This window comes from Cryptomeria japonica, chromosome 11, assembly GCF_030272615.1.
Source record: "Cryptomeria japonica chromosome 11, Sugi_1.0, whole genome shotgun sequence".
NCBI classification, from domain to species: domain Eukaryota; kingdom Viridiplantae; phylum Streptophyta; class Pinopsida; order Cupressales; family Cupressaceae; genus Cryptomeria; species Cryptomeria japonica.
In genome coordinates, this window is record NC_081415.1 from 461,386,517 (window position 1) to 461,674,874 (window position 288,358).

At 37.7% G+C, this 288,358-nt stretch overlaps 1 protein-coding gene across 1 annotated transcript; it reads right to left on the minus strand.

Moving 5' to 3' along the window:
- Window positions 1–30,852: 30,852 nt before the first annotated feature.
- Window positions 30,853–228,833, minus strand: LOC131068261 (uncharacterized). The gene is made up of 21 exons (XM_058003441.2): window positions 228,326–228,833; window positions 188,957–189,041; window positions 179,395–179,434; window positions 179,018–179,266; window positions 160,447–160,546; window positions 160,265–160,339; window positions 142,776–142,874; window positions 142,445–142,561; window positions 142,211–142,326; window positions 142,009–142,108; window positions 139,971–140,326; window positions 115,720–116,050; window positions 101,550–101,758; window positions 100,901–101,119; window positions 99,439–99,625; window positions 80,580–80,830; window positions 49,668–49,760; window positions 49,447–49,548; window positions 48,870–49,230; window positions 31,912–32,049; window positions 30,853–31,740 (listed from the first exon to the last, which is right to left on the minus strand). The coding sequence occupies exons 1-21, from the start codon at window positions 228,455–228,457 to the stop codon at window positions 31,120–31,122; spliced, it is 3,981 nt and encodes a 1,326-aa protein (XP_057859424.1). The 5' UTR covers window positions 228,458–228,833; the 3' UTR covers window positions 30,853–31,119.
- Window positions 228,834–288,358: the final 59,525 nt, after the last annotated feature.

A 288,358-nucleotide genomic window follows, 5' to 3' on the forward strand; every position in this document is an offset into this window, starting at 1 on the left:
AACATGACATTCAGAGGTAGGTTCAGAAGAAGATCCAATGCCTTTTAGGACAATCTTGGGTCTTTGTGTAGAATTCTCAAGCGTTTTGTCCTTGATGATAATGGTAGAGACATAATTGTCCATCGAAATGTGATTGACCGTTGAATCATAGTTATAATATGCTCTGGTATAGTTGGTCTAATCATCTATGGCTTTAGCTTTTCCTTTGTCATGTTTTGGGAATGGTTCCTTAAATATTTCATGTTCTTGATTGGATGAGTGTCCCTCGATCTCAATGTCGCCTCTATCAATGAGATCTTGTATAATGTTCTTCAGTCGATGACAATTTCCTATTTTATGTCCCTTGCTCTTATGAAATTCACAATATTCATCATCATTCCACCAATTTGGTTTGACCTTTGGCTCATATGGAGGCAAATCTGGAATTGTTATTATTTTGTTTGCCACTAGCTTTTTGAAAACCGACTCAAGTGGTTCTCCCAATGGGGTGTACTTCCATCGTGATTTGGAAGTTGTTTGAGTATTCACTTGATTTTTTGTAGAGCTTGATCTGAAAAAAATGATCTTCGGACGTACTATATTAGCATCCACAACACCACCATTGACTATGTTTTTGTTTTTATTCCAAAATCTTGACTTGTCTTTTCCTTTAAAGTCATCTTTGTTTTCCTTGAATATCTTAATGACTCCTTGTTCAATTAGGACCTTCTCTGTTGCTAAGCCTTTTTCAATGACGTCCTTGAAGGTGGACAAACAAGCTTTCCTTAGATCATAGCCAATGTCTTTGTTAACATTTTGGGTGAACATTTCTACCATTTGTTTTTGTGGAATTTCACAAGAGCATCTGCTGGCTAGATTCCTCCATCTTTGTAAAAATGATGAAAAAGATTCTCCGTCCTTTTGCTTGGTATTGCACAAAGTAGTGACTGATATGTATATCTTTATGTTGTATGAGAAATGTTGGATAAATGCCTCTGCTAGATCACCCCATGACTTAATTCCAGGTGGAAGTTGGGAGAACCATTCCATAGCTTGATCACCTAAGCTCTATGGGAATAATCTCATCAAATATGTCTCTTCTGCTACTACCTCAATGCAAGCTATGAAAAACTATCTTATGTGTGCCTTAGGATCTCCTTTTCCTCTGTACTTATCAAACTTAGGTGTCACAAAGTGTGTAGGAAATGGAGGCATTGGAATGCTTTTGTCAAATGGATAAGGACATATGTCTCTCATTGCGTAAGTTGGCTTCGGTGTATTTATGTCCTCCATTTTCTTTTGTAAGTCCCTGATTTGTTGCTCCAAATTGCTCTTAGGTGGAGACTAACTTCTTGGACCATACCCCATGCCTGAACCACCAGGTGTAGGAGGAGAATGTTGCATATATGGATGGTATTGATCATACACATGTTCATATGGAGGAGGTCTATAATGATGTTGCTTATGCATATAAGGACCACTTGGTATAGAGTCATGGTGAGGAATGGAATATTTGCTTTGTCCATGTATACCATACTCTATAGGCATGTCATGAGTTTGTTCTAGTGTGTTGCCCCCAAATTTGACATGGGGTTTCCTTGTGTCCAAGTTTTGAGCATGCCTTTGAATATCCAATTTCTTTGGTGGTTGATCCTTAGCATTAGTATGTGGTTGAGCATATTTTTCTACATAGGACTTCCATAATGGTCTGCGAAGGTGAGTATCATATGCTTGACCATGTGTGTAAGGGACCTCTAGTTTTTGAAACAAAGATGATGGTGATTCAGGTACCATATGTGGTCCTCTATTGCCTCCACTATTAGGCCTCCTTTGATCCATGTTGGAGTGAGTTTGTTGCAAAGGTCGATTTTCCATTATTTGAGACATGTCAAAATCATGAGGTATCTTGGCTCCACTTTGTGCCATCATTTGTAAGAAATATTGTCTATCCCTCCTCATTATTTCCTCAACCAATCGATTGAAACGGGGATCCATAATGGAGTCTTCCACTTCTGCTGAATGTATTGAAATGTTGTCCATATTGTCATTGTGTGTATCATTGTTGTTTATAGTGTCTGTGTGCTCAACATTTGGAATGTTTCTATAGGCATCCATGTCAGGTAATGTAGTATGATCAGAATTGAAAAAGACATCATTGTCATACTCATAGGCACTCATGTTTGTGGACTCTTGAGCCTCTTTAGTTTCTCTCTTAGATTTTTGGGAACGAGTTTCAACCATGAACTAGGTATTGACCAAGATGTGTGAGACTAGATGAAAATGGAAAAGAGTATGGAAGAACAAGAGTTGGATGGAATGTAAATGAATCTGAAGTTTACTTGCAATGTCCAAAGTGTAAGACCAAGTATGTATGTAGTAGAGTAGGTGTGGCTTCCAAAGAGATGATAGTTTCTCTTGATGAGGTAAGTTGACCTTGACTCTAAGTAAGACCAAATGAGACTCAAAGGTGATAGACCTTGATGAGGGACCACTTAGCAAAATGTTGTTGTATGTAATGTGTTGACAAAGTACAATGAGGACAAGTAAGTGACCTTTTGACTCAAGTTTAGACAAATGTGTATGTAATGTAAGGTGTAAAGCAATGATGGAATTTGTGAGACCCAAAGACCGGTTGAATGCTAGATGAAAACCCGAAGAGATAACCTAGGAAGCTCAATAAGTCTGAAATTGATTGCTCTTGTTTGTTGGACTGTAAATTTTTCCAATTTGTGAAGTTGCTTTGTTGTGACCAAATCTAAATGTTTTGACTATTTTTCGTGACAAGAGGACACAATGATGATGAAGACTCAATGTTTGCAAGTGTTTAGACTCAAAATGACTCAAAGAAAAGTGTGTTGTTTGATGTAAAAAATTGTTTTGCATACACTTGAAGACACAAAAGACACAATGTTTTGCTGTTTGGTATTGAACGTTTGATTGTTCAAAATAAGTCAAGCACAATTCTTATGGCTGGCCAGGACAATAGTTGTTGATCCCACATGGAGTTTCCCCTGAGGCTACGCTATTCAGAGCGGATACTTAGATGCTTGACCCCATTGGCTCCACCCTTGACACTCACTTCTTGGGGCAGCCAAGCATCAGTCCCCACGAAAATTCCTCGTGGCAAACTTTGTATCTCTACTAAGAACCGTATGTGTGTGGGCCGCTACCAGAGGTCCGACCTCCTGCCCAACAACTAGAAGGATTTTGGCTTCTAAAACAAAAAGGTGCTAGTAAGGGCATCCGCTCGTGTGGCCATACATGCGGCACTTTCAGCTCTGTAAATACAAAAGGCTCCCAGCCGGTAGGGGTTACGCCCTACAAATGATCAAATAAATTTGATCAAACGGGTTTACGGGGAGACATAGTGTCGGTATGAACTAATCAACACACGCTATTCATAGTTTTCACCATGAATACAATTATTTATAGTGGTTTGGAAGAAGATGGCTTTTCTTTTGCTACCACTTGGGTCATTCTCTCCTCACTAGTAGTCCTAATGACCACACGGGGAGACAGACCCTCTAAAGATTAAACAATAAGAGCCTATTGCTCAAGACACAAAAGACAATGGTTCAATTTTAGTGCACCAATTGAAGTGTTTGTTAATCTATGAAAATAAGGCACACAATAAAGATCAAAAGAAAATCCTTGTCAAGGTTTTGCAACAAATATTTGTTAGTAGTTTGGATTGTTTCAAATGATCACCCCTTCCTGCAAGCACACAAGTTAGGTAAATTTTAGATCCAAAAGACTTTGTGAAATAGGGGCCTTCAACAATGCATTTTGTTGACCAATTAAAAGATATGATTTATCATAAAACAAGACCACCTGTAAAATTTCAAGAGATTTCCAGAAATGTAAGAAAATCGAAAAAATTTGCTAATTTGCTCCAAAAATTAATTTTTTTATGAAAAATCATAAAAAATTCATATAAAATGCAAAATCGATCCAAAAAATCTGAAATTTTTAGTGGAGAGTTCTGAAGGTCTTCTAAAATTGTATAAAAAAATTTCTGCAACAAATCTAAGCAATTTGTAAGATATGAGCAAAATAATGTAAAACCCTAATTTTCAAAGATCCGATATTTGAGGAACGATTTTGCATCAAATTTAAAATCACAAAGAACAGATCCTATTTATAATTTTGAGAGATTTCTAAAAATGTAAGAAAATCTGAAAAATTCTATAATTTACTCTCAAAATTAATTTTTTATGAAAAATCATAAAAAATTCATATAAAATGAAAATTTGATCCAAAAAATCTAAAATTTTTATTGAACACTTCTGATAATTTGTCTGACCTGCAAAAAAAAATTTGATGCCAAAATTTGAATTCGTTTGTGAGATCTGATCAAAATAAGGAAAAACCCTACTTTTTAAAGATCTGATTTTTAGCGAAATATTTTGCATCAAAATTAAAATCACAAAGAACAGATCCTATGTACAATTTTGAGATATTTCCAAAAATGTAATAAAATCCAAAAAATTCGTTCATTTGCTCTCAAAATTAATTTTTTATGAAAATTCATAAAAAATTCATAGAAAATTAAAATATGCTCCAATAGATCTGAATTTTTCTTTGAGAGCTCTTGATACTATCTTCAACCTACAAAAAACCTTTTGTGCAAAGCTTCCAATCCGTTTGTGAGATATGATCAAATCTCTCCAAGATCTTGATTTTGTGTCGAAACCCCTAGCTGCACAAGGTTATTCTCCAAATTGTTTTACAAAACAGCAATATAGGGTTAGAAAAATCTGCAAAAAAACACAGATCTAACAAAAATCCATGTCCCATGGGGCGTGCCAAAATGTATATGGTGAAAATGGATTAACAATATTGAAAGACTAAATGAATTCAACCACAAAACCCTAGCCTAACAACAACAAAGATCCACCATAACATATGAAGATTACCTAAGACAATGCAAATCAAATGAAATCATAAAGATTATACCATCACATGTCCAATAGGGTTTGAATCTCCATTCTTCCTATCTCCATTGATCTTGCTTGATATATTTGCTCTCAGATTTTATGTGCGCAAGAGCTCAACAAAGAATGGAAATGTGGTTGCAAGTAGGCTTGATTGCATATGCAAGTTCGAAAGCGTAGTCGGGGCTGAATGCATAGTGAGGGTAATCAATTGATTAGGATGCATAGATTGATTAGGGTTTGATAATGAAGGAAGCATCTCCTTATATAGAAGACACTATAAGAAATGGAGGGATAAGATTGAGAGGTGTAAAAGAGGTCGGCTATGATTAGAGGGTAGGTAGAGAAAATAATAAAATAATGAAAGGGTAGGTAGTGTATGAATTAAGAGATGAATGACATGTGTCATAGGTAGAAAAGGCTAATGAATTAATTAATTAAATAAAGATTTATTTAATTAATAGAAGAAGTGGGATCAATTAAATAAATAAGATATTTATTTAATTTAGGAAAAGGATAATTTAAATAAATAAATGTATTTATTTAAATGAGAAATAAGGTTAGAAGAGGATAAATGAATTAATTAAATAAATAAGGATTTATTAAATTAATAGAAGAATTAGGCTAAAATAATTAAATCAATAAAGATATTTATTTAATTAGACTAGACAATTTTAGGTGTCTACACATAGTTCTTGAGATATCCTTCTATCCATTTGTTAACAATTTTTGTTTATCCATCTGTCTGGGGATGGTAACTTGTGCTGGGGGTTAATTTCGTTCATGCTAACCGAAAAAGCTCTTGCCAGAACAAGCTGATAAACTTACTATCCCTATCACTGATAATGTTTTTGGGTAATTCATGTAATCTAAAAATCTGTTTGAAGAATATCTCTGCTATCTGGGGTGCTTTATAGTGGGTGGAAATTGCAAGGAAGTGTGCATACTTGGTCAGCCTGTCCACTACCACAAAAATGCAATCTTTATCACGAACTTTGGGTAACCCTGTGATGAAATCCATTGATATGCTCTCCCATTTTTTATTTGGGATGGGTAATGGTTGTAATAGACCGGCTGGGTGATTATGTTCTGCCTTATTCCTTTGACATGTCATACACTCTTGAACACATTTCATAATATCCCTCTTAAGCCCTTTCCAAGAATATCGTTCTCGGATTTGTTTGTAAGTCTTATAGAATCTCGAATGCCCCGATAAAGGGTTGTCATGATACTCCCTTATAAACCTTTCCTTAATCTTGGAGTTTGCTGCCAGGAGTACCCTTCCCTTGTATAGAATGAGTTCTTCAACTATCTTGTATTCATCACTTGGTATTTTTCACTCCATAATCTCATTAGTTTGTGGGTCTTTAGTGTATTCTGCAATAATGTCTTTTTTCCAATCTCCCATGATACTTGTAAGTGAGTTTATGTGGCTACGACGAGATAATGCATCTGCTACCACATTATTGGTACCCTTGACGTACTCAATGTCAAAATTGTAAGCTTGGATTCAACTTACCCATTTTTGTTGACAATCATTAAGATCCTTCTAATTCATAAAGAATCTTAAGCTATTATGATCGGTTTTGATGTTGAATCTCCCACACACCAAGTATTGTCTGAACTTTGCTAAGGCATGCATGATTGCTAGCATCTGCTAATCATAAATAGAATAATGTCGCTCATTATCTATAAGTTTGCGGCTCTCAAAAGCAATGGGATGTTTGTTTTGCATGAGTACAACTTCAATTCCTTCTCCTGAGGCATCACACTGTAACTCAAAAGCTTGTGAAAAGTCCGAAATAGCTAGGACGGGGCATGAACTCATTGCTATCTTTAATTCCTCAAAGGCTTGTTGTGCTATCTCATTCCAGCTGAAAGCTCCTTTCTTTGTTAAATCTATTAAGGGGGCAGCTATTTTTGAGAATCCCTTGACGAAGCGTCTGTAATAACTGCATAGTCCCAAGAAGCCTCTAAGTTGTGTTAGAGTTTTTGGTTTTGGCCATTCCTTCATTGCCTTAATCTTTTCTTCATCCACACTAACTTCTTCTTCATTTATTTTATGGCCTAAATACATAATTTCTTTCAATCCGAACTCGCATTTTGAAGCTTTAGTGAATAGAGATTTGGATTCTAGGATACTTAGTACCTCTTCAATATGTTGGAGGTGTTCTTGCCATGTCTTACTATATATTAGGATGTCATCAAAAAATATTAACAAGAACTTCCTTAATTGTTTCCCGAATGTGTGATTCATACATGATTGAAAGGTAGTTGGGGCATTAGAAAGCCCAAAGGGTAGAACTAAGAATTCGAAATGCCCATAATGGCATCGAAAAGATGTTTTAGGCACATTATCTTCCCTCATCCTTATTTGGTGATATCCTGATCTTAAATCAATTTTAGAGAAGTACTTAGCCCCGTGTACTTCATCCATAAGTTCATCTACTCTCGGAATGGGGTAGTGATTATTTATAGTTTTTTTGTTTAGCGCTTTGTAGTCTATACATATCCACATTGTTCCATCTTTATTTTTGACAAGTACCACTGATGAAGCAAAAGGACTTGAGCTAGGTTGTATGTGTCCCATTTCTAGGAGTTCTTTTATTGTTCTCTCAATTTCATCTTTATATATTTGTGGGTGCCTATATGGAGTAGTAATCACTGGTTTTGCTCCTTTCTCTACTTCTATGATATGCTTGAATCCTCTTTTTGGCGGTAACCCTAGGGAAATGTCATCAAATACCTTTTTATACCTCTTAATAATGGGTTGAATGTCGACATGAATGGCTGGTCCCTTTGTGGCAGATTTATCCAAGACTAGGCATTGGGCAACCCACTCACGTCTCCCCCTCCTATGAATTCCTACAATCATTTTACATGAAACTAATTGGGGAGACCCGTCAGGAGTTACTTCTAATGTTATCTCTTGCCCCTCTTGCATGAACTGGATCCTTAAGTTAGGAAGATCAAATTTAAAACATCCCAAGGAATACATCCATGGTGACCCTAGGATAATGTCATTGTGTAATGGAACAACATGCAAATCCACTCTAATGGAGTGTTTTCCCAATATAGTCTCTTGTTGAGGAACTACTTTTGTACACCTGACTAAAGAACCTGTAGCTTGGGTGGCTGTAAATTCTTTGAAATCTCGGGTTTTTAATTTCATCTTTGCAACAAGTTTTTCATCTATGAAGTTGTGGGATGCCCCACTATCAATTAGTGATATGATTTTTCTCCCTTGGATAGTACTTTTGATCCTTGGGACTCGATTCTCGGGAGCTTAGGTAAAAGAAGTTATCACCCCATATTCCTCTCCCTCTTCTTCTTCATGCCTTGCTTTCTTATTTACATTATCCTCATCTTCTTGTTCGGAGGTTATTTCTATATTGTGTGCCCTTCCTCTTTTCTCACATTTGTGCCCTGGTTCCCACTTTTCCTTGTATTTAAAACATATTCTTTTCTTTTTTTTTCCCCTCACATTGGTGACCTGGCTCCCAAGGCCCTTTGCATATGTAGCATTGTCCCGCCCTTCTTAATCTTTTCCTTTCTTCTAGGTTTATGGAGTCTTTGGGGTATTCCTCTCTTTTATGGGGTTAATCTCTCTTATGGAATGGTTTGTTGTGGTAGGTTGAATGTGTGTTGTTATTTGTTGACCCCTCTAACCTTAGTGCTTTATCAATAGCATCATCCAAGGATGTGGGCTGGAAGACACTTACTAGTCCTTTTAGTGAGTCTTTTAGTCCTTCCACAAATAGGTAAGTGTGACGGTCATCATCTATCCCTATTACTTGCACTGAAAATTTCTGAAATTCAGCTATATAATCTTTTACTCCCCCATGTTGTCTAATCTGAGTCAGTTTTTTGAAATTTTCTTGAGGGTGACTTCTGTCGAATCTCTTGATAAGTCTCTGTGAGAAATATTCATATGTAGTTACGTTTTGGTGTCCCTGAGTGAAAATACCATGGTACCACCATTCATGTGCTAAAACTTCTAAGTGTAAGAAAGCAAACTGAAGTGCTTCTTCATCAACCATTGGACTAAGGGTGAGGTAGGTATTTAACTTTTGTAACTAGGCATGAGCGGAAATCTTTCTGGATCCATCAAAATTTGGGAGGGCTATCTTGTTGACATTTTGTCTCAAATCTTTATTTGTGTTAGGTCGTGCTCTCCTCGGTGCTTTTTGTCTTTGTCCTTCGCAGAATTATCTAAAGTTTATGAGATCTCTAATTTTTGGTTCAAGGCTAGCATAAGCTCTGGCATTGTCCACGGTGCTATTTGTATTTTGTATGTCTCTTTCTTCCTCCCCCGGTGATCCCTCTCTAGTTAGGAAGGTGGGTTTGGGTACTCTAGAGGATGAAGGGTTGTTGTTATTTTCTGAATGGTTTGAACTTACATCCCTCCCATTCAAAGAATTGCCTTTAAGACTATCAATAGATTTTACCATGTTTTGGAGGGCTTGGAGGAGGGCTTGATTTGATTTACCAATGTTTGGTTTGTTTGTTTCATATAGGATCTCATCTCACTGGCCAACTCAATCATTGTGGGTTGTTTCCTTCTTCTCTCATAGGTTTGCATAAGCTTAACAGGATGACAGGATAAAAGCTCTAATACCACTTGTAATGAAACTAAGTCACAGAATTCCAGTAATCTGGATTAGCATTGTATTCTACAAGAGAGGAGATTGATTATAGATTACTGACTATTGACTAGATTTTCTAATTTTGATTTGTTAATACAAGCTTTTGGTAATTTATACTAAACCCTTGCTGGGATTGTATTTCCAAATCCTATCCCATTCCTATAGTGGACGGTAGAATTACTACCCTTAGGATGGCAACAACCCACATTAGGCTCCCATGGTTGGTCTAGCCCCAAGATGGTTGCCCTGTCCACTAGGGAACTCCCAATCCATTGTAGGCAACGACATATTATGGAGATACCATCCTAAAAAGGTACCTAGCAACATATTACCCAATACTAAAGTAAATTAACATATACTGCTAAATATCATTAAGTAATGTCTCTGAATATGGCCACCATATTCAAAGACATTCACAATTTAATTAATATTTTGTTACTATTGTTTCGTACTGTGAATGCGTAGTAAATGGAATTTGTAATTATTTTTTCTGTGTAAATAAAATTGCATATTGAATTAATTATGATTCATATACTCTGCTCTATAAGAGATAATAGGAAATTTGCCCAGGATACAACTTCCCATAATCCTCGACCAACCCCGTGAGCCGTAATTATGCATAACCAGAGACATGAAATAACTTTGCAAGAAGTTTATTCAGGACCATTGTGGTGTGTACCTGTCTCTGGTGTTATTTGCAAAACTCTTTTTTTCCGTTCTCCCTGTTCCTTATACATCCTCCCCTTCCCATATTTGTATGTTAGCTTGGGTGCGAGCCATGACTGTTTGCTCATACTGTTGCCGCTTCGGAAATAAAACTAATGTTTGCAAGATTTAGTTAAAAATCGATTTATACTGCATCCCTAAGTTTATTTGTATTATGACTTATGCCTTCGACTTTTGTACTACGACGATTATTATGTTATCACATATATTACTTACTAACATATAATAATATTTATTAAATATTTGATAAATGTTTAAATAAATAATATTTTATTAATTTCATTAATTAATTAATGTTAATTGTATAGTTGATGGATTATAACGATCAATTTGGAATATGGTATTTTATTATTTTGATTAATTGATTATATTAATATTTAATTGATTATATTATATTAATATTAATTAATACTAGTTTATTTTATTAATTGAAATAGATTACTAATTAATTGATTAATTGATAATGATATTCGCAATAATTAACAAGTATATATGTATTGATATATTAGTTCATACATCAATTATGGGTTCATGACAGTCCACCCCTCCCAAATTTGCTTGTCCTCAAGCAATCTAGGATGAGAAGTGATCTCTTCCCCTACCCAAGAAGCATCTTCTTTTGGTAAACCTTTCCATTTTACTAAGTATTCTGGAATATTTTTGTTTCTTACTCTTTTTCACGTTTATCCAGGATCACTTCAGGTTCCAAAATAAGTTTCCCTTCATCATCTAGTGGCGGAAATTTGACACAAGGGTTGACTTGTTGCCCAATGACCCTTTTAAGCCTGGATACATGAAAGATGTTGTGAATCCTGCTATTCCCGGGTAGTTCTAACTCATAGGCTACTTCTCCTATCCTCCCTACGACCTTGTATAGTCCATAGAATCTCGGCTTTAGCTTCTCCACACTGCTTACCTTAAGAGAGGATTGCTTATATGGTTGTAATCTCAAAAATACTAGATCACCGATTTCGAAAGATCTTTCCACGCGCTTACGATCAGCATATATTTTGCTGATTCTGAGCATGGTGGAGATTGTCTTTGAGAGTGTTCATAATATCAATGCTTTGCTGGATGAAATCTTTGGCCCTTGGTACTTTGCTTCCCTGAGTGATCAAATCTTCGGATGTGGTGGCCTCATATCCATATAATGCCTAAAATGGACTCATCCTGATAGACATATGATGGGTGGTATTATAATAATATTCCCCTAAATGTAGCCATTTGATGCATGCATTATGTTGTCCTGTTATATAGTTCCTGAGATATCCTTATATCCATTTGTTAACAATTTCTGTTTGTCCATTTGTCCGGGGATGGTAACTTGTGCTGGGGGTTAATTCCATTCCTGCTAATCGAAAAAGCTCTTGCCAGAACAGGCTGATAAACTTACTATCCCTATGACTGATAATTTTTTTGGGTAATCCATGTAATCTAAAAATTTGTTTGAAGAATATCTCTGCTATCTGGGGTGCTTTATAGTGGGTGGAAATTGTAAGGAAGTGTGCATACTTGGTCAGCCTGTCCACTACCACAAAAATGCAATCTTTATCACAAACTTTGGGTAACCCTGTGATGAAATCCATTGAGATAATCTCCCATTTTTTATTTGGGATGGGTAATGGTTGTAATAGACCGGCTGGGTGATTATGTTCTGCCTTATTCCTTTGACATGTCATACACTCCTGAACATATTTCATAATATCCCTCTCAAGCCCTTTCCATGAATATCTTTCTCGGATTTGTTTGTAAGTCTTATAGAATCTTGGATGCCCTGATAAAGGGTTGTCATGATACTCCCTTATAAACCTTTCCTTAATCTAGGAATTTGCTGCCAGAATTACCCTTCCCTTGTATAGAATGAGTTCTTCAACTATTTTGTATTCATCACTTAGTATTTTTCCCTCCATAATCTCATTAGTTTGTGGGTCTTTAGTATATTCTACAATAATGTCTTTTTTCCAATCTCCCATGATACTTCTAAGTGATTCTATGTGGCTACGACGAGATAATGCATCTGCTACCACATTATTGGTACCCTTGACGTACTCAATGTCAAAATTGTAAGCCTAGACTCGGCTTACCCAATTTTGCTGATGATCATTAAGATCCTTCTGATTCATAAAGAATCTTAAGCTGTTATGATCGGTTTTGATGTTGAATCTCCCCGACACCAAGTATTTTCTGAACTTTGCTAAGGCATGCATGATTGCTAGCATCTCCTTATCATAAATAGAATAATGTCGCTCATTATCTGTAAGTTTGCAGCTCTCAAAAGCAATGGGATGTTTGTTTTGCATGAGTACAACTCCAATTCCTTCTCCTAAGGCATCACACTGTAACTCAAAAGCTTGTGAAAAGTCCGAAATAGCTAGGACGGGGCATGAACTCATTGCTATCTTTAATTCCTCAAAGGCTTGTTGTGCTATCTCATTCCAGCTGAAAGCTCCTTTCTTTGTTAAATATGTTAAGGGGGCAACTATTTTTGCAAAACCCTTGACGAAGCGTTTGTAATAACTGCATAGTCCCAAGAAGCCTCTAAGTTGTGTTAGAGTTTTTGGTTTTGGCCATTCCTTGATTGCCTTAATCTTTTCTTCATCCACACTAACTCCTTCTTCATTTATTTTATGGCCTAAATACAAAATTTCTTTCAATCCGAACTCGCATTTTGAAGCTTTAGCGAATAGGGATTTGGATTCTAGGATACTTAGTAACTCTTGAATATGCTGGAGGTGTTCTTGCCATGTCTTACTATAGATTAAGATGTCATCAAAAAATATTAACAAGAACTTCCTTAATTGTTTACGGAATGTGTGATTCATACATGATTAAAAGGTAGCTGGGGCATTAGAAAGCCCAAAGGGTAGAACCAAGAATTCGAAATGCCCATAATGGCATCGAAAAGCTGTTTTAGGCACATCTTCTTCCCTCATCCTTATTTGGTGATATCCTGATCTTAAATTAATTTTAGAGAAGTACTTAGCCCCGTGTACTTCATCCATAAGTTCATCTACTCTCGGAATGGGGTAGCGATTATTTATAGTTTTTTTGTTTAGCGCTCTGTAGTCTATACACATCCGCATTGTTCCATCTTTCTTTTTGACAAGTACCACTGATGAAGCAAAAGGACTTGAGCTAGGTTGTATGTGTCCCATTTCTAGGAGTTCTTTTATTGTTCTCTCAATTTCATCTTTATATATTTGTTGGTGCCTATATGGAGTAGTAATCATTGGTTTGCTCCTTTCTTTAGTTCTATGATATGCTCGAGTCCTCTTTTTGGCGGTAAGCCTGGGGAAATGTCATCAAATACCTTTTTATATCTCTTAATAATGGGTTGAATGTCGACATGAATGGATGGTCCCTTTGTGGCAGATTTATCCAAGACTAGGCATTGGGCAACCCACTCACCTCTCCCCCTCCTAAAAATTCTTTCAATCGTTTTACATGAAACTAACTGGGGAGACCCGTCAGAAGTTCCTTCTAATATTATCTCTTGCCCCTCTTGCATGAACTGGATCCTTAAGTTAGGAAGATCAAATTTAAAACATCCCAAGGAATACATCCATGGTGACCCTAGGATAATGTCATTGTGTAATGGAACAACATGCAAATCCACTCTAATGGAGTGTTTTCCCAATATAATCTCTTGTTGAGGAACTACTTTTGTACACTTGACTAAAGAACCCGTAGCTTGGGTGGTTGTAAATTCTTTGAAATCTCAGGTTTTTAATTTCATCTTTGCAACAAGTTTTTCATCTATGAAGTTGTGGGATGCCCCATTATCAATTAGTGATATGATTTTTCTCCCTTGGAGAGTACTTTTGATCCTTAGGAATCGATTCTCGAGAGCTTGAGTGAAAGAAGCTATCACCCCATATTCCTCTCCCTCTTCTTCTTCGTGTCTTGCTTTCTTATTTACATTATCCTCATCTTCTTCTTCAGAGGTTATTTCTATATTGTGTGCCCTTCCTCTTTTCTCACATTTGTGCCCCGGTTCCCATTTTTCCTTGCATTTGAAACATTATCTTTTCTTTTCATGGTCTTTTTTCCCCTCACATTGGTGACCTAGGTCCCAGGGCCCTTTGCATATGTAGCATTGTCACATCGTTCTTAATCTTTTCCTTTCTTTTAGGTTTAGGGAGTCTTTGGGGTATTCCTCTCTTTTATGGGGTTCATCTCTATTATGGAATGGTTTGTTGTGGTAGGTTGAAGGTGTGTTGTTATTTGTTGACCCCTCTAACCTTAGTGCTTTATTAATAGCATCATCCAAGGATGTGGGTTGGAAGGCACTTACTAGTCATTTTAGTGAGTCTTTTAGTCCTTCCACAAATAGGTAAGTCTGACAGTCATCATCTATTCCTATTACTTGCACTGAAATTCAGCTATATAATCTTTTACTCCCCCATGTGTTCTAATCTGTGTCTGTTTTTTGAAATTTTCTTGAGGGTGACTTCTATCAAATCTTTTGATAAGTCTCTGTGGGAAATCTTCATATGTAGTTACCTTTTGGTGTCTCGGAGTGAAAATACCATGGTGCCACCATTCATGTGCTAAACCTTCTAAGTGTAAGATAGGGAACTGAAGTGCTTCTTCCTCAACCATTGGACTAAGGGTGTGGTAGGTATTTAACTTTTGTAACCAGGCATGAGCGGAAATCTTTCCGGATCCATCAAAATTTGGGAGGGTTATCTTGTTGACTTTTTGTCTGAAATCTTTATTTATGTTAGGTCGTGCTCTCCTTGGTGCTTTTTGTCTTTGTCCTTCACAGAATTCTCTAAAGGTTATGAGATCTCTAATTTTTGGTTCAATGCTAGCATAAGCTCTGGCATTGTCTATGGTGCTATTTGTATTTTGTATATCTCTTTCTTCCTCCCCCGGTGATCCCTCTCTAGTTAGGAAGGTGGGTTTGGGTACCCTAGAGGATGAAGGGTTGTTGTTATTTTCTGAATGGTTTGAACTTACATCCCTCCCATTCAAGGAATTTCCTTTAAGACTATCAATAGATTTTCCCATGTTTTGTAGGGCTTGGAGGAGGGCTGGATTTGATTTTTCCATTTGATTTACCAATGTTTGGTTTGTTTGTTCCATATAGGATCTCATCTCATTAGCCAACTCATTCATTGTGGGTTGTTTCCTTCTTCTCTTGTAGGTTTGCATAAGCTTAACAGGATGCCAGGATAAAAGCTTTGATACCACTTGTAATGAACCTAAGTCACGAAATTCCAGTAATCTAGATTAGCATTGTATTCTACAAGAGAGGAGATTATAGATTACTGACTATAGACTAGATTTCCTAATTCTGATTTGTTAATACAAGCTTTTGGTAATATATACTAAACCCTTGCTAGGATTGTATTTCCAAATCCTATCCCATTCCTATAGTGGATGGTAGAATTACTGCCCTTAGAATGGCAACAACCCACCTTAGGCTCCCATGGTTGGTCTAGCCTCAAGATGGTTGCCTTGTCCACTAGCAAACTCCAAGTCCATTGTAGGCAACGATATATTATGGAGATACCATCCTAAAAAAGGTAACTAGCAACATATTACCCAATACTAAAGTAAATTAACATATATTGCTAAATATCATTAAGTATTGTCTCTGAATATGGCCACCATATTCAGAGGCATTAAGAGTTTAATTAATATTTTGTTACTATCGTTTCCTACTATGAATGCGTAGTAAATGGAATTTGTAATCATTTTTTCTGTGTAAATAAATTTGCATATAGAATTAATTATGATTCATATACTCTGCTCTATAAGAGATGATAGGAAATTTGCCCAGAATACGACTTCTCATAATCCTCGGCCACCCTGTGAGCCGTAATTATGCATAACCAAAGACATAAAATAACTTTGCAAGAAGTTTATTTAGGACCATTGTGGTGCATACTTGTCTCTGGTGTTATCTGTAAAACTCTTTTTCTCTGTTCTCCCTGTTTCTTATACCTCCTCCCCTTCCCGTATTTGTATGTTAGCTTGGGTGCGAGCCGTGACTGTTTGCTCATACTGTTGCCGCTTCGGAAATAAAACTAATGTTTGCAAGATTTAGTTAAAAATCGATTTATACTGCATCCCTAAGTTTATTTGTATTATGACTTATGCCTTCAACTTTTGTACTATGACGATTATTATGTTATCACATATATTACTTACTAACATATAATAATATTTATTATATATTTGATAAATGTTTAAATAAATAATATTTTATTAATTTCATTAATTAATTAATGTTATTTGTATAGTTGATGAATTATAACGATCAATTTGGAATATGGTATTTTATTATTTTGATTAATTGATTATATTATATTAATATTAATTAATACTAATTTATTTTATTAATTGAAATAGATTATTAATTAATTGATTAACTGATACTGATATCCGTAATAATTAACAAGTATATATGTATTAATATATTAGTTCATACATCAATTATGGGTTCGTGACAGATAGTATTTATAGAACATCAAATTGGTACTAATTATGTGGATGTGAGTGTGAATTAATGCATGTGCTTTGCTTACATGATTATATCATTTGTTAAGTGTGATATGAAGTTGAGATAAAAGAATTATGTGTGGTGGTTGTTTTGAAGTTGGTTGCTTGACACAAAGATTCAAGACCAACACTATTGTTGAAGGCCTATTCATTTTGATACATGTGTACATGTACCTTTTTAAGAGACAATGAGTTTTCTCTACAATTTTTGTATCTTGTCCTGAGGGATTGCATCTTAGCTTGCAAGTCCCTTGTATTTTGCCTTGGGGTAGTGAACCTCATCTTGCAAGTCCTTCAAGGACTAGTCTGCTTCCTTGGAAGTGAGCCTAAAATAATATTTTAATCTTATTCATATATTTTCAATTGATTCTCACTATGGTTTTTCTAGTTTGGGTTTTGTATGTAGATCTAGTGTTCTCTTGTGCATGGTGATTGATTGATTGTTTTATCTTTCTTAGCATTGGTAAGATTAAGACTAAGTTGATAATGAGTAAGTTTAAGTATTTGATCATGATGGATTCACCCCCCCCCCACCAGTCCTAGTGTGTGTTCAACAATTGGTATCAGATCCAAGTTCCTCTAGAAGAAACTTAACTACTTGAGGAAGGTTCATGATGACACAAGATGCATCGTACAATATTTCCAAGTTTGTTGGCATGAACTACTCCTACAAGATGAGAATGGAATCATAATTGAATTCTATGGGATTTAGAATTTGTAACTTTTTTTAGATGGTTATACTCCTCCCTCTACTCCTCCATTTGCTCTGAATGAGATCAGAATGCACAAGAACAATGGAAAGGCAAGGAATGAAATCATAAGTAGTTTTGTTGATACAAAACTCTTGGAGGTGATGAACTGCAAGTCTTCCAAAGATGTTACGAGAAACTAAGCAACATATTTGAAGGAGACAAGAAGATAAAACAAGTCAAGTTGCAGAAATTCAAAAGAAAATTTGAGAATCTAAGGATGCCAAAAGATGAAAATATTGATAGCTACATACATTGAGTAACTGAAGTGGTCAATGGAATCAAAGGTGTTGGTGGTAATTTGGGTGAAGATGAAGTAGTAAAGAAGGTACTCAGAACTCTTCCTAAAACCTATACTCCTAAGGTGTCTCGTATTGAGGAAAGTAGGGATCTGGATACTTATGCAATGACTCAACCCTATGGTCCATTCATTGCCTTTGACATGAGATAAATTGAACTATATAAACCCAAGAAGGCCATTTAAAGTTACTAAGAGAGTGGAAGACAATGTTGATCATGATGATGAATTATGTAAAAGAAAACTTCGTGAGAAGATTGCAGAAAAACACCGAAAAATATAAAGGTGAGTTACCTTCAAATGCTTTAATTGTGGAATATTTGTTCACTATGCATCTAAATGTACCTTCAAAGAAGATAGCAATAGAAGAGGAGAAAAAAAAATAAATGGGACTAACCTAAAACAATTTTTTATTCCAAAGAAAGTAGTTATTCATTTGAAGAAGAATATGATTATTCAAATGATGAAACATTGTTCATGGTTGTAAAAGTTGATAATGTTGGTAAAGGTGAAGATTCCAGTACTTTATCTAATAGTCAAAACAATGAGAGATCGGTAATTGTATGAACTTCCCTTCATGCAAAAGAAGAACCAAATGCATGGGTGGTTGAAAGTGGTTGCTCTAATCACATGACTGGAGATAGAAGAAAGTTCATTAATCTTGAAAAGTGGAATGGTGGATCAATAAACTTCGGTGGTGAAGAGGTTTCTCACGCGTACAAAAAATGAACCATAACCATTAATGGGAAGTACAAAAAAGAGGATTTTCTCTATGTTAAGGGACAAACATAATCTTCCCAATCTTTTAGTCAAATGTGCAAGAAAGGACACAAGCTTACATTTTATGAGAATGGATGTGAAATCACGAAAGGAAGCTCATGAAGACTAAATGCATAGGGTACAATGATTGATAGAAATATCTACCATCTAAAGGAAGCGAAAGAAGGAAATTGTCTGATAGCCAAAAGCAGTGAATGTTGGATTTGGCACAAACAAATGAGACACATCAATTTTGATAACATGGTAAAGATCAGCTCTACACATGCAGTAAGAGATATTCCCAAGATTATCAAGCCTACCAATACACTAGGCAAGGAGTGTTAGATGGGGAAGAAGACAAAGAAAAGATTCAAGAGCAAGGAATATTCTACTTCAAAACCTTTGGAGCTGATACATACTAATTTATGCAGACCTACCAAGACAAGAGGACTGAATGGTGAAAGGTGTTTTATGATACTTCTTGTTGATTTCTCTAGAATGACATTGGTTACCTTTTTAAGAGGAAAAATTGAAGCACTAAATAAGTTTAAAACATTTAAATATATGGTTGAGAATGAAATGGGTACTAAGATCAAATGCTTAAGGTTTGATAGAAGAGGTGAATTTACATCAAATAAGCTTAATAAGTTCTATGAAGATCATGGTATTAGGAGACATTTGTCTACTCCTAGGACTTCTCAACAGAATAGGGTAGCAGAAAGGAAAAATAGAATTGTTCAATAAATGGCGAGAACAATGTTAAAAGATGCTAAATTTTCCGATGTTTATTGGAAATAAGTTATGCATACTACTATGTATATTCTTGATAGAGTGCAGGTGAGAGTGAACAATTCAAAAATCCTTATGAGATATGGCATGGAAGGGCCGCCACTATTAGGTACTTTGGAATCTTTGGAAGTAAGTGCTACATTAGAAGAGATGAAGAAGATCTTGGAAAGTTATATTCATAAACTGATGAAAGGATATTCCTTGGTTATACAACAAGAAGCAAGGCCTTCAGATGCTACAACAAGATACTCAAGAATATAGTTGAGAGCACAAATATTAGAGTGGATGAAAATTGGAACTAGACCACAGAAGAACTTGAGGATTGTGGAATAGAAGATGTTCCTTGCTTTGTAGAAGAAAAGGAAGAAAATAAAATAGAAGAGAAGCAATCTAGAAAAGACCCCTAAGACTCCGACAAGATATGTTCAAAATAATCACCTTAAGGTCCAGATTCTTGCTGATAAGAATGAAGGTGTGCAAACCAAAAGAATACTTACCAAGGCAAGTAAACAAGTGATTGTTTGTCTTTTGGGTTGAAACCAAGACCTTTTCTAATGCAAGCAAGGATGAGGGGTGCATGAAATCCATGAAAGAACTTGATTAGATAGAAAAGAATCAAACATTGGAAATTGTTCCTAGACTTGCAGACAAGCATGTTATTGGAACCAAGTGGGTATTCCAAAATAAGTTGAATGACGAAGAACAAAGCTAGGTTGGTGTGTAAGGGATATTATCAAGTAGAAGACATTGATTTTGAGGAGGATTTTTCTCTAGTGGCAAAAATGGAGGCAATCAAAATGTTTCTTTCATTTGCAACTCACAAGAACTTTAAGCTATATCATATGGATGTCAAGTCAGCCTTCCTGAATGGAGATTTAGAAGAATTCTTTATAGAACAATCTAATGAATTTGAATTGGCAAAAGATATGGACATGATGTGCAAATTGAAATCAACTTTCTACATTCTTAAGCAAGCCCCTAGGGCTTGGTACGAAATGTTGGACAAGTATCTACTACAACAAGCCTTCAAAAAAGCTATAGAAAATAAAATTTATTTCCAGATATAGGATGAAAAATGTTAATAGTTGTTGTATATGTTGATGACATTATCTTTGGAGAAAATGATGGGGTATGCAAGAGATTTGTAGAGAAAATGTAGAAAGTATTGGGATGTCAATGATTGGTGAGTTGTCTTTCTTTCTTTGGCTTTTAAGTAGCTCAGTTAGATGATGGAATCTTCATTTCTCAAGAAAAGTATATTAAGGAAATGATGAAAAAGTTTGGTATGGAGAATGCTAAACCAGTAAGTACCTCTATGGCTATTGGTCGTCACTTGAGTAAGGATTATGAGTCTCTAGGAGTTGATTAGATTCTCTATAGGTCTATGATTGGAGGACTGATATATTTGACTACTTCTAGACCTGATATTATGCATGCAATGTGTTTGGTTACCAAATATCAAGATAATCCCAAGCAATCTCATGATAAGGTTGTCAAAAGAATATTCGAATATTTGAAAGGAACTCTGGATTATGGTTTATGGTATAAGAAGGAAATTTATTTCTCTCTAAAAGGCTTATACTGATGTTGATAGGGTTGGATGTGCTAATTATAGAAGAAGCACTAGTGGAAGTGCATTTTTATTGGGAAATAGGTTGGTCACCTAGTTCGGTAAGAAGCAAGATTCGGTTTTCTTATCTACTGTAGAGGCAGAATACATTGTTGTAGTATCTTCTTACGCTCAGGTGGTGTGGATGAAGTAGACATTGAAATATGTTAAGGTAATATAGGATGACCCCATTCCTATCATGTGTGACAATATAAGTGCCAAAAAAATTTCAAAGAATTCTGTGATGCATTCAAGAATTAAACGCATTTCTAATGGGTATCATTTTCTAAAGAAGTTAGAGAGAAGGAAGTCACATTGGAGTATATGCCAATTAAGGATCAGATTGCAGATATATTCACTAAGGCACTTTCAAAGGATACTTTTGAGTATCTCAAACAGAATCTAGGGGTTACTTCCCCTCCTAACTAGATGCATATATTGGTGCATCTATCCAGGGGGAGAATTTCAATGTATATCCTTTGTCTCTTGGATTGATGTCGATTACAGTTCTCAAGGGGATCAAGTAGCTGGTTAATTACTATTGAACAAGAAGAATGTAAGTCAGAGACAGTGCATGAAAATATGAATGCAAAATCAAGTCAAGAGATGTGTCATTTGTCCTTAATGTCAAAAGAGGGGAAATACTGACAAATTCCATGTGGGAGAGATATTGTTGCTTGCCAAAGTGGGAGAGATTGCAGATATGGAAGGAGAGAACATTGCATTAGTATGCATTAGTAAGTGTTGCTAGATCAATGACAAAGGGGGAGATTGTTGGCAAGATGTGCTATCAATGATGTCAACCTAATGTCTGCTAACATATGTTATCTTTGTTATGTTTGGTGATTGGTTGGATAGAGAATAATTGCAATTGTTGAGGTAGTGATGATGAAGCTATATGTTGGTAGTTGATTGTCAATTGTTGTCATTAATATAGGGATAAATGGATATTGGTTGTAGATGTCGACGTTCTTAGTGTCTAATGTCTACACTTAGTATGATAAGTTGATGCCGATGATGTTGATATTGATAATGAGCTTGATGGAAAACATGGCATGCTATTGAAGAATATTAAGATGAGAATTAGATGTATGGAAATACAATGAAGATGTTGATCTATGTATTTGATGATGAGTGAGAAGATTATGTTTCCAAGTTTAATGAAGTGAGTAGGTGTATAAATATATGCTAATGATAGTCTGGAAGAATGCTTTGCATTCCTTCACATTTGATGATATGGTCTTGTATAATTAATGTTAATTCTTTATGAACATTGCATTCCTATCTTATCAGGTCCTTGGTGTTGCAGTTGATATTGTTTGGTGGTTACAGTTTGCTAACAATCTAGTTGTTTGTCAGAATTGAACCAAAAAATGCTTTGCATTTCTTTGTGTTGATGTTTCATGTGATGTGGCTTGGAGGATGTGATCATAACATTTTTGTTGTGTCTCAATTCAATTTTCAAATGTTAGTGTTATCTGCAAGAGGTGATAATGGTGTTTTGTGCATGATTGGTTTCTCTAGCTATCTGAAATGAAGTGTTTTGTATACGTTGTGCCAATATGATCTTGATGTGGCAAGAAGTTAAAAGTTTTTTAAAATAATGTTGGATGTTCAAAGAACATCCTTGCAAGCTCCATGGGATGTTAGAAGATATGTTTGATGTTGCATTGTGTTTGGCATGTGTGTTTCAAGCTAACTGCTCTCGTTCGATCGATAGGAGTTGTTCTTCTTCTTACGGTGTATCCTTGGGTGTCTCTACTTGCATTCAAGATTGTGTTGCATTGTTTTTGGATCCTATCTTGGTGTGTGAGGATCTACATTGGGCTTATTCATCTAGAATATATGTTTTGGGTCGACTAGTGATGTGTTACATGCCCTATATACATATTACCTTGGTGTCTACCTTGGAGGATGTGTGATAGCATGTGAATTGTTTAAAACTACTTATAAATAAATGTTATGATATTTTTAAGTCCTCTCTAGCTCTAGGATTGAACCACTTTCACCACAACTGTGTTTTGGTGGCTAACTTGATAGGAGCTATTTGTCCTCTGCTCTTGCCGACCTAATTGATGTTTGCAATGAAGAAGATCGTATATATAGAAAACCAATTTGGTGTCGATTGTGTGGATATGTATGTGAATCATTATGCGTGTTGCACTTACATGATTATATTATTTGTTGAGTCATTGATGTGAAGTTGAGGCCGAAGTGTGTGTGAGGATGAAGTGTGTCTAGTGATTGTTTTAAAGTTGGTTGCTTGGAATAGATATTCAATGAAAGCTTCATACTTAAATATTGTTGGAAGAAGTGTTGTTGAAGGCTTATTCATTTTGTTTTATATGTTCATGTACCTTGCTCAAGACAGTGAGCCTTCTCTGCAAGTTTTGTATCTTGCCCTCAGGCAGTGCGTCTTAGCTTGCAAGTCCCTTGTATCTTGTCCTGGAGTAGTGCACGTTAGCCTACAAGTCCTTCAAGTAGTGTGATTCCTTAGCAATGAACCTAAAACATTATTGTGATCTCATTCCTATACATTGAGTTGACTCTCACTGTGGTTTTTCTCAGTTTGGGTTTTCTACGTAAATCTCGTGTTTTCTTGTGCATGGTGATTCAATGTTTTATCTTTCATCGTTGTTGATAAGATTAAGACTAAGCTGATAGTAAATAAAGTTTTAAGTATTTGATCGAAACTAATTCACCCCACCTCTCAATCTTGGGGTGTGTTTAACAATGCTAAATGACAGTATTCTTCTGTAAGTAGATCTTGAGGCAATGGAACTTGTAGGATGGGATATCAATCCTGCTAATTGTAAGATAGATTTATAAGAGAACCCTAGTCTACTCTTAATTATCTAGATAACGTTAGAGCTAAAAGTGAAGAGTACAAAAAAAAATATCAATAAGGCTGAAAGGATAATCATCAACCTAGAGGCTCAGATTTCAGAAAACGAGTGAAAAGACAAACTCAAGATGGCAGAAGAAGAAATCATAAAACTAAAGGATGAAGGTAGCAGATCCTGCGGTGATAATCTCAAAAAGGCAAAAAAATGATATAGTAAACTTTAAAGATTTAGGTTGAAGAAGGATAGAAAGTTGCAGATAGTTTGGGAACCAAGCTTCATGTTAAAATAACTATATGTACCAAACTTAAGGAAGAGATTGGAATTTTGAAAAAGGAATTGAAGGATGCAAAAAAACAAGTAGAGAATGGTTTGAAACTCAAAGGAGGTAGTGGCATGCTTGATGAGATGCTTTGTTATAAATAACCACAGAAGAACAAGGGTGGCGTTCGCTTTGAAAAGGGGGAATTTTCTAAGGATAATAACATAAATAAGAAAGGAAAAGAAAAGGTTCAAGATAAATCCAAGGAGACTGGGGGAGATTAGAATAAATTTACTCAAGTCTAATACAAGAAGAACTAGAAAAGGCCAACTCCTAATCAAACTGCTCAAACCAGGTATCCTCAACCTTTTAATGACAATTGTTTTTCTTGCAACAAGATTAAACATAAGGCTACAAAATATAGGAGTAGGATAAACATGAACTCATTTAAGCCCTCTAGGCCTCAACCCTTTAATGGTCAATGCTATGCATGCAACTAATATGATCATAAGGCAAATGCAGGTTGAAGTAGAGTAATGAAGAATGATGAATGAATGTAAGCAATGCTAGGAATACTCAATCTTTCAATGGCTATTGTTATACATGCAGCAAGTTTGTTCATAAGGCAATTAACTACAGATCTAATGCGAGAGGAAGTGCTCTGCAACAAAGCATTACATGTTATAGTTGTAACAAAGATTGACATATTTGAAGTATTAACTCAAAGGGTGAACCGTAAAAGGATCACCAAAAACATGTATAACTTTCTTTAGTCAAATATTTTCTCCATTGATATATATTATTGGTCTCTTAAGTTTATCAAGAACACGAGGGACGACAATCAAATTAACAGACTCATTATGACTTTTGGGAAAAAATATTTTTAAAAATTGAATATGTTCAACATCAATATGTGGGGGATTTAATGTGAGATAAGATTCCTCATTCACTAATCCACATCTCTAGAAGGGAGTGCATTGGAATGAAGAGAAGATAGAGTAACATTAAGAAAAGTGTCAATGATTTCATTCTCTTGCAACAAAATGTATTTTGAAATAAAAGAAATCTCATGAGGGATTAAAAGCATAAAGTGGCATAGGAATAACTAAATCACCATCACATGCATCGAACGGAACACCATTGGCACTTTGAATAAAACTAGAAACTGAACTAATAGAAAAAAAAAAAAAAAAAAAGGAAAAAGAAAAAAAAGAAGTAAATTCATTTTGAAAATATTAAGCTAAAATTAAGAAATTCTTAAACAAGTTAGGTGAGATTCGGTGACATATTTCTACTTTGATAGCATGGAATGGAGTTGAGGGAAGCACCTCAAAAAAATAAAATTGTGCAAAATAATTTTTTTATATCCCTTAATAACTATTAAGAATACTTCCAATATAACAAAGAGAAAGAATACAAGGTGGGTTCACTGGAGTATAGTGAACCATAGCAACACAAAAGTAGTGAATGATGAGTTAACCAAAATTTAATAGGGTGAACCACAATGGCAAATAAGTGTTGAATGGTGGATTCACCAAAACATAATGGGGTGAACCACAACAAAGTGAAGGTGGAAAACAACATGTTCACAAAAATGTAATGGTGAACTACAATAGAAAAGAAGTGTTGAATGTTGGGTTCACTAAAATATAATGGAGGAAATGTGACCCTATCAAAAGGTAAACTATGATTCTTTGATAGCCAATTTCACTACATATATTCAAATGTATTCAACTAGTTAAAATACTTAAATAAAGTTAAACTAGTGAATATACTATACACAGAAGAATAAATAAAATGTAATATCTAAAGAAATGGAAATTACAAATAATAGAGAATCTCTGGTACAAATTTTGAGCGTCTTGGTTAAGGACACCAATGTGATGCATGGATCCATGTGTAGCATAGCCTTCTTGTATAAACTACAAAGAAAGAACATGCTAAAACAAAGAAAACCGAACTCAATGCTCTAGCTAACCTACAAAACCTAGAAATAGACAACAAGCCAACAATGCTAGATAACAAAAATACAAGGAAATAAACTAACCAAGATATGAAAGATTAAATGACAGAAATGAACAATAAACAAGTGAAAAAGCACAAGAAAAGCTTCATGTCGTTGAATGCCCTTGAAATATCTACACACAAAAGATGAAAGTTGTTTGGGATTGTTTGGTGACTTACTTAGTCAAGTCTCTACTTTGATGTTTCCACCTCCACAATAGCTAGATATATAACAGATAAATAAATAGATAAAATAATAAATGATTTGATAAGGGATGTGATAAATCTCGAAGATTCTCAAAGGCACAAGATAAAAAAAATCTACCCACAAGGCTTCAGGAAGCCACAAAGAGAGAGAAATGTATGAGAGTTGTGGCAAGTTGTAGAAAGTTGTATGAGCAAGATAATCCAAAGATCCTAGAGTTCAAGAGAACTTCCAGAAATATTATGTGAAAATGAAAGATTTAAAAGGAGGAAAAGGGAAAAGAAAGGTAGACGAACCATTAGGAATCTTAAGGAGTCATTTCCACTAACCTGGGTAAGTGACAATTGGTGAAACACTAAAAAACAACCTATGAACGATAAAATGTCACAAGATGCTAGCACAACACGTTGATGTCTGTACTAAGTGCTAGTGTCCAAACAAATTACGCTAAAAAACAGTGAGTGACAAGATAAACATAAGGTTGATGTGAAATTGATGCAAAAGAAAGGTAGTTGTTGAAAGGAAATCTTGAGCATTTTGAGAGGGAAAAAGGTTGATGCAAGGACTAAAATGAGCCTACACAAATGCTAAGAGAATGGGTACAAAAATATAAATGAAATTGCAAGGGTATGCAATTTTAAACACTACACACACTTTTAAAATTAACGGTGATATATATTACTAGTCATTCTCATTTTATGTGTAGTTCTCAGGTGAGCTCTAGATCATTGCTCTAGCTATCTATTAATTGTGTTTCTTTTTCTTTTTACTTGGTATGCTTGTTCATGTAGATTCAAATCCACACCATAGTGGGGCAAAGTGTAAAGATGAAAAGTGTATACCTACGATTTTGACTGATTTGTGTAATATCCTCAACAATTTTTTTTTATTTTAATAATTTTACAAACACACCAATCACCCATTAGGGTTAGAATAATGCAATCCAAACCAACTGAAAGGAACCCTAACACCTTTTGATCACCGAGAGCCCAACATGGGAGGGTGAGAGCATACAATGCATAGGGTATCATTAGATGCAAACTGAAAACTGATTACAATATCTGGGCGGCAAGCTAGCCCCTTCCACTTTTCAGCGAGATATGGAGAATATTAAAAATCACCTGGCGGTAAACGAGCCAAGGATGATGCAAGAAATTGAAGAACAATCACTCTACCGCTTATGCAGCAGGAGGACTAGAACTGAAATTCACTATCAACTCCACCGCTTATTCAGCAGGATAACAACAAAGAAATTACAAATCAACTCTACTACTTATGCAGTGGGAGGACATGAATGGAAATTACAATCACTCTACCGCTTGTGCAGTGGGAGGACAATATTACAGAGCCAAATGTAGGCGACAAGCCGGCCTCTTCCACTTTTCAACGGGGGTTTTCTTTCCAATCCAGAAATGGCTATTAGTACTACTATCTAGCCTTACAATAAAGAGATACAATTCATAGAATAGAGAGATTATATTGTCCAAACAGAAGAATACTTCCAACATCAACACACTTAGAAAAACTCAAACACACCCATAGAGAAATAGCATACCACTGACCCCTAAACTGAAAAAGCAATCTGATGTATGCATAACACACAGAAAACAACCACTACCAATATTATGTGCATAACTCGCCTAAAAATTCACCGAATGACACAAGAACGAAAGCAAATGAAAGATAAGACTGAGACGATGCAACAAGAACCTCAAACCTGCACCACAAACACCACCAACAACCTGCACCACAACCCGAGGCAGCCAAGGAATGGTACGGCCCAATTGGGAAGTATTATTTGCATTATAAAATTCAAATCAGCAAATGAGGATCTGCACATTGGTAAACTCCATCGCCTAGGGGAGAGAATTAATCAGAGCCAATAACTAGAATGACTTGGCGAACACACAGGGACTCACGAATAGATTTTTACTTCAGCACACACCAATCAGTAGCATGAACACTCAGAAAACACTCCAAAATATCTAAAACTAACACACAAATCTGCAACATTGTTCCTCAAATCTACTCGTCCTGATGAAGAGCAGTCACAAGCTCAATTAGTTGTTGTATTGCAAGCAAGAAACCAAGCGGTAGCTAGGAGGTATGCATTCCCCGAAGCTTCTCTAGATTTTGGCAACACTTCGTTATAATCTTCTTCATAGATGCCAAATGAGAGGCCAAGCTCTCATATTTATAGATTCTCAAACTCAAATTCACATTCAAATGGCGCCCAAATTTCAAACATGTCCTTGACTTGGCGCCCCCTTCCTTAGGCACAAAATTCTAACTTTTTCCTTGGTCCAAACTTACAACATAAAAGAACATTATACATGAGCATATATTCCATCCTTGGCGCCAGAGTTAGGAGAATAAATAAATTTTTGAATAAGATGCACTTTTCATTTCCTAAGTCGTCCAACAATATAATTAAATATTAAACTTTAGAATAAAGTATTAATATATAATAAATCGCTTGCAAAACAAATACTGATCAATACCAAATTGAACTATGAATTGAAGTGCTGAAAACCATCAAACTGAACTGGGTCGGAGCTCTGCACTAAACTGCTAAAAATAGAACTGCCTAAAATGACACTAAAAATAGTAAGTCCTGAAAACAACTCCAAAAAACCTATTCTTGGAACCCTGTGGCTCAGCTCGAGAAACCCAGAAAAACTCAATAATCATGACAACTGACGTCAACTTACTAAAAATAGTAAGTTCTACAAACTCCTGTGAACTAATTGCATGTCATACCACCACGAAGCTTATAGAAAACCCAGAAGGAAACCTCGATTCATTCTGTCAAGCTCCAACCAGAACATCTCTGAAAACTGCGAGGAATCCTCCTAGAAAATAGGAAACCTTGATTTATGCTTCCAATTAGCCTACGAGTCTCTAGAATAGGCTAATGGCTCACTGAGCTTCTTCTCACTGAGAAGGGGACATTTCAATTTGGCATTCCATTGACCTAGATTTGCAATTCACTCTCTAAAGCATAACTTAGCCCCTACTTCAAGGATTTTCAATTTTTAGATTATCAATTATGTGGCTTGGATTTGACCCTCAAGTTCAAACTTAACTTTTACCCAATCTCAAACTAACTCAATTTCAACTAGTCATTATTTACTGACTCATGCTATAAATTTCCAATTGTGTGCCTAAGTCATATACAGATGGACATTAGCCCTTAAATCATTTGAAAAAAGGAAGTCATCTAGGATCACTAATCATCACTAATTGGCCTTAGAGAATCACTCCATACTAACACAGTGGCTCTCAAATCATTTGTCCCTATCATAGCACCACCCTCCGACAGCTATTCTTCTGGCATTGTCAGTTTGTCAAAAGAAAAATCAAAACCATAGTTTCACACTAGATCATTGCATAGCTCTATCCAATTTCATGGACAATGTTAGAAAATTTCAATTTCAATATTTTTTAACTTCTCTTTCGTTCAGTTGCAAAGTGAGAAATAATGTGACCTTAAGATGTCCATAGCATGTACTCCGGAGGAGTTCTTGGCGATTAATCAATTCGAAAGTTTTGCAAAGATCTTGTTAATGGGTGCATATATACTAGAATCTGCTATTGGTTGGGTGTGAAGCAAAAGCAATGTGATTCACCATTCTGCCTAATGTATAAAATGTTCTGTGAACTAATATGACTTTTTATTGATGCATATGTCTAATCTTGTAGGATCTTCATATGTCTAATCTTGTAGGATCTTCATATGAAACCTTAATTTTCCACTTCAAGTACTTATTATCTATAAATTATCGATAGAAGGATCAAAATAACCAAAAGCAAAAGGCACTCCAAAAATGCAAATGTCTCGAGATCAAATTCAATATAAACAGGATTGCAGAATAAGACACAATTTTCAATCAAAGATATAATTATCTATGTTACCCGGGGACGCGTCCCCGATATTTTTTTCAGACGTCCCCATAAATTTTGCATATAGATAGTGAATTTTGACCATGAATTCTATAAGCAATTTGACTTTGACTCTCAATTTAACAAATTTGCCATAAGAACTCTGTTGGTTCTTATATGTTAAGGTTCTATAATGTATGTGTATGTTTTATCCATGTTTTCATATGAATATTTTAATTTTCCCTATATATTTTTATTTTCCCCATTTTTATATAGTCATCCCCTTTGCCGTCTCCTAGCCGTCCCCAAAATTGACAAAAAAAATCAAATGCGTACCCCCGTCCCCTGCCGTTCCCATCCCGGAAACTCGGGGTAACATAGATAATTATGTGATTGATGATGACAATTTACATTCACAAACAATTAGAAGTATAACTTTGTAGGACATTCAACGCGGTTTGAAAATTATTAGACTGAAACATATAAATAATGTCACTATAAAATGTTACATTTTACATTATTTGCTGAAAGCTCATTTGTGGAGCCAATACCTATGCCATAAAGTCTCCATGTTTAATAAAAATACAGTAGATTATTTGTAGTGTCACAACACATTGTGCCTCCAAGTATTCCATTTTTTCCAGATTGTGCGAAAAATGAAGAGGAAATAGTGAAAATTTTGTTATTCAATAAATGGCAAATGTCAAGAATGTTTACATCATACAAATTCTGCACTAGGAAAAGGCGGGTAGTTTTAAGAGCAACAGATTCTCAACATTCTCAAACAGTTACATAATATACAATAGGCAAGAAAAATACAGCTCAACTTTAAATCTGGTAGAAAGTCCAACACAAGCTGACACCCTTAGAACTGCACATTAGGAAACTAATGTTCAAAAACCGGTGTCCCCAAAACGATAAGCATTAAGCAGATACCTCAGTTGATGAGTTTGCACCTACACTAGTCATTACACTTACGGCAGGCACTTCACTTGCAGTTGGGGCTTCAGCCACAGTTGGAGCCACAGACACCATTGGGTCTGGAGCCACAGCCACCATTGGGGCTGCAGCCACACTTGGTGACATAGCCACTGTTGGGTCAATAGCCACTGTAGGGGCAATAGCCACTGTTGGGGTTGAAGTCACAGATGGGATCGCAATTAGAGTTGGAGACGGAGTTATAGGTAGAGTCATATTTCCACTTGATGTCACATTAGCAAGAGGAATCCCATTTGCATTTGGAGCTGGAGGTGCTTCCAATAGCAATGGTTTACTTGCTTGTGGACCACTTTGAATGGTTGCAACAGGCTTCACGGTTGTTGGTATCTTTACTGATGAATCCATCATTCCAGGAGGGATTATTTCTATCGGTGGATGTTTCTTAACATGAATCAAGTTCTCCAATGTTGGTTCTTTTTCTAAACCAGCAAGAACTGCATTTGCTGAGTCTGCCAATCTATTTTTCCTTGAAACATGCTCAAGTTCTTTCTGTAAAGTCTTGTTCCACAATTGCAGCAAGTTCTTCAAGGATGGACGACCGTGGGCCTGCATGTTGATAAGGAAAATTATGTGTTAACATACTTTTAAATCTGAAAGATACAAGGCAAAGAAATTCCTTAGATCCTCAGTTTTGTATGAGAAAATTCAAGCTGCAACAGAAAACATAACAATGATACTCAGAACTATCACCCTAATGATGCTTGGAAGTACACATACATGAGCATGCAGCACTGCTTCTGCATACATTCCTGTCTCCTGCCAAGCCTTTTCCATAAGAGCATTATCACCTAACAATGCAGCTGAAAATGCTGCCTCCCGGCCATAACCCGATGTGATCATATTATTTATCAAGACCTGAGATAAATATTACGGTTTTAGATTAAAGAGCTATACTTGGTAGCTTACAACAAATGCTTTCAACAACTTATGCTTTAAGTTCTTAGTTAATGTATAAGAACAAATCATGGTGTTGCAATTTGATTAATTTGTACTGTGGTGCACAATAACATGAAGTCAGGTAAACTGCAGTGTCTGTCTGCCTTTGTTACATGCCCATAAGAGAAAAAACAATAAATAACTGCTATCTATGTCTTATGATTTACAAATTCAATATGCTTAATCCCTAAAAAATGAGTCTTTAAAATATGATGATTCTATTACCAAAGCTATTTCAAAATGAAATCAATATGTCAAATTTGATTCAGTAGAATAGTTGCCAGACTCCCAGGATTAATTAACTCAATTATTTGACACTAGCCGCTCTCCCCCAACAATGTTTGAATAAAAAGTTACATACACAGATCACTGGATAAGGCATATAACAACTAATACACAAACCATTGAAATGGCCCCGACTTTTCTGCACTTTAATCTCAGTTTATTTGGTTTGACATTTCGTTAAACAGTTGGCATGTATACTTTTTAAAGCCCAACTTTTTCTGCGTTTTTTAGTGTAATAGTCTGTTTTGCTTTGAAATTAGAGTATAATACGAACAGAAAAAGTGCAGTCATATATGAAAATATAAATGTAACCAAACTAATAGCTGATTTAGATGCCACAGCATTCTATCTACCTCTAACCATTCATTCATGAACACAGAAGTTAATTTTCTGAGAAAGGTTTACAACAGATTTTTATTGATTCAACTTATCATTACAAGTACCAACGTACCCAGATGCAGTTCCAGCTACAGGTTATCAGGCCAACATGGTAGTTATCAGCAATATCTCCCTTCTAGAAACCTCTACGCTCACTCCCAATGACCTCCAGATCAGCACAGCATCTTCTCTAACTGGTACAGCCTCCTAGCAACACCATCCAGGTTGTACGGCACCCCTTCCCAATGGAAAAACCAGACCTGAACGGCCTGTTCCAAGCTTTTCCAGACCTGCAGCAATCGCTGAAAGGGATTTCAGTCTAGTATGGCCCCTCCCATGGTTTCTTCAGCAAGTACGGCGTCCAAAAAACCTGTCTCAGATTAGTACGGCACACTATCCCAGCTTGTATGGCTCCCACAAGCTCTCAGCAGAGACTAAATATGGACGGCTGGCTTAGGGGGTGATAGTCACAACTTTACCAATTCCATTGCACTCCATAACTTCTCAAATCAAGCCCATGAAAGTCTGCAACTTCTTCAAATAGTAGCGAACAGCTAAGAGTCGGATTTTACCTTGAAGCCCACTCAAACTCCCAGACTGTGTCTTCCAACAGCGTAAGAATTGTTAGCCAAGAGGGATTTCATCCTCCAATCCCCTGAAAATGAATCCTCCAAATGATTTCAAGGAATAACACATCAACCAAGCATACTTAGCAAACACTCACTGCCTCTATTTATCCATAGGCCTTTATATCTTAATGGCAATGTGGGACTAAACAAGCTCCATACTTTATAAATTTTAATTACTTAGTCCCATGTCCCCTCATTAAGTCGTCTCAGCCTAGGGAGACCACTTTTCAAAATAATATAAAGTGACTTTATAACTTTATATTATACTTTTTTAATTTTAAAGTCACTTTATTATATAAACTTCAAGCATTAAAATATATTATCAATCAAACTCAGAATACCATGTGCAATAGCTCTTCAAAAAGGTCTCGCCGACACGCTCCAAGTCCAATACTGAGAATTTGGACTCACTAAACCAACTATTGACTTACTATAAATAGTAAGTCTCTCCAAAACTCCATCAAACGCGCTCGGTTTGGCTTGAAACTGAAATTGCCTAGGCCAAAATCCTCCTGGATCCCTTCTATGTCTTGGTTAGCCCTCATGACATAGCAAAACAGGCTAACGACATTTCCTCTGACGATTAGCTAGAAAGGGGACATTACTGTAAATGATGTTCAATTTACATTCAATATGCAAGTTATATTCTATTAAAATAATCTTTTTGTATATATTATTGCCTTAATGTATGAATCTGACTATCTTCTTGTTTGTGGCAGGTGAGAGGAGCATTTAATATTTTCTATGTTAATATTTTCTATGTCCTATCTCACGAATGCCACTCAATATAAGTATATAACAAATGGGGTACGATCAAACAATGCCTTGATCGGTCATGACCGATCAAGACATTACTTGATCGTGCCTCTTTGTTTATACTAAACAAATGCATGTTCATTGTTAATACCAATCGATGTGGAAGTATTATAACCACCGATGTCTATCGGTGTTCGCACAATACTAATAGCCGATAGTTATCGGCATGTTAGCCTTAACAACCAATAACTATCGCTGTAGGCTTAACACCTTTATTATTATGCCACCCGATATATCATATGCAACCCGATATTAATTGGTGTTTTGATTAATCATTTATTTATCATTATTTATGTTAATCGATATAAATTGAAATACAAGATTTAGTAATCGATGAACATAAACAAAATATATAGTATGATTATCAATGAATAGGTTATTTATATGCAAATGTAGAATGGCTATCAAAGAGGAATTAATTGCTTGAAGGTTTTATCATAGTTAACGATATGATAAATGATTGAATGAGAGACTTCATTTATCTTACCGAAGCTATCATGCATTAACAATTACAACCATAGTGCATCCTGGACTGATTGCTTTCAGAAAGATAGTAAAGGGCCCAGTTTTAGATGAACTACATAATGCTCATGGTCCACTTGTTTATAATACATTAGAATATTGGTATGCTAGAAGATATTACTCAACTTGACCACATATTCCTACAAACAAAAGGTTAATGTTATAACCCAAGTATTTGCTCATGCAATCTTTGTGATTATGTTATGTGACTATGGATTTGATAAGAATCTTACAGTGCAGATTGCAAGTTAATGTTGGAGTCACAAATAGGTCATATGAAAGCCATCTCGGACATGATTCTAAGAACCAAATATTCTCGGTGTACAACATTCCCACTTCCCTTTTACTCAAACACAAAAAAGGATGGCCAGAAACCAACTTTAAAATCAGCCCCAAAGCTATAGTCAAGGGTGGCATGTTGACCAACAAGACAAATGTAGTGGAGGAAAGTTTTGAAGCTATAAAAAATTGAACCTGGCAAGCACAAGCATGATCCTTATAGAATGGGCCCTAATGCCCAAGGTAAGTGTGGATGTGGTCCTACTCTAAAAGCTCACCTCCAAAGGTATGGAGGGTGCACTATCCTTTTGGATTGAACCCCACCGTCCAAAGCATGTTGCCCTTCCACGAGCAAGAGTTGATACTCTCATGTACTCTAGCTTGGAGGAAAGTAGTATAGGTGCAAGGACACCCTCTTATAGTCCAAGGCATTGAAGGACTACTTGCTGAGTCATTTGCATGGTGACTAAATACGCCAAAAACTCACCATTTTGACTTGCCAAGTTTTTGGCCAAAACTCAACAACTCCTTGCCAAAAACTCATCCACTAATACATTAAAGCCCATAGTCAGCAAAAGAGCATTCTATTTTCATTTTTTATCCTTCTTTTTGCTCTCCAAAGAAAGTAAACCCTCCCAACCATCAAGCATGCCATTTGCAACGATTTTTCATCGAGAAGAGAAGATTAAAAAAAAATTTGGTGAATTTCGAAGACAAATTGGAATCACAAGTAGGTTTCTTGATTTTCATTTTCTTTGTTTTTTTAAAAGATTTTACTTCATTTTTGCTGCATCTAGGTTTTTAAAAAAATCATCAATGCTAATACAAAGTAGTCTAAATAGATTTAAATTCCACAAAACAAGATTCATCACCCGTTTCTATCATTTTTTTCTGATTTTTTCACTATTTTTACTGTTTTTTCATATCCAACTTATTTTTTTTATTTGAATCCTTTTTTTTTTTTTGAAGAAAATGTTTAGAATCTCTATATTAAATTAAATTTTTACTGATTTAAACTAATTAAGTTGTTTTTTAAAAAAAATATTAAAAATTTAACAAGTTGTGCTTTCACTTTGTATGTGTAGGTTAATTTAAATGGCATATAGAGAAGCTTTTGTATCTGGTTCAGCCTCAAGCTCCGCCCCATCAGTGCTGCCACCATCGTTTGTAGGCACTCATCCTACAAGAGCTAGACTCTGCAGAACCTAGGTCAGTTTTTTGCATTAGATGTAAAAGTGTATATTGTGGAGGCATAAACTACCTCAAATACCATCTTGCAAGCATTACACATCATAATGCTAGGGGTTGTCTTGGGACCACATGAAGAAATAAAAAGAGAAATGAATGCCCTACTTGCAACTGCAGAAAAGAAAAAATTGCATAGGGAGAGGGCAAAAGCAACCGTGGCAGCATCCATAGTTGCTTCTCAAGGTGCTCCACCAACATTGAATCAGATGAAGATGCACTAGTGGGCTCTCTTTGTGGTCCACGTATCCGAAACAAATCCACCACCTCCACCACTTCATCTACTTCTGATGGAGTGCTAGAATCAATGCCTACATGCACGCCACATAGTTTTTTTTTGCCCAAAAACGCACCTAAAGCACAAACATCATTGGAAGCAACTAGGTGGAATAGGGATGTGCATGAGCATGCAAAAATTGCATGTGCTGATTTTTGGTACTTTAGCAACATCCCTTTCAATTTGGCAAATAATCCTTACTGGGAGATCTTGGTTACTACATTGACAGTTGCAGAGAAAGGTTACATGGCACCTTCTAGCAAAGACTTGAGTGGGAAGTTAGTTAATTTAAATTTTTTGATAATTTATATTTATAGTAATTTATGTTCAATTTTAGACTAAATTTGTGTTCTTTAATTTATAGTAATTTATGTTGATGTTATTTTTTGTTTAAAAAATAAAATTGTGTACTTAATTTCACTTTTGTACTTGTAGGTTGCTCATGAATGCAACTAATAGGGCAAGAGTAGTGGTGGAAGATCAAAAAAAAAGGAACACAAAAAATATGGCTGCACTTTTCTTGCTGATGGGTGGATGGATGGGAAAAACCACACCATCATTAATTTTTTGGTAGCTTACAAAAATGAGGTGGTTTTTTTGAAATCGGTGGATGCCTCCAACAACGTCAAAAACACAAAAAACTTTGTCTCTAATGTTGGAGGAAGTTGTTATGGAGGTGGGAATAGAAAATGAGGTGCAAATAATAACTAATAATGTAGTAGCATATGTGGCGGTTGGGAGAATCCTCCAAGAGAAACATAGAACACTTTTTTGGTCACCTCGTGCAGCACATGTCCTTGACCTTCTTTTGGAGGGCATAGGCAAACTCGATTGGGTGATACCAATAGTAGATGATGCAACGAGCATCACAAAATCTATCTACAATCACCCTTGGGTTCTTCATTTGATGAGAGATCACACCCAAGGGAAAGAGTTGGTAAGATTAGGTGTCACAAGGTTTGCAACAATTTTCTTAATGTTGCAAAGCATTCTTGGTTCATTGACGACTTTGAAACAAATATTTGCGAATTAAGCATGGCTAGACTCATCTTATTCGAGGAAGCTTGAAGGAGAGAGGATTGCAAGCATAGTCATCGACAACCTTTTTGCACAAAGAGCAATAGAGATTGTGAAGGTAACTTTCAAAACTTTGAATTTTAATTCAAAGTGAATATTTAAATTTTTTAATTTCAAGTATTTCATTATAAATTTGCAACTTTAATCTTTTTGTAGTTTTAGATTGTAGGTGTCATAGCCTTTGGTTAGAGTTCTATGCTTGGTAGATGGGGATCAAACCCCAATGGGGTATCTTTATGAGGCCATGGGTAAGGCCAATAAATTATTATAACGGGGATCGTCTCAAAATTCAAATTTAATCCCATATGGGAGATTATTAATTGGAGGTGGAACAATCATCTCCACCAACCCATCCATGCAACAAGGTACTTCCTCAACCCCAATTTTTTCTACTCAAATACCTTCTGAGATCCCAATGGAGAGGTTATGGAGGGCGTCACTAAATGCATTTAGACGATGAAACCCCAAGTTGAGGTGAGAGACCTCATTGTCAAGGAATTGCAAAGTTATAGGGAAGCAATGGGTATGCTCTTCTCTTTAGAGCTATCTTACAAAGGAAGAACCACTCAAACACCAAGTGTAAAATTTGGAGTCTTTCACATGCATCTTACAAGTAACAAATTTCAAATTTACAAGTTTACAATATATAAATTATTTGATAAAAGTTTTTTGACTTTGCTTTCTAACTTCAATATTTTATTTTGTAGAGTCTTGGTGGACAAATTGGGGTGCAAATACCCTAAATCTCCAAAGATTTGCCCTTCGCATCTTATGCCAACCTTGTAGTGCATCAATCTATGAGTACAATTGAAGCTTGTTTGAGGTCATCCACACGAAGAGAATAACAAATTAGCTCAGAAACGCCTCAATGACCTTGTCTTTGTGCAATGCAATCTTCGACTATGCACAAGAAAGGTAGAGGAAATATCAGGTGATCCAATTGATTTGGATGAGATAGATCCTTACAGTGATTGGATGGGGTGGGATGAGCAACCTCCATTGTTTATCGAGGATGAGATCTATGATTTGGAGAGGCAAGCATTGGATTGTGCAATAGGAGATTTGGGATTGGATGACATTGATGAGGCTGAGGAAGAGTTATTGCCACCAACATCTACATTCAAGGTGAAGGTCAAGCCATAGCTTTTCATGCCATGCAAGGTGGAGGAGCCACAACAAACAGCTAGTACTAGACCCTCTAGCTCTACCCCTCCCCTACTTGTCACTGGAGCTGGGGAGAGGAAGATGTAAAATGTTTTAATGTAGTATTTACTTTTAGGTTTACAAAAACAGTTTGCTATTTTCATTTTGTTTCAGACTATCAGTCATCAGCATTCCACATGAGGATACCATTTTGTACCCAATTTGCATTTAAATCAATCACATATAACTAGACTCAGCTTGTTTCTTTTATGTACTCATTTACGGACTCATTGGATGCATCTTCTCATTGAATTTTGCAAAACAATTTGTGTTTCTAGTGAGATTTAAGCAATTTTTTAAGTTGTTGAGATTTTTACCGAGTCAAACTTTTTGGGTTTGGCGAGTTTTTGCTGAGTCCAAGTGGTCCAACTTTGGTCCAGAGAAATCAGTTAAAAAGGAAGAATCAGATCATAATAACATATTAAAAAGAAATATTGGCAGGTAATTAAGCAGTCAAGCAATGGTCCAAACAACTAATGAGCCAATACTCAAAGTAAAGATAGATCATGGAAGAGAGAATGTCCTCAGAAGAGCTGAGTCATCAAGATGTTCATCTATGATTTCAAAATCATCTATAAAACAGGATGGGGGAATCTTGCAGCAGACAATTTTCAGACAACCCAAAAATAAGTCCCTCTCTTGAATGGACTGTCATACAACTAAATTGGAATCAAACAGAGCAGCTAAAAGGGCAATAGGACACAATACAGCCAAACAACTCAATGGGTAGCTATTAAATAGTCAGAATGCACACAACTATTTTTCATGGAGAGATTCCATAGGGTCCGAGGACAGGTTGTACTTATGTTGAAACTTTCAGTAGAGAAAATGGATCTTTTCAAAACTGGGAAAGGAATAAAAGACAACATACAAGTTGAAGTTACCTCCTCTTCTATGAAAGAAAACAATCTCATGGTTCTATGGCAGCCTATCATGGGATGATCCTTGCCAAGGAAGCCAAATGCACTAAAGTTTGGTGTGAAGGAGACTCCTTAAACATTATCAACTGTTTAAATATGAAATTCCCGCCGTCTTGGTCTATTAGTAATGCTATTAAAGCTACTAGGAAAATTAGCGAAGAGTTTGACATGTGTTTTTACACATGTTTACAGGGAGGCCAACTCTTGTGCTGACTGGGCTGCCAACCTGGCCTGCCAATCGGGAGACATCATTACTAATTATGGTGAAACGGAGATTGCAAGCGAAATGAAATCCTTGCTCAATCAAGACTGAAGCTATACAAGGCAACGTGGTACTTTTAATCATTATTTCTAATGACCTTTCCGCCTTTTTCGATGCAGGGCTCATTTGATGATAATGAACTTTTAAATAGGTGTCTTATCATAATTACTTGGCACGGATTCTGGGTGCTCTTATAGAATAACCACAGAAACCAAAGGGGAAGTGATCAAATCGAGATAAGGCATTGCAAGGAAAGAGCTGGAAAAATGGGAGGTAACAAGAAGAGATTTGAACCTGCGTCCTGCTCGGACTGGAGAAAGAATGAAGAAGTCTAGGATATCCTCCAGCAGGGAGGAATGAATGTTTTCATGGAACGATTAAGTGGGAAAGACCCCACAATTACTTCTTACTTCATCAAGAACTGGAAAAATGGAAAAATTCTGATTGGTTCACAGATGATGAATGTCGACGAAGAGGTTATTGCCGAGGCCACGGGGATGTCTACTGAGGGTATGAAATTTTACTGGGACAGAGGAATATCTGACAAAGCTGCAGACAAGTTTCCAGTTACAGATGGAGAGAGGCGAAAGATGATCAAAATTGACAATTCCTACCACTCCCCAAAGAGAATTTGCAGGCCTTGGAGGTTTGTTCTTTTCGCTTCTATTGAATACATTACCTTAGACGGTAGGTTTACCAGGGCCTACGGGCATCACTTCGTCATGGTGAAAGGGTTAGCCTTCCCTATTACCTTGCCTGTTCTATGGATCATACTATAAAGGAAATCCAGAAGGATCCTAAAGGTGATCATGCCCTCCACCAGGGGCTTATGGTCCTGGTTTATAAAATGCTAAAGGGGAAGTGCATTGAAAAGCCTATCAAAGGCAAAAATGCTAGAGATGAAACTACAGAAAGTAAGGATAGTGGTTTTAATTTTGACTCGGATACCGAGGGAGAGTCAGAGGAAACTAGCAAGAAAGGGAGGATTAGGGCCAAGAAGAGGAGGATTATTGTGGACTCTGATACGTCGGACTCTGCAACTGAATCCCTTGAGGAAAAATCTGCTAAAAAAAGGAAAGGGAAAACCACTGGAAAGAAGGTTCAGAAAAAGAACATTAAAAAGGGGAGCAATTCCGACTTCAATCATGTTCAGATTGAATCGGAAGAGGAGGCTGAAGAAAACAAGGTGGTTGATAGTCAGGATAAAGAAGGGGAGGGTAACCCAGTGATGGATAATTTGGAGACCGTGAATACCACAAATCTGCATAAGGAGGAAAAGGGGGATAAAAGTGACAATGGTGACAAAGACACTGTTAAGGCCTTTTGTGAGACCATCGCTACTATGGTGAAGGATGTTAACAGTTTGAAAACCGATACACAGGCCATTGCAAGAATTAATGTTGGTGACAAGCCCTTGGCAGAACATGTTAAAGAACTGGTGGCCGTTCTGCATAATGCACAAGCTATTGAATGTATGGTTGGAAAAATTATGGCAACGGAGAAGAAGGTCAACGAGATGGGAGATCCTAAGGAAATGGAAAACAAAATGAAAGATTTCAGCACCAGAATTGACAAGCTGGAGCTCAATGTAAAGAAGATTGCCGACCAAAATTTCCAAATCCTCAAATCCTCGGTGGACAACATGAACATCCTTATTAACAAGTTCGAGAATGATGCAGAAAAGGATGGTGATAAAGAGCAGTCGAACAAGAAAGGGCATGAAAGGAGGACCAGAGCTAACACAAAGAGAAAAGGCGACATCGAAGGTCGTGAGCTGGAGGATCTGAAGACCTCAGCGAACAACATGAAACAAATGGTTGTTCAGGCTGAGGAAATTATGAATAGTATTTAGTTTTTGTTGCTGTCCCTGGTTAGGTCTCTTTGCTGTCTTTATGCTTTCCTTTTGCTGTCTGTACCGAGATACTTTATTATGTAATGTTGTGTTAAGTTGATCCCTTTCGGTGGGTTCATTTTGTTTTTTGAAGTGACCAGGCACTTTTTTTAGCAGTTCTTTCTCCTGGTTTGTTCAAGGGTCGGGTACCTTTCAAATACCTGCTTTTACTTAATCAAAACAAAGCGAACAATGTAACAATACTACAGACATATAAATAAACTTTATAGGTTTCAAGGTACTTCTAAATACACTATAACTCGAAGAAGCAAAAATCGATAAAAAATCAGAATAATTGGCAAAAATTGCAACACTTTTAGAATGCCGATTTTTTTCCCCAAAAAACTTGTGATTTCATATAGAATTGTTGACCAACAATTTGACCATATTCCTGACAAATTTTGACAATCTGCAGATTTGAACATAGTGATTCTAGGTCACAAAATGTGATTCCAACAAGATTTCAGACTTCAGTCATCGATTTTTAAATGTTTTTGTTTGACCTTTTTGTGTCTTTGACCCATGAAAAACCCTAAATGACTCTTGACCCACTCTTCCACCCATAGTTTGGGATTTCATCAATTAGTCAAATAGAAGTCCTGGTTCGTTTCCGAGACCAAACCAAACCAAGTTGTTGAGCCAACTCTTCAACCCACCCCCAAGTGCCCTCTATAATGAAACGAGTGGGATTTGCAAATTTTGGTAAGGTTTTTCCACAATATATTTTTTACCTATTATTTCTGCTAGGGTTTTTTGTCAATTTTTCATTAACTTTTTATCTTTGATATTTAATATAATCATTATAATATTATATTATTATAGTTTAATAATTATAATATAATATTTAATAATAATATACCACTATTATAATATTATAATATAATATAATTATTATATCTAAGTCGCTGGTCCTGGTTCGGGCTTGGGTTCGAGTTCGAGATTCCAATTCGCGGATTTGGAAAAAACATTTTGGGGGTTTTGGGTTTGTTTTGGGTTCATTAGTACAAAAACATATAAAAATTAAAAATATATACATATATGCAGCTGTAGTCAAGTTCAAAATACACCACTATGCTAATAGTCAAATAACATAGTAAAATAAACCATCATATATTAAAGTTTTTGTTCAAATAATATAGCAAAACAGTAAGTACACCACCATATTAATGTTTTAGTTCAAAAATAATAATGTCAAAGCTACAACAATCAGCCATCACTGATCAAATATCATATGGGTCATCAAAAATATCATCATCATCCTCCATAAGCTGTGGTCGATTAGAAGAACCACAAACCATATCCAAAGATTACAAAAAGTTTTACAAGTTTTATTTAGTTCAATTTTACCCAACCAGATCCATTTTAAAACACTGGACTACTTACTTTCAGATCAATAAAGTAACTTTATCATTACTTCATGATAAACTATTATAAAGTACGTGTATTTATCCATCCAAGTCAAATAAATGACTAAGTATAAGCCCCCAAAGATGGAAAATATCGCCTCCTAACCAATTAATTTGCTTGTAGAGGTGGCTAACAAGCAAAACTATGCAACTGAGTGATCATAGGAAAAATGGGGACATTACAGGTAATGTCCTTTTTTCTTCGAGTGATAATTAATTAATTAAATGTTAAATGGTCCTAAGTCCTATGGGATTATTTAAATTTAATTAATCAGCAGTTGGACATACTTTATTTTATGAAGTGGCTTTATAATAATGTCAATGACAAATTATAAAGTAAAATCACTTTTGAGGGGAAAAGTAAATTAAGAGAGAAATAAAATAAAGTATTACTTCGAAAAAGTAAAAGTATTATAAAAGGAGGAAAAAGTGCAATGAGGATTCATTCTTGAATTGTTATTTTCAAATAAATTTTTCCTTGAGAGCTTGAGAGCTTTAGCTTGCAGGTTCAGTAAACCCTAGGACGGAAACCCTAGAGGTTTTGGCTATTTAGAAGGAAACCCAGATCAGCCCACTTGGTGAATTCATCTCAGGATTCACAGTTGCACATCATTGATCAGTTTTCATGGAGATTCGATGATCTATCTTGCAAATTTTCAGAGGGTTTGTAATTTTATGTATGGAGGCAATCCGAGTATGTGTTACTTGATGGCATTAGGCATCTTTTGATTTGTAACAGCAGCATGCGTTTGTAAACAGTAATACTTTTCTATATCAAAGAATACCATTCGTATTACATTGATTGATTTCCTTGAAAATCTGTATTGTTGATCTTGCATGTTCAATCTCCATATTTGCATGTCACAATATTATATTATGATGAACAAAATACGAGCAAAAATGAAAACCCATATCAGATTTGAAGCAATATCCGAGTCTGGGATATTACAGTTCCAATTCCTATTAAGACAGTCCCAAATTTCCTTCAAGTCAACAAGTATGTTGTAAATCTTTTTTGCAGTCATCTGAGCAAATACAGTGCCATCCAACCAGTGAAAGTTCATCAATATCTCAAAATTCATTGAGAGAGACACAAGTAATTTAACATTTTATATGGCTTTCTACAGAACAGCATAAGTTCTTTGGTTATCAAAGATTTTGAATTTATTTGTCTAACATTTTCCAATCCTCATCTTTCCATTCACAAAATATCTTTGAAACAAAAAGTGCCTTTAGAATCCCAAGCTTTGGTAAAACAGCCTTGGATAAGTTCCAGCTTTGGTAAAACATCCTTGGGTAAAACTGAACCAAAGAAAACGATTTTAAAAAGTCAAAAAAATTCACTTTAGCGTCAACAATCAGCCATCACTGATCAAATATCATATGGGTCATCAAAAATATCATCATCATCCTCCATATGATATGGTAGATTAGAAGAACCACAAACCAGATCCAAAGATTACAAAAAGTTTTACAAGTTTTATTTAGTTCAGTTTTACCCAACCAGATCCATTTTAAAACACTGGACTACTTTCTTTCAGATCAATCTAGGTTCCAATTCCTATTAAGACAGTCCCAAGTTTCCTTCAAGTCAACAACTATGTTGCAAATCTTTTATGCAGTCATCTGAGCAAATACAGTGCCATCCAACCAGTGAAAGTTCATGAATATCTCAAAATTCATTGAGAGAGACACAAGTAATTTAACATTTTATAAGGCTTTCTACAGAACAGCATAAGTTCTTTGGTTATCAAAGATTTTTAATTTATTTGTCAAACATTTTCCAACCCTTCATCTTTCCGTTCACAAAATATCTTTGAAACAAAAAATGCCTTTAGAATCCCAAGCTTTGGTAAACCGTAAAACAGCCTTGGGTAAGTGCCAGCTTTGGTAAAACTGAACCAAAGAAAACGATTTAAAAAAGTCAAAAATTTTCACTTTAGCGTCAAATTTTTCCAGGGTTCTGCAAAATCTTCCAAAATTCCTCCTGGATTCTTCTGGGTCCGACAGGGAAGAACCCACAGGGCATTTGCAGGAACCTGGCCAGACCCAGGAAGAACCGACCCAGGACCAAGACCCGGAGGGTCTAGGCAAAGAACCCGGTAACTTAGTATTATATTATTATTTTATTATTATAATATTTATATTGTAATATAATATAATATAATATAATATAATATCATGTCCCTTTTTGTTAAAAATTGGTTTTTGGTCAATGTTAACCCATTTTATTCTTCTATGGATTAATCAAGCAAGATTAAGGGGAATAATTAATTTAATATTTATGAATGTCCAGAAATTTTCAATGTCAAAAGCACATTCAGAAATTAAACTAAATATTTGGAAACAATTAGTGAGGAATTGGATTTGTGCCATAATGGGAAGTTTGAAATATTTCTAATTATGACTTTCCCACCAAGAGTGGAGGGGGGGAATTGAAATATTTCTAATTAATGATTTTCCCACCAAGAGCAAATTTGGAAAGCAACAGTGGAGTTGGAAATTAAAATATTTTTAATTAATGATTTTCCGACCAAGTGCAAAGTGTTTTTTTTTTCGATCCCACCAAGTGCAAAGTTGGAAAGTAAGAGTAGAGTAGAAATTTGTAATATTTCTAATTAATGATTTTCCCACCAGATTGGCCAAGGACAAGATAAATACAAAGCATATTTGGGAAAAGGGATCTTTACATCATTTCTACTTCTCAATTTCTATTTGTATGAACTTCATGTTCTACGAAATTCTTCAGTGGACAGAAACCCATTGGAGATTGGACGCTTGTGGATGGAAACCCATAAGTTTCAGGTGGATAGTGGACGAAACCCCATTGTTCACATAGAGTAATTTCATCTAGAGGTTGCACTGGAGCTTCAAGATTTCAGCAGTTTTCCATTGTTTGTGTTCAAGGCTTTATTGATGTTGTTGCAGTGATTGCAGATATCTTTTGAGGGGCTCTTTTTGTTATTAATCCTGTATCAGATCATATGTATGTCTTTGCTGCTGTTGTAAATCCGGTTTCAGGCCTGATAATATGCTTCTGGATATCATAAAATGTATTTCAGTAGTGTTCTATGATGTTTCATTCAATTTAATGTCTTTTTATGCAAGACTAGCTCACTAGATTTGGTGTTTTCAGTGAAATTTGGTATAATATTTGTGAATTTATTTTCCAGATCTGCAAGTAACATTAAATTTTGGGTTGAGGACATTACATAGAAATATTATCATAATAGATTAATAATTATTACTTTTCTTCACTATGTCTGCAGCACTACTATACCTCCCCAACAGATTTCTATGGCTCCTCTGCGCACACCTAGGGCTTGTGCGTCTTCTGCGAATGGCAAGAATGCTGTTTCTCTTCACTCTAATTTAGCTCGCCCCTCCAATGATATCGATGATGGTGCCCTAGGGTCTAGTTTTGGCTCCCATGGCTATAGAGAGGTGTCCTCCCTCAACACAGGCAATAGTTTGGCTTCAAATAATGGATCAAAGGCCCCTCCTGTGATGTGTTTGGGGGGATCTGAAAGGATCTTCCCCAAAACAGATTGGTGTGTGCAAAAGAACATGGCAGCAGGTTTGGACAAGTGGTCTGTTGCTCCTGCCAATGTGGGGGGATCTCAGGCTTCAAAGGGGGATTGTGCTTGGTAGAATAGGCCTTCACACAGGCCAAACTATTCGAAATCCAGATTGGATGGGAAGGGGTGTGAACTGCCACCTGCACAGGCATCGGCTTTCCTTGTGGCACCTCAGACTCGCGATATACCTCTGAAAGTTGATCTAGGGGAGGAAATTTTGATGGAGGTGGATGAGAATATTGACTATTTTTCAAAGCACAGTTTGGTCAGGAGATATTGTGGATTTTGGCCGAGTATGGTAGTTCTTCAACAGTGGATTTCAAACACTTGGAACCCCATTCTGGAGGGCGATCTCCAAATATATCCCTCTGCTCAGGGATTTTTTGTTGTGATCTTTGACAATATTCAGCACTGCTGCACACTTCTTTGTGATTATCAATGCGATTGCGATCAACACTTGCTAATGTTGAAACCCTGGCACCCTACTTTCAATCCAAGCATTGAATCCTTTTCTGTAATTCCTCTTTGGGAAAGACTTCCGAACCTACCTTTCCAAGTTTGGTTTGATTCTTGTTTTGAAGCTATTGGCAATTCGTTGGGGAAATTCCTAAGAGTTGATGAGGGATTTGAAAATTTCTCTCAAACCAAATATGCCCATATTCTGGTAGAGATCAATACGAATAAAGATTTTCCTGCAGAGATCTTTCTCAACACTAAAAACAGTTGTTGGATTCAGTCTTTAGATTATGAGGGTGTTCCCTTCTGGTGTCACAGATGTTTTTGCAATGGACATGTTGCCCAATGTGCTAAACGGATGAAAGACAATCAAGCTTCGTGGTGGGAAGATGTCTCCCCTCACCACTACTTGGTAGAAAAGGAATAGTCAAATCAAGTTGGAGCGACCATCAAAGAGCCTCAGATTCCCAAAGGGGATGGTCCACATAAGACTTCACCAAGCAATGCTCAACACACTCCACAGAAGATGGTTGGTTCCCCTGTTAAGAGAAGAGACAGTGATAAGGGAGTTGTTCCTTCCATGAAGTTGGCCCAGTCAATTGATGACTCAGGTCATAGGACTTCACTTGTTCCACTGAAGAAATCTCAACTCACACCGAGGTCTTCTGTGGCTCCTCCTCCTGTTGGGAGGATCAGCGTTATGGCTGCTTCCCTTCCTGTTGAGAGGACGATTGCAGTAGTGGAGTGCTCAAGAACTACACCCCCTACAGGTCAAGAAATGGCCCCAAGGAAACCAGATGAGATTGCTTGTGGTGAGGCCCAAGAAGATACTTGGACAGTAGTGCAAAGTAAAAGGAAGAAAAATGAAGCAATTAAAACATGCAACTTCGTTCCCATACTAAAAGTAAAACAAATATCTTGATAATCTATTTGGAGACAACTGTGGTTTGGTGCACAGCTCATAAAGTCAGTAAGAGTCAGTATAGGGGTGTCTTGTTCAGTAATACTGGAGTTGGTACTCTTATCATCTTATCTGTTGTTGTTATGTTGGTGCATGTTAATGGACTTAGATGGCTTTCAGCCATTATCTGTTATAAAAAATGTTTTCATTTTAATCTATTGGGTGCAGCCCCTCAGCTGCTATTTATCTACCAAAAGAAAAAAAAAGTTTATTATAATAAAAATAATAATATAATTATAATTATAATATAAAAATAATACTAATAACAGTAATTATTATTTTATTGTATTATAATATAAAAATAATAATTATAATAATATACGCTTTTTTTCAACTCCAATTTTTTACCAACTTTTTCAAAAAGTCTTATACTTTTGGTTTGCCATTTTTTCCCCAAAATATTTTTGCTATTATGCTATAACTAATCACAAGAGTTCATACTACAGAAATTGATTGATTGAAAAAAGGCTATTTTGATCTGACCTTTTGTGAAGAAAGCATTTCAATTATTTTTCAGTCAAGGAAGAAGCATATGGTCAGAGGATTCTACATACCGATAAGCGTGTCAATTCACCATGATTTGCAAGTCTCAGTGACAACCCTCGCAATTCTTGTGGCTGTAATGCACCCTTTAAACGACCTGCGGCCGCAAGTCTTTTCAGAGCTTCATTGGCAATATCAGCTTGAGCAGTTGCATCTGCAGCATCAATGAGGTCCAGAAATTCCTTTGCATATTTAACAATTCCTTGCACAGCATCAGCGGTAAATTCCTGTTTAGCTGCTAAGCTTAGAATTCCAGTACTATCTGTAATGGGAGTCAAATCTTGCTCGATGCTTCTACTATTGCTCATTGTAAGAAGGCACTGAAGTGCTCTTTTAAGATCATTGCTCTTCATGGCAAGGTCAAATTCTAACCTGCAAAATCATCAAATGCATTTATTCCATTATCACAACAATCCAAAGTGCAAGAAATATATAAGCTAAAATGAAGACTGAAAACTATTTCAAACAAAAGCATAGCTGGCAAAATATATCTTAGTTTCAAACTTTCAAGTAATGTGCACATCTTTTCCACTTTGATTAAAGAAATCAAGATTGTCAAAAGCACTCAATTTGAAATCAACTTGATACCTTTTAGATATCCCTGGCAGATGAAGGGCCTCGGTTGCATAACCCATTCCCAGCATAAACTGTGCTAAATCATCATGATGCTCTCTACCAAGTCTAGTTGCCCTGAAATTTTTCAACACATAGTACACAGAAATTGGATGAAATATCCTAAAAAGAAGGTACAAGAACATGAATCTGCAGCAGAGCATTTCAAAACAGATAAAATGGTCCATATAGCTTACCATTTCACAGCACTAACAGCATCTCCATAGGCTGCAAGGCAGCGACAACGTATGCCAGGATGGCTTAGACCAATAGCGTGGGCACTCATATATCTGGATTGCAAGGAATACACAATTGAAAGAAAATAAGCTTTTTAAGATAAGATCTACAAATGAACAACTGTGAACGATTCAAGGTAATGTAACAAAGAATGCCAAGCCAGAAATACATTAACTCCCTTTCTGAAGATTAGTTCTAGCATACAGGCAACAGGAAACAGGAAACAAGAAACAGTAGATTCACATCAACATTAGGAAGAATTGTGCTTCTTATAGATAAAAATATATATCCCCCACACATAACAGCTAGGAAAAAGAAAAAAGGAACAATCCTGCAATTCACTTTCACGTATGCAGAGGCTTTTAATTAAATTGACGGTTCTGTCATATAGACTTCAAGATTGGGCACTCGGTATGTCCCAACAGGCCATTTATTTATTATATCTCCAAGCATACTGAGCACTCAATCTTGAGATCCATATGATAAAATCAAAAAACCAACAGCCCCCCTTAAGATTGATTGGAGATTCAGGAAGATTCATCAATGCTAGTCATAAATAAATTCCGTTCTTCAAATTTGCAGTTCATATCAATTGCAGCCCAAGGGATTTGTAAAATACATGATCACTAAGAATTCAAGGCAAGCCACTTATTAGCTAAATCACTTCTAAGTAGTGATCTCAGTTGTTCCTACAAATCTCTTGTTGCTACTGAAAACATAAGTACTGGTAAAATTTCAAGAAAGAACACTGTTGTCCTCATTTTTGTTTTAAAAAATGAAGGACCATTACATAAATTTTTTGTGAAAAAATGAAAAAAATTACTCTATGGCACGCTTCCTGAGGCAGAATTTCGACTAATCCTTGGACTGACTTAATCCTCAGTCCATCCTCGAACTACGTTTCGAATTTCATCGCATTCTAGATTCGTTTGCTATGTCTTCCTTCAATTTCGGGTTTTTTCTCCCTGATTGCAGGTGGAGAATTTTCCTTGAACTACAAGTTTTAATGATTTCCATTGTTTTGATCTTTGTAGGGAAATTTTTAGCTTATTACATGTGCACTTTATTGAGAAATTAAAACTTGTAATTTGCTTTTTATTTCCCCTTTGTTGTTTTTGTTTTTTTTTGGCTTTTTCAGTTAAAATAGAAATTTTTTGGTTAAGTTACAAGTAAACTTGTAATTCTTTCCAAAAACCCCTACTTCAATGGTTTTTACATGTAATAGGGATTTTAAACCCCTATTACATATGTGCAAGTAAATTATAACTTGTTATAGGGATTTTATTTCCCCTTTACAAGTGATTTTAAACTTGCATCTCTCTCTAAAAATCCCGATTTTGCCTTGTGAATGAAAAAGTGACAATTTTAAACTTGCACTGTCTCCAAAAACCCGATTTTGCTTATAAAGTGCATTTTTGACATTTTAAACTTGCTATTTGGTCAAAAAATCTCGATTTTGCCTAACATGTTGAAAAAGTGAAATTTTAAACTTGTTATATCCTCCAAAAAACCCGACTTTCATTGTTTTATGCAATTCGAACTTGCACTTTGTCTCCAAAAACCCGATTTGCAAGGGAAAAACGTTTTTTTAGGATTTTTAGCAAATTTTTGTGGAGAATTTGTTGGAGGAGGAAGGCGTTTAGGAGTCCTTCCTATTTTCATGCATTGTTAGACACCTTTCACACCACATGGAGGTTAAGATTGCTAGTTTTTTGCTTTATAACAGCAACCACATTTTTACCAAAAACCATGTTTTTTGCCATTTGAAATGCCACAAATCAGCAATCTTATCAATCGTTTTTGCTTGGAATGATAAGGCGTTGAGGGTTGAAGGAGATTCAAACATCTTTCACGCCATTTTCTTTGCATTTGCTGCCACGTTTTTATACACAAGACGTTTTTGCAAAAACGTGGCTAGGGTTTGTCATTGTGGATTCTCCCTATTTATTGGATTGTCTTCTTCATTCCAAGATTGATTGCATTTTTTGGAGAGGCATTTTCAGTTTGGATCAAGGTATGTTTTCCTTTCTTTCTTTCTTTCATTTTCTTATTTTCTTGTTTTCTTAGTTTTCCTTTCTAGTTGTAATTTTGTAAATATGTTGTTCTTCCCCCAAAAATCGGTTTTGTGAGAGAGATTTTCCCCTTGGTATGCAATTTTTGAATAGCAATGTTCTTCCCCATTTTCCCTCTTTACTTGTATTCGGGATTTTAAATCCCGGTTACAAGTTGGCTGGAAATCTTTGTTCTTCCCTTACGGTTAAAGAATTTAACCATTTTAAGTTGAAAAGATGTGAAATACCCTCCCTTTCAAATTCGGGTTTTAAAAACCGGATTACATGTTGAAAAATTCTTCCCATTTTCATGAAAATGACATTCCCAGATTTTCCCCTTTCTATTCATTCATGTTTCCCATATCCGTACTTTACATTTTCGTCATTTTCCGCGAGTCTAATTCTCATTTTCCATCCATTTCTCCATTTGCAAATTTACAAGTGTACTTGCATTCGGGTTTTAAAAATCCGATTGCATGTATGTTCTTTCCAACTTGTATACTTGCAAAAATTTCCCCAAGATCCGAAATTGGTCAAAGTCAAGATTTTCCCATTTCCATTTATTTCCCCTCTTTCTCTCACAAAAATCGTGAAATTCAAGAGTCGAAGTTTTTCCCATTTGAAGAAGGAAGAATGTTACTTGCAACTGAATAAGATGTTGCCTTAACACTTTTAAGTCTGCATCACAGTATTCCAGGTTTTCAATCAATGTCAGACTTGTCATCATCTCCAATTCCAAAAAAGATGAAGTACAAATATGACAAGTATCAGAACGAAGTTGCACCTTCCCAAGTTTCTTCCCCTTTGGATCATATCAGAGATACAGAAATAGGGCATGTGGATATGTCAGAGTTTGTCAAGAGGGTGGAAGATCCACAAGATAACAATATGCAGCAGCTGTTGGACAGCCATATCCATCATGCATCTTCCTTCCCGGTGGCTGCCCTAGAACCTGAATTTGTTCTCCCTTGCGCCCATCATTTTGACAAGGAGACAAGAATCATCAAAAATGATGATGGTGAAGCAATAATCCGTCTTGATGCAGATACAATCGAGAAGGTCTTCAGAATACCTCCCACACCTATTTACATGGAAATCTCCAAAGAAAGTGTAGCTAAGTATTATGTGAAGAGAGAAAAAGATTGTAAGCGACATATCAACAGGTGGATCCAAGAGCCACGAGCCTCCTTCTCAAGGTGGGCTCAGTTGTACCGCTGTGATTTCAAATGGGAGATAGGAGAAAACATAACCCTTCTCAGCAGGATGATGGGCCTTGAACATTCTAATGTTTTTGAGCCCTGGATGTACCAATTCATCATGTTCATAAGGCAGTCTCATCATATATCATGGGGAGAAGTCATCAGCGATGCCTTCTGTGAACAACTTGTAGTAGTCCCTTCCACCATGACTTTCTACATGAGCTCATATTTGGTATACTTGGCAGCATCACTTAGACACTTTCCAGGTCTTTCTACCAAGGGTGATCGCTCACTTATACTAGTTTGGGAATATTATGATCAGTTGCCTTTGAGACCTAGCAGACTACATTTCAGAGAAGTCCAAGATGCATTCTTCAGTTACTTCATGTGTCAGTTTGACAGAACTCTGAGGAACAAAAGGATATCAAATGAGGCATGAGAAAGGGTGAGCGAGTATGGATGCTTGTTTCTACAGTTCCCCACCTTTACCTATATGAGAATCGGATGCTATAGTGGTCAGCCATATATGCTTCCTAGATACCCAACTGATAGGATCATTCTTATGGGGTTTGGAAGACAGATCATGGCTGTCCACACTTTTCAGTCTGCTAAACACAAGGTTGGAATGGGGATCTCTACAACAAACCCACTAAAAATTGGCCGGTATTCTCTTGTCACATCCGTAAAAGCTAAGGCCATGGAGACTGAAATGCAGGAAATTAAACTCAAAAGGTTTAAACCTAGAGCTGATTTTGATTACAGGGGTATGAAGGAGAAGATCAAAAAATTCTTTGTGCACGTGCACTGCATTGAGGATATTTGGATAGATCTCCGCACAGAGGTCAAAGTTCTGAAGATGGATTACTGCAAGCTCACTGTTGAGAAAATTGCTGATTTGAACTTGGTAGACATCCCACAAGGGATGATTGATGATGGGCACATACTTGATCCTAAATATATTTCACGAAGGGTTGAGGAAGCTCCACTTCCTTTGATCCAATGGTCACACAAAGAGTGTGTATCCATCCTTGAGATATTTGTATCCATCCTTGAGATATTTCAGCCTATCTTGGCTAACACCAACACATGGCTGAAAAGTAATGCTATTAGACTCATAAAAATCAAGGTTGGAAAAGAAGATGATTCTACGGAGCCTCTTGGACGTAAGTCTGAGATTCAGGTTGACAACAAGGAAGGTGCATCATCTTCGGGCACAAGGATCAAGTTGCGAGTTAGTAGGGCAGTAGTGCTTCCTCCTAAGGAGACGACATTTCGTGGGAAGGAAAAATCACGTTTTCATGTTCAGGTGGTTGATCTAGATAATCCAGAAAAAGGGCAGCAATCTGATGATGCTCCTAAGTCTCCAGTTTCAGACTCGCCTCATGAGATCATTCCCCCAGTTTCCATTGAGATGCCCCTTTCTCCTCCAGATTTGCTTGTGGATGAATCTCCTCAGAATATCATTCCCATTTCAGCATACGAGCCCCCGCCTGATCATCAACAAGAGAGTGTGTTGGAAGTTCCTAAGGATATTCCTACTTGCATCCAGCTGTCAGAAATTGATACTTCCACTTCTGATTTCGAAGAGTTTATGAGGCAATCTACATGCCCATTGGTAACGGAGCAAACCGTGGTCGCTGTCCAAACAAATATTCCTCCCAGGATGACCATGGTGATTCAAACAGAAATTGCTTCTCCTTTGCCTACAACTGCTACTTAAGAGGAGTTGATGACTTTACCGCCATGGCTTAGCTCTTTTACTCCAAAAAGGAAGAAGCAAGAAATCTCACCTGATGCCTTTGATTATCAGCAACTAAAACAGTCCAGATCCAAGGTTGCTAAGAAGGCCAAGACTATCTCCAGAGTAACCGTTGACAGTAACAAGATGAAGGTAGCTGAAATTGTAGAACCCATTGCAAATAAGCCACTTGAAGAAATGTCAGTTGCTGATTATAAGGTTACAAAGATAGAATTGGGCAAACAAACGCATGAGGTCATTAAACATGATGCTCAGTTTTCTGTAGCTTAGCTGGTACAAAGATGTGATGAACTTCTAGCAAAGAAAGACAAGCTAGAAGAGGAAAACCGACAACTTATGGCAGCCGTTCATAAAATCACAAAACCTGCTGCTGAAGGGAGTAACTCCATAGGTTCTTCTGGTTCCCAAGAATCAATTCGTGGAGTGGCAAGGGCTGCTCCAAAGGTAAAAGCACTAGATTCCTGGGTTGATCACCTTCATGATCTATGTGCACAGGTAATGAAAGACATTTTTCAGATGATGTCTAAGTTGGAAACCCTTGAGGAGAAACTGGATCAGACTTCTGATACTTTAAAAAAGAATCTGGAAAGTGTTGAAGAAAGTTTGACAATCTGGCGTACCATACCCCAACAACAACTGAGTGTTTTACAGGAGCATGCCATCATCTCTTTCAGAGTCATGTACTTGGAATTTGAAGAGCTTCTGGAAAACAAGGCCCTTGTTCTTAAATCCCTCATTGAGGAGATCCGTGATGCAAAGAGATTCCGGGGTGAAGTTTTCCGAGATATTGTCTCACATTGTGAAAGGGCCGCTTGCAACATATTAAGTCAAGATGGAGAGCTGATTCTAGAAGAAGTTCTTGCTGATTTACAGATGAAGATTCATAATGAATGGAGGAGTGAACAATTCTCAGCTGCTTCAATTCAAATGTTGATGAAACACCAAGTCTTTTTGCATGAAATCCAGTCCATCCTGGATAAAAACAGCTCTGTGCTCCTTCGGTGTCATGATACTATCGTGAAGACCATGGTTGTTGCCAAGAACACCTATGAACTGGATCCTGAGCAACTACAAATGATCATCCAGAAGTTTAAAGGATTCGTGTCTTCACGTGCTGCAACTTAAATGTTTTTCAACACTTAGTTGTATTTTCCCACTTTTGTAATCTTTAGTTGTAGTTTTCCTTTCGACAAGTTATATGTAAAAGTATTTTTGTAAAATGCAAGTTAACTCATTACTTGCACTTTTGTAATTACATGTAAGGCAACTACAAGTTGTGTTCAGTTAGGACTGTAGTTGGAATAAGTCTTTGTTAGTTATTAAAGTCTTAGTTAGTTATTGAATAAGTCTTGGTGGTTGAGAGAATTTCTCAAGTTAGTTAGGATCCTACCACCTTTTTCTCATGACTCCTCTCCTATATATACTTGAGGGGGTCTATTGTAATTTTTTTCTTTTGGAAAGCAAGCAAAAACTCTGCCAAATTTACAGCAAAGAAGTCTTTGAGCTTTCATATGTAAATTCAAGAATTGAAAGGAATAGAAGAAAATTGCTCAAGCTTTGAGTCTTTGTGCTACATACTTGAGTTTGTGTTCTATATTATCTTTCTTGTAAGTGTTCCTTAAAGAGCTTAATCACATCTGATTTACAGTCTTTGTGCTGCAAGTAGTTGAGGTTAATATAGATTAAAGTAAATATTTTGTTGAGAAAAGCTGCAAGTCTTTGTGCTTTCACTTGTTCTTAGGAAATTTATGAGTAGATTTTGTGAGAAATAGTTGTAAGTCTTTGAGCTTATACTACTTCCCATTCTTTTAAGTAGAAAAGAATAAGATATTTCAGCCTTTGAGCTGTTATAATTTATTCTTTATAGCATTAGTATAGAAAAGGGTAGATAGGACTTCACATAATCAAGTCTTTGAGCTTGATATTGCTGTCTCGTCCCGAAGAAAGTGATGGAAGCCTTTGCGCTTTCTGGAAACTTCATTTCCTTTCTCTCATTTCATTTTGAAAGTGGTTACTGTTGTTTATATCAAATTGCTATCCTTTTTTGTGAAGAGAAAAGGATATTGTCTTTCTTGAAGGAAGAAGAAAGATTGTTGTCCCATCCTATTTTATTTTCAAAGTTGTAGTTAGATAGGGGGAGCCTTCCCTTAATTAGGAGAGTTTTACTCACATGTTGTGGTTGAAACCATAATTTTGATGAGAGTAGCGTGGAGCAATCAACCATTCCTGATTGGTTGAGAGAAAGAATGAGAGCCAAAGTTCCTGAGGAGGTGCACCATATAGATAATACAACTGAACTTTTGGTTGAGTTAGATAAATCCAACAAGATGAAGCTGCCCAAGCCAGCCAAGAGATTCTTCTTGATCCAGAGAGATAGTGAAGGATGCAGGACAGTTCAGGTGGCAGTACCTAAGGCAGGAAAAACTCAGGATAACATCACTCCTGAGGATTATGTGATTACTACCGTGAACTTGGGTAAGCGTACTCAGGCCCAAGAGGTCCAAGACTTTTATGATTCCTGCAACACCCCCAAGGCAAGACTAAACAAGGAAAAGGAAAAAAGAAAGAAGGTTGATGCTGAGAATGAGTAGTGGAAGAGATATGTTCAACATTTGACAAAACCCATCGATCGGGAGGAGGTACCTCTTGCTCCGCCCATACCTCTTCCACGAGAATCATTAAAGGATTACGAGGACATGAAAATGACTTTCATGTCACAACCCTCCTTTATCACTTTTTTTGATCTAAATACAAAACTCTATTTATATTCTTTGGATGAATTATTGAATGAATATTGTAAGGGAATAAAAATAATAAACCACACACACATGGAAAATGCATATATATTTTAATTTGTTATTTAATTTCCCTCACCCAAATTAAGGCACATGTTGTAGGAGGAATAAGAAGCTTCTAGAGGCTTCCCCACCTCCTTGCATGTAACTCCTCCCACTAAGCCTAATTAATTTGCATGGAGGCCAAATTGGGAGAGAATCTCTTTTTTTCCAATTAATAATTAGGTAGTGGGAATTTGAAATTTCTTTTATAAAATAGGTACAAGTTTCAAAAATGGGAGTTAGCTATTCCATAAGAAATTTCTGCAAGTTGAATTCTCTTTTGTAGTCCACTTTCATTGGCAGCTAAGATTTTTGTTGGGAGGATTTCTCTTCAATTTGGAGGATCAAGGAAGACTCTACACCATCTTCAAGCATCCAGGTTCCTTCAACTTAGTTCATGCATCTCATTTTTATGGTAGATTAGATTTGATTAGATTAATTATGAGTATGAAATTCATTTGTATTTTGTTAAAGAATTAGTTTAGATTTTGTAGAAAATGAGAGTCATGGTTTAAATAAGATTCATTGTTAAATTTCTTGATATGAAATTAGTTTTAGATTTTGTAAAGAATGAGATTTATGGCTTAAATGAGATTCATTGTTTGAAATTTTGATAAGGAATTAGTTTTTAGATTTTGTAGAGAATGAGATTTATTGTTAAATAAGATTCATTGTTTAAATTTTTGATAAGAAATTAGTTTCAGATTTGTAGAGAATGGAATTCATTGTTTAAAATTTTGATAAGAAATTTGTTTCAGATTTTGTAGAATGAGATTCATTGTTTAAATCCTTAGTTTCTGATTTTGTAGAAAATAAGATTCATTGTTTTAATTCTGATAAGAAATTAGTTTCAGATTGAAAGAAGTAGAGTAAATGGAAAATAGATTCATTATCTTCAGTTTATTTTGATAAAAATAAGATCTCCCTATGTGTACAAACAATTTTCTCTGTAGACAAATCTCCCTGTGTGTATAAATAAATCTCCCCTCTCTGTGAATGAATTTTCCCTGTGTAAAGAAATGAATTCCTTTCTCTGTGAATGAATTTCCCTGTGTAGAGAACAAAAGAAAAGAAACAAAAGAAATAATCTATTTCTTCCTCTGTGAAAGAATTTCCCTGTGTGAAAAAGAAAAGAAATAAACCATTCCTTTTCCTGTGAAAGAATTTCTCTGTGTGAAATAATCTATTTCTTTCTCTGTGAATGAATTTCCCTGTGTAGAGAACAAAAGAAAAGAAACAAAAGAAATAATCTATTTCTTCCTCTGTGAAAGAATTTCCCTGTGTGAAAAAGAAAAGAAATAAACCATTCCTTTTCCTGTGAAAGAATTTCTCTGTGTGAAATAATCTATTTCTTTCTCTGTGAATGAATTTCCCTGTGTAGAAAACAAAGGAAATGGAAAAAAAAAAAAATCCCTCTGGTTACTGCTTCATTTATTTCCTGAAAATTAATCTACAAACATTGTTAATTACCTATTATTACCCTGCTCTGAGTAATCTTCAATAACTCATTAAAAATAATTATAATACTCCTGTATAAGAAAAAAAAAAATGATAACAATAATATTATAACATTTATGTACTTATATATATATATATATATATATATATATATATATATATATATATATATATATATATGCATTATAACATTTATGTACTTATAAATATATATATATATATATATATATATACATATATAAATAAAAAAACCCAAAAGCAAGAAAACCCCATCGAACGTAGAAAAATCTCCTTATGCCTCCATAACGCACGGCTTTCCACGTGCTTGGGTCGCTGTTTGCATGGACGGTTTCAATAAACCGTCGCAAGGGTACGGTGGGGGCCCACGGCATCCCCTCATCCCTGCGGACCTGTGCATGCAGGGCCGCAAGGGTGATGGGACCCGTGGTCCCCACCCCGCAGCCCTCCTTATTATCATAAACAAATGCAAGCCTTTGCCATTAAATTTTAAAATTTGTTTTTTTAAGTATTTCGAAAATTGAAGTTTAATTTGTTTTCTAAAAAAAAAAAAAAATGATAATCTAAGTTAATTACCATTTAGTTAATTTTTTTAAAAGTTGATAATAATGACATTTAGGATATGATGATTTTTTTTCTCCTTAGTGTAAATTTAAGGATATTGACTTTCAATTAAAAATGGGATTAATGTGTAGCAAGATTGTAATTAAACTATCCCTAATAGACTTTAAAATTGTAGACTATATTCTTCTAAAAATTAAGAAATCATTGGGACACTTGATTGGTCCTTGGAGATTAACTTACCTTATTATAAATATTTAGATTTAATCGTCATTTTGGACTCGCTAAGTCATCTTACATCATGGATTAATTGCTTTCGTTCATAGCATGCGAATTACTATATCTTTCATGCAATTACTATTATGCAAGTTTCATTTGTATGCAAATTACACTTCAAGTAGTTACTTCCATTATTTACGCTTTCATTTTGTTATTCGTAGTTAGAAAACTAAATAAAGGAAGTTGGAAAACCAAAACTAGCAGCGTTCGGTATATATGGTGCCTCTGGGTCACGCTTGCGGGTAATGCCGTCGTGTTGAACTACTGCACTTAACGCCTAATAAAGCTGCATTAACGACGTCTGTGGCATCGTCCCTATAAATCGTCGGGGAGTAATAAGGGACATTTGGAAGTTAAAATCCAAGGGGCGGGTAATCCCTCTTGGATCGATAATTTAATAAGATAACTTTTAAATGAATTCCACATCCGTTGAGATAAACCATAGTAAACCCCTCTTAGGGATGGTCAAGTTAAGAGCTCTCGTGAAATTTACTTTATTTATTTAATTGTTTATTCACCTCAAAGGGATATTGGTGATTTGCAATTGGGTGACGCTCATGATAAGTATTAGGTTCTAGTTATTTTGTTTAGGCCACAAGCAATAGGCCATCTTGAGCCTTCGCTTAAGCGCTACCTTCGTGGGTAGCAACCGCAGAGAAACTGTCTGGGACACTGACCCTAGAAAGGGTTGCGTACCCACAAATCAGTTTACATCAAACCGTAGATTAGAAAATAGAACTACATACTTTACGCCTTGATCCCGTGCCGAAGCGGGTATGTAGGCAGTCTTGGGACGGAGTTGTCCCTCGTACTCAGGCGTTCGTGGGTGGGGTCTAGGCTTGGTTGAGTAAGAATCCTAAATGAAAGATCAGATAATCAAACTTAATTCAATGCATACTCGGAAGGAAATCCCGTATGGATTCGCTTGACTTCCCGAGGCTTTAAGCCAAATTCCGAGGCGGAATTCAAGCTTGTATTATTTTCTTATTACTCCTAAGGACGGCGACCTCGGTGCATTCTTGTTAGAAGAATGTAGTACTTAGTGAGTGGCTCAGGACCCGAATGGTCCCGATGAGTCTAAGTCTCTGGCCAGAGCATCTCCTATCCCGTTTGGATGGATGCCTACCCCGTATGGGTAGATGCCTATCCCGTATTGGATAGATGGAATTTACGTCCCGTATGGTTAGAAGCTCATCCCGAATGGATGAATGCCCAATCCTATTTGGATGGATGCCCAGAGTATGCAATTGAATAAAACATAAATAGAAAAAAATATATATATACTCAATTTTTGTTGGATGAATTATGTTGGGTTATTACATTTCAGAAAAGCCAAAGGATGGACTTCTGATGCTTCAGATCGTGCTGACATACTCATTGAGAACCTGATATCATCACATGATTCCACCTCTACCCTATTGAGCAGACTTCAAAAAATAGCTGAAGCTTGGGAAGATATTGAGGATATTCAGAGTACAATAATTCTATATCTGAAAATAATCGGAGGACTTTCTCAGCAGGATCTTATAAACAGAAAAGTCAACCAACCTGGTGACCTATATGATTTCAGCACTTGGTACTTTGCTTTGGTTACAAGGGTTGAATCTTTAAAAAAATTTGAGGCTAAGTGTTCAGAAATTGAAAAGACCATCAGAGATATTCAAGACAAGGTCTTCTTTGTGGCAGCTGAAATATTGCAGTAGGATGAGGTGCGAGAAAAGCATGTGCTTGCAAAGAATTTGAGGGCCAAAGTTCAAGGAAACTTCTTCAAAGTTTCATGACCAATTCTCAAGGAGGATCTCTCCAGAATTTCAAGCTTCATATGGATAGATGAAAATTTCCTGACACAAGCAATTGACTGGGAAGACACTCTCGCCACCTGTGCTGATGATGTGGACATGGTCGACTTCCAAATTAGCAACTTGTCAAGTGTCACCATAGAGGAGGTGCGACTTCTTATGTCCAGGTACATCAAATCTACAAAGAAGGAAAATCGACACTCACCTCAGTGAGAATAGCAGTTGCACCACTTGTCTCCTTATTCATTTTAACTATTAGAGTTTGGGGGAACCCTAATTAGGGTTTTGATCTTTTAATATGAACCCTTGATCATTGTTCAATCTCGGTCATTCATAATTTCTGGACTACTATATAAGGTTGCCTCCTCTCATTTGGAGAGTGTGAGGTTTTTGAAATATTGTTGCTTGAAGGTCATTTTTCAGATAATATATTACATGTGTGCTTTCTCTTAAGGCTTTGTAATCTCTATTGTTTGAGTGATTAAGCAAGGTTTTCAATTTCTTCAACACATTAGTTAGAATTTATTTTGTGTTCTTAGATGAAGGAAAGATCTGATAAGTATTGGTTTATGGTGTATCTCTACTCATACTTTTGGTGAACGGATGATTTTCATTCTCTGTACAAAGTCTAAGCTTTCCATTTTATGTATGCATAAACTTCCGATCATAAGCACATCCCTTGAAAATTGCATCCACTTTGTGTAAGTTGTCTCAAGTGAGGCGGAACAAAGTGTGGTTTATTGAGTTCACTGAATCAATACTGTCTCTGGAATTCATAGGAGTAGAGTAGAATTCTCAACCCTTATCCCTTTTGTCCTTTTTTGAAAGTCTTAAATCCCGAAAATCCCCAAAAGAAAGAAAAGAGAGCTTTAATTGACAAATTCATCTAAGTCCCAAAGTTGTTGACAATTCATTCAAGTGTAAGTCCCTTTGTGGATTACCAGCAAATCACAACGCCCATTGAGCTTATCCACACGTCAAGACCTGACTAAAGAAACCTTGGAATCACCATATGATCTTCTAGCAATCTTAGCATAAGTGGTGATTTTTCAAGAAAGGATAAATTATCTTTGGGTACTTTATTCTAATGTTCGGTAGATGATAAAACAGACACCAACACTACCCCAGTTGTGCAAAACGCATACCCTCTCCTTTAGTCTACCATTGCCTGTTTCATATTGAATATGGCCTTAGTCCTCTCAAGTGGGCTATCAGCATCTGTGCTTTTCAACTGATATTTGCCCCTAAATATACCTTTCGCTAATGATCATATGTAGGATTTAATTCATGAAGATAATATTTCCTCATACTTCTTAACATCCTTTTTCACAATCTTGCACAATATATCCATAAAAATATTTTGGCTCTATTATTTCTCAGACATGCATTCACATTGGTGTTAAATTAGTTCTTTTGTTTCAGCTAAGTCTTCTTTCTCTTATTCAAGATTTCTTTAATGATGGCCTTAGGCCATCTATTTGCAATGTGCATCCATCTAGTCATTTTTTTTTAAATATCCTAAGAGATGAACATCAGCAATAGCTTCAATAACGAAGGTGCATGTTTCTATTAGAACTTCATAAGGAACCAAAGCTTTATTTTTTACTTTTCTTGTGATTTGGCCCTTATGAATCCTCTCTAGTTTCCTCCATTTTATTTATGATGTGCTGCTAACCCACAAATCACACCCATAAAGCACTTCAGGAATTAGTAATAGCCAAAAAGAACCCTAATAGTTTTCCTGTCCTATGTCTCAGCCTTTTTGCTTCTGTTTTGCAATGTAAAAAGTACTCTTCAACCTCCATGATACACCCTTCAAAATAAAACTTACGCTAATTTTTTTCTTTCAGTTGGAAAAGACCATAATCTTGGTCTTGCTAGTCTTAACTTGTATGTCCACCTCCTTGCAAAAGTGCACTAAGGCCTTTTATGTACTCTTTGCAATCCAAATGAGAAAATTAGCATATAATATAAGCCTCACACCATCCCATCTTTCCAAATTTATCCAATCTTCTAGTTTGTCAATATATAAGCCAAATAAGATAGGGGATAGAAGGCATCCTAGCTTAACTTCGATGTCACTCCCAAGGCTTTATGAAAGGCATGTTTGAGGAATGATTTTTACTCAGACCTCCATGTAGTGCCTATGGATTGCTGTTCTATACTACTTTGCTATACCTAGATCCTACATTTTGTTCAATAACTTACTTCTAGGAACTGTGTCAAAATCTTTCTTGAAGTCCACAAAACAATAATAAGCTTCCTCTATTTTATTCCATAAATTTTCAATGATAAGTCTCAAAGTAATGCCATGATCTATTGTTGAGTGTTTGGCTACGATACATGCTTCCCCTCTTGTCCTTTTCTTCTACCACCATATTGATTCCATACTCAAACAAGCTTCCAACGGATTTGCAAACAAGGGATTGATCATGATGGTCCACTAGTTAGAAGGATTGTTTACATTTCCACTCTTGAAGAGGTGTACTGCTAGACTGGTTTTCCAATCTTTTGGAAATCCATGTTAAATAACGTTGAATCTTTTCTTAATGTGAGAAACAGATGCATCATTCTGATAGGAAGCCAACCACGCTACATTATGACCTCAAGTTCTAGAAAGGGCATGTTTTCCCCCGAGGGGTGTATGTTTCAATAGTGCATAATAGTACAGAAATGTAGGAAATATGACAATATACAGCAATGCAAGTAAACAGAAGAACTCAGATGTATGTATTCATTAATGCCAAATGCCAGTACATTCAAAACATAACTTTCTTCGACAATATCTACACACTGAAATAGGAAACCAAGTACATATATATAGCAGTCGATGTAGGTTTTCCGGTGCCAACTGCCGAAAAACCGTCACGTAACCACCGACCCTTAACACACATAACGTTCTAATTACAATATGACATAATTACCCGACAACATCATCCCCCCCAAAAAAGAAGGTCGTCTCCTGACGACATACAACAAAATGGGAAATGACACTAAGACCAAACATGAAAATCAAAGCTGAGGGGGTACAGAGGGTGTCCCTGATGAAGAAGGGGCCGGTGGTGCTGCTGCTGCCAACTGCTCCCTCAGCGGGTGAACCTCTTGTGTCCTATGCTGGAGATCTCGCTCAGCTACCAACTGCCTCTCCCTGGATCGTTTCACCATTAAAACTGCTTCCATCAGCTCCTTTTGTTTCCTGTCCAACGCCTCTAAAGTAGATGTGAGATGGGTCTCAAGGGTTGCCCGTTCTGCTACCTTGTGTGCACACCCCGCCGTCTCCTCGGCCAAGTTTGCCCTGGCACGAGCCAACTCCTCCTCTAGGCTGGTCACTCGGGCTCTCTGTTCTGCCAGCTCCATCTCCATCGTATGCAGGCAAGTGGTTAGCTCCTCCTGAGCTGTGATAGGGGCCACCCACTCTGTCTCTGCTGTCAAGGCACCATGCTAGGTACGTCTGAGCTGGTACTACCCGTCCCAGAAGGCTTGCTCTACCCGTTGTAGCAACAAGTGTACTCCACCAACCTCAGTCGTCTCCTCACGCCTATCTGCCAACATCTCGGAAGTTTCTATAGCAGGCCAACCCCTGGCCTCAAAACATCACCCAAACTCCTCAGCACACCCGCTGGTGGCAAAGGCGAGGAGTCCCTCAACGACAGACTGCCCTACGGTCCGCTCCTGAATAGAGACTGCCAATCTCTGTGCACTGACCTCAACCTCTACTGCCATCCTCCGCGCACCAGCTCCCATCTCTGCCAAAAATACCTCTATGCCCTCCAGCTGGCTCTCCGTAGTGGCCTGCTCCTGCTGCTACATCTCCGCCATCTCTTCCTCAAATCCAATGGTGTCCTGCAGGATATCCATCGCCAACTCCTATCGTTTGGCCTCCTGATGAGAACTACCCTCATCGAGGTCCACAATCTTCGAAAAAGGACATGGTTGGGGTGAGGCAGGCAGGGATCCCAGTGGTGTCATGGGAGGCATCTCATAGCGACCCAGCCACGCATCCATGGTGGCATCATCATCTCTGGTCACCGTACCCTCTGCTACAGATACGTTTGTATGTACCTACTCCTTCCGTACGGTAGACCCAATGCAAGGAGGCTCGCTGGGAATCAATGACACTGCTGGAACATCCTCCGCTGGAACTGTCGTGGCGACCCTAGAGGGTGTAGGCAATGAAGGTCGGGGTCTCAAATGCCCAAATCCTGGGATGGGTACGGCTAGTATGGCTCCCACCGTCACCCTCGAAGTCTGGAGAGGTGTCAGTCCTCCATCCTAAGTCAATACTACTGGTGCATACACCAGTCGGCCTACTCCCGCAAGTCGCACTCCACCCGTCGGTAATCCACAGATTCCTCTCGTCACGTGCCCAAAGGACACTGCATGGCCACTACTATCCTTTGTACTCGGGGCTTTCTCTACTTCCTTCCTACTGGCAAGGCAGAATGTGTCATGACTTTGGCTGCTCCAAGAAGAAGTGCCCTCGGAGTCGTCCCCTTCCTCTGCACTACTATCCGCTTCTTCTGCAGCCTCTTCGTCTACATCGTCGTCAACTGTCTCTGTCTCCTGTTCTGTGTCTACCTGTGGTGGTCTTCGTCGCTTCCTGCTAGAATGGGCTTCCCCGCTACCTACCATGGTATCCAGGTGGGTCCAATAAAAAATGAATGGTTGTGAAGGGTCCCTCGTCTCCCGAGGTTTCCATACGTGCTTCTCCGGCGCCACCTGTGCGTACGGCGCCGAGGAACAATCCTCTGGCATGAAATGGCATGTAAAAAGCCTTGTGGCGGAGGATCAAGAATTCGTGGATTCTGTCGGACAAAACTGTTGCCCAGTTGTACACCGTCCCATTCCTCAGACCATTCATCAATGCAATCATGGGTACCGCCATGTCGGACGCCCTGCTGGCTCCTGTAAGTCTTCTTTTCATAACATCCAGCAGACACTACCAATCTCCTGGAACGATGTAGGACTTTTTTTAACCCTCTACCCTTGGGTACCTTGTTCGCAACCCATTCCTGGTCTGAGAGATCACTTCAGCAAATTAACCGCAACAGTTGTTCTTACCTTTCTGGCGACATCTTCGTAGCATTCTTGTCTATTTTCTTTCCCTCATCTGGGATGCCAAATACCCTAGCAAAATCGTCAGGTGCAAAGGAGACGGTCACAGTGCTCTGTTGGTAAGAGAAAGTTGATGCCCTGGTCGCGCAGTCATATGTAGCCACCATCATTCGCAGACATGATTCGAAATCCCTAATGGCAAAGAAGGGCATTTGAATTGCCCAAAGCACCTATGCTTTCCTAAAAGATTCTTTTATTACATAATCATCTGGGGTTTCCAGCCACTAGGTCCTGCATACATTTCCACTCAATCCTTCGAATGTAATAGTGTCAGGTGTGATTTTCTCCAGCATTGCCTTCTTCTTGGCTTTTCCTGTATCCACTGACCCTTAAATTTTCACTCCAAACTGCAACACTTGCTTTCCCTTGTCCTTGGTTGCCATGCTTCCTTTTGCCATTTTCCTTGATTGTGACAATTGGTCTAACTGTTGCAACCGTTTTCTCCAGTCCAGCTTTCCTAATCTTTATTTTCCTAATTCCATTTGAATGATTTAGCTGTTGGCACCAACACTTGATAAACTTTTTTTTTTTCAAATGCTGTTACTTTTTGTTTTGCCGGCCACAGCAATGTTGGCACAGCGTTGTACTTCCTTGCATGGACTGTATGGAACCCTTGTCTTTTCACTCAATTCGCTTCACAGACCACTAGTACGGATTCCACTTCAGCACCTTCTAATTTATACGGCTGACTGGGGGTGTACATACTCTCCTAGACTTCTAGCTTTGCTAGACTCGAATGCCTGTGTACGGATTTAACCATACGTACGGAAGTGGAATTGGTGGCTTTCCTTGTTTGGTTTCGGTTTTCTCTGCCAGTCGTACGAAAATCGTTGTGGTTTGCTCTGGAACTCCAGCCGTACGGAAATCACTGTACGGTTCCTTCTTCTCACTTGGTTGTACTTCTTCTTTGCTTACTTGGTCGTACTGATTCCAAGGTCTATATGTGCGAACAAGCGACTTTAGCGGAATAGCTTCTTGGGTAGTGTATGCTGAAATTTTCAAGGGGGACTTACGTTTGACAAGTATTCTTTTGAACTGCTGAACTTAGATGGATTTAGCAATTTAGGCTCTTCTTTTTTTGGGGGGGATTTTCTGGGATTTAGACTTTCAAAAGAAAGGGAAAAAGGAATAGAGTTCAGGAAGGCTAATCTAATCCTACGAATTCTGGAGACGGTATCAACTGGGTGCTCTCGAGAAACCAAACCTTGCTTCGCCACACTAGGGACAACTACACAAGGCCGGTGCAATCTTCAATGGGTTGTGCTTATGATCGAGATGTTGGGATGCACAGGGGATGGGCTCAGACTAACTTTGCACGGTGAGATGGAAATCATCCATACACCAAAAGTATGAGCGGAGATACACCATCTATTGACACTTATCAAATCCTTCCTTCGAATTAACAACAATGAAAGCAAATCTAAATTATTTCTAACTAAGTGTTGAGGCAATTCAAACCATGCAAATCATTCAAATAATAGAGATTACAAAGCAGCGCACATGCAATATATTATCTGGAAATGACCTTAAGCAACAATACATCAAAAACCTCACACTCTCCAAATGAGAGGAGGTAGCCTTATATAGTTTCTCAAAAAATAAAGGAATGGCCGAGATCAAACAGAGATCAAGGGCCATGATTGAAAGTCCTAAACCCTAATTAGGGTTTCCCGAAATACTATCAGTTCAAGCAAATGAAAGAGTGACAAGTGGCGCAACTGCTAATTTTACTGAGGTGAGTGGCCACTTTCCTCTTTCAGAGATTCAACGTATCTGGACACCACGAGCTTGACCTCCTCCATGGTGACACTTGGAAAACCGCCAATTTGGAAGTCGATGAGATCCACATCGTCGGCGCATGTAGCAAGGATGCCTTCCCACTCCACTGCTTGGGTGAGGAAGTTGTCATCGATGGAGAGGAAGTTTGCAATCTTAGAAAGATCGCCTTTGTCAATCATCCCTGAATCTCGGAAGAAGCTTGTCTGAATCCTGGCTCTCAGGTTCCCTGCTTGTAAATGCTTCTCCCTTAGGCTTTTCTTCTGCCAGATCTCTGACGCCACCCGGAATACCTTGCCCAGGATCTCTCTAACCCTTGCCTCTGTCTCAAAACACTTGGTCTCAGATTTCTTCAGGACCTCAATCCGAGTGACCAGAGCATAGTACCACGTGTCGAAGTCGTACCTGTCTCCTGTCTGTATGATGCCTGCATCCACTAAGCTCTTCTTTGACATGCCTCGGATAACCTTTAGGTGAGGGAGTATTTCATTCTGAATTTCATCCACTTCTTCCCAATTGGATGATAGATCCTGGATACGATCAATCAACAAAGAAGTTGCCTCATGCGCTGATACTAAGTTTTCTACCAGGGTGTCAGCACGTATCACAACATCTGAAATCCACTCCTTTTCTTGAGTGTACGATCCCTTCATCTCATCATAGTCCTTCATTGATCCCTGATGAAGAGGCTGTGGTGGAGTAGCTGGGACTTCATGGTTGAGCGGGCTGGTAAGATGGAGAACATACTTCCTCCACTACTAGTTCTCTTCTTCCACTTTCTTCCTCTTTTCTTTCTCATGAGCCAGCCTTGTCTTTAGAACATTACAGGAGTCGTCAAAATATTGGATCTCCTGGTCCTGGGTAGGCTTACCCATCTCTATGGTGGTGATCTTGTAGTCATCTGCGGTGACATTGTCCCTAGTCTTCCCTTCTTTGGGCACTGCTATCTGGACTGTCCTGAATCCGGCACTGTCTCTCTGAATCAAGGAGAACTTCCTGGCTGGTTTGGGCGGTTTAGCTGCGGCGGGTTCATTCACCTTCTACAGGAATGCTGCGGTAGCCTCCTCGGTTGAGTGGACATGTAATGTCCCCTTATGGGTTTAGGGATGCTTTAGCCATAATTAATCAATTTCAAGATACTTATGACTCAGACTGAATATATTAGGAGACAACTCCACCTTAACATGCATCAAATCAATGATATTTCGCAAATCAATCAATTAAATATTCATAAATAAATTATTCGTCCATCAAACATCCCTAGTTCTTAATGTAAGTATCAAACCAATTGTAATGTCCCCTATTAGGAACATCTCCTTCCCCACTTCTTAAATACTGATAGTAATAACATGTTTTAGACTATACGTATACTAATTTCTTATGTATTATGAATATATATATGAAATTAAGTATGACTGTCATACATATTGCAGTCCATATTAATATTACTATTTATTCCGCATAAGAACATTATCGGGCTTCATATATTAAGCATACTTATTAAACACATCCCCATGCATACCACCAAGAACAAGGATGTTACTGCCTATAACTTAATAACAGTTCTGATCTGATTTGATCCATGGTGATCCTACTAGATGTTTTTGATTCCTTTCCTTTATATCTCTCAATGTGAGTGAGAGGTCACACCTCTTCATCATGTATGCCCTTTGGCAAGAGACACACCCTTTCACCATTCTCTTTGATAGAGTGCAACTCTTCATTATTTCTGCCCTTTGAAAGGGACACAACCTCTCATAATCAGATCTGCACTTATTATTTAAATCAGATCTGCACTTCTCATTTCCAAATTATCCCCCCTCTCAAATGAGGTTCTCTTCTCCCTTTTATATCTCATTGTTGAGGGAGTCACAACCTTTCCTTTCATTTCTTTTGACTTTTCATTAACTTAATTAATTTTTAATTAATCATATTTAATTATATTTAATTATTTTACTTTATATTTTAATTTAATTTTAAATATTTTAATTTTATTATTATCATTTATTATTGAATTTTATTTCAAAGTGGGGACATTACAGGACATCCTTGGGAACCTTGGCCTTTATCCTTGCTCTGAGCCAATCAGGAATGGTTGATTGTTCTACAGTGTTCCGATCAAACTCGTCGTCTGCTTCTCCTGGGTTCGCTAGTATGCCATCCAAGAAAATTATAGGGGCTTCATCTTGCCCCCTGTCTGGAGTTCGGAAGACCTTCTCCACCACCTCCTCAACTGGTTGGGAAAGCACTCTTACTTCATCATCACTCACATAGATGTTCATCTCTTGTTCCCCAATTGTACACTGATCAGGTGCAATGGAAGCAGCACTTAGGATGGAGTGACTTTCGTTGGATTCTCTTCTCTCAACTATAGCCCTTTTCCCTGTGCACTTTCTAGAGCTTCCACCCAACTCCTTTCTCTTTTGAGATCCAATGCTTTCCGGATTCCGAGCATCACCGGTGGAGGTACAAGGGTGGACGAACAGAGTACCATCCACTCCCATTAATTCATAAGTTAGAACCATACCTTTGGCCTTCAGCTGTTTTGTCTTTTCAGATGCCCACCACCTTGAGTACTCAACCACTGACCTCATGAGGTCTGCTAGATCTGATTTTTCTCCCTCTGTCCAATCTATCAAGACTAAAGGTTCATTCTTCATCTTCTCAAAACCCGGCTGCTGAAGTTCTAGGCTTTCTTCTACCTGATCGGCAACTTTGAATACTTCCATTGCTCTAACCACACTTAAAGGAATTCTTGACCAGAACCTCTTCCGAATCTCGAAACTATCGGTTGCATTAGCCCAGTAGTCTTCCAGATCCAGTCTATGCTCAAACGTTGTCCCTTCGATCTTCTTTATCCTATGGAATGGGTCGAAATCTTTTCTTGCCTTGTATTGGTAAAAGGGATACCAGGCCAGTTCTTTCTCAGCGGTAGCTGCAGCTTGTGATGATGGACATGTTTCCAGCCCATTACCAATTGTAAGTGAGGATGTCCCTGCCTTCTTCTGCTTATCCCTTTGAATCACTATATACTCCTCCAATTGTCTCACAACCTCGAGCAACACCACTCGGTTGGTAGGGTAAGCTGGAAGCTTGTATGGAGGACCAGAGAATCCTTGAATTCGGAGGTAAGTGAACTTTGGATATTGGATGTACCAACACCCGAACCGACCAATGAAGTCCATAGACTCTTGAGAGAGCCTCTGGTGCAAGCCACCTTGAAGGGTCCGGGTAATGTGCATCAGGAAGGCATCATTCACCCTTTTGAAATGGAACTTCTCCTCCATATGGAGCTGGGGATAGCAATCATATACCGGAAATTGGTTCTCCTTGTTCCCAACTTCTCCTCTACAAGTGAGACCTCTGTACCTGTAGGTCCTGGCTAAAGAATAGAACAAGTAAGAACTCATGAAGAAAATCCTATTTGCCTCCAAATTCCTTAGCTGGCTGTCTAAACTGTCGCTGATCATACGGGCCCAGTCTATCATTTTTACTCCATTGATTATTTCATTAATGAAATAATACATCAAGGGTTCGAATGGAGCTCCCTGAGGATTTCCTATTATTCTATTGAGCAAGACAATCATGTCCCCAATGTCCTCCTTGAAGTAGGATCGCACTAGGCTCTTTCTCTGGAGTTTAGAGGCACCCTTCCTCGGCTTGTCTAGCCAGGAATGATTAACTATGGCATCATATTCTTCCAGGTGATCATGGTACAGACTGTCAGCTTCATCCTTGGTCATATATACTGTGTTGTGGTACTCAGGGATCCTGAAGGCCTCTCTGATGGCCTCATCGCTGACATTCGCCAACACTCTTCCATCAGGTGCAACAATATCCTTACTGATGGGGTTGTAGTGTTTGGCACATTCAACGACCAGTTCATTGCACTGCATGGTGGGGAGGAAGCCGGCAGCGTGCACGATACCACTCTTCATCATTTTCCGCGCAATGGTGGTAGGCACAAGGTTGTCCAGACCAAACATTCGCTTCTTAAACTCCCTCAGATTGATGTGTCCGAGGTTGGTGTCGCTGATGTTCTTCCACTTGGAAGTCATCCTTGACTCTGGAGGAGCATCTTTATCTACCTGGAACTTCATGGTGCTTAAGACCTGCAGATGAATGATAAAAACTTTAAGTTAGAAAAAATCTGCAGAATTTCGAAAAATAAAATAAAAATAACAGGGCTGCGAAATGGCTAAAAATCTGCAGAATTTCGAAAAAATAAAATAAAAAATAACAGGGCTGCGAAATGGCTAAAAATCTGCAGAATTTCGAAAAAAAATAAAAAAATAATAGGGCTGCGAAATGGCTAAGTGTTGGAAAATTTTCCATTTTTTTCACTCTCATACTTAGCCACAAAAGTTGAATTTTCACCTCCAGACCCTCAGCCTTGAAGCTGGTTGAAGTCACCATCAAGTGTCAAAACTTTCGAAAATTTTCGTACTTAACCAAAAAAATTGAATTTTCACCTCCAGACCCTCAGCCTTGAGGTCGGTTGAAGTTACCATCAAGTGTTAAAATTTTCAAAAACTTTCATACTTAACCAAAAAAATATAATTTTCTTTCTCCAAAATTTTTGAAAAAAAATCATTTATTAAATTCTGGAAAATATTCAGAAAATTCACAATTTTAGTTGTACCTCTGACTTGGATAGGAATAAGGCTAGACTTTTCTCCAAAATATTGAGAAAATTCAAAAAAGATGCCTTTCTCCAGAAATCTGTAAGCCTTCTGCCAAAAAAAATATTATCCCACTTCCAGCAATATCTAGAATTTCCTCCAAATGATCTTCAAACTAACATACAGAAATCTGTAAGCCTTCTGCCAAAAAAAATATTATCCCACTTCCAGCAATATCTAGAATTTCCTCCAAATGATCTTCAAACTGACATACTTTACTAAGCTCTCCTTAGTAATTTTGAACTTCTTGATGTAATAATGAATTTGATAATGAAGTATTTGTAGACAAGTTTTAAGAAAAACCCCTAAAATCATCCAACTCATACTTCTAATTCTAAAAAAACTTTCCATTTTGATTTAAGTTTGAAGATATTCATTAATCCTCCAATATTCCCTTTCAAAAAAACTTTCCATTTTGAATTAATATCTCAATAAATTTTTAATATTCCCTCAATATTCTCAAAAAAAAACTTTCCATTTTGGATTATTTGAGGATTTTTTTTTATTTAGATATTTCTTCATTTTGGATTTAATTTGAAATCTTTGTGGATTTTGTTGACTTTGTTTGACCTTCCATGTGTAGGTTGATTTTTTGAATTTTATCTCCATCTTTTTCAAATTTTGGCGAATTTTGCCAACCTCTCCAAGGAATGGCGGACTTTGTCTAGAACTCCTTCGTGGCCTCTATTAACATGAAAAATTGACTAAGGCATTGGGGCGGACTTCGATGTTGACTCCTCCATGGCCTCCTTTACCTTGGCGGACTTTGGTGTTGACTCCTCCATGGACCCTCCTAGCCTATGGCGGACTTTGGAGGTTGCTCCCAACACTTGGCAAGCTTGGGCGGACTTTGGTGGTCTCTCGTCTTGGGCGGACTTCAACCTTAGCCCCTTCATGGCTTCTTGAACCTTGGGGGACTTTACCTTGGCCTCTTCATGGCCCCTTCAACCTTGGCCTCTTCATGGCCCCTCTTCTTGGCTCTTTATTAAAGTGAAAATTTAACTAAGGCATTGGGGCGGACTTTGACCCTTGCTCCCACATGACCTCCATCAAGGTGAGGCGAACTTTAGCCTTAGCGCCTTCATGGCTTCTTAAGCTTTGGCGGACTTTAGCTTGGCCTCTTCATGGCCCCTTCAACCTTGGGCGGACTTTATCTTGGCCTCTTCATGGCCCCTTCAACCTTGGGCAAACTTTGGTGACCTCTCCTCAGGTATCTCCTAGCCTATGGCAGACTTTGGTGACCTCTCCTCATTGGGCGGACTTTAGAGAGTGCTCCATCATGACCTCCTTAACCCTTGGCGGACTTGGGCATCCTTCCCCTTGCTTGGGTGGACTTTGGTGTTAGCTGGCCATCATGGTCTCTTCAGCACATGGCGGACTTCTGGTTGGGCACCCATGTGACCTCCATAGACTTGGGCGGACTTCAACCCTTGCTCCTCCATGGTCTCCTTAGGTGGGGCGGACTTTAGACAAGGCTCCTCTTGCTTGACTTAGCATCTTGGGCGGACTTCTAGCAAGGTTTCCACATGACTATGGCGGACTTTGGTGTCTTCTCCATCTTGGGCGAACTTCTAGTGCTTCTCCTCCTTGGGCGGACTTTGATCACTCCTCCTCCTTAGCCTCCCAACCTTGGGCGGACTTTGGAGAGTGCTCCTTCATGGCCCCTTCAACCTTGGGCGGACTTTACCTTGGCCTCTTCATGGTCTCTTTAGGTGGGGCGGACTTCAGAGTGGGCACCCATGTGACCTCCAAACTCATGGCGGACTTTGGAGAGCACCCACATAGCCTCCTAAGGCATGGCGGGCTTCATGCAAGGCTCCTTCATGGCCTCTTCAACCTTCGTGATGGGGTTTGAACCTGCAGAAACACTTCAAAACCCTTGTTAGCCAGACTTCGAAGAATTTTCAAAATTTCACAGTTTAATCTAATTTAACCGGATTAACTTGAAATTTGAAATCCGTGCTTAGGTGGATCATCTACGGCATCCCGCCTCCTAAAATTTAGGGATTTGGCTTTTTAAGTCCAAACCTGGAATTTTCGAGATCTGGTCGAAGCTGGTCGATGGTGCAAAAGTGTGAACCCTAAGTTTGCATCCCGAAAAAAGCAAAAAGCCTAAAATCTAGGGATTCAACTTTTTTAGGTCAAAACTTGGAATTTTCGAGTTCTGGTCAGAGCTGGTCGACGGTGCAAGTGTAAACCCTAGGTTTGCATCCCGGAAAAAGCAAAAGGCCTAAAATCTAGGGATTTAGCTTTTTTAGGTCAAAACTTGGAATTTTCGAGTTCTGGTCAGAGTTGGTCGATGGTGCAAGTGTGAACCCTAAGTTTGCATTCGAAAAAAGCAAAAAAGCAGACATCCCTAAAAAATAGGGAAAACTTTCTAAAAATAGCCATACCGGGGATTGGGCTAAAAAGGCCAAAAACGAAACTTCCTAAAAAATAGGAAAAAGCAAAAAAAGCAAACTTTCTAAAAATAGAAAGTTGTCCAAATTCATCCAAATCAATTGTGATCTTCGTCTTTTGGCCTCTCTAAGCACTCTGGTGGTGTTCATACTTCGGAATCACCTAACTTGCAAAAAAACTAACTTTCAATCATCAGGGCCTGAAATGCTCTGAACTAGACAAGGCTTGGTGAAACTGCAGCAAAAGGTCACAAGATACTAACAAAATCCTAGAAAGCAAGAAAAGAGAGGGTCCCCATTTGCAATGGGGCGATGTGTGAAAAAAGGTCACAACAGGTCCTTCACCCTTATCGGCACCTCCATCTGCAAGACTTGCCCAATTATGTTCTTTTCGGCTTCAGTACGGGATGATGTACTCGCCACCTCTGCATTTTTCCGTTGTTCTGCCGTCATCTCCCACTCAATGTTGGCCTTTGCCTCCCATAATCTCTCCTTCTCCATACGGGGGTCGGGATAAGTGGCCTTCTTGGTTTGAGCACGAGTGATTGCCAGTACTTCTTTATCACCAGTCTTCTCAATATTGAGAAGATTAACCCCTGGCTTGGGGCAATTTGTGTCGTCATGGTCTCCAGGACCACATCATCTGCACAAGTTCTGCGGTGCCTCCTCTTTCTGGCAATCCCGCGCAAAGTCTCCCCACTGGTTGCAGGCCCGACACTGAATCATCGATCATCCTTTGGCATCATACTGCATTCGGCTCCGGTTATTGCTATTATTATTGTTGCCTCTTCCTCCACTTCGGTTACCTCTGTAATCGACAAATGATGTCGTCGTGTTGGCTTGAGGCTACGATGTGCCTGTTGTCGCGAAGGGTGACAGCTGTTCCTGGGTGAAGAGCACCTGATTTCCCCGTGTCTTCATGTTGTAGGGACATTCTTTGGTGGAGTGTCCCAACACTTGGCAAATGTCGCCAAAGGCCTTTTTAGGATAGGAACCTTTTGTATGACATTCCTCCTTACATTGGGCACACCACACTTCCTCATTTTTGTTGGTGCTTCCCTTCATACTTTTGAATTCCTTCATCATGCGATGCATATCCTTCTGAAGTGCTTGCACCTTCTTGCTCGACCCCTCCTCACTGCTACTTCCATCGGAGGAGTCCTCTTGTCCAAAGGATCTGTCTTTCTTTTTCCTGGATGTCTTCCCTTCACTTTCCAAGTCCATTGCCCGGTTATAGGCATCTTCGTAGGATGTGGGGGGTACAATTTTCATTTTCCTTCTGAGTGACAACTTTAAACCCTCCACAAACCACCTTTTCTTCAATCCATCGTTGGGCTGGTTTTCCATTTTTCCCAACAATTGCTTCAGACGTTGGCTATATGCTCGGATGGTCTCACTTTTCCTTTGCTTGGTACTCAGGATTTCTGCCACGATTTCGTTGTCATCTCTGAGAATTAAAAACTCTGTTTTGAAAGCTTTGTGCAATTCATCCCAAGTTGTCAGCTTAGTTTTATCAGCATCCGAGTACCAATCAATGGCTAATCCTCGTAGGGTGGCGGGGAATTGCACCACCCATTCCGCCCTGTCGGTCACGCCATCGATCGACCAAATTGTTTCACATGTACGGCAATGTCGTACCAGGTCTTCTTTCCTGTCTCCGTTGAACTTGGGCATTTTTGTCGATTCGCCATCACGTTCGTTGGCGGTGGCCCAGTCTGCATTTCGGAACTCGAACTTGACCCTCCAAGAACTCCTCCTCCAAACACTGGTCCTCTTGAAGGTACTCCGCCGAGATTTGATCCGTTGGGTCCTGTAGACGTATAAAAATGACCGTATTTTTAAATGAATATTTAATGTTCATTTTATTCTCATTCCTCTATTTAGTTAAATCTAATTTAATTAAATCATCCACATTCTTCTATTTAATTAAATAAATTATTCAATTTATTTATTTAAATTCACTTAAGTCCTTTATATCATTTAATTGAATAAATCATTTTATTTAATTAAATCCCTTCTCTCTACTTTTTAATTAAATGTACATTTAATTAAATAGTTCACCCCAATTAAATAAATCAATTTATTTAAATCCTCATTTACAACCAAATTGAAATAAAGCATTTTATTTTAATTAAATACTATTATCCCTCATCCACTTGCATTTTCCTACATCTCCCACTTGCATCCTAACCCTCTTCCTAAATTTTTCTAGAACCTATCTAATCCTAATCAATTAGCCTAAACCCATCAATTATCCCCTCTCCCTAAATTTGAGGCGATCGCTTCTCAAATTTGGAGTAAAGTCTTCCAAAGGCATTAAAGCCTTTATGCCTTCAACAAGCTAACTTGTTGAAAACCCCCAAATTTGGAAGGACTCTTACAAATTTGTCCCCAAAGTCTTCAAACCATTAATGGTTAAGTAACCCTTAGTGGCATGGTTAGAGACTTTTTGCCTAACTCAACCCTCATCTAACCCAAGGGTCTCATCAAGCATTCATTGCTTTGACCATGGTTATCCCTTTAACCCTTGCACAAGAGTTTATCCTTTGGGTAAAAGCTTTATCCAATGGATAACCTTAACCTAACCTTAACCTTTACCCTCTAAGGTAACCATGAGGTCTTCTCAAGCATTTAATGCTTCTTACCTCTCCTCTCAAGCAGTCTTACGTTGACAATTGTCACCATTTCATTGGTGAGAATTGCAAACATGGATTGATAGCTTTCAATCCTGGCCCTTGATAAGATCCTTCAATCGTGACCATCCATTGCCCTGTTTCTTCTATAAATAGAGCTCTCATTTCTCCATTTCAGAATCCAAGTTTTTAGCATCACACTTATACTCAATTTTAGCATGCATCTAGCCTCTCTTTGTAATAGGAATTAATCTAATAAGCATTTTAGAGCATTTCTATTATCATTAGCTTAAATCATATAACTAGTATATCATGTTAGGATAGTATTATTACTAATCTTGTCATCTTATAATCTAGTTTAACTCATTTGATAGAATCATGCATAAATAGGATGCATTCATGTTAAAATTAATCTAAAGCATCCCTCGTTCTTGCATGCGTCATCCCTAAGTCACTTTGCTCAGTGATTTGAGAGCAAAGGCATTGGCTTGAGGGACCTTGTGAGATAGAGAACCATGGAACCCACCTTGGGAAGTTGAGTCATTCCTCATGACTCCATAACTTGCACCAAGAGTCCCATGGGTGTGTGCACTGAACAGATTGCTTCTACTATCATGACCTTGTGTCCTCCCGACACCTTCGGTCGCACCGGTATCCTCCGCCTCTCTGTTCTCAGTCTCTGTCTCCTCTTCCCTCCTGGTCTCGGCACCTCTGTATGGCGTGTACGGTTCTACCGTACTCCTATCACCAATCTCTTCCAATGTCAGGGAAAGGTCCCCCAACCGCTTCCTGGTGGTTTCTATTAGTACGGAAACTTCGCCCTCAGCACCCGAGCCACCATTGCCAGTTGTGCTTTCTTCCACAAGTTTCTTCAGTTGTCGCCGACGTTCTGCTTCTTGTTCTAACCTCAGCGTCCTCGCGGCTGCCTCGTGCGCGTCTTCTTCCTCCCTCGGCACACAGTTTCTATCCTTATTTAGCGTCATGGGCATCAATTCCTTCTTTCCATGGGGTTGAAGGTTCGTCGACAGCTTTCGTCACGTTCCTCCTCTCATCGACTCCTTTCTTCAAATTGCTGCAAAATTTGTTGTCGACGGGTCTCGCGGTAGGTTTCTTCACGGTGAGTTTGGAGAGCAAGGAACGCATGTGCCAACAAGCTAGGCAAGTTGTTCATCAACCGATTTACGGTCGGACTTACGCCAAGGGCACTCCACACTACGCTCTCAGGGACGTCCTCGGTCGTGGCCTCCCTCTGAACGTAAGTTTCGATGGATGCCTGTAGAATGCAGGTGAAATCCCTTGTTAGCGCTCCCTCTCCTTCGAACAACTCCGTCGGCTCTTCCTCGGGATTGTTGTTGGTCCCCTCGCTCACTGGTTGCCCCATTATCGTCGTGCCATGTAGTATGTTCTCGTCATTCCAAGTTCAATTTGGCAACGGCGCCAGATGTTTTCCCCCGAGGGGTGTGTGTGTTTCAATAGTGCATAACAGTACAGAAATGTAGGAAATATGACAGTATACAGCAATGCAAGTAAACAAAAGAACTCAGATGTATGTATTCATTAATGCCAAATGCCAGTACATTCAAAACATAACTTTCTTCGACAATATTTGCACACTGAAATAGGAAACCAAGTACATATATATAGGTGTCGGTGTAGGTTGTCCTGTGCCAACTGCCGACAACCGTCACATAACCACCGACCCTTAACGCACGTAACGTTCTAATTACAATATGACATAATTACCCAACAACAGGGCCTAAAACTAGTGATGCATACAACATATGGCCTTAATTACCATGCAGCAATTTGATCAAAGAGCCAGAACCTTCCACATCGGGACCAAAGGGATTCCTTGCCATTACAAGACTAACTAAAGATCAGAAAACCAAGGAGCAAACTAGGGAGACATCACATGCAAGAACAGTGAGCAAACTTAGGCCAATACTCTTTAGAGCCTTTTCCGACCACCACTTGACATTTCTCATATTATTCCAAAGCATTAAAGTAGTAGGCCATACACCACCACCAAATAGAAAATCTAAACTATTCAGCACAAAGTGCTGAGAACAATCTCAATCTTGTGAAAATGTCCTCAATTCCATTAGATCTATTTAAAACACAAATAACAAACTAATATATACTTGCATTCGGACTCCTTAAGAATCATGATAAAGGCAAACAAAATGGTGGAATGAAGGTTTCCCTATTATTTATGTATTAGCATGGGATTCAATCTGCAAGTTGCACTAAACACGTATTTTGACTTAATTCTGCTAAGTGTAATTGAGAGTTTACGGCATTTTAACCTGTCAACAAGCCAGAGGACCCCATCCTTAACACCAACAATTACAAGTGGTCCAACAGGACGTTTCTGCTCTGGAGGAAACCGACTGACAGCCACAGAAACACCTCCTCCAGCAACAGCCACTTCATTCACTCTCCTTTCTTCCATCTCTCTGGGCATTCCACTATCTTCTCCATCAGCTTTTGATTGTTTTGGCATACTCATGAATGGAGGCACAGATGGACCATTCTGATAAGACGCCAACCTCACTACCTGCAACAAAGAAAAGTATCAGGCTATCAACTTTCAATGACAATAAAGCATTAAGAGCATATATACTGGAGATTTTCCTCAAGACACCAGATTTTAAGTAAAGCTACAAACTTGAAATTGCTAGATTCTCCAGAGCTTTCAGCTTACTCAAGAACTTAGAGTGTCATATTCACATCATTTTCTAATAATACTTTTCCAGAAAAAGGCAAGAAGGGGAATGAATAACTAAGCAAAGCACCATTACAAAAGGCTACAAGCACAATTTCTATTCATAAAAAACTAATAAGTTTTATTACCATTATAATCTTAAGTTTCAACACAGTGCTTTAGATTTACTCTTCAATTGCCTTTATCATTTAATTTGTTTAAACTGATGCTACAAGACAAAGCCAACCCTATTGTAAGGATTTGTTTTTTCATTTCAACCAGTCACATCCTGTGCCCCACAGCATTCAAAATAAATTGGTGGCATTCCTGTAGTTACACTTAAAGAACCAAAATTACAGGTCAATTTGTTTGCATGAGAATGGCCACTCTGTCACAGAAATGTTCTGAACTATGTTGCACAAGAAAACTTCAGAAATATGAGTATCAGAAGTATGGATGGTAAGTTCAGGATTAGGTGAAAACTTTGGGGTTGTAAGGGAAACACACGAACCATGCAGGAAACTGTCTGATGATGGAAACCCCAAAAAAGGTATGGTAAACATTAGAATCTTCCTAAATTCCTTCAAAAATGGCAAAATCTACATTACAAGATGGAAATAGCAGAAAACCCTAGTGAGCTGGATGGAAATGGACTGAAAACTCTCAAAAACAATGCCAGCCAATTGCGCCTGACATGAGATTTTTTGGCTATTTCCAGTGACAGAAATACCCAGCAAACCTGGGACTACATTTCCAAAGGATTGCAAACAGTTTGAAGTCCTTAAAAAATACAAGGTTTAAGTCGAAGAACATGATATGCTGTAACAAATGAAAGTTCTATCAACACCCACTAGCAAACAATAAATGTTTAATGGGACTGTAAATGATTGCATGAAATAACAAAATATAGCGAGTACTCAACATACTCCAACACAAGTCAAATAGTTTTACAGTGTACAGAAAGGAGACACTTAAAGAGCTTTAAAAGCTTCACAATTCTATAGAACCATAAGTGATATATATGCAAGCCCTAGAAGGAGAAAATAGAATGGAAACTAAACAGTGCCATTGTTTTCGCTTCTAAAATGCAAAGCTGGAAAGAAACCAATCAGAAAAGTTCTGACAGAAAACTACTCTCCATGTGGTCTGACAGAAAACTACTTTACAAACACAAAAAGGTTAATTAGGCCCACTTGTGGCATGACCCTTACATAGTTTGAAGGAAAGAAGTAAGAATAGAATAGAATGGAAGACTTTTAACATCCACGAGGCCAAAGATAGCCTATGCAGCAGCAGACTTCGCTATTTTTGCATTGTGAAATGCCAACCTTTTGAAATTTAGTTCATAATGAGCTCTCACGTTCTCTCCACCCAATCTTTATTGAATAAATTTTAAAAAGAATAAATTACTTTCAGTTTCCACAGCTTCCGCTGTGCACAAGATACAAACCCTCTCTTCCCAATCTTCTTTTGGCCATTTCTACCCCCTTGTTTCACACCGAAGACAATATGAGTTAGTCCTCAGCTGGGCAATGAGAATCTTAGAACTCCAAGGGATATTGGCCTCTATATATGCCTTTTTCTGATGGTCCATCTTGGTGTTAAATTCTTCACGGTAATACTTCTTTCTCCCAAACGTTTTTGCCCACATAACCTTGCGAAATTTCTCAAAAACAAAAGCCTTAATTTCTTTACTATTATTAGGACAAACATTCACGTGAATATGACACTTGATCATCCAGCTACAATTTTGCCTCATCCAGGTCTTCTTTCTTTCACCCAAGGCATTTAAACACGACACTGGGACAGCAACTTGTTTCCATCTGCTCAACTTCTTTTAAATATCTTAAAAGACACACCATAATGATGGCTTCAATAGGATTTGCACCTACTTCAGCTAGAAGAATCTTGTACAGAACCAACGCTTTTAGTTTGTTTTGCTTGTGATCAAGTACTTATGAATTCTTGCTATCTATGACCATTTGGCATCGGATGTACTACGAGCCCAAATTTCGCACCCATAAAGCACAACCAGAATTACTAATAGCCCATGTAGAATTTGAGTAGTTTTCCAATCCCATAGTTCTGCCTCTCAGCATCTATTTTACAGTGCAAAAAGTGCTCTCCACTCACCCACCCACCCAAAGTTATTTTCCTTCTACAAGTTCCCCAACTGAGCTCGTTGTTGAAGTCAATCCCGAAGACCCTTTTCTTAGCGAACTCCTCCTTTTGTACATCAACTACAAAATCAATAATGGCATGATTTTTTAGCTTTGTAGTGTATTATGAGCAATAAGGAGCTTGGGTATTTCATGAACAAACAGTAATATTCACTCCAAATCTAGTCATTGGACATCTAAAGATGGAATGAATCTATATCAATGGCACAAAATTACAGGGTTTGTAGATTAGGTTGAATCTAGTAAAGTGGTGGTAAATCTCAATTTGGGACTAAAGGGTAAAAGAAACCTACAATACATTGTTCACTTGGGAATCCGTATATACCAGAGTATCAAAACTCGCTGCGTGTCAGGTGAGTTTGCCGAGTTGGCGAGTCGAGCCAAGCTCAGCGAGTTTTGACAACTTGTGACTCAGACTCGGCGAGTTTTTCTCATAACTCACCTGACTAGACCAAGTCAGGTGAGTAATGGTAAAACTCGCCAAGTTCGAGCTCTAGGACTCGCGTCACGACATGTCCAGACATGGCAGACAGAGAGGCTGAGGCTGTGGCTATGGCAGAGGAGGATAGAGCATGATCCGGCATAGGCACAACTAATGTTGATCATTGTGTCACCTCACAAGCGGAGACTATGGCTACTCAGTCATCTAGGACCTACCTTAGACACCTTTGTAGGAGGCAGACTGACTACTCTGACTCTGAGGCTGAGGATGAGCTAGAGCCTGAGCCATAAACTTGTTTTTGTTTACAGTTACATATATGCTTGGGAACATTTGATGTCATGGATTTTATATATATTTGACAACATTTATAACTCTATATATCTATGTTTTCTATTTCCTTCAGCTACAATTTACATTTCTACGCATGTGATGGATGTATGTTTATGTATGCGATCAAATTAGCTTCTATTTGATGATGTTATAGTATCTTTAAGCTTTATTCAATAATGGGTGCATGAAACAAGTTTTAAATCGTTAAAAATCTCTAAATTTCAAGGGTTTTTTTATTTTGCCGAGTCATTGTCGAGTTGTTGCCGAGTCATAGCCCAGTCACGAGTCGAATCGGCCTTGCCAAGTCCAAGTTGAGTCCGAGTCTGGGAACTTTGGTATATACATATATTGGATCTGTATAAGTTTCGGTACCATTCTAATCTATATATGGGCGCATACCAAATACATCCCTATTTGCAGATATGGCCTAGGTACATCTAAAACAAACCTAAGGCATACCCAAGTAAAATAATCCATGCCTTGGCATTAATCAAGGTAAACCCCTGTGCTCGTGACCCACCCGCTTTCACCCACCCTCCCTAAAATACAGAAATAACAACACTTATCTAGCATTAAAAGAAACTACCCTAGCTGCACAATTTTTATAAAGAAAATATGTAATTATATTCAAAAAAACAGTGAGGCTAGAAAATCCATTTTCCAAGCATTCAGCTTAGGGAGTGAGCATCCAAGCACTATTGAGGGTAGCATTGAAGAGGAGAAATGAGACAACAAAGAGATGAAGAGGTGGTTTAATAAGCAAGCTATGGTCCAAGAATTCAAAGTTGACAAACTACTTCTAAAGTGGGATGAAGGCAGAGCTAAGCCCAGCCACCACAAACAATTTGACTCACTATCAAGTATGTGTTGTCTAAGCCTATAAGCAAGAGAACTCCGTCCAATTATCTACTCCGAATAGACAAATCCTATCGATCCCTTGAATGCGATCTATTTAAAGCCCCATGTTTGATCTCTAATCCTGTAATGCATAATTCTTGCTTTTTGTGTGCTCTATTTTCTCTATAAATATGTACCATATTGTGCCAAACTAAAAGATCTAAGTTTCTCTCTTGATGCATATCATCCCCTTATGAGAATTGTGGAAATGATTCAAAGAGAATGATCAATTGAAGAAGGTTGGGCATGATCCTCTCTTCCAAATTCATGGTGAGTAAATTCAGATGCAAATGCAAGCATGACAATAAGTTTCTTAAGCAAAGGGCTCCCTGATGTCATCCACGCCAGATGGCAGCCCCACACTACTCCAGAGGAGATCAGGAAAAGTGTTTGTGGACCTGGACCAATATGCACTATTGGTCAATGACCAAGGAATGAACCCTTTCTATTGGTTTAAATAGGTAAAATACAATCTATAATCAGCATGAAGTTGAAGGTTATCAATATTTTTTTACAAAATGATGCTCTTGTTAGGAATAGCTAGGAATCTAAAAGCACAATACAAACTTCTACAAGTGGAAGCAAATTAGCACATATAACAATATCTATTATATACAATGAGAGTGTATGTAATGTACATAGAAACCTGCATATATAGACAAGGATGATGAGGTGAGAAAGTGTAGTGTCCCTTGTAGGAAAATTGAAATATATCCACTAAAACTGCAATATATTTAACAAATGAATAATAAAATATTAGATAACTAAGGATGATTACAACTCTCTCAAATTTCTGATATAAAGTCTGATTTGTAAGCATGATAAATATGATTTTGATCCTAATGCAAATCTCTTTGTGGTTCCTGATTTATTGTCCTTATAGCCATGCATCAAATTGTGTATAAGTCTGCCTATGTAAGATAGATTTATAGGCCTTGAATGCTTTTCCTGATTGATATCTTTATAATCATGCAGTTCTGTTATGAAGCCTTTCCTGATTTATGTACTTGAAACATATGCTTCATGTTATAAATTTCTGCTCCACTAGAGCGATCTTCAGTGGGAAATAATAATCAAATAAAGTGTTCTATATTTCCTCTCTTTGCTTTCAATCTCTCTCTCTATTATATATATCTTCATGTTTATTGAAGAGTCATACCCTTCACGAAACATGTCTTTAGAATCAAGACTAATCGCACCTCTTGATAATATTAATTACTTCGATCATAATCAGATTGCACCCTTCAAAGAATTAACGTCTTCTTAACCAATCACGTGCTTTGCTTTCCCTCATGATAATCACTACTTGTCTTACTAAGCCACATCTCCTCCTTTGCAAAATTTCGCTGCCTTTAAGGATCTTGATGAGTCGGCCAGTTAATATTAATTATATAAATCCTTTTTATGAATCGGACACAGCATTATTATTGTTGCTCTTTGCATATCCTTCTTTAAGAAAATCGCACCAACTAATATATTATCTTCGCTGTGCAACCTTGGGAAGTTGGCCACCTTAATATGGGCCCATCTATATTAGATAGTCTCAACAAGCAAGTCTTCGCTGCCTTCAGGATATTAATCTCTTAAGAGAATAATAGTAGTCGGGCTTATCATATTAATATTGATCACTGCTTTTTAGACTTTGAATTGCTGCCTTGGAAGATTAATTGCTGTCTTATTTTCATTTATTGTAATGTCCCCTAAATTTGCCCAAATCTAAAATAGGTAATTAAGTTTATGGGAGTACTTTTTGTTGATGTGATTTTAGGCACAATCAAACACAGAATAAAATACCAAGAGTATCTTATCCTCTCTTGAGCAAAATCTTCCCAAATGCTAAACTATGTGATCAATTGGAAGACTCCAAGGTTCCTAATGTCAGGTCACGACTTGTGGATAAGCTCAATGGTTGATGTGATTGATGTTACTCCAAGGGGACTTGCATTGAATACTTGAGTGCTTGGATAGGGTGTCCAAGAGACCCTCCACCCTAAGTCCAACACCAGATGCTACATCCCTCTTGGCTCCATGTGGCAGGTGTTAAGCATCCATCATGGAGTGTCGTACCCAGTGAGGTGTCCTATCGCCGTTCCCCCTCATCACAACCACCTCCTCTCTTAAGCCCAAGAGCAGATGCTTCATCCCTCTTGGCTCCATGTGGCAAGGGTCAGGCATCCACTATGGAGTGGCGTACCTAAGAGAGGGTCCCACATACATTAAGCAATGAGTTTGCAATTGATATGATTTTATAATAGTCTCGTAGGGGTCACAAGTTCCCTTAGTTTAACATTATTATACCATCATATTAATCAGTCCTTATAGTGTCCATTTTATTGTGTTATATCAGATTTTGTGACAGCATTAAATTACATTCATTATCAGCTTTATAAGTTAAGTTCATCACATTATATTTCAAGTTATCATCATTATAGAATTAATTCCCGTCACATTTATATTCTTATTATATCTGATTATGTTCATGTATCAGATTGTAGCATCCACTATATTTACTGTATAAATGTGACCATTTATCAGATGATCGGCTATGTTACTGAATTATATTCATTTGAATGATCATTCCCCAGATGATCAATTGTATTGTTATATTATATTTATTGTAACTGTGCCCATAAATTAATTATTTATTGCAAAGACCAATTCCATTTATCATATAGTTATCTTATGCACGTACCTGGGCTGAATGTCTACTTGAACAGTTCTTTCTTGCCATATTTTCTCCTTATCTCTTTCCGTGTCCTAGTGGAAGGGGGATCAGGAAGTATTTATCCTCCCCGTGCCATGGTGGAAAGCTATGGCTATTCCTTCAATGGCAGCGAGCCCTTGAAAGGTCACCGCCCCTTCTTCCTATGTGGCTCTTCATCATGGACCCGCTAATAATTTCAGCGGCTACGACTTCTTATAAGCCACCACTTAATAAGAGTTGTCGGCAAAGGAAAATAATTATGGGGTATGAACCATTAATAATATAATATATTAAAATGTGAATTCCATTAAGTTAAATATAATATAATATTATAAATATGAATTTAATAATTCATTACTTTCTGATTTTAAATTTAATAATATTTAATATGTTACAAGGCAGGCTTAAATCTATTAAAAATGGGGGGATATGACATTTATTAATCTATAATAGCTGCCTTTAATCGCTGTATTTGAGTCACCTGCCTTTTAGATTATCTAAATTGCTTTCTTATCCTCCTTGTAATCGCTGATGTCCATTTACTCTTAGTCGCTCGTCTTTTAATACCAATACTCTCACTAATAGTATGTGATCTGCATATGATTTATATGTTCATCTTTTTCTTTATTACTGCCTTACCAATGATTATCGCTGCCTTTAAATAAACATCCTTGCTGACTATTAACCTTAATCGCATTCTTTAGTTACTGTTGTTGCCTTTGAAATGTAATCACATCCTTATGCAAGTAATGCAATTGCATTTGTTAGAATGTATATCGATCAATAAGCACCATTTCACTATTCATTAATGCCTGATTAGATTGTTGCTTATGATCGATCTTTGATACCTTGCTTAAGTCATTGTCTTGGATTACTTTATATCTGCATAGACTCCATACTGCTGTATCTGTCTTTGAAACGATTAGTGGCCTATGGCCGTTATGCTTCTTTCTTAAACGATAGGATTATTACAGAGAGTAGTAAACATTGACTGACTAGCCCTCCAAACATGTGACTCGTGAGCTCCCTTGACAAGTGTGTGAACAAGTGGCAAGTGTGTATGCATTGTCTAACTAAGTGAGGACACATGTCTCAACCACATGAGGTGAGACAAAAGTCTAAAAAAACCTAAGTGGAGAATTGAGCAATGTGAATAGGACTCTCTCTAGGTATGCTACAAGCTAACTAGCTTGATAAAGTCACTATTTACACCAACACTCTCCTAAGTGCAACTTAGGGAGTAATGTATGCATGATGATGAGTCCTGACTACTAGCCATGTTAGGTACCCATGTACAAAGTTCTCATAAAGTAAAGTAAAGGAGAAAACCTAGTGGGAACAAAACTCCTCTCCAAAAGAGAAATGATACAATAATAATTGTACAAGTGAAGAAGACAGATCATAGAAGTAAGGACTCATGATAACCCCCCAAGGACTACTTCTATGCACTATGTACAATGAATATTCTCCCCTTCAGAGAGAAAGAAGAGACTATGCACCCTCGCCCCCCCAATAAGATTATGCTCAAATGCTCCATGTGATGCCCTGTTAGAAAGAGCCTCTGTGAAGTGCCTCTAAATACCCATGCAATAGGTGATGTACAACATGAACAAAAGATGTGATGTCTTGCTGAATCTTGGGATGCTCTTTGTGAAGCGTCTCTAAACTCAATGCAAGAACTATAAACTAGAAGACTGGTGTCCTCAATGATATCTTCCAAATCTGCAATACTAGAAAACAAGTATGAATATCTTGTTGTAAGGAATCACTAATGCACTTTGTGAAGCATTTCTTGATTCATGTGTAGAAACAAGTGGTGAGATCGCAATCCATGTTACAGGACTACATTAATCATCTTCGTATGTAGTAGTGATGATGAGATCACAATGCATGTCATAGGACTACATTGTTCATCTTCATATGCAATATTGATGATGAGATCACAATGCATGTCATAGGACTATATTGTTCATCTCCATATAGTGTAGTGCTCAAGAAGGTGTGGAAGTTTTCATGACATGACTCAAGGAAGTGCAGAGAGGCACGGCTCAAGACCCCTTGATTCAAAAATAAGTGACACCCAGTTTTTGGCACTTTATACCTTGGTGCATTTTACACCCTCTTGATTCAATATTAGGTGAACCCCAGTTTTTGGCACTTTATAATTTAGTGCATTTTACAATGTATCAAAGTCCAATGCATCAAAAAAGGGAAAATATGAACTTTTGCAAAAAAACGGTACTCAATTTCGAACTACCAATCAAAAGTTATTGCATAATCAAGTTTCCATAAAATAGGCCTATTTTAAATACATCTGCACTAAAATCAGAAATAAATGCCTAAGATGGGATCAAATCTATCCTTCCAGCCACTCATTGGAATTGGTATGGAAATTTCACCAACAGGGATGAAAATTATGACAAAAAGAAAAATATCCCCCGTTTTACAAGCATTTATTGTCTACAACAACTTGCATTTAGTAGTGGTTTTAGGTGTTAATTGTGATTTTTAACAGCATACCTTTTTACAATGCTATATTTGCCATAATAGCTTTGGAATTGTAATCAATGCAATAATAAAGCCAATAAATGTAGAACAGATGTTTCATAAAGGGAGAAAATAGTTAGCTCGAGCCATTGAAGGAAAACAAGTCATATTTGACTTCTCCAATGATTGTTCATGCCACCATTGTTAGAGGAGAGTGCACTGGCATGATAGTTGGTCGATGTGGAGGTCATGAGAGTCGTATAGGAGTACACATGCAAATAAAATTCTTGCTTGTGGTTAATCATGTTAAGTGACCCTACAAAGGTGGTGGACCACATGCGAACGCTTTGATCGTGGTTCAGCTAGTAAAAAGTCGTTGGTTTATTGGCTTTTATGTTGGAAAATGCCAAAGAGATGAATGCCGCCAATATTATGGAAGAGGTCCAATATTTGGTGACTAGCAAAATTATAGACCTCCCCCAATGGATGGAAGAGGGACGATGCTAGGGAATTGACAAAATTTGTTACGAAAAAGGAATTGATGAGAAACCTTTATTTAGATGTGCACAACATATGACATATAATGCCTACTCAAACCTTTTGAAGCCCTTTGCACAATGATCACAATAAGATTTCTGCAAACCACAATTCTATTGGCAGTGAGAAGTAATTGGCAGATGATGAAATGGTGGTCACTTGGAGACAAAGGAATTGCCTATTTTACCAAGTCGCACCAAATGTTGGAGGGCTGATGTCTGGCACAATAGCAATAAATGGAACTAATACACAGATGAAGACAGCAATAGAGGTATGGATCTATCACCAGCTCCATAGATCTGAAACCCACTAAGCTCGCTATCAAACCTCTTTCAAGCCTTTTGACTGTACTAAAAGAGGAAATGCACAGTAGAGGCTCATGCTTTGCCCATATATATGCCCAAAACTAAAACAACTTCCCTTTGGCGACGTCTAGAGGGAAGCCTTGTGGAATTGGCTCTCTATGCACTAGATTGTTGGACAATGGACCTGCAATGAAGGGTGTGTCTACTCAAACGTCCATGCCAATGTCTAGCACAAGAATGATACCATAAACTCTCAACCAGATATTTTCACCCAAATTGCCTGCAACAAAGGAATCTAATGATCGCAACAAGCTGTAATGGCTTTTTACCAAAAAATGTCACATGGATCCTCCAAAAGGAATGACAATTTGACTCCATGACACTCTCATGATAGAGCTATGTGTGGAATCACTTAGATGCGAGGAGGAGCATGCAATCACTTCTCTGATACCATGTTGGGATTAGCCAGGACTCTGAGAGCACAATACAACCTTCTACAAGTGAGAAACCAAATTAGCTCAAATAGCAATATCTATTAATACCATGAGAGTGTATGTAATGTACATAGAGACCTTGCATATATAGGCAAGGATGATTACGTGAGAAGGTAAGAGACAATGATTGACTACCCCTCCAAACATGGGACACTCTTTTGCCTCCTCCACCTTCCTATATCCTCCCAAGGAAGGCTTTGTGATGAAGTAATCCTCCCCATTTACCCATACAATAAAAAGGGAATTCATTGCAAATAAAACTAATTTATAATTTGACCCTAGAAATACCAAAATCACTATAGCTCTAACGGAAGTAGCCTTTGGGAGAAAAACAAAATGCAAAAGAATCCTTTGGAACTAGAATATGGACGACCTCCCTAGTTCCCAGGTCTCCTTCATGCCTCCACCTATCCCACCAACTACTTGCTTACCCATTCTTATCTCTCCAATCTCCTCAACTCTCCCCCAATTCAAGAATTGTGAAGGATTCAATCAGCTACTGCCAATGCATTCGACAAATTTGAGCTAAGCCCAATAGAAAGAACAAAAAATTGGAAAAGACTGTAGTTTGTCTACCATCCACAAGGATAAGGACACAATTTGACCCTCTACAACAAGAAATCCATTTCAACCACATGGCACCTATAGTCAACAAGAAAGAAAATCAGATGCAACAATCAAACTACACAAAAGCGATGAACATTACTTTGAAATATGCCCAACTAGAAGACAAGGATGGTCTCTACCAACAGAGTACCAAATCAGTGACTCCAATATATGTCTATGGAAAGAAAGCTCAAGAAGAGAGGCTCATTTGGAGCTCTTTAGGAAAAAGCTGAAAGCAATCAATCTCAAAGCCAAAGGTCTAGAGAATCTATTGTAAGTCAATTTGTGTCTAGCCAAGTGCCTAACACTCTAGTGAATGTTAAAAAGAAAAAAAGCAAGGAGCTTCAAGCAAAGCTAAAAGAGGCTAAGAAGAAGATAAGGGAACTCAAGCAATAAGTGGCAACTCTCATAGCTAAAGAAGAAACGACAAGACAAGAGGCACTCACATTGAAGTCAAACACAAATGAGCTCATGTAGCAAATATTACAAGAAAGAAGTGAAAGAGTGGAACATAAGAAATAAATAGTTGCAACAATGATAGAGAGGGAAACATTGAAGCATGAAGCCTTCAACCTAAAGTTCAAAGTTGGCATTCTCACCCAAGAGACTACTACCTTGCAAACAAACAACAAAGAATACAAAAGACAAGTCACCATGCTTCAAACATAGATTGAGCAACTTAAGTCCAAAGAGAGCTCGCTAAGTAGTGAATAACCAAGCTGAATCTAAAAGCCATTTTTAGGATTAGCAGATTGAATTTATACAAAAACAAGGTAGATGCTCAAAATTTAGTGATCAAGGACCTAAAACAAAAGGCAAACAACCAAGGAAAACTCAAGGCCCACAAGTACCTTAGAGGCACAAGTCAAAGAACTTGACCAGCCAACAAGATCCATTGACCTAACAAAGATTCTTTGCATATCATATTGGGATGTTATTGCTCAACAAACATGCAACATGGAGCATGCACTGCAATTCATCAAATCTATGCACATCTTGAGCTGCAAAGTCCAACCAAGGTAGATAGCGCACTCAATGCCCCATCTCCATTAGTATCCAATCCAAGGATGTTTGTACAAAAGCTTTCTGATATGTCAGACAATTAATTGATAGTCCTAGGGATATCAAATTGAGAAGAGGTAGCTTAGAGGGTCAACGACATCTTAAACAAAGAAGAGTCAACTCGAAAATGCAAAAACCACTTAGCAATCTTAAAGAAAACTTTCACAAACTTAAGGGTACATATAGACCAATTAGTTCAACGAGGCTTGCCCTCACCCATAGATGAAAATCAAAGGATGTTTCCTAGAGATAGGTTCCTACAACTAGTAGAGGAAAAAAAGAGCAACAAGGCAATATTCCTAAGTTGGCCCCACATACTACAGCTCAAGATGTTCAAAAGGTGATTAAAACCCTAGTCAAATAAAGGTAATAGGTGTACGATACAATTAATAAAGTACAAGGCCTAAAGTACAAGGCCTCTTGCATCCAGACAACATTGAACTAAACCAATGCTTCAACGTCTTCATGAAGGTAGAGACAATTACGAAAAATGGAAGAGGCTCCAAGCAGCCTTAGAGACTCTATAGTCCTTCTAGCTAGAAAGTGGCCTCTATCCCAAAATTTTGAAATTTTGATATTAGGGCGTTGTGTCTAATGGACATCAACTATTCAGTTTCATTCTTCCTATAAAGAAAAGTGCCCTCAAGAGTGGCTAGAATTATAGTGATTTTTCAATACACGTTCTTTTTTAGTGTTACCTCCACGCTATGGAAGCCAAATCAATTGAAGGCAATTTTCAAGCCCTTTAGGCTTGTGAGATGGAGTAACATTGATCTTTGCAATCCAAGAATGCACAAAAGTTTTGAGGCCAGCAAGACTGGAGGAATCATCAAAGCAACTAGCTTCCATCAATCTCACCACCCACATAGACCAAATGATCCACACAGGTTGACTGGTCTAATGATAGGAGTTTGTAGGTAGAAGCTCTAGCATTGGCCAAACGACCTTGGCACAACTAATAGATTTCACTTTCTCACTCGCGTAAGTGTTGACATCAACATAGCACAAAGTCTCCAAATCCTTTTAATCATAGTGTGCAGAGACATTAGCAGTGACCCTCAATCTATCTCATCAAATTGTGGATTGACGACACATAGAGCCCTAACCAAAAAGAAGCATAGCAAAGAGAAAAGAACTCTTAGTGGTCACCGGTCCTGCCACTCAACAAATCTACTGCAGATTGACAAGCAATAGAGAGAGGAAGAAGCAATTATCATTAATCTTTTGCCAACCAATGGCTCTTCTCCTCTATTAATATCGAGATAACCTTCATAAGGATCAAATCTTTGTAATCTCATGCTCGAGAAGCCTTGTGCATGAAACTCTTTCACAAGTCCTTCTTTAAGCCAAGATTGGCCTTTGTTCATGTGCCCAAATTTCTGGTTTATGAAATGTAACCATGTAAAAGCATGACATATTCAATACACAAGTGGTTGTGATTTCATCTATATTATTTCTATGTTTGTTTATGAATGAATAGTTTTACTTTACATATTCATGTTCATGCTACACTTAGGGTGTGCAAAAGCTCTCTGAAAAATTAGTAGGAAATCTATTATGGCACATCTCCTTTAAATTTATTACCAATAATTCCTATCCCTTTTCTTTGTTATGTTAGAATAGCTAGAATGGATAAGGTACCAAACTTCTAACATTGGAGATTACCTTACTCACATCTTAAAGTCCCACACCTATAAGACTTTCCATGCCATGCTCTCTTCATGGCACATATATTGTGCACATTTGATACACCAATTGATGTGGTTGCGACATCTAAGTATCAAAATACAATGCAATCCGCAGCATAGCACATACCTACAACATAGTCATTCATTTTTGGATCTACATGTTAAGGGTTGTTTAAAAGGTTACAAGGTTCTATTGAAAAGGTTATAGCAATAATGTCAAGCAACAGTTTAACTATCAAACCAATCAAAATACTAATAAAAATTCATTACAAATTCAACCTGCAATAACATATATTTATAGGAGGATATTTTAAAATGGAAGAGCATGGTTGTACAATTCATCATGTTACAAGATGTAATCTTGAAAAAACCCTGAGCCAAGAATGTGCCAAAAAAGAGGTAGAAGAAAATTCATGGTCTGAAACAAACTTAATATTTGATCTCATGAGCCCAAGGTAGAAGAAAATTCATGGTCTGAAACAAACTTAATCTATCATATGAACTACTTTGTTAGTGGCCCATCAACAGAAGATGTGTGCTTATGTAAATACCATATGCCATAAAGTCAAAGCCTAAAGGTTATAATTTTGTAACTATATTTTGTATGAGATTTTTTAAGGAATTTAGCTTTTTTCTAATTTGCCACGTTCAAGGGAAAATTTGATCTATTGAATTTTGCTAAGTTGTGATTTTTTGAGCTATGGTTTGGACTATCATCTCCATTTGCCTAGAAATTTTCTTAAAAATGATTGTTGCATTCTTTCTTAAGTATTGTATTGCAAATGTAATATCCCCTACTGGGAGGCTGCCAATTCCCAATGATTAACATACATCACTATGCATCATTATGTCTTAAATCAGAATATAAAAAATAAGGAACAATTAGGATTCATAATACATTTGACAATTACTATACTTAAGCCCCAATCCTTACATCTTTCTTAATCATCAACCCTAACAGAGGATAAGAAATTACTTATCATAGGGCACTTGGAAACCAGTCTACAAGTAGGCTCCCTCAAGGTTTCAGAATTCCATCCATATCCCATCTTGGGCTATCTTGTGAGGTACTACTCCGCCTCTCCCTAACAAATCCAACCTATCCTCTTGAGGGGCAATAGTGAATGATTAAGGAATGGGCTATGAGTACACTAACTTCTAATGTATTATGAATAAATATGTAAACAATTAAAATTAAGCAATTTGTTATATAAATCTCTAATTAGCGAATATAGATCTTATTATTACTGGTATATGTGTAAATAAGAATAAATGTAACAACTATACTATGGGCCATATATCTACCATTATTCCTATTAATATTCAGACATAGTATTTATGTAATCAGCATGTAGTTCTTGGGATAGATACAGCATACCAATCTGCTGTTACCACAATAATTGCAAGTAATATAATAATGATCTCCAGTATATTATTATATTCTGTTCCTTCCATCGTTTCCCTTAGACTACTGTTCAGTATTAAATACCCTCTCCTCCCTCCTTCACTTGGTTGTGGAGGGTCATGTCTTTTCCTGTGGCCACATCTCCTCCAATTAGTGGTGTCCCTTGCAGCTGACTATTGCCTCATTCTTAATTTATCATTCTTTTTAGTAAAATAAATAATGATCGCTGCCCTGTAATGCAGCCTCTCTCCTTTCACCATTTTTCCTCCTTAACATTGCAATTAGTATATTTTATGTACCTTTACCTAGGAAAATGATAGTGGGTTGGCTTAGCCTAGGATTTATAATTCATTTTATTGTTTACTTTGTAATACAACAAGGAGTTGACCAATAAATAATGATCATGGTTAACTAATATTGACCAGCATTGGACAAGGAGTAGAATGAAGTTTGAATTTTGCAAATATTTTTAGATGTGGTAGAGATATCATGGTGGGGACATGACAGCAAATCCCAGAGCAATTTTGTGGATGAGTTTTACAATTGCCATCTATGCATTATATCTTGTGTTAAACGAGGACGTGTCCCTTGTCCCCAACCCACCCATCCCTTTCCCAGGGACGGAGGAACACAAAGGAGATGTCCCCCTACCATTTCCTATTCGCAGAAATCTAACTGGGGCAGCCGGAAACATTTCTTGGTCATTGGGGACATCTCATCGTCCCCAAGACGAAGAGGTGATGTTTGAAACATCCCTTGCCGTCCCAGAAACAGTAGAGTCATCCCCTGTAGCTGGGACAATTTCCAGGCCCACCAAACAAAAAAATACCTTTTTTTTAAAAAAACTTTACATTGCTTGTGACAAAAGCATTACAATTCACAATAAGAAAAGGCCATCTATTGATTTGCATGCCTCTTTCAATGTATCGCTTGGAGAAAGTGCTCAGAGTGCTGATAGAGGGAAGAAACAAGCAAGTGAGAAAACTTCAATGATGGGGTTAATGGATGTGCAAAAACGTGAGCAAGCTGATGATGCAGTGACCAAATTCTTTTATGCACATGCTCTTACATTTCATTTGGCAAGGTCACGTTATTTCAAAACTATGGCGAGAGATATATTGACAGTTGGACCCTATTATGCCCCCCTAGAGAACATAGATTGTGTACCTCCCTCCTTGACAAACGATATTCAAAAGCTACCTTGATGATGGAGGAGATGAGGCAAACATGGATTAGGACTGGTTGTTCCATTGTCATGGATGGGTGGACTCATATTCAGGTTGTGACAGATTCACCTCGTGTTTGTAAGCTAGATGGTTTGATGATTGAGAGTGCTTACAAACATGTTTTCTGGACTCCATGTTGTGTACATGTTTTGAATAATGCTTTGAAAGACATTGGCAAAATAGATTGGGTGAAGACAACATTGGTAGAGGCTAGAGACATAAAAATGTTTGTATGTAACCATCACACTTCACTTGCACTATTTTGATCTTATTCAAAGAAAGAATTCCTCAAACCAATTGAGACTAGATATGCTAGCTAGAGAGGATGTTGGAGGTGCAGAATGCTCTGCAATCCATGGTTGTTTGCCAAGATTGGAAAAAGGTAATCTCAATCAAAGACAGATCAAGGGAAGGCAATGAGAGATAAGAGTACTTGATGAGTCTTGGTGTGCCAATATCAAGTAAGAAATCTGAAAAAATAATTTATAATTTTTTGTTTAAAGTTGTTACACTTTGTATTTTAAAAGTTTTATTTTGCTACAATATGATGTTCTGGCATCATTGTAGCGAGCCGTGTGGGAGTTGGAGTAATGATGACAAGTTAATCACTAGGGAAAGAAAAACTACGAATTTCAATTGCTATTGCATGTTGTGCTGCTGGCACACGCAAGGGATTAAGGGAAGATACAGATGCATTTATGATTCTGACAACCTACACAAAACATGCCTCCACATTTACTGCGACACTTCTGGAACGACATTCACAAATTTCTCTAGTGTTTCCTATTTTTTCCGCAAAACTTTCTTACTACTCACAGAATGAGGGGAGACTGTGTGCATAGTAAGCCCAATAACTGAAATTGTATGGAACATTTATAGGGAAGGAGGAGTTGACAGGTACCTTGAACCGATGCAAGGGTTTGATGAAGAACGGTCGATACAACTTGCTACCTCCTAGGTCAATAGGTGAGTCACTATGGGAGGAATTTCATTTGAGGTCAATGAGGAAGTGATTGCGCAAGCGACTGGCCTCTCCATGGAAGGCAGGAAGTAGAAGAGAACTAGTCATGTGGCGAATAGTGAAAGTCTTAACCGGTTCTTTCGTGGGAATGAAGCCCCTATGAAGCTACAAGGTGGATATGCAAGAGAGGAACTGCCCAACCACTAGAAAACGGTATGCTTGATGATAATGAAATACTTTACTCTGGAAGGTCATTATAAAGTTTACTGCTTTTACCATATGCTGCGTCTAAATCATTTTAAGAACCATGACACCATCTCTTTCCCCTTCTATCTGTTTCACTCCTTGGAACACTCTATCAAAGAGGCCAGAGACCCTAAAAACCAGGATAAAAAGCCTGTTCTGATCAAAAAAGAAGATAAAAACCCTGTACCCTTGCACAGGACTTGATTTATAGACTATATTCATTCCATTTGGCCCTATGTCCGCCTAGGAATATTGTGGTTATGGAAGCCCTTGCCTCGAGTGCTTCCCCCTTGTTAATTGGTGCACCTAGTGCTTGGACCAAACACTGCATTTGCCAACCTGAGGCTGCTTTCATTGATTCCCCTAGAACCACCTCCACCTCAGTGGTAATTACAGAAATTGATGTGCCCAAAACCCAAAAGCCCTCAATAAGCAAGAAGAAAGGAAAGAACATGAGCCGCAAGCAAATTACTACTTTAGAAGAGTCAAGTAAACTCAAACTAATTATTTCTTCACAAAATTCCCTCATTCCCTAGGCATATACCCCTGGCAAAGGAGAAGTTTAGAATTAAAACCATAGCTGCCTGCCCAAGACAAAGTCACTACAGCAACATGTTCAAAGATCATGCTAGGGAAAATTCAATAAACTTTAGATGTAGACAGGAAATCACAAGCAAATGTGACAATGACAAAAAGATAATGCAATTTTTGGAAGAAAAGTCATTATGGCCTGAGCGGAAAACCAAAACAAATAGTAAAAAATAAGTTTCTCTACAAGAGAACACAGCATCAGAGATTCGGAAAACAATTAATAGAGAATAAGTTCTGTACACAATGAATTAGACAGTAGTTGGACACCTAATCTCAATTAGAACTCCTTGTAACCTTTACCTGTAACATGGGCGGCCTCAAGGGTGTCCTTTCTTCAACCACTTGCTGAGGAGTATCAACAGTAATTAAGGCTAGCTCACCATGCTCAGCTACTGACTTGGCCTGATTTGCCTTTGCTTTCATTTCTTCCTTCTTCTTCTTTGTTGCCAAATCGATGGGGCTTACACCAGCATCCACAAAGACACATCTGGAAAGCATCACAGAATACACTAAAATAAGATACTTGAAAACCATATCACCCATAGTCATACAACAAATAGAAAACCAACTAACCATTACCAGTTATTGCCACTCAATGTCCATATAAATTTTTATCCTAATGTAGGATGGTAACTGTATATCATCCAAACTTCAATATGGTTCCATGATTCCTCCAGGTAGATTCTATTCTTCCTTACAAAAAGGTATATGCTAAGTATTGAAAGATTCTATGGGCATTTTATGTCAACTTTTTAACTTTTCTATAGTAACAACTTTTATACAGAAAATTCCATATGGTGGAACAATGTTACAGAAAAAGAATTGTTGAGCACAAAATATGTAAAAAATAGAATAGATAAGAAAAGAAAATAATAAATTACACATCTACAATTTATATTAGATTATAGATATATATTTACACTAAAATTAAAATCTTTCAAAGTTACAACATACACTTAACATTGACATTAAGCATAAAGAAAAGGAAAGAAAAAAACAAAATTTAGAGGTAACTCAACACCACTGGCATTAAAAAAAACCACAGAGTTCATTTAAGCCTGGCAAAATTCTAGCCTGGGTCATCTGCATAACAACACCCCATCTCATCCCCTAGACCACAAGAACAAAGTTTAAAAGCTATATTTGTATTTATTTAAAAAGCAAAACCTTCCCAAGATGGGGTTTTGATGTCTATGCAGTTCCTGATGGTAAGATGATCTAGTCATATAATACTCATAAGGGATACTTAATGACTAATTTGGAAATGAGCATACTACAATACAACAATCATTAACCATTTTAAGGGCTTGAAATTGCAATGATTCTGCTAAAGCAAACCTTTTCCTCATCCGCTATATCTATTCAAAATGCATAACATTTAACAGCTTATCCTACCCTATCATCTGTGTGTTTAGAATGTTGTTCATAACTTCATAATACATCTATTAAAGGTAAACCATCCTCTGAATATACTATAGTAAACCATGATCCTAGAAAAAAATTTATAAAAATTAAAAAGATTTACTTGCATTACTAACATAGACCAGGCAATCTTTTACCCTGATCACTGATAATGCCAGTGTATCTGTCATGCTGGAAGCATTTAACAAAATTTCCATAAATACAACTTTTTAATATTCAATTTACTTTAATATGAGACTGTGATCCTCTTAAATTTTTGTTATTAACTTGTTATCTTTTGCTGAGAAAAAATAAATCTAATTGTATGTGAATCAATCAGAATTAAAGAGTGCCACATTACTCAATCGTGGTAGGTGTTGCTACAAACAGTTGTCGACGATGCCAGACACCTCCTGTCGCAGAAGGAATAGCTACATCTCCGAGAAATCGAAATTGAGGTCGTAATGAAGCAATTACAATATAGTGCTGATATGCAAAAGCACAGTACTCTACTGTCTGGTCCCATGCTGTCCACTCAGGCTGAGGAAGGAGTCCACTTACTGGTTGAAATGTCTCCCAACTGCCAAAAACAAATCTATATTTAGTTATCTGGAAGTAATACGTGCTCAAAAACTAACTGAAATAGAATGATAAAACATACACAACCTAATACTATGCAGGATGCATTTAATTTACTTGGAAGGAAAAAGCACTGAATATAATCAGAATATTTCAGGATATGTCCCACGATTTTTATCAGCAAATATCTCAACATGTTTTTCAATAATTAGACATCTAGCATAGACAAACATTCAAACATCAATGACTTGTTCACAATATAACAAGAGCTTTAAACTGTCAAATATAGCTAAGGATCCAATGTCAGCGGAATGCAGTAAATGAAATTCCAGAACCAGCAAAGTTATGGAAAGATGTTAAAGCAAAACAAGAATTACTTGATCAAAGCAACACAGGTTAAAATTTCACAGTAAAAGATGTTTTTTGAGAACCTGTAAAGTTGAAAATTGGCTGGTGCTTCACCAATTGGAGATTTCCCTAATGCGAAAGCTCCATCATCAAAGGATGAAAGTCCTGTTGGAACAAGGCCTGATAAAGCAGCTGATTGCACAGTTGAAATTGCAGTCGCAGCCCCTGGGCTTATCCGTCTTGGTGTCCTATATGCAACCCCAAGCAATGCACCGCTATGCAAGCCAATCACCTGAGACAAAAAATAATTGGAGCCATTTTATAAGCAGAAAACACATTTATTTAAGTACAAATGAATTGGCGGTTTACATTTTTACCAAAGACGGATTACAGTCCAATCCTCCTATCACAGTGTATATTTTTCATCCATGATTTGAAAAAACAAAAAAGCAGCCACAAAATAATTTTCAATGCGACATAAAAACCAGTGTTCTATGAGGACATAACCCCAGGGATCTAGGTGATGTCGCAGGACTTGAAGGTGATGTCCCCTTTTGTCTGGACTTAACATCCTGCTCCATTTTGGGCTTAAAAATATACTTAAATTTAAAACACTTAAAAGCTAAAAGAAGGAGATTGTCATAAAAAATCCAGAACACAATATTTAATTTTAACAATTTTAGCTGCTTTCAGTTTGTTTAACTTATTTTAATAGTCATCCCCGTGATCACCAAAATTTGGGAAGCATTTTGCTGTCTCTGAAACCCCGTCTCCACATCCCTGCATCCTCCCATCCAGGAAACTCAGAGAAATCATGCATAAAAAAGGCCTACAATGCAATCCTTCCAAACCAAAGTAAGGATATCTTAAGCGAGAACAAACATCTCACTAGATATCTTAAGGTTGCTCTTCTGCAATCTACATATCGTATCTTCTGTGCGAATAATATATTTATTAAACATGAGTAAAAGAAATAATTGATGTTGCAAAGGAGATTTAATAAAGATGACAGAAGGAGAAGTGATCTTCTCCTAGTTGGAAAAATTTTATATACATGATATTCTGCATACAGTAACAATAGAAATCTTTTGGATATAAGTGGAGAACTAGTGAATTCTGCCATGACAAACATGTATCATGTAATGTTGCTATATATTCATTTACAATGAAGTTTCAAATGAACTTCTTGATAATAATACTTAAGTAGGTAGCATAAGTAAGCTTTCATGAGTTACTATGCGATACATATTCTTCTTATTAATATTTTTTAATTTTTTATTTTTTTCCTCATTAGAGAGTCAAGATGTACTTGTGAAGGTATTGATGATACTTCCACAAATACTTTTACACACTTAACTTGTCTGCCTGTGCATGTTTTCTTGGTTTTGACACTTGTAACCATGCATGCTTATAAAATCCTCTGCTTGTACTTGTTCAATCTGAGTGTCCAGTCATTTGCATGTTATTCACTCTGCATATTCATTTCTACATGAACAGATAATCCTAGCATGGTATTGAAGTCATTTATTTGGAATTCAGTTATCTTGATACTTTTCCTGCCCATAAGTGGTGCCATAAGGTCATTGTTAAGTTTTATGATCAGATTAGATAGAGACTAATTCAAACACAATTGCACAGTATATACCCTGGGAAAACCTTCCTCTTGAAGGTGAAAAACCCAGCAACAAATGTCTTATAATATATTAGACAAGATAGCAAGATGTCTTTACAAAATGCTTCACACTTTGAAGCTATATGACAGAATAGATTCACCCTACATCCCAGTAGATGTAGCCCAAACTTCCAAGGAATGATATATTAGTTCTATCAGCTTATATGTTAACACGATCTGCTTAAGGAAGAATTAATCTGCTGAAGGATACCAATTTGCTGATGAATGAACACGATCTGCTTGTGTGTAATCTGAACTGCTGAAGGATGATGATTTGATTCGATGCCTTGTGAAGTGAGAGGAAACGGATCTATATATTGTTGGCGTCTATTTTATCATAAACCGATCATTAGAATAAAGTACCCAAAGATAATTTATCCTCTCTTGAACAAAATCGCCACATATGCTAAGATTGCAAGAAGATCATATGGCGATTCCAAGGTTTCTTTTGTCAGGTCTTGACGTGTGGATAAGCTCAATGGGCGTTGTGATATGCCGGTAATACACAAAGGGACTTATGCTTGGCTCGTTCAATTCACAATGAAGGTTTAGACAACGAAGCTCTATCATTTGGGACTTGGATCATGAAAAACTGAAAAGGAGACCAGGGTTTAGAAATTCTAATATATTCCTAGGAATTCAAGAGACGGTACTGACCAGGTGATCTCAATAAACCACACTTTGTTCCGCCTCACTTAAGACAACTTACACAAAGTGGATGCAATCTTCAAGGGATGTGCTTATGATCGGAAGTTAAGCATACACAAAGAAAAGATCAAACTAACTTTGCACAGTGAGTGAAAATCATCCATTCACCAACAGTATGAACGAAGAAACACCACAAATCAATACTTATCAGATATTTCATTCATCTAACAACGTAAAATAAAATCTAAATAAGATGTTGAGGAAATTGAAAACCTTGCTAATCATTCAGATAAAAGAGATTACAAGGCCTTAAGAGAAAGTACACAAGCAACATATTATCCGAAAATGACCTTCTTGCAACAATATTTCAAAAGCCTCACTCTCCAAATGAGAGGAGGCAACCTTATAAAGGAGTCTAGAAATTATGAACGGCCGAGATCGAACAATGATCAAGGGCTCAAATTAAAAGTTTGAAACCCTAATTAGGGTTTGTTACAACTAACTACCCCTCGACCAATGAGAAAATTACATTTGGGGACACTTGTCCTTCTTGCTAAATATGAACCAACAATGAAAATAGAAGGTTGTTGCATTGTGAAGTGTGCCCTCTAGAAGCTTATGTGGATAAGTTAGGTTCATTGAACCTGGACATGCTGACTTGGAACAATCTAATTGGTTGGAAGATGACAAGGCACCACCTCAGCATGTTGGATGTCTTCCCCGAATTCTCCAATTTGTGTGAAGAAATTGTCTAAGTATGGAAATTTGATTCTTCTTGTCGCCATTTAATTCTGATTAGGAGCTTGTCAGAGATGAGATCCTTCAAGAAGTTGGATCTTTCTTGATGCTTTGAGATTCTTTCAAGTGCCTTGAATTTGGAGAAGAATTCCTCTATGCCTTTGCCATAATGGAGGAATTTGGAATAGTTTTCTTAAGTATTTCCCATAATTAGCCAAATTTTGGCCATCTTCATGCTCGGACGAACCTTGCTTGTGGACTTGTCTTCAATTCTGAATTTGGCCTAAAACTCCATTTGTGTTTTCTGCAATGATCCTGCCTCAACCGTCATCTATGATCTGCAAAACCAAAAGGAAATTGAGTTAGGATTCTATCTTTGAGTGTAAATTTTGAAGGTTAGCAGCCAAGTGTATCACAATTTTACTCTTTCTCCAACACTCAGCACTTTAAAGGGGATTTTTCAGAGCTTGGATATTTTGAAAATCTCAAGAAAAACCCTTGAATATAACTAAACTCAAGAAGTTCATGTCTGATTTCAATCCAAAATCAGAACTTGGGAATAAACTGAGTCCAAGAAAATTCGATTAAGTTCATTCTAACTGACTTATAGGGCAGAAAATGAGAAAGAAGAGAAGGAAAATCCGTTGTATTTGTTCTTTCTCCTTGAAAACTTTCGAAAAAATCAGGTTAGAAACCCAATATTCTGTTCACAAGACCCATTTTTACCTTCGAAAGAATGAGAAAGAAGGGGAAAGATGCTGCCAAGGAGGTAAAATCAGAAGTTTAACTCAGAAAATTAATGAATTTGCCCTCCAATCAATCAAGGTTCTTCCAAAATCTGTGTGCAAACTTGTGGAAAATGGTTGAAAACTCAGACTTATACTTGAAATCTCTCTCAAAAACCCTTTCAACCTGCACAAAACCTCTTAGAAACTCTCTCCTCTTGCTATCCAAAACTCGAACTTCATGTGAGAAAATGAAAGAATGGAGTGTGTTTGTATTGAAGTTCAAATTCTTCATTTAGAAGCTCGGAAATCTTCCAAAAATTTGTTTCTATTCAGTCTTTAGTCTTCTGAGTTTGCAAAGAAAGTTTCTAAATTGAATTTGAGTTGAGTTGTCATCTCCTTGCCAAGTTCAAATTGTGAATCTCAGTCTGAATGGAAGTTTCTATTTTGGTTTTCAGTTTATGATTCGAACTTAATCTTCTTTCTTCTTTGAAAAACCTTCTAATTTGGTCTCAGTTCAAACTTCATCATCAAATCTTGCCGACATCACTCAAGAATATTCCTTTCTCTCCAAACTTAGCATGTATCTCTCTCTTGGGCGGACTTATCTTAACTTGTTTCCAATTGCATTCAAAGCTAGGGCAGACTTTGCACAACTTGTGCGCCATCATTCATATGTTGTAGGGCGGACTTCATCACATTTAGGAACTGCTGGTTGCAAGGTAGGGCGGACTTGCTAGCTGTTAAGAACCTTGACACATGATTCAGGGCGGTCTTGGTTTGACTTATGCACCACCCTAATTGTGATGTCCTCCATTCTAGGGCGGGCTTTGCTCTAGTTGTTACACTTCAGTTTGTATGTTGAGGGCGGACTTTGACACATTCATGCACCTTATGGGCGGACTTCAAGACACATGTGCACCTCATGTTGATTTTAGTGATCAGATTAAGAATAACTTAGAAATAACACGAAGCAATCACACAAAAGAGACAAGACACCAAGAATACCCTGGGAAAACCTCCCTCTTGGAGGAAAAACCCAGCATCATCCAGATCAAAATCCTTTAATTATGAGCAAATTAGTACAATGAAGATCAGATCACTTATCTGATTAAGTCATCAACCTAGTGCAGAGCTTGCCCAATCTAAATCACTGATGGGCAGGCCCTGATTCGCTGATCCCACAAGTAGGGTTTCGGCACCACAGAAGAGGATGATCGCTGCTCTAAATTAGTGAGTTAGACAACTCAATATCACCCAGCATAGTCGCCCATAATTGGCACAAGTCTGCTCCACAATGGTGATCAGATTCAGGTCTGGAATGGAGCTCAGAATGATCAATAGTTCGCCCAGATATAAGGTAGATTCACAGCTCAGATTCCATACTAATTCGCCCAGCCACAAGAACAGAAATTCGGCAGAGTATATGAGGTTTGGATGCCCTAGGACAAATTTGCACTCCTAGATCAGATTCGCTTCAACAAGAAACCAATTCGCTGAAGTTCGCTCACACTTGATGAATATCCTTTTGCTGATGATGATGATTGCAGCTGGAAGCAGATCACATAAGGTAGAGAGAGATATATTCGCTTGTAATTGATGATTTGTGATCCTCAAATCATCTTACTTATATATGAATTCATGTCAACAATAAACCTTGGTTGGCCTTGCATATTCTGGTGCCAAGATATAATTTTGAATTTACAAGTTACATATGGGTCAGGACCCATATACAATTTACAAGTTAAATCAATTGCCCAAATAGGGCCTGCCCTTTTTATTACAAGTTACAAGTATTGTAATCACTTAAGTTATTACAATATATATATTTGCCATCAAATAATTTGAACTAGCTATTTAATTTCAACACCTCATACTTGGCGGGGTTTAAGAGACTTATGCACCTTCACTTAACCAAATTTCTCTATCCTCAAGGCAGACTTCATAGAAGTCAAGAACTTCATACATGGGCGGACTTGGTAGCACTTAGTAACTTCAAGTCGCAAGGTAGGGCGGACTTTGATGATGTGCTGCACCATTACTCTTCTCTTGGGCAGACTTTGCTCAAGTCGTGACCCATCACCTTCATGATGTGATTTCTTCTAGGGCGGATTTTGCTTAGTCCATGCACCATCACCTTAACCAAATTTCTCTATCCTCAAGGCGGACTTCATAGAAGTCAGGAACTTCATACATGGGCGGACTTGGCAGCACTTAGTAACTTCAAGTTGCAAGGTAGGGCGTACTTTGATGATGTGCTACACCATTACTCTTCTCTTGGGCGGACTTTGCTCAAGTCATGACCCATCACCTTCATGATGTGATGTCTTCTAGGGCGGATTTTGCTTAGTCCATGCACCATCACCTTGCAGATTGGGCGGACTTAGAGAGACTTGGGAACCAAAATTCATGTCTTTGGGTGGACTTTGTTGAGTTCATGCCCCTTGACTTGGCCGTATTTCTTCATCCTGAAGGTAAACTTCACTTGATTCTTTTCTCAACACCTCCAAGGCGGACTTTACTTGTTTCATGTACCTTGTAATCACTTCACTAGGGCGGACTTTATCACTTCCTTGCACCACGGTGAGGGCAGAGTTGGATCATCTTAGGCACCAAAATTCATGTCTTTGGGCGGACTTTGTTGAGTTCATGCCTCTTGACTTAGCCATATTTCTTCATCCTCAAGGTAAACTTCACTTGATTCTTTTCTCTACACCTCCAAGGCGGACTTTACTTGTTTCATGTACCTTGTAATCACTTCCCTAGGGCGGACTTTATCACTTCCTTGCACCATGGTGGGGGCGGAGTTGGATCATCTTAGGCACCTTTCATCTACAGCATAGGACGGACTTTGCTTTCTTCATGACTCATGGTGGACTTGGTGAAGAATGTGCACCACTTGTTATCTCTCTAGGGCAGACTTCATTGGAGTCGTGCACCTTGATTTGAAGGAGGGCGGACTTGGTAAGACTTGAGAACCATCTTCATATGCTACTTCCTTCACCTTTGGGTGGACTTTCTTAACTTCATGCACCTTATATTCAATCAAGGGCGGACTTTACCAACTTTGTGCACCAAAACTCATCACCTCCAAGGTGGACTTGGAGAAAGTTAGGAACCAAGACCATACTTCCCCACCATGAGGGTGGACTTTGCACAAGTCTCGACCCTTTGATCAAATTGCTATGCGGACTTGGAAAATCATAGGCACCATGTGATCAAAACTCAAAATCTTCATAACTTGTGTAATTCCTGTCGGATCATCTTGAAATTTGAAAACCATACTTCATTCGTCCCTTGAATTCCTCATGATCCCTAAAATTTAGGAATTTGTCTTTTTCGAACAAAACTTGAATTTTGGAGGAATTCTCAATCATTTTCAATGTAACTCAGAGTCGACAGTACAAACCTGTTGATGTGTTATTCATGCACATGCGAACACAGAATAAAATACCTAAAGGTACCTTATCCTCTCTTAAGCAAAGTTTCCCGACTGCTGAAGATCTCGCCGAAGGATCAGTTGAGGCAACTCCAAGGTTCTTGTATGTAGGTTCTCTACTCGTGGATAAGCTCTTTGTGGTATGATGTGATTTTGCTGGTATCACAAGGGGACTTACACTTGATGACTAAACGTCTGATTTGCTTTGAATATTGCTAGAACACAAGATTTCACTAGCAAAGATTTTTTGAAAAAAAGGAAAAAAGGATGAGGGTGAGGGAAGGATCTAATTCTGACACTAAGAATGTAGGAGCAATGATTGATCTTTGATGAAATTCTAACTAAGTCTTGTTTTGACATCCCAGGACCATCTCCACAAGATTAGTGCGATCTTCGGAGGAAAGCTTTATGATGTTCAGATCATCGCTACAGGCATAGACACCATCAGGCTGATGCATATCAGTGAAGAAGCGACAATTGAAGTTAAGCTTAAGCTGAATGATTCCAGTTGACTACACAAGGCAAGTCTGCAATCAACAAACTACTAGTAGTATGGATATACAAATTTCACGATCAATCAAACACATTTCTTCCACTCATCTAATAACATGAAATCAAATCTGAGAAGTATAGAGACCATGCAAATTGTTGAATCAACCCATAGATTTCACCATTTCTTCAATGAAGTTTTACAAGCCTTTTACAACAACATTTTGGCAACAATCTTTGCCTTCTCTTTTTATTCTACTCTAATTGCTATACTATTAACTGACTTATTCACTATTTCTAACTATTCACCTTCTAACTCCTGACTAACTATTGACTAACTATTTGCCTTTACAAATGAGGAGCCAAGGCTTATATAGTGCCCTCAATATGATTCAATGGCTCAGATCAACTTGAGATCAATGGCCGAGATTTTACAATGAAAACCCTAATTAGGGTTTGTTACAACAACTCAATTCTGGCCAATAAAATAATTGCATTATTTGGACACATGTCTTCTCTGGAATATTCGACCAATGGATAACCGGGGTAGGTACATCGAAGTTTGTGCCATCTCCAATGAGTCAGGTACATTGAATCTGGACACGCTAAGGTGGACCAATCCGACTAGAGGAGTGATGACTGGGATGCCACCTTGTCTGACACTTGTAACTTGGTAGATGCTCAATTTGATGATGCTAAGAAGCTAACTTCAATTAACCCTTCTGAAACTGTCTGCTTCTTCAATGAACCCTTGCTTTTACCTCCTTTGTCTTTGATGTGCAGGATGGATGGTGTACCTTTCCTTCAAATGCTGGACTGGAAGAGGTCGTCCCTGATGACGCTGGACCAGAGAAGGCCGTCCTTGTTGATGCTGGATTGGAGAAGGTCGTCCTTGTCTTGGCCTGGTCTTCTTTTAACTGCAAGACAAACCAAAAGATGATTAAGGACTCCTAATAGATTTATTTCAACCTAGTATTTTCTACCTTAAATCATCAACAAGAAGATGTTAAAATGAAGCTTGCTCAATATTCTCTCCAGGGACAGGCCCTATAAGGATTTCGCCCTGGACCCTCTGGAAGGGTCAGGAGCGAAATTTGCATTCCTGGCTCAAATTGACCTCCTTTCAACATTACCTCACAATTAGCTCCTCGCCTGGCCCCAACAAGGTTAAAAAATAGTAGTTTCAAAGGATTTCGCTCTAGACCCTCTGGAAGGGTCAGGAGCGAATTTTGCATTTTTGGACAAATTCCATCATGTCTCTACTCCAAAGTGTCTTCCAAGGCAAGCATACGCTATCCTTCTCCTCACCAAAGGCTAGGAATCTACAACCTGACCTTCCTCATGAGCAATTTGAGTGAAATTGGGAATTTCGCTCTGGACCCTCTAGAAGGGTCAAGAGCGAAATTCACCTTTTAGGTCACAACTCTTCTTTTTCTTCACTTCAATTCATCTTGCAGGGCAAAGTAACATCATTTCAACCTCAACTACGCCTTAGGACTCCTAGTCTTGACTTGACACAAGGAGGAAATAGGTAGATGAAGAATTTTGCTCTGGACCCTTTGGAAGGGTCAGGAGCGAAATTCACCTTTTAGCTCAAAATTCACACTTTTGAAGGTCAAACATCTTTCCAAGGCATTCCAAATAGCTTTTCTCACCCTAGTCTAGGCCTGACTTAGCACAAAATTTGGAGGATAAGATGGTTTTTAGGATTTTCGCTCTGGACCCTTTGGAAGGGTCAGGAGCGAAAATCTTATTTTAGGCTTATTTCCTCATCTTTTCAACTCCAATCCACCTCCAAGATCAAGGACACATCGCCTCACTCCTATCTAGGCCATAAAAACCAAAAACTTGACTTGATTTGGAAGTAAAAAAGGGTGATCCTTGGAATTTCGCTCTGGACCCTTTGGAAGGGTCAGGAGCGAAATTCTCATTTTGGCTTCAAAATTTGCATTCTTGGTGACTAAAATTCACTCTAAGGCAATCCAAATGACTTCTCTCACCCTTGTCCAGGTTTGACTTTGCTCAAATTTTGGAAGAAAAGATGGTTTTTAAGATTTTCGCTCTGGACCCTTTGGAAGGGTCAGGAGAGAAAATCACTTTTTACGCTCATTTCCTTCACATTTGATAATCATTGATAAGTCAAAGCTATTTCTAAGGACCTCTCCCATCAAAACTCACCTTAGTTAGCACTAGGCTTGGCACAAAATTGGGAAAAAAGGTTTTTTTGAGAAAATTCGCTCTGGACCCTTTGGAAGGGTCAGGAGCGAAATTCTCATTTTGAGCTCATTTCTTCAACTTCAATGATTTCTAGCAACTTGAAGTCACTCTTAGGGACATCTCCTTCTTGATTTTACCTTAGCCCACACTTGATCTAGCACAAAACTAATAGCAAAGAGAGGTTTTGAGAAAATTCGCTCTGGACCCTTTGGAAGGGTCAGGAGCGAATTTCTTATTTTGAGCTCATTCCTTCGTTCTTTCAACCTCAATCAACTTCAAAAGGCAAGGACACACCTTCTCACTCCCATCCACGCCATAAAAACCAAAAGTTTGATTTGATCCAAGGAGAAAATGATAGATTTGAAGAATTTCGCTCTGGACCCTTTGGAAGGGTCAGGAGCGAAATTCACTTTTTAGACCAAAATCATCATTCTTTCAAACCCAATCTTCATTGCAAGGTAAAATCTTATCTCTCTTCGCCCTAGGAACAAGGTTTTAACATTTAAGCTCAAGCAAGGTAAAAAATATAGGCTTGTAAGGAATTTCGCTCTGGACCCTTTGGAAGGGTCAAGAGCGAAATTTCCTTCCTTGGCTAAAACACCCATTCCTCAACTCTTTCAAACGTCCTTAAGGGTTTCAATATGCCCATTCTCTCTTTCAACATACCTTGGACATCAAAATTTGGCCAAATAAGGAAAGAAATGAGGTCTAGGAGGATTTTCGCTCTGGACCCTTTGGAAGGGTCAGGAGCGAAAATCTCATTCTTGACTTGATCCTTCATCTTTTCAACTCCAATCTTCTTTGGAAGGTAACAAAACATCATTCTTCACCCAAGAAACAAGGTTTGTGGTCTAAGCAGGGTCAAAAAATAGGCTTGCAAGGAATTTCGCTCTGGACCCTTTGGAAGGGTCAGGAGCGAAATTCACCTTCTTGGCTGGAATCCTTCATTTTTCAAAGCTTTCAAACATTTCCAACGTCCAAACATGTCCACTCCTCCCTTCAAGATGCCTTACAAATCAAAATTTGGTCAAATAAGGCAAGAAATGAGTCTTAGGTTGATTTTCGCTCTGGACCCTTTGGAAGGGTCAGGAGCGAAAATCACCACTTGGGCTTGATTGTTCATTTTTCAAACTTCAATTTTCTCCTAGAGGCAAATATAGATCATTTTCCATCTAAGGAGCAAGGTTTCAAGCTAAAACAAGGGAGCAAATGAAGTTTATAGGGAATTTCGCTCTGGACCCTTTGGAAGGGTTAGGAGCGAAATTCTCCTTTTGAGCTAAAATCTTGATTCTTCAAAGCTTCTAACTCCCTCTCAAGGCAAAAACATACCCATTCAACCTCCATCAAACCAACGCCTAGCCAAAATAAGATAAAAAACAAGGGTTATAAGGATTTTCGCTCTGGACCCTTTTCGAAGGGTCAGGAGCGAAAATAATGTTTTGACCTTGATTCTTGATTTTTCAAACTCTAATCTTCCTTGGGAGGCAAACATTGGATACTTCCTCATGCATCTCCATCTTGATCCTGACTTTGGCTAAGGGAGAAATTAGTGTTTTCAAGAATTTTGCTCCGGACCCTTTGGAAGGGTCAGGAGCGAAATTCACATTCTTGGCTAAAATCTTCACCTCATCCACCTTTACTCACCTCCTAAGGTTAGAACATGTCAAGACACCCCCAAACATGCCTAAGGAACTATGAAATTGGTCTTGACAAGTGATAAATTGAGGTGCACAAGGATTTTCGCTCTGGACCATTTGGAAAGGGTCAAGAGCGAAAATCATGTTTTTGGCCAGCTTCTCACTTAGATTCACTTCATTCTCCACCAAACTTGATCAAATCAACTTCCTTCTTTCATTATCAAGATATTCCATCACCCAACTGGGTCCAAGCAAGGTCAGACTAGGTTTTAAGGCCAAAGGAAGACAAAAGGGAAGATTTCGCTCTGGACCCTTTGAAAGGGTCAGGAGCGAAATCCCCATTTGAGGCTAGCTTTCATCATCTTGAGGTCCAAGAATTCCTCTTCAAGGCAAATATGTATCAAAATTTACCAAACCATGCCTTAGAAGCTCCTAACTTGGTCAAGCTAAGAAGCAAAATAGAGGAAATATGAATTTCGCTCTGGACCCTTTGGAAGGGTCAGGAGCGAAATTCACCTTTTGAGCCAATTCCTCACATACTTTCTCCTCCTCATACCTTGGACAAACTTCATTAGGCCTCCTTTCCTCATGATCATGCAAATTTCTCCTTCAGATTGACATATAGCTCTAGTTTTTGTGGAAAATAAGGTTTTACATGAATTTCGCTCTAGACGCTTTGGAAGGGTCAGGAGCGAAATTCCCACTCTAGGCTCAATTCACCCTCAAACTGGCTTGACTTTGTCCTAGGCTAAAACCTGGATTCATTCCTTCCATATCTTAGCCGAATTAGCTCAACCACTCACTGACTTTCAAAAGATAGAATTCCCTCATCACGATTCAATGACCTCCTGACACCATCAGCAACAAGAGCAGAAACTAAGCTCAAGGGAGACTTTGAAAGAAATCCAAATTCTGCAACATCGCAGACTCACCCTGACTTAAGCAAAGCCTGCTATCCAGTGATCCCCTTGGCGACACTCATCCTGGAAAGGCTAACAGACAAAACCCTAAAAGACCTAGAAAACAAACCCCAGAAGGCAAAAAGCAGGGGTCCCTATTTGCAATGGGGCGATGTGTGAATACGTCACAACAAAACCCTAGATCCCCTTTCCAAAAATAGAAAAAGCAAGCATCCCTAAAAGATAGGAAAAACTTTCTAAAAAATAGCCATTTTGGGGATCATGCTTAAAGTGCCCAAAACGAAACTTCATAAAAATAGGAAAAAGCAAAACTTTCCAAAAATAGAAAGTTGTTCAAATCCATTCAAATTAATTGCAATCTTCGTCCTTCGGCCTTTCTAGGCACTTTGATGGTGTCTAGACTCTACTCTGACTTGGTTTGCACAAATTGACTTATGACTTCAAAATTCGAACCATTCAAAACTAACAAAACTTGGCAACACTAATCCCAGAAGGTCACAAGGCTCTAACAAAAACCCTAGAAAGCAAGAAAAAAGGAGGGTCCCCACTTGCAATGGGGCGATGTGTGAAAAAAGGTCACAACATATACCCATACATGGGTGACGCCAAACAACACGACTTCTCCAAAAGTCGGCTTATCATTAATCAACACGCCTCTTCATCAAGAATCGGTTACATTACAACTAACCCGACTTTTCACCAAGGGTGGCGGGATTAACAATTAGTTATATATATGTAAATATAAAATTGACAAGGATATATTTATTAAATCGGTGCACATAAATGCTTATAAATTGATCCTATAAAAAGTCTAAGGCTGATAGGCCAATTAGACATTTAGATTGGCTATGTCGGCCCATAGAAGGAATCCGACCAAAGCTATAAACATTAACAGTCATTACTTCCATGCATGGATATTCTTTGCACATAATACTAGTGACAATATGATCTACACTCCATCCCAGATCTGACTAGCACAATATATAATTCTTTGCTGCAGTTATTAATATCATTTCATGTTCCTTCTGTTACTAATTTATTATAAGTTGTTAGTGAATGGGTACCCTATGAATTACAAAATGGTACTCGAGCCTTGAATGTCAAAAGTCTATGGGAAAGAAATGTCCAAGGTGCAACTGAAGATTGTCAAAATGCTTATGGAGGATGAAAATATGATTTGTAAAGGCCAATTATTTCCTTGCAGCAGAGCAATACTTGGTTTGCTCAAAAAAGATGACAGTTTTCACAGAGATTTGACCTGAAAATTGAACAAGAAACCATTTCTCCGTTTTTGCAAATGTGACCATGAATAAATGTGTGATTGAATGGTTTATAGAAGATAATTTAATTAGTTTTGTGTTTTACAATTTACATACAGTGCATGCTAAAATGTTCAAAAGAAGACCTCCTTGCGCAGCATCTAGGATTTTTAAATGTATTATGAATCACAGCTTTTTAGTTGGATGTATAAACCTCCTTATTTAGACAGTCTGTTTACATTTAGTGAAGATATTTCAGTTGAGTGATATGGATAATGATTTATTAAATTCTGTTGACATGATTAATCCTTGTGCTTATTATGCAATAGAGAATTCATGAAATTCAATAAACCATACCAGTCAGAAAACTAAAATTAACGGTAATCTAAAAATCTGCCATAAAATGTTTGATTTCCTATTGGCTAGGTGACCAACTAACTGTTACATCACGTGATTATTTTTCTAGTAATCACAGAACTAACAAAAAGAGCTGCTAGCCTTGCACATACCGGTTCACTTCGGCCTTCAATAGATTTAGTCAATAAGTTTGAGCTCCCATCATCAAGCAATATTCGTACTTGTACAGTAGCTGTGGAAGCTAAACTAGCTGCAGCAGCTGCAGCTTGGGCAGCAGCAGCGGCAGCTTCTCTAGCTTTTTTAGATGATCCTCCTCTGGGAATTATGGGCATTCTAGGTGCTGCTACTGTCTCTACCAAAGCATATCGATCACGACATGTATCCCAAGCAAATAGCTTTCCTGATCCTGAATGAACAACTGCCCAGTCACTAACTCTGTACACAGAGAAATAAGGAATATCTGGCCATACTACTGAGACATACCTGCAAAGGAAAGTAGTGGGCAAGGTCATCAATAATCTAGATGACAAATCTCATTAAATCAATCAGAAAATAATATTTAAATTTACTAATAGTGACACTAGTATAGACCACCAACAACAATTCCAAATGTAGCATCAACCAACTTCATAGCAGTACAAAACTATCAGGAAGAAATAACAATTAATCATCTCATACTTCCTTTCACAAACAACAACTATTTTCATTATTCTTGTAACTTGTCAGTTTGCAGGTACATGCTTTTAACATAATTACTTGGAATGAAGAATAATACTGTTTAAAAAATTTCAAGTCATTTTAGGGGTTTATTTCTGTAACTAAAACACCTATTATTTCAATAGAAGAATACACGAATTCCATGTACCCTTAGCAATTACTTGACTTTAACTTGGGGGAATAAAAGATTGAAAAGGAACGGAATTTTATGGGAAAAAATGAGTTAAAGATTTAGTTAATTATTGAAATTCCCATATGTTAATCCATTGCAACGTTTTAAGAATAACATCCAGAAATACTGGGTGAATATGAAAAGATAAAAATAAAAATCATATAATCTAAGCTAGTATAAATTGTTGTTGAAAATAAGAAGCATATTTTCTTCAACCTAAGATGAATGAAGAATATTAAAATATGTTCCTGAATCTTTATGCACAGTGCATATGGCATTTTTTCACTAAAATCCAAAATATTTTAGATATCGCGAATGCATCTTCATTCAATAATTATTCTCTCTTAACTTTGGAGCCCTCAGCATCTATGCCTTTTCCAATCATCTCTAAAGATTTCCTACAGATATTTGAGTCTCCCCTTAAGAAAAAATTATTCAACCTTGTTCTGTAGCATCTTTGGATCACTACATTTTGCATTTAACCATGAAAAGTCACATTTCTAGGTTTCCACTTTGCAGTGCCTGTTTGAGCTTCAAGAATACCCAACATCTCAATATTCCTATTACAAGAACTAAAATCTTTATGTAATATCCCATTTATTAGAACCAAAGTTCCCAGACTCACTAAGTCCCAAGCCAAGCTAGGCCATCCAAGAACTCAACTGTGAGTCCTGATATAGTTTCCGCTAGACTCAACAGGAATTGTAAGTCTTGCGCCTGAAACTTAGCCATACAATCTCAGTTAAAATTCAGAAAAATGAAAACAACAAAATATTTTTAAACCCTACATATCCAAAATAAACACTTTCACATTAAAGAACATCACTTGCAAGTTGCAATGAATGCCAAAGACAAAATATGGGTAAAAGAAAACATCATAGAAAAGCAAAGCCAAAAGCTTTGAGAAGCACATGGTGATCAAAGTGCACAGTTCCATATTTCTAGCAGCCCATGATGCATTTGGAGGAGCCCATGGTCCGTTTCAAACATCAAATTTGAAAAGGCATGTCTTTCTTTGAATCTTTTCCTCTTTTTTTGTCATTTGGCATTGCATTCTACATATGTTTTTTCTTTTTCCATTTGAATTCATAGAACAAGAAACAAAAAGGGATAAATGAAGAGAATTTCCTCTTTTTCCCCCTTGTTCCTTAATCCATTTCATTCTAATTTCTTTCTCTCTATTTATCTACAAATTACAAAGATTAAATATTTTCTCTTTTGCAACCTAATTGCAATTTACAAAGAGGGTAAGAATGAGAAGTTGATTTGCAATTACTGTCAAATGAAAATTAGTAGGGGAGGCATTGATCACCTCAAAATTTACCTTGCACGTAAACAAGTGCTTCTTTGTGCACACAAATATCATTTGAAGTTATATGCAATGTCCAAACTCCATTAAATTCATTTTAAGGGGAAAAAACACCTTAAAAAGAGACAAAGAGAAGAGAAGGCAAATAGAAGTCAAGGTAAAGGTCAAGGAGACTCTTATACTTTTGCAATTCCTTTATTCCCTTCTAGTTTGAGCACTAGCTTTGGGCCTAGAGCTTGCAGATTTGCACTACTTTAAGTTCCCAACTATTGCTTAAGAGTTAAGACCATGGATTGAAATAGAGATAAGCAAGAAGTAGCAAACAGCAAAAAGAGCAGTTGAAAATCTTTGGTCCTATCATTCAATTTAGTTTTAAGTGACCAAGTAATTAGTTCTTATTTTTGTATTAAAGTATACTTTTTGACTCTTGAATTTTCAAATTTAGTGGCTTTTCCAAATTTACAATATCTCTTTTAACTTACTTGTTTCAAATTTTTTTGGCAAAATTGAGTGGATGCTATTCTTGTTTTTGGAGCAAGGTTCAAAGCCCCTAATGATAAGAACGTAAAAAGCCCAATTTTGAATGAAAAGGTGGCAAATATGAGGGTCATTATTGATAACCAGAGTAAGTTGTCATAAAAAAAGCATTATTCAATCATGTCTAGTGGTTAGAAAAATAGGAGAAACAAGGCATTGTTGAATTTTCTTGTTTCTTCTTCTAATGCTACAACTTTCCTCAAGTCCGTTGATACTTTGGGGAAAGAGAAAAGTGTGAATTTCCCTTGTGAGATTTTAATGGAATTCATGGTTGGGGTGGGTGATAATAGCATTGTAAAAATCATTAGAGATAACGTAGAAAATTATGTTGTTGCAAGTAGATCTGTCATGTAGAATCGCCATCTATTTTTTGGACTCTTCATTTTTTGTCAATGCCTTGAACTTATATTGGAGGATCTTGGCAAACTTCCATGCTTAGGTCCTCAATTAAAAATACATAGAGGAGTTGCCTCATCTTGGTGTAACCCACTCTGCAATAAATGTTATCACATTACAATCTTTGTTTCAATCAAAGGCTAATGAAACACGTTTGTTAAAGAGAGATTGCAATCTTCATAATCAAGAAACATTGCAAGAGTCAACATTGTTGACTAGGTCTTCAATGGGCAAAACTTTAGGCTTCCAACTAAATATATTGTCGCTTTCAGTTCTTATTTTGTTTCTCTTTTGCATATTTTACTAGGTTTATGGTGTTTTTTTAATAAATTTATGTTCTCTTCTTGAATCCAACTACTTATTTATGTTTTTTTAGAGTTCAAAGAGCCTTGATTTACCCTCTTTCATGTTGCTGATGGGGAGAATCCTACAATTGGTTGTGTATAAGGGAAAGGAGCCATTAGAGTCATCTGTGGTGGGGTGGCTGACAAATATCATCTGATATGGAAATCATTGATCAATGATGGCACCATCAGCTTCATAAGCCTTTACATACAGCAGGCTATTTCTCATCCAGCATTAGAATTCCATCTAAATTTCCAATTCAATGAGGATTAGAGTGAGCACACAATCATAGAGAGAACGGAAGCATATTCCTAGCTTAAAGCAACAATTGGCTATCAAATTGAGAGCTTCAAACTCCAGCAAGAGGCCTCTTTGCAAAAGATATAAGTAAGGTAACTCAGATAACATTGTAATTAGGTAAAAGTTGATTAAGGTTGTACTTTCAAACCAATGTTACCAGCTTCTTAAAAGTAGCCCCTCAAAGTTTGGACCTGTTGATGTGTTTTTTATGCACATAACAATACAAAATAAATTACCAAGATAATTTACCCTCTCTTGAACAAAATCACCTCAGATGCTAAGAATGAGATCAACTAAAATGATTCCAAGGTTTCTACATGTCAGGTCTTGACGAGTGGGTAACTCAATGGTTGATGTGAATTGTTGTGTTTCACTTGGGGACACGCAAATGTTTGAATTATCATGAATGATGCGGAATAGGTGTGCTGACAACTTAAGATTTATCAATATGGCTCTAGATTTACTTCTTACTAAAAAAAGGGGGAAAAAGAATAGGGTTCAGGAAATCTATTCTAAGCCTAGGAATGTAGGAAATGATGAATGGATCTAGTGGAATCAAACAAGGTCTCACAATCAGGTATTGACACAAGCTTAGTGCAATCGTCTAAGGTATACTTAAAGATTTTCAGGCTATCACCATCAAACGTTGACACCATCCAAGTTGATGCTTGCCAACGGACACGTAATAGTTGAAGTTATGCTTACTCAAATTCCAGTTGACCACACAAGGCGCACTTACCAGCGGCAAGAGGCTAGTGGTATGGACTAAGGATTCCACACAAATAAATTCAACAAATCTTCCACTCAATCTAACATACATGAAAATAAATTCTAATCTAACTTGGAGGAATTGAGAACCATGAATGCAAATACAACACTTGAAGAGCAAAATCACCAACAATTGAACAATGATTAGGATTCAAATAGTTGTAGCATATACCAACAATTCTACAAAAACTCTCTCTTACAAATGAGAGACAAGGAGGCATATATAGAGTCTCTTACAAAATGGATGGCCCAAATTGATCTAAGATCAACGACCGAGATCATGCCAACAAAACCCTAGAATTGCCCTAATTAGGGTTACATCAAAAATGGCGCCACCAACATATGGCCCAATGAAAAGATACCTAGTCATCAAATAAGGAATCTTCTAGAAGATTCCTCCTTGCATCTCTCTCTCTCCTAGCATACTCCAAGAATCTAGCCAATACTGAATCTAACTCCTCCATGGAAATGCTAGGCAAGGTATCCTACTGTAAATCAATCACGTCCAATGAATCTGAGCAAGCATTAAAAGTGTTCTCCCATTCTGGCATAAGCTTCTACGAACTATGAACATGAATCAACAAAAAGACCAAGTCATCTATCTGACTCTTCTTCAAAGAGTCCAACTGGCAAAAATACATAAATTTCATTTTGTCTCTTAATTCGGCTAAGTGTAAACCACTAGCATCCCTAACATCAACACCCAATAATTCCTCAATTGAGGCAAGGATCTTCATCTGAATGTCCTAAATTAATCCTTCCATCTCCATACAACTCGACTGGGCGTTCTCATAAGTTGATTTCTTCACGGCTAGTGAACAATACCAGCCATGGAAATCATATCTGTCTCCACTGTGCACAATGTTCTCGCTAACCAAGGTGGAATCAGGAACCTTCTTCAATGCCTGGAGGCGTGGATTAGTCTTGTCTTGAATAGGCCGGAATTCTTCCCAAACTCCCTCCAAATACTGGATTTTGAATACAAGCCTTGTTGTCCTATCATATACATGAACAAACTGAGTAAGGAAATCATCTGCCTGCTTTCTTGTGCTTTCAATCCACTTTTCCACCTCTGAGTGTGTACCTCTCGCTACCTCACAATGTGAATGTATTCCATGGTCAATTGCAATAGGGGAAATAAGGGTGGGATTTTCACGCCTTGTCCCTGCAATATACTCTCTGAGTCTAATATTTTCTTCTTTGTACCTTTCTTTCTCCGCAAACTCTCTGCCTAACCTTGCATCAATTGCCTGGAGGTTTTCACCAATCTCCTGGAATTCCTGCTTTTTGGATGTACGACCAAGGGCAACTGAAGTGATCTGGAAATTCATAGGAGTAGCAATGTCCGCTGTCACGCCTGCAATAGGAACAGCTATCTGCGCAATCCGCATTCCTGTCTCATCTCTAGCTATGTGCGACAAAATCTCTGCTCTCTTGGGCTCCTTCCCCTTAGCACTCCTAGCTAGGTAGTCATCAATATCATCAATAGGTTGCACCTCTATCATTTGTTTACTTTTCTCCATACTTCTCATTAGCCATTCAGAAATAGCGGCCATCTCCATACCATCATCGAGACATATTTCTCGATCAAGTCCTTTCAATGCCGAGATAACATCCTCATTGTCATTAGGATTATCCCTGGTCCAATCATATACCTCATTTCCCAAGCTAACTTCCAAAAGGACAGTAGGGGATTCCGGCTGATCATTATTCTCATCAGGAGGTGCAGATGTCGCTGTGGCATGGAACTCTTGAATATTCTCTGGTAGTATCACTGTGTTCGAATACTACTGAGTCTCCTTGTTTTGTTTTGTTACTTCAATCATTTCGATTGATGAGACACTGGGAGGGGTGAAGGAATGATAGGCGGAATGATAGTCTTATGTTTCTTCTTCACCTCCTCAATCTTCTTCCCTCTGGCCTTGACTTCTCCTGACGTGTTCTTCCTTCTCTTGGGAGCTTGACTCTCTTTGTCTGCATGAATCCTGACATCACTGACAGTCCTTTGATCATCCTCGGAAGTAGACTCTTTCGGCTTCATCCTTTCATAAGTGAAGGGAACACCCATGTCAACTAACTTATTCATCTGTATATCTACCTAGGCGGGAGAAATTCAAGACCTCTCTCATCAATATATTCAGGTCAATCTCTTCTGACTCTGACCAATTAGGCAATAGGATTGCCTTCTTCATTTCACTCTCATATTGTGGATGTGTATGATCTCTATCATCTAATACCTGATCAGGAATGAGGAAAAGTCCACACTTCCTCATGAAATCCACTGACATTCTGGACCACATTCTTCTCTTCACTACTTGCTCGTCCATTAGGTTAGCCCAATAGTCTTCTATGTCAACCTTGTGAGTGAACTTCTCTCCTCTGATCCTTCTGACCTTGTTGTCTGGATCGAATCTTTCTCTCTTCTTGTATGTAGCAAATCGATAGAATGCAAGCTCCTCACTCGCAATGTCGGCGGCTATGGCGGATTGGCAAACCTCTGACATCTTCCCAACTAAAATAGGGAACGTCATTCCTGTCCTGTGCTTCTCTCTCTGGATAACATTGAACTCTAGAAGTTGTCTCACCACTTCCAACAATATCATTCTATCGGTTGGATACCTAGGAAGTCTGTAGGGTTCAGATTGAAACCCATGAATCCTGAGGTATGTGAAAGTGGGAAACTGTATATACCACGATCCATACTTTTCTATTAACTCTGTTGCCTCCTTGGACAATCTTTTGTGGATTCCGCCTTGCAGCATCCGTGTGATGTACATAGTGAATGCATCATTCACTCTCTTATAGTCTTCAATTCTATGCATGCTCAGCTGGGGGTAGCATTCATGACTCTTGAATTGTCCTTGCCCATTCCCGACTTCACCTTTGCATATTAATCCTCTGTATGAAACAAACCGTGCAAGCAGGTACACCAAGTAAGAAGTCATAGTGAATGACTTGGACCGCTCTACATTCCTCAGCTGAAAATCCAGATTGTTACTTATAATCTTGGACCAATTCACTATCGTTCCTCTAAGACAATCCTGGATGAAGTAGAACATCCATCCATCAAATATTGCTCCCTGCAGCATCCCATCACTCTGTCGAGTAGGAATATCAAATCACTATATTCCTCCTTAAAATCTATGCACATGAGTGTCTTGGGAGCCTTGGAATGATGAGACCTAGGCTCAATCATCCACTCTTTGTTAATTAAATTCTTGCATACACCCATCTTCTTCGTGTATCTTTCTGCATAATCCTCCTTGGTCACATCCTTCATGTCTATTCCGCGTGGAATTCCAAACACCTCTACAATAGCATCCTCAGCAAGGTAGGCGATGAGAACGCCCTTAGGAGTCTTAATCATTCTTGTGAGCAGATCGTAACATCGTGCACATTCCAGGATAAGCTCACTGCACTGTATGGACTGTGGAAATCCAACGGCATGGAAAATGTCACTGTTCATAATATTCGCATATGCTGGGGAAGGAACCTGATCTCTGACTCCGAACATCCGACACTGCATCTGGTCGAAGTCTAGGAAATGCATGTTTGTATCAGCGATCTCCTTCCATCTGGATGAAATCTTAAGCTCTGGATAAAATCCAGTCTCCAGCATCTTCAATAGTTCTTTCCTTTCCTTATATCACGACTTTGAAATCGCAATTGTACGAAGCTCGAAGTTAGACTTAGGAAAATAAATAATGTTCTTAATAAAATTCTTGACTTTCTAAAGATTTAGCTAATTTAGAGCATGGAGTCAGGAAATTAATACATACACTTGGTAAATTTTAGCAATTAAGTTCAAAGTGTGACAACACTAAGGCATGGAAGTCTTCCATAAAATTCATTTATACCTCCTTATGCTTAAAAAATATGCAAGCTAAAATGCAAAGGAGTATACCGAATAAATGATGACTAAGGAAAGGTGTGAAAGGTTGTGTTTTCACACAATGAATGTCTAAAGACACCTTCTGCAGTCAACAATGGAGGTCAACAATTCTGAAGACAACCTAAAAAATCAGACTTTTAAAACATGTTGCAATCTTCAAAATGTGCATAATCTTGATAAAAATCAGTTATAATGATCAAAACAATCATATTCAGGAATGTAAGTATGACTGGTAAAAAATTAATTTCTGAGGACAAGTCTGAAAACTAAATACTTCAGACTTACCAACACCTTGCAAACTAGTCAAAAATCCCTAAAAAATGATGAAAAATGGCTAAGGAATCATTTCCAAGCAAAATCGCCAAAATGGTAAGGTGGCTGGAAATGAAAATTTCTGAAAACAACGGCCTAACAATGGAGTTTTCAGACCTGAAACTGTGATAAAATGGTCTAAAAAATGCACATAAAACTCCATAAAACACCTCCAAATCGAAATGCCTAAGTTGGAATTGGCTGGGCAATAAAAACTTAAGTCTGAAAAATTAATGGCAGCCATTAATGGAGGTCAAAATCTGAAGCAAATCAGCTGGCTGGAAATGATGGCAGCCACCAAGCATGAATAAAAATCACAAAAATATGGCACCAAATCACCTCCCAAGAAAAATCAAAATTTTCCCAACTATGGCACTAAACTGAAAATCTGAAAATGTTGTTAATGGTAGCTTGGATCTGTAGCAATGAAGGTCTGAATAGCAAGCAAAATGGTGGAGGAAAAATCGCCTAAGTCTCCAAACATGAAATTGCCAATTTTCACCAAAAAATGCTAAAGTTTGAAAAAATCGCCAAACTTAGCAAAATCGAAATTCTGAAACTGGTCTTTAATGGCAGCCAAGGGGAATAGATCAGCAAGCTGGAAAAAATGGAGGAAAATAAATCCTCAATCCCACACTTCACAAAAACGCCTTGCTAAAAATTCGCTCAACTTGGAGAAAAATCGCTTTCATGGAGACACCTAGCAGATATAATAATAAAATAATGCTAAGTCTCCTCTCATATACTTGCTTTCACCTCTCACTTTCACCACACAAGCAATGTGGGATAAAACACTTGTATAAATGCTTGCTTGGTGAAAACCTAACTTGCTTCTAGAAGATTCAAATATTAAATGATTATTGCAAGTTATTAAATTTTGCTTTTAAATTTTAAATAATCATTAATAATTATTTAAATGCAATTAAAAATGGAGCTTATTTATTAAAATATTGCAAATTAAATCCAAAATAAGCCTCCAAGGGAAAATCGATATAGGTTGGGATTGAAAAATCCCTTTAAAAATCATTAAAATCGTCAAAAATTCCCCATAAGGGAAAATTGATATATGCTTGGACAAAATCCATGCATAACTTCATCAAAATGCACACAAAAGACCTCCCAGGGGAAAATCGATATGAGCTTGGACAAAAATCTACTCTACTTGGAAAAAATCATCCCCAGGGGAAATTCGATGGCAGTCTAGATTGAAAAATCCACACTCCAAACTCACTTCACTTGGAAAAAACCTCTGTGATGGAATTTCAACCTCAATCTGGATGAAAATCCGGACTCAAAACTCTTCAAAATACTCCCAGTGGAAAATCGATCCGTCTGGATGGAAATCCGGACAAAAATCCTCACTATGTTGTCACAAAAATCCTGGTGGAAAATCGACCCAGGCATGGAATCATCCTTAACGTTGTTCGCACTTTAGTCCGCACTCCAGTCCTCACTCCTGGTGGAAAATCAACCCAAGTCTGGATAAATCCTGACACTGCCAAATTTTAGCACTTTTTGGGGAAAATCGATCTGGGTATGGATAAACAGTGGGGGAAAATAGTAGCCAGTATGGTTTTCAAGGGAAACCCATGTGTAGTATGGATTTTGAGTGGGGGAATGGGTTGGGTAGTCTGGAATGTGAGGGGAAAAGCACTTCTAGCATGGAATTTGACCCTTTAACCCTTGGAATATGGATTTCCCTTAGGATTTTATCATTTTAACCACTCAAAATCACTTGAAACGTTAAATTTAAACTGGACTTAGGCTAATTTTCCAAAAATATGAGCGAAATGCTAAGAAAATATTGGAATAAAGTGCAAAATCAATTTAAATAAAACCTTAGGAGTGAGAAAACAACTCCAAAAGGTTTGTTAATACCTTGGCACTTTAAAATCATTGATGCGCGTGTTTAAAAACACGTTAACACTCAAAAGGTCTACACTTAGACAAAACTTAGGATCATTAAAACCCTAGACGGAACTAGGCATGATCAAAACTCCGAGACACGGACACGGGAAAAGCAAAATTGCCCACTAAGCAGCCAAAACCCTAACCTAACAACGCAGAAAGCCGGCAAAGAGGGGGTCCCCGTTGGCAATGGGGCGATGTGTGAAAAGGTCACAACAGGACCCAATGGGTTTGAGGATGGGTCTAGGGTTTGATACCCGTGGGGTCCTCCCAAGGCACATCAAGGGCACTGCGAGTATGGCTCATGTATGCTATATGCATATGCAGACACCTAAATAGTGATATTTTTAGATCAGAAATCATATTTCTATGATTTTTAATTAATCTGAAGCAATATATATCAATATATTGAAGAGATCGATTTTCTCTTCAAGTGCTAGATTTCTCCAATGTATTTAATTTGATTGTTTTTCAGTTTGCTGGGCATTAATGACAGGCATATAAGATACCCAGCATATATATATATATATATATATATATATATATATATATATATATATATATATATATATATATCACGAGCTTTGACTGTATGTGCACAGCATACAATTCACGCACGATACAGCATATTATTCTCACAGGTTTCTCACCTAATCACTGAAGGTCATTCACCAATTGTTCCACAAACTAGACAGCCGATCATTCACAGAGATTGCAGTAAATGAACAGCATATCACACACAGATCGCATTCCTAATGCCCCCGATTGAAGAGATAAAATACCCGATCAAGAGGCGTGAAAAGTCATCACCCCAATCGGGGTGACACATCAAGGAAGGGGTGTGATTCACTAACACCCGAAAGACATCCATTAACAAATGGATACTAACTAAAAGAATCATTATGTAGAATATCGAACATGCAAGCTATTAACTATAGTTAGTGAAATAATAATAATGAGATCGCTGATATAAGACAGCGATGAATATGGTATTAATAATAGTTAAGATAGCAGTCAGGGGAAAGATATCTCCTGCTGCTATAACATCAACAAATAGTCCCCTTGGTGAACCCAGACAAACCCACAAGGCAGCAGCCCTCTCAACTTTAAAACCCCTTTTAGTAAAAAGCACATTTGAAAATATTAAAAGAAAGATAAAAGCAACCTTAAAACACACACACAAAAGCACATGCAACTTACCTATCACTCCAAACTTCCAAAACATTTCTCATTTCATTGTTAAAAGTTGCTATTGTCAAACGAGTGTTGACAAATTGCAAAGGTTTCTTTGGTAAGTGCTGTGGGGATAATTTTATCTTACATTAAGGAAATTCATCATTCCAAATAAGTTTTTCTTCCGTTTTTTATAAAAATTTAAATTTGATTTCCAAGCTTCCAAGAATTTTTTCAGATTTTTGGATTAGTTGATAAAATTATTAATGTTTCCTAGAGCACTGTGTTGCTGTTTTCACTATTGATATTTCATTTATTATATGTTTGCAAGGTTTCTTTAACAATATTATTAATATTAGTTTATATTTAAATGTAGGTACAAGGTTGCTAGTTCTAGCTTAGTGGACCCAAAAACCGAAAGGACATAAAAAGTTGACCAAGGATCATCTATTTGGCAACATTTCACGATAATTGAATAAATTTCTAAAGGAGGGGGTTATCTTTCGCAATGTAATCAATGGAATAACAAGTATAAGAGCTTGTATAGTCATGTGAAAGCCCACTTGTGTGCAATGGCTGGCCGAGGAATTAGAATTTGTCCAAGGTTGAACAATGAGGGATTACCTAAGGAGTGAGATCTCTTGTATATGAAAGAGAAAAAAGCAACAAAAATTGTAAATGAGAGAGCAAAATCAACAAGCCATATTTTTATTGCAGATATGTTGTTGTCATTAATGTCAACTAGAGATCATTGTATGGTGTTGTCATTAATGTCAACTGGAGATTGTTGCAGACCTACTACTCGCCGAAAACAAAAACTTGCCAAGGCCCAAAAGAAAAACTCGACAACTTAAAATTTTTCTTAAATCTAATTAGAAATGCTTTCTTTTTGCAAAATTCAATGAGGAGATGCATCCAATGAGTCAATAAATGAGTACACAAAAGAAACAAGTTGAGTCTAGATATATTCAGTGTTACCTGGAAACGCATTTCCGGCCTCAAGGCACCCATCCTGGAAACGGAGACCATTTCAAGGACTTGGGATGGCCAGAAACGTTTCCAAGCCGTCCCCGATCCCCGAAAATTTTCGGAAACCGTACCAAAAACTTGGGGACGGTCAACTTTTTTCCCGGAGACCATTGACCGTCCCCAGGACGGCAAGGGACGCCCAACCCGTCCCGGGTATGGCTAGCCATTTCTGTTGGTTTTTGTAACTAGGTAGAAAAAAATAAAAGTTGAATTTGTTAGTTTTAATTAGCGTGAAGAGCGGATTCCAATTGCCTAAGGCAACATTGGAATCCGCCCTTAAGGGCTGGGCCCTTTTACCTTGAAAGGGTAACGTGTACCCTTTAGGGTTGGGCCCTTCTCACATGCCACTCTCCTATAGGGCCGACCCTATAACTCACGCCTCATAATATGCCTCTCACCTAAATGAAACGTGTTAATGAAAAGGTAATTAATAAATAATATATTTATTGCAAGCCGACCTAGAGGTCTACTGCCAAGAGAAAGGTATATATATGTGTACTTCAAGATGACGTAATTCAATTCATTATTACATACATCATCAGCAAATGCGATCTGCTCTGATCCTTATCAATTGCGATCAGCCTTATCAAGTGCGATCAGCCTTATGCAAGAATCAGCGAATCAAGCATCTTAGAGAGCGAATCCATTGGAGAACTTGTTGGGCAAGGTGATGCGCTATACTTCAGTGATCTCCCTCTTCAATTGATGTCGATATTCTGCTCTCCCTGAAGACACACTACAGCTGCATATGCTAGGTTCAGTCTGCCCTAGATTGGCAACCAAATCAGATAAGTAATCTGATTCATGTAATTTGCTCATAATTAAGAATCTGATCTGAATCTTTCATGCTGGGTTTTTCCTCCAAGAGGGAGGTTTTCCCAGCGTACTTGTGTCTTGTGTTGTGTATTCTTATTGTTATTTCTGCTTATTCTCAATCTGTTTATAACTTAGGTAACTAGATTAACATCTGATTACCTAAAATCAATAGCTTCCAGCTATAAGGCAATTAAAAAATCAATTTTTTATAGAAAATTCAAAAATATATTATCATTCAGTTTTGAGAGCAATTAATTATTTTTTTAAATTCGGATCCATAATTATTATAATTATTTTTTAATTAAAAAAAGTAAATGTTTTTTAAATTATAAAAAATCTCTTGTAAATTATTATAATATTTATTAATAATTATTAATTTAAGAATTATTAATAAATAATAAATATTATAATAATTTTATAATTTACAAATTACAAACAATAATCATAATATTAATAATTTAATATCGATATAGTTAATAAGTTTCTACCTCCCGCCGATATCTTAAAGTTACTTTAATAATATATGATATCGATATCATAATTCTCCCAAAGAAAAAACGCATACGGCAAAACTAAAGGCCAAAAAAACATTGAGCAAAAAATTAAAAACAGTGTTGGGTGTGCAACGGTAGGTAGGGAGAAGTTTATGGCAGCAAGGAGGAATTCACGCAGGCAGGCAAGGAGAAGGAGATGAATGATCATTGATTCAAATTTCAATGATATTACATAATTAGAATTAGAATCAAGACTCTAATTATAAATGTTATTATATTGCTATGATTAAATTTCAGATATATATATATATAGCCGTCCCCTGTTCCGGGGAAAAAAAAACGTCCCGGAAACCTGTTTCCCCGTCCCCCCGTCCCGGAAACTCGGGCTAACATAGGATATATTTGATTGATTTAAATGCAAATTGGGTACAAAATGGCATCCTCTTGTGGAATTTTGAAGGCTGATAAACTGCAACAAAATGAAATATAAAATTGTTTTGGTAAAACTTAAAGTAAATACTGCATTAAAATATTTTACATCTTCCTCTTCCCAGCTCTAGTGAAAACTAGGGGAAAGATAGAACTAGAGGGTCTAGTCCTAGGAGTTCGATGTGGCTCCTACACCCAAAGAAATAGCAATCAGGAAAAAAACGCGATTTTCCCGATTAATCGGTAATTGGATGCTTCCCAAAAAAATCGCCAAAAAATCGTTGACTAGGGCAAATGATTTTCAACGATTATATCCCGATTAAAACGCGATTAAAAACGCCAATTAATCACCGGTAATCGCAAATAAAAAAAACCCTAATTTCGTGAAAATAAAACGCGCTAAAAACGTCTTGTTTTTCCTTTATAATGCGACACTGGGCTACGAAGTTTTCATCGCAAGCTGCTACGAAGTGAGTCTGAGATTCTGAGTTGCGAATTAAATCTTCTCCATTGTGAGCTGCTGAGGTTTTAACGTGCGAGCTGCTGAGGTGACAGACATTCCTTGTACATCGTGCGACTACTGTTTCCAGGTATTTTTCGCATAGTCTGCAAGCTATTTATAATTTTATATTACTCTTGCGAATTGCTCAAATTTATTCTCTATCTGTAAATATCATTTGGAAAATTCTATAGATGTAAATAGCAAATTCTACCTGTAACAGAGAATAAATTATTTACATTTACGTTTACATTTGCTGATAATAACTTGTAATAGAGAATAAATTATTACAAGTTCTGCAAATGTAAATAATTATTGGAAAATTTACTCCCACCCTTTCAACAAAAGTTTGACATGACATTAAATCGAAAAAAATCAGAGAATGAATAGAAACCATTGGTATATTTTTCCATCTCTTGACAGACACTCCATTAATAATTAATAGAGTGATTTACTTTGATTTTTACGTTTTAGGCAATCCATTATTTACCTGGCTAATGTTATATTACTGTTGAAAATACCTGGCTAATGTTGAAGATATACACGAATATACAGTATATTTTTATTACTGTAAATATACAGTATAAATTTATACTGTTAGATTTATATTCTGTTAATTTATATACTGTTAATTTATTCTGTTAAATTTAACAGAATATAAATTTATATTCTGTTATTTTATTCTGTTAAATTTAACAGAATATAAATTTAACAATACAAATTAACAGAATTCTGTATATTTAGAAATAAAATAACAGTAATAAAATTATACACAGAATAAATTTATATTCTGTATGTTAAATTCTTTATATGCACTGTGACTTTATGCTCTTTTGACAGTGAACACACAAAAGCTTATTACTATTTAATTTTGTGATAAAATAATTTGCATTTTATTATTTCTGTTTATTATCTGATTTATTTCATGTATAGTAGTAATTTTCTGTGTTTATCAGTATTGTAGTAATTTTCTGTGTTTATCTCTAATATTTCTGTTGTAATTTTACAATATTCCTGTGTTTATCTCTAATATTTCTCTAGATATTTTCTGTGTTTATCAGTATTGTAGTAATTATTTATTTCTGTACAATATCTCTAATATTTCTGTTTATTATCTGATTTATTTCATGTATTGTAGTAATTTTCTGTGTTTATCAGTATTGTACAGAAATAAATAATTTTTGTTTATTATCAGATTTATTAGAGATTTATTTCATGTATAAATATTTCGTTTATTAATCAGTTTATTACAGATTTATTTTGTGTATAATTATTTCGTTTAGTATCTAATTTATTTGAAATTTTCTGTAATTTGTGTATGCATTATTATGTCTTAAATCAGATTAGGATTCATAATACATTTGAAATTAAGGAACAATTAGGATTCATAATACATTTGACAGTTACATTTGATAGGAACAATAAGGATTCATAATACAAATTAGGAACAACTAGGATTCTACAAATACTTTTGAAATTTCTATTTTGCTAGGTTAGAAACCATATCTTCAGTTGTTGTAAACATGATATTCAATTAGATTAACACTTCCAATTTCCCATGTTAATGAAATTCAAATGCAATTATTGTACACAAACCCAACCCTAGATCCCTCAGAATTAAAGATTGAGTGAATGTCTTTGCAGAACTGATTCTTCATCACAATGCCACGTCTAAAAGACTTTGCGTAGACACATTGCACAGCAATTCCTAGTAGCACAAAGGTCAAGTGCAATTGGTGTCTAGAGGACATCAGTGGTGGAAATTATCGTTTCAAATTGCATTTGTCAAAAGAACGAGGAAATAACACTGAGATATGCAAAAGATGCCCTACAAATGTCTCGTATCAGGCAAAGCAAGCTCTTGAAGGGATTGCTGAGAGCAAGGCCAAAAATGCAAGAACTGGGGTTGAACTAGGTTCTAGTTCTGCAAATGCCAGGAGGAACCGTTTGGGTGAGGAGGATGGTGAAGAAGGGGGTTTCAATGAATCTGGGTCACCACCTAGTTCTATAGCACGTGGACCAAACACAGGTGGAGGAAACATCAACACTTTCTTCCAACCTCGTACTACACCGGGATCCCAAACCACTTTGGAGAGTACAGGATGGAGGAAAAATGTCATAGAACAAGCAAAGAAAGCAATTGGTAATTTTTGGTACTCCTCTCACTTGGCATTCCATGCTTCCAGAAATCCATATTGGCAACCTATGCTAGATGCTATTGCAGTTGTAGGTCCGGGTTTTCAAACCCCATCTTCTGAGTCTTTGAGGGTTGGAATGCTACAAGATGCAGTACGGGATGTTGAAGATGTTGTTAAAGAGCATCGGTTACATTGGGCTATTACTGGTTGTAGCATTATGTCAGATGGCTGGACAAATAGAAGGAACCGGACTCTAATTAACTTCCTTGTCTCTTGTGAGTTTGGCACTGTTTTTTTGAAATCTGTGGATGCATCTAATATTTCAAAAAACACAACTGCATTGTTTGAGATGTATGACATGGTAGTTACGGATGTAGGGCCACAAAATGTGGTTCAATTTATCACTGACAATGTTGTTGCTTGTCTTGCTACTGGGAAACTTCTGACAAATAAATACCCTTCTAATTTTTTTACACCATGTGCAACACATTGCCTTGATCTAACCCTAGAGGACATTGGAAAAATTGAATGGGTTAGGGAGGCATTTCAGAAGGTTCACAATGTGACCAAATTTATTTATAATCACACAAGGGTTTTGGCTATGATGCGCTCTTTCACTGGGGGCAAGGAGCTAGTTTGACCGGGGGTGACAAGATTTGCAACAAACTTCCTTGCATTGCAGAAACTATGTGAGCAAAAAGGTAATTTGAGGCAAATGTTTGTTTCAACTGAGTGGATGGAGTCTAGCTTCAGAATTCGAGCAAATAGCATAGTAGCAACAGAGTTCATCTATTCTACCAACTTTTGGGAATCGATTGAACAAATTGTACAATTTTAAGAGCCTCTAGTAAAAGTTTTGAGACTGGTGGATGGGGAAAACCCCCCATGGGATATCTGTATGAGGCCATGGATAGGGCCAAGGAGGTGATAAGGAGTAAGTTGGGAAATAACAAGGATATGTATATGCCGTTGTGGGACATAATTGATAGGAGATGGGATGGACAGATGCACACTCCTCTCCATGTCGCGGGATACTTTCTCAATCCTTTGTTATTCTATAAGACTCCATACATGGATATTGATGCTGAGATCAAACAAGGCTTCTTCAAGTGCATAGAGAAAATGTTTCCTACTATGGAAAAACTTGATGCGGCTACGGCAGAGTTGCAAGTGTATAGGCAGGCTAAGGGTTTCTCTCTTGTAGGGTTGCCCTGCAATGCAGGAAGACCATGCAACCAGGTAGACTCTATAAAATTTTGAAAATCTCTTCATTTTGCCAACATGCTCATTGTTTGTTAAGATTTTAAGACAGTCTTACAATATCACCTCCATATAATGTATTTTTCAGCTCAATGGTGAGCTTCTTTTGGAGATGAAATACCAAATTTAAGGTGGATGGCAGTGCGCATTTTGAGCCAACCATGCAGCTCATCAACTTCTAAGCGTAATTGGAGTGTTTTTAAACACACACATTCCAAGAAACGCAACCGCCTATCACAACAACGAATGAATGACTTGGTATTCGTTCACCACAACCTCCAGTTAAAGATAAAGAAAGCTCAAGGTGAGAATATTAATATATAGTTGCAATAGTTGAAATTGTATTCACTATTCATTATGTTTCTCACTCGTAAGGCAAAGACTAATTTCTACATGGCAAAAATCAGGAACTATTGAGGAAGACTCGCCAATTGACCTGGATGAGATAGATCCAGAGTGTGAGTTGATTGTTGTTGATGATGATGATGATCATGATACTCCACTTGAGTCTGTAGATTTTGATATCATGAGGGAAGCCAATTGGGATCGTGAATGGTTCAATCGAGCTAAGAGAGGCTCTCACCCGGGAGCTTCATCATCAAAGCCTGCTCCCCTCTAGCATGTCATTGTCTATAGTTGATTTTTTGGAATTTTGTACTTAGTTTACAAGTTGACTTTGTACAAAGTCACAAACTATATTGTAATTGACATTTTGACATCTATCACCATCTAGATATTATTTATGTTGTGGTATGTTTTTGTGCAATGTAATTAGCGATATGAATATAAACAACGAAAATCTATTTTCTACAATTCATGTGTTGAAGTGTCTATTTTATTTCCCTAAAATATCTCTATGCTATGGAAATGCCCTTAAATATTAAAAAATAGTAGTTTTTGATTGTTTTTCTGCAATTTTTTACGTTTTTTTGTAAATCCGATTTTTTCCCAATTTTTTCATGATTTTTTCAAAAAATCTTATACTTTTGTTGCCAATTAATTCCCCAAACGATTAATGTTTCTTTGCCTACACCTCGCCAAAATGAGGTTGAGGATAGCACCCCTCGCGAGGGTCTAAGGGAGAGAGATAGAGAAGTAGAGAGATAGGTCTAAATCTTGGGGGAGAGAGGAGAGAGTGAGATAGAGAGTGGTAAAGAAAGGGGATAGAGGAAGAGTGATAGGGAGATAGATAGGTCTAGAATTCAGGGCAGATAAAGTGAGTGAGATAGAGAGAGCGAGAGAATGCGGATAGGAGCCTACTAATTACTGAAATTTGACTGTCTAAAAATTTAAAAGATCTTCTTAAACCCAGACTTTGCATTATAATTCCTTGAGATCTGCAACCACTCTTAAACATCCTACCAATATATACATGAAATAAAGTATAAGAAAGGTTTCTTATACTTAAATGTTATATTTCAGGTATATATTCTAATAAAGAGAATGAGACTGACTTGAAAAAAAAAATAGATAAGTTTTTGACGTGATTGGGCCTCTTTTATTATTTAATAGAGTTTTTGCCAGAGGCTCACTGAGCTTTTCTAAAAAACTCGCCAAAAACTGTGACTTTTTATGCAAGTTAATGGCATAAATATTCGTCGAGAAAAAAAACTCGTGAGTTTTTCAAAACCTGCGAGTACTCCATCTATGGTTGCAAATTTGGAGCTGTGTTTTGATATGGCATTGAATGTTCCTATTTGGATACCCAAAGGGGGAGATTGTTGTGTGATGACAATGTGTCCAACCTATGATTATATTCTTGAAAGTTTGTCGTTGGATGTCAAAATGTGTGATCGAAAGTTCATGGTTAGATGTCAAAATATGTGATTGAGAAGTTCATGGTTGGATGTCAAATGTGCTTTGATTCATAGATTGTTGCAATGAAATAAATCAAGTATGATGTGTCAGTCTTGGTGTCTCTAGCTCAAGAGATTGTACTGCATTTCTCTTCAACTGAAGATATGATTTTACAATTTGGAAGTAAGACAAAGGAAGATGAATAGTTTGTACTTTTTATGTTTCCCATTTCAGGTCACAAAGTCAAAGCAAATACTTCTTGTGCATGCAGAGTAAAGATGATTTTGCTATTTATCAGGATGGGTCAAAGGAATGCTTTGCACTTCTTTGCATTTCAATTGTGGCTCTTGCAATTCCGAGAACTTGCTCATATTGTCTGTATATTACTTTTCTTCAAGTTTCACGTGTTCGGGTGTACTACAAATATGAACCTAATTGCTATATCTCAAGACAATGTTACCTAGTGTGCATGCGATGATTGGTTTTAGAATATGTTGGTTTGTGACAGCTAAATTGATCGTGACAGTGTGAAAGAATGGTGCAAGAATGATGGTGTATGTCATATGATGTTGTTATTTGCTCTGCACTATGGTTCCTAATCTTTCCAAAACTGTTTGTTGACTATTGTGGACATATGGAAGGATAAGTAGTTGTCTAGCTGACCTAGGATATTTGTGCAATGTCTTGTGGTTTGTGCCAGCATGGAGAAGTGTGATAAGGTGACTTGGGTGCAATTTACCTCTTACCTCAATTCGCATTTACTTCACTTCCATCATGGAAGTGTTTGGGACCGACCTCCTTGGGGGATGCACATTTCATGCCTATACGCTTCATCCCGACCAACTTAGAGTATGTGTGCCACTATTTTGATGTTCTTGCTAGCATGGAGATATGTTCTAAGTTAAATTAGGTCTTGTTTATCTTTTGGATTGGACCGCAATTGCTCTCTTCTGTCTGCAGATGTTTATAGGGCCGACCTCTTTAGTTGATGCACGTCTCATGTTCATATACTTCATCTTGGCCAACTTGGGGAGTTTGTTGACGCTTGTGGAGGATATAAATAAAAGATCAAATCGGTTGCAATTGTATGGATGTTGAGGGAGTGTGGTGTGGTGCAAAGAAGAGATTATTGCATACCGGAGGCAATGAACCGAAGGTAATCTTATTTGGACAAGCATGGAAGTATGCTAGAGGCAGTGAGCCGAAGGTAGTTGATGGTGCAAAAGTGTGGCGGTGGGAATTCATCAATCACTCATGATACTCTGAGGTTGTAGCCTCTTCTCTAAATGTTGTAATCATCAGGGAGTAGTGAACTTCCTTTGGTTGAAGCCATAAAACTATCATTCAGGGAGTTGTAACTTCCTTTGGTTATAGACCGAAAACAAAGCTTTAAATCTATTTATAATATTGTGAGGCTGGATTCGGACAGTAGCTTCAAGCAGCTTGTTCACGATGGTTTTTCCCTTGTTGGGTTTTACATGTAAATCTGGTGTCTTCATGTGCAATGGTGTTGAATGCTTTGTTCTTTCTGTTTTTCATTGCTGCTGATTTGCTGTAAGAAGTATTTGGTTTTTAGTGGTGCTAAAGGGTTTGAGAATTGATTGAATATTGATTCACACCCCCCGCCCCCCCATCTCAATATTCCGGTGTACCTAACACTTTTAGCCAGGAAAAGATCAAAAGACCCACCTTTAGGGCCATCTTCCACTTCTCCAATAGTGGCTTCCCCACATACATTCATTGCAACACCCTCTTCTCAAAAAGACAAAACACCTTTTTGCTGCAAAAGAAGCCCATTAGATAGGGCATTTCAAAAATGAAGCAAGGGGCATAGCAAATGAACACATTGTGCATTACATTTATGCCAATGGGATTCCTTTCCACTTAATGAGATCATCATATTGGTAAGAAATTGTGACAGCAATCAATCAAACACCTGTAGGTTATAGAGGTCCTAGGTTTGAAAATATGTGCACCACCTTATTGGCAAAAGAAAAATATTTTATAGAGATATCTTTGTAGCCAATCAAGGATTAATAGGCCAAAATGAGAGTGTCCATTGTTCCTAATAGATGGAAAGATTGCAAAAACAAGCCTTTAATTAATGTCACTGCAGTATGTCCTAAAGAGTTGATGCTTTTGAAGGTAGTTTGCAGAGTAGTAAGTTTACTGGTTGAGGCAGCTTGTCACCACATTTTTTGGACATGTGCTGTCCACTAACTCAATTTGGTGAAGAAGAAGATTGGCACACAAATTGAGTGGATAAAACCATGAAAAACTCTCATGAGCAAACAACTGTGGTGGCAAGCCAGTTGCAATCCAATAAAGCAATCGCAAGTCCTTCAATATATATTATCTATTGCAAAGAATTTAGAAACTCAAGAATGCTATGACTATTATTGTATATGCACTAGGCAATGGTCAAGATATAGAGCATGGTACAATACACCTAGCAGCAAACAATTGGGTGACTGAGAGTCAACATGTCAAACCAATTCTCAATACCCCATTTTACCATACCATGTGATTGATTATATGTTCCCCATCATGCATCTAGCATGAAGACCACCATGGTGAACATGAAGATGGACAAGAAAAAACTAATGTAATTAACACTATTAGTTAAGGTGAGTCTAGTGTGAATATGCTTCCATAGGACACTTAGTCATTCTTACGAAAGCCTACTATTTGGACTCCAAACTTCCAACAGGTGAGAGTCAGAAACACATAAAATTGCTAGGGGTGCTTCTGGGACACAAGGTATTTATTGGAAAACAACCCTTTATTCTGAATTTTGCAATCATCTCTTTATGCAAAAACCCTACAATGCACTATTAGGTTGTGCTTGGTCGATAGTAGCCAAAGCCAACCAGAATTGGAAGGAGGATTTACTCCCCTTTGTAAATTCAGGCTGAAATGAATCATAAAATAAGCAAGGAACAAGCTTCGTCAAAATAGTCAGACTCTAAATCTAAAGTTGAGAACCCTAAAGATGGAAACCAGCAGCCTATGGAGCCAAACAGAAAAGAGATTGTGAAGTTATAGTCATACCCCAAAATGAGATAAACTCCCTAAACAATTTGTTGCATTTGCAGATAAAAGACCATGAGGTGTTCCAGCCAAACTATAACAGAATTCAAATTATCAAGATAAAAGTAGAGGCCTTGCAAATAGATGAGTAAAATAGAAAACACTAGCTATATTGAGACTGTTTTGACTGTCAATGTTTCAATCAGCTTAACCTCCTGATTTAATAGATAACAAAGTCAAGGATTAAATGCTCAAGGACATGCTAAATGCACCTAACACGTTGATGCCAATGTAGGGTCAATTCCCTTAGTTCCAACTTCCAACTGTGCATACAGAGTCGCTCTAGAAATTGCTGATCCCTTCAACTTGATGCGCTGAAGAGAAGTTGTCATTTTAGCACCTACATACTCTCGTTAAAAAATAAAAGAATGCAAACTTCTTATGGTATCTCCCAAAAAGGTGTTTCAATCAAAATACATTACAAAAGATAGCAAAACATTCGCAACAGACCCAAAAAATGGTCTTCCAAAGAAAGAAACTACCAGTCCCTTACTTTCATTGCCTGTGCCTGATTGCTAAAATGACAGTCCTAAACATATTGTTTTCTCTTGACACCTCAAATTTGAGTATTAGTTACCAGAACCTCAAGTCCATAGCTACAGAAGTAAATTATAACTGGTTACTGTAAGACTGGCCACTGCAGAAGATTTCATCCTTCCATTTAGAAATCTTCCAAGTTCAACCAAAAAAAAATGAATTTCCAGGTTTTTTTGGTCATTTAAATATTGTAATCTTTTATTCTTTTCTTTTGCAGATGGGAGCCACCACAACCAAACTGGCTGGAAATAGCCATTTTGGACCTGGAATGCCAATATAACACCCACAAGCATTTATGTGCTGTTTCCAAATCAGTAAATGACACAGAAACATTTCAATACATTCTTTATCTGGAGTGCTTTGAGTGTTTCAGGGCGCTGAAACCCTCTGCCCATCTTGACGTTCCCTCAAATTAAGTCTACAATCCTATTTAACCATTTCTAATCAATATGATGAAAATATTCAGGAAAAAGGTATCAACTTACTTCCCTGAACTGCTGACAGAAACACAAGAGTATGATTCATAAGTTACTTGACCAACACGATGCTTCATTTGCTTGATCTGCAAAGCTTCTGAAGAATCTGTTCTCAACCTTCCTGTCTCAGATATAGAATTTGTGTTTGCCAATGAAGGGTTGGTGGGATTAGATAGTTGGAAATTTAATAGCTTCAGTTCCCTTTCGGCTGTAAATACTACAGAATGTTCCCTACTGCCAGAGAGTGTTGGAAGAGGAGCTGCTGCTGGCAGAGACCTTGCATCAAATTCACTGAGAAAAACACCAAGGCTAGTACCAGTTGCAACCAAGTGTGGCTGCAGAGAATGTACAACCATACAATATGCCTGCAAGGAATTTATAACTGATTAGCTTCACCTAATATGAATCATAGAAATTCAACTCAATAAATAATGAGAGATAACAATCAACACATAATTGATAATACATAGCAAACCTGAAAATCGGGATAAAAAGTTTATTGTAAAATAATAAGAGTATCACTTTTTATTACAAATCCCTATGTTAATGCCAGCACCATTAATGATCAAAAGGAAAAAGTATCTAGCAAATGGCATGCTTTACGATTCTACAATATTAATATTCATCCCAAAAGTTGTGAACCAACAAATTGCTGTATCATGCACCCTATAGTATGAATCATTTCATTATGCAGCATCCCGCCTCTATCAAATACTAGAATTCTTTTTACCCTAATGCTATTCTATTTGTGAGTAGATGTACTTGTGAATGTCATTCACCTATTTGGGTCATTTATGAACAATAATTTCTTTCTTTGTTTCTTTCTTAGGGATTTGTACAAAGATTTTATCAGGAGGTGCATGCACACTGATTGGACAATGTATAAAAACCTATAGTTGTCATTTGCCATGAGAGAACAAACCAGAGTTGATGCTCCCAACAGACAGGCACAAAAACTACCTTCAAAAATGAACCATCACTACTGAAGACCCCAGAGGCTCTCATGGAATGAAGTATATTTATATGTTTGTGTCATGTTTTTTCCTTGACATTCAGAATAATATGTCAAGATTTGAGGCTACAATAACTCTGCCCTGGATGCTTTGTAAAGATTTCGGGCTACACCGAATTAGCTCTGAAAACTGTCAGGATTTGGGGTTACATTGAACCTGCTCTGAATAATGATGTCAGGAATTGGGGCAACATTGAATCTGCTCTGAATACTTTGTCAGGACATGGGATTCTATTCAATGTACTAAACTAAGTCTGCATAAGAACTCTAAAGATTGTTTACCTAGTTTTTAATCTAATCCTGCATTGCTTTACCCCCTCTTGTTGTGTTTACATTTTGTTAGCTCTTAGTGTTTAGTTACTTTAAATAATCCAGGGTCTTTTTATGCTAGTACATCTCTAATGTCACTGGATCTACTCTAAGCCCCATTGACCTCCTTTGGTCATTTGTGGATATTAATATAGTCTCCTTCTTTCTGAAGTTAAAATTTAAGACTTGTGGTATGTCAATTTTCCAGGGATGCAATGCATCATTACTATGTGCAATATTACGGCCAATTCAAAGAAAAATTCAACTAAAAGTATGTTATAGAGTGTCAAAACTAGACACTCGAGAAAAAAAAAACTAATCTACTCATGATGACTACCGTCACAGCTATAAGTTGCCAAATAACTGGCTTCTTTAAGTCCTAGTAGCACTTTCCAAAATTTTGGGAGCTAAAATTTAACTTTCGAAAAACAATCACTAAGGTATTTATATTTCAAAAGTCACAATGTAAAACTAGTATTTCTGTTTCTATCTCAGATCTTAAACTGAAAGTGAAGTTAATTCTATTTTTTATTTTTTTGGTTTCAATAAGCTGCTGTATTAAATTAGGCACATGGCAGCTCTGCTCTACCCTGTGTATTACACATAACTTTGGCTTTCAACCATAAACTAATACAATTTCTCTATACTAAGCTTAAAGAAAACAAATTTGCTCTTGAATAAGATAACATAATAATTGTCTCCTGAGTCAAAAGTGTAAAGCAGAACCTTTAATTTCTTGTTTGGAGCAAGAAGGCCCATGGGAACTTGAGAAGATAAGTCACAAAGTGGTCGTGTCATTGCTGCAAGTGTTGGATTTTCGATAGCCCTGAACGTATCAGTTTTGCATATGTTAAGAAAATAAGATATAATACAGTATGTCATACAAACATGCTAAATAGTATGTCGTTTAGAACAAATGCATTGGTACCATATATGAGAGTCTTTAACACATGTTAAAATATCAAGATTTGGAGCACGAGGATGACACCAAGATGAAACACTGTGGCAAGTGAGCTTTGCAACTGGCTTAATACGCTTGATCTCCTGCAAAAGCAAGATATTAAGATATTTCCACCACACAACAATCCACAGCTGCAAAAAAGTTGCAGTCTTACAATATATGATTTCAATTTTCAATAGCAAAGAACTACATTTTTTTCACCTTAAATGATAGTGTATCCCAGATAGCCAGAGTCTTGTCTGCACCAATGGTAAGTAGTTCAGGAGCTTTCCCCAAAACTCTTAAAAGCTCAATAGCCAAAACACCTCCATCATGTGCCTACAAGATACATAATTTTATGAATCAAAATTTTCATGACAGGGTGTAAAATTACATCTAAGATGAATGATCAATGACATAATTTCTTTTCCAGAGACAAACATGGATTTTTTGGGTACTGGTGTAGTCAAGTCCAAAAGCATGAGTCTAATATAGCAATGTTTCACTTCAAAGTGTACTTAAAATTTGCTGGAACACTAAAGAATGATGCTACCTTCAGACTAAGCTTGGGCGCAATCTCACGCGAATCCTGTATGTGATCTGCACTCCAGAGAACAAGTAATCCATCGCTACCACCAGAAACTAAAAGTGACTGTTCAGACATATAACTGAGAGTCAACCATCTAGAAAAATAAAAAATAAAATCTGCCTCAATACACAAACCCAAATATCCTTCAATTTACATAAGAAAAAGGAAAAAACTAGAAATATAAACTTATGATATTGTCTCTACTAGAAATGCAAACATCATAGACATCATGATTCAGTTTTCACAGGAAAACACTCGAAAGATATTTTTGGGATAACTATGCCTTTTATTTTCATCTAGCATAGATAATAATCAAACCATGGAACTGCTCAATACAAATATTTTCAAAATCTGATGGCATTTTTAATCTGATCAAATATACAGACCACATGCCTGAAATTTTTTCATAAATTTTGCAAACTAATTGAAAACTAGAACACTAATCTGATACAGGAAAGTGAAGTTCCTAAATTTTTCAACTTTTTTTATATTGATCCAAATGCTGCAATTGATGTCATTTACAATCCTGTGGTAATGATCTCTCTATCAGACAAACACTAAGATTTTTCTTCCAGCAAGAGAATGGTACCTGAAAACAGTCCTCCAGCCTGAATTCCTAATATTCCCATGGAGGAAAACTACTAACACAAGGAAAGTGAATGGAATACAGTAGAACATCAGACTCTGAATTCTTTGAAGTAAGGTTTAGTCTGATTCTATAATAAAGCTAATGAAACTATCGTATCATGTCCATTGTATTTCCTAAAATAAGAATTGTCATTGGGATTGATGTCGATATAATGAGCTCTTTTGTGGTCAATTCACCCTATGGCTTATTAGGACTAAGTGAATAAATGAAGGGGTTTTCCCACCTATATCAATCAGCATAGCATATTCATGATTCATCCTTTCTGGCTGTATTGAATATATTGTGTTTCTGGGTTCCTTGAAGGAATCCACCGAATATCTCTTAGTGTTAACTATATAATCTACTGAATGTATGTAAATATTTCTTTTTTCAACATTGTGGGATCTTGCAATTAATTCTACATTATACCACATCCTTGGGTTTAAAACCCCTAGATTTTGGTTTTGGTTCTTTGCAACCCCTTGATGTGCAGAGGTTTTGGTTCTTTGCAACCCCTTAATCTGCAGAGGTTTTGGTGGCAACACAAGGAGTATTTGGCCATAGTTTCGCATTTTGTTGAAATCGATTTTCCAAAAATAAGTAATTCAATTAAATTTGTGGTTTAGGACTCTTAACGTGGTAGATCTGCAAATTTTGTAAAGATTTGGTGGCAAGAAGCACTTGTTTGACAATTATATCCCTCATTTTTATTTCTGCCAAAAGGATTTGTTCATATAGGAGGATAAGGAGTAGTACTACAACCTCTAGTTTGGACACATTTTGGATTCTTTGTGAAGTTTTATTGGTGCACATTTTATTTTTCATCACCCAATAGAAGTGAGAGTGAGTGCAGGTTCTGAGAGGTCATTTACTTCCTAAGCAACAATTCTTAGAATTTTGTTGCTGAAGAGATCAAATGGAGGGTGGCGCAAGTGGAAGTGGGGGAGGCATTTGTGTCAATATAAAAGAGCTTGATGAGCCATCTAGTGTTGTAGCCATGTGCACAGATCAACAGGCTATGCCATTGTTCTTTTAGTAAGGAAGCCAGGGAATTGAATCACCACTCCCACACATGGAATTTTCATGCAAGCTTGTTATACAGCAGTTTGTTGACTTGGTTCTACTAGCTGGTTCAGTAGGTCATGTGGAAAATACAGCAAGGGACACATGATTGGTTCTACAAAGACAGGTGATGTAGGGCACTTAGTAATTGTTGACTTGGCAACCAGGTGGCACATTATTGAGCCACCACATGGCCCTTTGTGATTGGTTTCTAGTTCTACCAATGTCATGGTGGTTTCATACAAGATGATGTGTTGTAAAAATTCTCGATAACTAGAGGTGAAGAAAAATGCCTGAGTGTTTTTTGGCTAAAACTTTATGCTATTTAAAGAAGTTCCCAGTCAATACTTTTAACAAATCGCATCAGATCAAATTGCAATGGAACATCAGCAAAGTTAGTACAATGAACATTGAAGACACATTTAGCAGAAAGCTGGCAAATTTAAAGAGGGCACTTGATGTAAACAAATTTTCCCTATTTAATATTTTTAAAGATCGAAATTTTAGTGTTTTGGCCGATAACTGTATTTAAACTTCCATGGGCCATAACTTTATCCTATGAAATCAACCCCATGTTCTATGCTTTGCAAAGGTATTATAGAGCTATTTGTTTGGTGTACTTGGCTGTAGCATTTAAAGACATCGAGCACTCATTTATCTTGGCTAAATATGAAGCCAATACCTAATAATAAGTGCCCATGTTAGCAATTCCACCACAACCTTTTCATTATTTTCATATCAAAGAAAAGAATACTCTTAAAGAGTTTTTTCCACAATTCAGATGTGTTCCATAATCTTTCACTTATTATTTTTTTGCCCATTGGCTCTAAGCTAAAATAGAGCAACATAGAGGACTGAAGTCAACAAAGATAGAAATATTCATATCATCCAAAACCATTGTGTCTTAGTTATTAGAAACTTGTCGCATTGTGGCATAACCAAGCAATTTGATAAACAACTAACACAAGTGCACGATAACTCAAGAAATTTAACTTAGAGAAAACCAACTTGGAGAAAACTCCAATAACAAGAATCCACAATAGAAAAACAGTATGTCGAAGCTTAATAGTTAATACCTTCCAAGGCCTTTCAAGGACACCTCTCTACTAGCTTTTTCATTAGCACCTAATCTAGTGAACTCCAATGACCACGTGCAATCACACCTTTTCAAGAAACATGGCAATGGACTTCTACCTTTAAGTGCCAATGACCCTCAAACATAGCATGACTAAACACTGACTCTCTCAAGAGAATCATATCTTTTAAATTCATTCCTTGATCTCAAAATGATGAACTTCTTTGTGGCTTATATGCAATCACACTCTCTCAAGAAACATGGCAATGGAATTCCACCTTGAACTGCTAAGAACCCTAAGACTTCACTTGAACGAAAGGCATCTCACTGTAAACTCTGCCCCTACTAGTATGGAAAAAAGAACTCTATTGCCCACTAGAAGGTGATTGGTAGTGTGGCTGACACTCAAGTTCCAATGGGGAAGCGAAAGGATCTTGATCCAAAGATTCATATGTGTGTGATAATGGGCTTTTCTGAGGAATCTAAGGCCTATAGTTATAGGATCCAATCAAGCATAAGGTTATAATTTGGAGGGATGTTGATTTTTATGAGATACTATCATTTTAAGGCAAGAAAGTGTCATCAATGCTCACAATTTTTTATTATTATGTTAGTTCTGATCTATAAGATGAGGGTGAGGCACCTAGGATGGATGATCAAACCCCTTCACTAATCGCTATGGTTGATGAGGATAGTGATTCTAATGAAAAGTTTGGTCCAATGAGAAACATATTAACGGCTAGGATGGCTCCTAATTGAGATATAGGTTCCGATAGAGGATGTCAGCAAACATGAGATTCCAACTAAGAATGGCACCATGCACATCCTCCACATTTTAAGATCCATTGCTACATGAAACATTTCAAAAATGTGGGGAAGGGTCAAAAACATTCCCCAATTGTCCCCTACCTACCCAAAAAAAGGAAACATCCCTAAGACATTGTAATGTCCCCTTTTGGGAGGACATGAAATCTTACCCAATATACTTGTAGAATTATTGCAGGTTATCTATTTTCAGTCTGTTGTGGTAATTTGGAAAGATTTAATTCAATGTTGTTTTCCTCTTTAAATGCACAGGTCTGCTGTTTATATCAATCTGATCTGCTGCCTATACTCAGATATATATATATATATATATTTGTGTGTGTGTGTGTGTGTGTGTGTGTGTGTGTGTGTGTGAGAGAGAGAGAGAGAATCCTTTCTATTCCATCAGGTCTGATTCACTGGTTATTGATTTAACATTTCCTCTTCTTTTCCTTCGATGCCTGCTTTATTATCATTCGCAGATTTGTATTTGTGTTCTGATCTCTTTGATAATTGTTCATATCATTCTTCCAGATTTTCTTATAATTCTGACTTAGGTCTGCTCCTAAATCTGCTTCTAACGCTTCAGATACTTTGTTCTATTCCTTGGATCCTTCCTTCCCAAATGAAAACTTCTCCACTTTATACCCTCCCATGTGAGGGAGAGTCACACCTCTTCATCATGTATGCCCTTTGGCAAGAGACACACCCTTCACCCTTAGCACCCTTTAAAAGAGTGTGACACTTTATTATTTCTGCCCTTTGAAAGGAACACAACCTTTCACAATCAGTCCTGCACTCCTTATTTAAAACATATCTAAATTTTTGATTCCCAAAAATTATCCCCCTCAAATGAGGTTCTCTTCTCCCTTTTATATCTCATGTTTGAGGGAGTCACAAGTTTTCATTTCATGTTTTGCCCATTCATTAACTTAATTAAAATTTAATTATATTTAATTATATTCTTTTATATTTATATTTATATTTTATTATTATTATTTACAATTAAATTATATTTGAAAGTGGGTACATTACAGACATCAAATCAATTTGGCATAATAGTTGTTCTTGGCACAGCCAAGGGATGTCCAAACATCCCCTGACTGTGTCTTGATGGCTAGCTATCCTCTGCAGCACAACCATACCAAAAATCAATGTTTTTAAAAAAGTGTACATCTTCTACCACATGGTTTTACTTATTCAGCCACATGTGAATCACTTTTCCAACCACTATCATTTTCATCAGCAAGCCATGCATAACTCAACAACCTCATGGATTGCACTTCATTGGCACTAAAGGACCAACAATATCATGAACTTCACTTCATCTCCCACTTCAACGTCACTTCTACTGCAACTAACATCTTCTGCAGCAACTACCATCTTCTACAACATGGTTTGACTTTTTCTACCATTTGTAAGTTAATTAAATAGCAACTAACATCTTTTGAGTAGTTAGTGGTTGCGCATAGTGCCTTGTAACTTCAAGATCAACAAACTCTTAAGTACCTGTTATCACAAAAGCTTGCACCCTTGCTGAGCTATCAACTCAGCAACCGTGTAAAACATGGAAACAACCCCGAAGTATGGGACCTTGCGCAAGGGGGTTGAATCTCCGGAGAAGGCCGGCTTCCTTCTCAATCCAGGTGCAGGTGTTGAACCAACTCAACACTTCAAAACTTACTCATAAGCCTATCCTAACAACTTGCAGAAGAAAAGGGAAGAGGGAAATGCTTAAAATGAAAGGAGGTGATGCACCAAGATAAGAGATTGTTCCTCTCCTCACACAAAATGGCACCAGGAATCAACTGAAATACCCAAGAGATGCACAAACTTCAGTTGTATGAGTGACCCAAATGCATGTATGGAGGTTAGAATTTGATTAGTGTCAAGAGGGGAGAAGGATTCCCACAAGTCACACTCAAAAAAACAAGTTAACACAGCATATATGAAGAGAAGAGCCACAAAACATACACTTATGATGAAGGTAAGGAAACATACACAGCATGCATAAGTTGAAGGAAGGCAAGAATGTAATTTCAGTTCATTCAAAGGCCAAAGGCCAAACTTACAGTTGCAGAAATGCAAAAATAATTACAAGCCTTCAAGAGAAAAGAAAGGGCATAGGAAAGCTCAAGGTAGCAGGGAGAAAACCCTTTACAATGAGGCTTAACAACCTTTATATAGAAAAAATGGTTACAAGGGTGATCATAACCCCTGCATGTCAGTCTGGAAGTGCAGGGAAGTGCATGCACTTGACTTGTACATGCAAGCAACCTAGCCATACCCACAAGGGGCAATTCTGAGAAGGGAGATTGACTAACCTTCCAAAGTCAGACATGACATAAGTCACCAAGCATGGCCCCGTACCTCCCTTGATGGAAATCCTACCAAAACATTTAATGCACCCTTGTGGCTCCACAAAAGAAAGTGCACAAGTCACCAAAACTGTCGGAGCATTTAAAGCCTCGAGTGTCGATCACACCATCCGGAAGTGTCGCCAATCGGAAGGATGTCCGGAGACTTCGGAAGTTCGGACTCCCAAAGTGGGAAGACAAGGGAAGAACTTCGGAACCTCGGGGTTCCGGAGTTCCGGGATAGGAGAAAGGAGGGCAGCAAGGAACATCGGAACCTTGGGGTTCTGGAGTTCCGGAGAACTTTCAAAAGGCTAAGGAAACAATTTCGGAACCTCGAGGTTCCGGAGTTCCGGGATAGAGAGAGGAAGAGAAGAAAAGGAACTTTGGAACCTCGAGGTTCCGGAGGAACTAGAGAGAGAAGACAAAGGGGGAAGGAACTTCGGAACCTTGGGGTTCCAGAGTTCCGGAGAGAAGGGGAAACAAGGAAGAGAACTTCGGAACCTCGGGGTTCCGGAGTTCTGGAAGAAAAGAAGGAAGAAGGGCTAAGAGGGAACTTCGGAACCTTGGGGTTCTAGAATTCTGGGGAAGGCAAGGGAAGGGAATTTCGGAACCTCGAGGTTTCGGAGTTCCGGGGAACTGCACAAAGGAACTTCGGAACCTCGGGGTTCCGAAGTTCCGGGGATTTCGGAAGCTTGGGGAAGTAAGGGAACTTCGAAACCTGGAGGTTCCGGAGCAGGAAAGAGATCGGCTAAGGCAAAGAACTTTGGAACCTCGGGGTTCCGGAATTCTGGGGGAAGAGAAAAAGAGGGCCTAGGAACTTACAACAAGGCAACACTTCAAACCATGATTCCACTGCTTTTATCCTTGATCAACTAGGGCAGCGCTATTCCATGGAACATATCTCTGATCGGTTCTTACTGATGGACCAAGGGTGTTATAAAAATGACAACATTTTTGGCGATTTCTGCGGGATGCTTGCCTACTAAGCATGATGTCTAGAAGCCTTGAGCATCCATTGGGCACTGAGTCATTTGAAAAGACCCAAAACATGTGTGTGCCATCACTTGGAGGAAAACTAGAAACTAGAGCGCACACCCTCTTAAGGAGAACGTGGCATGTGCATAAGCACTTATGAAAGCAAAACAACTTCTAGTCTAATATTTACATAGTCATCAACACCCTATTCAAAAGCAAGGCTTGAGATGAATCCCATTCACTGGGATCGGAAGGACTTCGCCATCTAGCCTGGAGAGATGAAATGCATTGGCCTCCTTGCAACTAGTGATGACATATGGACCACTCCAAATAGCATCAAATTTGGAGTGTCGCCCAGCTTTGGCTCTGTGTGCATCCCACTTGAGAACTAGATCTCCCTCTTTGAAGACCCTATTAGTCGCCATTTTGTCAAAAACTTTCTTGACCTGCTCTTGATGAGTCTCAAGTGTATGCACAGCCTTGCTTCTAACCTCCTTCAGCTCCATCATCTCAGCTAGCCTTACTGTCATGGCCTCATTCGCTGTTAATTCCAATTGATGTGCTAGTTCAAGAGAAGGTAATTCTAGGGAAGTTGGGAGTCTTGCTTCCTTCCCGGATACTAGCATGAAAGGAGACTTACCAATCACCCTCTTAGGTGTGATCCTGTCATCCCATAAGGCTGCCTTCAACTTAATATGCCATGCCCTTTGATTGTCTTCAATTGTCCTTTTAACTATCCTGATGAGGTTCTTGTTGGAAGATTCAGCTAAGCCATTACCCTAAGGGTAATAGTTTGATGATGCCTTCAAGTATACACCATGCTTAACTGCCCAAGAACTAATTAGGGTTCCAACAAATGCCCTGGCATTGTCTAATATGATGGTGGACGGGACACCGAATCTTGTCATCATTCCCTCAAGGAATTCCAACACTAAGGCCTCAGTGGCATCCCTCAATGCAACTGCCTCTGTCCACCTAGTGAAGTAATCCGTTGCGGCCAAGATCCACTTATGGCCAGCACTAGAAGGTGGGTTTATCATGCCAATGAAGTCTAAACCCCATTGGGCGAACGGTTGATCTGCTTGGATGGGATGAAGAGGTAGGGCAGCTAGTCTTTGCTTCCCAAAGAAGAGAGCACATTTCTTGCAATTCTTCACCCATCTATGTGAGTCACTGAATAAGGATGGCCAGTAATAACCAGCCCTCATTATTTTGATAGCTGTAGTCCTTGCAGAGAAGTGGCCCCCTGAAGAGCCATCATGAAATTCCTCTAACAGTCTGCTGACTTGGTTTTGCTCGATGAATCTTAGTAAGACTCCATTAGAGTCTTTTCAAAAAAGAGTGCCATTCACTAAGACATAGGGAACGGACTGCAACCTGAAGTGTCTTCTTTTGGTCCGGTCCAAACCTTGGGGGTATCTACCTTCCATTAAGAAGGTGGTCATGTCACTTACCCAACTGAATTGAGTGTTGTTGCTAGTTGATTGATCCTCTTGTAACACAAGGGAGACCTCTAAAGTAGTTTCAGAAAATGAGACAAGTTGTTCACATAGGACCCTGACTCTTACAAGCTTGGCAATCTTGACGTTGATGTCATACTCCATGACCTTGGTTATCCACCCAGCCCTCTTCTCACTGATATCCTTGTTTAGAAGGAAATCTTTGACACTTGCATGCGGAACTAAGAGTTGGATCCTGTTGTTGGACATGTGTCTAAACTTTTTTAATGCCCTTACAACAGTGAGGACTTGCTTTTCTACATAGCTATACCTAAACTCGTAGTCCTTTAGCCCCTCACTCAAGAAAGCAATAGGTTGCTCCAACTTGTCGTCGTTCAGCTGTGTTAGGACAGCTAATATGCTGGACTCTCCTCCGAAGGTAAAGAGGATAAAATCCCTTTCGTAATTAGGATTGACAAGGGTATGGGCCTGAGCAATTGCTTGTTTGATCTCTTCGAAACCGGCCCTTCCCTCGTTGGTCCAACTGAAAGCCAAGTTTTTCTTCAACATGGAAGTGAGGGGTTTTACCATGGTGGCAAGGTTGGGAATGAACCTCCTCACAAAGTTGATCCTACCAAGGAAACTTTGCAATCCTTTCTTGTGACTGGGGAGTGGAAGAGAAAGAATAGCCTCCACTCGCTCTGGATCAATGGTCAAACCCTCCTTGGATACGATGTGTCCTAGCAATTTTCCTTGATCAGTAGCAAATACACACTTGCTAGGGTTCAAGGACACACCATACTCCCTGCATTTCATGAACACCTGCTCAAGATGACCAAGATGGTCAGTTGCATGCTTCGAATAAACAGTTATGTCATCAAGGTATACAAGCACAAACTTTGCTAATACACCCTTGAAAGCCATGTCCATTGCTCTTTGGAACGTGGCACCTACATTGGTTAGCCCAAAGGGCATTTTACAATAAGCATAGGTACCCCACTTAGTAGTAAATGCAGTCTTGTATTGGTCTGATTCTTGGACCAAGATTTGATTGTAGCCTGAATACCCATCCAAGAATGAAAATCTTTTTGAGCCACTAACCTTGTGGAGAATCTGCTCCATAGAGGGAAGGGGATAATGATCCTTGAGGGAGGCTCTATTGAGATCTCTAAAGTCTACACATAGCCTGATTTTCCAATTCTTCTTCCTTACAAGGACAAGGTTGGCCACCCAGGAGGAGTGCTTGATAGGGAAGATGATATTGGCTTCTATGAGCTTGGTCAATTCCTTCCTCATCAGTCGCTCAATTTTGGGGTTTATTGGCCTTTGCTTTTGTCTAACTGGCTTTGCATCTGGGTCTAGCTCTATGGTATGCTGTGCTAAGCTAGGGTCAAAACCTTTCAAGTCTTCGTAGGTCCAGGCAACTATGTCGTCATATTGTTGGCAAAGCTCAACAAAGGCCTCTTGCTTGGTTGAGGAACACACCTTGCCCAAGTTCAAGGACCTACCCTCAGCAATAACAACTGGCTTGTAATGACCCCTCTTTGCAGCCAAGTTCATTTTCTTCTTCAACTGATCATCTGAGTTGAAAATGCCCTCCAAGGTAACTAGAGCTTTAGGCAGCTTGTTGGAGTTGAGCTGCATGATTTGATCTCCATACTGGTCTTGCAACTTAGACTAATTTTTAGCAGAAAATTCTGCTTCATTTTGCAAGAAGTTGACAATCTGTTGATCGCTTTCGAATACTTGCCAATTTACTTGATTGTCTGGGACAGCAGGCCTCACAACAAATCTGATGTGTTGCTCCTTCTCACTTGCAACATGCGTTGGTATGTCGAACTGAGCACCAACCGCTACAAGCCTATCAGCATGCTTGTTCTGACCTCTAGGAATGCTCTCGATATTGAAGGCCTCAAATCCCTCAATCAAATCCCAAACCCTATGTTTGTGTGATTTGAGTAGGTTGCTTTTTCCTACACTTTGGGCTCGGATGTGATTAACAACCAACTCACTATCTCCAAATACTTGCAAAGATCTAGTCTTTCTATTTTGTGCAAGTTGGAGACCTTGGATCAGGGCTTCATACTCAGCGACATTGTTGGTGCAACCAAATTGAAGCCTAAAAGAGAAGAAATATTTCTCCTGCTCAGGAGAAACAAGCATCACCCCAACACCTGCACCATTCTTGTTTCTTGAACCATCAAAAAACATGTTCCATAACCCCTCTGAATCTCCTCGTGTCTTGATAAGGTTAGGGATAGGAGTATCCTCTTCATGGATACAATAGGTGCTAAGACCAGTCACTTCAGTCTCAGCTAATGGATCAAACTGAAAGGCATTGGCCCATTCATCCAGCATGCAATCAGGAACCTCTTGCAAGAGAGTGGCAGGCTCACAGACAGTACACTCCTCCCCGTCTTCATGCAAAGTGCAATTTATGTTTATAAGGTTGGGGCTGTAGGGCTCTATGTGGTTTTGGGCAATGGGTTATGCCCTTATGGTGACCTTGGTACCATACCTTGTTCAAAATAGCATATGGGACCAGTCAGAAGACACGTACCCACCTATCTTGGCGGTGAAGTCTCTAGACAGGCAGATGGCAAAGAAGGCAGGGAGGTCGATGATCGATACGTCTTGCATGACAGTGCAACCAGGGCATGCATGCAAGGTTAACTTCAAATTTGTTACCACCCAAACTGTCTTAATAGAAGTGCCATCTAATTGGAGCACCCCTTTGGTCACAGGCTCGTATTCTATGCCAAGAAGATCAGCTACCTTCTTAGACATGTATGAGCTACTAGCTCCTGAATCTATCATGCAGTTGTGAACCAAATTATCTCCTATGATCAAGGAGAGATAGAAGGGGGGAGGTTTGCTAATCTTGCTTGAATCTTCCTCCTCCTTGGGTTGCACCAAACTGGTGGAGACTGCCTTTTCTCTGACTGTTACCTCATCACCTGACTGATTGACATCCTTCAGTGCCTCTTTAAGCAAATCCCTTTGAGATGGGATTGAAAGGGCCTCCCACATAGTGATGTTGAGGTTGGCCTTCTTCATCTGATCAACTATGTTGAAAGGAACATCAGCTAACTTTAGAGGCCCCTTTGAGGCTACAAGGTTTGCCTTTGCTCTTTGGACGACTTGGGTCTCCTCTTGCCTCTTGTTCCCTTGCATGGTACTTTGGCTTGTATCATAGACAGCTACATTGGTTGTTGGAGCTTGGGCTGATGTTGAATGTGAGGCAGTCTCCATGGCTCTCTTCTTTGACCTTCCATACTGCAACATGGACTCACCACCTGTTTTGTTCAAACCATAGAATTTTGCCTCCTGCCAATTGACGAAGGTAGAGTCGCCTTGTAAGTGAGCCTAAGTGCCAACACTAGGCTGATTTGGGTCATATTGCTGGCCAGAAGTGGTCGGCTCATCTTGCACTACTAAAGTTTGGACAAACCCTCCATTTTGGCATGCACATTGGTTGTGTGGCTGATTGCATGGTTGACACCAATCTTGCTCTTGGGCGAGGTTATTTTGCATTGGAACTATCGCCTTTGAGTTGCTTGCGGTTGTGGGGTTCACACAATTCAACGGCCTGGCATTGCTCCATTGGTTTTGCCCTTGAAAGGGTGGCCTGTTTTGCTGATAATTCTGACCTTGTGCTTGGCAAGGTCTGCTATACTGAGTTTGTTGTCTTTTTAGGGCCACCAATTCATTGCCAAAGTTTTGCAGAAGAGCCTTGACCTCATGGAGCTCATTGGAGGATGTAGAGGGTGTGGATGATTGTCCTACGGGAGCCATGGGGATAGGAGCCAAGGTGGGTTGTTGAGTAGGAGCTTCTGGGAAGAGAGGCATTCGAGGCCTTGGAGCTATCTTCCCAACCTGAATCAAACAATTTTCTGCTCTTATGGCTATGTCATATGCACCTGGTAGAGAGGCTCCACCCATTGATTGGATCATGACAGCTATATCGGTGTTGAGAGCTCTAAGATAATACAAGAAGGCATGATTTGAAGATGGCTTCACTAGAACAGGAATTCTATTCCATATCTTATGGAATCTGAAATTGAAATCTCCCATGAACTCGTGGGGTGCCCTCTTGATCGTAGTCAACTGCTCCACAAGTGATAGGTGATCACTTTTGTCTTCGAAATGGTTGCACAACCTATCCCCCAATTTGTCCCAATTGTGAATGGAGTTAGACGACAACCCTCTATACCACTGCAAAGCTTTGCCTTTCAAAGATGTGGCTAAGAGTCTGACAGCAACATCATCCTGAGTGATATTATGGACGGAGCAAATGTTTGCAATGTCATGAATAGTGCTCAATGGGCGTAGTAGTGGTTTCACCAGTGAAGTATGGTATACTCTTCAACACAGACACTGGTATGTCACTCCATTGAGTCAAAATAAGGGGAATCCCCCCATTGAAGGTAGCAAAAACCTAATTTCTTGCCATGTGAAACAATGGTCTATTGATATGAGTGGTGGGAGCCCTTGATAGTAATGGTCTTGTAAATGCAAGAGTAGAACGAGACCTGGGAGATGGAGTGTTTACAACCTAGACACCCCTTACTGGTGACAATGAAGGTCTACTTCTCCGCCTTCTAGAACCTGCAAATGGGAGTTCTACGAATTGGAAACTGCCTCAAGAAGACACCATTGTATGAATTTTTGGGCATGAAATCCACAACCGACCTCGGAAGTTCGGAGGTCCGGAGTTGCGGACTATGACCACTTCGGCACCTCGGAACCTCGGGGTTCCGGAGTGAGGAAGTTCGGGAGTTCGGAACCTGGGGGTTCCGAAGTTGCAATGTTGAGAGATTTCAAGAACCCGGGGCTCCAGGGTTTCGGAATTCAGCGACTAGTAATGGAAAGCTCGGAGTTCCGGCATTCAGCAAGTAAGCAGAGTCGCCAAGTGCTTGAAGATGACTGCCTCTAAAGGCTGAGATACTAAGAATAGCACTGAATCCTTAGTATGTAATTCAATATCGTCCCACCGAGCGTGCCAAAAACTGTTATCACAAAAGTTTGCACCCTTTCTGAGCTATCAACTCAGCAACCTTGTGAAACATGGAAACAACCCCGAAAAGTGGGACCTCGCGCAAGGGGATTGAATCTTCGGAGAAGGCCGGCTTCCTTCTCAATCCAGGTGCAAGTGTTGAACCAACTCAACACTTCAAAACTTACTCATAAGCCTATCCTAACAACTTGCAGAAGAAAAGGGAAGAGGGAAATGCTTAAAATGAAAGGAGGTGATGCACCAAGATAAGAGATCGTTCCTCTCCCCACCCGAAATGGCACAAGGAATCAACTGAAATACCCAAGAGATGCACAAACTTCAGTTGTATGAGTGACCCAAATGCATGTATGGGGGTTAGAATTTGCTAAGTGTCAAAAGGGGAGAAGGATTCCCACAAGTCACACTCAGAAAAACAAGTTAACACAGCATATATGGAGAGAAGAGCCACAAAACATACACTTATGATGAAGGTAAGGAAACATACACAACATGCATAAGTTGAAGGAAAGCAAGAATGTAATTTCAATTCATTCAAAGGCCAAAGGCCAAACTTACAGTTGCAGAAATGCAAAAATAATTACAAGTCTTCAAGAAAAGAGAAAGAGCATAGAAAAGCTCAAGGCAGCAGGGAGAGAACCCTTTACAATGAGGCTTAACAGCCTTTATATAGAAAAACTGGTTACAAGGGTGATCATGACCCTTGCATGTCAGTTTGGAAGTGCAGGGAAGTGCATGCACTTGACTTGTACATGCAAGCAACCTAGCCATACCCACAAGGGGCAATTCTGAGAAGGGAGATTGACTAACCTTCCAAAGTCAAACATGACATAAGTCACCAAGCATGGCCCTGTACCTCCCTTGATGGAAATCCTGCCAAAACATTTAATGCACCCTTGTGGATCCACAAAAGAAAGTGCACAAGTAACCAAAATTGTCGGAGCATTTAAAGCCTTGAGTGTCGATCACGCCATCCGGAAGTGTTGCCAGTCGGAAGGAAGTCCGGAGACTTCGGAAGTTCTGACTCCCGAAGTGGGAAGACAAGGGAAGAACTTCGGAACCTCGGGGTTCCAGAGTTCCGGGATAGGAGAAAGGAGGGCAGCAAGGAACCTCGGAACCTCAAGGTTTCGCAGTTCCGGAGAACTTTCAAAAGGCTAAGGAAAGAATTTCGGAACCTCGGGGTTCCGGGATAGAGAGAGGAAGAGAAGAAAAGGAACTTTGGAACCTCAGGGTTCCGGAGTTCCGGAGGAACTCGAGAGAGAAGGCAAAGGGGGAAGGAACTTCGGAACCTCGAGATTGCGGAGTTCCGGAGAGAAGAAGTGGAAACAAGGTAGAGAACTTTGAAACCTCCGGGTTCCGAAGGAGGTTCCAAAGTTCCAGAAGAAAAGAAGGAAGAAGGGCTAAGAGGGAACTTCGGAACCTCGAGGTTCCGGAGTTCCAGGGAACTGCGCAAAGGAACTTCAGAACCTCGGGGTTCTGGAGTTCCAGGGATTTTGGAAGCTCGGGGAAGGAAGGGAACTTCGGAACCTGGAGGTTCCGGAGTTCCGAAGCAGGAAAGAGAGCGGCTAAGGCAAAGAACTTCGGAACCTCGGCGTTCCGGAGTTCCAGAGGAAGAGAAAAAGAGGGCCTAGGAACTTCCGACAAGGCAACACTTCAAACCATGATTCCACTGATTTTATCCTTGATCAACTGGGGCAGCGCTGGTCCATGGAACATATCTCTGATCGGTTCTTACTGATGGACCAAGGGTGTCATAAAAATGACAACAGTACCATCAAACTCCAGCCACATATTGCAGTGTTTATCCCGAAGATGCCAGATAGGGTGTTGAGGAGGCAAAAAAGGGATTGGTTGGGGTTCCATTGGCATAAAGAAGATTTTGTTGTAATTTTCATATAATATATGCACATAAACAATGAAAGCAATGAAAGTTTGTTAAATAGTGTGTCAACTCTCAAGTGAAATCTCAATTCATGTCTAATTATATTTATTAAGGTTCGATTATGTATATGATGAATGCCTTGTCAATGTTAATTTATAATGAATATGTGAAATTTCCTACATTTTTAAATTTCCCCTATTTATTAATACTCATCCCCTACCCTCCCCTAAAAATGGCTTCTCAAAAATTGTCCTCAAAACATGCACACCATCCTCATCCCAAAATTTGGTGTAACATAGGACTGCATGAGGATACTAGCTCTAAGTGTTGTTGACCCAAGCGATTTGCTACTACCCTTGAGGAGGCTAAGGATGATGGGTAGATAAGACTACCACTTGAGGAATACTAGGTGAAAAGAAATCCAACTTCACACTCATGACTAGGGTTATGGATGTTTGTGATCTGCAATCCTACAAGGAGGCTAAGGGCAAAGATGACTAGATTTAAACAATAGAGGAGGAGTACAAATCCTTGATGAAGAATAAGACTTGGGAGCTTGTACCACATCCACAAGAGAAGAAAATTGTGACTGCAAATGTGCTTATAAAACAAAATTCACTTCAAATGGTTCTATTGAGAGGTAAAAGCTGAAGTTGGTTGTGGTAGAATGCTCTTATAAGACACTGGTTATTTGGAAAGATAGGCCCTTAATGCAAAGATAGAATATGCATGAAGAGAAAATTGTGATCACAAATGGCTTTATAAAAAAAAATTCAATTCAAATGGTTCTATTGAGAGGTAAAAGGTGAAGATAGTTGTGAAAGAGGACTGCATGAGGATACTAGCTCTAAGTGTTGTTGACCCAAGCGATTTGCTACTACCCTTGAGGAGGCTAAGGATGATGGGTAGATAAGATTACCACTTGAGGAATGCTAGGTGAAAAGCAATCCAACTTCACACTCATGACTAGGGTTATGGATGTTTGTGATCTGCAATCCTACAAGGAGGCTAAGGGCAAAGATGACTAGATTTAGAAAAAGACTTGGGAGCTTGTACCATATCCACAAGAGAAGAGAATTGTGATTGCAAATGTGCTATAAAACGAAATTCACTTCAAATGGTTCTATTGAGAGGTAAAAGATGAAGTTGGTTGTGATAAAATACTCTCATAAGGAAGACACCGATTATTTGGAAAGATAGGCCCTTTAGAATATGCATGAAAAGAAAATTGTGATCACAAATGGCTTTATAAAACAAAATTCACTTCGAACTGTTCTATTGAGAGGTAAAAGGTGAAGATAGTTGGGAAAGAATACTCTCATAAGGAATACACTGACTATTGGAAATGATACGCCCTTGATGCAAAGATAGAGTATGTATGAGATTTAGATGGTGTGTGCACCAAATCAATGTGAAATGTGTATATCTCAATGGAGATCTTCAAGAGGAGATAAACTTCAAGTAACCATGAGGTTTTGAGCAGCTTGGTGATTCTAAGTTTCTATGCAAGCTTAGAAATGGGTTGATGCAAGACTCAAATTCATTGAATTCAACCACAAGCATCCTAATGCATTGTGTTATGTATAGCTGAACACCGAGACCTAAATCTCCATGGTTCTTCCCATTTCCATGTTGTCTTTCAAATACTAAAGTTTGCCTGCATTAAAGAAAAACATTTCCATTGTCTACAAAAATGTACATCAAGGCACAATAGTGCATAGTTTTGCAATAGTTTAAAATAAAAATAAATCTAGAAAACTTGATGGAAAGAGTTCATGCAAGCTCCCATGTTAATATCATGCTTATCACCCTCCCTGTAACTAACAGAACTTCATATCCTCTCATGAAATTCATCTATTCATTTATCAACCCCAAGCTCCCATGCTAGTGGCATGCTTATCACTCTTTCTAGCACAAAAAGGTCAAAATGGTAAGAGTCAAATGTGAAGGCAGAGTAAGAGAACTTAAATGCAAATGTATCCATAATAATGTTGAGAGCTTGTCTTGAAGAAGCCAAGGTCACACTTATTTATGTCATTTTCATTTGACTTCAGTAACCAGGAAAAGTTAGGCAAATGATTCATTTAATATGCACGATAACATTGCAACTAAAATAAGCTAAATTCAATACACACAATCTACAAAAAAACAGTGAGTTCCTTATGAGCACATGGCTTTAAAATGAAAACAAATGGTAGCATTTTATGCAGAAAATACCTCTCCTGAAGAAGCCAGGAATGTGACCAAGCAAGAAACTGCTCCTTTATGAGCTCCACTATATCTTCTTACAGGCTGCAAGTGAAACTTGAGATTTATATAAAGCAAAATAAATGTTGACTGTGGTAAAAACTGCAATCTAGCGTACCACTTTAGAGATACAAGGAGGAATAACCAACAACCTGCCATGTTGCCATTGAGAGGACCCTAATAACTCCATCAGACCCACCAAATGCAACAAGTGGACCATCTCCGGCTGGAGATTTGAAAAGGAACTCCATGCTGAAATTTAATCACAAAGGGAAAAAAAATCAACACAATCCTAATATACACTTATATTTTTAGATATATTTCTACAAGGCAAAAAGACTTTGGTTCAATCTTAAATTTCTTCAAAATTACAACCAAAGAGGCTCGTGCAAAATTTTCTCTGGACCAAGTATTAACCAAAACAAGTTGTGCTTTGGTTCAGTGAGAAAACAGGACAACCTTCATAAAGCGTTCACTTTTGTAGTTTAATTTATGGGCTAAATAAAAAAGATATCAAATCCAAGACAACCTTAACAAGTGCCACATAGTGGCCAGTACTTGCCTTTATGTTATTGCAATAATAGTATTTGTTGTCTAGTCCATAGATGAGGTAAATATTTAACAATTTATGTACTTGTTTAAATATTTATTAGTGTAAGTATATTATTATTAGTTTAATATATTAGATTATTTGTTAAATATAATATGATATATATTATATTAAATTATATATTTGCTAATATATTAAAATAACATCTAATATATAATTTAATAAATGACAATTAAAATTTAAATTATTAATAAATTATAATAAATCTTAATTTAGTCTTCAGACATGTAGTGTCGCGGTTTAAACACTTCGTAAGTGAAGCGGTCACCAAGGTTCAAATCCCTGCTGGACCATTGTGCTCACAAGGCCTTGTGCCTTTGTTGGGCCATTGTGCTCGCGGATTTGAAGAAGTGAAGTGTGGGGATGAGGTCCCCCGTTTGTGGCCTCACCGGTTCATAGCTTCAGGTTAAAAGCATTCACGTGGAGCCGAAGGGCGTGTCGTGCCAGCTCACCGGTCACGTTAAAAAGTTTACTAGGCATAGTAAAAAAAAAAAAATCTTAATTTAATATATATCATTTTATAATATTTGGTACAGAAATACATATTAATTTTTTTTTTAAATTAATTTTTAGATCGACATAATAATTTATTGTCTAAAGCTAAATAAATTTGAATAAAGTATTAATGGTGATGCTTGTAATAGAAATAGTTTTATTTTTTTTTATTTTTTTTTTTTATTTTGTAAAATCAAATCCCTAGAGAAGATTATCTCTTCTATGCTAATTTAAGGATGTGATTTAATTTAAATTATATTTTAATATTTATTAATTTAATAGTGTAAATTTATATCTTTATAAAATAACTACTTGATTAAATTTACTATATTTTAGAAATAAAAAAAAATTTTAAAAATTAAATAGATAGTATTTTTTAAATATAAATAAAACTCAAGAAAGGCCCAAAAAACTATCATTGTCAAAAATTTATTCCTATAAATTAAAAAGTTAAAAATTCACATGTTAGCTTTATAAAATTGAATTTTTTTAAAATTAAATAAATAAAATTTTACAATTGGTGAAAACCCAATTTATAAATAACTAGTTGATGCTTCAATGTATACGATAGTATTGTACATGGCAAGCACTAATAACAGTAAAACTTATTTTGTGTAAACCATTGCTGAAATGCACTTAAACAGGTTTGATTTTAAATTGGCTTCCTAACCCAGACTTTGTTTAATCTATCCCTATTGTAGAGGAAATAATATGAAGATGGACATAATAATAGATCCATGTAAACTATAATTCTTAGAAACAAAGGAAAGTTGTAAATGGCAACTAGGGCATTGAGCAATATTAACTCATGGTAAAAAGAACAGATAAACAATAAGAGATAAAAACGGAAGTTAAACAATAAAAATCACATCGTTATTCAAAAGATTCAGTCATCTATGCGTGCTCCCCTTAAATACAATACCCACAAGTACAGTTTGAGATGACACGGTAAACACTATTGATCAACATAAATAATTGAGCACGCAGTAGTTGATTTAGAAGAGAAACTAACTAATATTTCTAGAGTATGAAAGTGCTAGCAATAGACCAGAAAGAAAACTGCAATTATATCAGGCAAATAAGGGAGAAATGATTTTAACTCTCTTCTAAATTGCTAAAATAACATGTTCCATAGTTATGTTAATTTCAACCCAGATTTTTATTCGAGAAATAAATTCAACTTACAGTCTTCTGCCTCGAGAGATTACAAACAACTTTAGTGGTTTGCATATATGATTTAAAAAATGCTATTTGTCACACTTTAAAGATCATAATTTGTGTCTTTGTGCACACTGATGATACTACAGAGTAATGACAAAGAGAATACCAGTATAAGTTACTAAGTTAATATGTGAGCTCTTTATTGGCCATTTAAAGGTATGTCACTTGGTTACATATTTGACTTTTACAAAAGGAATAAATTTCAAAGTTATAAAAAGGTGCAATAAGTTATTTTACTACCATTTCATTTTTCAGAGGCCCTATGAAATGTTTTTCTAGTCCATATAGTAAAAACTTAATGTACCAATCAAAAAATACAAGTTACAGAATACCAGGTCCCGTGCCCATGTGAGTTACAAAAGATAATCTTAAACGGAGCTAAAGAGAATCAGCAACACATTTCACCTTTCCAAGAATACAAAATAAAAAACTTGGGAAATCTCTCTCAAATACCTCACCGTACAATGCAAGTCAAAAATCATAACTAAAATATCAGGATGATTAAAACAGAAATTACAACATAAAACCAAAAGCCAGGGCAATAAGCTTGTCACGGAACTGCTTTGTACAGAGCAACAACTACTTTTTCCATCTCCTGCTATGGCGCCTGTAGATAATATCAGCTTTCCTTCTCAACTCCTGTGGCATTTTGAACATGTTTTATGCAGTTTCTTAGAGCTACAATCGCATTGTCTACATGAACTGTTTTGAGGCATTCAAAATATTTGAATGTTGTAATTGTGATTAAAATCTTCTCATGCTACATTCTGTGTGCAATCATATTTTCTCCACCCCTATAGAAGTGTTGCAGATTCCTATACCCTCCAAAGCAGTATCAGTTTCCAGGTTATGTCTATCTTGAACCCTTGACTTGAGACTTTCTATCCTTCATAACAATCCTTACAGTAACTGAGCTACACTCTGCTATCCTTGTTCCCAAAACCTCTCCTTATCATGTCACTAAAAGAAGAAGAATTCTATCCCTTTTATCCATGTTCTCATGGCATCCTATATCTACCTAGCTCTTTAGTTTACTGAACCTTCCTTCACTTGAAGGCCTGCATCTTAAGTCGCAGCTTTGAAAGGGTTGTGCATCTCTCCATCCTAGAACAACAAAGTTTTTGTATACACTTCAAATATATCCCTTCTAAGATGTACCTTTTCAATTAAATTATCAGACTCACAATTCCATATGGTTCTAAGCCTTCCAGTCCAAGCTTGAGGTCCACTGACTAGACCCAAATCAAGAGGGTCCAAACTCTCATATTACAAAATTTGATTCAATGCAAGCGAAATTCCCTCAATGTAGCGTCCAAACTAAGATTTGTGCCCATCCCCTAAATATCAAGTATTTTTTTTAAGTTCACTTTGCACAATCATAGACTCAAATTTTTGGGTCATACTACTTTTAGGTATATGAGATACCCCTGAGAGCATTGCCAATTTTGGTCCCATTGAAGGTTAATGTATGTCAATCCATCAATGTCAATATTGACTGACTCCTTCCTTTCCACGATTCCTTAGATGCCCCTCCTCACCTTCGTCCCTTGAAGGTGATGATCATTCAAGTAGACTAAGAAGACCTCTACTAGAAGTATATCTAGTTCACTTGGACCTCTCCTCTTCAACCTCTCGGTCCCAAGCTCACCTTCTATGCTGAGCATTTCTTGCAAACCACAATGGCATCATTACTCAACCTAACTACCTCTAATATCATTAGGCACAAGGGTTGAGGATCCACTTTGGGAGGATGAGAGTATGTCAACAACTTAACAACATCTTCAAATTGAGCTGACCATCATATTCCATGCAATGATAGGATTTGCCAATTCATACAAGAAAGATATCATTGCTTGTACAATGACTCTTGTGGCTCACTATCTACACACTCAAGGCATTGCAAGAGACCCCTATGGTAATTAGGTCGATCACTTCATTCTTTCATCCTATAGATGGCATTCAAAACATTGGGCAACCTTAAGATACTAAAAACTTTCATATATTTAATGACAAATTGGTGAGACCGTGAGACAATATACTTCTACATGCACTCAAGCCAAGAAGCCACCAAAGAATAGGACAGAACTCACCAAATAATATGAAAATAGATTGCACCTTTTGAGTGGTTAAATCAGTTAAAAATGGGAATTAGAGTGGTAAATAATGACCAAAAACACAAACACTATGTCAGGCAAAACAAAAGCAAAGTAAAGTTGCATATTTTAGATGGCATAACCAGTTAAGAAAGGTGACCCAGGTGCAATGAGATGGTAAAATCACAAGAAGACGCAAATGAGTGAAAATCGTACCTTTACATTGATGATGCCAATCTAAAGCTCCAATTTCAGTGGCATCAGCTCAGTGAAGCCGTGCCAAATTTTAAACATAGAATAAGTCTATGTAAGTCGCACATGTTTAAGAGTTTGGCCAAACCAAAGCATGACTTAAGTAGCCAATGACTTAGAAAATGTAGCAACTTTTAAAAGATGAACAAACAGGCAAAAATGAATCACACTTTTTGAATGAATGAACCACTCTAAAAGTTTGACCAGAGATGGCAATAACACAAGTAAACTGCGCATGTATAAAACACTTAGTCTAAGTGCCACATTTGGATGGCAGTGCTAACAGGAAGTAGAACCCAAAGTGGCAAATCGATCATGAAATGATGCCTAGCAAAGGTATATAAAAGGAAGATAAAATAGGTGCACTTTTACAGTGGCTTAACCAGCAAAAAGTTGCACCCATTATACCTATGACCTTGGTGATCAGCACTTAGCATATAAGGAAGCTTATACAACAGTTTTAGTACACTTTCTTGATGGTGTTGCAGCTCATAAGTCCATTCACTGAAAAGACTAAATCGCACGAGTTCAACTTCAATGCCCAGTTAGGAATAAAAGCAAGAGAAAAACGCTTACAGGATGACTCATCTTATCTCAACTGGAATATTTGGGAAGAAAGAAGACTTAAAGCAGAGGAAAGCCTATTTCAGGCTACTTCAGTGTTTTATCGTCTCTTTTCCAAGGGATAGAGATTGGATTGCTTTAGAGCAGCTTGAAAGATCAGTTTATTATTGTTTGAGCCCTTAAAGCTAACATTGAAGAGATAAAAATGTCTCTTGATGCACATAACAAGAGAAGAAGAGTTGATGCCAAACTTCTGCTAAATAAAAATGTCATTTGAGGGCTGAAGTCAAGTCATTGTATTTTTGGGTAGTGAAGGAAAACAAATGTTAAGCTTACGTTGCAGAAATTGTCTGGCTATTATTTAGTAATTGTTAAATATCTGTTGTAATTTCTTAAATTAAATTTAAAGTAAATTATTTTAGTTCAAACTTTTATTTGCCAAACTATCAATTTAAATTGTAGTCTTAATGCAGTTTAACTATTGCCTTCATGGAACTGTGTGGTCTCTATTTGTTTTAATCATTTTCTGTTGACATAGACTATCGGTCTACATCTGGTGGTGTTCTGCCATTAAATCTTTGTTTACAGCAAACTACTAGTCTCTGTTTTAACCAGTGGGGAGTTGTCTCTATTCATGCTTGAATAGTTTATCCTCAATTTAGAAATCTCGCTGCAAGCTTTGACTAATGCATCTGAGGCAAAAACATGGTCAATTAGATTTTTACATTTAACAAAACCCCCATTGAAATCTTGTACAGTCTGCATACTTGTAAAATCTGTTAATATTAAGTTTAATTAGGCCTCAAGGAGCTTCCAATTATAATTTTATAAATGGTTCTATTATACAAACTATTTTGTTTTTTTGTCGTTTCGAAAGAGACAAATTGATATGTTAACATACATTACAGGTAGGGACCCCAATATAAGACTTAACATAATCAAAAAGATTTATCATAATTCTTCTATCCAATATCAAAGACAGAGTATACAATATACATAAGATGCAAACCATCCCAAAAGCAATGCTTAAGTTTGTATTGTAAAGCAAAGAATACGGTATCTGTTGTGGGGTATTCGCCTTAGAGTCCTTAGCTATTAGCCTTTGCATTCAAGAGGTATAGTTAGTCGAGGGGCCGGGAGTCAAGAGGATAGCTCTTCTTTTAGGAGTGAAATGAGGTCAAAATGAACATAAAGAGAAAGAGGTCTCGTGGAGGAACTCTTCAAGATCAAACCCAATCAAGCAATGCAAGGAAACATCAATTGGGTCAAGTACGTAGGCATCTTCAAGTACCCCTCTCTTGGAGCGAACTTCACTTCTAGTGCCCCAAGTTGAAGGTAAAGTCATATTTGAGGTGAGTTTTGAGGTCTTATAGTATATAGAAGCATAAACTAAGGCATGAAGTAATAAGATTCAACCCAAAGTGCGTTTTCAAGCTACTTCAAGTGCTCAAGGTTGTGTTGTGACGTATTCACACATCGCCCCATTGCAAATGGGGACCCCTACTTTTTGCTTTCTAGGGTTTGCTTTTCTAGGTCTTTTAGGGTTTTGTCTATTAGCCTTTGCATGCTGAGTGTTGCCAGAGGGATCACTAAGATAGCAGGCTCTGTTTTATCTAAAGGTGAGTCAGTGGATGCTCCGGGTTAGGGTCTTCTTTGAAAGTCTTCCTTAGGGCAAAGTTTTGCTATTGTTGCTAATTGTGTCTTGTTTGAGTTTGAAGAGGTCAATGAAGCTTGGTGAGTGAATATCATCTTTGAAGGTCTGAGTTAAGTCAAATTGGTGAGTGATGAAGTCTGGAATGTCATCCTGATCCTCAAATGTCCTAAAATTTGGCTGTCTGGAATGTCATCCTGATCCTGAAATTTGACTAAGTCTGGAAAATTGAAGAATCCTCCAAAAACTAGATTTTGCATTATAACTCTTGGAGGTCCGAAACCACTCTCAAACATCCTGACAATATATATGGAATATTACTTAAAGTATAAGTGACGGAGAGACCAAAATGTCAAATTTCGCTCCTGACCCTTCCAAAGGGTCCAAAGCGAATTTCAATTTCGCTTCTGACCCTTCCAAAGGGTCCAGAGCGAAATTCTCAATTTCACCTAATTTGCTCATGATGAAGGTCAAGAGATGGATTCCCAGGCCTTGGTGGAGAGAAGACTAGTGTATGCTTGCCTTGGAAGGCATTTTGGAGTAGAGAAATGATAGAATTTGTCCTAGAATGTGAATTTCACTCCTGACCCTTCCAAAGGGTCCAGAGCGAAATTCTTAAAACCTCTGTTTTGCTCCAATTTCGCATCAAGCCTAGTGTTGATTGAGATTAAAGGCATCCTTAGACATGCATTTGAGCAAGTTGTGGTCACAAAATGTGAAGATTTTGTCCTAAAATGCAAATTTCGCTCCTGACCCTTCCAAAGAGTCCAAAGCGAAATTCCTTATAGGTCTTGTCCTTGGCCAAGGTCCAAAGCGAAATCCTCTCTTTTGGTCTTTTAGGAAGTCAAATCAATGATGTCTTCAGGAGAAAGCAATTCAAAGGTCAAGGGAAGTTCAAGGCAAGGAGATGATGAAATTTGAGCTAAAATGCAAATTTCGCTTCTGACCCTTCCAAAGGGTCCAGAGCGAAATTCTTATAAGGCCTATCCCTGGGGAGGATCTTGAGCGAATTTCATTCTAATGTCTTTTTGTTGATGATTTAAGGTAAGAAATGCTATGATTGGGATAAATATATCATGTGTCCTTAATCATCTTTTGGTTTGTTTTGCAAATGGAGGAGGATCAGACCAAGACAAGGACGACCTGTTCTAGTCCATCATCATCAAGGACATTCCAAAGGCATAAAGGTGGACTACATGTGTTCTAGGAGTTGCCATCTACCTCCAAAACCTTCACTTGGCCACACAAAGGAACCACAAGATGACAAAGAAAGGCTTTGCAAGCACTTCAAAGCAATATGAATTACCAGAGAAGAAGGAAAGACTTGACAGTAAGGAGGCCTCATCAAGCATATGGGAGTCAAGGGGGTACGCTTTTCATCAAAGTACATCAAGGACGAAGAAAGATCAACCAAGGCATAGACGTCAGACAAGGTGGCATCAAAATCACTGCTCCTCCAGTCGAATTGGTCCACCTCAGCATGTCCAAATTCAATGTACCTGACTCATCGGGGACAGCACAAACTTCGAGGCAACTACCCTTGTTTCCTATTGGTTCTCAAATATTGAATGCAATTTTCTCATTGGCTAGGGAAGTTTGTTATAACAAACCCTAATTAGGGTTTCTGTCTTGTAATCCTAGCCATTGATTCTAAGTCAATCAGAGCCATCAATCTGTAAAGGGCTCTCTATATAAAGCCCTAGCTCCTCATTTGTAAAGGTTAATGGTTAATAGTCAGAGAATAGTTAATAGTTAGCTAATAGTGAATAGTCAAAGAGTAGGAAATAGTTAGAGTAGAGTAGAAAGAGAAGGCAAAGATTGTTGCCAAGATATTGTTGCAAAAGACTTGTAAACTTCATTGAAGAAATGGTGAATTCTATGGGTCGAGTCAACAATTTGCATGGTCTCTATACTTCTCAAATTTGATTTCATGTTATTAGGTGAATGGAAGAAATTTGTATGATCAACGGTAAAATTCGTATATCCATACTACTAGTTGTTGATGCAGGAGCATCCATTCAAGGCATTCAGGGTACCAAGGTGAAGAATGGTACAAAGTCATCCAATGAAGCAAGGAGACCTATAAGGTCCTCACATGATGTAATAATGGCCATTAGAGCCAACCAAACTGGAAAAACGTAATAGGAAACCCAAAAGTTGAAAATTGCCAATATGTGCAAAATTGACAATTTTGGCCTAGAACTTGGTTTTTGGGTAGGAGATGAATTTTATGAGTAAAATAGGTTTGGAGGGTCATTTAATGACCATAGGGACTGATTCCATGCATTAGATAAGCCATTTGAGCAAGTTGACAACTTTGTGTGACAACATGACAACTTTTTGTGCATTTTTTTTGTTGTCAAAAGTTGCAAAATTGCATTTTTGGTGGTTAGAGGGTAGTTATCCATTTGGATTCGGTTTGGGATGATCCAAACACTATATAAACCTTGTAATCAATCCCTAAAAAAAGGAGAGCGGAGATTGGAGACCGAAATACAAGTTGTGATGCTTCAATAAAGGTGAAATAACCCTGTTTTTCTGCATTTTATCACGTGGCAGTCTGAAACTCTTTAATTTTCCATGCATTTATGAATTGATTTCTGTTCAAACTTGATTGGAGGTTGATCTATGATGTCTTAGCTTCATTTTGATACCAAGATTGATTGATTTGGTGTCCATTTGAATAAGTTATAAGCATTTTTCTATAACCGGTTAAAACCCAGATTTAGGGTAAGCAGTAGGCTTGTAAATGTAATTTCTTTCATTTCATTGCATGTCTTGACCCCAAACTTGGCAAGGGGCTTGGGGAAGATGTATATTACCTTGTCAAACCATTGGTTTGAGGTTTTACAGGGTTGACATCCGTGAAAGTTGCAGATTTGCAGGGTTAAGCATGATGAAGATGCTTGGTAGGGTATTGGTTTGACCAATCTACCTTAAGGAGGGTACCTTTTTATGAAGGAAACCATCTAGGCAGGTCCTAGGGATGGTGTAGGGTCCATCAATTTGATGGTAAGGTGCCTGGAGGTCAGACATTGACCAAGCCCTAGTTTCCTAGGGTCTACAAGCTCAAATTTGGGGCTTTCTACGTTGCAGGTGGTTTGAGTCTAATTCCTCTCATATTTAAGCATTTTATAACATATATTGCCACTGTCCAAGAGATGGAGTTCAGGGGTTAAGATTTGAGGGGTGTTCTTTTGTTAAATGACCCACTTTTATGCCATTTTGCAGTCCAAAAGTTGTAGCAGCAGAGACATGGTCCAAAACAACCCCTATCAAGTTTCACATATGTTGAAGAAATTAAAAAAGGGTATCTGAAAAGCCAAACACTTTGTCCAGTGCTTTGGAAAATTTTTGAGTTAGTTGCTCTAGAAGGTCGCTACAGGGCTACAAGAGAGGCAATTAGGCCTCTTTGGCAATTCTTGGTGTTTGAGTGCTCCTTTGGGTTTTAGGTCTCAAAGTCCACCAAGACCTGTTCAATTGCTTTGTGTAAGGTTTCATGAAGTGTCTTAACCATAGGTGAGTGCCTCGGGGTGTTTGAAATCCATTTTGTGTCTTTTATGCCATTTGATCTTGTTTGGGGAAGGGCTTTGAAACCTTGTATTTCCCGTATATGCCTGATTGGTTTGAATCTCTCAGTCCACCACACTTACCTCTGCATCAGTTGTTTGTTGATTGTAGACTTGCCTTGCATAGTCAACTGGAATCATTCAGCTTAAGCTTAAATTATCACTCCTTCATTGATATGCATCAACCTGACGGTGTCCATGCTTGTAGCGGTTATCTAAACATCATAAAGCTTTCCTAAGAAGATCACACTAATCTTGTGGAGATGATCCTAGGATGTCAAAGCAAGACTTAGTTAGAATTTCATCAAAGGTCATTCATTGCTCTTACGTTCTTAGTGTTAGAAATAGATCCCGTTCCAACCCTTATCCTTTTTCCTTTTTTTAAAATCAAGGGCCAGTGAAATTCCACGTTCTAGTAATATCCAAAGCAAATCAAACGCTCGGGTCATCGAATGTAAGTCCCCTTGTGATTCCAGCAAAATCACATCATACCGCAAGAGCTTATCCACACATAGAGAACCTACATATCAGAACCTTGCAGTTACTCCGACTGATCCTTCGGCGAGATCTTCAGTAGTCGGGAAACTTTGTTCAAGAGAGGATAAGGTACCTCTGGGTATTTTATTCTGTGTTTGGTCATGTACAAAAGACACATCAACAGGTTGACGGCGAAAATTTCAAGTGCTCCTCTCAAGAAGCGAAATTCACTTCAAATGCCCTTAGTTGAGAGCACAATTGTTCCTAGAATGCCTTATGAGCCTAGTTTCAACAAGCTTGAATGAATAGAATGAAGGAGAGTGAGTGAGCAAAAACTAAGTGTCAAGTTTCAATCCACTTCAGGTGCATGAGCTTTGGACTTCACTTCATGTGCATCCACTTTGGAGCGAACTTCACTTCATGTACATCCACTTTGGAGCGGACTTCACTTCATGTGCATCCACTTTGGAGCGAACTTCATGTGCACCCCTTGTGGAGCAAACTCCATGTGCTCAAGTCTCAAAGCGAATTCCTCCAAAGACCTCATGTTGAGCATGCTATGATGTATTGAAGTTGAGAAAGTGAGTGTAAGTGAGCGAAGGAGGGTTAGAGTGTTGATTTGAAATTAACTTCAAGTGCTCCTTTAGGGTGAATTTCACTTCATGTGCTCATTGATAGGAGCGAATTTTCCCTTTGGGCCTTTTATGAGGTGAGTTTGACATGCTTTCATGAATGAATGAATAAAAAACCTAAGGTTTGAGTCAATGAAGCAAACAAAATGATTGAGAACGAGTTCAATTTTGACTTCAAATTCACTTCAAGTGCATGCAAATTGGAGCGAACTTCAAGTGCATACAAATTGGAGCGAACTTCAAGTGCACGACCACAGGAGCAAACTTCAAGTGCATGCAAATTGGAGCGAACTTCAGGTGCATGGATCATGGAGCGAATTTGCCTTATTTGGCCAAAAGAAGATGTGAGATTGTTTGCCTTGAGCCGATTTGATGCTTAGAATAGAGCGATTTTGAGTTAAGATGATGATGAAGGGTAAGTTTGAAGCTCACTTCATGTGCATCCAAGTTGGAGCGAACTTCATGTGCTCTCATCTTGGAGCGAACTTCATGTGCTCCACTCTAAGAGCGAAATTCCTCTAAAGGCCTTTCCTAAGGTTAGTTTGTCATGTTTTCATCAATGAATGGTTGAAAGACTCAATGTTGGAACCCATAGAACAAAGGGAAATGAGTGAAAGCAAGTTGAATGACTAGTTTGGAGATGACTTCATGTGCATCAATGTTGGAGCGAACTTCATGTGCATCCAATCCAGAGTGAACTTCATGTGCACCCACCTTGGAGAGAACTTCAAGTGCTCCACTTTAGGAGCAAACTACAAGTGATCCACTTTAGGAGCAAAATTGCTTGTAGAGCCCTCTTCCAAGTTAATTTGATGCCTCCACATGCATGAAGGATAAAGTATTCAAATTTGAAGTGATGAAGGGCAAGATTGGACTAGGTTTGAGAGAACTTCTATTGCCCACTATTAGGATCGAAATCTTCTTATTAAGCCTGCAAAACACATAAAAATCAGAGAATATATCAAGTTAGAAGAACTATCAAGGTTATATCTTATGTGTATTTGATATCATGTTTGTTTAGTTTTGCAGATAGAAGAGGATGGTGATTGCAAAGCAAAAGAAGGAGAATAAGATCTACACCACCAAACAAAGGGGAAAACTTCATGCCCAAGAGGAATCTCAACTCTCACCGCACCATGGAGACATGAAGAGATAAAAGGAGTGCGAAGGATGAAATTATACAATCACCCCAAGGCAAGCAGGCGAGGATGAAGGAATGACCCAACTACATCAATGCTTCCATCACCACTACTTTGAGCGAGCATGAAATCTTGAGTATCAAGATATATCTCTCAACATCCCTTCATGATGATGAATCAAGTCCACAAGTGCAAAGTTGAAGATGGCATCCCAGTCAAAGAAGCTCCACCATCAGCATGTCTAGATACAATGTACCTGACTCGCCCATGATGCCACAAACTCCAATGTACATACCCCCATTATCTATTGGTCATGGCCAAATGTTGTAATTATTTCATTGGCCAAAATTGAGTTTGTTGTAACAAACCCTAATTAGAGTTTTCATTGTAAAATCTCAGCCATTGATCTCAAATTGATCTGAGTCATTGAATTGTATTGAGAGCATTATAAAAAGCTCGAGCTCTTCATTTGTAAAGGAGAATAGTTAGTGAATAGAGTATTGAATAATGAATAGAGCTAAGATGGTAGCTAGACTAGAATAGAAGTTAGATTAGGCAAAGGCAAAGATTGTTGCCAAACCTTGTTGTAAAGAACAATTGATTTCATTGAAGTTATGGTGAATTTGATTTGTTCCTTCAACAACTTGCATGGTCTTTACTTCTCAATTTACTTTCATGTTGGTTAGATTGAATGGAGGAATTTGTTGAATGTATTTGCATGGAATCCGTTTAGTCTACCACTAGCCTCTTGCTGATTGTAAGTGTGCCTTGCGTGGTCAACTGGAATGATATGCGCTCAACTTCAAATCGCTATACATCCATTGTTTATGCATTAACTTGAATGGTAATCAATGTTTGACGGTAATGATTTGAACATCTCTGAATTGCACCTTAGAAAATTGCACTGAGCTTGTGTCAAATCATTCAATTTGATGGTGAGACCTTGCCCAGTAGGATTCCATTAAATCATTCACCCTTATTCTTGCATTCTAGGATTTAAGATAGAATTCCCCAACCCTTTCTCTTTTGTCATTTTTTCAACTCAAGCTAGTTTAGGATAAAAAGCATCACAAGATTGCAACATCAGATGATCAAGTTCCAGCGATTCAAGCATTCAACAATTCAACATAAGTCCCCTCGTGATTCCAGCATAATCACATCAAACCATTGAGTTTATCCACACATCATGACCCAACATACAAGAACCTTGGAGTTGTCTCAAGTGATCCTTAAGCTAATCTTCAGCATTTGAGTAACTTTACTCAAAAGAGGATAAGATACTTTTGGGCATTTTATTTTGTGTTCGCATGTGCATGAAAAACACATCAACAGTATCAATAGAAAAACTGTAATTCATGCTTCCAAACTGAGAATATCTACACACTGTTTATTATCAGAAACTTAAGTACTGCAATCCTGCCAGATTAATTCTAGCAAAAACAATAACTGGAAAGAGCCAAAAGAAATGACAAACAGAAAATTGTAAGAAGATATATTTTCATAAACCTGAGCACCAAAATATAAATGATAATGATATCGAAAACACTCAACATCAAAGTTTGAACAGTTCTAACTTTAATAAAACAACTGATTTATGGAGAAGTTTAACCAGTTATATTGCTTGCATCTTTATTCAAAATTATGCATCCCCAAACACTCAAAACTCAAAAGGGTATATGAAGAAGAAACAGGAAATTGTTCTAATTGATTTTAATATCAGACACAATTTTATTGACACGTCATCATCTAAAATGTTTAGTTTATATATCTATGCTGCCAAAGAACCTTATGTAATGGTAGTTGAAAATGCTACAACAAGGTGTAAAGGCAAGAGCTATAGGGTCAAACTGACTAAGCATTAGACACCTCAGAAACATTGATGTGCCTTGCCTCTTGTTGAGGTTGATCAAGTTCTGGTGTTGATTTGGTCACACGAATTGAATATAATACTGTAATCAATAATTTAGAAAGGGACTCCAACATTTGTAGCCGAACGTTGGGCAACTGAAATAGGAGTAATTTAAAAAAGATCATCCAAGAGAATAAATGTATTGATTGGATCAATCTTATAACAATATGCATCTCTCTCCCTATGTTGAGGAAAAAGCATCACAAAGAGTTAGGTGTTTGTGGGCAGTTACCCCACAATATTTATGTATCTGGCATCTTAATACGATATTGATATCTCGCATCTTAAAATGATGTAGACATATCTTATCTGTACCTTTCATTATTTATCAAATATAATGTATGTATTCTCCATTATAGTCTCTGTTGTTCTCTATTCACATACACATAACCAAAGAAACGGGACTCGGACTCGGCTCGGACTCAGCAAGGCCCACCCGGACTCAAACTCGAGACTCGGAGTCAAACTCGGCTTCTGACTCGGCTGGACTCGGGAAAATGAAAACCTCAAGAAATTTAGAGATTTTTAAAGATTTAAAATTTGTTTCATGCACCCTTTATTGAATACACCTTAAAGACACAATAACATCATCAAACTCGGCTCATTTGATTACATACACAAGTATACATCAATCACATAAGCATAAACGCAAATTGTAGGTGAAGGAAATAACAAACATAGATTTATAAATATTGTCAAATCTATACAATATTACAAAACTCATGGAATAAAAAATCCATGTTATCATATGATCATCATCAAATGTTCCATACAAATACCAAAGGTAAATACAACTACAAGCCTATGGCTCAGAGGAGCCTGCACCCTCCGGCCCCGACCCCCTGCAAAGGTATCTAAGGTAGGTCATGGATGATTCGACAGCCATAGCCGCTCCCCGTGACACCATACCATGCTCACCAACATCAAGAACATCTGTGTCACTATCTACCTCTGAATCTCCTGTCTCTGCTCGTGCTCTCCACTCCTCCTTTGCCATGGCTACAGTCTCAGCCTCTATATCTACCTGGTCGATCCAATCAGTGTCAGACTCAGAGGTTAAATTTTCCCTACTTCTATCAACGCAGTTTCCCCCCATATTTTTCAACGGGGGTTTGGGGGCAGCGCCCCCAAGGTGGGGTCAAGGGGCATCGCCCCTTGCGGGGTCAATGGCCAAAAAGACTTATTATTTAGTAATGGCATCAGGTGTTATTTTTCTATTGGCTGACATGTTGTAACCCTAATTTTTCTCATTCTCAGGTGGAGGTTGTAGTGAACAAAGACGAGATTATTCATTTTTTAAAATCTTTAAAAAATGAATTTTTTTGGCCTTTTTTGGGCCTTGCCGCCGGTCAAGTCCCAGGCACAGGACTCGCCGGCCAAACTCGCCAACTCGGTGAGTCTGGCGAGTTCGCCCCCTGGACTCAAACAAGTCCGAGTCCGGACTCATCAGACTTGAGGGGCATGAATCGTACTCGGACTTGCTGAGTTTGGCGAGTCCTTGGCAATTTTCCGATCAGATTGAGTCTTGTTATATACAAGACTCAATCTCTCTTTCATGAGTTGGCTGGGCCTATAAGGCCGACTTATAAATATTATCTTTTATTTTATTTCCTTGCTTTTGGCGCCACCTTTTAATTTACAAATTGGGGCCACACTTTACATAACATTGACTTAGGGCCCAATTTAAAATTACAAAAGCTAATCACTCACATATTACTTAAATTTTAATTGCCAAAGGCAACATTAAAATTTAGCATAGTAGAATCCGATACTAGCTAGATATTTCAACACTTCTGACATATATGTGTGTTATGCACATTCAAAGAACAAGCATTCCATTATCATGCGAATTCAGCTTCAGTCTACACAGTGAATTGCTACTTTGGAGTCTACACAGCGAATACATTAAGATTGCTATTTCGTAGTCTACACAGCGAAATCATCACTCTATTCTGCTGAGCGAACTTGCATGCATTCAAACTGCAAATGGTATTCTTCATTGTTGACAAACCTCTGCGAACTTAGCTGGGCAATATATATTGTGAATATCTACCTCAAACCGGGCTCACCACCTTGTGCAAAATGGAGTTATGATCTAAGCGATATCCTCATGCAAACATAGCATTGAATTAGATTCAGTTGCTGATTGATTTCGATCTGCACATCTGCATTGGGACAAGCTAGATGACTGTGCATCTGTCATTGATCAGATAAGTGTAATCTGCTAATTAATGAAAAAGGTTTTGATCTGGACTTGATGCTGGGTTTTTCCTCCAAGAGGGAGGTTTTCCAAGGGTATTCTTGGTGCCTTGTCTCTCTTGTGTGATTGTTTTGTGTTATTTCTGAGTTATATCTAAATCTGATCACTAAAATTAACAGAAGGGTCAGCATACAAATCATCCGCCAAAGGACCAATATTTAATCTGTTGATGCCCTCAAGAGAATCGCCTGATTTACTTGGGCACAACATAACAATCCTACAAAAAAGTAGGGTACTCCTCCCAATGCTTATCCTAACATCCATGCACAACGATCCTCAAGATGTCTAGAGAATCTGTAATGTTCATCCAACCCTGCTATTTGCATCACAGTTTAGTGTTAACAAGCCCACGATATTTACATTATAAAAGGAATTTGCTAATCCATTCAAAACCAATGCTTCACCCATTCAACCAAAAGAAATGCTTCCTTAAAACCTTGAATAACTATACATTGGATGGAAAATTAAGTGATAACTGAAGCTCCCTTCTATCTCATATTCTTTAACTCTGTTTGACTACTTAAGGCATAGTACAATTCTATTAATCAGCTTAACATATTCTTCAATGCTTGTTTGGATAAGTGCATGAACATAGAATTATCTCAGCAATTTCCCTATCTCATAAAAAATCAACTTGTGGAACGAAATAATCACAAACAGAAAATGCCCCACTTGACAGAATATCACTTGAAAGAACAACTAAAAGGAATTTTATATAGTGCATTAGGTCTAACTTTCATACAACTTCAAAAAAATTATGAAGCCAATGTAAAAATGCCACAATTTTGCAGTATTTAATCTCACAGGATACGCACATTTGCTTCAGTAGAGCCAATGAAAAAATTACATAGTTAATACAACCACACAAACAATCTAGTTACAAAACCATCAGCTTGTCTCCAAACAAGGGAAATTCCTAGCCTAAAAATACAGGCAAAGCACTTAATCCCTATAAAACACAAGACATCAGCCCAAAGGAGGTTGAGAAGAATGATGCATTTAAGAAACTAAAACTAGACGCATAATCAACACATAAGATAAGCATTATAAGGGCTCACTAGAAACCAACAAACTCCTCAACTCTCATCATCATAGGTCATCATGCTCTGCCAAAAATCATATTTTCTTAAGTTCTATAACCCATTGCTGCCAGGTTCAAAACTAAGACTCGTGGAATTAAAATCGTGATAAACTTTGGACATTCAGTAAACAGATATAACTTGAAATGTCAAGGTTCAAATTTTCATACATAAATTCACAAACCTCTACAACTAACAAGTATTATTTTCACAGTAAAAACAAGAAACCATGATTTCAAACAGAATCAAGAAGATAGTATCTATGTAGACTTTAGAATTGAAAAAGAAAAAAGAATTTAGTGAGTTTTAAATTCAAAAGGGAGCGGCAAACAAATCCAAAGGAGAAATAACCAGCCATTTAAAGAGAAAAACCAATACAAAGCCTTACAAAAGTCTTTCTAATTACATTAAAACTCAACCTCAACAAATGAATTTTATAACAGTAATAAAATTTCATTTAAAGAATCAACGCTATTGTCTATTTAATATGACAAAGCTCATAAGTGATCTCTCAATTTATAATGTGCATTAGTTAGTGGTTTAGAGCAAAAAAGATTCAAAAAGCCTTTCAAACATTCAGATACACGGTATCTTAGCAATCCTATAAATATTTAGGAAACTGTGCACATTGCATTTGAAAATACTAACATTAATGCCTATATCATTAAAAAAGAAGAGCAAACAGGAAGCTGGTACAATTTTCAAAGATGATTCTGTTTTCCATTTAAATTATTAGCTAAAGATAATGTTACGGACAAAGAAAGCAACTTGCCAAAGAAGAGATCTATTGTCGAAAACTTGTTTTGGGACATCACGACCACGCATTGTAACCATGTCCAAAAATATAGCTTTGTTTTCGCAGCAGATAACAAGAAAATGCCGTCCCCTAGTGGAAGCAAGTGCCCCTCCATAGTGAGGGAATTGCTGACTAGCAGCAATTGGACCTTCCAAAGCTGCTGCGCGATTTAGCCAAGCTTGCCAGTAGCGAACATCATCATCATAAAATGCAACCTGCTTCACACTACATTATGATTGAAAAGGCCGTATCAGTTCCACAAATTCTTTAAATACTATTTCTACAATAGAACAGAGAATCCATGTCCACATTAGTGAAGATAGCAGTAACATATTCATCAAAAAGTAGCATACCTTCCCCCTCGCATTGCTTCTGTTGGCTTTGATTTGGGCTCTGCCAGTGAAACAGCTTAAGATGAATAGTTTGTGATCATTCCCATAATGTACAAACTACAAATATAGCATAATTAATCAGAATGCTAACAATCCTAAGCCCACAAAGGTTCAAATGTTATAAAACTTATACCATTTTAATAAGATTCTAAAGGCATCTACAATTATTCTCTTTTGCGAGTAGATATCAATGGGCTTGAGGGAAAAGCTATATATCTTGTCCTATTATCAAGAACATTTTTGTGTCATCAGCACTAGCCTACTTCCAGTAACATTTAATCCTCTCAAAGTAGCATGTTGTGTTGTTATGAAGCTCAACTAATATCAGATGTTAGCAAGATCCAATACATGCATAAGCAATACAAGCATGGCAACCATAAAGGTTCACTGCTGATGATTCTTACCCTATGCAGAAACCTAGTCATGGAGGGGACACTATAAAGAAAGAGAAAGGGTCACCTTTTTCTTAAACTCCTGATCCAAATCTATCTCTGCAGTGCCCATTACATCTTCACCAATGGAAACAATCAGCCTTTGATTTCCCTTATGCAAGGCAATTTTTGGCATCCCAAGATGTATTTTATAGGTGGTTTATGATTCATTTTATTTTTATAGAGATTAAGGGGCTTGTATATTGTTTGAAACCAACCCTTTGAAACTTATTAAATAAAGGGGTCATAAATAGATGTCTGTTTAAGATATGTGCCCTGTTGTCCATAGTACTATACCACTGCATGACATGCATTAATTGCTTTTGTTAACATTAGCTGCCTCACTCCTTCAGTGAATTTATTTAACATGTTGTAAGCACTTAAGGAAACCATTTGTTACAGCTTGCCTCTGACAGCCAGTATGGAATAAGTGTCACTGAAAAGAGCATGGAAGTTTGTCCTAAAAATTTATAATAAAAAAAAAAATTATATATACAGATCGGATGTCTTTATTCAGATTGATGAATATATCAACTTTTATACATGTGCTTTATGAATTTATAATTAATTGTTCGATAAATCAAAAGAGAGGAATACTCCTTATATAGAATATTATGAGAGGATCTTTCCATGACGAAAACAATCAAAAACAAAACAAGAAAGAAAACATTCTAAAAAGAAACTAAACGACTAAAATGACCATTATAGCAATATTACAATATTACTTTAATAACCTCTTAATGGTCATTCTACTAACTACCCTACAGAAGACTTGAGATAATCTGCAGGTCATTTGGCCATGAATGCATGGAAGGCTGCCCCCTCCTCCTCTGAATGCTCTGCGACATGAGACTGTTACTAAGACCCGCCTTGGTTGGGCTTCTAATCAGCCAACGCTTTTTGCAGAACTTCTTCATATGACCAAGAAATGGAAACCATCCCTCCAACATGATGTTGGGTAACAAAGCCATCCCTACCACTATCCAGCGACACAAAAATCGATATCAACTTCTCAAAAAACTTCATTTTTTGTTGATAAAGAATTCGGCAAAAAACTGAAACCTACAACTTTGTTCAAAAATCATCAAAAAACGCTGTTGTCAAATAGCTCTACAATTTTGTGGAAAAATCATCAAACCCTTTGATGCGATGCTGAAATCACACGTGATTTTGTGAAAAAATCAGCAGACCTTCGTTTTGTGGAAAAACGACAAAAACCCATAAACTCAGAAATCTAGAGAAAACGCACGATTTTTGTATGAAAAAATTGCACAAAAAACAAAAAACCATCATGATTTTTTTTTGAAAAAAAATTAGAAAACCCATTATGATTTTTTTTGGAAAAAAAATTAGAAAACCCATCATGATTTTTTTTGGAAAAAAAATCATCAAAAAACCCAGAAATAGAAAAACAGATCCTCCACGATTTTAAGAAAGATCATGCAAAAACTACGAAACCTCTTTGTTCCAAAACCCTAGCCACGGCAAAAATTGCAAACCTACCGCCATCGTGTGAAAACAAATGCCCCAATTGTGTGAAAAGACCACAATCATGCAAAACCAGTCATGCGGGAAAAAGAAGGAACCTAAACATGTCCTCTACACGGAAAAACTTCACGGAAAGAACCCAGTCACACAACACAACAGAAAAGGCTCCCAAATCACCACAAATTTCCACAAAATCCCACACGATTTGTAGCAGAAACCCTTTTGCAAAAATCCACAATTATATAGGCCCATCACAAACAAAACTCTCGAACGCAAACAAATTGAAACGACCCAGCACAAGCTCTGCAATTCTACAAGAATTCCTCCAAAAAAGACAGTATGATTCCTTGGAGAAAAGAAAACAACCACAAAAACTTAGAGAAGAAGCCTATGATTCTCAGATACGAATCCTCAAAATATCTCAACAAAAACCCTTGGGATCTGCAGCAACCCTTATTCCGTGATTTATATTTGAAACAATCCAACAATCTTCACACAATCAGGTCGCGAGTTTGAAAATAAAGAAACCCTCAATTTCTTTTCAAAAAAATCGAGCAAAAGAAACCTTATGGGAATTCTCAGAAAAAATGAAAATTATTCGATTTTTATCAAAAAATCGAACAAAAACTTCTAACAAAATTTTCAAGTAGAACACCACAATTTTTCATAAAAAATTGTTTCAAGAAACTTTTGGAAATAAATTCCAAGTAATGAAATCACATATTTGATATTTTATTAAAAATTCATCAAAAAAATCTTTGCCCACTCTAATACCATGAAATAATAGTTAATTGTTCGATAAAACAAAGGAGAGGAATACTCTTTATATAGAATATTACAAGAGGATATTTCCATAACAGAAATGATCAAAAATAGAAACAAGAAAGAAAACATTATAAAAAGAAACTAAACGACTAAGATGACCATTATAGCAATATTACAATATTACTTTAATACTAGGATATTTCGGTGGTAGAATCCTTCCAAATAAATGACAAACACTTGGATCCAAAAATATTGGGAAGAAAATTGTTGGCATGTATCTAGTATATTAACTGTTATCATTTTATGACACCCTTGGTCCATCAATGAGAACTGATCAGAGATATGTTCTATGGACCACCGCTGCCTCAGTTGATCAAGGAGAAAACAATGGAATCATGAAGTATGAAGTGTTGTCTTGCCGGAGCCCCCTGGTTCCCAAGTTTTCCCAACTCCGGTGACCCAGGTCTCCGAAGTTCCTAAGTATTCTCTTCCTCAACCCCGCAACCCCGAAGTTCCCAGGTTCCCAAGTCTTCCCAACTTCGGTGACCCAAGTCTCCGAAGTTCCTAAGTCTTCTCTTCCTCAACCCCGGAACTCCGAAGTTCCCAGGTTCCCAAGTCTTCCCAACTTCGGTGACCCAGGTCTCCGAAGTCTCCCCAACTTCGGTGACCCAGGTCTCTGAAGTTCCTAGGTCTTCTCTTCCTCAACCTCAGAACTCCGGAACCCCGAAGTTCCCAGGTTCCCAAGTCTTCCCAACTTCGGTGACCCAAGTCTCCGAAGTTTCCCCAACTTCGGTGACCCAGGTCCCCGAAGTTTTCCAAACTTCTTTCTGGCTGGCAACACTTCCGAATGGCATGATCGACACTCAAGGCTTTAAATGCTCCAAAAGCTTTTGTGACTTATGCACCTTCTTTTGTGGAGCCACAAGGGTGCATTTAATGTTTTTGGCAGGATTTCCATCAGGAGAGGTACGGGGCCATGCTTGTTGTGGTGACTTATGTCACGTCTGCATGCTCTGACTTTGGAAGGTCGATCAATCCACCCTTCTCAAGGTTACCTTTTCAAGGTATGGCTAGTTTGTTTGCATGTACAGAAGTCAAGTGCATGCACTTCCCTGCACTCCCAAGCTGACATTCAGGGGTCATGATCACTCTTGTAACCATTTTTCTATATAAAGGTTGTTAAGCCTCATTGTAAATGGTTCTCTCCCTGCTACCTTGAGCTTTCCTATGCTCTTTCTCTTCTCTTGAAGACTTGTAATTATTTTTGCATTTCTGCAACTGTAAGTTTGGCCTTTGGCCTTTGAATGAATTCAAATTACATTCTTGCCTTCCTTCAACTTATGCATGTTGTGTATGTTTCCTTACCTTCATCATAAGTGTATGTTTTGTGGCTCTTCTCTCCATATATGTTGTATTAACTTGTTTTTTCTGAGTGTGACTTGTGGGAATCCTTCTCCCCTCTTGACACTTAGCAAATTCTAACCTCCATACATGTGTTTGGGTCACTCATACAACTGAAGTTTGTGCATCTCTTGGGTATTTCAGTTGATTCCTTGTGCCATTTCGGGTGGGGAGAGGAACGATCTCTTATCTTGGTGCATCACCTCCTTTCATTTTAAGCATTTCTCTCTTTCCTTTTCCTCTGCAATTTGTTAGGATAGGCCTAGGAGTTAGTTTTGCAATGTTGAGTTGGTTCAACACCTGCACCTGGATTGAGAAGGAAGTCAGCCTTCTCCAGAGATTCAACCCCCTTGCGCAAGGTCCCACACTTCGGGATTGTTTCCATGTTTCACAGGGTTGCTAAGTTGATAGCTCAGCAAGGGTGCGAGCTTTTGTGATAACATTAACCTTTCAAAAAGTTTCTTCTATATTGGTGTCTGGACCAAGTTCAATCATGGCCTACAAACTATGTTACCAGGTTCCTCTAAAACACTCCCCAACCCCCATACATGTGTGGATACAATTTGAGTTCAGGTCTCGAGCTAGTTCGCCACTGGGTTCACCTAGGGTGCCCAAGAGAGACCTTGGGCGAACTTGGGCCAAACTCAAGGGAACCCAAGGGTTGCTTAAAAAAAAAGCAAAAAAAACTTTATTTTTAAAACATTTTTATAAACAAAAAAAATGCTTGCATACATTATTTCACCCTCAAGTGATAAAATTGTGAAAATGGCATGCCTCATAAAGCTTTGTGTCATTTTGAACGCCTCGGCAAGGGTGACTTGACTCGAGACTCAAGACTCCACAAAAAAAACTCAGCGCAAGCTCGGCAAGTGAAAAACCCAAGAAATTTAGAGATGTTTAAGGATTTAAAAACTTGTTTCATGCACCCTTTATTAAATAAACCTTAAAGACACAATAACATCATCGAGTAGAAGCTAACTTGATCACATACACAAGTATACATTGACCACATAATTATAAATGCAAATTATAGTTGAAGGAAATAGCACACTTAGATATATAAATATTGTCAAATATATACAATACTTGTGGAATATGAAATCCATGACATCAAATGTTCCAAACAAATATCAAAACAATAACTAGAAGCCTATGGCTCAAAAGAGTTTGCATCCCTCCTACAAAGGCATCTAAAGTAGGTCCCACTAACTAGTGGGGGTTTGGGAGTGGAGGTGCTAATGGGTTTGAGGGATAGCAATGATAAGCTGCACAAGGTGTTAGATGTGAGAAAAAACCAACAATAGAAGGGATACGAGGAAACATACTTGTGTTTCCCCATGGGCCGGAAGTAGGGGTTCGGGGGGAATGCCCCTAAAAAAAATAGAGAAAAACTAGTTTTTCTCAATTTTTTGAGATTAAAAAAAAAGATGAGTCTAGTCGAGTCCAAGCCTCAGGACTCACCGGGTCTAGGCTAAGTCCGCGAGTCCCAGGACTCGCAAGAACCCGCCCAGAACTCAGACAAGCCCAAGCCCGGGTCCCTGGGACTCGCCAAGTCTTGGTGAGTTCTAGTGAGTCCCAAAACTCTGACTTAAGAGTCCTGGAATTGAATTTTTTAACATATTTGACTAATCCTTTCAATGACAAAACAATAGTCCACATCAGCTCAAATTTAAATGGAAATCCTCTAGGTAAAGCATCCTCGATGAACAAATAGCTAATAGACCAGTGGCCAGTGACCATATGATGGTTTTGGGGGTGAGAAGAAATTTATCCTGCTTTCCAGAAATAAAGCAGAACCATAAGTTTTAGATACTCCAAGTAAATTGACTCATTTTGGGTTCTCCATTCCAGAGGAACTTATCTAAAACAAGAGCTCTGAAATCAAGCATGGCATGATATATCCATATGCCAATTCACAAGAATTTTTGACAAGGTTGAAAATGGTGTTGAAGTCTGCACCCACAATCATCATTCCATCGTATTCTGCCTAATGTTCCTTTCTGAAACATCATTCTAAAAGACATTCTTTCTATCTAGTCCTTAAAGCCAATAGATATTAGAGACAAGAACTGAAATAAAAAAGTATGGCTTCTAAAGATGTCTGTCATCCAGTTTTTCAGAGATAAAACTGTCGCGCTAATATTTTTAGGATCTACACAGTGAAAGTGCCTCCAAGGGCCATGAAAAACTCAATCCAGGAATAATTTAAAAAGTTTTCAATCCAGCTAAACATTTTAGTTTCCTGCAAAAGAAGGAATTGATATTGTTCCCTACAGTCTATCTTCTCAGTAGCCTTTGTTTGTCACAACTCGTGAGCAGTGAAACCTCTGATGTTACAAGATAATATCTTCATTTGCAGCCTCTGGTGGGCGACTTAACCTCCTATCTTCTAAAATCTCTAGAATTTACTGTCAGGTACTGACACTGATAAGGGAAAGAGATCCATTTATGATTCTAAACTTATTATTTTGCCATTGTCATGACTCTAAACTTATCATTTTGCCATTGTCATCCTTGCATCTCAGTCAAAGAAGAATTATAACTTTTTCCCAAGGTGTTAGTATCAGCTGGAGAAAAGCATTCCTTCAGGTCAACTTCTTGGCCCAATGAAAGTTCAAAGAGAAATTACCATATGTTCACCCCTCCAAAACAGGGTTAGTCTCCTTTGGCATATGATGAATTGTACAAACTATTACCAATACATTCAATTGAAGGAAAGGAATGGCATTCAGATTCTCAATCCCACACAACGAGATTGTATTATGAACCAAGGCACCTGTTTGAGCATGGTCAAGGGGAAGCAACAAGGATATTATCATCCTTTTGTGTGAATCAACCGCTAAGAGGCAGCAGCACTCTTCCCATTTCAGTCAATTTCAATAGAAAGCTATTGAAAGGGATCTTTTGATTGCCAGATATGCTTTACTTTCTGAGCCACCATAGGCTTTTAACATTCCCTTCATCTTCTTCAAAGGTTCAACAGCATTTGTTTTATTGCTACTAATTTGATACAAATGCCTCTAATTGCACCATAATCAGCAATGAAAGGGGAGGCTTTTAAAACCACTTTTTGTGTCTACTTCTTAGTCCTTGATTAAAGAATAACTTTGGGAAGGACTTTGTCCAAATCTATTCTTAGTGCCTAACGTAAAATGCTAGAGTTTATAGCATGGAGACTTTAGTGATGCACATATTCACCCAAAGTCTTTCCCTAACGTAACATACGGTCTCCAATATTCCATAGGAAATTTGTGCATACAAATCCAGATCAAGACTTTTTAAAGAATTTCAATTTCTAGGTCAAAACTTAAAATCCAATACCTCATTAAAATGCTGGCATTTGAAAAGAACAAGAGTTCTCTGTCTTAACCAAGTCAAAAATTGCTAAGAAGAAAGCATGATGAAGAAGGCAAATTTCTGCTTGTAGTTGACCCATTTAATCATAATAGCGGTGAGCAGCCAGCATCTATTTGCATATAAGAGAATGGAAAGTAAAGTCCATCCCATCTCCTTCAAGCAGGTCCTCATCCATGGGAACAATGGATCAACATCCACAACCCACTAAACATAAAGAAAATTAGGAACTTTGAGATCATACCTATGCCCGCCAGAAGCAGCATTAAATCCATCCCAGAGCATCCTTAGAGTATTAAGGTTTTGGATAGAGACCTTAAACTCTATCCTCATGCATTCACTACTCAATCCAGAGTGGCATGCCGCAGAAAAACCCTCAAGCATCTAGTAGTTAAACTTTACATCCTTTTGAATAGATTTGTTACGTTGTCCTGTCCTTCTTAATGTCATATTAGGGAAGGGGATTTTGACGTCTTTATTCTTGATATTAAATGGTTGTTTTTTGTTGCAATCATAGTCCCTCTAAAAAAGATGACTATGAGTAGTCCTTTGTTATTTGTGCACATAACTGATGAAGCTAATTTTGTCAATCATTCCTTCTTTTCTCCAGGTCACAGGATGCAAGAGGAGCCTAAAGATATACCATCAGGTCTGTCATGCAGATAAATTGACAGATAACAGTAGTAGCAGGTCCTGACTTTCCTCAAACAGATGAATCATGGGAGCAATGAGCACATTGAGCAGACTTCTGAAATTTCTGATATAACTCTAACTGGGCTCAAATATGAACTTGGAATATATTGAAATTACTGTAAAAATAAAGCAGCTGAAATGTGCCATGACCTGAAAATCTAAAATTGAAAAATTACCTGAAGAAAATCTGAAACTAACTTCTAGGTTTCTCTTCTATTTTTAATTGTTATTTGTAACTAGGTAAGATGGGTTCGGATTGCCTTAAGGCAACATCCGAACCCATATAGGACTGGGTCCTATCCTAAAGGGGTAACGTGCCCCCAAGTTGAGCCCAGCCCTATACCTTCACGCCACCCTAAATACTCCACGCCACAATAAATAAATTGGCGCCAAAGAAGGAAGGCCGACTTGGATTTAATAAAGGTCAAGGTCTCATATAAATAAAGACAACTTGCAAATACAATTCAGTCATTCATGAAATCAGCTAATTAGCTCTGCAAACAAGAGGTGTGAAATCACTAAAGAAGGTTGTGCGAATTTATCCAAGGATTGTGCGAACTTGTTCAAGGATTGGGCGAACTTATTCAAGAGGATATAGGGCATTTTGGTACAGTCTTGAAGCATGCAAAAAGGGCAGATCTGATATATAAAGATCAGATTCAGAAAAGCAAGCTAAGTATTGTATTTATGCAATAAGAGTGAATACATAATCTGACCTGTGGGTCTTTAATGCTGGGTTTTTCCTCCTTGGAGGTTTTCCCTGGGTATTTGTGTTTGTCTCTTGGTTCCTTGTTTCATTCTTGAATTTACTTGATTATAGTTTACTAAATTACAAATCTGATTAATAAACTAGGGCATAATCAAATGTTACAAATCTGATTAATAAACTAGGGCATGATTAAATGTTACAAATCTGATTACTGATTTAGGGCACGAATTTAACATTAATTACCTTTAAATAGTGGAAAAACCCAGAATTTCACTATTGCTATAAATTAGAACTGACAGCATATACATTAAAAGAGAATTCTGAGAACAGTTCAGATACCAAATCAGAAGCAGATATCCAACTACGAAAGCAGTATCCTTTGACTCAAACAATTTCCTCATATATTTGTACAGGATGACTTCTATCTAAAGTTTGTTTTACTTATAATTACATTCTAATTTTACATTTTTCCCTGATATTTTAGTGTTGGGTTTTTCCCCAAATAGCCTGAGACCTGACATGCAAAAATTTACATAAACAGATAATCAAATTTTAGAATTTTTCAGTTACAGCAAAGGCATTTTTAGTTACTAACGTGCGTTGAGATCAAGAAAACAACAAAAATTATTTAGAATTCAAATTCCAAAATACACATGTATTGCCATATTCAGCATAAACATACCAGTCTCTCCCTCTGCAAGCTTCTCCAATTTGGCTCCTACAAGACGTCTCTGATCAACCCCGCCTGCCTTCAACTCATACATCACCTGTTCATAAGTCAAAAATGATCACATCAAAAAAGCATAGAAAGAACTCAATAGATATCAAGGCTGTGAAGATTGACAACCTCTTTAAAAGAACAGATTGTCATTCCTTACAATGTCAAAATGTAAAGAATTCATGCAAACCATTATACTGACCTTCATTTTAGACAATCCAATAGAGGCTAGCTCATATTAATTTGGATATTATAAAGTGCCCAAGAACCTACTTTGAGAGAAATATTGGTATCATTATTTAGTTTGCAGTCAAGTCAAATTGATGTGTGATGGGGGCCTTATAACAGAATTATTTGTCAAGTGATTTAGAACTTCTCTCTTGGAAGTAAATATTTTTCACAATCCCATGGAAAACAAAAGGAAATCTAGTGAGAGGCAGCACTACGACTTAATAGCTCAGATGATGTGATAAGTTTTAAATAAGAATGGATCCAACACTTATAAAACTGTGTTTTCATTTCCTTTTCACATTTTCGCATTTGAACTTTAAAAGAGCAAACTCCAAAGACCCTGGGGAGGCAAGCCAAAAATGATCTACTCAAAACCCAATCAAACTCTTCATCAAATATTTGCAAACCGAAATACTGTTATACATGATTGGAAAAACAGAGGTTAAAATTTGCACTTATGTGAGAAAAACAACATAACTATACAGATATCCTGTTATTTGTTTAGATCTCCATATATAATATCTTCTATGACAGAGATGCAACATTGCTGGTATTGGTTGCAAGCCACTGAGAGTTTAATCTTTAGAGGTGCTGACCTACATTAAAATTCAATAAAATTACATTCTTTTAATATCCTCACTTTAACTTAACTATAAAGCATAAGTTGTTCTGAAAGGTAGAGTTTCAAAGATAAATTGCAAATTCCATTTAGCAAACTTTATCTGACACTGCATATTAGCCTGATTTGACATGCTCCAAAAATGTGCTACTTTGACTCAAATATGATAACAAGCCTTCAGTCTCAAAGTTTTCACTTAAAACCTAATATTATGTTATATTCTCAGGAGAAACCATGTAAGTTCTCTCTTAGGAGTAAATCTTTTTTCACAATCCCATGGGAAACAAAAGGAAATCAAGGAAGAGGCAGCGCTGGGACTTAAGAACTCAGATGATGTGAGAAGCTTCAAATAAGAATGGATCCAACACTTGTAAAACTGTGTTTTCATTTCTTTTTCTCATTTTTGCATTTCAACTTTAAAAGAGCAAACTCCAAAGACCCTGGGGAGGCAAGCCAAATATGATCTACTCAAAACCCAATCAAACTCTTCATCAAATATTTGCAAACCGAAATACTCTAATACATAATTGGAAAAACAGGGGTTAAAATTTGCACTTATGTGAGAAAAAAACAGAACTGTACAGGTATCCTGTCATTTGTTTAGATCTCCATATATAACAACTTCTATGACAGAGATGCAACATTGCTGGTATTGGTTGCAAGCCACAGAGAGTTTATTGCTTATAGCCATGTACAAGATGCAGTTTTGAAGCACAAGGTCATTAAGGCCAGACCAACAACAGTAGACTCCAAGCCTGAGAGTGCAATAACTCTAGAAGGAGCACTGAGGGATGGAACAGAATTGCTCTGGTGCTGCGGTGCTCCCTTTGGAGGTGGTGGGTATGCATGATGGGGTGTAAAAGGGTAGCAAGCCCTAGCATGCACTGCACCAGAATATCCCCAAACCTAGGTTGAGCTTTTACCTTAAAGAAATGGCCAGTGAGAGAAAAAAGTGCTCTTGTGGTATGGAATAGCTGGATTAAGATGGCAGTTTGGCAGGATGAACAGGAGGCTTGAAGTGAATTGCAGTAGGAGTGGAGTTCCTGTGTAGCAAGGGAAGTATATTTCTGAGGGGTTTAGAATTGGACATGAGAGATAACCAGGGTGTTGTCACCATCTATTTTGATGGGAAATTGCTTTAAGACTCCACCCACAATATTATGTCTAACATTGTAGTCTCGAGGAGAAAAATCCTGCATGGTAGCAATGTTCATCAGCTTCTTGTGATATTCTGTCTTAAGGCTTCATTTTTGGAGTGTTGATGTCTGTTGCTGTTACTCGGCCTTTAAAACCTTAGCAAGAATCCTCAGGCTTCTTCTAACACCCATGATCATCTTTTGAAAGGGTCATTACCTTATTGGAAAGATGGATTGTATCAGCAATGAGACAACCAAATCCAATAATTTTTAAATATTTTGTTGTTTGATATGATTTTTCCTCAGTTTTGGTGTGGTTTGAAGAAGCGGTTGGTAGATGTGTGATGTGGCTGTGTGTGAGACAATATTTTCTGTCATTCACCTAACCCATTTGCTCATTTTTCTCCACATTAGGTCTCATCAATAGAATGGTGTAATGGTTTTACTGTTTTACACAGAAGAGTGTCACAAAGGATTGAGCAAAGAAAGTGTTTATTGTTTGACAGTCTCAACTGATTGAGAAAAGAAAGTGTTTATTGTTTGACAGTCTCAACTGATTGAGAAAAGAAAATGTTTATTGTTTGACAGTCTCAACTGTGTTGAGGTATTGTTTGGCCAAGGGGAGAGAGCATTGAATATGTGCTGTGTGAAGCATTGAGATGACCTCGTTGAATTAGGAAATAGCAGACATTAATGTCCCATATGAATGTATTGTTCAAGACATAAGTTAGAACCAGAAAGTAAACATATGGTGTGAAACTACCAAAAACCAATAAATAATGGAAACTGTACCCATTCCCTGTGCCTTGAAGAGTTGAATCCCCAATAAACATCTCTTGTATTGTTGATATGACATTTTATGGGTTTTCTTACAAGAGTGTCATTTAAATAGATCTCGTTTGTGGAAGATGATTTAAAGCAAAATATAAGGCAGCTTGGTGGTGTACCTAGTGAGGTGTCCTATAATGGTTCCCCTTCATCTTGCCATCCATTTCCTACTTCCTAATGATTGGACTTCTTGGTATATTAATTTGCCATGATAGAGGGATGAGGAGTATTCACAATAGGGTACCCCGGAAGTCCATCCCTTCTAAGCCCAAAGGCAGTACCCCTTGTACCCCCTTGGCCTCATGGGACCATTCGGTCACCACCATGAGGTGGCATACCTAGAAGAGTACCCCATCGCTGTTCCCCACCTTGTAATCCCTCATTTCCCCTATCATGGCTGAATATAACAATCAATCAGGAAATATAATAAATCCTAAGCAGTCATAAACGTACAGCATTATATTATAAACAGTTATAAACAGCAGCATATTATTAATCAAGAATGAGCAGATAATATTCATCATGCTGTGCATAAAGAACTCATACCAAAGCCCACAAGTATATTTGAACTGCTGTATATTTAATTATTAATATTCAATCTGATTTCATTCCATGCTGGCTCTTGGTGCTGGAATGCTCCCTTATAACCTTCGCTTAGCACTGGAAGGTCATGACTTTCCCTTTGGGAGGCAGTGATTTGGGAGGGAGATGTCTCTTCAAGAATGTCTGCTGCCTCTTTGTAAATTGCTTTTCATTAACTTAACTAATGATAATCGCTCCTTGCTAATTGCCAATGATAATCTTATTTCACCCGCTCCTTATTAAAATTTATTAACTATCAAAGGCTAATTAATCAACAAGGAATATGATTTCCATACCATGGATCGATCCTCAGACTGATGCAGATCCAGGAGATGGGTGATTAAAGTATACTGGTTGGTTTATGAAATCATTAAGTCTTACTTTGTATGACGATTTCATATTCAAGTATGATGTTTGTGAAATGGATATCAGATCAGGGCCATGACAAAGCTCGAACTGCAGGAAATAAATTAGCCACAGGGGGGAAGAGTGCAGAAAGAACTGATAGGAAGATTGACCAGAGAAGCAAGAGCCTTCTTCTGATTTACTGTAATGCGATACATGTAAAGAAAAGTCTTTTTCCACTAACTAAATAGTGAGCACATCTGCCATTAAGGTTTCACAACAAACACCTGATTGGTATTACCACCTTCTGATTGAACCCCTCTTTGTTTTTTATTCTATTTACTTTTCTAAATAGGTTGTTAGTCTGTTTTTTCAATTTAATTTTATCATTTTCCTACTTAAATTTTGACTGTTTCATCGGTTTCTTGATTTTTCTCAAATTTACAATTTCCCAATTTATGGTTTTGGACTTTCCCAAGTTTTTACAAATCATGCTTTTGATAACATTAATTAAAACTACACACCTTTTAATCGATTCTAGATAGAAGAACTTTTATATATTCCACAGGATGACATGGGTGAAGAAGATCACGTGCCTGATTGATGTGTCGCCTTCAAGGCCAATGAATTAATTGTCCATAGGTAGAATAACAATGGCCAACACAGGAACCATAATGTGAATTTCCACCACAATAATGGTAGCCATTGAAATAGGATTTGAAAAGAAAAGTTTGGTGAGTTCAAGAAAGACCAAAGTAGTTTCAAACTTTAAAAAAGAATTGGAAAAAATCCCAAAACTAAAAACATATATGTGTAATCAAGGAAATAAAAACTAGAACACAAAAAATATTATAAACATGTTACCTAAAGACTTGTGAGTATGAATACCAGCACAAAGACCAAGACACCATTTAAATTAAGATAAATGAAAAAGGGTATGGCTATATCATATAAAAACATGTAGCCACTGAAAATTGTGGATACAGGGATGGAAACATGATACTCATTTGTATCCTCGAGTTTCCTGGTAACTCTGATAATAAACAAAATATTTCAATGTCAAGTGTTCCCAATGAATCAAAACTCGAAACATTTTGCTATCATACAATCTCAAGTCTCCACAGTTGAGACCACCAGCAACTTCAATATCGAAACCTGCTAATCTAATTTATGATCATGAATATAATTTGTGCTAACATCCTGATCCAACACATCTGCACAACCACTACAACATCTTGATTCTAAATCGATATGTTCATGATTTTTAAAGCACGTGGGAGATGAGGAGTCAAAATGACAGAAGCCCATCCCATGTACGCAGACTTGAAAACCAAGATCACATGGATAAAACAAAAGCTATCATCATGGCCAATTTATTGGAATGTCAAGCTGGAACCTGCATGAGCAAAATAATTCAAAACCAGTTGATGGATTTTATTTCTTGCACAACATGGTTCTCCCAAGACACATATTTATGTTCACCTTTGATGTTCAGAACCTTTATCCTAGCATCCCACTGAGAATAGCTTGTAAGCATTGTGGCATTTCATCACCAGCAAGTTTTCTGAAAGCATAGTTAACTCATTGTTTTTGTTGTGTCTATGGCTGAAGTGACCATCTTAAAACCTGTTTTTCACAAAGGCCCCGAATTCGGACTTACCGGGATTTTACGCACAATGTTTTCTGAAACCCATGAATGCTTACCGGAACATACCCACAACCTCAAAGCATCCATTGCATTAGAACAAATCCTTCATCCTCAGCAAACTGAAGAGATTTCTCACAAGGGAAAGCAGCATAACTAGCTTTTGAACTCATAAAACTGTTTTCCTATCGGTTGAAGCTCAGAGTTACAAGATCATTTTTTTGCTGCCATATTTGTCTGAGATGGACTTTCAGATAAGGATTCAAACATGTCCCACTGATCATAAAATTGGATAATAACAGTTTTGCTAGAAATAAAAAGATTGATTTGATGAAGAATTTCAAAATCCTTGTGGTTCTATTTGCAGAAAAGCAACATATAACTTCTTTCAGGTTCAAAATCAGGAAAATATTCCAAGTTAGGTTTTATGCTTAAAACCCAAAGTTGGTCTTTTGAGGCCAAAAAGTGGCTTGTAGAGCCTGAAGCAATCTTTCTGATGAGCCCTTATTTGGCTCAATTGGAGCATTATTAGCAAAGTCATTACAAATCCACATTTAATATTTTTCTCATTATCCATGGACTGCTTGATCACTTTGTCATGTGACATGGACATTTTAGAAGATTTTATTTTCCAGAGGTTGAGGTTATCATAAGTAATGCTTTTCATATAGACTTCGAAAATTTAATCCCATGTTTATTAAATTTGATGCACCTCTTCCCTTGAGTTGCCCATATAAGGCTGATGTTGTAATCTATCAGGGACTCGTTACTTTGCTGATGACATCTTAAGACAAAAATGTATTTGTAGTTCATATCTTATATGATATAGTAATTTTTCAATTGTATATGCAATTATCATAATCTTTTTCACTTTTTGGGGCAACTCTATGTGTTTTATTCTTGGATCCATTTTAATTCATGTTGGTTGAGAATTTTGCATGCTTATGTATTGTTATTCCGTTGTCATGTTTTCAAAAAATTTGATCAAATAGAATCAGCCCTCTAAAAGAGTTCAAGGTTTGGCAAATCTCCTTGTAATCTACTAGGAACTCACTACTTTGCTTATGATATCTTAGACAAAAAAGCTTTTGTAATTCATATCTTATGTGATACAGTCCTTTTTAAATTGAATGTGTGATAATCATAATCTTTTGGGGCAACTCTATGTGTTCTAATCTTGGATCCTTTCTAATTTATGTTGGCTGAAATTTTGGCATGCTTATGTATTGTTATTCCATTATCACATTTTCAAAAAGGTTAATCAAATAGGATCAGCCCTCTAAAAGAGTTCAACGTTTGGCAAATCTCCTCAAAATTCTTGGAAAAACCAAGTAACTATGATAGCAGCTTGGTGCCTGATTTCACAAGCAATTACTGTTGGTGTAAACATAGTATATTACTTTACTAGTTACATATTAAGTTCTATTAACAATTGCATATTTAAACTTAATGATAGCAGCTTGGTGCCTGATTTCACAAGCAATTACTGTTGGTGTAAACATAGTATATTACTTTACTAGTTACATATTAAGTTCTATTAACAATTGCATATTTAAACTTACTTACTTTTTGTGCCTCATATCATAGGAGAAAGACACTTGTCATGTGTTAGTATGCCTTAGGGTTTCATCTTTGTCTTTTGAACAACACTTTCCTCATTGTAATTGCACCAATTTCATTTTTGCATCTAATGAAATCTTTGGCTTCATAGCATTTCCATTGTTTCTCTCTTGTATGGAAGGTTGTCTTGGTTGCAAATGATCCTTGGTTCCTATGGGGTTGATCAACTCTTATATGGTAGCAAAGCACCAAATCTGTAATTCTCTTCACTCTTTTTGGAGAGTTTCAAACGATGTATCTTGATGCCAAACATACTTCTCACTTAAGCTCAAAAGGCCCAAAAACCTATAAATCCATATAAAGCATGATAGGTTTGGCGCCAAAAAAATTTAAACTTTTTGGGGGATTTGCAAAATCTCACAAGAAAAAATCTGTACAACTATATGGATCTATATGGCCATTCTATTCATCTACCATTGCTGCACAAAAATTGACCTTGCAAGGAATATTCCATTTTTGCATCAACTCTACATCGTCTAGTATGATCATCGTAGTTTTTTAATTAAAAAAGTGTTTATTGTGACGATCTACATAGGGTGGTATTGCCATCATAAGGTCAATAAACAAGTTAAGGGTCTGAACCCCACTCACATCAACAACCAAGAGATACATGTGGGCCAAAGCCAACAGTCTTGTGGGAGCCAAGCCCTTGGTCGCTCCCAAGCCAGGGAGCTACACACTAAAAGAGGCGCAACCAAGACTTCACACCCAAATTGCCTCCATGTCACATCCATCATACTCAAACCAACGATGGCACCCAAATAGTGCACCCTATTTTTTAAAGCCCTAAATTAAGGCTTTTGTCAAATTTGAAACATTATTTAAGGATAAGGTATGTAGCTATGTATGCGCTAATATTCGACTCCTTGAATATGTCAAGGTTCCCATAACAAAAAATCGTAAATCCCTAAATTCTCATGCCCGTGTGTCAATTTGAGGGGCTTTTATTGTGTATTACTCCCCCATCCCTCAACTTGGTCTTCTTCCAAAGATGACCCCTTCTGTTCCTTGGTGGCTTAGCATGTGTATTTGATGGGTGCTCATCGAAAATTCGAGATATTCTCTTATCCTAAAAATCAATGTTAGGGGATGTTCGACATACTTGTGTTTGCCTTGCGTATGTCGAAGTTTCCAGATATTCCACACTCTTGTCCAAAGTTCAAAAACTCACCAGAACTTGCTTGGACTCTGAAAGTCCCGAGCCTGGTGACCCTAGGCGAGTCCTAAGAGCCCGAACTCGAACTTGGCCGAGTCCCAGCGAGACTCGTCGAACTCACCAAGTCTAGGTGAGTCCCAACTCGCAAACTTAGTCGGCTACAAAAGGGAAAAAAGCAACAACAAAAACATAAAAAAAAGGTTAAAAGTCGGGTTTTTTTGTTCTATTTTATCCCTACAACCCTAAAAGCAAGTTCATTTCATTGTGTTAGTAAAATAGGAGGAGAAAAGAGAGTTGTGAGGAAAAATAAGAATGCATTGTATGGCAACCAGCAAGTGTAATGTCGCCTTTTTGGATTACCTTATATTTTGCCTTAAATTCACAAATCCAAAATGAAACAGAGAGTGTAATATAGTTAGAAATATAATTATCACCCAGAACTAAGATAAGTCTGTTTTGGCAACCTACAACCAAGTTAGGTCACAAAGAAGATATAATTCATGAGATACATCCATTTCTACAATTAAAAAGACCATATATTCATAACACATAACAAATCTAAACTTTCATGTGGCATTCAACCATTACGAGAGTTGAGATAAGGAGACGTGATAAGGTACCAAAAACATCCCCTACCCTAGGCCCAAGAGCGGAAACTCTATCCCCCTTAGCCTCATGTGGCCTTTTGCCAACTTCATGAGGTAATATACCTAGTGAGGCCTGCATAGTCGTTCCTCTTCATTATGCCATCCTTCTCACCCTCTTATGATTGATGGTCCCTTGAGTTCACTCCAACAATTAATCAATATTGGGTTTAAAGGTGAAACAACAATAGGGTGCCTTAAAATGATCTTCCACCCTAGGCCCAAGAGCAGAAACTTTGTACCTCTTTGCCTCATGTGGCATTTTTGCCATCTAGATGAAGGGGGTGTGCCTTGTGAGGGATCCATAGGCATTGCCTTTCCTTGCATTCCCTTCCTCACCCTACCATGATCAATTGTGTAAATTGGAAATATTATTACTATGTTGGACATTGCTGCTACTTGGATATGTTGTTTGTCATTGATGTCAACATATTCCTATGTTTTGATGTTGCAGAGAATTGGTTTTAGTGATCCGGGAGCTTAATTAATCATATCATATGATTCGGCTTACAGTTTGGTTCTTCTGATCAGTGCTTTGCTGAGTTAGGTATTTCCTCCGATATATTCTGGTAATGATCAGATCTTGTGTTGCGGATTTGGGATAATATTTTCGATGCATGTCAAGTGGTTCGTGATTTGGTGCTCTGGAAGCTATCTTTCTTATCCGAGTTGTTGTTCTTAAGTGTTCTTGGATGTCAGTGTGTTGATCAATGAAGACTTGCATAAATGGTGTTGATGCAGCTATTGCGGATGGTTCTAACGTGCTTGTTGGTGTTTCCTAATAATATCCTATTTGTTTTGGTGATCTGAATTGATTATTGTGCGAGTTTTTGGTGATTTTCATGATCCGGCGATGTTCTTCGTGTTATGCAGTATTTTGATGGTGTAACGTCTTGCGGTTGGTCTTGGCGAGATTTCTAGTGGTGATGAGCGTTTGGAGATTTGATTTAGGTCTATGATATGCTATCCATGTCATTATATTGGTCCGGTGGTTGACTTATGTATCGTGTGATGTAATTTTGTAATTAGGTGTTATGGGTTTGGCCAACCTTGTAGTCAAGGTTGATAAAATGTATAAATGGGTGTAATATTCATATAATTTGGTGTCAAGGAGTTGAGTCTGCATTATTAGAGAGTGGTGTATGTGAGATCAAAAGAAATTATCTTTCAGTATGGTGTGTTGAGCAGAGATTGGTGAAAACAAGACATTTGTGCTTAACCGGAACTATCATCAGGCATTAGCAGATGCTATTATTCCAGTTCATTCTTTTCGGATTGTTGTCTAAATCTTATTGTAAGGTAGTGAACCTTCCCTGACGGTTGGAGCCTTCTGGTGATTGTAATTTGAGCAGTGAGCTCTAGGCAGTGTGCCTGAATGCATGTGCATTCTCCATTGTAATATTTACACATACTACTGCAAGGTATTATCTCATTGTGGGTAGGTTCTGTCGTTTTTTTGTAGCTAGGTCGGACCCCTTCTTGGGGCCGACCTACTACACAAATGTCAAGTGGCCTGTCAGCCTTGACATTTAGATATCTCCATAGCTTATATCCAATATGGGGCAGGCCCTATCTGGGCGTACTATTCATGTAATTGTAAATTGCAAATAGGGCATGACCTATTTAATGTAACTTGTGAATTAAATTTGTATCTTGGCGCCAAATATGTTTTAGGCCGACCAAGACAGTTAAGTGTATGAGGCATATAAATTCAAGGTGACTTGAAGTCACAACACATCATCTCATTAAGCGATCATGTCTCTGCCATATGCAAATTACCAACTGTGATCTGCACAAGACAAGTTATCCTTAGCAGCGAATCTGATCCTATTGGTGAAGTGTATCCCCTATGCAGTGAGCGAACTTATCTCAGGCAAATCACATTGCAAGCTTGTCAAGACTGTCGAATCTGCTTTTCTCAGTCAGTGAATATCATCAGGCATTAGCAAATTATATTCTGGAAATTCGTCCAAGTTCAGATCAGAACTAAGTTGCAGATAAGTGTGTGCTTTGATGATTATATGTTGTGCCCTAGCTGGGCTAATTTGTAATCTGTTTCTGCCCTTGAAATATATTGGATCTGAGATATTGTTGCTAGGTTTTTCATCATTTTGTGTTTTCTATTTCTAACTGTCAATCTAATTGCTAAAATTAACAGGTTCCCACCATGGTTTTTCCCTTAACCGGGTTTTCCATGTCAAAAATGTTGGTGTTATGTGTGTTGTTGTTGTTGCTGTTATCTTTCTTTTTGCTGCAGTTGATCAGATTTGAGATTGTGCTTAATTGATATAATCCGGTGAAAACTGATTCACCCCCCTCTCTCAGTTTTCCTTCTTGGTGCTGCCAACAAGTGGTATCAGAGCTACATCCTCCGGAAGAAGCTTAACTGCTTGAGGAGATCCGGGATGGCAGCTTATGTGTTTAAAAAGGAGAGTCTTAGATTTGATGGATATAATTATACCGTCTGGAAGGACCGGATGGAAGTTCATTTGAAGTGTCTTGGTGAAGATTATTGGAAGATTACAAAGAATGTTTACAATGTTCCTTTGAATGGACCAGTTACTGTTGATGAGATCAAGGAAGCTAAACACAACGTAAGGGCTAAGGAAGCGTTGCTGAGTGCTTTGACAGATTCAAAGATGACTAATGTGATGGGACCTCAGACTGCACATGAGATTTGGAAGAAGAAACCTTGTATGAAGGAGATGCGCAAGTTAAAGTTGCTAAGTTGCAGAGTTTGAAAGGAAAGTATGATGCATTGAAAATGGGAGATAAGAATATATCAACCTTTATGGCTAAGGTGAATGATCTTGTTATGAATATCAGATGTGCCGGTGGTACCCTTGAAGAAGATGAGATTGTTGCTAAGGTACTGAGATCTTTGCCTCCTGCTTACAAACATAAGGTAGTTGCTATTGATGAGATCCAAAGTGAGGCTACAGTGACTAGAGACATGTTGGTTGGAAAGCTTACTGCATTTGGGTTAATCGAATTTGGAGAATCACATGGGAAATCTGAGACTGCATTCAGAGCCTCTGTATCTGAGAGCCAAAAATATGATCCGGGAGAAAGTTCATGCTGGGTATCCAGATTATAAAGAGAAAAGAGAGAGAGATGGAAGAACAAGAGAGAGAGAGAGAGAGAGAGAGAGAGAGAGAGAGAGAGAGAGAGAGAGTAGGATGAGCTTGAAGCACTTATTACTCGGAGATTGCCTAAAGGAGCCGGTAAGTATGATGGGAAGTTACCTTTGAAATGTTTCTCTTGTAATAAGATAGGACATTTTGCTTCTAGATGTCCTGAGAGAATGTCCAGATATGATAGGCATGAGAAATTTGATAGGCATGATAGATCTGATAAGAATAGCAGATATGATAAGCATGATAAGTATGATAAGCCCTACAAGCCCTACCAAAAGTACAGAAATCAGAAGAGATGTTACTATGTTGCTGATGAAGGTGTGACAGACAAAGAATCTGACAATGGAAATTCAGGAGATGAGTTTGTGTTTATTGCTATCAAAGACAATGATCTGGTACCAATGAATCCTACAAGCTGCATTGTTGAGGAAAAAACTTTGGCTGCAAAGATTGAAGAAAGAGATGAATGGGTAATAGACAGTGGTTGTTCACATCATATGACAGGTGATAAAAGCAAATTTGTAAGTGTGGAAAGGTATGATGGTGGTATAGTAAGATTTGGATATAATAACGCTTGTGTGATTCGAGGTAGAGGTTCTATATCTTTTGATGGTAAGAATAACACTGATGATGTCTTATATGTTGAAGGATTAAAGCATAATCTTCTGAGTGTTGGACAGATGGTTGACAAGGGATATGATTTGCAATTCAAGAATGGTAAATGCAAGATCTTAAATGGCTTCGGTGTAGAGATTGCAATAGGGACTAAAACTAAAGGTAATATCTTTCACTTGAATGCCGATGAAAAAAGTTGTTTGATTGCTCAGATAGATGAAAGCTGGTTGTGGCATAGGAGGATGTGTCATGTTAACTTTGATTATATGGTAAGGATAAGTTCTATTCAAGCTGTTAGAGTTCTGCCTAAGATTGTGAATCCCTCTAATCTGGTATGTAAAGAATGTCAGTTGGGGAAGCAAACTAGAACATCATTTAAAAGTAAATTGTATACATCTAATGGACCGTTGGATCTTGTGCATAATGACTTGTGTGGACCTACTAAAGTAAGAAGCATGCAGGGAGAGGTACTTCATGTTGCTGATTGATGATTATTCAAGAATGATGTGGGTGACTTTTCTAAGGGAGAAATCAAAAGCATCTAAAAAATTCCAGATATTCAAAGCAAAGGTGGAGACTGAGACATGATTGAAGCCGAAGTGTCTAAGATTTGACAGAGGAGCAGAATTCACGTCCGGTAAGTTTGATGAATTCTGTGAGAGGAATGGAATTAGAGGATAGTTATTTGCCCCTAGAACCCCTCAGTAGAATGGAGTTGTTGAAAGGAAGAACAGAACAATCTTGGATGCTGCAAGAACGATGTTGATTGAAGGAAATGTTGCACAAATTTATTGGAAGGAAGCTATTAGCACTGTTGTTTATATATTCAACCGGGTGCATATAAAAGGTTGTTTCGGTAAGACTCCTTATGAGTTATGGTTTGGTCATGTTCTTACAGTTAAATATTTCAGAGTTTTTGGAAGTAAATGTTATATCAAAAGAGATGAGGATATAGGAAAGTTTGATGCAAGATGTGATGAAGGAATCTTTTTGGGATATTCAACTAATAGTAAGGCCTACCGGTGTTACAATAAGAGGTTGAGAAAGATAGTGGAAAGTGCAAATGTAAAAGTTGATGAATGTATTGGTAAGCAGATCAGAGTCTGCGGATATGAGATTGATGAACAAGACATTGCTTCTAAGCCTGCACAAACTGAGATTCTACAGCAGATTAATCCAGTAGAGAAGGTTGATCCGGTTATTGCTGCTGCCGGTGAAGGACTTCAAGAGTCTAAGAATCAGAACATTTTGAAGACTCCGAGGTATGTCAAATTGAATCATTCTGAAAATTAGATTATTGGTGATAAGAACAAGGGTGTGATGACTAGAAGAAGACTTGTTGCTAAAGAGATATGTTTGATTTCTAAGATTGAGCCTAAAAATGTTGCAGAAGCATGTAAGGATGAAAATTGGATAAAAGCTATGTAGGAAGAGTTGAATCAGATTGAAAAGAATAACACTTGGGAGCTTGTTCCAAGACCAAAAGACAAAAATGTGATTGAGGCTAAATGGGTGTTCCGGAATAAACTGAATGAAGTTGGTGAAGTGGTAAGAAATAAAGCAAGATTAGTGTGTAAGGGATGCTCTCAGATGGAAGGCATTGATTATGAAGAAACCTTTGCTCCTGTAGCTAGAACTGAAGTTGTTAGATTGTTGCTTGCATATGCTGTTTATAAGAATTTCAAAGTTTATCAGATGGATGTCAAGTCGGCCTTTTTGAATGGTGATGAAGAGGAAGTCTACATTGAGCAACCTAATGGATTTTCTTTATCAAATGAAGGTGATATGGTATGCAAATTGAAGAAAGCTCTGTATGGATTGAAGCAAGCCCCTAGAGCCTGGTATGCAAGATTAGATAAGTATTTGATGAAGTTAGGATTTTGTAAAGGTACTACTGACAGCAACTTATATTTTAAGGTTGAGAATGATAACATCTTGATTGTTAAAGTATTTGTGGATGATATTATTTTTGGAGGAGATGATGATTTGAGTATGAAATTTGCTAATGATACACAAAAGAAATTTGAGATGTCTATGATAGGTGAAATGAAATTCTTCTTAGGATTGCAGATTACTCAGACCGGTAAAGAAATTTTCAATTCTCACTCTAAGTATGTGAAAGAATTGTTGAAGAAATTTGGGCTAAATGATTCTAAACCTGTTGGAACTCCTATGGTGACTCGATGTAAATTGTCTAAAAATGATGAATTTAAGAAAGTAAATCAATCCTTGTATAGATCTATGGTTGGTGGACTATTGTACCTGACTCAGACTAGACCGGATATTATGCATGATGTGTGTCTTTGTGTCAAATTTCAAGCTGATTCTAAAGAGACTCATGTTACTATTGTTAAAAGAATTTTCAGATACTTGAAGGGAACTATTGACTATGGGCTGTGGTATCCGAAGAATGATGATTTTATGCTTTGTGCTTATACTGATGCTGATTGGGCAGGTGATGTAGATGACTGGAAGAGCACTACCGGTAGAGCATTCTTTTTGGGGAAGAAGTTGGTGTCATGGGCTAGCAAGAAACAGGATGCTATATCTCTATCTACTGCTGAAGCTGAATACATTGATGCTGCTACAAACTGTACTCAGGTGGTTTGGATGAAACAGATGCTGAAAGACATTAGAGTTGTGTATGATGAGCCTATTGTTATCTATTGTGACAATTCAAGTGCTATTAATATTTCTAAGAATCTGATACTGCATTCTAAAACGAAGCATATATCAATTAAGTATCATTTCTTGAGGGAGAATGTTAGTGATGAGGAAGTAAAACTAGAGTATGTATCTACAAAAGATCATATTGCAAATATTTTCACTAAGCCTTTGCCTGCAAAGTCATTTGTGCATTTGAGAGACAAGTTAGGGGTCTCTGCCCCTCCTGATGAGAACTAGGTGCATTGAGATGCATCAATCCGGTGGACTTTACAGTCTTATCTCTTTATCCGGCTTAATGAGTTGATGCTGCTACTCAGCCAGAGTAGTTAGTGAGTCGTTTCAGAGCTGTGACTGTGTTGATGTGAGGAGAGAAGCTTAACCAATTTATATCTTTGGCATTGTTGTCAAAGGGGGAGAGAAGCATGTGAAAAACTGCCCTATCTTTGGAGCTTTGTGTGCATGATCTAAGGGGGAGTTTGTTGGATTTTTGCTAATGTTGATTCATTCCTTTGCATTGATTATTTTTCACATTCATATGTTGCCATCAATGCCAAAGGGGGAGATTGTTGGACATTGCAGCTGCTTGGATATGTTGTTTGTCATTGATGTCAACATATTCCTATGTTTTGGTGTTGCAAAGAATTGGTTTTAGTGATCCGGGAGCTTAATTGATCATATCATATGATCCGGTTTACAGTTTGGTTCTTCTGATCAGTGCTTTGTTGAGTTCGGTATTTCCTACGGTATGATCAGATCTTGTGTTGCGGTTTTGGGATAATATTTTGGATGTTCCTATGTATCTTCATGCCAAGTGGTTTGTGATTTGGTGCTCCGGAAGCTATCTTTCTTATCCGAGTTGTTGTTGTTGAGTGTTCTTAGATGTCAACGTGTTGATCGATGAAGATTTGCATAAGTGGTGTTGGTGTAGATATTGCGGATGGTTCTAACGTGCTTGTTGGTGTTTCCTAATCATGTCCTATTTGTTTTGGTAATCCAAATTGATTATTGTGTGAGTTTTTGGCGATTTTCATGATCCAGTGATGTTTTTCGTGTTATGTGGTATTTTGATGGTGTAACGGCTTGCGGTTGGTCTTGGCAAGATTTCTGGTGGTGATGAGAATTTGGAGATTTGATTTAGGCCTATGTTATGCTATCCATGTCATTATATTGGTTTGGTGGTTGACTTATGTATCGTGTGATGTAATTTTGTAATTAGGTGTTATGGGTTTGGCCGACCTTGTAGTCAAGGTTGATGAATTGTATAAATGGCTGTAATATTCATGTAATTTGGTGTCAAGGAGTTGAATCAACACTATTAGAGAGTGGTGTATGTGCGATCAAGAGAAATTATCTTTCAAGGTGGTGTGTTGAGCAGAGATTGGTGAAGAGCAAACATTTGTGCTTAACCGGAACTGTCATCAAGCATTAGTAGATGCTATTATTGCAGTTCATTCTTTTCGGATTATTGTCTGAATCTTAATGTAAGGTAGTGAACCTTCCCTGAGGGTTGGAGCCTTCAAGGTGATTGTAATTTGAGCAGTGAGCTCTAGGCAGTGTGCGTGAATGCATGTGCATTCCCCATTGTAATATTTACACATACTACTACAAGGTATTACCTCAATGTGGGTAGGTTCCCACCATGGTTTTTCCCTTAACCAGGTTTTCCACGTCAAAAATATTGGTTCTATGTGTTGTTGTTATTGTTGTTATCTTTCTTTTTGCTGCAGTTGATCAAATCTGAGATTGTGCTTAATTTATATAATCCAGTGAAAACTGATTCACCCCCCCCACTCTCAGTTTTCCTTCTTGGTGCTGCCAACATACTACTCATATCCAATATGCTTAAATGCATTATATTAGCATATAGGTATTTTGTGCATCAATTATATTTATATATTCATATATATTAAACAATCATTTATGCATACCACATAAATTAGAGTATCACTAACTGTGGATAAATATGGTTTGGATCAGGACCTGATTTCTATTAGCAAGATTGTGGATCTCCTTCAATTGCTTGCTCCTTTCATATATTCCCTTCTTCTTCTGCCCTCCTCCTTTTTAAATTTGAACCAGAATATAAGAATATAAACTGAGAACTAAAACTAAAAACACAAATACACATGCCCTTATCCTGGGAAAACCCTCCACCTAAAGGTGAAAAACTCAGCCCACAAAATAAAACTTTTATTGAGATTTCATCAACAGTACAAATAATGATAGCCACTGCTTGCTATAAAACAGTCTGAGATACTATCAAATAAATACATCTCACTTCTACAATAGACTTCAACAATATGACTTTAATCCTTACACCATACTAATAATTTAGACTTCTCAGAATATACAAATGAATACTCTAAACATCAATGACTCCTTAGCTCATTAACTTGCTCATGGACCTGCATACAAGAATCAATCTGCCGGAAGAAGAAAAAGTGCCAAGAAGGGAGCGTGATATATAATATATCAAATGGCATACAAAATAGTCTTCGTGATGGGAGATGAGAAGTCACCGACAGTCACAAAGGCTCAGTTACATCACCGACAGTCACATAAGCATAGACAAACTGCCAACATAGCATTAGAAAATACAATGGAGGAAATACAAAAGAAAAACGGTAGACACCAAGGTGGAACAAGATGGATGATAGTAACGGTAGCCACAAGAAGATGCCAGGTTACATAATCCCAGTCATCACAATTGAATAACCACGATAAGATACACCAACAAGGACATAGAAGCGCAGAATACAACAAGCACAATTACCCAGCATAAAGCAAAGAAACACGAAGTGCAAATAGAGCCGAAAACGGTAATAAAGATCTCTATCGCAGCTATTTTCTTCAACACTCCTCTCAACCGATTCCCCTTTATATACTTTTCACAGCTACCCGTTATGCCTCTTCGTTTGGAGGGGTACTATTTGATTAATATTTGCATATATTTATTTAATGGTCAATAATGTAATTTTAGATTGTTTAGAAAGTCTATATAGTTTCTAAATTTGTTTCAACTAAACAATTGTTTCTATAGGAAAAATTGTCTTTGTAAATGCCTATATGTATTTGTGATTTCATTCAATAAGATTATGCATTTACCATCATATAGTATCAAAGCAATTAAAAGTCTTGGGCACCTTCAAATTCTGTAATTTGTGAAGTTTTTTTCACGCGGGATTTCTTCTCTGGTTTTCGCACGCTTGCGTGGGTTTTCATTTTGCATTTTTGTGGGAACTTCTAGGCAGATTTTCATGACCCTTGTTTGCTCTAAATTGTGGGTCATTTTTTTAACTCGCGGACCTTCTTCTACAAGTCGGGTGGGTTCGTTTTTGCTAGCCATTCAACCTTTTTTTTTCCACGGGTTCGTGTCTGCAACTCCCGTGTCTGAGTGTTTTAGCATTGTTTTCTTTATTCTTGACGACCTCTACATGCATTTTTGGAGGACAGATGTTTCTAGGAGTCATTTTTTTTCCAGCATTCGCATTCCAAAAAGTCATGTTGTGACTACTAAAACCCACACGAAGTTTATATGCATTTTTCTGCAAATTGCAACAGCTTTTTGCCCACGATTTTTTGTACTTTGTTTTGGCGACAAGTTTTTGTATCTCCGCGCAAAGGGTTTGTTTCACAACCTAGAACCTGTGACATTTTTCACGACCTGCAATATCCCTATGGCTAGGGTTTCATCAACTCGTGATTTAGTTTGCAGCTAAACAATTTGTTCCTGGGTCATTGTCTCAGCTCTATCCATAGCTAGGGTTTTGTACAAATATTGTCTTCTCTGCCAAAAGTGCCTTGGGATCTGTGTTTTGTCTTGATATTTGAGTTGGTTGGTTTTGTTCTAATTTTTAATCAAATTCTTCTACCTCGTTTTTTGTGCCTTCACAAGGTTGACCTACTTTGACCTTAGTGTTCATGATGGCGTCTTTGACCAACATGTTGGAAAGCAGTCAAAAGTTCAACGACTGCAACTGCAACACCTCAAAGCAGCGCATGTTGACTATCTTCAAGTATCGGTGCTTGGACGAAGTCGTGTTGGATACTACATCTCGTCCTAACGCCACCCATAAAGATCAAGACAAGTATGATAAGCGCAACCATGAAGCTATCATGCTCCTCAAACTGTCTGTCATTGACAATCAGCTGCCACAAGTCCCTTCCAAAAAGACAGTTGTAGAAATCTGGACCCACTTATCTCCATGACACATCAGACAAGAGCAAAGCATTCTTTCTCAAGAACATGCCCTTTCCAATCATGATGGACAAGAAGATGTCTCTCCAAGAGAATTTGACAAAAGTTAAAAGATTTTTGCGACTAGCTGGAGGCTATCGATCGAAAAATGGAGGAAGAAGATATTGTGGTCATCACTTTGAAAAATCTACATCAATCCTATGAGCATTTCATTGAAACACTCAATATCACATCCACCAGCGTTGATCTCAAGTTTCCTGATCTCTACAACAAATTTCTACAACAGGATAGATGGAAACAATAGTTTGGTAGCAGCACCAGAACATCCTCCAAGAAACAGGCATTCACTGCCAAAGCCTTGGATAAGGACAAGGGTAAAGGCAAGTCCTTTTAGCCAAAAGGCCAAGGCAAGCCTCCAGAGAATCCTAAGAAGAACACTCAATGTAAATATTGTCATAAGTATGGCCACATGAAGAAAGATTGCAAGAAATGACTGGATTCTGAGCAATCCAGACAAGGAGGGTCTCAACAAAAGGCCCACGCTGCTACGCATTCTAAACAGGAGGTTGCCCTCTATGTGTTCATGGCCAAACGCCCATTTGATCATGTGATATCATCTGCCTGGTACATCGACTTTGGTGCCTCTTGGCATTTCACACATTGTCGGGATTGATTTACAGAGTACATGCCTTTCACTGATTCAGTGATCTTTGGAGGAGGCGAAGAGTATATTGTTGTCGGAAAGGGCAACATGCAAATTCAATCTAGAGGGAGAAATTAATATTTCTCAATGTATACTTTGTACATCAGTCAAATTTACTATCAATCAGTCAAACCATGCGGTATTCTCCTAAGCTGGATTTTGTCTTTGGTTCGCGCAAGTGTAATATTGTTGATAGGGAGATTCGCACTACAATTGTTGTGGGTCTTGAGGATCATGGTCTGTATAGACTTGTTGACATTGGTGATTCTCAGGAGCACACCATGGCAACCAAAAGTTCTTCCATCAGAAATCTATGGCATCAACAGTATGGGCACCTGAATGTTCATTATCTCTCTCAATTAGTTCAAGAGAGTCTGGTTGTTTGCTTACCTAAGATTTAGACTCAAAATCATGTAGTTCGCGGAGCTTATCAGGCTGGAAAGCAGCATTGGACTCTGTTTTCAGATGGTGATTCTTGGAGAGCCTCCAAGGTTTTGCCAATTAGTTCATGCAGATGTCAGTAGACCGATCAACACTCCCTCAATCATTGGATATAAGTATTTTCCGTTATTTGTCGATGATTTTAGTAGAAGAATATGAGTTTACTTTCTTAAAAACAAATCAGAGGTGTTTAGCATGTTTCAAAAGTTTAAAGCCTTAGTAGAAAAAGAATTCGAATATCAAATAGTCACTCTTCCGTTAGACAATGGGGGGGATTTTGTTCTTCTGATTTCTCCAACTTTTGTGCAACACATGGCATTAAGCGTCAACTTACCACACCATACACCCCTCAACAAAACGGTATTGTTGAGCGACGCAACTGCACAATCACCAAAATTGCCCGATCTATGTTGGAACATAGACATGTTCCAAAGAAATTTTGGGCTGAAGCAGTTTACACTGCAGTCTACCTTCTAAATCAGTCTCCTATACAGGTCGTTAAGAAGATGACTCCAGAAAAAGCATGGTCTGGACAAAAGTCTAAAATCAACCACCTGAAAGCCTTCGGCTCTACTGCTTATGTTTGGATTCCAGATGCCAAGCACACAAAATTGGATTCCAAGAGCCAGAAACTCATGTTCACAGAGGATAGTGATAATCATAAGGGTTACAAGCTGATTGATGTAGACATTGATTGTCTCATCTTCAGTCGTGATGTTGTGGTTGATGAAGAAAGTGGGCCCTTTTATCTACCCTCTCCTACTATAAAGAAAGGAATTGGGTGTTCGCCTTCCCCTAGCTCCACCTAATGGGAGGGATTTTGATGACTCTACCTTTGAAGTAGTGGAGTCACCCAAGCATGATATTGCACCACCCGACTTTCCTCAGGAGAATCTGGATCCGCATCTAGATGAATTTGTTCCAGGCATCCCAGGTGATGTTGTTACTCCTGACGTGGATGTTGGTGTTTCTACTCTCCGACTGTAGTGGTGGGCCAAGACCATTGGTGATCTTCATGATGATGAGCTTATTGAGGGTAGATCAACTAGAAGCAAGCACAAGCAACAGAACACAGTTAACTTTGCACTCATGGCTAACATCAGTGACTATGAGCCTCAAACATATTCAAAGGCTAAAGGAATACCTGAGTGGGAACAAGCTATGGAAGTTGAACACCATAGTCTTTTGAAGAACAACACTTGGGTCCTGTCTGATCTTGCACCTGGGAAGAAACCCATTGGCTGCAAATGGGTGTATAAAATCAAGTATAAGGATGATGGAACTCTTGATAAGTATAAGGCTCGATTGGTAGCAAAAGGGTTCTCGCAAAAAGAGGTCATTGACTATGAGGAGACATCTGCTCCCACAACCAAAATGAGCACCATTCGGCTTGTACTCGCTATTTTAGCCCAGTTTGGATGGAAAGTCCATCAAATGGACATCAAGAGTGCATTCCTCAATGGTGATTTGGAGGAAGAGGTATACATGACACAACCTCTTGATTTCAAGGTCAGAAAGAGCACTAGGCATGCCGACTGGTGAAAGCACTCTATGGTCTAAAACAAGCTTCTCAGGCATGGTACATGAAATTGATAAGTACCTAGTTGATCACGGTTTTCAAATGAGTCTTTCTGATTCTAATCTGTATGTCAAACAGTCTGGTGATGATATTTTTTTTCTTGTCGTTTATGTTGATGACCTGATCATTACTGGCAACTCGGCACATTTGATTGATGAAATCAAACAAAATTTGTGTCACTCCTTTGACATGACAGATTTGGGACTTCTACAATATTGTCTCGGTGTAGAGGTTTGGCAGACAGATGGTATCATCTTTTTATCAATCGAAGTATGCCAAAAGTCTATTGGATAAGCTCCGGATGAATGATTGCAAACTTGCATCTACATCTATGGAGAAAGGGCTCAAACTCTCAGTCAAATCAAATTCACCTTTGGTGAATGAATCCACATTCAGGCAACTAGTAGGCAGCCTCATTTATCTCATTGCTACTAGACCTGATCTTAGTTTTGTTGTGAGCTACATATCTTGCTTTATGACAACCCCTAAAGCTGAACATTGGGTTGCGGTTGCAGCGAAGCGTGTGCTGAGATATGTGAAGGGCACTCCTATCTTGGGCATTATATACAGCAGAAGCAAAGATCCTAGGCTCATTGGTTTTACAGACTCCAATTGAGCAGGTTCTGTAAATGATAGAAAGTCTACTTCTGGGTATGTTTTCAGTTTGGACACAGGTGCAATCACATGGACCAACAAGAAGCAGCAAGCGGTAGCTCTTTCCTCAATTGAAGCAAAATATCGGGGAACCGTAAAAGCAACTTGTGAGGCAATTTGGCTTCAAAGGATACTTTCTGACATGCAAATGTCTCAAGCAGGTCCTTCTCCCTTATTCTGTGACAATCAAGGGGTGCTGAAACTTGCCAAGAATTTAGTCTTCCATGAGCAGACCAAACATGTTGAGCTTCATTGTCATTTCATCCAAAAGCTTGTAGACAATGGATCAGTTCAGTTGCAGCATGTTCCAACTAAGGATCAGACTATAGACATCCTCACCAAGTCTCTGTGCCCAGACAAATTTGTAAGAATTAGGGGGCACCTTGATGTAGTTGATAGATTGACCATTAAGGGAGGGTATTAGATTAATATTTGCATAGATTTATTTAATGGTCAATAATGTAATTTTAGATTGTTTAGATAATTTAGATAGTTAAGAAATTTGTTTCAGTTAAACGATTGTTTCTTTAGGAAACATCGTCTTTGTAAATGCCTATGTGTTTGTGATTTCATTCAATAAGATTATGCATTCACTGTCATAGGTGCACCCTTCCATTTAGTTGGCCCAATAATTAGCTATTTAATTATTTTGTGGCTTGATCTTATTTGGTCAACCCTCAAAATAGGTCATTAATAATTTATTTATTTGTTTACACTGAGTCGGCCCTAATTTCTTATTTTTTGCGCAAGTCAGCCCTTATTGTGTGCCCTAGGCTTAGTATTAATGCTCCAACTTATCATGTCTTTCTTCCTTTCGCCCTTATATAAGGTAGCAATTTCAAACACTTTTTCTGCTGCAACTTTATCAAACCGTACTTTTTTTTCTTGGAAGAAAGTTACAAACCCTACATTATTTTTTGGAACAAACCGTACATTTTGTAATGTCCCCTATTTATAAAGTGCCTTAAAATACTTTAATTATGGTTTCATGTTCTTAGGTTAAGGGTTTAGGGAAGTACCTTAGCCTCTGTTGTACTCAACCAGAGAAAAACAAAGCCAGAAAGATATTACCAATTACATAAAGAAATGGTCATATAAACGACAATATACAGAAATAACTAAGTAAAGCATAAAAGAGATTCAGAATCAAGGATAGCAACATAATCTTATGATTGAGACAACCTCAACACCGTGTGCTATTATGCAGGGTTGATAGGGTGTCTTGATTAACTATTCAAGCATGATCATGTAGGGTGTCTTATATAACAGTTCCCCTACTCATTATGATCATGTAGGGTGTCTAATATAACAGTTCCCCTACTCAATATGATCATGTAGGGTGTCTTATAATAGTTCCCCTACTCAATATGATCATGTAGGGTGTCTTATATAACAATTCCTCTACTCAATATGATCCATGTAGGGTGCCCTTGTACAGCAGTTCCCCTACCTAATATAATCATGTAGGGTGTCTCATACAGCAGTTCCCCTACCTAATATAATCATAATAGATTACACAGTATGTGCAGGAGATGATATGCAGTGAATAGTCTTATGCCATCCATAATAATATGCTGAGAATATTAAAAAAGTTATGCACAGAACTCCATACCAGAATATTGTCTTATCCTAATAGTAGCTGCAGATTCTATCTCTTTTTCTTGTTCCCTTCCTCAAGGACTATTCGATCCAATATTACTTTCTTATTCCCCCCATAATGGGATGTCAGATTGGACGAAAGCTTTAAAAGAATCCAACACTTTGTCATTAACAAAGCTTGCTAATTACTCATGATATCTCTGAAATGAGATTTCTTTTCTTATTTAATTGTCTTCCTATTATCTGCTGTTTGATGCCCCTTGGATGATGCTTTTCTAACTCTTAAATATCCCTCAACCTTGTTGGAGGGTTGTGACCCTTAGGCGATTCCCTTTCTCTTCAAGGAATGATATCTCTTCGGCGTGCCTCTTCATTTATTTAATTATTGTACTCTTTAAAAATCGCTGCCTTAAACCAGTTGTTAATTCTTGATTAATTCTTATCATCATCGCCATCTTAGGATCGCTATTTTATCTTAATGTTATCCCTAAGCATTGCATTGACAAGTCACTAGTCTTCCAAAGTGAATCGCTACTTTATTCCAAGCCATCATACTTCTTCTACATTGATAGAGGGTGACATGGCATCAAGACTGGGACATGACAGTCCCCACGCATACCACCAAGAACAAGGGTGTTACTGCCTGTAACTTAATAACAGTTCTGATCTGATCTAATAGATGGTGATCTCCCTGGATGCTTTTGATTCCTTTCCTTTATATCTCTCAATGTGAGGGAGGGGTCACACCTCTTCATCATGTATGCCCTTTGACAAGAGACACGCCTTTTCATCATTAGCACCCTTTGAAAGGGACACAACCTTTCACAATCAGATCTGCACTTCTTATTAAATCTGATCTGCACTTTTTATACCACACTTCTCCCCTCCCAAATGAGGTAATCTTCTCCCTTTATATCTCATGTTTGAGGGAGTCACAACTTTTCATTCCATGTCTTTTGACCCTTCATTAACTTAATTAAATTTTAATTATATTTAGTTATATTCTTTTATATTTTATTTTTATTTTTAATTTTATTATTAAATTCTATTCCAAAGTGGGGACATTACACATTTTTTTATTAGTTTAATAAAATTATAAATGACAATTCACAGATTTTCAATTTTTTTGTAATTATGTGTTATTGCAGCAGCCTTGAGCTTTTGAAATCATATTTTTCATAATGTCTACTCCTAGAACCCCAATTAGAAAGGACCCAGCTTGGAAACATGCTGAAATTTTTCCCGAGCAAAAAAAAGGAGAGATGAAATGTAAATATTTGCAAAACATATTTTCATAGAGGCATTAATAAAATGAAATACCATCTTGCCCACGTACCCAGCCATGATGCTGAATTGTGCACCCTAGCACCTCCTGAGGCTATTTGTGAGGTGCAAATGCAATTATAGACATTTATAAAGCAAAAGGAAATGAAGGCGAGCATTAGTGGTGTTGGAAAGACTACTTCCATTCCTCCATTTCGCCCTAGTGCTAGTGCTTGTGCTAGTGTTGGTGTTGGTGTTGGTGTTGGTGTTGGTGTTGGTGCTAGTGCTAGTGGGAGTATTAGCATTGGTACTAGAGTTCATAAATCTAGGATGAATTCATATTTTGTGCCACGCAATACTCTTGGTGCCCAACCGTTGCTTGAGAGCATGGGTTGGAACAAGGAGGTACTTGATGCAACTAGATGTGCAATAGGAAATTTTTGTTATTATTGCACCATTCCATTCTTTGCAACTAGGTAATTCTTTTTTATTTGATTGTTTTAAAATTTATAGTTTGATTCTTTGTCTTATGAATTTTTATATTTAAATGTATGTCGAGTTTAAATTTAAGGTTAAACTCTCCATTTTACAAACTTATCTTATTTAATTTATTTGTGACGTGTTAGGTCTCCTTATTGGCAAAACATGGTTGATGCCATAACTATTTGTGGGGCAGGGTTCAAAGCCCCTAGTGAAGACGACTTAAAGGGCCCAATTTGGGCAGAAACGGTGGCTGATGTAAAAGCCACAATAGAGAAGCAGCGCTTGGTATGGAGCAAGAAGAGTTGCACCATGATGACCTATGGTTGGACCGATAGAAGAAATAGGACGTTGCTGAGTTTTCTTGTTTCTTCCATACATGATTGATCATTGTACTTCCCTCAATGCATTGAATAATTTGAATTTGAAAGTGATTAATATTTTTAATTTATGATTTATTGAATCATTGATTTTGCTTCATTTCCACATGGCACCATGTTCATCAAGTCAATTGATGCTTTAGCACATTCAAAAAATGCCACATTCCTTTGTGAAGCTATAGAGGAAGTCATACTTGAGGTGGGCGAGGAGAATGTAGTTCAAGTGGTGATCAATAATGCAACAATCTATGTTGTTACAAGTAGACTTTTGATGGAGAGGCACCCAACAATATTTTGGTCTCCACGTGTCGCCCATTGCCTTGACCTCATATTGGAGGATCCTAGCAAAGCTTCCATGGATCACAACATGTGTGGATGCGGCCAAAAATATTTGTGAATTTGTGTACAATCATGCATGGGTACGTAGCCTAATGAGCCAATACACGAGGCAAAGGGAGTTGGCTCGTCCTGGCATCACTAAATTTGCCACTAATTTCATCAAATTACAATACTTGATTCGGTCAAAGGCAACTTTGAGGCATATGTTTGTTGGTGAGGAGTGGACTTCCTCATCCTATGCTATAACCACTGCAAGGATTGATGTAGCAAATTGCATTTTTGATGAGCCAAGCTTTTGGTCACCTTATGCAGAGATTGTAAAGGTAAAATTTAATTCTACATTATGTTTTAATTTTTATTCATATTTTTCTTTTATTTGCTTATTTCCGTTCACACTTACCTATGTTAAGTTAATGTTTCACAATATTTGCAATTCATCAAGCCCTTGGTAGTTCTCCTACGAGTTGTTGATGGGGTGATGCTCGCAATGGGCTACATATATGAGGGCATGGATAGGACCAAGGAGGCCATTAGATCCGTCTATGAAGGAGTTGAGAGTAATTATCGTCCATTTGGGGGATCATTGATAGGAGATGGCACCTCCAGCTTCACAAGCCCCTCCATGCAGCCGCTTATTTCCTCAATCCGACATTCCAATTCTGCCCTGATTTCAAGGCAGATGAGGAGATTCTTAATGGGCTCTACTCAATGATAGAGCGGATGTCGCCTAGTGATACCGGTCATATAGTACACAAGATAGAGGCCATTTCTAATGCACAAGGAGAGCTCTTTTCTCATCAAATGTGCAAAGAAAATCGGACAAAATTGCAGCCAAGTAAAAACATATTTAACGGCAGAATTTAAGTTTTAAAATGTAATAATTTTTTCCTCATTTTGTATTATTATTAATGTTGAAACTTGAAACTTAAAGTTGGAAATGAGATTGATTGAAACTTAAAGTTGGAAATGAGATGGTGGAAAATGTTTGGTACTAAAACACCAAATCTTCAAAGGATACCCATTTGCATATTAAGCCAACCATGTAGCGTTTCAGGTTGTGAGTGCAATTGGAGTATGTTTGAGCACATACACTCCAAGAGGCACAATAGACTGTCCGTGGAGAGGTTGTAATGAACAAGGTTGAATGACCTAGTCTATGTTCATTACTACCTCTATCTTAACAGAGACAGGTTTTGGCCATGACTCCACCTCAATCACACTAGAGGAGGTTGATGCAGAATCTAAGTGGATCACTGAAGCTATGAATCTTGTCTTTGGTGACGAGGACCTTGATTGTGTTGACTAGGCAAATAGAGAGGTTGAGGTTGTAGCCATGGCAGAGGAGGATAGAGAACAAACAAACAAAGGCACAACTAATGTTGGTGAGGGTGGCATGGTTTCAAAAGTAGAAATTATGGCTATTGCATCATCCAGGACCTACCTCAGACAAATTCATCGGAGTAATACAGCATCATCTGAGCCATGGACTTGTAGTTATTGTTTTGATATTTGTTTGGAACATTTGATGTCATGGATTTCATATTCCATGAATTTTGCATACATTTGACAATATTTATATATCCAAGTTTGTTATTTCCTTCAACTACAATTTGTGTTTATACTTATGTAATCAATGTATGCTTGTGTATGTGATCAAATTAGCTTCTATTTGATGATATTATTGTGTCTTCAAGGTTTGTTTAATAAAGGGTGCATGAAACAAGTTTTAAATCCTTAAAAATATCTAAATTTATTGGGTTTGTCACTTTCCCGAGTCCCGACTCCCTCGTCAAGTCTGCACCAAGTCCAAGTCTCGTTTCTTTGCTCTTGTCCCATAGTATTCATTGATAGAAAGGTTTGGCATGATAGCAAGCCCAACAAATCAAGGAAGTGATATTTTTTATGGTCAAAAACCAATACAAGGAATTGCATATTTCTTGCCAAACTGTTGAGGTGGTAGATCCTCTCTTTGTGGCCCAATGTTTTTGAAATACATTGCATAATGTTATTTACAGTGAACCACCAAAATGCGTCCCCCCCCCCAAGCCCCATGTTTAAGAGACTGGGACGTCTCGGAAACGAGGACGGCACATCCCGCCACCACCACCGAGACAACTAGAGACTAATGGAAATCTTCAAGATGTCTCAAAGACACCCAGGCGTCCCTCGAGTGTCTTGGAGACTTGCAAGCGTCTCCCGGTTTTCAACATGGCAAAAAGTGTTTTTTTTTTAATTTCTTTATTTTTTGCATTTTCAAGTTATTAACAAACCCTAATCTTATGTGGGCCCCATGTATGCCTTTCAAAGCTTACAAAACCCCCTCAAATCCTCTCATTTTCTCACATTTGGTTTTCTAATTTTTTAACCAGCTAGCTAAAGAGGAGAGAAAAGAGCGTTTGAAGGAGTGAAAAAAGGTTGGCTAAGTGAGTGCAAGTGCAAGAGGAGCGACAAGCAGCAAGAAGAATAGGAAGAAGATTCTATTTAGTCTTATTTTGATATCATGCTACTCATTGTAATCATCCTTATGGTATTTTTGATATAATAGAAATATCCAGTTCAGTAAATTTCATTTGTCAAATTGCAATTTTTAATTTTATTTAGCATTAAAGTTACAAGTATTAAATAAAAAATAACAAGGAAATCATAAATCTTAGTATTTAGTTTTTGCAATTTTGCTAATTTACTAATTTCAATTTGCTAAAGTTTCATTTGAAATGTAATTCTTATACATCTTTTCATAACTAGTTATTTAAGTACTATATGTATATCAACACCGCCCCCCACCACCTCCTGTCACGGTCCCCCTGTTGTCCTTGAACTTAGGCTCTTTGTCCCCTTGTCCCCGAAACCCATCCCCCCATCTTGAAACGCAATGGAACACTAGTTATTTATCAGGGATGTCTGATATATTTGTGTTTGCATTGTGTATGTCGGAGTTTTAGGATATTCCATTCTCCATCATAAGTGCCAATCAATGATGAAAGGTCAATGAGAAATAGGGATGCACCAATGTTAGTTGGCACCCGATGAAATGAGGCACCTATGCTCCTCGAGCTCACTAAAGATTCTAGCTCATGTCTAGCAACCCAACAAACAAATAAAACTAGCCTATGTTAGGGATCCTCAAGATTGCATAAATCCTTCCAAAAACTTGAAAATTGTAAGGAGCAAAATATACTATCAAAAGAAGGCTATATTACCTATAAGAAGGCTATCTTTTCTCTCCTCTTTACCTACTTGCCATTTTTGCAAGATATCTCCTAGCTATTGTCTTTATCCATCAAATCCCTACTCCATTTGGTGCATCCATTTTAGAGGATTTGGGGCACAAGGTGCTTTTAACAATTAATTTGTTGTGTGCTATAGTATTATGATTAGGGCGAACACCCTATAACTATTAAAGAACAATGTTTGATCATTTTGGCAAGGGAGGTTGGTTTTTCTATGGTGGTCCCAAACTTTGCAAGTGCAAGGATTTTCTAGGGCTACAATTATGCTACATCCAACAACAAAAAGGGAGTGAGGCTTTGCAATATATGAAGGACAAACTATATTGGGTTTTATGCAAAGAATGTCTCCAAAGTTGTTTCTATATCTTTGGGGGAATGTTAACTTCCTGTTAAGGTTCTCTCTTGTCACGGTTGTTGACATGATGTATTGAGCGTTTGATTATGTGACAACATTTAAAATATTACATACATTGTAGTAATCATTTGTACTCTTCATGTGGATTATTGCAATTCATTTTTGGATTATTAAGTATTCTTTGTGTATAATGCCTATAATGTGGTGGAATATATGCCTAGATCGGTCCTTCATGTTTCCATTTATTATTTTCCTTCTTGTTGTCTATGACTTTGTAGCCCAATCGGATAGGCACCAGTCTTGGATCCATTCGACCAATTTCACATGTCCAAAACAAATCAAAACTATTAATCAGCAATTTAGAAGTAAACTCGATACTATGCATTCATGATCTAGTATTTTAGCTAGTAAATCAATCTTAAGGGAGCCTTAAATGATCTTATTTCAAGTGGGTCATGCTTGCACAACCAAATCAACTTATTTCTGCATAATTTGCAGCCATCTATTTAGTTTTTCCTAATTTTGCCCTGAGTACTTGTTATTTCAATTTGAAGTAACTTTTTCTATCTTGACTTGTAATTTGGATACTTTGCAAAATATGGGGCCTGCTTTTTGCCACTAGGGTTCCAATTTCACATATTTTAATCTCTAATATGTATATGAGGAGTCCATCATTGTAAAATCAAGGATTTTTCAACTCATCCTTCCATAATCACAATAAATAAAGGGAACTTAAAGTCTTGGCAAAATAGCATGGGGAAACAAAAATGATCATGTCATTGGATTATTTGGTAGCAGTATTGATTTTGAAGCTTTGTGTTCCAGCTCACATATTGAGTGCTCACGCACTCTTTGGTTCAAAGTTTGGGGGATCTTTAGTGACCCACACAACTCTCCATTCCCAGATGATCCTCTCATGGACAGTTTTGTGCCTATTGATGATTGTGATAACCAGCCATATGATGATGATAATACAGTGCGAAAACACGCAATGGATTTCAAAGAATTGATTGAATGAACAGAATGAGCAAAACGCTCATAAATAATACAAGCTATTTACAAGAATAGCAAGTTTCTAAAAGAAACTGCTGAGAAGATCGAAGACGATCTTTCTAAAATAGAATATACACTGAATGAGCATTAATACTAAAATTAACATATTTTAATATTCTATTACCCTCCCTTAATGCTCAATCTATTAACTACACCTATAGACCCCCTGAATTTTACAAATTTATCAGGACCAAGGGGCTTGGTGAATATGTCTGCTGGCTGCTCCGAGGTAGGAACATACAGCAACTGGATGGATCCGTCTTCAACCAGCTGTCGAATATAGTGACAATGCGTTTCCACATGCTTGGTTCTTTCATGGAAGACTGGATTCTTGGCGAGTTTGAGCACTCCCTGATTATCACAGAACAAGGGAGTAGGACCTGCCTGGGAGACATGCATATCCGCAAGCATTCGCCGAAGCCAAACCGCCTCACAAGATGCCTTAACTGCTCCCCGATACTCTGCTTCCGTCGAGGAGAGAGCCACTGCCTGCTGCTTCTTACTAGTCCATGTGACAGCACCAGATCCCAAACTAAACACATACCCTGCTGTAGACTTACGGTCATCAACTGAACCTGCCCAGTCAGAATCTGTGTAACCACTGAGTATAGGATCAGAACTCCGAGTGTACAGAAGTCCATAATCAGAAGTGCCACTCACATAACGCAGCACACGCTTCGCTGCTAACCAATGATCAGCCTTGGGAGCTGTCATGAAGCGTGAAATGTAGCTCACTGCAAAACTGATGTCAGGTCTAGTAGCAGTAAGATAGATGAGACTGCCCACTAGTTGCCTGAACAGAGATTCATCCACAACTGGTGAGGATGACTGAGCTGAAAGTTTGAGCCCGGGTTCCATAGGAGTAGAGGCAGGTTTGCAATCCTGCATTCTGAACCTGTCCACAAGACTTCTGGCATACTTGGACTGAGAGAGAAAGATACTGGTCTCAGTCTGCCAAACTTCAACTCCTAAGCAGTAATGTAGAAGTCCCAAATCTGTCATATCAAAAGTGCGGCACAAATCCTGTTTGATCCCAGTGATCAAATGTGCTGAACTGCCAGTAATGATTAAGTCATCCACATAGACAACTACAAACAGAATATCATTACTAGTATGCTTGATATACAGGTTTGCATCAGATGGACTCCGCTGAAAGCCATGATCTGTCAGGTACTTATCAATTTTCATGTACCAAGCCCGAGGAGCTTGTTTCAGACCATAGAGTGCTTTGACTAGTCTACAGACCTTCTGTTCTTGACCAGCAACCTTGAATCCTGGGGGTTGCGTCATGTAGACTTCTTCCTGTAAGTCACCATTCAAAAAGGCACTCTTTACGTCCATTTGATGGACTTTCCAACTGAACTGGGCTGCTAAGGCAAGAACGAGCCGTATGGTACTCATTTTGGCTGTAGGAGCAAAAGTCTCCTCGTAGTCAATGCCTTCTTTCTGTGAGAACCCACGAGCAACAAGACGAGCCTTATACTTGTCTAGGGTTCCATCAGCTTTGTATTTTACTTTGTACACCCATTTGCAGCTAATGGGCTTCTTCCCTGAAGGAAGATCAGAAAGGGCCCAAGTGTGATTCTTCTGAAGACTCTGGAACTCAGCTTCCATAGCCTGTTCCCACTCAGGTATACCTTTAGCCTCTGAATATGTCTGAGGTTCAAAAACACTGTGTATGTTAGCCATGAGAGCAAAATTGACTGTATGCTGCTGTTTGCTCTTATTACGGGAGGTTCTACCCTCAATGAGCTCAGTATCCCTGAGATCACCAATAGTCTTGGCCCACCATTTAGGCCGGAGAGTAGAAGTGCTAACATCTGGAGGAGCTGGAAGAGGCTCAGGATCAGGAACAGGAGCAGCAAGAGGAGGATTATTCTCCGGAGGGAACTCAGGTAGTGCATCATCGAAAATAGATTCTGCATCATCCCTCCCATCAGGCGAACCTAATGGAATAAGAACACTGTGAGGCTGACCATCAGAAATCTGCTCAGAAGAAGGGGACTGAAAAAATCCTCTGTCTTCATCAAATACAACATCACGACTGAAGATAAGACGTTCAGTGTCTATATCTATCAGTCTGTAGGCCTTATGGTGATCACTGTATCCTGTCATCATAAGTTTCTGGCTTTTGGAATCCAACTTGGAGCGCTTAGCATCTGGAATCCAAACATAGGCAACAGAGCCAAAAACCTTCAGGTGGCTGATCTGAGGCTTCCGACCAGACCAAACCTCTTCTGGAGTCTTCCCCTTAACAGCCTGAGTAGGAGAACGGTTAAGAAGGTAGACAGCAGTAAATACTGCTTCAGCCCAATACTTATTCGGAACACTCCTGTGTTGTAACATAGAACGAGCCATCTCAACAACCGTACGATTGCGACGCTCGACAACACTGTTTTGCTGAGGAGTGTAGGGTGTAGTCAACTGGCGTTTGATGCCATGGGTATCACAGAAGTTGGAGAATGCAGAAGAACAAAATTCCCCCCCGTTATCTGTCCTAAGAGTAATGATACTTTGTCCAGACTCTTTTTCAACAAAGGACTTAAACTTCTGAAAGATACTAAATACATCTGATTTATGTTTAAGAAAGTACACCCACATCTTTCTACTGAAATCATCTACAATAAGCAAAAAATATTTGCAACCAGTAACAGAAGATGTATTCATAGGACCACAAATATCAGCATGAAGTAATTGAAGTACCTTAGATGCGCGCCAAGACTTTCCATGTGGGAATGAAGTTCGATGCTGTTTGCCAGCTTGACAGGCGCCGCATACTCCAAGATGCTGAGTCTGAATATCAGGTAATCCTGAAACAAGTCCCTCCCGAGACAGCTGAGAGAGATACTGAATGTTGAGATGTCCATATCTCTGATGCCACAAAGTGCTAAGAGGAGAAACACGAGCTGCCAGAGCCACTTCAGGAGAATCACCAGTGTCAAGGAGCCTATATAGGCCATGATCCTCTAGACCAACAGCAACAGTAAGACGAGTCTCCCGATCAATGATGGAGCACTTGTGAGCACTGAACACCACATCTAGTTGAGGAGAATTCCTCATAATCTGGCTGACAGAGAGCAGATTAAGTTCCATTCCAGGAACATAATACACATTCAGAAAAAGAAGAGTCCTGCCACCAGACTGTATCTGAACAGTGCCTCTGCCAACAACTGTATACTCCTCACCTCCGCCAAATACAACGGAATCACTGAAAGGTGAGAAGTCTGTAAACCAGTCACGCCGATGAGAAAAGTGACGTGATGCACCAGAATCGATGTACCAAGCAGAAGACCTGGCATGATCTGAAGACCTCTTAGCCATAAAAGCATAAAAGGCGGACTCCTTCTGCTCGGAATGTTCTGCAACATGCGCCTTCTGGTGTGACCCTCCCTGCTTCTTTTGTTCAGAAGCGAGCCTCTGACGGCAATCTTTCTTCATATGGCCGTACTTGTGACAGTAATTGCACTGCACATTTTTCTTCTTAGCTCCATCCTGTGTCTGAGAAGAGCCTTTCTGCTGAGAAGACTGAGAGGACTGAAATTTGCCTTTATCCTTCTGAAAGGATTGAGCTGTGAAGGCATTTTCCGAGGAGGCTGATGTAGTACCACTACCAAATTGCTGTTTCCAGCGATCCTGCTGTAGAAGTTTGGTGCATAGGTCTGAAAACTTCAGATCAACATTAGTGCAAGTAATATTGAGGGTTTCAATGAAGTGTTCATACGATTTCGGAAGACTTTTTAAAGTGATTACAACCATGTCTTCTTCCTCCATAGTCCGACCAATAGCTTCGAGTTGATCTCGAATGTCCTTAATCCTCGTGAGGTGCTCCTGTAAGGACATACGTTCGTCCATCATAATGGAGAACAACTGATTCTTCAGAAAGAATGCTCGGCTCTTGTCAGATGTCTCATGCAATTCCTTCAGATGCTTCCAGATGTCAGAAGCTGTCTTGCCGGAAGGAATCTGCGGTAACTGATCATCAGTTACTGAGAGTTTGAGAAGCATGACTGCCTCCCGATTGCGTTCATCAAACTTATCTTGATCTGCACCAGGTGTACCAGGACTGAGTTCTTTGCCCAAAACAAGCTGGTCAAGACGCCTATATTCAAAAATGGTCAACATACGCTGCTTCCAGATGTTGTAGTTATGACCATTAAAGCGTTGACTGCCTTCGAGCATCAGATTGGTGAGAGAAGCCATTTGCACGGTTCCCAAGAAAAATTCCTGGCTGACCCAGAAAAATCCAAGGACAACCCAGAAAAGCGTGCAAAAAACCCAGAAGGATTCTCCTGTCAGAATCTGGATTCGCGGGCTCGAAAATCGAGGCACGAAAATCGAGGCACCCAGAAAAATTGAACAACAACCCAGAGTAGGTTTCGAAAAACCCACCAAGAATCTGTAAGAAAAAAATATTTTCGATAAAAAAATGGAGGTAAACACCTCAGTCGAAAAATGCAGAATCCGTGGGCGCAGTGACAAGTGACAGGTGACTGAAGAAACCTTGGCCCGGAGAAAATTTGATGTCGGAAATTTGCGTCGCGCAGGTAAAGAAGTATGTGCGGCACACAAAGACACAGAGAACGGCCGCTGAAAAATACAGATGCCTCCTCCTGTCGCGAGCTGGCAAAACGGCGCTAAAAAAACACAGAAAATTGCGTGACTCGGGGAGCCGAAGATACACACGTGATTTTTGGAAAAAAACGCGCGCCTAAACCCCCAGAACAGAAAGCCACGGACGCCAAATACTGCAACCACGAACGCCAAATACTGCAACCACGAACACAGGAGACGAGGGTGTGAAAAAACGTGAAAAAAAACGCGTTTTTTAGACACCCATAGGAAAATACTCAGAAAAATTTTGAAAGCAATCTTCACTAAACAAATTTAGAATTATAAGATTGCTCCAAAAAAATTTAATCCTGCTCTGATACCATAATACAGTGCGAAAACACGCAATGGATTTCAAAGAATTGATTGAATGAACAGAATGAGCAAAACGCTCATAAATAATACAAGCTATTTACAAGAATAGCAAGTTTCTAAAAGAAACTGCTGAGAAGATCGAAGACGATCTTTCTAAAATAGAATATACACTGAATGAGCATTAATACTAAAATTAACATATTTTAATATTCTATTAGATGATATAGAAGAGTAGCTTTGGTTCTTTGGCAAGTCTTGATAGTTGTGATGAGATTGAGACTTCTCTTAATGCTCCTTCACCTTCTACAAATTTCTCGATTCATTTTTTAGCTTCTACAGCTCCTAATCTAGATTCGAAGGATCCATCTTCTTTATATTCAAGTTGTCACCCTAAGGTTGAGGATTCTTGCTTTCTAGCATTAGCAAATTCATCTCTACGGATTCATGTTTAGACATCTTATACGGACACATCATCACAAAATGGCCAATATAGTTGAATTTTACATACACTGAGATCACATCTCCGTCACTTGTTGCTTCGAGAGATTCATTGCAATAGGTAAATCATAGTCTTCTAGATTTGGTACATTGGGATGAGCACTTGACTAGTATTGTACTTTTGTTCTGTGAGTCCCATCTTGTAGACTTGGAGAACCACTTGAAAACATTCATCTCTTTAACAACAGCCCCATTATAGTTGCTGTCACAACATCTTTGTCTTTAGATCTTGTTCTTTATTTGCTTGCACATAGTCCTAATTTGATTATGGCATCATTCCATACAAACATAGTGACAATTGAGCAAAATTCAAAGACAACATCATCCTGCATCATGATCTTTCTTCCTTCACGGAAAAACATCCTACATCTCTACTTGGTTTTGTTTCTTCCCAATGGGAGGAATATTGTTATTTCACCATCATCCTTTGTCAAGCATCCACCATCACCATAGGAGATTAAATATTGTGAGGGAGGCTACATAGTTTTTCTCTATCTCTCCTATATGAGGAACATCTATTGTACATCGATGACAGAAGTAGTCCTTGGGGGGTCATGTTGAGTCCTCCCTCCTCCTTTCACTCGTACATGTTTGTTTGCATCTTTTTTCTTTTGGAGAAGGGTTTATTCCTACACGTTTTTCTCCTTGATGAGTACCAAACATGGCCTTGTCACTAGGACTCACCTTTGCATTTTTTCGTACTCCCAAAGTTGCACTTAAGGGCATGTGTTCGTGTGAACATGGTATATTACCTAACTAGTTTCATATAAGGTAGCATTCAAACTTGCATATCTAAGCTTAGGTCATTTTCTTTTTGTGTCTCACATAATAGATTAAAAGTTAAAACACTTGTTATAATCTTGCCATGTCCTAAGGTTTCATTCTTGTCATTATAACGAAGGCTTTCTTCGTTGTATATCATACTAGTTTTCTATTATGCATCTAATGAATTATCTAGCTTTGCAGCATTTCCATTCCTTCACTCTTTTGTGAAAAGTTGTTTGGTTGCAAGTAATCCTTGGCCCTATGGCATTGATCATCAACTCTTACAATTACTACGTTGTACGAGGCAATGTTATTTGTAACTGCAAAGATTTTAGCAATAGGAAAGTGAAGAGTGAAGTATTATGGCCGGACATAAGCAAACCCTTCCCTTCTGCTATAATAAAGATTTCGCAACACCTTGAAGTTGTATTATTTCATCCAAGGAATATGATTGGACCAAGATGACACAAACTTGAGAAGATTCAGATATATTGAGTCATATTTCATCAAGCAGCATCAACTCAGCTAACCAATGGATTTGGAGAAGCAGCATAGTCAATTTGGAATAGCAATCGAAACCCAAATATGTCTGACAAAATTTAGATGGTAAAGCTAATGAGATGTGTCAAATCTTTCATCATAGAACAAGAGCTTAAAATGGAACATTGCCAAAACCTTTCTTTTAATAGTGGATTTGCACTAGTACCAAGGGATCCAGGTAGGAATAATTAATGAAAGAGACAGCAGGACACTTCTACTCAAGCTAGATTCTAAAACTTAAATGGCTAGAATGAAGCTTATGCAGTTCTCTTTTTGGTAAATGTTTTCTTGCAACTAAAGTAATATTCCTCTTCCCTTCCACTACATCAATACAGTTCGTATAAATGTGCCTAGAGCTTTCAAAGAGAGCATACTTCTTGTTATTTGATATTCGAGTGTATGATTTTCACATTTCACGGGATTGCTAGACCTGGTATTTTAAGTTGCAGGAAGTGTTTATATAAAGAAATATGTCCTTGTAGCTCTCATAGTTTCAAGCTATGCCAAAAATTAATTTAAAGACTGATAGACCTGCTTACGATCATTTTTTATGGGAAGTTGAATGCTTAGGACCTACTGTTATTTCTTTTGCTTGTTATACGAGGATATGGGTCGACTGAAATGTAGTGTAAAACAAGCATATGCTCAAGATTTATAAACATGAGTCGCAATCAAATGTACACTATAACTGTTAAACCACGGCCTCCCCATTACCCGTAGGAATTATGGTTGGCGTTATTGAAAGTGGGAGATTTGACCCTGGTTGATATTCATCGGAGTGCATCCCATTACCATTACACCACGCCGGAACGTTTGACGCTTATGCACAGCTGTTATAGGTGTTGATAGTTTCTCTTTCGATTCCTCAAGATGAAATTTGTTGATTTGGATATGGACGGTGACCTGCCACATAAAGTAACAGCAATTTTTGCAGGCATCGCCAGGCCAATAAACCACCACTGCCAATGCGACGCAAATTCCACTCTTTTTATATCCGTGCGGGTTTGTGTATATAATTTTTCATGTTTAGATGTATGATCTAAAACCGGCAGCGCGCTAAACTTCATAATAAAATCAAAACAAAACAATTTAGTAAAGGTGTACCGACCTGGCGGTGCTCCCAATTCCAGACAACGACATTGTCGGATGCATCTGCCGTAACAAGCCATGGATGTGTCGGATGCAGCTGCACCTTCACGATCTTCTCGCTTGTAGGACGGAATGCCCTCAGCCTCAACATGGTGCCACCTCTAAATCCAACCTTGCAAGATCACTAATTTCTACCAAAATCATTAATCTCGAATCACGCTGTCCGATCTGCTAACGCATTCCATCATTTGATCTCCTTGTAAACCCGATCTGAAACGTACCCTAAAACGTACCAAGTTGGCCCTCCAAACAAAATAGCCTGCTTGATTTGGGAGGCAGATCACAAGTCTGTCCTAATTTCCTTTGTACTTGTGGAAGGAATTCAATTTGATTGCAGAGCACCTGTATATTTGTTCTCTGTTGAATTCCGCGCTTTCGATTAAGAAAGATTTTAAAGACGGAGACCTTAAAATGCACCCTTTGCTACGCAGCTATCAATTTCAGGTTGACACAATACCGCCTAAGTAATGGTAGTTTCGCTTTTCTGGTTAAACGGGGTTTGATTTTAAAAAAACACACTCTTATGAAAGTAAAGGTTTTTAATAAAAAAATAATTTTAATACGCATTTTTCTTTCAAACTTAAGAGAAACCTTAAATTCTAAAATATTATTTTTAAAGTAGATGGTTGTATGGAAATAAATTAACTTACATTAAAAGATAATAAATAATTTAGGGATAATCTAACTAATCAAACAACGATAGAAAGTAGATAGTGTAGTGTAAATTAAGTTGATAAACATATATGAAAATTAAATAATTATGATTGATGGGTTTGAGAAATTTAGCACTCTGTTCACATTTAGAATTTTATTTGAAGAATGTTATTACATAAATAAATTTATTATTTTTTCTGAAAATGATTGTTGTGACTTATTTAACTATTTTTTTATTTTTAAATTTATCTTTTTATGAACTTGATATGGATAATTCTAATCTTTAAAGTTTTGTTTCTTTTGGGTGTTTAAACATGGTGGTGTTAATAAGCTCTGATGGAGTTTATTGTGTTAAGGAGGAGAACCAACTTGATTCACTTCTTTTGTCTTTGTCAAAGCCTTCGATTAATCAACATTTTTACAAGATTGAATACCTTCAAGCAACCATGCAAATGCCTAATATATTCTTATTGATCCTATTGTAAGTGATATGTGTTGGGAAAATAGGTGTTGTACACCATGCATAATAATGTTTATTATTGTAACAACATTGGTCCATGGAGTGAAAAGGAGCGGGAATCCCAGATTTCAAAACTAGGAATGGCGGACTTTCTGGGGAAGGTAGATTTGCTGGGGAAGGCAGTTTTTCAGGGATCGGATCTGGCAACCAGGCAAGAGGACAGGCATCTCAAGGGTCAGAAGAGAACAAGGAAACTGTCAAACCGGGGGAGGACAAAGATTCTACAGCTGAGGTCCCACATGACAGAGGTAAAGGTAAAAAATGGCCTTCGCTCTTTGGAGTGAAGCCGTTGGCTAAATCTGGGCTCCCGGAAGTTACAAATATCTCAGATCCAATTTCAGGGCTGGTTGTTATTTCTGTTCCGGATAAACTAGTAGATCTGACTGTTGCAGGTTTAACCATGACCTTAGTGGGACGATTTGCTGGCTTTAGGCCTAGCATTGATGTTGTTAGGAATTTCATAAGGAGGAAATGGATTTTAAAAGGCCAAGTGGATGTGACAGCGCTACCTAGGGGGTTTTTTTCCTTTGCTTTTATCTCTGAAGAAGATATGAATAAGGCTCTATGTGAAGGACCATGGATGTTCGACAAGTCAACTTTGGCTCTTCACGAGTGGGTCCTGAATCTCGCCCTCGATGATTCCTTATTTGTTTCAGCGCTAGTCTGGACTCGCCTCCCGGGTCTCCCGCTGGAATTCTGGAATGAGGAAGTCTTCAAAGGTATTGCAAACTCTTTTGGAGAACTTCTTTCGATTGATCTGATGACGGCGGCTAAATCAAGGTTGGTCTTTGCTCGCATCTGTATAAATGTTAATCAAATGACTGATATGCCCCAATCTATAGATATCATTTCCAAACTAGGAAAATGGGCCCAAGCCATTGAATATAAATCACTTCCATTTGCCTGTTTCCATTATAAGAAATCGAGGCATTGGGCAAAATCATGTCCACTTAAGAAGAGTAAGGAAAGCAAGACTGACAGCAATGTCAAGTATAAAAAGACCTGGCAAACGATTGATAAAAAATGAGACTCATCTGCTGAGTCTAATCAAAATAAGGATGTAATGGAACTAGTAAATGAAATCAAGAAGGATGAGAACAGTAATAATGAAAAACAAGATTGTGTCTGCTCTAATAACCAAACAGAGAGTTCTAAAGAAGGGGAGCAAGGTACAGAGTTGAACAACAAATACAACCCAGAGGTCCAGGAGGTTGGATCCGTCAGTCAAAAGAAGGAAGAGGCAAGCCCCAATGAAGTTGTCCCTATTTCTTCTCTCTCAAAATCAGTAGAGGAAAACTATAATGAAGCTCAAGAGTGTAACTCTTCTGATATTGAGCCTTTATTGCTTTTAACTAATGGAAGCCCAAAGCCTCCTCTATGTAAAACCCCATCTCATAATATGGTTGTGGATATCCTGGAAGGGAATCTTTGGATTCTCGGTTCGAAAGAAGGAAAAATGAATAAGGAGGATCTCAATGGAGGGATTTCAACTAGAAGCAGGAATAAGAAAAAGGCAGATGTTGGAAGCGAGAACAAAAAACAGGGAAGGCCATCTCTAAAACAACAAAGGGAACAGGAAAGTTGGAAGAACCGTGCTGATGGAACACAGTGTTCCATCGAGTCAGCCCTATCCCCAGTTAAAGTGTGAAGATAATATCCTGGAATATCATAGGGTTGAATGCCCCTCACAAGCAGGATGTGTTACGAAACATCATAAGAGATCATAAACCGGATGTGGTCCTCATTCAAGAAACCAAGATGTCCAAGGAAAAAGTGGAAAAGATTAGAATTTTTAAGAATAATGGTGTCATAGGATCTAGCTCGGAGGGAGCTTCTGGAGGAACTGTAATTTTTTGGAACCAAAAAACCATCAAAGGTAAGGAAATTATCTCTGCTCTTAATAGGAACTCAGTGCAGCTTGAGCATATTAAGGATAACTTTGTGTGGGTGTTAACTAATGTCTACATGCCTAATACCAAAACTGGGAGAGTGAAATACCGGAGAAGCCTTGCCAATGACAGACTTAAGTTTGTTGATCAAAGCTGGATTATAATGGGAGATTTCAACACTCCGCTAAAAGAGGAAGAGAAGATGGGAGGTCTCCCCCTGCAGCTTGATGGGAAACAAGACCTTATGGAGTTCATCAATGATCAAGCTCTAATGGATGTGGATCTTCAAGGCATTAACTACACATGGACTAATAGAAGAACCAGAGCTGACCTGATCCAAGTAAAGTTAGACAAAGCCTTAATTTCTCCTGAGTGGTTAACCAAGTATAGCTGCTCCCTTGCTTCTATTATCAAAATTGGGTCAGACCATTATCCTATCTCTTTTACTGCTAACTCTTTTTCGGCTAAGAGAAACTTCCCTTTCAGATTTGAAAAAGCGTGGCTATCCCACCCCTCTTTGGAAGCTTGTATTCCTAAGTGGTGGAATTCTGAGATTGAGGGTACGACTCTCTTTAGAATAGCTAAAAAGCTCAATATTTTAAAAGCCAAAATCAAAATGTGGAACAAAGAGATTTTTGGGGACATTTTCAAGAGTAAAATTCAATTCAAAACTAAAATTAAAGATGTTCAGGATAGAATCCAAGAGATTGGGTTGTCTGAAGAACTCAGGGTGGCGGAAAATGTTCTTTTGTCTAAATACCACACCATTATTTCTAACGAAGAGATGTTCTGGAGACAAAGATCTAGAGCCTTGTTCCTAAAGGAAGGTGATAAAAATACCCGGTTCTTTCACTTAACTGCTCTTAAGCATAAGGTAGCTAGCAGGACTTCCAGATTATCCTGTAATAAAGGGATCTTAACAGAGGATAATGATATCAGAAAGGAAGCTATGGAGTATTTCAACACCCTGCTAGGAGAAGTGGATAATCTAGATATCAGTAATCAAAACATCCTCTTGCAAGCTATTCCTTCTACCATGTTTGGTGATGATAATAACTTTTTATCCCATATTCCCTCTAATCAGGAAATCAAAAAGATGGTGTTTTCTTTTCAGGGAAATAAATTTCCTAGACCGAATGGTTTTCCTATGTTTTTCTTCCAAAAATTTTGGCACATCGTGGAGACAGACATCTGCAATGGTGTCAAAGAATTCTTTGGCTCCAGAAGGCTCCTAAAGGAACTGAACACTACCTTCATTGTCCTTATTCTGAAGATCCCAGATGCTGACTCTCTCAATAAGTTGAGACCCATCAGTCTGTGCAACTCTGTGTACAAGATTTTATCCAAGGTTCTGACCTCCAGGTTGCTAGAAATTCTTCCAAGAATTATCTCTGTCCAGCAGAATGGCTTTGTCCCCGGTAGACAGATTCTGGATTCCATCATATTTGTTCATGAAAATATCCACTCCTTGAAAGTGGCGAATAGACAGGGTTTCTTCCTGAAATTAGACATGGCTAAAGCTTTTGATAGAGTGAATTGGCAGTTTCTCCTAAGGATTATGAAAGCGTTTGGTTTTGGTGAAAAAGTTATTCAGCTTTGCTCGCGACTAATGGAAACCTCCTCTTTTGTTGTTATTGTCAATGGTTCTCTGTCTAGTTTCTTCAAAATTTCTAGAGGACTTGGACAGTGGGACCCCATTTCCCCTATCCTGTTTACTATTTTAGCTGAATGCCTGGGTAGATTTATTCTTAAAAATGTGGAAGATGGTAATCTTAAGGGTCTGAAACCATCTTCATCTAATGTCACTTGCTCCCATGAATAGTTTGTTGATGATTCTATTACTATGGGGGAAGCTTCCATCTTAGAAGCTAAAAACATGAAGAAGGTGTTGAATACTTATGAATCTGCCATTGGGAAAAAAATTAATTGGGATAAAAGTTCTTCGTTCTTCATTAACACCCATGTTCAAAGGCAACCAAGGCTTGAAAGAATTATTGGTTGCAATATTTTTGAGCTTCCCTCTTCTTATTTGGGGCTTCCTCTGTGTATTAAGCCTGAGGATTCTTTCTGGAATAAGCTGGTGGATAGATTTAACTCAAAACTTGTTGGTTGGAAAGGCGTTGTCCTTAGTCAAGCGGACAAAGTTACTCTTCTTAAATCCACTCTCCAAAACCTACCTGTCTATGCTCTCAGTTTGTTCAAAATCCCCAAAAAATTTGCAGAAGCTATTGAAAGAATCCAAAAAAAGTTTCTTTGGTCGAGGGTGGAGAATTCCCCTAATTGCTTGGAATAAAATCTGCTCTCCTAAGGCCTTAGGTGGGTTGGGTTTAAGGAATATTAGTTCCTTGAATAAGGCTTTATTAGCCAAACAAATTTGGAGAATGAAAGGGGAGGAAAGAGAATGGAACTCCATCTGGAATAACAAATATCTCTACATGCAACCTTCTGAGGAAGAATTCTTAGATGATTATTTTATTGTTGAAGGTTCGGCTATATGGAATGTTGTTCAATCTGCTAAAATTTGGGTTGTTGTTGGACGGACTTGGAACCTTGGGATGGTAGGAGAATAAGATTTTGGGAAGATAGGTGGATTTTGGACAAACCTCTGGAGGATGTTCCAATCATCAATGAATGGAAAGATTGGTTCAAAAGCAGGTTTGGGGAGTTGGTCAGAGACTACTGGAGAAATGGGAATTGGATTGATTTCAGGCAGCAGTGTCCGGGGCTTAAGTTCCTTCAGATTGCTCTCTCTGCTATAGTTCCTAGAGACAACAAAGATGATAGAATGATATGGAGGGAAACCCCAGATGGAAAATACTCTGTCTCCTCAGTTGTGGCTATCCATAATAAATCTATGGAAGAAATTCCTATTTGGGCTAAAGTCTGGAACAAGAAGTTAGTCCCTAAAGTTAATATCTTTTTTTGGATTTTCATCTAAAACAAGCTTTTTACCCTGGACAACCTTCACATGAGAGGGTTTTTTTTCCTAACAGGTGTTCTCTTTGTTGCAGGGAAGAAGAGACTGCATGCCATATTCTTAATCAGTGTACTTTTAGTTAGGATATATGGAAAATCATCTTGAGTAGGTGGAACTTGAGTTGGGTTTTCCCGAACTCCATGGAGGAAACTTGGCAACAATGGCGTTGCCCCAATTCTAATTCTAAGATTGTGGAGACTTGGAGACTTACTCTTCTGAATGTTATCTAGAATATTTGGAAAGAGCGCAACAATAGGATTTTCAGGGATAAAAGTGCTACTCCTGAAGTGGTGGCGGATAAAATTTACAGGAGTATTTTTGAATGTATCTATGGCATTGATTATGGACCAGTTGCTAAAGATGATTTCAAAGACAGGTGGAACCTCTCCACTACTACCTCTAGCAAGGATAAGGGAAGAGAAGGTCTCTTTTGGTGTTTTCCTCCTCAGGGGTGGATTACGGATAACTTTGATGGGGCCTCCAAGGGGAATTCAGGTAAAGCTGGATATGGGGGCATTGTCAGGAATTTCGCTGGAAGTTGCTTAGTGGCGGTGGCTGGTCCTTTGGGGAGTCAAACAAGTCATTTTGCTAAAGCCTCAGTAGCCCTGAACACTTTAATTATAGCCAAGAATCTTAATCATGATAAATTATGGCTCGAAGGAGACTCGCTTAATATTATTAAGTGTCTGAAGGGGGAGTCGGAGCCATCATGGTCAATTGAAAATATTATCTTGCAAGCTAGGGAAATTATTGCAAGTTTTAAAGATATTATAATTCAACATGCCTTTAGAGAAAAAAATACGGTGGCGGATTGTCTGGCAAACCTAGGGGTCAATTCTGATTCCCAAATGATTTGGCACAGGGAAGATGTCAACATAAACATTAAAGAGCTCCTTAGAACGAACAGATATATGGGAAGGGAAGGACCTCATTATCATGATAAAGCATATGAATAATTCTTGCCATGATGAAAAGGTAATTATTACCTGGCAGAGTGGCAGATCCCCAACCATTTCTTATAATACGTCGCACGCTTTGTGGGTCACCTAGTTCAAAATTTCGAGCAACTACAGGAAAGGAGTGCTGAGTTTGCAGAGGAACAGAGCTGATAATCCGAATTTGAAGATGGGAGGAGATTTAAGAAGGGAGGAACCTGATAATCTGTCAACATGGAAAGCGATGTCGAAGGTGTGGGCAAAACTAGAAAAAGGATCCCTCACAAGCTTTATGGAGAAGCTCGCGGATTATGATAAAGGTAGGGTAAATCTCGGCATTACCAAAAATTTTGAAAATCGGTGTAATGGTTCCTTTAAAATCTATGGAGTTAAGTTCAAGATGGATGTGTGCCTCATAGCTATTGTGACTGGCATGCCCCATACTTGGCTTAATTTCTTTAGAGACCTCAAAGTCTCCAACAACGCGGTTAATCTGTTCCCGCGGAAGGAAAAAGAGAGGGAAAGAATCAGCAAAGTCACAGGAGGTTACTATGAAGCTGCTAATATCAAGAAAATCCAGAGCTAGGTTTTGAATGCTATAATGGAATATATCACGGTTGAGAGTCGTTTCTCCAGGGCCCATACCTACCACTTCATTCTTTTAAACCATTTCAGACACGACAAAAAGGTCTCCCTGCCCTACTACCTTTTCAAGTCCCTATCCAGGTCCCTCAATAAACATAGTAAGAATCCCTCTAGTCCAGTTCTCCATTGTGGGCTTTTGTTGCTCATCTATGAGCACTGCAAAACCCTCGCCCTGCTGGAAAACAAGAGGTTATTCGCCTCTCCGGGGAAGAGAAAGATGGAGGGAGGCGATTCCAGCAAGGAGAAGGCGTCTTCTAGCAAAAAAAGAAAGAATGCCCCTAGGATAGAAATAGAGGAAATTGAAAAAGAAGGCAGCAAAATGGAGATGGATGATTCTGATGGTGATGATAGCTGGAAAGATGAGAAGGTGGGTATCGAGGAGGAAAGCGGTGATTATGAGTCTGGCAATGAAAGCCCTATCCACAACGAATGCCCTGGCAAGGACAACAACCATCCTATGGAGGATGTGGATCACAAGGATAATGAGGATATTGATGTGAATTCCGAGAAGGAAAGGAATAAGGAACCTGAGAAGAATATGACTAAGGAAAGTTTAAGCGAGGACAAGGAAAATAACGAGTTATTCCTAGATAACCTCAAAAAACTTATCGAGGCGAGACTAGAATATGACATATGGACCTATGATCTCTTGAAGAACCTGGAAAAAAAGGGGAAAAACATGGATGAGATGAAGGAGGATGATAGAGAGCAGATAAAATGGAAGCAGGATATGGAGGAGAAGGTTAAATCGCTAGAAGAAGGGAGAGAGGCCATGAAAAATTTGATGGGTATTATCCCGAATATCCTGTCAGCTGTCACTAAAAATTTAGAGGATATTGCCAAGGTCTTTGATCATACCAGCTCTCCTAAGCCAGTAGTGGAACTTGACATGGATGATGAGACTATCCAGATTGGCAGTGGTGGTGCTACTCCGGTTGGTGGTGCTGCCAAGAGAACTAGGGTGAGTGTCAAGAAAGTTGTGGCTGCTTCTGCTATGGATCTCCCAAATCTCAGGGATAACATCAAAGAACTACATGGGATTAGCAACACCCTAGATAATGCTCTGAAAAAAATCAATTAGTTTATCTTCTTGGGTCTGGCCGATTTTGCTAGCTTTGAGGGGCTTTTGCTGGTTTTCTTTGGTTTTCTACTAGCTTTTCGTTGGCCTGTTCCTTTTTGTTTCTTGTTGCTTTTTCTGTTAAGCTCGCAATGTAAAGGGTTTCGGGGCCCCTTCAAATCATGTTTTTACCTTAATCAAAAAAATAATGTTTATTATTGTAATATTTATTTATTATGTGAGTTTCCCATGGACTTGTAATGTAATGTTTATTTATTTGATGTTGCGCATGGAGATGTAACATGTAGAAATTCTTTGAGAATATTATCGGGGCCACTTGATGAGTTGTATTGTAACATTAGGATATATTATATTATATTTGTTTAATATTGGGGAAAGTAATTTAATAAAGTACCCAATATTATATGTGGGGTCAATGGGGTAGTTAGCCCACGGTATTAGCACATGGTTTTGTAGCACATGATTTTGATGTAGTACCACTTGGTGGCTTTGTGGGAGCTTGTGTCTATAAAAGCAACCATAAGGGTAGTTGTTTCGGTTAGCCAGGTTTAGCATTTGTGGAGGCTGGAAGCATGGCATGGGATGTGTGGTTACATTTTTGTTTACATGGAATGGTTGTTGATGGTTGAGGTTTTGAAATCTTTCGTGGTTGTATTTGTAATGGATTCTTTTGGAGGTTGGGGTTTTCCCTAATGAGGGTTTTTTCATGGTATATCTTGTTTCATCTTTGATGGGTATGTTGTCCATTCTTTCCATGTGGGTTCTATGTGTTTATTTAATTGAAATCTCAATTGGGTTTATGTGGAAATTGTCATATGTTTGATTGCAAGTTTCCTTACAATGTTCTCTTCTAATTTTGTTAGAATGTGAAATTGAGCTTCTCTCTAGATGAGTTCTCTTTGTTTCTTTGTGCTAAAAATGAATTAGGAATCGTCCTTTTATATAACACCATACTATTCAAATTTGAATATTTCACACTCAAGTTAGCAAGTAATAACTATTGGGGGGATGCAAACTTTGGGCCATGATTAGATTTGAATTTAAAAGAATGAGAGTCAAGTCCATTGTTGTAAAACTAAACCAAGATCAAATCCACATTCACTAAATTAACTCAAGATAAGGAAAGATGAAATTATAAAACAAGTCCAAATCTTGAGATGATTGAAATTAGGTTTAGTCAAGGCTTTGTAATATTTGCCACTTTTTTGTGTGTAAATAATGTCTTTACATGTCAAGTTAGGATATCATCTTTCTAGGATTGACCTATTCATACTTAGCTTAACTTTACTTGAGATTTTTCATGCTTTTGTCTTGCCTTGTGTGGTTGAGACATGTGTCCTTGTCATTTGAGATACCTAGTACATGCATACTTGTCACTTCCTCATACACATGTCAAGTGACCTTGCAAGTGTTGCACCTTTGAAGAGATAGTCATTGTTCACTCCTATCTTCTGACCTCTTCATCCTTGCATATATATCCAAGGCTTCTATGTACATTTTATACACTCTTCACTTGTAAACAATAAGCATACTATCTTTCATCATTTTTCTTTTGCGGAAGGTCATTTTGTGCTTTCAGATCTCGACATTCTCTGACATTTTTTACATATAAATAAACCACTTGTGCATTAGTCATAATATTTGAATGAATGGATCAAAACGAGTCTTAAAAAAAGGGGGAGAAGTGTTAGGCATGCAATATCTATCATTTTATTTTTTTTACTTTGACTTGCATGTTAACTATTGTGAATCATGCATATTGAAGTAAGCAAGAAATCAATGTAAAAGTTAATAACATGTCCTTGTAAAATTATATAGATATGGATAGATATTATACATGTATTCCTTATAATAAATGATCCATCTTGTACCTAAAAGCATAAAATTACATGAGTAGCATCTAACTAAAAATGAAACAAACATTATCAATTGGTACATAAAAATATCCACGAACAAAAGAAAAAAAAAGAATGATATATATGTGCAAGATGTAATATCAACTTACACAATGGGGAACTTGGACTCGTTTCCTTGTTATTAATATATTAATATTGAAGTTGTCACCGGTGAGGAGGGACCTCAAGGAGATCAGTCTGGACTGGTCAGTAAGAGTAAACACAATGGAAACATACAAATATAATGGAGGCAATGCAAAACAGATAGTTTTATTGCATGAAATTTGATTACATCCAACCGATAACAACAGGGTTATAGCATACCGGCACACAGGCCTGGTAGAATAGGTCACAACCGGGACCTTGGATCAAAAGATCTATCTTCTAGGCATAGTCTATCTATCTGATACTCTAATAGGTTTTAATTTTATTACATTCTAAAGCATGATTACAAATATATATATATATATATATATATATATATATATATATATATATATATATATATATATATATCAATCCAAAGGATCCAGTCGACCCAAAAAGGGATCAAAACCCGAAGAACAAGACCTAACGTGCAAAATGAACAAGGTCGGCCTCCACCAAGAGATTCCTCCGATAAATCCAAAGGATTAAACGAAGAAGGTCGACTACACACCAAGGAATATTGAAATCAATGCTCAAGGCTCTACAAGCTTCGAAATGGGTTTTGGCAGATCACCAGAATAGGTCTCAGGCAACCGGTAACAAGAAACTGTCATGGAAACCAGTAGCGATATCTTGTCGGTAAGTGATCCAAATGAGATGCGGTCTGAAAGCAAAAAAGATGATCAAGTCTTCAAGTAGAATCCAACTCCACAGGATCCGGTGAGCCAAAACCAGGACACACAGAAAGAAAACTAAAATTGCAAACAAAACAAAAAGGAAAATGTTTTTGGTTGATGCAAGATTGTTGTGAACCGAGGATGCTCTTGCATCAGACATTTGGGGTTAATGAAAAGTGACCCTCTCACTTTGCTGGGGTTAGAGGGAAACCAAGGCGGTCTACCTTTGCTTGAGAAATCCAGGATGAATCTTCAACTGGTATGTCCTTCCACTTCACAAGATATTATTTGTACTAACTGTTTCGGGTACTACGCTCAATCCTACTATCCAAAATCTCTTCAATCTGATTCGATTCCTTCCAGGGCAATTGTTTCTCAAGGTCTACAGCACTGTCCTCACTGAATTCTGGTTCATGGTACTCATGAAGATCTACAATGTTGAATATAGGTGAAATACTTAAACTATTTGGTAGCTCCACTTCATATGCATTTCCAAAACTGAACTTTCTCAAAATCTTACAGGGTCCAAACTTCTTCATCTGCAACTTATTATAAGTTCCAACCGGGAATCTCTTTTTTCTCAGATATACCATCACTTCATCGCCAAATTCAAATTCCTTATGTCTCCTCTTCTCATCTGCCTACTCTTTATATTTGTTGTTCATGTCTTTCAAATGTTGTTTAACATGAATATGCAATGCTGCCATGTGATCTGCAAAATCTTCTTCTTTTGAACTCTTCTGGTCTTCACTACTAATGTCTCTCAATTCTGTTATTCCTCTAGGATGCACTCTGCTAACAATCTCAAAAGGTGTTTTCTTATACTTCTATTCACTAAATTGTTGTAGGCAAATTTTGCTTGTGCAAGGATCAAATCCCAACTTCCAGTTTTATCTCCCACTAAACATCTCAACAAGTTTCCCAAACTTCGGTTAACAACTTATGTCTATCCATTAGTCTGTGGATGAAAAGAGAACCGAACTTCAAATTTGTCTTCATCTTCTTCCAAAGTGTTCTCCAAAAATAGCCAGCAAACTTAGTGTCTCTGTCTGAAACTATGCTCTTAGGTAATCCATGCAATCTCACCACTTCCTTGAAAAATAGGTCTGCTACATGTAATGTATCTGATGTCTTCTTACAAGGTATGAAATGAGCTATCTTTGAAAATCTATCCACTACCACAAATATAGAATCATTCCCTCTCGGTGTCTTAGGCAGTCCAAGTACAAAATCCATGCTTATATCCTCCCAAGGTCTTACCAGTACTGTCAGAGGTTTATACAATCCCACATTCTGACTACTACCTTTTGCAACTTGACAAACTCTACAACTCTGCACATATCTCTTAACATCCTTATGAATCTAGGGCCAAAAGTACTGCTCACTCACCAATGCAATTGTTTTATGAATGCTAAAATGTCCAGCTAAACCTCCACTATGTTTCTCTTTTATTAGGTTATCTCTCATGGAACTCTTAGGTATGCACAACTGAACTCCCCTGAATAACATCCCATCCTGAATGAAATAATCCAACCATTTGCTCCTATCAACCATAACTAGTTCTCTACATGTTTTCCAAGGTTCTACAAAATTTGAGTCTTCATCATACAAGGTCTTCAAATCTTCAAAACCTAATACTGTCACTCTCATTTCTATCAACAAATTCCTTCTCCTACTCAATGCATCAGCAAATTTGTTAGATTTACCACTTGTATGCTTCAACACAAAGGTGTAATTCAACAAGAATTCTACCCATCTCATATGTCTCTAATTCAACTTACTTTGACTGTTCAAATACTGCAAAGCTTGATGATCTCTATACAACACAAACTCCTTAGGCAACAAGTAGTGTCTCTATTTCTTCAAGGCTTGAACTATGGCATAAAATTCTTGATCATGCACTAAATATCTCTTTTGGGCATCATTCAATTTCTCACTGAAATAGGCTACAACTCTCTCGTCTTGACTCAAAACTGCTCCTATTGTTGTTCCACTTGCATCACAATCCACTTGAAATACCTTATTGAAATCTGGTAAAGCTAACACAGGTTGTTCAATCACTTTCTACTTCAACAATTCAAAACTTTTGTTTGCTCCGATCCAGTCCTCTTGAATTCCTTCTAATCACCTCTCATGGTCTCAGTCATAGGGTTACAAACTAAACTGAAATTTCTAATAAACTTCTGGTAAAAAACTAGTCAATCCATGAAATGATCTTACCTCTCCAATGCTTTCTGGTGTAGGCCACTAAACAATGGCTTTCACTTTCTTAGGGTCCATCTTCAAACCATCCTCAGATATCACAAATCCTAGATAGACTAGCTCATCCTTTATGAAAGTACACTTCTTGATATCAATCAACAACTTTTCTTCTCCCAACCTCTGTAAAACTTGTCTTAACTGAAACAAATGCTCCTCTTTTGTTCTACTGAAAAATCAGAATGTCATCCAAATACACAATAACAAACTTACCCAATAATTTCTTCAATACCTCATCCATCAGCCTCATGAAAGTGCTTGGTGCATTAGTCAATCGAAAAGGCATCACCAACCATTCATACAGTCCTTCATTTGCCTTAAATGTTGTCTTCCACTCATCACCTTCTTTGATCCTGTTCTGATGATATCCGCTCTTGAAATCTATCTTTGTAAAGTATTTTGCTCCACTCAAATAGTCCATTATATCATCCATCCTAGGCAAAGGAAACCAGTATTTCACTGTGATCTTGTTTATTGCTCTTGAATCCGTACACATCCTCCATTCTCCATTCTTCTTAGGTGCTAATATTGTTGGTATTGCACAAGGGCTCAAACTCTCCCTAATCAAACCCTTCTTCAACAGCTCCTGCACTTGTCTATTCAGTTTTTCATTCTCTGTCGGTGTCAACCAGTGTGCAGCTTTGTTAGGCAAGCTAGTTTTGGGAACCAAGTCCATGCAATGACTAATACTTCTAAAAGGTGGCAATCCATCAAGTACATTATCTGAAATGATGTCCTCACATTCTGTCAGCAAATCTCTTAGCTCTTTTGGGTGTTCTCCTTCTGGTTCTGGTCTCTCAGTCTTCTTAGGAATTAAGGAAAAACACACACTCTCATGTCTCAGTCCATCCATGAATTTCCTTCCATCTACTAAATAGATTCTGGTATTTGTACAGACTTCATTCTTCAAAGGTTCCTCCAAAGGTAACAAGGTTTTCATCATCCCATTGGCCACAATAGTGTATGTATTCTTCCTCCCATCATGTATTGCCTGTCTATCAAACTGCCAAGGTCTTCCCAATAAAAAATGACAAATATCCATAGGCATAATATCACACAAAACTTCATCATGATAATTCCCAATTTTTAATTTTATCAAGCACTATTCACTTACTAACAACTTATGTTCATCATGAATCCATGCTATCTGATAAGGCTTAGGCTGTTTCAATCTCTCCAATTTCAACTTATTCACCATCTCTTCTGAAACAAGATTATCTGAACTACCACTATCAATATTACCAGATACCTTACATATGGTCTTGAATAGATTATTCCTCTACAAGGGTTTTTCATCTCCTCTGATATGACACAAAGCTCTCCTCATCATCAACAATTCTCCATCTTTCGGTTTATTGTCTAATCCGATGGGGTTTTCTTCCACCATTGTTTCTCTTCCGGTAGCCTATGTCTTCTTACATTCAAATGCACGGTGTCCTCCACACTTAAAGAAAGTTCCTCTAAATGTCATCTTGTCTTGTCTTACAAAGTTCTCATTCTGGTAACCTTTCGGTTCTCTCCTCCGATAGAAATTTATATCATCCTTCCTATATGAATTATCTTATTTGCTCACTTCCTTGTCCTTGTTCTGATCTGTACTGGTTCCTCTTCCTCTTTGAAATCTTCCTCCGGTAAACCTTCCACCTCTACCTCTCTGTCTCTGCTCATGTCTTTTGTTCAATTTCTCTTCAGCCTTTAGTGCATACTGGTAAGCCTCTTCAACACTCTCCAATTTGATCATACCGAGTTCATCTTGTATAGACATCCGCATTCCTTTCAAATATCTTGCAATTTATTCAACTTCATCATCAACATGTCCAGATTTGATGTTCAATTTGTAAAATGCTTCGATGTACTCCTTCACACTAGATTCTTTCTGTCTCAGGTTCTGTAATTTTTAGATTAAATCCACTTGATAATTCATCGGTACAAATTTCAACGTAGAAATCATCGGATCCCATGTCTTAATCTTTTCTTTACCTCTTATTTTTCTATCAACTTGCAAATTCTCCCACCAAAGAGATGCATGATCTTTCAACCGGGTATAGGCATATTTCACCTTCCTCTCTTTTGCAGTGTTTTCAAAATCAAAATACTTTTCCATCTCCGAGATCCAATCCATTAATTCATTCGAATCTAACTTCCCATCATATTTTGGTGGGGTAAAATGAGGATTAGTGTTCACCCTACTCAAAACCCTTAAAAAACTTTCTTCATCCGGATCAACTGCCAGTAGGTTTACTTGTTCTGTCGGGGCTTCTTCTCCTTCATCTTCACTTACATCTTCAATATGTCAACCTCTTCTCTGGGTTGTCTCCACGGCTTCTAACTGGGCTACTATTTCTCACAACATATTCATCACAATAGGGTTTGCATACCCACACGCTCCACCATTCCTAGTTCCGCTTCGCGCCATTGATTCACGCTAGTCCTTTCCAATTGCAGGTTGGATCCGCAATCCACCACCCTGCAACAAAAATTAATGACACACAACCTCTGGAATGAAACTTGCTCTGATACCACTTGAAGCAGTCATTGGTGAGGAGGGACCTCAAGGAGATCAGTTTGGACCGGTCAGTAGGAGTAAACACAACGAAAACACACAGATATGATGGAGGCAATGCATAATAGATAGTTTTATTGTATGAAATTTGATTACATCCAACCGGTAACAACCGGGTTACAACATACCAGCACACAGGCCTTGTAGAATAGGTCACAACCGGGACCTTGGATCGAAAGATCTATCTCCTACACATAGTCTATCTATTTTATACTTTGATAGGTTCTAATTTTATTACATTCTAAAGCGCGATTACAAATATATATATATATATATATCGATCCAAAGGATCCAGTCAGCCCAAAAAGGGATCAAAACCCGAAGAACAAGACCTACCGTGCAAAATGAACAAGGTCGGCCTCCACCAAGAGATTCCTTCAGTAAATCCAAAGGAAGAAATGAAGAAGGTCAGCCACATGCCAAGGAACATCAAAACCAATGCTCAAGACTCTGCAAGCTTCGAAATGGGTTCCGGTACATCACCAAAATAGGTCTCAGGCAATCGATAACAAAGGAATAACCAGTAACAAGAAACTGTCATGGAAACTGGTAGTGATATCTTATCGGTAAGTGATCCAAATGAGATGTGGTTTGAAAGCAAGAAAGATGATCAACTCTTCAAGTAGAATCCAACTCCACGGGATTCGGTGAGCCAAAACCAGGACACACAGAAAGAAAATTGAAACTGCAAACAAAACAGAAAGATTATTGTGAACTGGGGATGCTCCTACATCAAATATGAATTATGATTTATCTTGTGATTAAGGACTAGCCAAGTTTTGATCATTTTTGTTTCCTAGTATAGGTCAATGAGCTTAATTCAAAAATCTACATAACTGATTTTTAGTAGTTAAATAGGGATCCTCACATGAATCTGCATATTTCCAATAAACGTGAAAAGAAAGAAGTAAAATTAATAGATTCAACACCAAAATGGAATGGAATGTTGGTTAGACTTTACCCTCTCTTTGCTTGAGTTGAGGGTGCTTTAGGGAATTGAAATTGAATGCTAGATCTAGGGTAAATGATAGAAAGTTGACATAAAACAACATGAACAATAAGCTACAAATGTGATATGTAGATACAGAGCTAGATTTGAGTAGAAGGGACAGAGAGGAACATGTGTCCAAAAATTTGGCTTGAAAGTACGAGACTAGGATGCTTGGGATGACCCAGTTCTCCAGCTATCAAATATGGACAAATAGGAAAGTTTTAAAATTAGAATGTTGTTCAAAATTCATTCCTAGAAGCTCATCGGAAATTCATGGGACCAATATTCTCAAGGCAACCTAGTCCTTCGCTTTTCATTCCTGCAAAAGCTAAATTTGATCATTGTCATCTCCTTCATCAAATTATTTGTTTGTAGCTTTTAAATTTGTTGCTTGCACATAGAAAGAAGGGAATATGTATTGTTAATAGGGGTTTTCTTGGGTCAAACATTGGGTTTGGAATTGACCCTTGAATTGAATTGAAAGTGTAGATGGATATACTAAAGTAAATGTTGAATGATATACCTCGGATCTGCTGTAATTGGTGAAGGTTGATGATGCAATGCTCCTTGAATTCAATCACAAGTGTTGATGCAATAACATGATAAAACATGAATGACTCAAACACGAGCACATGCTTACATGAAAATTGATGTAATTTATTGCTTTATGATGTTGAAAATGTTGGGAGGATATGGTGGGATGAAACGCTACGTTGAATGCTTGAAGATGCTTCATGTCGCTTGATGAAGTGTGGATATGAATGGATGATTGTGTATTTATGAAAATGAATCAAAAGGGTGCTCTTATATTGGGTTCCCAAAGTGATTTACCAATTAGGCTGACCTCCAATGGTCATATTGAGACACTGAGATCTAAAATCACCAGGAAGGGGAAGTGCACAACCCGAGGCACAATTTTATATCTTCATGCAAAAATATGACATCATTTTTGAGGTAAAAAGACCAGAAATGGACCTAGGAGAGAGCTAAGATGGGACACGATAAATCAAGGGGCACAAAAAATGGTATAAATTATGCAAGGTTACAATTTAAGATGCTACATCTAGCCCCCAGTTTAGAGAGAGTATAAGCCTATGCACATACTCACAATAAAGTAGCAAAATGAGAAAGAGAGGGATATGAGCAATTGGGAGACAAATCACAAAGAGATAAGACATCACTATATTTGAGGGAACAATCAAGGACATACAAAACAAGAGAAAAGAAATAAAAAGTCAAAGCAAAATTCACACAAAAAGACATACAAAAAGACACAAAAGGGGTTAGTACTAAAAACAAAGGCTCCAGGTCAACTAGTTGAAGAGAACTTGATGGTCAAAATGTCTTAACCACTAATATCATTCTCATAATGTTATTAAAAGACAACAAGTGGTCACATGGAAAGAGCACAATCATGCATCAAGTGATGAACCATGATCCAACAACTAGGAAGGTATGTTATGCTTGTGGGTTCATGAGGAAGAGAAAAAGGAAACATGGATTCCACAAGTTAGCAAGTTGTGTTATGCTAGGTTATCCATGGAAGAAAGAAAGAGGGAACATGGATATCATAAGCTAGCAAGTTGTGTTATGCCAGGTGATACATGGAAGCATGAATTCTCATAGGACAATAAATTGTGTTATGTTGTGTGATCCCGTGGAAAGGAAGAGTCAAAGTATCAAGTTGTGGATATGCAATGTATTTTAATGGATGATACAGTGATAAATGTCATGAATGTTTTTTTATGTGGATTATTGTCATTGCTAGAACTAATTGTAGCAGGAAGCACAAGTTGGTTGCAACCAGCATATCTCACTTCCATTTGTAGCTAAAGAAGATGGGACTCTTCTAGCAAACGTGGGGGCAACAAACGTGGAAGAGAAGAGTCTCAGTTGAAGAAGAGTCTCGATTGAAGAAGAGCCTTAATTGACTCTATCTTTCTAAAGGGTATTGAGAAGATAATGCATCATGGAAATCAGTGAAGTTGTGCATCGTTGATCTTGAATTAATGAAGAAACCATGTTCTTAGTTACGTGTTACTATTCAATAAAAGAGTTTGTTATGAAATGAACCCATGTAATCTTAATATGTCATTTATGTTTCTCCTCTTAAGATAAGTCACTTTAGGTTAGGGAGAAGTGACATTTGGCTAGAGAGAATTGGAAGAAGTTAATTGCATGCTTTCTTTGAATGCTTTAAATAGGGAAAGTGTCATTCCAGTTAGAATCTTCTCGTGTAGTTAGAAATCAATCTACTTTTGTACTTATCAGTTGAATATATAATGCAAACAATATAGATTATGTTATCACTAGATCTTCTATATAATCATTATTTGGTTATTCTGAACATGAGTTAATAATCATAAAATTATTATCCTTGTCAAATTTAAACGATAAATAAATGTTACGTGCAAGGAAATCCAGAACTTGAATTTGAAAAGGATAACCAAGCAAAGCATTGTATGCAAGGAAATTTCCAACTTGAATTTGAAAAGGATAACCAAACAAAACATTGTATGCAAGAAAATCCGCAACTTGAATTTGAAAAATGATAACCAAGAAAGATGTATATGCAAGTAAATCAACAACTTGAATTTGGAAAGGGATAACCAAGCAAAGCATTGTATGCAAGGAAATCTGCAACTTGAATTGAACAGAAGCTACAAGGAGGTCGTGATTCCCCCCCTCCCCCCCAGATGTCAACATAGCCCTATTGATGTCTTAAGGTAGAAAGAGAGACAAGTAAAATACATTCATCAACAAGGAGATATCCTTTAAGCAATAGTGCACATCTCTCCTAGCCAAAGAGGCATAACTCTTATAGGCAAGGAAAAGATAGTTGTAAAAGAAATATCTTACAGTGAGTGTAAAGGGATCCTTTTGAGGGATGAAAAGAGGAAGAGATCTTTACCCAAAGATATCTACCTCCAAAATTAGAGGATATCTTTTATAAGGTTGACATGTTTGAAAGGGGAAGGAGACCAATAATACACACCTTCCCCATTGTTAGGAAAAAGTGGATTCTTAGTGAAGGATTGCACAAATTAAGGAGAGATTATTCATAAAATATGTATTGTTTCAAACAAATAATAGGACCAAATGAAGGGACACACATGTACTCTCATGGAGGATAACTCTATGTAAGAAAGGACATTGAGCTATGAAAAATGCAACTCAACAAATGAAAAAGAAATCCTTGAAAGAGTGTGAAAAATGAAACATTATTCTTGCCCCCCAAGCATGGAGACACGGAAAGGATTATTATGTTTCTATCCAAGTATGATTGCACATGAAGTTGTACCATCATGAATGAAAATTAACCCCCAATAGGTAAGGTACTAGTGTCACATAGTGAGGAGCAACATAATAGGGCGAAGGGAGTGTTAGTGCACTACCTTTAAATTTGGATTGAGAAAAAGCATGAGATCTGGTGTGGGATGAATATGAGCTCTATCATATAATCTTTAATAAACACTTTAAAAGCCTTACAACTTCCAATAGAATGAGAATAACTTTGATGAAAAATATAACACACACTACCATCCTTGTTCTCATAGTTATTGGTATATCTAATCAAAGGAAAAGTAACATTTAAATTATCATATTTTAGTCTCCAAAAGATTCTTGTGGCTATTTTTTCTTGATTTTCAACATGGACGGGTCTTGTCCCTTGAGGCATATGACAAGGTAAAGGAGGGAAATGATTTGGAATTGCTTCTTGTGGTAAAAGGATTTATAAGGAAGGAGGAGGAAATCTTACACCTTCTCTAGTGTATTGTGAATAAGGATCTATAAGGACCTTAATTCCTTGTTCCATTTTTCCAAGTCCTTGTCCACTATAGCCTTGTTTTGAAATCATATCTTAGCCAACATCATAGGATGTTTTCAATAGCGAAGGAGAAAGACTCTTATTATAGATTTCTTTAAAATATTTTGTGTAAGGACATGTTGAAGGGCCAATGGGATGAATAGATGAGGAAGGAATATCCTTTATAATAATATTCTCTTTTAAATCACCACTATTCATGCTAGCTTTGTTAAGTCCGGGAGGAGGATCCTTATCATCTAAGGCTTCATCTTTGCTCAATGTTATATTTGGGATAGGTCATGAATAAAATTCTTAACATCATCTTGCCTCAAAATATGTTAATGATTAAGATAAGCTCTAGGAGAATAAGGAAGACTAGAGTGATTGATGTACTAAGATTAACATATTTTACTTGCCCCCCCTTGCACCAAAGTATCTTTGTGAGAAGAGAACGGTTCAATGTTACTCTTCAATGTTTCTTCCCCTTACAAAGATCATTGAAAGGAGTATTGATTCTTTCCTCATCAACAAAATATACCCTAGGAGAGGTACACATGTTATTCATTTCAATATTGTCTATAGGATTAACAATTGTATTATCTACCCAAGTTTTTATGTTTTATAAGTAGGAAGTATCTTTGAAACCCTTAATATGCAATATGTGAAAGTACTATGAAAAAATGCAAGCAACATGAAGTGGAAGAAGCTATTATCCAACACATGATTTTGATAGAAATGACTAATTAATAATTTAATCTCATGTGAAATAGCAAACCAATCACATTTTATAAATTTCATTATGAAAAATCAGATATGAAAGTGAAAACTCAGAAATAATGCAAAGTATGAAGTGTCATGTTCACCAAAATGTTTACTTCTAAATTAGGGATCCTTAATTATGAATCCACTTATTTCCACCGAACATGAAAGAGAAGGGTAAAATTAATAGATTCAACCCCAAAATGGCATGGAATGTTGATTAGACTTTACCCTCTATTTGTTTGAGTTGAGGGTGCTTAAGGGATTCGAAATTGAATGCTATATCTTGGGTAAATAATGGAAAGTTGATATAAAACAACATGAACAACAAGCTACATATGTGGTATGCAGACATAGAGCTGGATTTTAGTAGAAGGGACAGAGAGGAACCTGTGTTAAAAAATTTAGCCAAAAAGTACACGATTAGGATGCTTGGGTGACCCAATCCTCTTGCTATTAGATGCGAGCAAATAGGGAACTTTTGAAATTAGATTTTTTCTCAGAATATGTTCGTATAAGTTCATAAAAAATTCATGGGACTGAGATGCCCAAGGTGACCCAATCCTATGCTTTTCTCTCCTACAAGAGCTAGATATGATCATCGTCATCTCTTTTGCTAGATTCTTCATTTGTGCCTTTTGTATCTATTGCCTGCACACAAAAAGAAGAGAAGATGTGTTGTTGATAAGGGTTTGCCTAGGTCAAACCCTGAGTTTGGAATTAACCCTTGAATTAAATTAAAATTGTCAATGAAAATACTAATGTAAATGTTGAATGATATACCTCAAATCTATTGCAATTGGTGAAGGTTGATGATGCAATGATCTTTGAATGCAATCACAAGTATTGATACAATAACATGATAAAACGCGAATGACTAATACACAAACACTTGTATGCATGAAAATCAATATAATTTCTTGCTCCATGATGTTGAAAATGTTGGAAGGAAATAAATGGATGAAATGATACGTTGAATGCTTTGAGATGCTTGATGTCGCTTGATGAAGTGTGGTTATGAATGGATGATTGTGTATTATTGTTTATTTATGAAGATGAATCAAAAGGATGCTCGTGTACACATTTCCCAAGGTAACTTACTAATTAGGTTGACCTCTAATGGAAATAGAGATTCAAAATCACCAAGAAGGGGAAGTGCATCATCAAGTTTACACCTCAACTAGGTATTTCTAAAATTGCCACCGTAATTTCACCCATATTCTGAGATTTCTAACCATATAATTTTTTTAAAATTTGGACAACATTAACATAGTAATCTTGAATTTCTTTTACCAGTGTCTCCATAGTTCTCAGAGACATATGTGCACCATTTTTTTAATAACTTTTGATCTACTTATCCAATTTTTTTAAAAAATAATATATTATTGTAGGTCACTTTATTATTTACACTTACAAAAAAAAAATTGCATTTTCGATTATTTGGGTGCAAGTTATGCTTCGTGCACGAACAGGTGCCTGATTTTCAGGATGTGCCCATTTCGAAAAATCATATAAAAAAAATACTCAACAAAAAATTACAAAAAAATACACAACTTCTAGTGCTCACTCTTAGATATCTTTCTACCAAAGGATTTATTAAAATAATAAATATAACTATGACTTTTTTGATGTGCATGCTAGACACTATGTTATATTTTTCAGAAAAAATCAGGGACTGTTTTTCGTGCCTGAAGGATTTGACCCCCTTAATCTTATCCAATTTTGAAAAAAATAGTATTTTGGAAACTAGATTCAGAGTACTAAAATATTTTTTCTTTTTTTATCTTCATATTTTGAGTGGATTTCTCTCACATTTCTCCCCCAAGTTCAAATTTAGCTGATTTCAGAAAGAAAGAAAAAAAGTGTCCGCTTCTACCCTCCTTTTGCACATCATCTTGGTGCACTTACCCTAAATATATATAACACTATCGAGCTGGCACAAAATAAGTCCTATTTAAGGAGGATCAGGATGCCCCTGGCACCCTGGTCCTAAACTAAGGCACCTAGGTGCCCTTGTCCACCAAAAATAGGTCAAACAAGTAGGAGAAGAGAGTACATAATCCAAGGCATAGGCTAAAATCTTCGTGCAGAAAAATGACATTGGTTTCGAGGTAAAAAGGTTGAAAATGGACCTAGGAGAGAGCTAAGATAAGACACACTAAAGCAGGGGCATAAAAAGTGGTGTAAATTATACAAGGTTACAATTTATGATTGTACAACTAAGTATTGACAAGTCGTCACATAATATGGATTTTACTAATGGACCTTGATTAATGCTTGTAGGTATTGTCCAATAAGTGAGGTTGTTGTAGAGGATCCTTTCACACAATGTTGTTATATGGTAGGTTGCATGTCTTATTTGTTCTATGTTGTTGATTTCTCATCACTATAATTGTTGTTTTTGTTGTTGTTTTATATGATTCTTTTTGCATGTCTATTAAAAATAGTTTTAACTTGGCACTTAGACCTAAGTCATGACCTTGGTCTTAGAATATAGTTTATGGATTTCATTTGTCCATGAATTTTCTTAAGTTTTTGTATATCACTGAGATTTTTTTGTAGAAAATCCCTATGAGTTGTCTCTCCTTTTGAGAGACAATGTATTGGTTTACAAAGGAAGTCAATTCACCATCCACCACCATTCTTAGGTATTCTTAGAATGCCTTGGAAGTATTTACACTTTTTTTTTGTCATGAATTCAAGTTGTAAGAGGAGATATTTTTATGGAGGTATAGAGGAATGTTGTAATGAGTTGAATGGGCACAATAACCCAAGTAGCAGACTTGTATATAGATTTATTGGTATACAATGCTTGTGAAATAATTGGGAGAGCCTAAAGGAAAATATCAGTTTTATATTTTAGATGTTATACATTGGATGATGTGTTAAAATCTTGAAGAGGGAGCCTAGCTATACCTATTTCATCAAATATCTTATAGAGTTCCCCAATTGTGCTATAAATCCTTCTCTAGTATGTTGATTAAAAACCCTTGAAACAAGAATTATGGGTTCAACATGTAGTAAATAGGGAAAATATTCATTGACTAATCTTTTGACTATGAAATGCGGAGTTAAATTTTTAATCAAGAACTTGAGTCTGGTTCTCTTTTTACTTTATAATTCATAACTAATCTAGTTGAGTCATAATTATTGTGCTTGATTTTTTAGCCAATCATCATGAATCTCTATATTATCTTTCTCACTTTGCTTGTAGAATCTATAGGTTAATGATTAAATCTTAGGTAAACCTCTTATTAGGACATTAAGGTGTTTACTTATTTTTTTGAGAAACCCCAAGGTTAGATTTGGAATATTGTCTCTTTTTTTTGGAAACCCTAGTGGATTGAATCTAAAGAATAATCAATAAATTCTCCTGATGGAGAAAATCAGTTATTTAGATTTGTTACAATGATCTTAGACATACGTGACTATAACTATTGGTCTTGTATAAACAAAGACTTGATTGTAACAATTTGTGTTACTTGAGTAAAATTTTAACTATGACTATATACCCTCTGCATTAATGAAATCATAGCCAATATTATATTAAAATTGTGATGTGATCCTATTATGATGATCATGTAGGATGGAGCTTTGTACTCTTGTATGATAACTATAAAAGGATCTGAATATGGACAACTATTGGGATGATCCCTTTTTCAATTATTTATATTAGTTAGCTATATCATACTCCATAATTATTTACATGATCATTTTTCCAATCATGTGTTGTATAGCTACATTGTATTAAAGCATGATAAGTAGTGGCATCATTGTTGATTTAGTTATGTTAATATTATGAAGATATTTTTTTTAATCCATGTTACAATTTCTACTATAGTCAAAGGTATACAACCCTCCATGTCATCACATTATCTTCGGGCTTATGATTCATAACAACATCTTTGGGATTATCGATTCATAGCATTGGATGAGCTTATCCAAGTTGTAAGCATCTACCGTATCGTATTGACTCTATCATGTAGTTTCTTGAAGTATTATTATGATACTACCATATATTATGGGCAATCTATAACATAGAGATAACAAGTTATAGAAATAGGAATATGATTTGGAAATTTTTTCCTTTTATTAAAAATATCTCCCTATTTTAGAATATAACAAAAGAGGAATCATGCAAACATCAAGTTGGCGAATATTAATCTATTAGGAAATCGTACCATGTTTTTGGGAATGGTCTCAATTATAAAAATATCATGTATATTTATCTTTTGCTTACAAAGACATTTACTATTCTAATGTTCTCTTCTAAAGTTGAAATTATGAACAAAGGGGAGGAGAGAGTGCATCGCTGGTTCGACTAGGGCTTTGTACTACTTTGGTTGACTGCTCGTGGGATGCTTGCCTTGTGCAAGCTGAGGGACGACGAACCTTGTTGGCATGAGGGACATTAATGCAGGCGTTTAATTACACTGCTCTATGGAGTCCAAATCGCCTAACAATGATCATAATGTTTCGAGAACTTTTAAATAGGTTGTTACATAGTCAGAGGTTTTACCGGAAGGAGTGAAGTTCATTTTAAGAGATGAACAGTCAAAGGATGGAGATAGTGGAGGAAGAGGAGGTAAGGTTCCCTCTGCCTCCTCACTAGTTATCTTTCCTAATTTGCAAATGACTAATGTTGTTTTATCATAAAAGAATACTTAGGAATACAACAATTTTTCTTGCGGCTTTGGACTTGAATAAGTTGCCTTTTAGGAATTATCTTAATACCTTATTGCATATTTTCTGGGGAAAGAAGCTAGGTCTTTCTTTCTCCTTCTGTAGGATGGTGCAAAAGGGTCTATTTTTTCTCTTTTTTAATAACCCTAATAGCCAGAGGGAGGTTATTAAATGACAGTACTGGACTATAGGGTTTGGGTGCTTTAGGGTAATTTATTGGGACCCTAAGATTAATGCAGATGAAATATTGGCTCTCTCAAGCCCTATATGGGTAACCATTAAGAACATTGCCCCATATTTATGGAATGTTGTTCGTAAATTGGTTGAATCTGTCGGGAAGGTTTTGCATATGGATGAAATCACTTCTCTTCTTTTGCATATGAATGCGAGACTACTTATGGCTTTAGAACCTAGAAAGGATCTTCCTAATAGTATTAATGTTGAATTAATTAGTGAAACTGTTGTCTACGGCATATAATATTTGAGGGGCCTAAATGCGTGCTTCCTCTGTAGAAGAGAGGGACACAGGATATATTGCTCTCTCATTAAGAAGCCCAACAAAATTGTCAACCCTAAAACTAATTCTAAACCCAACCTTGTTGCGATCCTAGACTCTGAAGTGTGTGTTATTCCTTCATCATCGATTTTGGTTACTCTCTATATTTCTCTTGTGGATGTTGGTGATTCCAATATGGCTAACCCTGTGATGAACAAGTCAGATGCCCTATGTGCTAAGATTAGAAAAGTTAGTCGCTCCTAGGTTGATGCTTTATCCCTTGCTAACTCTGGCAATCCTTGTGATCTTTCTAAAATTGCTAAAAACCCCTCCCCTAAGTATAAAAAGATCAATGCGCAACAAATTATTCTGGAAAAATTCACAAAATTGAATGAAACTCATCGTAGGGTGCAAGGCATCCTAGAGTCTGGTTTGAAGTCTAAGGATGAGGAAGGTAGGATTGAGGAATTTTCTCCCCTCGCATTGAAGGTCACTTATAATGACGAAGGCAACTCTCTTGAACATCCCACCCCCAATACTGGTGGAGTGTTCTCTAAGTTTTGTGGAGTGGAGACTGAGCAGTGCTCTATATCACCCCCTCCTAGAAAGGATGGAAAACATTCTAAGGGTTCAAATATGGAATCTTTTGTTGGCCACAAGATGTAGATTTTCCTTGATAGTTTGCTTGAGAAGAATCCTCCTATTGGATCTTCTCTTACCCCCCCTTTCAAATTTTGCATCAAATTCACTAGTAATGGGGATGAGATCTGCAAGTCTGGCGCCCCTATGACTGGTAGTGACCCTTTGATGAATATGAAGATTAAGGCTATGGAGGTGAAAAATAATAACACTGACAAAAATATTTCTTGCGTCATTGTTTCGTATGAGGGTCAATCTAAAGATGGCCTAATGGAGGAAGCTACGAAGGAGTATGGGGATAAGATGGCTAAATGTAGAAAGGGCTCTAGAAAGCACAAGAAGGCTAAAAAGATGGCTAATTGTTCCCCTTTAGGTGCTAATCAAGAGTTTATTTTGAAAAACAAAAGAGGTGGACCAAGTGGATCCTCCAATGGCTCTAAAGGGGGGAGTAAATCCAAAGATAAACTTCCCAAATGCTATGATAGCTTTTGGGAACCTATGGAAACCTCCCCATAAAAAACCCTATGGATTTTAATATCACATCATGGAATGTAAGGGGTTTGGAAACCCTTGATAGGAAATATATTGTTAAGAGGTTTCTAAAGTTGTACAAAAATATGGACATTCTTTTGTTGTAAGAACTAAAAGCGGTATATTTTTGGTTGGACATTAATATGAAATGCATATGGAGAGATGCTAGGCACTTCATGGTGTAGGAGCACCCTTCCAAGCTCTTCCTCCTTCTTTGTTTTGTTGGTGTTATGCTTCTTTTGAAGCCATTGTAAATAAAATAAAGAGCCATGTGCTCATTGGTCATAGTTAAGGTCTTAGTTGAGTTCTTAGGGTCATAAGTCAAGATTGAGATTTTCTTGAAAATAGAGGTTATGTGTGCCTTTGAGGTGTTTAGGGGTCTTACATAGCATGGTGGTGTCCTTAGGTTGGCCCAATGTGGGTCTAGGAGTCAAGAAAAGCAACATTGGGAAAGTTGCTCAAAAGTTGCAAAAGTTGCATGACAACTTTTAAAAGTTGTCAAGCAACTTTTCCACCATGACGTCAAAACCTTTAGTTGGGCGTGGACAAACCTAATATGGGCACACAGACCGAGGCAAAGGTAGTATAAGTAGTTGCAAACCCTAAATTAATGGTTTGGATGACAGACATTGTACGACCCAAGCAAAGTGACCTGACTGTGACTGTTTTCTTGGTTACCAGTCAGTTTGAATGAAGCAACCAAGCAAGTTAATGGATTGATTTGCGTGCAATACTGTGTGGAATATTTTCTATGGTATAAATAATTTCATTGTGAGCAATTAGATTAGGTTTTTATTTGCAGGTTGAGTGTGTTTGTAAATAGTTTGTAAATTGCCTTCCCACTGTCCAGTTTTGGACTGGTTTGTGTAAATGGATGCATAAATCCATTCCCCATTATGGAACCACCATGAAACCATGGGGAATGAGAGTGTAGACCTTGTACCATATTTCAATGCAAGAAGGGCCCTTGAAAATGCAGGGAGGCCATATAAAGACCCACTCCTAGGCGAGACTGAATAGTGCCCGGCTAGGAAAGGTCAAGTTTCAGAGGTCTTGGAGAGCAAGGTTGGTCAGAGGAGAGTGCACCCTTTGGAGGATGTGTAAAGGAGTGTGTGAATCACCAATAGTGTGAAGGAGGAGCCTCCACTAATCTAGACTAGGTGGCTACAACACAAAACATCCACTGTGACCCAGGCAGACCATGAAACCCTCACAAAACCCTTAAAAACCCCAAAATTCGCCCTAGGCTCTGTACGGCCACTTGGAGGCCCGAAACCAGAGAAATACTTGAGCCCTTGCCAAATGAGGGTAGTCCATTTTGGGAGTTTGGGTAGTTTGTGCATTTTTTGTGAGAGGGAGCCCTAAAGGACCGGGTGGGAGGCCTAATTGGTCCTAATCCTTGTAGCCCTATTTTGTAGGCAAAACACAAAATAGTAAAATCGGTAAGGGGTTGAAGGATTGAAACTTCTTGAGGGCATAGGGATGGATGTAAAACATGGATTAAGACCTATCCTAACCTTTCTAGGACCTAGGAAGTAGTAGGACAAGCCAAGCCCTTATTAGCCATAGTAAGGGGTTTTGAGTCTCATGAGTAGGTGAGACCTTAGGAGCAGCATTGCAACTTATTGGTGGGTGGATTGGGCAAGGTTAGGGGATTCCTCAAGCAAGGGAAATCCTAGAGACCCTAGGGTGTGAAGATAACACCAGGTGATCCAGGGGAAGGATCCAAGAGCATAGACTAGACTAATCTATCCCAAACCCCATCCCATCAGATTGGTATCAGAGCCTGTTAAAGATTTGTTGGACTGTGTATGTCTCTATATACTGGGGAATCAGTAGGGGAGAGCAGAATGGTCACTAATGCAGAGCTGGCTAGGGAGGTAGAAGAGCAAAAGGATAAGAATAGACTCCTTGAGGAAGTTATGAGTGAGATAAGGGACAAACTGCAGGAAGTGGTGGATCAGAGGACACAAGGACATTGGGGAGAAGACACCAAGGATAAAGGCAAGAAAACTATAGACATAGATGATATTATACCTGAACCAGATCCCTTGTTTAATGAAGAACCTTTTGTGAAGGCTATCAAGGCTTTGAACACCAAAGCTTTTGAAGGATTACCACATTTCAGTGGAAGGATGGACATTGACACTGTTATGGAATGGATTGAGGGCATGGAAAACCACTTTGAGTGTGAGGGAGTGACAGAGGCTCAAAAGGTTAAGGTTGCCAAATCAAGATTAAGGGGAGCAACTTTGACATGGTGGAAGTACCTGCAAGAAGAGAGAGTTATTATGGGGAAGCTACCTATTGCCAATTGGAAGGCCATGGTGAGCAAGATCAAAGAGAACTAATTACCAGAGGATTTTGAAGTCCAACTTCATAAGAAGAGATAGGGTTTGAAGCAAAAAGACCTTGATGTGACCTCCTACACCGAAGAATTTCAAAAACTTTGTCTTAGATCCAAAGTCCAAGAAGATGAATCTATTAAGGTGGCTAGGTATCTAAGCGGCCTAAAGTGGAACATTCAAGAGGAGATAAGCCTATGGACTCCTACTACTGTTCAAAAATGTCATCAGCTTGCTGTCAAGGTGGAAGAGAGGAACAAAAGGAAATGAGACTCCAATAACAGGGGTAGAGGCAGAGGTAGAGAACAAATGAACTACCGAGGTGGTTACCAAAGTAAGGCAAATGAGCAGAGGAACCAAGGAGAAGCCAAGTTGACTGAACATGGAAGTGAAACCAATCTCAGAGGGGGCCATTCTAGAGGAAGAGGTGCACAAGGTGGTCCAAGTAGGGGTAGAGGTACCGGTAGAGGTAACTCCTACTTTGCAACTATGAAGTGTTACAATTATGGACAATTGGGACATCCGACATATAGATGCCCTGACAAGCCTACACTATCAAACAGTGGAAACAGGGTTGCTTATGCACATGAAGACTCTTCAAGCAGTAAGACACCTGAAGTGGACCATATTAAATCAGAGACTGGAGAAAATTTGATGTTCAATAGGGTCTTGATAAGACAGCTAGTCAAGAATGAACCTAAGCATAGGAGAGCATTGTTTAGGGTGAGATGCAAGATTCTTGGTAAAGTGTGCAAGGTGATAGTTGATTCAGGCTCAATTGACAACATCATATCAGAAGAGGTAGTTAGGAAGTTCAAACTCACAAGGATACCCCACACTAACCCATACAAGGTGACATGGTTGAACCATGAGCAGAGTGTGCTAGTCAATGAACAGACTTGGGTGGAGTTTTCTATTGGAGGATACAAGGATAAGATCCTTTGTGATGTGTTACCTATGGATGCCTGTCACCTATTACTAGGTAGACCCTGACAATTTGATAGGAAGGTGATCTATGATGGAGAGGAGAACTCCATTTCATTCAAGAAGGACAACAAGACCTTTAAGATTCAGTCTTTGACAGAGAATGAAGAGGGAACTTCAAGAACAACTAGTGTCTTATTGGCTACTGGTAAAGAGTTCTTAAAATTGCTACATGAGGAGGAGATAGTGAAGTGTGCCATCTTTGTGAAGCCAAAAGAGGAAGAAGACAATTTGCAGGCAGCTGTACCCAAAGAGGTGAAGCAAATGTTGCAAGAGTTTAAGGATACAGTGAGTGATGGAACACCTGCAACACTCCCACCAAGAAGGTCTATAAGTCATCAAATAGACTTTGTTCCCAGAGCATCCCTACCTAACAAAGCTACGTATAAGCTCACACCTGATCAGAATAAGGAAGTAGCAAGGCAAGTGCAGGAGTTATTAGAACAAGGACTGATTAAGAAGAGCATCAGCCCATGTTCAGTCCTAGTAGTGCTAGCATCCGAAAAAAGAGGTAAGTGGAGACTTTGCACTGATTCAAGGGCAATCAATAGGATCACCATAAGGTATAGGTTTACTATTCATAGAATAGAGGATTTAATGAACTGTTTAGGAGGTGCTATGTATTTCACCAAATTGGACCTTAAAAGTGGTTATCACCAGATTAGAATCAAGGAGGGTGATGAGTGGAAGACTTCTTTCAAGACCACAGAAGGATTGTATGAATGGCTTGTGATGCCATTTGGACTCACCAATGCCCCAAGCACCTTCATGAGGTTGATGAATGAGGTGTTAAAGGATTTCACAGGCAAATTTGTGGTGGTGTACCTAGATGACATTCTCATCTATAGCAGAACCAAAGAGGAGCACCTTGAGCATTTGAGGTTAGTCTTAGAGAGGTTGCATGAGGAGAAATTATCCATCAACCTAGAGAAGTGTGACTTCTTGAAGCAAGAGCTGGTCTACTTAGGATTTGTGGTGTCTAAAGGAACCTTGAAGATGGATCCAAGCAAAGTGGAGGCAATCTTGAATTGGCCTGCACCGAGAACAGGGACTGAAGTTAGGAGTTTCCATGGATTAGCTCAATTCTATAGAAAGTTTGTGAGGAAGTTCAGTGGCATATGTGCACCAATTCTTGACACCATAAAAGGAGGCCTTGAAACTAAGTTTAAATGGACTGAACAGGCTAACAAAGCATTTCAATTGTTGAAGCAAGAAGTAGCCACAAAACCTATCCTTATCCTACCTACTTTTGATAAGCTATTCACTTTGGAGTGTGATGCAAGTGGAATTGCAGTAGGGGGTGTGTTGAGTCAAGAGGGAAGACCTGTGGCATTTTTCAGTGAGAAGCTTAATGAAGCAAAGAAGAAGTACTCAGCCTATGACCTAGAGTTGTATGCATTAGTGTAGTCTCTAAAGAAATGGAGGCATTACCTACTTCCAAAGGAATTTGTGGTGTTCACAGACAATCAGGCACTAAGTTACATTAACACTCAAGAGAAGCTTAGCAATAGACATTTGAAATGGATGGAGTACCTCCAATCCTTCACCTTCACCATCAAGCATAAGAAGGGGCAACTCAACAAGGTGGCAGATGCATTAAGTAGGAAGTCATTGACAGTTCAAGAACTAAAGTTGCAGAGCATGGGAATAGAAGGTTTCAAGGACCTCTATGAAGGAGATGAAGACTTCTCATCAACTTACAAGGTTTGCAAGGAGTTTGAGAACCATTTCCATGGTGAGTATGCAGATTACACTCTCCAAAATGGTCTCTTGTTCAAGGGTAATCAGTTGTGTGTGCCAAGAGGATCCATGAGGGAAAACCTCATCCAAGAGAAACACAATGGCAGTTTAAGTGGACACTTTGGAGTCAACAAAACCTTGGATTTAGTATAGAGGTACTACTATTGGCCAAAGTTGCCAAGAGATGTGAAGAGGTATGTGGAGCAATGTGGTGTATGCCAAAGAGCAAAGGGAGGATCAAGCAATGCTGGTCTTTATCAACCATTATCGGTCCCAAATAGACCTTGGGAATGTATAAGCATGGACTTTGTAGTAGGACTTCCCAAGACAAAGACAGGTATGGACAACATCTATGTGGTAGTAGATAGATTTTCCAAAATGAGCCATTTCATACCATGTAAGACTACACATGATGCTAGCTATGTTGCACGTCTCTTCTTTAAGGAGATTGTTAGGATTCATGGACTCCCTTTAAGCATTATTTTAGACAGGGATAGCAAGTTCATGGGCCATTTTTGGCAAACATTATGGAGGAGACTAGGAACTAACTTGTCATTTAGCTCAGCTTACCATCCACAAACAGATGGTCAAACTGAAGTTATCAACAGGGTGTTAGGCAACTTATTGAAGTGTTTAACTAAGGAATATGGGCAGACATGGGACCTAATCATTCCTCAAGTAGAGTATGCATATAATGACAGTGTGAATAGGACCACTGGTAGAAGTCCTTTTGAGGTTGTGTATGGCAGACATCCAAGGGGAGTATGTGAGTTGAGAGACCTTGGTACTTTGGAGATGAAGAGTGGGAAAGTGGAGGACTTCACTCAAACCATCAAGGAAGTTCAAGAGAAAGTCAAGAAAGCCATCCTTGAATCCACTAAAAAACTGAAAACAAAAATGGATGAGAAAAGGAGAGAAGTTCAGTTCAAGGTGGGTGACTATGTGATGGTCCATTTGAGCAAAGCTAGGATGCAAAGTGGTAAGCCTACCAAAATGCAAATGAAGAGGGTAGGACCTTGTAGAATCCTGTCAAAATATGGTGAGAATGCTTACAAGGTTGACCTGCCTTCAGATTTGGCTATATCACCAGTCTTTAATGTTGCTGACCTGATCATGTACAGGGGTGAGATAGAAGGGCAGACTGAGAACCAAGCCAAGGTACTGCAGGACCTAGATGTTAATGTCTTACCATAGGTGAAGAAGCCTATAGCAAAGGAGATCTTAGAATCCAGGGTGAAGAAGTCCATTAGACACCAGGTCTACATGGAGCACTTGGTGAAATGGGTAGGCCAACCTGTATCTGAAGCAACTTGGATGGAGGAGAGCAAGTTCAAGACACTTGGCATAGACCCGACTCTCATCTCTTCTATAGGAGTTGAGAAATACAACCCCACAGTAGCCTAAAGATCTTCTGCAAGCCAAATAACCTGTTACAAGGAGAAGCAATGAAGCAAAATCTGAAGAACATACAAAACACAGGAAAAATATTCTCAAAATATGAGAGCTCCAATTCACCAAAAATGTATTGTGAAAAGATAATACAATGAAAAGAAAAATAACCTCTAATAGGTCAAGAAACCCTAAAAAGGGAAAACCCTAGGCTTGCACATAATAATTAATTATATGCACCTAATGTTAGCTTAAGTGTAAAAAGATAATTGGGAACTTAAAGAATTAAACAAATATTGTTTAATTAATCAAGTAAAGACCCAATTACTCTAACATCTTCTTCTATTTCTTAGTTATGTGTAGAGGGGGAGTATGGTGCAGGAGCACCCTTCCAAGCTCTTCCTCCTTCTTTGTTTTGTTGGTGTTATGCTTCTTTTGGAGCCATTGTAAATAAAATAAAGAGCCATGTGCTCATTGGTCATAGTTAAGGTCCTAGTTGAGTTCTTAGGGTCATAAGTCAAGTTTGAGATTTTCTTGAAAATAGAGGGTATGTGTGCCTTTGAGGTGTTTAGGGGTCTTACATATCATGGTGGTGTCCTTAGGTTGGCCCAATGTGGGTCTAGGAGTCAAGAAAAACAACATTGGGAAAGCTGCTCAAAAGTTGCAAAAGTTGCATGACAACTTTTAAAAGTTGTCAAGCAACTTTTCCACCATGAGGTCAAAACCTTTAGTTTGGCATAGAAAACACTAATATGGGCACATAGACTGAGGCAAAGGTAGTATAAGTAGTTGAAAACCCTAAATTAATGGTTTGGATGACATACATTGTACGGCCCAAGCAAAGTGACCCGACTGTGACTGTTTTCTTGGTTACCAGTCAGTTTGAATGAAGCAACCAAGCAAGTTAATGGATTGATTTGCGTGAAAAACTGTGTGGAATATTTTCTATGGTGTAAATAATTTCATTGTGAGTGATTAGATTAGGTTTTTATTTGCAGGTTGAGTGTGTTTGTAAATAGTTTGTAAATCGCCTTCCCACTGTCCAGTTTTGGACTGGTTTGTGTAAATGGATGCATAACTCCATTCCCCATTGTGGAACCACCATGAAACCATGGGGAATGAGAGTGCAGACCTTGTACCATATTTCAATGCAAGAAGGGCCCTTGAAAATGTAGGGAGGCCATATAAAGACCCACTCCTAGGCGAGACTGAATAGTGCCCGGCTAGGAAAGGTCAAGTTTCAGAGGTCTTGGAGAGCAAGGTTGGTCAGAGGAGAGTGCACCCTTTGGAGGAGGTGTAAAGGAGTGTGTGAAGCACCACTGGTGTGAAGGAGGAGCATCCACCAATCCAGACTAGGTGGCTACAACACAAAACATCCACTGTGACCCAGGTAGACCATGAAACCCTCACAAAACCCTTAAAAACCCCAAAATTCGCCCTAGGCTCTGTACGGCCACTTGGAGGCCCAAAACTAGAGAAATCCTTGAGCCCTTGCCAAATGAGGGTAGTCCATTTTGGGAGTTTGGGTAGTTTGTGCATTGTTTGTGAGAGGGATCCCTAAAGGACCGGGTAGGAGGCCTAATTGGTCCTAATCCTTGTAGCCCTATTTTGTAGGCAAAACAAAAAATAGTGAAATCGGTAAGGGGTTGAAGGCTTGAAACTTCTTGAGGGCACATGGATGGATGTAAAACATGGTTTAAGACCTGTCCTAACCTTGCTAGGACCTAGGAAGCAGTAGGACAAGCCAAGCCCTTATTAGCCATAGCAAGGGGTTTTGAGTCTCGTGAGTAGGTGAGACCTTAGGAGTAGCATTGCAACTTATTGGTGGGTGGATTGGGCAAGGTCAGGGGATTCCTCAAGCAAGGGAAGTCCTAGAGACCCTAGGGTGTGAAGATAACACCAAGTTATCCAAGGGAAGGATCCAAGAGCATAGACTAGACTAGTCTATCCCAAACCTCATCCCATCACTTCACCACTAAGCATGCTAGAGGTAGAGGTGGAACGACTATCCTGGTCAGTGATAAATGGATAGATCATGTTTTGAGGTGGTGTTGTTTGCCATGTAATAGGGTGGTCTGGGTCATTCTAAAATATGAAGAGGTGGAGTTTGGGGTGTGCTCGATCTATGCTTCTAATGATTATAAATGCAAGATTGACTTGTGGAGGTGGGTGTTCAATTTGGATAATATCCCTTGGATCCTTGGTGGAGATTTTAACATGATAGAAAACCTTGTGGATAAAGCAGGGGAGAATTATATTTGAATGGAAGGGGGAGGAAAGGTTCTTTTGGTCCAGAATGATTAGTAAGCTTAATCTCATTGATCCTTTGGGAGGGTGAAAAAAAGAGTATAAAGGTATTGAAAAGGGGAAGAACAACAAAGAAAGATTCAATGGTTATATTCAAATAAATCATTCAAAGCATAAAAAAAAAAAACAATTTATACCTTTCTATTTTTACCTTCTCCTTCGGATTGGGCTTGATGAAGTGAAGATGAACCCTTGTGCTCCACTTGTTTGGATTTTCCCTTCTTGATTGATGCAGATTGCTCTCCAAGATTGCATAACAAGGAGGGATGGAGTGGATAGTGAATGCTCAAAGGATGGATGTGGATGCCATGGATGCTAAGTGGATATTTGGACTATAGTGGTGATGCTCCTGATGGATTGCTAAGGCTATGTAGATAGAATAATATTGCACAAATTGGAGATAAAAAATAAAGGTGAGGAGAGCCCATTATAGATTGGAAGAGGGAGGAATGGACGGTCAAGATTGAAGATGAATCAAGGGTGGAGATTGAAGGAGAGGGAGCACGTGGATTGAGAGGACATTGTGTAGAGACCAAGAGATTTTTCATAAAGGCATTTCTTGTCTCTACACTCCACAATTTACATGGGGAAGATATCACAAGTACATTAGAAAGACATGAAGGAATTAAAAATTCCTTGGGGGATGAACAAGAGAATTAAAAATTCTCAAATAATAAAGTGCATGGGAAAAGGAATTTAAAAAACCTTGGTAAGGTGAGAGGCATGGGAGAGTGTGAAATTTTAATTCCTTGAAATGACCCAATTAGGTGCATTTAAGGTTGGAAGGTGAGGAGGGGACAAGTGGACTTAGCCATTTATGGCTATTGGTTGACTTGGTGGCTAATCATGGGGATTAACCACTAGCAAATGATTAAAGAGGTGATTAGATAGGTTAATGAGAGATTAGGAGATAAGTGATATTTGTAGCAGGATTTGACAAGAGGATAGAGAATGAGTGGAGGAATTAAAAATTAAAAAAAATGTTAAGTAGGCTTCTAGAAGAATTAATTAAGTTAATTAAAAATTTGGGAAAATGATTTGTAGGAATCACATGACTAAGTTAATTAATTGTCATTAATTAACTAAAAGGGGATTTAGAAGAATTAATTAATTAAAGGACCTTAGAAGAATGGGTAATAATTAATTTATTGAATAAATCAATTATCAGGACTATAGTGACATAATTAATTAAATTAAATTAAATTAATTCTAAAAGGAATAAAGGTATCATAATTAAATCAATTAAATGCGTAGAAAGGATAAAATTAATTAAAATTTTAATTTAATTAATTTTGAACATCTACAGGTATTTGGTTCACATGGTGCAATAGTTAGAAGGGAAGTAAAAGAATTTTCTCTAGGTTAGACAGTTTCTACTTAAATAAAGAGTTTTTCAGTATTTTCAAGGATAGTGAGGGACTTAAGTTAAAGGTTACCCCGTACACCCTCTCAGATCATCACCCCATCCAGGGTGTTATCTCCCATAATAAGTTTCACTTGAGGAGAGATATTAAAAGGAATGTGAGAGTTGAGAAATACAACACCACAGGAGCCCAAATGATCTCTGCAAGCTAAATAAACTTGTTACAAGGAGAAGCAAGGAAGCAACAAAGGAAAAACAAATACACAGAAAATATTCTCAAAAGATGAGAGCTCAATATTCACAAAATGTGTATTGTGATAATAGAATCAATGATACAAAGAAAAGAATTAACCTCTAATAGGTCAAGAAACCCTAAAAGGGAAAACCCTAGGCTTGCACATAATAATTAATAAAAGAATTAATTATTATGCACCTAAAGTTAGCTTAAGTGTAAAAGAGATAAAAGGAACTTAAATAATTAAAAAAATGTTGTTTAATTAATCAAGTGAAGACCCGATTACTCTAACACCCCCCCTTAAGCTAGACTTAGGGAGAAGATAAAACCTAGAACAACTACTGAAAGCAGGAAAGATGGGTCCCGCTAACAAGGCCTGATTAGGTACCCAAATACAACCAAATCTCTATGAACTGGATAAATAGAGAAAACCACGTGGGAAAAAAACTCTACTCCAAATAGAGATGGAAAAGGCAAGTGAAGGACTGAAAAAGCCTCCAAACAAGAATGTTCCAAAAAGATAGGAACAAGAGAAAGATCAGAAGAATCACTGAAGTATGAAGAACCTGCAAACACTGTCGAAGAATAACTACTGATCTGAAGAACCTCCACTGAAATAGAACATGACCAAGTAGAGAAGACTATAATCTGTATGAGTGCCCTCAAATGACACTACTCAAATCAGATGGCAAACAAAGGCAAACAACTGAACTCGAAGATACATATGGCATAATAAACCAAAGCCTGAAGAGTTGATCAATTGAACCAAGAAAGCATTAGAACCAACAGGACAAACCTCCCCATAATGTTGAAAAGGGAGAGGGACAGGTACACTAAAAATAATGGCCAACAAGAACTGCATGACGAAGAACCAGGAACATCGAAGGTGCTAAGAAAATACATAGTGTCGTGGAAAGAACACTCACTTGACACACATCATGAGGCGAATGTCATGGAAGGAACACTCACTGGACAAAGGTAGATGGCAAACAAAAGGCAAACATCAACCCCCATGGCACTTTATAAGTAGTGCATGTACAATAAGGCACAAGATGTGCAAGATCCCAAGTAAACAATGCATGATGGCACTTTATCTTAGTGAGTTTGCATAAAAGAAGCTACAATGATAAGAAGACTGGAAATAGAAAGAACAGCAAAAAATGAGACATCCTACTCAAAGAAGAGATCCCAGGACCTAAAATAACCAAGATATTTACCAGAGTGCTGAAAAGCAAAAAACTGAATAAAATATTTTTGGAGTAGAATCTGGAAAGAAAACCCATATGTCTGGAAAGTACACATAACAAGATTTCCAACGATATAAAGTTTTCAAAAAATGGAGTTCGGATGCTCATTCTATGGCCCCAAAAGTGCAAAAAAGAGACCCTACTTTGACTGGAAAAAAGTATAGTCAAATAGAAAATTTGGAAACAAATTCCAACACCAAGAGGTCCGGCTCAGAACTAGCTTTCCGATGCCTATTCTTTTTCGAAAAAATGACTCTGTTTGCCCAATTTATGACAAAAAAAACAACCCCCTCTAAAAGAGGCAAAAAGGGTGGTTGTTTGGTGGCAAGCGGGTGGAGGTGGCCTGTGGGTGGCGCGCCGGTGGTAGGCGGGTGGTGCAGTGGTGGTCGAAGGCGGCGGGGAGAGGTCGGCGGCGGGGAGAGTCGGGTTTCCGGCAGGCGCGGGCATAGGTGCGGGCGGCGGTAGGGAGGCCGGACGACGGCGAAGCACAGGCAGGTCGCAGGCAGGGGTGCGGTGGCTTGCAGAGCTGTTGAGGCGAGCGCTGACGGGGGGGCCTGCTCTGACAGGGCAAAGTACTGTGGCAGCCAAGGGGCCCCACGGTACCCTGTGTACCGTGGGGAAACCCCAAATTTTGATTTTTTATTTTTCTTAAAAAACTTTTGTCGTTTTGATTTTTTGAATTGTTTTTTTTGTCAAAAAAAATTATTCGGCCTACATGCCGTAAAAAGGCATTTTTTTATTTTTTATTTTTTATTTTTTTCTCGAACTGCATGTCAAGGCCGTACGACTTGGTACTAGATAAAAAATACCCCCAAAGGCTCAGGAGTCAAAATAGGTCAAGTTTTATATGACCATAAGGGTTTTGGGGCCTTCTGAGCATGATGGTGAGGTTTGTTTAGGCCCAAAGTGCTTAGAAAAAAGGCCTATCCCTAGGTACATAAAAAAACTTTAGAAAAACCCTAGATCTGCTTCCAATGCAAAAAATATAAAAACAAGAATAGATAGTTGCAGATCTAAAGCTCTGATACCATGTGAGAGTTGAGAAATACAACACCACGGGAGCCCAAATGATCTCTGCAAGCTGAATAAACCTGTTATAAGGAGAAGCAAGGAAGCAACAAAGGAAAATCAAATACATAGAAAATATGCTCAAAAGATGAGAGCTCAATATTCACAAAATGTGTAATGTGATAATGGAATCAATGATACAAAGAAAAGGAATTAACCTCTAATAGGTCAAGAAACCCTAAAGGGGAAAACTCTAGGCTTGCACATAATAATTAATAAAAGAATTAATTATTAAGCACCTAAAGCTAGCTTAAGTGTAAAAGAGATAAAGGGAACTTAAATAATTAAACAAATGTTGTTTAATTAATCAAGTAAAGACCTGATTACTCTAACAAGGAATGCCTTTGCCCTTAACAGTAGCCTTTTGGGGAGAGAGGATGTAATGCAGGCGATTCTTGTCATCAGATAGTTTAATAATTTAATTGTCAAACATGATATCCCCATCAAGGGTTGGACCGAGAAGGTACATAGTTGGAGGGTCCTCTTTCAGACCATAAGTAAGAAATTAGCCAAGGACTCAAGAAAAGAGGAAACCATGGCCTATCTAAGGTTTCATCAAGTAGAAGAGATTTTACAAACTGATCCTTCAAATTTTAAGGCTCTATACATTATGTGTCAAGCCAAGAACTCACTAAGGATAATTCAAAATGGGAGGATCTCTTTATCTACTGCTGAAGCATAGTACATAGCTATTGCTACATGTTGTTCACAAGTTCTCTAGATGAAGCAAACACTCAAGGACATCTAGGTAGAGTATGCAAATTCCATCTCCATAAAATGTGATAATTCAAGTGCAATTGACATCTCCAATAACCATGTCATGCACTCAAGAACAAAATACATAGCAATTAAGTATCATTCTTGAGGGAGAAGGTAGCTGAAAAAGAAGTCAAGGTTGAATATGTAAGTACTGGTGAGCAAGTGGCTAATATTCTTACAAAACCATTGGCTAAGGACACATTTGAATACCTTAGACTAAGGTTGAGTGTAGTTCATTTTTCATTCAACACTTAGATGCAATTAGTAGCCTTTGGTTCAGGGGGAGTATATTGTTTTCATCCTAAGACCCTGAACTAGTTTGATGTCCATGTATGAGAAATAGTAAAAGTTGAATTAGTAAGGGAAACAAAGGCTAAATCTTGTATTTATCTCTTTATTAGCCCAATTCGGAATAATTTTTAATGTCTAGTATTGAAGGGAACTACAAATAGGGGGAGTGCCATCTGTTTTCGGGAAAGATAAGGATGGTTGACCCGCCCTTTACCATTGTTGTCAAAGGGGGAGAAGATGAGTGAGGATGACATCAATGCCAAAGGGGTAGATTGTTGGCATTAGATTGTCATTGATATCAACAGTTGAGATGTTACACTAGATAGAGATGCATTGAGTGTGAGTATTCCAGAGTGAAGATCAATATGATAGAGATGGTGTTGTCTCATGTTGGCAAAGTTGAGCAGATTTCAGTGTATTTGAGTAGGTTGAACAAGCATGGATTTTGCATTCAGTCACAGAGAAGACAAAGAAGACTATTAGAGTTTTCTATTGGACTTACGATTGGATAGAGGACAAAGGCAATAGAGTTGTGAAGGCTGTGGGCAAACAGGCTTGACTCAAAAAAAGTGTTTTTGCAGTATAGCATTATCCATTGTGTTAGTTGTACAATTGTTACAGTGATAGCGTAACACATTGCATTAGTTGGGCTGTCGGACATGCCAACTTAGCACTCCGCTAGAGGGTCCACCATGGATGGCTCCTACACAGACCATTTGTGAGCACAGGGGTATAATGATGGGTCCCATGATCTACCATGTTGCTGAGTGAGATATGAAGGATACATGGACAAGAAATTTGGTTGACTAGTCTATGAAGCTATAAGGAGAATGCGTGTTAAAAGAGATTTAAGTCTTATCAACAAATAGAAAGGAGTCAATGCTTAACAAAGGGTAGTTGGAAGTTTATTTCCAGTAAGGGGGTTGTGTATAAGATCAAACCAGATTGCAAAGGTTGTTGAGCATAGAAGGAAGGTGGAATTTAATATGATGGCTGCCAGATTGAAAAAAAAAGAGAAGAAAGATTATTTAATGGCTGGAGCAATTTTTAAAAAAAAAAATTTCCTTTTTGGGGGAAAAGTTTTGAAGTACGTAGATGACCACCAAGTAAAATTTGGTATGAGAAGTTGTGTTGTGGTGTGTTTGAGTTGTAGGATTGAAAAGAGGTGAAGAAGGTGTGAAAAATGAAGGATACAAAACAGAGAACAAAAAACAAGGGGCACAGAGAAGCAGTTTCAGAATGTGTGCATTACACAGTGGCGCATAGGCGCATAATGCAGGAATTCTGCAGCACATAAAAGATTATCAAATAGTCAAAAGCAAGACTGTAGGAGGTATGACCTAGTGAGTTTGAAAGGGTGTTGAGTAGTGAGGTAGTGAGAGCATATAGAAAAAGACATTTTCTTTGCAGTGCAAAGAGTTGAAAGGGGGTTGTGTAGGGTGAACTCAATCCTTGAGAAAAAAACATACACTATACGTGAGGTATAGCAGTGAGCAATAAGTGAAGAAGACAAACATAATGAGGATATAAGGTTTAGAGAGAAAGAGAAAATATCTACAAAAGTACACTTACAATGTCATCATAACATAGTAAAAGAGCGGGCATAACATTGAAAGGGATTGCATGTTAAATGATCAAAGGTGAAGAGGGGCAAGAGATAGCTGAGAACCTAAGTAGAGAGAAGAACAATAGAGGGCTAAGAAGGCAGAGCAAGGAGGTGAAGAAGGTATCCATGATAGAGTGCTATAGTGTAGTACAGTGTATGAGAGGTAGCAAAGAAGAGGAGTTGAAGAAAAGATGCAGATCAAGGTCTGTGTTATCCCAATTCCAGTTTATACTTTAATTGGTATTAAGGGTTATTCATGTTATTAAAATTTCATGATAATCTGGGTATGTATGTCTTTGTTTTAATTTTTTGTCAAATTTTAAGCTTTGGAAGGATCATTTAAAGTTTTTGTATCAATCCTTATAGCTTTAGATTGTCTAAAATTGTCAAAATATTATTTTATATGGGGTATTGTTAAATCCATTCAAAATGGAGAGTCATTCTTCACCCAAACTCATGTTATTTCTTGGGAATGATTTTGAGTTTTGGTTTTATATTTTGGAGGGAACACTTTACAAGTTCACTTAATCCATAATTTGACAATAGTCAAGACTATGGACTGACTCATGGTAAAAGGAGTGATCTTAGGTCCAGTGAAGTAAACTGCACTTTTAACTGAAAGAAAGCCCTAGTTTTATGAATACATTTCTTTAATGGTTCTAATCCATGTATTCCCAACATTCCAGGTGTAGAGCTCCAATTTTATTGAAGTAAAAGAAGTGTTCATGCTCTCTTCATTGTAGCAGGGAATGAAGCAGCCATAGCACAAAGCACAGACAAGGATACGGTCCAAGCATGTATTCCAAAATTGAAGGCAGATTCAAGATGGTTTGATATAGTTTAAGTGCAATGTTAGAAAGAAGGAGACAAAGACAGTGATAATAAGGGCCAAACATTAAAAAAGTAGCCATTATGTTTTGAAAACTTAAAAACAATGAATATAAAAGCATTGTATAGAGAAGTAATCATTGCCCATGTGCATGTGATTTGAACATTATGACCAATGTATAAAGGTAAAATATCTCTTTCAAAAGGGGTATTATTATAGTAGTATTAACAGTGGCTTCTATCACCTTCATGATAATCATTCCATGAGCAATAGCAAACCTAATCACAAAGGACCCAAGGAGCAGAATAAGAAAATCACAGAGCAACAAATAAATAATAATTTAGGAAAATAACTGAGAGTTTCCAAACATACATTCTCAAGGAAATTCTGAGACAAAAGGTCCAGAATTGTGTATTCAAAGCATAATAGTAAAGTGACTCAGAGCCATGCCTTCAATGAGTTCATCACCACATATCAAAATGTATGAAGAGACAGTGAAATTAAAGAAGAGCAACACCAATGATCAAAGGTGTAATAGACCATGGCAACATTGGAGGCAGAAAGTATAGTCAAAAGACATCAAGTCACAGTGAATGAAGGTTCTTAAATAGGGATAAAGAGATCTATCCATGCAAAAGACAAAAATAGTCAGAAAATTAGTGATAAGGAACAACTCAAGGGTAGACCAAAAGCATGGCATACAATGCAAACACCTTGATAGTGGGAGTAAGCTACCTAGAAGCAATAGATGAATAAATCTTGCTCAAAGGATAGAAATAAGACAAAGAAATAACTTTAACTAACAAAAAAAGACTTCATTGCAGCATTAGGAACACAATAAAGTATTCTCAAGAAGATCCATCTGAGAGATATCTCATAGTCCATAGCTAAGACACACTCCCAATAGCAGATCAAATAACAATCTAAAGATCTCAAGTTTTCAAAGCAACACATGGAGTCACAGTATGAAAGAAGACAATCATTATCTCAGTCATTAAAGGACTTGTATTTGCACCCAAAATAATGAGCATCCATTCTCAATAGCCATCAAAAGTGTAGTAATAATCAGAGTCATAGAGCTTTAAAGAAGCCCTTTGTGACAAAATAACACACAATGATGAGCTCGGGGTATTCAAGGAATGAGTATAGATACAAAGAGCACCATTAGAGATCTGAGGGAAGTCCTTTTTAGGGCAAAGATCATTATCAAAAGGTTTTTGTTGAAAAGATAGAACAAAAACACAGAGGCAAAACAATCTATAGGACTTAGAGCAGCCCATCCATAGCAAGGAAAATGATGACAACTTCAAGCTTTAAGGGTGTAGTCCTAAAATTAAAGTCACAAAGAAATGATACTTCAAAGAGCGATGATTTCATGCAATGCAAAGAAGGTTGAAGAGCTATGCCAAGAATCACAGAGGATCAACTATAGTCAAAAGCCAAATGACATAATAGAAAGATTTGTTCAATGTTATCAAATTCTTTAAGAGAATAAGAACCATTTGCAGTGAACAAACGCCATCATAGCAACACTAAGTATGAATGAAAGGAAATATTGTAATAGTTGGTGTATAGACACTACTTGTTGTACATGAACACATTCATGAGAATGGGCATACAAATCATCAAAGAACTTCTAAGAGTAGTCTTGAAGCAAATAAAGAGCAGTGATCAAAAGCTAAAGGACATTGATTGGGTACAATGGTTCCGAATAGTATTGCAGACCTAATGACAAAGATCAAGTCAATAGGCAACACAATGAATTATATGCATAAAAAGGAAATCATAGTACAATTATATGATATCAAAGAATACACATATCAAGTCATGGGTGCAGTTCAACCACAAAAGGTCTTAGAGAAAGATGCTGGTCATAATGTAGCATTTAGAGTTTGATGACCCAAGTCTTTAAAAGAAGTCGTGTAATGTTTGAGATAGTGATAAGAAAGGTCACACTCGGGAATATATTTTCAATCAAATCCAAATATGACAGTGATTTAGCACAATGAAAGTGCAATCCATGTCAAAATCATGGTAAGCATCACAACGATACCTCTCAAATGCTCAGAGCAGTTTTCAAATTAGAGACCATAGCAGTCACAACCATACAATAAATCATAGATCTAGGGGTTTGAAGCAATGGAGAAGCCAAGGAAGCAATAAACGCATTCAATAGAGCAAAAAAAAATACAAAAAGTTACATAATGGAGTTTTGACAATCCTAAATTAAACTATTGTGATAGTTAATGGAAATACAATCCTCAAGACAACAATGGCAGTGACACTACAGATGTATGTAAACAACTACTACCATTCAAACATAAAGAGGTTAAACATAGGACAATAAAGATAGTAAAAGATTGAAATCAGAGCATCCCAACTTACACCAAGAAGATAGTTAAGGGTTTGTGATGTGAGCAACCATCAAGAGTCTTGAAATCCTATCACATACCACAAATCATCAAGAAAAGGGTTTTAGGTAGATAGTGCAGTGATGAGAGTATGAAGACATAGTCCCAGAGCAGTCACACACCAATTAAGTCTCTCAGAAGACACAATCCAAGGGAGGCATTTTGAAATTTGAAATTTGAAATGTCATCATACAGTCATGAATAAGTTGACAAGTGGATCTTAAGTGATAGTGAGATGACAATATTTAAATTTCAAATTCGAAGTGTAGACACCTAAAATTGTCATGTCTAATTAAATAAATATTTTATTTATTTAATTACTTTAGCCTAATTCTTCTATTAATTAATTAAATCTTTATTTATTTAATTAATTCATTTATCCTCTTCTAGCCTTATTTCTCATTTAAATAAATACCTTTATTTATTTAAATTATCCTTTTCTAAATTAAATAAATACTTTTATTTATTTAATTTGATCCCACTTCTTCTATTAATTAAATAAATATTTATTTATTTAATTAATTCATTATCCTTTTCTACCCATGACACATGTCATTCATCTCTTAATTCCTACACTACCTACCCTCTTATTATTTTATTATTTTCTTTACCTACCCTCTAATCATAGCCAACCATTTATCTTTTACACCTCTCAATCTTATCCATCCATTTCTTATGGTGTCTTCTATATAAGGAGATGCTTCCTTCATTATCAAACCCTCACTATGCATTCAACCCCGACTACACTTTCGAACTTGCATATGCAATCAAGCCTACTTGCAACCACATTTCCGTTCTTTGTTGAGCTCTTGTGCACATATAAAATCTGAGAGAAAATATATCAAGCAAGATCAATGGAGATAGGAAGAATGGAGATTCAAACCCTATTGGACATGTGATGGTATAATCTTTGTGATTTCATTTGATTTGCATTGTCTTAGGTAATCTTCATATGTTATGGTGGATCTTTGTTGTTGTTAGGCTAGGGTTTTGTGGTTGAATTCATTTAGTCTTTCAATATTGTTCTATCCATTTTCACCATATACACAAAGTATTCTTCAATTCAAGCTCAAGCCTATTTTTTAAATCAAGTTATTTATTGAAATTCTCATCAATACGAGCTTTAAGTTCAAAAGAGGGCGACCAAAGGAGAATCCCATATTTTTGCGGATGTTTTGAGATAGAAATAGAGTCCAATCACTAATTTCAGGGCCTCAATGGGTTGTCTATTAGTCAAGGGGAGTTTTTTGAGTAAAATCAACAAGTTTCCTTTAGTCCCAACCTTGCTTTTGAGGGGTTTTCAAAGAGCTCGCCCAAAAAATTGAATTTTCAAGTTTACAATCAGTCAAGTACCTAATTCTGAGGAGGATAAGCAGTCAACATCATCTCATGAAGACCCAAAGAGAGCCAACAATTCAAATTCAAATTTTGGAGCCTCTTTCTAATACAAGTCCTTCTTCTCTTATTCTCCAGTTCTAGATTTTTCTCTATGCTTTAGTAGAAAGGAATTACTCTTGTAACTCATTTTTCTTATGAGAAATTTAGTGATTTTGTAAGCATTTTCAAACTTGAAATGCAAGCAATTACTTATATTCAATAAAGAAGCTCATTTCCTTCTCAAGTATTCTCTGTTTTCAGTATTGTATGTGAGTAGTTTGATAATAGTATTGTGATTTTTTTCCTAAAAATCCTTTATTTTATCTCATTCCTTCAATGTTGAGTTCAAAGAGTAGCATGTTATAGCTCGCAGGTCGATGAATGTGTTGTCATTTTGATATCTAAAAACTATGAAAACAACATTGTTTTCCTTTAATAAATATTAGAAAACTTAAACCTTTCATAGGAAACATTGATGAAAAACATGTGTAATTGAGTTGCGAGTAGTGATAGCTTCATAGTTTGAGTATTTTTGTGAATCCAATAGCAGGGCAAGTCTTCTCATTCAATCGGTGCATCACCTTTTTGTTTATTTTTAGTTTTCCAGCATCTCTTTATCCATTTTCTCAAGCAAAGTCATTAGTATTTTAGGATATCTAAAGGGGAGCCAGCCCATAGTCTGAAGATTCATCTTCAAATTGAGCAGTTCCCACAGGCTCAAAGGTGTTTCCATGTTTCATGAGATTGTTAAGCCCTCAACTTAGCTTTCTGGTGCAAATCCCTGTGACAACAATATCAACAAGACAAAGAGTTGAAGAGGGTTGTAGAGGAGTGAACTTAATGCATCAGCATAACACAGTGGTAGAGCAGTCATAACACTATGAGAAAGCAATAGAAGCTCTAAACAAAAGTGCAAACAATAGTGAGTTACAAAACCTCATTTGTAACTAGGTGCTTAGCTGTAATTGAATATTTATTCATTGCATGTCATCTAAGTGGATGCTTAGATTAGGGGTAGGTTCTCCTTTGAGTAGGGGCTCATAAAGTTAGGGGTTGGTGCTCCTTTGGGTGGGTGCCCATAAACTTGTAATAGTATTTTTATTTCAGAGGTTGAATTAGAGCAGTAGCCTCTAACAACTTTTATCACCGAGGTTTTTCCCCACCGTTGGTTTTCCTCGTACAAACTATGTTATCCGTATTCGTTATGCATGTGTTTTCAACATTTCAATTTTGATATTCTTGCTCTCTATTTTTTAATGCTATTATTGTTTAAAGTAAGCTTAAAAGAACCACTGATTCACCCCCCCTCTCAGCGGTCCAATTGTGTTCCTTCACAACTTGTACTTCCTTTGATGATGCTTTAGCTTCCCATGTATGCTTCACATGACTTTTAGCTTTGATGAGGGCAAAGGCAATTTTTTCAACATCTAAGAAATGATTAACAAAAAAAAACTCTCTAGTTTTGAAAAATAGGCATCAACTGCATCTACATCAATTTTTCCTCTAAAAGTTGGGAAATCAAAAGTCACCTGCTTCTTGAATGGAGTGTGTCCATTGAATGGCGAATTTGTTGAATTTGTTCGTAAACCTCAATTTTCCAATATTTGAGAGAATTGTTCCATCATTTACTAGCGTTGTTTGTTTAGTGCCTCTTCAACCAATATTTAAAATGGACTATTTGACATGTCACTTTGGTGTTTCGATATTTAAAATTGTGTGCATCTTAAAGGTAGGTAATTTGAGAGATCTCTCATTTTCAACCCAAGTCTTTGGTATGTTGATCATGTGCAATGTGACATATAAGAGCGAACAAGCTTTGATACCATTCATATGAATTATGGATTTGGATTACAATACATAGGGTGCAACCAGTAGTATTGTAGACCTTTTACACAAAAACTATCAAATAGCAAACTCATAGAGAAATGTATGCAGTTGAAAAGGTAGTTCATTCTATTTCAAAAATTAGTTTATATAATTTGTAAAGGATCCCAACACCAAAACCCTTTGGAATTCAAAAATGATTGAATTGGATAATGTTCGTTACAATAAAATAAAAAATTATATAAAAAAAATAATATATTTTATCAGTCCAACATTGTATAGCCATAACTTTTTGCTCGATGCTTGGATTTTAAAACAGCTTACGCCATTGGAAAGGTCTCCAAGACATCTAGTTTCAGTCCCTTAACACAATGCTTTTACCTATCAAGTTAAGGAACTAATGAAATTTTCAATGCCAAATTTCTCTTTCAAGACCTTCGAAAATGATATTTACTAGAAGATAGAAAATACCAAAAAAAATATTTTTTATATTTTCCATTATCACTTGCCCCAACACCATCTGAGTTCTTCCCAATTGATATTTGAATATCCAAGGTTAAAATTTGAGCTAAGGTGTTACCAAGGTGTTTCAAGATGTTATATTGTAAATTGGAAGAGGAAGTATTAGATGGTATTAAAACATATATCCTTACTCTTCTAGTAGTAACCACGCATTGAGGATATTGACCTTTCATCCTAATCATGTCTACATGATTATTGACTTAAGTGATACAACAGACTATGTTGCCATAATCTAACGGTGTCGACTAATAATCAATGTTGTTAGTGTGGTTTTTTTTGGTTTTTTTTGTTCTGATTGTTATGTGACCCAGGATTCACATTTGAGTGTTAGCACCCAGACTGTGTTTAGGGAATGCATTATGATAGATTTGAAAGTTGGAATTAGGAGAAGCATTGCTAAGAGAATCAACTGTGATTTCCTTTTTATCCATGAGATCTTGGATAGTACTTTAACTTCATGCATTTAATCATAACATGTCCCTTAACACAATGGTAGTCACAATAATTATTATCATTATACCATGCGAGTTTTGATTTTTACTCATTGAATGGTTGCTTTTGAGGAAATACTACCATATTCAAATGCATCATTTTGTTGAATATCACATCTAAATATTTTGCCATGGGTGTGAAAGTATGTTTTTGGTCGCCTTGGGTATTTTGCCTTGCTTCTCCTTGAGGTATCAAGATACAATTGGTTTGTTGGCATGGTGGAGGATGTGGGGGTTTGAGCATAGTGACAACCTAAATATTTTTTGTGTCAATGACTCCATCTCCTATTGATACCTTTATCTATCATTGTTTGGTTTATTGTTATTGTATTTATAAAGTTTAACCAAATCTTTGGTAATAAATCCCTTTTCAATTGAAATGCCTTTCTCAGTGAGGCCCTCGTAGCTATTGATACATTCCATTTGGATATGGAAGACCAACTCCGGATTGATTTTTTGAATAAAAATGGCGACCAACCATTTCTTTGGAAGTTTACAAGGGAAATGAGTTGAAAGAGCTCACCATCATTGTAGATAATCTACAATACTTTTCCCTCCCTTTTTTTAAGAATTACATAGGTCAATAAATATGAGCTCACTTTTGATGTTATGTCAAAAGTGAGCTACAATTTTTCTGATAGATCCACGAATCTATTGATAAAACCATAAGGTAGTTTAATGAACCATTCTAATGCATGTGCCCCCAAAATCTTAGGAAAAAATATCAAAAGATAATTGTCACTATAAGACACTTCTTGACAAGCCATGTAGAACTCTTTGACCTGATTTGTAGGATCTCCCTTTCCTTTGTATTTATTAAACTTGGGTGTCTCAAAAATTTTAGGAAAAGGAACCGCAATTATGGATTTTTTGAATGGATAAGGACAAAGTTCCTCCAATTCGAAGGATTTCTTGATCGTACCTTCTTGTAGCCCTTTTAGAGCACTCTGCATTGCCTTCCACACTTAATTAACAGGCAATTGTCATGCAAGTATACTTATCACATTGGAGCTTGGTGGTATGTAAGCATCTTGCTGAGGTTGTTGGTATATGAGTTATTGTTGCAAATGGAGGTAGGTATGTTGTTGTGGTTGTGCTTGTTGGTAAAAAATGTGTTTTGGTGGTTGGAAGCTTGATTTTGGGAAATGCCCATGTATTGGGTGTATGGTGGAGGTAGGAGATTAGTGTTACATTGAAAAATGCCAATATAAATCTGATGATGGGGAGAATTTTGATTGCGAGGTGGAATAGCGCATGTGGGATGAGTGGTTTAACTACCTCGTGGAAAATACATATTTTGAGTGTCATAGCTGGATGAGGGGAGACCCAATTAGTTCACATATGTAGGTCCAAAAGTGACTTATGAATTGGGTTGATTGAATGGAGGAGGGAAAGCAATGGATTGTGGCATGCCATAGGAAGTAGACTGGGTGTTATATGTGGGTTGGGTGTTATATGTGGTGTAAGAGGATGGTCTTATTGTAGGCAATGCCATAAGACATGGGTTGCATGTAATATTGTGGCATACCATATGAAGTTACTTGTGTAGGTTGTTGTGATATGTCATGAGAGGTGGACTACATGGATTATGGTCATGTTATTGTGAGGAGCATGTGAGGTTGTGAAGTGGCAAAAAGATTATGTTCAGGAGTGGTATGAACCATAGTTTGCAGAACAGTGAGATGCACAATTTGCAGGATGAATGTATAAATTTGGGTAGAGTATTGGCTAGGGTTAGGTCTATATGTTTAGTGGACTAGAGATAGTGGTATCCACTTGTCTACACTATTACCAAGCTCTAATGACTAATAGTAGGATGTTTGTGTATAATTTGGTGGTATGGGAGGTCCTCATGAAGGTGCAATTTGTGAAGTATCAAACCTGGTGATAATTAAGTTCTCTTCATAAGCAAAGATACTAGAACTGTGTCACAATGGTTGTCTATAATATATTCTATCATGGTTGCATTTTTGGGCTGATTAGGGTTCATGTCTCCATAGACTCTGATGTGGGGACCTCGGGATGACCTACCATTCCATCCTTGGGTGTTGCATGTCATGTGGGGTCTAGCTCGATGGGTTCGTGATGCAACACCTGATAGGATGTGTTGCTCCATTACTTTCTTTTTTTGCAAATGTGTTTGCATAGATATGAAAATTTGGATGAATGCTTAGGATAATAACGAATTTGAAATCAAGGATTGTTTTATTGGTTGTGTTGGGATTTCACATTTTTGCTTGTAATCTCACATCATTCCTAGTTTTAGGGTTTGAAAATAGGAAACCTTGTTTATCCTACCTAAAGCCTTAAACAATAAATCATTTTCTAAAAGCCTTTCTTATGTCTTGTTATAATTTCATGTTGACCTCTTGTGGGTTGTTTCTAGTCATTCAAGTCACAACTTAAGCCTTTTGCAACGTCTTGACAATCGACCCCTCACATTAGCTTTCCTGGTTGACCTTGGAATTCATCTTTGTATTAATGGTTGTGTAGGTGTGCTTGCATCAACATTCAAGATTCGTAAGTTGTTGAGAAATTAGGAGGAATTGTTTATTGTAGCTAAGCCCACAAGCACGTGGTCAAAATCTTTTATCTTTTGGCTCGTGCTTCTTCATTTCTAATCAACTGCACAAATTTTCACGTGATCACGTAGTCATGGAGAGTTGCATGTTCTACTTAAATTTACAACTTTGCCTCATGGATGTGGCATTGTAGCCCACACTGCATACTAGTCATCGTAGCTAGACCAATCAAAACTTTCCAAATGATTGAGCCTTTTCTTTTGTGGACCAGTCGATCCCACATGGCCCATATTAATTAGTTGAGCAAAGGACAATTAGATCAAGCTTGATCAATAAAGTGTTCACGTCATTGCACGACTAACAAAAATTGCTTGCTAGTGGTAACTCCGCAAGCCTACGGTCAACAAAACTATGGATCCTAAATAGTGAGCATGAAAGGAAAGATCAACATCTATGATCTACGCATCGTTGCGTGACTAATAAAAAATGATCAACCTTGACAAGCCTGCAGTTGCACAACATGGTTTTATAAGCTGACATGTTCTATTTCTATTGGTTTCCAACTAAAACAAGTAAATAGTTGTTGCAATCACAATGCTCAAATATGAATTGCAATGGCTAGTTCACACCAACTAAACAATTACATGCTTGTAATAAATGATCCAATTCCATCGTTATAAGTCAAATTCTTGTTCAAATCATTTTACTTTGATCTCACAAAGCATATTCTAATAATTCTAGCATTCTTTGTCATTTATGTGATGTGAATTATTACACGCTAGGGTTTTTCCTTAAGCTTTATTTGCTAATAGCTATAGTGACCGCCAATACTCTTGTGCTCATCCACCGTGTTCTACCATTAGTTTTATCCTCTTTCAATATAATTGTGTGTAGATAAGCATTCCTAAAGTGTTCTTCATAGCTTAATTTGAAACCTTGGGCACAGTTGATTGACCTTTGTTTCCCTAAATAAGTAGAAATGGTCGAATCATCTAGCCAAGGCAAGAGGAAGTTTGCTGATGAGATTATTGCTTAACTTCCAGGGTCAAGAAACACTTAGAAGAGGGCTAAATTTGGTGTTAGGCCAGATGATTTTCTTATTGATTGCACAACTACATGCAAAGACCCTATAATGGAGCCTTGGGGTTTTAGCTTATGGAGAAGGTGTTACAAATAAAAAAAGGAGTGCATCCTAATATGCAATATTTGGAACGTAAATTTGGGAAAGTTAGTAGTTCCCAATATCTTTGTGAATGTTGACCTTGTGAGCTCTAACGATTATAGAGAAGGTGCAAGGTAAATTGTGGCCAAAGATGGAGGAAGTTTGGTTACAATCAATAGGAAAACAATTGTGGAGGCCTTTATGATATATGAGTGAACAAATTGGCCATTGAGTGAAGATGAATTGGCCAAAGAATTCAAATTCCATAAGAAGCTCTGTAGGAGCAGGATTTCGGCCTTTAGGCCAAGGCAATTGTCAAGGGATGAGAGGGCCCTTACTCCAAGGGACCAAGCTCCATATAATATTCATTTGTTTTCTTGTTATTTTAAGGACACATACTATGCCATGTGCCAAGTCTTTGGTGTGGATGTCAAACCATTCATCCCCAATCAGATTTCAGTCTTATGAATAGACATTCAGAATAAGAATCACAACAGACCTTTTGATTATGCAGGTCTATTAGCAGAAAAGTTACATAAGGCACTTAGTGATTTCAAAGCGGGTCCTTCCTTGCATTTTAGGTATTATTCAATTATCATGCATATCTTGTTGTTTAAAGACCTTAAGGTCTGACACCTAGACCTAAGAGTTGGGACAATGGTCAAAGGTGAAAATGTCCCTGTCCAAGAATGGACATATTTGTGGGACGTGCACTATAGGAAATCAAACTATATTATATTTAAAAATTGATCTGTTAAAAAATTGATGACTATACTTAATGGAACTGTACCGTGGGGTTTGAGTGAAAGGTTAAAAAAAAAATTAAGACCCAAGGATCTTGAGCCTAAAAAGGGAATTCACCACAATTGGGGGTCGTGGTTCAATTTTAAGGATCACACTATTAGAAAGGTTTTTGGTAGCCTTTCCACTTTAAGGCTCCTCCCAATCACTGTACTAGATAAGATTTATTTCTTGGAGGTGATGTATCAACTTTCTAAAGGAGAAAAGTCCCTTATTGGGGGATTTTGTAGGAGGGGACCATTCCTCCCTTCTTAGGTTAGGGAAGGTATATATATTTTTAAAAATAAGAAGGTATATGACATTCTGGATAGCATGCTAAATAAGTATAATCTCCCTCATTCTACATATAGATTTTATGATTTTGAATGGACCTGGTTAGAGGATTTAGATAGCACTAAGCCTATTAGAGCTTACCCGGTTAAGGGATTTGACTGTTGTAATTGTTAGAGAACAACAGGGGTTTTCTCATCTGGTAAATAGCACTACTTTGCTTGATTAGATTCTTTTCATGTTCCTATCTGCCTTCACGCATACTGTAGATACTCCTTCTAGTTCGGCAATCAATCACACTAACACTTAACCAAAATTGCCAACACTACAACAAAACAACTCATCGACCTTATAAGCAAAACAATAGGTCGGTAACGCATCACAAAACTAAGATCTCATAGAGATTACAAACAAATTGGTTTAAGTATGACCATTAGATTACATAGCAATCATTGCATGTTGTTCAACACAACCTCGACCGCTCCTTGATTATTGCTCCATTGAATCCTATAACTCATCACGCAATTTCCTCTTCATGCAATGTACTTGCTCATTCCCAAGATTAAACCATTATCTCTACGCACCAAAAACCATTTGAATCTCTTCACATACAACATGCATACGTGGCATAATCATTACCATTCACCATTTGATCATAAACCAATACAACCGATTCACCAAGATCCATTAGTTAGGGTTTGGCACATCAACAGGTAGGGTTACCGGTTGATCTCATTGCTTCTTGAGTAATACTGGTTTCCTTCACTAGCTCACCTACCGGTTGCAAAACAACATCATAACAACATTATTACCGGTTACAATTGACATCAATGACAACACAATAGTTCATCAATGCAATCTTCATGCAAATGCTAAAAATCTCCCCCTTTGGCATTGATGGAAATACAAATATCAATACCCTTGATTGTGATGATCGAGAGTAATGCACATACACGGGTATAGGAATCCTAGTTTATATTTTACCATGTACTCTCCTTCAACCGAGTCTCCATGTCTGCAGCTGGTAACTAGCTAACTGGCTACTGCCAACCTCTCTATCAATCATACAATTCTTCTCCATAATCATATAGTTCTTCTACCCCTTTGACAACAATGCCAAAGTGCAAGTAAAACTTGCAGTGTCACACTTCACTATTTTGCATCAATAATCTGCAACTTGATGCTCCTCCTGTGTAGTAACTCCACTCTACACCAATCCAGCTTCAAGATTATTCAATTAGCTCTGGGACTGATGTAATCCACATCTTTCTCAATCGACCTTATGTAGGGGCACAACCCCTAATTGACCTCTAAGATACTCAAAAGTAGTCTTAGGCAGAGGTTTAGTAAAGATATATGCTAGCTTCTCCTTAGTAGACACATGCTCCAATAATACATCTTTACTCTGCACTTTCTCCCTCAAGAAATGATATTTCAGCTCAATATGCTTGGTTCTAGCATGCAACACCGGGTTCTTTGAAATATTAATTGCACTGGTGTTATCACATAAAATCTTTACTGATTCTGTAATCTTCAACTTGAATCCTTCCAAAATATGTTTCATCCAGATTACCTGGGTATAATTCATATACGCTGCAACATATTCAGCTTCAGCAGTGGACTGTGATATACAACTCTGCTTCTTGCTATTCCAAGATACAATTCTTCCTCCAAGAAAGAATGCACCACCAATTGTGCTCTTCCCATCATCAACATTTCCTGCCCAGTCTGCATCTGTATAAACCTTCAAATCAAAGTTACCTGCATATGGATATAATAATCCATAATCAATAGTACCTTTCAAATATCTTAATATCCTTTTAGTTGCAATCATGTGTGTCTCCTTTGGGTTCTTCTAAAATCTAGCAACTAAACCAACTACATGAGCAATATCCGGTCTGCTGTGAACAACATAATGCAGTTTCCCTATCATTGATCTATACTCCTTTTCATCAACAGATGTGACATCATCCTCCTTAGACAGTTTACAACCTGTAACCATTAGTGTCCCAACTAGTTTATAGTCACTCATTCCAAACGTCTTCAATACCTCTTTCACATATTTGGACAGTGTGATAAAAATACCACTCTTCATCTGCTGAATTTGCAAACCTATGAAGCATTTTATCTCTCCTACCAGAGACATTTCAAATTCAATTTTCATCTCATTTGCAAAGTCGTCACTCATGTCATCATTACCTCCAAAAATGATATCATCCACAAACACTTCACTAACCAGTATCTTATCACCTTCAGTATCGAGATATATGTTGTTGTCTTAATTGGTTCTCTGAACACCTATCTTCATCAGGTGTGAATGTAGTCTTTCATACCATGCTCTTGGTGCTTGCTTCAAACCACATAGTGCCTTGTGTAGTTTACACACCATATCCTTTTCCGGTTGAACTGGTACTACAACATTCACTTCACCAGCTTCTGGCTTCACCAATTCTGGTTCCAAAATCAGAATGTAAGGTTCATCTTCCTTTTTCTCCTCACTGGTTTCTCCTGAAACTTCAGGATACTCATCTACTTGGACATCAACACTTTCAATGATTATATTTGTCTGATTGTTGTAACATTTGTAGGCCTTACTCTTGGTGGAGTAACCAAGAAATATGCCTTCATCACTTTTAGCGTGAAACTTACTAACATAGTCACCTCTCTTGATAAAACATTTACTGAAAAAAATCTTAAAGTAACTAACATTAGGTGATCTACCATACCAGTATTCATAAGGATTTTTATCCTTACCTCTCTTTACCAATATCCGATTCATAGTGTAGACAGTTGTGCTGATAGCTTCTCTCCAGAAAGTTTTTGCTACTCCTCATTGTATTAGCCTCGTTCTAGAAGCTTCAACAACTAACCGATTGTTCCTCTCTGCAATACCATTTTGTTGTGGTGTCCTAGGTGCAGAAAGTTGCCTCTTAATTCCATTGTCTTCACAATATCTAATGAATTCCTCTGAAGTAAAGTCACCTCCTTGATCAATCCTTAGACACTTTATCTTCTTACCACTTTCCTTTTCAGCTAAGGCCCTAAATGCCTTGAACTTACTAAAGGCCTTTGTTTTGTCCTTCAAGAATGTGACCCACATCATTCTTGAGCAATCATCAATGAAGATGATAAAATATCTATCACCTTGAATACTTTTAGTCCCTATTGGTCCACAAAGATCTGTATGAACCAAATCTAACAAATGTTCTGCCGAGAAATATTTGCTCTTAAAAGTTGAGGATGTCATCTTTCCTAACTGACATTCCTTACACAACATTCACTGGTTTGTCCAACTAAGGGAAACCTCTTATTGACTTGGACTTACTGACTTTGACAATGTTATCAAAATTTATATGATAAAATCACCGATGCCAAAGCCAACTATCATCTACTTTAGCAATTAAACAGTTGTTCACTTTAGGGTTTAGGTGAAACAGGTTACCTTTTGTTTGCTTTCCAGTTGCAACCAGTTCACCTTTGCTCCCATAGATTTTGTACATTCCATTCTTAAATTCCAATGGATAACCTTTATCATTGAGTTGAGCTACACTCAAAAGATTGTGCTTTAATCCTTCAACCCAGTGGACATCATCTGCACTACTCTTTCCATTAAGAGAAATGGTTCCCTTTCCTTTCACCATGCAGGGTGAGTCATTTCCAAATCTCACAACTCCTCCATCAAATTCCTTCAAAGTAATAAATTTACTTCGGTCATCGGTCATGTGGTGTGAACAACCACTATCTATGATCCAATCATCAGAACTATCCATGCGAGAAACTAATGCCTTCTTATTAGATGTCTCCTCTGTAATGGCAACAAAGACAATACCTTCATTAGCATCTCCCTCAGGCTCCTCAACAGTGATTCCACTATCAACTACAATGAGGCAATCTCTTTTGACTTTACCTTTGTACTTCTTTTACTTTTGACACTTATACTCATTGTCACCATTAGGACAGTTAGCTACAATATGTCCAATCTTGTTACATGAAAAACACTTCAAAGGTAATTTACCTCTATACTTATCGGTACCTCTGGGTAACCGCTTGGCCAACAATGCTTCAAGCTCGATCAAACTGTCTTCATCATCAACTTCTCTGCTGGATCTAGACTCATAACTATGACTAACATCTCTAATTTTCCACATAGGTGGGTTAGAAATTGAAGCTCTAAATGCAGATTCAGATTTTTGAGCACTGCCATCATAACCATTTAATTCAAATGCAAAAATTTTACCATTGATGGAGTCGAGAGTTACCTTTGTTTTATCAATAGACTTTTGCTCCCGAATGACTGCAACTC

Excerpts from the sequence above, each read along its gene's own strand:
- LOC131068261 (XM_058003441.2), bottom strand. The coding sequence starts at position 228,457 with ATGTTGAGGCTGAGGGCATTCCGTCCTACAAGCGAGAAGATCGTGAAG. Across the intron at positions 160,340-160,446 it reads TCTCAATGGCAACATGGCAG|CCTGTAAGAAGATATAGTGG; the intron begins GTTGTTGGTTAT and ends TTTCACTTGCAG. Across the intron at positions 49,761-80,579 it reads GTCCTCTGGCTTGTTGACAG|ATATATGAGTGCCCACGCTA; the intron begins GTTAAAATGCCG and ends CTTGCAATCCAG.